We start from the raw sequence: 288,358 nt of genomic DNA, 5'->3' as shown, positions 1-288,358 counted from the left end.
ACTGTGTCGTACCTGAGAGATGGCCGGTATCAGGTTGGGTGCAGGACCGGAGAGGAGAGACGCTGATCCGGTTATTGCGCACAAGACAGGAGGGGGTGTTGCGTAATTGCGCGCACCCGCTGCTGTGCAGCATCACAACGAGGGACCAAGAGAAGTTACCGTAAACGAGTTTATCATAGGGCACAGCCACCGGCGAAGCATCCATTATCGGACACGATCCCGTCTGGATATGCTATGATCTGTTTCCTCACAAAATATATAAGACGAAGCAGCTCACTGTGTTCACTCAGTCCGTATAAACATTTAGCGACGCACGTAGCCAATAGTTGCGACAAAATTCGGAAAGTGACTTGAACTTGCGCTTTGTGTTGTTCATTTTACTTCGATGCCCTTGTGAGTTTTAGTTTGTCATTAATTATTTGTGGCCTTAAAGGAACAGGGACACTTGAGCACCATTTTTGACTATGTAAGGCTGTGTCCGAGAAATAGAAATAAGACCTAAAACCTAAGACGTCACAAACATTATTAGGCTACTTTATGTAGGTTACATAAACAAAGAGTAGATATATGTAATTATCCTTAAGACTCGGTGATTTTGGATGTCGGCTGTTTTATCTGCATTAGTTGGCGTTGTAGAAACGTATCCTTGAGGGTTAAAATCGGAATACAAGCTGCAGAATTATATCCAGTAATAGACGTGGGTCACTAATTTTTCGAATAGAAGTTTTGGTTTCATCTGTTTCAGAGATGGTGTTGGTTATGTGAAATGGTTTGAAGGCAAGCGGGGAACAAATGAAGCGAGCAGCGTCCCGCACGCGCAGCAGGTGGAGCGCTCACCTTTCCAGACGCTCCCTAGTTGGATTAAAATGAACCCTGATGCCCTTAACTTCCTTCCAGTGCGTCTCTCTGCTAATTATCACAAGATGCAGGGCTGCTGAGAAAGTAAACTACAGTAGTTATGAAATTATGTTATAATGCTCTGAAGAGGCCTTTACTAATCCTATGCTACATTTTATATGGATATTATGAAATATAGGCTACTGTAAATTGTTTTAGCAACTGTAATGTTCTTGGACAAGTGTGTCCAAACTTTATATCAAGGATTGCTACAATAGATCTGCATTCAGTACGATGTTTCTCCCACTAGTAGCCCATATGAGAATATTTTTGTTTGTGGATATGACTTGTGATTACTGCCTGTGCTCTTGATTAGGTTAATGCTCAAAGAATGAAACCTGCTTAAACTGATCGTCCTTTCATTGTGCGTCCAGGGAGTGAGAAGCCATATTTGTTAGCGTGAAGCACTTTACTTTATCACAGTGCAATATACTTACGTTTTATGAGATTTTTAAAAATATCCCAAGTATGGTTAGGTCACGGATTAAGAACGAGTCTCCCAGAAAGGCTTATTTATTCTTTTCATTAGGGGGTACTACTTCAGTGGTTCATTAAAGTGGAATTTATTCCACAAAGGCTAGTATGAGATTGTATATTTAAGGTAATAAATAGTCCAGATGAACTGAAGAGGTTATCAAAATGTTGGTTAATTTGATCTTCTCTTGCACTTTTTCTTCAGAGACTCAATAAGTAATTAGAACTGCAATAATGAAAAGCACATCGTTCCTTTAGTTAGTTGAAAGCTGGGACAGTGGCCATATAGTGAAATAATAACCCAACACAATATCAGATTTGAGCATAGCTGTATATGATGAATTATTTTACAATACATGACAGTTATTTAAGACATTTCTGGAATGTTTCCAGATTTAAAGTTTACAATGATTACCCTCTCAGTACATTGTGTGTGTGTATATATATTGTATAAAAGTCCCTTTATTTGTATATAAACAGTACTGTAAAAATGAAGTAATCAAAAGCAGTAAGGAAAGGAATCCTTTATGAAAAGAATGAATCTACAGTCCTGAATTGTCTGACCCCGTTTAAGCTAATGTAATAAGGCGGAATGTGTAAATGCATTACATCTTCAACTGGAATGATGATGCTACTTGTTGACAGAAATTACAACCAAGACAATGTTTTCCTTGGTTTTGATTTACCCCTTTTATAGTCATTATGTATAAAGGGACCAGGTACACACAGTATTGTATACATGTGACCTAATAGACTGCAAACTTTGTGGAAAAAATTATATTTAATCAGCTGGTCACATTGATAAAAAACTAAGAATAAGAATTACCACCAGCCATGGCGACTACCACATATATGAAGTTAACTGTGCTATTTAAAATCTTTTAAAGTGGGATCTAATTCAGTTGACACTTAAAAATTGAGGACACATACCTCAATGTGGTGAATCAATCAATCTCTAAAAAGTAAACAAACATCCTTTTCAATCCTTGTAAGACATAAGATACCTGAGAATTGACAGAGAAAGTGCAAATCCTGTGAATAACGTGAGGCGGTGTCCACCAGGAACCTTTTTAAAGCACTTTTTTCTTTCCTTTCATTAGAAAGGTGCCAGCTTAGCATCTTCTTAGTGTTACAGATTAAAAATATCATGACCCATGTTTTCCATATGCATTAGTTGAGGCTGCTACCTAAAATAAAAGTTGCCTGGTGGAAATAACCTGAAAATACGATACATATTGTTGTAGACATTATGACAAGCAAATACAAAGAAAAATGGTCCATTTTCAATCACATGAAAGACAAAGAACTTTAAAATCAGTTTAAGGAGGCTTCACTGTAAGGCATTTTCCCAAACAAGTGCGCACAATGTTCTCTTAAAAAAAAAAAAAAAAGAAAGACGTTATCAAATGTGTGTGTCTAGTTTGGGATGACATGTTTTGGGGGCAAACCATTCAAACACTTAAAAACAACACCTATTGGCACTTAGTTACGCAATTGTGTTGTCCCAAACTTTAAATACACACGTGAAAGAAAACATCCTTCTTAATGGCAATAAAAGTCAAGGGTTTACTGTGGAGTTGTAGGGTTTAAAATTTTTTTTTTTTTAAATTAAAAAAAATTAAAAAAATCGAAAATGCTCTAGAGGCCGAAATAACAATTCAGCCTAGCACGTTGGCTAACTGGCAAACCTGAACACGAAAAGGGAACTACACTGGGATAATTTGTCTCTCTTAGCTTATTTACCATGGCATTTATAATCTTTGACCATCAACAATGCTTAGATAGCATGTAGCTATCTAAGCTAACTTAGTCTAGCTGACCTTTCAAGTTGAAACTAGCCTGTAACTAACTGGCTACATTGCCTTTTTTGAGTTAGTGACAAGAGTGCTTGGCTTCATAATGACAGCATCCTCTGACACTTCTTGGAGATGCATACTGTGATTGTTTTCTCTACTCAATGATAATTATTGTTATCTTCGTTGTTCATTGCTGTGACTGTAGGTTTATCTGTCAACAGACTCTTGAGGACCCACAGTCACAGTAAGGAACATCCTCGAGGGTAATATGGCTGTTACTCACTGTTAGTTAGCCGTGCTTTGAGAATTGCACAGCTGGAACATCTCTCACTGAAATTACCCGTTGAATGATTGTCCATCTGACAAATGTGAATCATCAAATGGACGAGTCTGGAACTCGTCTTCTGCCTCAGTCTCCATGAGAGTAGGATGTGTGGACAGCCCAGGGCTGCACCGTTCCTCGGCCAAACAGAGTGTAGACAGCCGCTCCAACTAGGTTGATGGCAGCAGCGATGTAGAAAACAGTCTGCCATTCTTCTATGGTGTTCTAAAAGACAGTCAGCACAGTTAATAATGAGTATTGAAATAAGAAAAAGGTTTAATGATATAGCTCATTATCCGGTGCATTCTGCTGTGAAACATTTGCACCGAATAATTACATTTACTAAAATCACTGGTAGTCATACAATAGTACAGGGTCAACATTTTACAATTTGTTACTTCCTGATTTAGCAAAAGAAAACCTGAAGGTTTGTTTTGGAAATATATTAAACATTCCTTTTAATGACAAAATGGTAATCATGCATCTTTAAAGAGGAAAAACTGTTTGTGTGCCGAAAACAAATTACAATTCGACAATTATCACAAATCACAAGACATCCTTAAAAGTTAATTTTAGTTTTACTGAGGAGTTGGGCAAGCACAACAGGTTTTCTCCTTGTTAACAATCAAATACAGAAAAATTTATATAACAGTGAAAATGTTTTTTTCATGTTTAAAAGATGATGTGATTGGTTAATTGACTTTTTTAATCTTCACCTGGTGCCATTGTTAATTACCTGAATGACAACACTGGTTATTTGACTAATAAACGGTTTGTCCACGACAAACTATAATCTGCACTATTAAAGTGAAGCGTATTACAACAGCAGTGACTGTGTCCTATGATAAACTTGTTTACGGTAACAGCAGAGTCATGTCTTCCCATTGTGTATTGAGCATCCACATGAAAGTAAACGATATATCAGGATCTGTAAATTACATTCAAACTGCATCGTATTCATGTCATTTAGAGAAATTAGCCATTACATTAACCTTGTTACTATCATCAAGCCAGACAAAAAACACTCTGGGTATGACTGTGCTGCTTTTTGTAGAGGCCTATGGATGCCCCCTGGTGGCCCAAAGTTAACATGCTAATCCTGTACTTGCTAAACCAATTAGACAGGAAATGGAGCATCAAGCCAAAGTAAGGATACCATCTGTTTATCCAGGGACACTGGAGGTCAGGACAGCCTGAGCGACCTCTGTGAGAATGCAAGTTTATCTGCTCATGCATCATCATGGTTGACATGAAACTGGTCAAGGTGTTTAAGAATGTATTGATAATATGAAATCTAGACTCAAGTCTTGACCTTTGCTGCTCTGCTAAATTGTCATCAATCAAACCCACGGTACAGACTGGTGAATAAAGTGTGATTGTGCATGAGTTTCTTACATGTTTGGTGAGTTCTCTTGCTATGACAGGTCCCACCATGCCAGGAATGGTGGCAAAGGTGTTGGTGATTCCCAGGAGAATACCAGCATACCTACAAACATAAGCACATTGATACAAGTCCTGAGTAATCATTAACTTACTAAACACTACAGCTACACCACAGCTTACAACTTAACAGCTTTCACTTGAGTTAACTCCATCTATTTACACCTGGAGGAGATCCTAAACCTCTGTAAAATCCCTGTATCAGAGTACTGAGGTTTTCATAAAGTACTGCTACACTGATCCTGGTTTCTGAAGCTATTCATATGAAGAAATGTTCCTGCACACACTCAGGATGTATAATTATAGCTAAAAATCATCATCTTTATCACAAGAGGAAGATTACACATTTTATTATTGCAAAATTCAGATTCTTAAATTTGGATGCTAAAATTGTGATAGGATTACACAATTACTTAAGTGGCACAGTGATCATTTCTGCATCCATTACACTGTATATCTCAAGACTGCAAGAAAAGTGCTATGACTTTAATATCCTACATTTGAAAAATACCTATTAATAAATAATGGCTGTTAACATGCAGTGAAAACACCTTACTATTAGTCATCCTAAAATATTTTCTTACTCCAAAAAAGTTCTGAGGAGGATGGCATAATGTGAAGCTGATTTTTTGACTGTGGAATTTCAGGGAGCAAAAATATTACATCATTTAAACTTTTAGGTTTGGTTTTCCAGCATCATGGGCAGGAACTCACTGTTTACTTAAGAGGTTATTTTGGTGCTAGAACTTGGTTATTCTTACGAGGGAGCAATGTCAAGGTGGTTGATGTTGAAGCCAGAAGCCGATACTCCACCCAGAGAGGAGGAGATGGTGAGGAAGGTCACAGCCATGGTGTAGTTGCAGCCTGTATATCCTGCTGCCACCAGGAACACAGCCGGCCCGATCATACCTACAGAAAACGCAATAAAAACATCTTCAGAAGTAGTAGACATGGTGTACTGGGAATCCAAGTCAAGAGCCTGTAGTCAGTTTCACCAAAATAATGAATCCACGATTCAGCTGTGATATTGCCATTCCTTACCAACGATGGAGAATGACTTCCTGACAGTGATGGTGCGATAGTGGCAGGTTTCCCGCAGGTAATCGGCAAGCTGGCCACTCAGCACAGCCAACACAGCGCAGCCCACGTAAGGAAGAGCTGACAGCATACCGTTCTATGGTGGACAGAAGGAGACAATAGCACATGATGTGAATATTTTTATGTTATTACAGATCTGTGAGAAGGAATTATTTTTGACTCTGATGACAGACCGGCAACAAGTCTGTGATGTTCAGTGCATTCCAAAGAGTCATTCTGTGATGAGTATTGTAAATTCCTATTTTGGTTTAATCATTTATCTCCCTTGTCTGTTTCTGCTTCAGTTACATACATTTTTGTTACTAATGTTTTTCTAAGAACACCCAAATAATTAGCCTTCACATCTGGACTTAAAGAATAATATCAACCTTAAGTTATTTATACACAAAATGTACAAGAAAGATGCATGGCCATGAACATTGTGTCTTTGGATTTTATCACCTTTTGACCCCTTATTTGACTCTTCCTATTAATGTTTGCAGCACGAATGAATGCTTGTGCGTGATGTTGACCACACCTGCTGTATGCTGAATCCCAGTATGTCATTCATGTAGGTTGGCAGCAGGGTGAGAAGGGTGTAGAAGGTCCAGTTGTAGGAGAAGTGAGCAACAACGATGGCCCATAGCGGTCTGGACGTCAATATGGCTCGCCAGGGGATGAAGCCTGACGAGGTGGACAGCTGGGACACACAGAGTAGAAAATAGGAAATAGATTGATTTGGAAGTTCTTGATTAATGTATCCACCCACCCATACAACTATCTAAATGTTCATTGTTGTCTTGCGTACTGAAATGACTAAGGAGAGAAGTAAAAATGTACAGCTAATTTCACTTTAGCAGTGTAAAGAATTAACTTGGCCTGATATTTTGCCCACTTATTAGTTTATTTTACTTTCAACTTTGTTTAGCTATGTGATTAATTTGCATTGAATATACCCAACAATAAATCCAATAGGATGTCCTTAACTTAAGTCCCTTTGAATAAATGGCAATAGGCTTTAAAGGATGGTGTTTTATTCTCTGGGTCTCTTGCCAGTCTATCTTCCACATTTCTATTGCATATACTGGTGGTTTTATTTCTAGTGTTAGCTTTCTCTCCCCCTGCTGGCCAGAAAAATGCCAATGTGTTTTCCTACTTAATGTTGTGTTCTTGGTTTTTTTTCTGATTTAAAACACTACAGTTGACCAAAACAAGCTGTAAAGAATCCCAGTTATAAAGTTATAACACTGTCGTCACACTGCCTACAGTGGCATATGGGTGTCCAGGTGGGCCATACTAGGGTTCAATTCCCAGTAGAAATTATAAACTCTGTATTAGTGTTCACCATCACTGTGAACATGTACATTTAGGGCAGCTTTGTGTCTGAATATCATTATTAACTTCAGTCATGGTGAGTGTTGTGAACTAACAGCTGAGTAAAATAGATAAGAGAATAAAATGCTGCAATACACTGAGATTATGTAACATTAGTATCTGATAACTACTGAACCGGAAATCCCTGCAAGCACTCTGCTGCTACTGTCTTAGCAATAGAGTAAACAGTAAATCATATGCAAAAACGTTGTGTTTTCGTTTGCCTTTCTGTCTATGTTAAACGTTCTACTTTGTCTCTTTCTTAGAGTGTAATAATGAAAATAAAGAAATAGACAACAAATGTCATGATAGATTCTATCAAATCTATGTAATGAAAGTCACAATTTTTCAGTCCAATACGCTTTTCAATACATTTCAATCACGTTTCATACTATAACCTGTCTGTATATTCACCAGTGATTCATATTTTTGAGAAATTGCAAGTTCGAGTATAAAGAAACTGCACCAACGCATCTTTTTGGAATTTCTGATTATGACTTTGTCTCTGGGAAAAATGTTCAAGGCACTCGACTAGAGGCTAAAGTCTACATCTACCCTTACGTACATCAGTGATATAAGATTAATAAAAACTTTCCATAAACCTATGAAACCTTGTTTTTTGTTTTATAATTTAGGACATGTAGTCTGGTTTCTGGCATTACCTCGTTTTTGAGTGAGGTGGTGATGTAGAGTCTCTCCCGCTCTGATATCCGTGGGTGAGTGTTTGGACTGTCAAAGACGAGAAAGGCCCACAAGACAAACCACACCAAGCCAACAGCACCTGGACACAAACAAGCAAACGAGCACTCATTTTACCACAGATAAACAGTGGTGGCCTACAATTTATCCAGCATGAATCCTTCATCATATTAAAGATTGTACGCCATTAGCAGATGCATGTCCTTAGGTGTATGGATTATAATGATTTTATCAGAAGACATTATGTTTTATTGGTCTGTTTCCTGAAATTAAATAAATAAAGTAGGACTTCTGCAGTGGTTCCATCTGTGAGCACATTTTCTTCAATTTGCTAAATCATCGTTTCTACAGACCAAAGAGGAACAGACACTGGAAGCAGCTGGTCTGAATCGTAAAAAGAGATCTGTGGTGGATAAGTGTTAAAGGAAACTGTGACTCATCAATGGAGAGGCCACTTGAGATCAGAGAAATATGCAAAAGCTTCTATAAGCATAATTGGCAGCGACTTCATTAGACACAGTATCATGTGCACTTTCCCAATCAGACAAGATTAGGCCTCATCTGTAATGTAAATTCAATCAGGTGTTTTCTTTAATCACAGGGTTCCAAGTGTTGCTATGATGTGATGTTTCCATAACTTATTCGTGATAACTTTCATGACCTGAAATATTTCTAGTTAATGGTTTTCTAACTAATACTTTAATGCATCACATGTGTAAAAGTAAAGTTAGAGATTCCTGCCAATCCTAAGTAAAAGTCCCTCAAATTCTGAAATCTATGCAAAAGCTGCAATACTATGAAAACTTATACAACCAACGCTTACAGGCTACTGTGCTAGGAAGCAAACAGTTGAAGCTCATCAATTCCCAAAAGGCAATCAGGGAAATGTGTTTAATCACTCACAAATATAAGTATATATAAAAATAAAATGAGATATGTCAGGTTGAGTTAGTACACGACAACTCCTACAAAACTTCACCACAGAATAGCTTTTGATTGACTCTAACAGGGTGGACCTCATGCCTGAGTGGGCCAAAGGTAACAAAGCAACCCAACCCCCACCCTCCACTAGTGACACCCAGGTTTATTACCAAATACATAGAAGACATAGGTCCAGTTCAGGTAGAAGCAGATTTCACCAGACAGAGGAAGAGCTATAACTGTCCCCAGCTGGGCTCCTGGGATGGAAGAGAAAAAACAAACATCTGGATTCCACAGCTGTCTGAATGCACATCGTGTAACTACTGAATGATGAATATACAGACAAGTAGACACCAACAATTAAGTGACAGATGATGCCGTGGAAGAGTTGCAAAGAAGTCCAGGCCCTCAAGTACATGTGGTTAGGGTGATACTGACATATCAGAGCAAGTTTCACACAGTGAAATCTAGGGCTGCAATTAGTGATTATTTAAAATGCTGGTTAATCTGTTGCTTTTTTCTAATGATTGATTAGTTGTTCAGTAAGTATCGAAAAATAGTCGAAAATTTCCATCACAATTTTTCAGTGATGTCTTCATATTGCTTTGTGTGTACAACAGTCCAACAGCAGCAAAAGATGCAACAAGCAAATATTTGACATTTTTACTTGATAAATTACTTGAGTTACTTGATTAATTTTTGGTTGATCAACTAATGGATTAATAGACTAATTGTTCAAATAGCAATGACAAACTTCAATTGACTATTTTGTTAAAGAAATATTTTGGCAGGTCCAAAAAGCTACTGTTTGGTGTAAATAGAAACAGGTTTTGCAGTCAAACATTTATCTTTGTGTTGACACTGTAACCCTTGTGTCTGTGTGTCTTACCAATGTAGGAAATTGTGAGCAGCCGGCTCCTCTCCAGCGGTGGGGCCCACGCTGCCCACATGGTGTACATTGCAGGGAACGTGACTCCCTGAAGACAAACACAAGAAGAACCATCAACAGCAGTGCACAAATAACACTCAAGTATAACCAGTCATCCATTTATCCAGCCATACAAACCATCTCTTGCCTGGCTGTCTGTGTCTATAACTCCATTAAGATTTCATTATCAACACTCACTTGATTATAGGTGCTCAGAGATACATTTTAATACCACTAGCTTAGGCAAATAATGCAAATTTGAAATTTGGCTGCAGTACAGCTGATGTTTATCGTACAAACTACAGTCTTGCACTCTACTTTCGGTGTCACCCTCTCTTCATGTCAGAATTTAACAACGTGATCACCTACCTCTCCTATCCCTTCCAGCGCCCTGACAGCGATGAGGTAGCTTGCACCCAGGTTAGCAGCCACGGGGGTGAGCAGCGTAAAAATTACAGTTCCCAGGATTCCAAAGCCCATCAGCCACTTGGGTCCAAAGCGGCCGGCCAGGTAGCCCCCAGGGATCTGTGTCAGGATGTAGCCGTAGAAGAAGGAGCCCAAGATCCAGCCTTGTGTCTCAGAGTCCCAGTCATACACACTGGCCTATAGGGGAGGGGTTGAAAACGACATTAGAATTTAAGCTAAATCAAATATTATGAAGCCGCACTGAATAAAAACTAAATACAGTGTTTTTGGTTGTTGTTTACCTATGCACATGTGTACATGTTTTCTGTGTATTTGTTGTATCTGTCTCATGCTTTCTCTCTACCTTTATGTTCCTCTTAATACAATGATTCTTTGTTGAAAGCCCTAAAGTCCACCTTTATCAGGTAGTGTGTAAACATTGCCAAAGCTGTCACACACATGCAATAACACATACTTGAGTGCAGTAAGTATAGCCAAGATTTCAGTTGTGGATTGTGTCCTAGCCTTGTTATGTCATGTCTGTAGAGAAGTGGTCATGTGCACAGCTCATCAATAGGAACACATGCTAAGCTAACCCAACAAAATAAGAGCATCTTTGCAAAACTGTTCTTACATTAACGCAAGAGCACTTCTGGATGATTGTAGCAGCTCTTTGTTCATGGGCACCTTAACAGAGTTCTATGAGGGAGGGGTGAATTTTATATACTCAACTATTGATATTATAGTGTGCAAGTCAAAACAGAACAGATTTCAGTAAAGTGTGACTTTTCTAAGCATGGTGGCCCAGTTTACACGCTGTAATTTACCATTTGTGATGTTACCACATCATAACAGATGGAAATCTAAAGAGCTACATTTTGCTGTTTGCCCCTCGTTGACTGACAAACTGCTGATGTCAACTCCATTCTCCTGATTCGCATAATTCTCTCATATTTAGGTTTTTTCCATGGACAGCAGATAAAAATGGAAAAACACGGGTGTAGCACTAACTATTGATTTCCAAGGGGGCATTTTGAAGACTGCCACTCAGTTTGTCAGTCTGAAATGGGTACCGGTGTGTTTGCCCGGGCTCTTTCAGTCAAATCTTTTAAATAGAACAATAAGTTTCTAAATCTCAACCAAGAAACACACAAGGAGGAGTGAAATTAAATACTGAAAGCCTAACTATGTGTGAAAATGACTTACTGACTATAGGTTTTTCAGCTGTGGTAATTGGTACTTACTCATTGCCTTTAGTCTTTTCAGGCAGCAAATGTAGTTATATGGTGCAAATTCAACATGGTGCCACTGAAATTCAACTGGCAACCGTTCCAGGATGCATGGTTCAACAGTTCAGCCAGTTTTCATCATTCGTCTTACTCAGCTGTGGTCACATTCTTGCTCACCGTGTGGTTGTGCTGGGGCCGTGCAGGGTTGGCATGAGCAGGACACACTGATCCGCTGTGGTTGGTGCTGGATTGGTGGGTGTTGTTAAGCATGTCCACCATGGCCACACTGAGGTTCACCCGCAAGGAGTAGACCACAAAGAAGCCAAAAGAGGAGAGCAGCGCCAGGCCATATCGTGACGAACAGCATACTGGGGCTACAAGGTGAGGGAAAGAGAGAGAAAATGCAATGAGACCTCTGTGGCAGATGATACTGTATGTGTACTGTAGTTACCAGTTGCATTACACAATATGGAAACTGTATTAGGAATATTCTCAGAGGTTAGTGTCGTTGCAAGGCAACATTTAATGGGCAAGTTTAGAAGTGCAGCTTGAAAATACTGTAGTAATCACTGTACAGAAGAAAAAAAACACATGGAAACTTTTGCACTTTTTTGTCTTTTGCTTGTTTACTCACTGATTATAACACATTCTGTTATAATCAGTGTGTTATAATCAGTGAGTCTTAACTTTAATATCCAGACTTTGCATGATTTTTAAACTGGCATTTTCATCGAACTGCTTCTAGGTATGCAAGCATGATATGACTCATATCTCAGATAGACCGGTCTTATGACAGGAGGTCAGGGCAGATGTCAGTATGTGTAAAAGATAGGTGTGGCGAATGCTATTAAAAGCCTTTTCATTCAAATGTACCTTGGGTGACAGAACCATGCACCCTCCAAGAAAAGCTTTCTGTAAATTAGTTAGCTGATAGTTGTGGAATAGTGACAGTAAATAAGCAGCTTTAATTGCGGATATCAGCTGATGCACAGGAGATGGACACAATTAATTTGGACACCTGTACACTCTACTGTAATCCAATACAACAGCCCTGAAATAATAACAGAAATGTTGATGGCGCTTCTAGCTGATAATACATATAATTTTTTACACTACTGCCAGAGCAATGTGGATGCATCTCTTTGGCTATTTTAGGCGCTTTAGTCTAATTGTATTATATTACATTATATTGTGCAGGTATTCCTGTTTTCGTTAATGTCTCTTCGCTGTGTAAACAAAGAACTGCCAAAAGGTAAACCCGTTAAATAAAGAAAACATAAATTAGTGGGATGTTGCTTTCCTGCTTCTTCCCAATGAAACAGTTAACAACTGCGCAGCTTTGAAGAATATGTTACCCGAAATGAACCTCGCTTATTGGCAACATTATTGTTAGCTAGCTGGATATATTTTTCTTTCACCTCTCTGGACTCTGTCTTCGTGTCCTTGGTGAAGCAGCGGTGTCTCCTGCTCTTCCCCCTCCGTGTCCGACCCGTACCGCTCCATTTTTCACTCAACGGTTAACTGGGTCTGCTGCATCACGGACTGAACCTAACAACAACAACACAACAACACAGCAGTAGCAGTGGCAGGAGCACAAACTTCACTGGAGCTTCCGGGTCTGCTGAGCACACGCTACACAAGCTAACTGCCGTCATGTGACGAGTGGCACCGGACCGGAAGTAGTGTGTGACATGAAGGCACTGCCCCTGAGTTTTGTCTGCAGGTGCAAAAACAAGATAGAAGTGTAAGAAAAGCACGATGAATACAGAAATTGTAAGTTAATTACCAGATTACCATTTTAGTGACGAAGAAACACCCATGATGCTATAAATAAAAAGTTTTGAATTGTTGACACTGTCAGAGAGTTGTAGATTCTATTTTACGAAGTTGGATTACCAGCAGGCAAAGTGGCTAATTTAACTGCCCCAGACCCATAAGGGCCCCGAAGGCCCCTGCTGTTTTTGTGGCATGCACTTTGTGGTAATTTGATAAATTGCAAATTTGTTTGCACCACCAAAGTACAATACAATCTTAAATAGTAAGGGCTCTGAGGATCGCTAGGCCCTGTCAACTTTATGGTAAATTTTGAGGCCTCTAGTTTGTGGTTTTGTTAGAGTGAATTGCATTGTATGGAAAGGTAATATTTTGTCCACCTTGTTTATAGAGGAGCAAAATGTTCCACTGAAACGCTGTCTTCAGCTGTGAAAAAGAAAGGAAAGAGTTCTGACCTTTCTACCATTGGGATCCTCATTGTTCCTGGTTTTTATCTAATAATATTAGACTCTGTGCTTATTATATCTGTCTGACAAAAGTTTTCCTATTTCATGCTGCAACCCCTGTGTTAGGAAAACAAATGTAGTGTGTATGGATGAGCCTACATAAGAAAAGGCCAGAGAAATTGTCTCCCTGCACAACAGACTGGGCAGTCTGAGGCATGGTTTCTTCAGGAGACCTGCATAGCAAATAAGGAGGAGTAGGCTTAACTTTTTAGAGCTCTCTTCTCCTCCATCTGAAATACAGACGCAGCATACTTATTGATTCCGTACTACAGGAGAGGTTGTTTGTATGTAGAAAAAGGGCATGGAGTACCTTACAGGATGATAATGTTAATTAAACCTCCCAAGTAAAAAAACAAAACAAAAACATAGTGTTGAATGGTTGGGCATGATAACATATGGGTCATACAATGCACTGAATCCTGCTTTGATTGATACTAACGTCCCAAAAATATGAAAAAAGGCACATGAATTAAATTTCTGACCCACTGTACAGTAAATTCTCAATATTCAGAGGACATAATATATACGCTTACAACAATATAATATATATTTAAAACAGGAGATACATAACATTACCAATTGTTAAGAATAAACTAAAATACTAAATGAAATAAAAGGGTTTAATAACTGTTTTGAACAGGATATTGAAAATAAATAGATTTTCAGGCCCCAATAAGCAAATCACCAAAGCCTTTTCTCTTAACCCCATGTCAATTATTGGTGAATAAGACAAGTTTTGTTTTGTTTGGGGGTTTTTTTGTGCAGAGAGGAATGGACAGTTCATTCTCCTTCCACACACTCACATGTAACCACAGAATCAGATGATGTGTGGGAATGATGTAACCTTCAAACACAGGTTTGTTGTTGAAATGAGGAGCAGCTCAGCTGTTTGTCTCCAGGCTTTATTGTCTCCACCGCAGACAGAGGGACAGGGAAAACAAAGAGACACATACTGAAGATATGAAGAGAGAGAGACAGACAGACAGACAGACAGGAGCAAACAGATAGACTTGCAGTACATTGAGATACCGACATGGACAGGGAGACAAACTCAGGCTTCTATCAGCCATGGGCCAAGAGGTCCCATTGATTATCAGGCTAACACGTGCATACACACGTGGAACATCTCGGTTTCCAAGTCAAACTGTTAGGTTTTAAGAATTGCATTACACAACAACTCTGAGTGAACTATCACGACCTGCTCTTCATTTAAAAAATTCTAAAAAGCCATTTGGCATGTTGGTTGGGGAGAAACTCTTTACAGTGTCATGTCCTTCAGTTTTTTTAAAGAAGCCAGGTTCAAGGCCAATTTACAGATCGTAAAGTGAACAAATTGAAAACTGGTGGTGTAGCCTATCATTTTAAAGCTTCTCTAATCAATATTTTTATATTAACAATGGGCCAGATGACTGTGTGTAATGTGAAAAGGGTCACTTGTAGTAATTACTTGTAGTGTAATGAACCTACAGTACTGGGAATAATCACTCTGAAGTGCTACTCAGCTCTACGGAGCTTTATATTGTATTTGTATTTGTATTAGCTCAATGTTTTCATTTTACAGCCCGCGACTTCCCTGTTTTGGTTCACTCTTACTGCTCTCATCAATATCGTTTTCTGTCATTTATAATCGCCATAAACACAACTCCAAATGACTGATAATGTTGCTCTGTGTCTGCTGATTGTGTAAATAAGTAGCTGTTTGCTAACATGTTCGCCACAATTACATTACAAGGTGATAATATCGAAGTGTTGTGTTTACAGCTTGTTGCACTGCCCCCGAGTGGCCAGGAAACACACACTGTTGATGTTTGGTAATGGTGGCTCCCCCTGGCTGTGACGTCACTTAGGTGTACATATGTTTCACCGCTTGAGCAATTCAAATAAATTAATCTGGTAAAGGAGTGGAAGAGGAAAAAGAAGCACGATATAAACACATGAAGTTCACATGTCCTAGTGACACACACATCCACCAGAACACGCTCTCAAACCCATCTACACAGACTTGACACTGCAGCTACAAACAGGTGCTGGTGGTGCTGTAGAAATTATCCTCATTGACAGCCAGTCACGCCTCTTTAAATCTAATGAGTTAGCTACAGTATGTGGCTGTATGATGAACAAATGTCTTTCTCTCTCTCCTCCTGATCTTGCCTTCTGTCCCTCTACTCTCTGAAAACAAGGGGCTTTTTGTGCAAAAAGGAAATCATAGGACTCACATGCTTTGGAGGAGAGAAAGTGAGTGACCACAGCAAAGGATAGGGTTGTTCAGAGGAAAGGAACAAGGCAGAAGAGCGGACCGAAGTCATCGTGAGCTGGATAAGGACTTCAGAAACGGACAGTTGTAAACTAGATTGGACAAGACGGGACAGGATACCTAAACATGGAGAATGACAAAACACAAACAGAAGACAAGACGGAAGGCGTGTCAGAAGGTAAAACAGGTGTCAAAAAACTTGAGCTGTAACTTTTGCTCAAAAGCGTTTAATTTTGTACTATGGATGCAACCAACAGTTATAGTAATTCATTTGGATTAATTTGTTAATTATTTCTTTCAGTAATCAATGAATTGTTTAGGTTGTAAAATGTCAACAAACATTGAAAAATAGCCATCACAACTTCCCATATTCCAAGGTGACGTCTTCAAATTGTTTCTTTTGTCCAACTAACATCACCGATATTAATTCTTTACATAAACACATAACTTTCACAAGCATTTTTGCCAAGGATCCCTTAAATCTGTTTGTTTTTGTTTGTTTTTTTTACAAAAATGCCAAACATATCTTTGGCATTTCTGTACTGCTGTCAGCTGGTAAGTGACAAGTAATTACTTGTCACTTACCAGCTGACACATTCGCTACAGATATATACAGATATATCTGCAATAAGCTAATATCGACCAATAATATCTGCCCGGCTGATTTATCAGTCTAACGCTAGAAGAAAATAAGTACTCTATAATTAAACTTTAAACTTCATCGTTCCAGGTGAAAACAATAAACGGTGTGTTTAAAAAGGCTTTATAAAAGAGTGCCCGACTATACAGAAAATGAATCATGCAGGACCCTTTCACACATTAGTGTTTACTGGATTCCATGTATAGTGTGTCTTAGCATCACTTAATATTATACTATTAGTTGTAATGTCATTGGTAAATTAATTTAAATTAACTTACAGTAGGAACTGTGAGGAACATCATGTGTTTTCCTATCAATGCTCCAAACACAGAACCACATCCATTTGGATTTTATCATTTTAATGATTTAACCATTTTTGGTCACTCTGGGACAGTATAGCTTAATGTTGACATCTTGACACCAACTTTTTCTGGCCTGTAACAACTGAGGCCAAATGCTCAAAGCCAAGCTGTCAGAGGAAATGTGTCATACTGTATATCCTGCGGGCAGAAAGACTCAATTGTTGGACACTGTATATTCCTTCTTTTGCTCTTTCACAGTTAAGAAGTATTAACGCAGTACATAAGTGGTACATGGCGCCTGCAGGCCTTAACATATATTATCATGCATAATTGACAAGTATGTATTCCAGATGACCATCGGCAATGTTGAGAGCAGCCTCGACATTTCCACAACAAACAGAAGCATTGTGCTTTTATACAACCAGTTAATTGTCCCACAATGCGCTGCATTAGAAAGAAAAATACATTATGAATCTGAAATTCCTTGTGCAGCACTTTCCTCCAGTAGTTCAATCATTTTGTAAACATGACCCAGAACTCTCCAGTAACTAGAAATCAGTAGAATACGTGATTCCATCAGGAGACACTTCCTGGAGCTGCTCCACTTACAATGAATAGGAGGACTTATAGACTTATAGTTACCACAAGTCACAGGAAGAATGACGTATAAGGAGTGAAAGGACATAAACATGATGCTTGTTCTTGTGTGTAATTGGAATCTCTCTTCTGAGAAGGACTGGCATGTTTAACACTTTCACATGACTACCGATCTCTGTTCTAACCTTGACTTCTATGGCATGAAATATTTGTCATGAACCCTGGTGCAACTGTTTTTACCTCTAACACATCACATGCAGACACACACCCTCCTTAGATTTATTATTCTGTTTTGATAAAAATCTGAACCATGAATGATAACTACCCCCAAAAACACGAATTCAAGACCGTAAATAAAAGGTATTGCAAGGACAAGTGGTATATAATACTGCATGTCAAAGTTTGGATAGCTGAAAATATATCTTGGGGGCTAGATAGTTCAGTGCAGACATGAACACCTCACTCTAATGTTGGTCACTCCAACATTGATTTTAAGGTATATGTTCCTTGAATTGAGAATTTTTATGGACTAAGAGTTTGTGAAAGGTATTCCTGTGAGTCAAAAAGCACAAGTCCTTTAGAGTCCATTGCATCAACAGTGTTTACCAGCCTTTACACTGCATTTTATAATACGAGTCAATAGGTTGGATTTGAGAAATAGATAAATAAGTAAATAAATAAATGACTGAATTTGAATGAATAAGTTCTTGTGACAACAGTAAGGTTCATTATCCATAGTGGAAGTTTCCACCTCTGATGACATTCAAGACTATGTAATGTCAAATTACATTTTCAACACTTTTATGTTTGCACATTACACATTATTATCCAAGGTATGAATGGGCCACCCATTCATGCTTTTCCATGCCTGCATATGAATATATGAAGTAATCATATAATAGAATCAATCAACATTGTCACCAAAGTGAAATGTTGTCTGTGTGGGTGCCTAACTGAGTTTTTTTGTTTTGTTTTGCATTTTTCTTTTAGATAAAGAAGAAAATGTGGAGGAGGGTAACCTAGAGATTGCTCAGGTAATCAAGAACTTTTCTTTTCCACTTAACTAAAGTAACCATTTGGCTTAACACGTCAGAGGGGGTGAATTTAAAAAATTGCCACATTATTTCATCAACCAACTTGGATACAGCTGGTAGCTAGACTTACCACTCACTTTGACTGGAGGCTGGTAATATTTTCTCTCTCTTGTCATTCAAGCCTTCCCTCCATCTGTCAGGAGCAGCAGAGGTCTAAATCCTTTTATTTCTACATTTGAAAAGTTTTTGTGTCGGCTGCTTTTACTAAACTCACTGTGCTCTTAAGCTGCTTTTAACCTGCAGCTAGCCAATAGTATAACATTTTCCTTAACATTTTTCACAGGATCTCAAGCAAGCATAGAGTCATACATCACAGAAAGGTCAAAGGCCAATCTAGTCACAGGCTGTCTGGTCTGACATTCTTGGATAGAAGAGTAGAAATGCTATCCTGCAGTTCAGCATCCACTACTTTGATATTTGGACACACTGTGCCTCATGCCTCTTTATATATGTGATTTATATTTGGCAAGACAAATGAACTGAGACTTCTTTCAACACAGACAGGGATGAGAAAATTATATCACAGCAGACAAGCAACCTAAAGTTACAGACGAAATATTATCTATTGCCAATTCAAAACTCTGACAGAGGACACAGTGATGTGTCTTGCAAAATACTAGCAACAAAAAATGTCAACCACAACAAAGCTGAGTATGCCCACTGTGTTGACAGCGCTGACTTGTTTTCATATTTATTTCTCTTGTTAAAGATTAACTGTTGCCTCAGTGCTCAGACTGACAATTTCTATTAGTTAAAGAAACAGTGTTGAGCTTCCAAGGGTGTTACAAGTGTCACTTTATATAGAGCAAATAGTGCTCGCTCAGCTTGAGAGCAACATGGCAGAGAAAACGTCTCCAAGCTCCTCTAATCACAGTGCATGTGTTGTGAAGACTTGTTTCATGTTTCTTGGATTTCAATTTGCACTACGTTTCATGACATTTGATGAGCAGAGAAGAGTAGAACTGCAAGTATTAGACTAACTGTTTACTAACAGTTAGTCAGTGTGTTCATAATGATTTCTTCAGCTGATTTTTTGGCCTGTTAGTTGTTGTCATATCATAACTCACAAAAGCTGCCAAAAATTAAATATTATTGTTTTCAAATTGAGTTCTGAATGGGTCTCACTGAGGCCACTAAAGTTCATCTAATACTCACATTATGTTCTCATGAAAGTATAAACATTTTAGCATTTAAATTACACTATTATTTTCTCATTCAAAGGAACCAACCGCAGCATTAGCTTAACTTGCAATTGATAGAATTAAACAATGAGATCTATGAAGAATTCATACTGTAGAGCATCTTTAGATCTGTAACCACCACATGTAAAGATGTACAGTAGCACTGTCAAACACTGATAATATCAGAAAGGAAGGAGAGCAGAAGGCAAACAGGACAGATGCTCCATTCAGTCTACTGCCTGATGTCTTTCACATGACTGAGAAAGAGAGCATGTAAGAGAGAGATGGAAAGATTGGACGAGTGAGAGCTGCTTCAACCCATGTTATGTTCCCATGGGCTGATTCAGTTATTATGCAGAATAAATTCAATCAGCTATGAATGAAAACTAAGACTAACTGCAGAGAAAAAGGGAGGTGGATAAAGAATCCACTTCTTATTGAGAAAGGATGAGAAAATGACATGACATGTCGTTTAAAAAAAGAAGGACTATATATGTATGAAATAATGATGATGAAGGGGAGAGGAGAGTAAAATTATAGGCTGTTGAAAGCACATGTTCTCTACTATAAAAGATTGCACAAAATAAGTCTGAGAAGACCTAAATGAAGATACACCAAAGCCAAAATAAGTTGTAGAAAAACCACAGAAACTGATGGAAAAACAAGACTCATAGAACTACCAGCAGAATACTAAAATCAAGAGATCAGAATAAATGCAGAGAAACAGAAAAATTGCACTTTACAACTATAAATTACCACTTATAGTTTGCTCATTAAGGCCATTAGAGCTTTAGAGCTGGTAGGTGGATCTGTTTCCCACTGTTTCCAATCTTTATGCTAAGCTAAGCTAATTTACACAACAAATTGAACGTACAGATATGTAAATGGTATCAATCTTCTCATCTAACTCTTGACAAGAGATCAGAATAAATGCAGAGAAACAGAAAAATCGCGAGCTAAAAAGAGTTAGTAAGACCCATACAGATCCCATAGAGGAATTCAACAAATTCATAGATAAATTGTAAGACATTGTAGAAATTTCATGACCTTAAAATAACTAATCAAATGAAAAAACTACAATAACTTAAAGAACTCTGAAACAAAAGAACCCAACAACTAAAATAACTCATACTCATAAAAAGTAAATAATTAAAATTTACTCACTACAGCAGATGCACAGTGTACAGTTTCAACTTTCTTAAATTTGACTTAATAATCCTCTTTTCATTTAAAGCAGTCAACAACCCCAAAACACGCTGCTGAAAACATTATGTATTCCATTGCTTCTTGTGATGCAGCTGCAGGGCCTGGTGGCTGAGCTGCGCGAGGGGCTCCATGCTGCCCTGACAGAGCTGCTTGAGCTGCGACAGAGGGACCACGGCCTGGAGGAGAAGCTCCAGGCCCATCAGACTGATGTGGATGATAAGATAATGAGCCTCAAGAACTCCCTCAACACTTTCAAGGTGCGGGAGACGCTACACACACAAACCAACACACACACACACACACACACACACACGCACTCTATTTTTGGTGAGGTGGAGAGGCTGCTGTAACATAATTTAGAACATCTGACTGGAACTGAAAACTAATTTCATTCATTAGATAGAAAGGTAACTCTTTCAGACACTCACTGGTATTCAGCAGTAGAGGAAATACTGACAGGCATGTACATCGTCTATGTAGCCCATGTAAGATCTGTGGAATTTACTGTTTCGTGTTTATTACATTTATCTGCACAGACACAAATGCATGAACTTTATCAATCCACAAAAGGGTGATTCATTCATAACATAATGTGTCATCATGAGTTTTTTACTTTCATATGCTGCATCTGCACACACGTTTTTGGTATTTTAGACATGTGGTGTATTCTTTATGATGGCTATATGGGGAATTGAATGGAAGGTTGTTACAGATGAACATACACGCACATGCCAGCAGTATAATAAATGTGTAAGCTGTATAATATTTAGCGTGATTACCACACCACAGATGGTGCACACAGCTGGCAAACTCTACGTGATACTAGAGGTATTTTCTAGTTTTAGCGACATTTAGAATATAAATCCCAACATTTCTTAATAAATATTTATTTTACTTTAAAGGTTTCCCATGTTGGAAGTGATTTTCTTATGTGCTTTAGTCATTTATTCCACCATTTGACATCAGAAAACTATAAAAGCAGAAGAAATATGTCAGTTTTATCAGTTTACAGCAGTTACACTAATGCAGTTCCTTGGTATAATCTGCTTGTAGGAGGAGCTGAATGTGGCGTTGTTCCACATAAAGGATGTGTCCAGCAGACAGAGAGAAGTGCAGAAGAGGATGGAACTGTTACAGTCAGAAAACACCAAAGATATCATCTCTGTTTCACATAGGTAGGGCTGAAACATACGTAATAAAGGTGTACTGTAGATACACAAAAATTTGTTTCATCCACAGAAAATGCATTTGAATCATATTTAATGTCCCCCTTTGCACTTGTCTCACTTATTTGCTATTTTTTAATTATCTACAAATATATCTGCATAGATAGTTCATTACAGTTTTAATCTTACCTCTAGAATGCCTACTCATGCCATTAAAGCGCTGTTGAGCAAGGCACAGACTGCAAAATTGCTCCAGAGCTGCTTTTGATTTCCCTAAACAAATGCTTATTGGCAGCGATGCAAAAACTGTGTTGTGTAACTTGGCAAATAAGTTGTTTTTATCTTTTTTTACTTATCATTCTACTGCTGATTGGTCCATAAGCACCGAGAGCTCCAAGGCAGATGTGCTAACGGCATCAGGGGATGAACACATCTGTGTGCCCAGCCAGTCAGACCTCAGTGTTATTCAACACTTCTTTTCCAGTCTGCCACATAGCAGGTCACCACAAAGGAGCACTACATCGACACAGAGTGAGTCTATGTGTGTTTGTCCTTCACATCTACCCACTAAACTAAAAGGGCGGGCAGTGTAAGGGAAGAAGCTGAAGTGAAGAAAAACAAATGACCATTAGAGCCATTTACTCACATTTGTGTATGTTGCAGCCTCTACCTCTGAGCCGGAGGTTCAGCAGCAGCAAAGAGGTTGTCCATCCAAATCTCCAGCATGGGGAGAGAGGAAGAACAGCAGAGACGACACAGAGACACCCAACAGCCCGACTGAAAACAGTAAGAAGTATATGTGTTAATGCAACTAATAATAATACTACTGCTGCAGTTCTATTACCACTAGAACCACTACAAGTACTATTACTACTAGTATTAGTACTGCTGCAACTAGTGTTGCTAACACTACCACTTATAGTTTGCTCATTAAGGCCATTAGAGCTTTAGAGCTGGTAGGTGGATCTGTTTCCCACTGTTTGCAATCTTTATGCTAAGCTAAGCTAATTTACACAACAAATTGAACGTACAGATATGTAAATGGTATCAATCTTCTCATCTAACTCTTGACAAGAAAGAGAATAAGTGTATTTCCCAAAATGTCAAACTTTTTCTTTAATTTAAACAGATGTTTAAGACTGTACTCAACATGAAATACTGTATCACAGATGACATAGTCCAAAGCCCATATCACAAAACAAACAAAGAATCACTTAATCTGTTTGAAGTCTAATATCTAGAGGTAAAACTGTACTCGCCATCTGCTGGTCTTTGATGCTAGGTGACACTTTATAGTGAGCATCATCACCAGGCTCCAAAGATCAGCCAATAGCAGAAGTCCAGTTTATTTCGCCACTGAGCACCACTAGATGTCAGTTCTTTGCAGTCTGAGAAGAAAGAAGGATAAGAAGACTACATACGATTTAGATATAATCCAGCGTAGTTTAAACTTATATTGTGTTTCTGTGTGTGTGCAGGTAAAAGACAGAGAGTGGCTCTGGAGCTGCTGGAGTCAGAGAGAGTTTATGTGTCCCACTTGTCTCTGTTACTGAAGGCCAACATCTCCTTTAATGGATCAGAAGCTCTCACTCCCAAAGACAAACGGTAAGCCTGCGGACACACTAACACAACTGAGTTCAGTTTGACAAAACTGGGTCAATATCTCAAAATCTTACATCATTTAAAGACATTATTGAAATTAACTAATAATGGCCAAGGAGGTTATTTAATAAAGAGGAGGTATTTCAAGTCTTTCCTCTGTAGAAAGGTCTTACTTAAACAGTATATACATTTAAGAAGGTGCACACACAACCTATGGAAACACACACACTGACCCAGACATCACCAACCTTTTGTGATTTAGAAAAGATCTGTTTGGTATATTATGAGCCATAAACTTAAATATCACAGACTACAGTCATTTATCTCGATGTCCATTTCCTCCCTCCCTCACTCACATCCACATAAACACACACACACACTAACACAGACACACACACAGATAAACACTCAGACTTTATTCCAGGAGAGGCTACTGATTTAAATTGAGAGCTTACGGTGAGGAGAGAACAGGAAATAAACTAATCAAATAAAAGTAGGTTAGAAACACCAGTGAGACAGAAAAGATACTCTTTTAAAAAGACTCCACACAGCTTGCTAATGTAATCAGTGCTTAGCTTCAGCACACGTGTTCCCAATGACCAAAAGCACCAATGAAAAGGTGCAAACTGGGTCCAGTGGTATTTGTAAATAATTGCATTTGTTTTAACCTGATTTACCTGCTGCCTGCTGTTTGTCACAGAAGATGGTTCAATAATTGTCAGAAAGTTTAGTATATTACATGAAAGTACAACCATGGAGGATTTTGCAATTACTTCTGTATATAAGCTGGTTCTGGAAGCTGAAAATGCATCCTTTCTTGTTTTTTTCAGCCATCTCTTCTCCACAGCAAGGCCAGACTTCATGCAATAATTTACTGTATGCACAAATAATTGTAAATAAATGCATTTCAACAAGTACAATATTGCTATATTTCATGAGAGTGCTCACATTTGGAAAACAGTCTGAAATTTTCACTTCTAAAATGCAACGTCAAAACAAATTACATGAAAAACAACATGTCTCCAAAAACACATGTGCTTCAAAATCATTTTCACATGTTTGTTTATTATGTGATCATTTCTGTAAGAGAGTGTTTCATTCTTATTTTATAATTTTATGCCTTCACTTGTTCTATGTTTATACAACAAAGGAAGTATTCTCTATAACTGATCTCTACCCTTTCCTCTTCTCTCTCTCTCTCGCTGTCTTTAGTCTGTTTCCCAGCTCTCTGAGGTTTCTGATCCAGCAGCACCTTGAGCTCCTCCATACTCTCCAGGAACGTGTGCTCAAGAGCCAGTGGCAAGGCATCATGGGGGATGTGTTTATGAGGCTCACCAGCAAAGAGGTAAACCACAAACACAGAATTTGAATACATAGATTAATTTGTATGAACTATTGGGCAATTTAACTGTATGTCTTTCACCATTTGTTTGAACAGTTTGAAGAATGTACAGGCTGTTACTGTACGAGACAGTAGTCAATAAAGATACTTGTGCTAGCTTGGGTTGCTGCACCAGTGTCTGTATACAGGCTCATTGGCATGCAGTAAGGACAACTGCAGGCTCTAATAAATCAGCACAAAAACAGATGCATCAACACCAAACTATACTGGGAAAGTTATTCTCTTTTTCAACCTGACAATGGATTCATCAAACAATATTCGGCAGTCATTTTTTAGGTGTTAAGTTTCCAAACTGTGTACTATTGCCACTATTTCACCAGACGATTGTTTCCTCCTGATATTTCTGTAGCTGCAGACGTGTTGATATGCGGCATCTAGTGGCAAGTAAATACCTCTAAAATCTTGACACCTGTGCCACCTGCAGGCAATGAGTGTATCCCTGTGTTTGCAGCAGATCATTTCACTTCTTTGCACTTTGTCACTTCTTTTTGTGATATTTTGGCCACTGTGGAAAAAATATTAAAAGAATCTTTTGGTGTAATGCAATTCTATACAGCACCACCACCACAAACCACAGCCTCCAAAATGACCACAGAGTTGAATCAGCACCTTGTTGATATATCTGGTATTTCTATATATCTATAATATTTTAACAACCATATTTTACAAAAGATCTGGACCTCCAGTTTACTCTCTTGTAAATCAGAAACTTGACATCCACAAAGCACAGTGCTGTTCCAGGCTAGTTAATGTGGAGGGTTCAAAAGGTTCAGTCTTGTGACTGTCCATTTATAATGAATCTGAATCGCTTTGGCAGCCATGACATTAAATCAAATGTCAAATTCCAGCGGAGCCATGTTGAGAGCTGGAATACAGATGTAGTACAAAGACAAGAGATTATTGTAATCACTGTACAAAATAACTGACTGAAAAAAGGATACTAGTCCTTAATTGACAAAATAAAAATTCTCCGAAAGACTTGACACCCCCGCCCCACACACACACACACACACACACACACACAGAGTAATACTATACTGAATGGTGTTGCTTATGTGATGATGTTTATATATAAAAAGGGTTATTTCTATGAAAACATTTGAGTGCACTTCAGGACTTCCTTTTCCATTTGAGAAGAATTGTGAATCAGTATCAAAAATCCTTTCCTGAAAGTAAAAAAATGCTTCTGTTGTGTTTCGTAATATTAGAAAGGTGCTAGTGGTGGCCAAACCCCAGCTGAAAGCCTAAAACAGACGCAATGTAGAAGCTAATGAGTCTGTTATATTAAAGCCAATGTGTGGGTAATTGGCTCTGAGTGAATGGGAGGAAATGCAGTAATTGGTAGGAACACCTACCTATTTAGCAAAAAAATAAAGGCAGGTTAACACTGCATTATGGGTCCTCACGCACTAACAGTCTGAGAGCTCTAATTACAAGCTTCAAGATTTTTTTTTTTTTTTAAATACAGTATGCCATCATACTGTTTTTTGAAATAGTTTTTGCTTGATTTTCATTTCATAGGTATTTTATTTGTTTAGTTTGTTGTATGTGCTTGTATTCAATGTAAATTAGAGGGAGGCCTAAAAATTATAGATTTTGCTGTTGAGGTTTCTGAAAATATCTCACATCAACAGAACACAAAGAGGGTTATATCATGAAATAAACGAGTGAATTGCTTTAAATCAGCAAAATATAAATGGTTAACTTGAATAACAGCTGGAAGCTTACATTAAGCTTGATGTTCATCAAACTGTTTTTCTATCCACACACAATGTCTAATCAGTCACAACAGACAAGAAGAGGGCAGAGAAGGGAGGAGAGGAAGTGGAAAATGTGTGTGAATGGTGCATGAACACATACATGCAAACCTAGACAGTATCTCTCTCTGTCTCCCTACAGAGTGATTTCTTGGACTTTTATGTGTCCTACCTGAAGGAGCTTCCAGACTGTCTGTCAGTTGTCACCACGCTTGCCTCCAGCTCCGTGAAACCTTCTGCCTTCCTGGAGGTAACACAAAAGGACGGGATGAGACAGTGCAGGAGAGATCAGGACATGAAGACATGAAAGAATAAGGCAGGACATGTGTATAGCATTAGAGAATGTAGCATGACAGGGCAGGCAGGACAGGATGTGAAAATGAGTAAAGGTGATCACAAGATAGGATATAACATGACATGAGAAAGCTTATGATATGATATGAAACTAAACTAAACTAAATTTATTGCGACTAATACCAGAGAACAACACCAGCATCCCTGTGATTCCAAGACAACTCTGATGAATCTCGTATATTCTCAGAAATGCTTGAGTGGCTGGTAACATAAATATCTAGAAGCCACTTTGGCTGGTGATCCAAAAAGTTAATTTAAAGCCCTGTTTTTCGTACAATATGAACAGGCAGTTGAATAAAGTCACATTGCTTATACCTGCTGTACTAACTGGTTTTGTCCTTCCATCCTGATTGGTCGACCTGTGCTGCCCTTTGGCTCTGATTGGCCGCATGGTGCTTCTATCAGAGTGACATAACAGGTGACGAATCCAAACCCTCCCTCCACACTCTGCTTCTTCAGCCGGTTCAGAGGATCCCTGAGTACCTGCAGCTGCTACTGGTTATATTAACACACACACACACACACACACACACAGACCTTAAGCAATATAGATAATGATTTCCATTTAAAGCGCCTAACTTTAAAATGTCATACACTGTCAATTCAAACTCAAACTTCATATAGCACATTTCATACATACAGCAATAATACAATACACTTTTTGGAGAAAAATAACAGATTTTTTAAAAAGAACAAAATAAAAAACATTCAATTATACATGATTACACATCGGAAACAGAAAGACATGTTTAATATCTCATTGATGCTGATGACTCTGAAGACAGCATCTGTTCAAAGATATGTGAGCATAAATAAGTAATCTATCTGTGTGTGTGTGCAGGGGCTGCTGAGGCAGACAGACGCAGAGCACCCAGACTACTACCTGCTGCTGGTGTGCATCCAGCAGTTCAGGTCCTTCACGGCTCAGTACCACCACCTCCTCCAGCACAACCAGGAGCTTCTGCTGCACAACCGCAAGGAGGTGAAGAGGTCAGGATTGCCACTGTACAAAAAATAACATTACACGCATGCTTAAGGGGTACACCAAAAAATATTCTCACTGTTTAAACCTGATAAAATAAGGTTAAGCAGTGTTCTGCGCTGCAGGTCTACCATGAAACAGCTGTTAAAGACAGTGGAAAGTGGGATTCAAGCTAACAATATTGGCTCACCATACCCTTGCAGCAGTGCCATGCTGTGAGTATTTATACATTCTTAACTCTTTCCCTTATTTGTTATTTGTTGCTAGGCAGGTAGCATACAATGGGTTTGTCAGAGCTTTCTTGCTGTATAAAGCTGCCTGCTGCTGCTGGAAATAAGGTTGATCCGCTTAGGTCCGCTTATATGAATCGTCTATCCCTCACAGAGAACATGCTAACCAGGCGAAGGGGAGCAAGCAGCGTCTCCTGGAGCAGATCCAGTCTCATCGTTTCCAGGATTGGGATCGGGACCAGGATACCGAAACTCATTGTTACGACACAGAGTGGCCCTCCCAGCTCCAGTTCTTCAGCCCCGACCTGGACTCACGGAACCAGAAATCAATAGGTGTGTGGTCACAGAAGCTTATTGTCACAGATGATCTTTCTGTGGTTTCCGTTTGATTAGACATTCTACTTTGGGCATCGACGGGAATGCTATGAGTTTTCTTAGGTCGATCTTGGGAGGTGTCAGTATGTTTCAATTAACTGCTTGTTGGACAGCATCTGAAACCAATTTTTATAACTTTCTGAAACTCACAATCTGACCAGCACGCCTCCTTTAAGCAGTGATTTGCCAGATGTCTGGAGGTAGGAAAGTAGGCAGGATTTGAACTTCTCTTTGAAGCTCTCCCTTTTCATTCTTCACGCAGCTACTTCCAGCACTTTTAGTGTGTACAATCAAGTGTGCGACTATCCGAAAGCGCGCGTTGTTGTCCCAATTTGTACGATTCATTGCGTTTCAGCCCTTTCTGTGACAGCAGTGACACCAGCATTCGAGTGTGGTCACTCGAACAGGTACAAACTATTTTACCTTAAGACGTGTTCAGATGAAACTTCATATAAATTACTTCATTTGAAGCATACTGAACCCTTTTGAGTAGCACACCTGGAGCTGGTATAAATTAAGTCTCTTGCTCAAGGACACAGCAGACTGACTGCTTGCCAACACAGGGGTTTAAGGAAGGTCTGCCTGGTCTTATGCCAAAGTCTAACCCCCAGTGAAATCAGACATCATCTGGAAAATGTTAAGAAACTGATTCAAATCATCAGTCCCTGAAGTCAGGGTACAGGCCTCAATGTCTTGGGTCAACAAGACTGGGTACACTCAGCATCTTGGCACCCAGGTATCTGTTCCATGTCATATCTGTAGGCTTTGTAGCCCTGTTTGCAATTATTTTGTTTACTTTTCTCATTAGGTCACTTTGTGTAAACAGATGTGCAACCCATGTCACTTAAATGCTTTTGGGACAATTGTCCCATCAGTCAACCAGTCAACCATCCTTTGGCTTTCAGGTCTTGGCAGTATCCCAGAGAGAGATGCATCTGAGCGGTCCATGTCATTCCAGCATCATCTGCCCTCCAGACCTGCAGACTTCCGTCATGTTCAACCGGGCTCCGCTCTAGCCGATGCCCTCGGAGAGTTCCTTCTACCTCCAGACCCCCCAGGGATGGAGAGCCTCTATGAAGAGGACAGAGGCTCCTTTCATGATGTCTCCATGTTCGACCACTGCTCCTCTGCCTCTTCAGATTCCTCCATCGACATTGCCTTCGTGAAGTGCCCAAAAGCCCCCTCAGCGTCACATCACGCAACAGCAGTGAATGTGTCGACATCCCATGACATCTTTGGCAATGGTGGAAGCAAGGGGAATGGCTACAGCAAACTGCCCAACCGAGGGTGCGTGTCTCCGGATGAAGCTGTAATGATGCGCCGCAATCAGCATCGCGCCCTTCAGGCCAGCCAACGTAAGAGCAAGGTGAGCTTATTTGTGCTTCTGTACATAAAGAGAAAGATTCTCAAATAATTTTTACACGTGTAAAAATAAACACGTACGTCTTCTCTGCTGTCTAGTCACTTAACGGCCTGCAGATGGACAACACAGTGAGTGGTCTGGATGGTGGTCCTCTATCAGACCACCTCCATAGGGTGGGACTGGGCAGCCATGCCAAGCTGGAGCGCCAGGGCAGTAAGGGCAGCAAAGGGTGTCCCACCCCGTCCCGTAAGGTCCACAGCCCCCTGGGGAACAGAGTGGATACCGACAAACAGAGTGATGATCATGTGCTGCTCAGCATTGTGAGTTTCAGCAAAGATGTGAACAAATGAATATGTCTTTACATGAAATCTGTCTGTACCAATCAACATGTTTATCAGTTTCAGACATTCTTCTTACCCAGAGTGGTAGGGATTTAGTATCTTGTTCAAGGACACCTTGGCAGACCATAAAACTGCTGATCATCCCAACAAGAAAATAGGGATTAGTTAGACACAGAAAGTGAATGCAACATTTGAAATCAAGCAATGCCCTTAATCCTTTTCTCAGTTGTATATATGGCCATCATGGTCTTCTAGAGACAGAAACACTATGAATGGTACCTAATGTAATTAAACCATAATTTAAGTAAATGTAATATTGTCAATCCCACCAGGACTCTGGGTTCCAATCATGGGGGGACGAGTCAAAGTGGAGGGGCGGGGCAGAGGAGAATAACCACACCCCCTTCAGCGAGAGGAGTCGGAAGCAGGACAAAGGAGGCTTCCGGAGCTCGTTCAAGAAACTCTTCAAGAAGAAGTAAGAATGATAATGTAACATGGAAGCACGCACATGAATGGATTGATACTGTAGCTGCTTTAACTAAAAGAGAGAAAATGAATGCTCTCAAGAATTTCTGGGAGATGGTGAAAAGAGGGAAGGATTGAAAGAAAAGCACCACTGACATGTCAGTGAAGCCACAAAGAAAAGTTTTGCCTTCAAAAGCAGCAACTTTTTGCATCAAAGTTTATGGTAAATGCCTCATTTTTTAGAAATACCTACTAAAAATACTACCACTCTGACATGGAAGAATCAAATTTACCCCTGCTCTTTCTTTCTCACAGGAGCGGTGATGAGAAGAAAGAGAAGGGAGGTGAGAAAGCACCAGAAATCCCAAACAACGGTGAACATGAGACACCGGGGAAAAATCCCAAACTGGTACATCTGGAGATAAACCGTGGCACAGCTGTATAAACACCACTGTATCACACACACAGACACTTTCACAGAGTGATCAAATATAAAGTGTAATACATGCATGTTTAAGCATACATACAAACTGAAGAAGTGCAACATGAGGTAGTTTTTTTATATTTACAACTGCTATATAAATGCTGTACAGGTATAAACCATTTAGCTAAGCAACATGTCCTCTGATCATTTCGAAGTGTAAATGTGATTTGCATTTGAAATCCTGCCCCTGGCCCTCCTGAGGGAAAGCACTTGACATGGCTGTACTGTGGACGCCATTTAAAAAATGAATTTTTGCTCATGTTCTGTTATTTTGTCAATCTTTGTAATAGTAAGAGTACAGTATCACTTGCCCACACGAAAATAACACAGGAGGTTAAGGTAGCAATGTGGCTTAGATTATATTTGTAATTTCGATTAAATGTGACTGCAGTTAAGGACCAAATTAAACTTTTTGTCAATGAAGTTGGGTTACAAACTTGACCACTAGAGGGCATAGTTTGACACTATCTATCCCCATACTGTAAATAGCTCTGCTCTAACTTCACTTTCTAAAAATATTTCAACTCCTTTCTTTTCTTTTTTTCCTCAAGGTGTTTCGTTTGCACCCCAACTTTCAAATCTGTGCAAACCTAATATAGAGCCTCTTTTTAATTGTTTAAAGTTCGATATTGACAGATGGTCCCCTCTTTGTCTTCCATTATCGGAAACAGCAAATTTTCTGAACAGGAGTACAGGTCCTAAATTGAACTATTTCACAAACAGTTTCTGACACTCGTTTTTATGGGTTTCACTCTGGTCCAACTTTCTGTCAGCCTGCTTAATGTCTTAAGCCTCAACCAGAAATTATATTGTGCATTTACTCAGGAGAACAAACATTAAACTGTTTTCATTTGTGTATGTTTATTTGTGTTTGAGCATTTAGTTTAACGGTAAAACAGTAAATATTTTTCTTTGTGACAATTATCTCTATACTTTGAATAGAATTGTTTTGTTTAGAGATGAATGTGACAATCAAGAGAAATTAAAAATGTTCAATAAAGATTCACACTGAAAATCCATTATGTTGCTCAGCTGGTTCCTTTTCCTTGAATCACGGGGTTATTAAAATATGACAAGATTAAAAAAATAACTCATATGTTTGATGCTTAAAATGGACTTGATTATGACATACATGTTGTTATAAATAGATTATTATCATTCCTTACTCAAAGTAGCAGGACACGTAAGCCATCAGCAGATGAATCGTTTCAAAGTTCCAGTCTTCCATCAATAACACTACATTTGATTCTGTTGATCACTTACAAAACATTTACGTCATAGACATCTTTTAGATGTGTATCAACTCATAGAACTGGCCTGTAATTCACTCACATTTAGCAGGCTGCAGGTCACTAGGAAGAGCTGATCAGTTAGAAATGCCAACTTCTGCCACCTGCAGGCAAGAGCCTGTTAGCTCAAATAAAATAAAATGGAACATAATCGTGTCACACTATCCTTCAGTGGATATTAAATACTTAGACAGTAATACAATCCAGATAGCAGCTTTTGAATTAATTCCTTTCTTAACACCTTACAACATTAAGCTTTTTCATTGACCATTAGACAAGGGAGCTTACAGGAAGTGTTAGTGTAGTATCACTTCTCCAGGGCAGTGGTTCCCTACCTGGGGAACTGGACAAATCTCACAGGATGGGGTCACAAGATGATTAAAAGGGATAAAAAAAAAGAAGAAAAACAAGACTATGAGTCTACAGCCATGCTAGCAGCTCTGTGACTTCAGGACAGTACTGCTGTGAGCTAAATGCTACGATGCTAGCCTGCTGATAATAAGCAGGCATAATGGTTCACCATCTTAGTTTTACGTGTTAGCATGCTAACACTTGCAATTTAGCACTCACTATAGTTGTTGATTAAGTCTGAGTCACCCTGTAGTTTTGTAACAACATTTTTGCCTTTTTCTTGTGAAATCCTGAATGCTTTCATCTCTTCCTCACTCAAATTAAACGATCTTCAGATTGAAAAAAAACTATTTAAACGGCTCACAAATAAGGCCATAGTGGACATTGCTTAATTTCAAGGGGCCATCTGCTGAAAAGGTTGGGAACCACTGGTCCAGGGCAAACCATTTACACAACATATATGAACTAATACTTTGGTGTGTACACTACTATACTACAAACTAATAAAGGTTAAAGTTCAAATATGCTTGTGTTAACAAAAATCATTCTTGTAACAGGTTTAAAATAAAATATTAAGCCTCAACTACACAAAAAGTGGTTATTAAAAGCTTTTCTTGCCTGTAGATGGTGCAGGTTGGACGGGAAAAGCAGCTCTGCAACTGGATGAACTTAACTGGACCTGGATTCAGGTTGACATCAATAATATTGTGTCCTTGTCCTCGTTCAAAATGAATATACAGTCCTCTGGAATTGACCCGTTTTGGTAGACAGTTTTCATAGTAGGAAAAGCACAGGTGTTACTAATTTTAACAATGCCAGCAGTGAGCCAGCATGCACAGCAGCAGGACCCTGAAACCAAAGCAGCTAACCGTAATTCAGCCATCATCAATTTTACTATTTACACTTGTGTTTTGTTTTTACACTCTGACATGTCAAAATGTCTAACAAGAAAAAGACCCACTCTGCAGCCCATCAGAAATAACCACCACAAGACCAAATGGTTCAGTTCCTTCTTTTTAATGTGTTAACCTGTCATCTCATAAATCTGTTACACTTCTGAACCAAAATATAGGCAATTATACAGTATGTAAAACAAACCCATTTTTATTGTACACTATATACATTTCATAACGTGTGCATTGCATTATGAAAACAAAAGACAAAGGTGATGTAATAGCGACAGAACAGAGGAGACTTATTGTGTTTTGTTTTATATTGGGAGGAGACCCAGGATCAAACAGCTTTTGCAAGTAACTCATCTGTGTCTCATTCAGAAAATCCACATATCTGGTGCCCACGTCATCTTAAAACAATCCCTATGAATAATTTTTACACGTGATTTGACCCAGGAGTAGTTGAGGTTATAAAACACAGACTTTTTAACATTTCAGCAAAACTGACATCAGAAGGCCATGTTGGCACCTGCTTTAGGGGGGATTATCGATTAAATGTGTGTCTACTTTATTATTCTGCAAAAGGGTTTCCCCAAAATTAAAAGTTATGAACCCAACAATAAAAATGACAAGAGATTTTAGGACTGCTTGTATATTCTGTTTCTACTAAATCAATACATACTTTCTACAATTTTAGATGTGCAGCTATGATACAGGATGAGTTCTTTCTTTCAAAATAAGTTTAAAGAAATTGGGTATTTTAGGAAACAAAGAAAACCCTAAAAGTCATTTTCAGTGGAATCTCTCATTCACTTCATATCTTCATGTGATTTAGTAAGTTGTATCGATTTCTCAACTTCTGAGAGGACACAGACATTTTAACGAGTCTCAGAGAACATGTAACACTAACCTTATACACTGATGGCTGTCTTTTGAATCAGACATCTTGTTTTTTTTAATCTAGGACATACCACGAGGTAAACTATCTAAATTCGGCCATAAACATTTTCACCAACATATTTTGGCATTACATTAAAAATGTAAAATATATGTTCTTTGACATCAACTGAGACCTAATGTAAAGGAATGTGATACATTTCTTTTCCAAAAAAATATGATGGTAACAGGTTTGGTCATGCAGGGCTGCGGACATTCACTGATAATTTAATCAATTCAGCCGCAAAGAACCAATCAAATCAAGTTAATTGAGCCTAAATATGAGAAGTATTTAATTAGGCCTAATGGCTGACGATGTCGATATGATGCTATTTAGTATACTTCGTAGAACTAATATCTAACTAAACTGACGAGAAAATATTTTTGTAAAATAACCTGTGAATAAAACTTTGTTGCAGCCCTGAAACTATGACACTTCTGTATTAATGGGTGTTGGCTAGAGGCACATGTATTAGCATGATCGTTGCTAAATCGCTCATCTGGGGCACTGATTCACTTTCAAGGCAATTCAAAACAATGCTAACACATTTTAATGTTTGCTTTTGATTATAAAAGCTTTTAAAGAGAAAAGTTGTTGGTTCAAATATAGAAATTGTGAAACTGTAATATGGTCTGAATTGCAGTTTTAAACAGTTTCCTTCCTGGTTTGAGCAAATTTCTTGCCCTGAAAGTGGATCAACGCCTGTTGTTGCCAGTAGAGTTTAACTGATTTGACATTTATCTCTTCTATGGCCAATTTGTGGTTGAAATTACAGCCATCAGAGTCCTATGAAGGGCACCATATTAGGGAATACATTTTCCACTCCAAACTTACTACATGGCAATTAAGTGTGCGATCTTAATGTCTTGTATGAATAATTTTTCTGACATTTTCCAGGTGCAAAGCAACACACATACATTTTATACAAGAAAAGTGTGCACAGGCGATAAATAATTTATGTCCTCACAGTCAATTCAAGCTCTCTACACTTAACTACACTATGCCTGTTTTAGCTACTTCACCACGACAGTGTAGTAAAGCATTAGGAGCTGGAATCCAGTGAGATGATCTGTTTATTAACAAATAAACCCCATGAAAACATAGTGAAATTGTGTGTCGGGGCATTGGTGTGATTGCTGTCACTGAATGTTAAGAGGAGGGACACACTGTCATGTTGGTAAAGTGACGAAAAAAGGGTTAGATTATGATGTATCCACTTTCTGAGCAGTGGAAGGAAATCAAATTTCACTGTACCAAGGGGTAATAAGAGGTCAAGGAGGACCAGAAAGCTGTTAGATTCTTTTCTTAAATTGTCAGTCCCCCAACATGGCAACATGTCCCATTTACAACGACCTTACTAACACTCAGTGACACGTCTATACAGAGCTGAAATGTTGTCATCCATTAATACATTTTCCATTTACTCCATAGCTTACCTTTCCTATTGTGTCAATTGGATTTCAGCTTTGTTTTTACAGACTGATGATATATTAAATCTTCTGTTTTTGAAACACTCCATTGTAGTCGTGTTGGGTCACTTTGGGTTAGGGATTGGTGTCACGTGGTGAACATAAACCACCAGATGACAGCAGAAAGAGGATTTTTGTTTCAGCATAAGAAATCAGGCTGCGTTACCACATTCTTATAAAACACCACATTTCCCTTTAAATTTAGAGATATTACTGTTTCTGTAGTGGGACAGTAATCAATATATTATTGATATTTAGTTTCAGTTACTGATCTGATTAAGTCACTCAATGCTGCATGTGAAGAGCAGTTCATTAACTTTTAAAGTATTTCAGCAATCTTGCACGTGTGTTGTTTTTGTTTGTATACATATACTGTATTTTGGTAATTTCCGTCTCGCAGCTGGTTGGTTCAGTTATAAGCTTATACGTGTCTTTCTAAGGAGAAAATTAAGAAATGAATGAGAAACTGGCTTCTGGAAAGTGGTACACTTGAAAAATGAACCCAAACTTTTCAGCTCTGTAAGATTTGAGGTTTAGCGACGGTGTCTGAGTTAAGTTCAGCTAAACTAGTGTTCATGTCCTCTGAAGCAACCTCTAGTGTCACAGCTTGTAAAGACTGGTAGTGTACTGCCACATGTAGACTCTACAGTGCACATCTACATGCATGTAGTGTGATCCCTCATACGGAAGTCACAGCAATGTAGGCTGAAGTTCTCCAAATATGGATAAAATGAATAAAACATTTGGATTTACACAGAAATTTAAGTTCCCGCCCCACTTCTGGGCTAGCTTCTGTTCTAGTAGCATTCATTGCTCAGTGTGTTTCATTAATAGTTCTTTCTGGAAAAGGTGAAACACATAATAAAGTGTTCTGTCCATAATGAAAGCTAAATTGGTATCTACTAGTATTTCAGATAACAAAAGTTGAGCACCTTTTAACAAAGATAAAAACTAATTATTTTGTTAGCATTGAACAACTATGACAGCGCTTTCCTGTGTAAGACTCGAGAGATGTTTAATGCTTGTTTAATTCTTAATTGTCATTAAGAAACAAAACATTTGTTTCTTAATGACAATGTATTCAGTGTGTCCAGCATAGTAGTGCACACCTATTTACCCAGAATCTGGTTTTAGCTGTCTTCTATGAGAAAATCTATTTTGTTTTGGAGGCTAGTAGAACAGAAGCTAGCTAAAAATGGGAGTTGGGCCTTTAGCTCCTCATTTTACTCTGTACAGTAAGTAAGTTTTATCTGGCCTGAATGTGATCTTGTCCTAGCTTGATAGATATTTTTCAAGCACTATTTTAAAACAATTCTTAGCGTTTGTTTAATCCTCTTTGGAATACCATATGGGAGGGGTTTTCTGCCACGGGTTATACTCCACCCATGTGGAATTCCACAGAAATTAAATTTAATGCTAGAAATGATGGCTAATGGCTAATATATACCAGGTCTACTGGATAAATATAAATGATTTTTCCTTCTGTGTAAATCCAGCTTTTTTCTTGTTTTTTTCTCTCTGGCAGAAACACAACTGTCTCTTGTTAAAGACCAGATCTGTACATGATGCACTTGTATGTGTATATTCTATGTCTACGTACACACACACACACACACACACACACACACACACACACACACACACACACAAGGTCATATATTATAATGACATCACATTTGTTTGTCAAATACCTTTTCTCTGTGCAAATCTTTAACACCAGTGGTGAAATAAAAGTAAAAAATGGCATCAAAGAAAAAAAAACAAAACTTTCTGATTAAAACAGCATTAAAAAATGAAAAGGATGAAGTCAAAACAAGAGAAACAAACTTAAATGAACAGAACTTGTAACGTCCGCTGCCCTGACGACTGTTGCTAAGGTGCAAACGAGCAGGAAGTGTTGATGGTGATGCATGCAAAATGAAGATGACCAATCTCTGCTGCTTCCTGCGTTTGCTCAGTCCAATCCTGAGCTCCAGATTGTTATTAGAGTAATATCAGATTACTAAAACTGTCCACCTGAGGAGACTACAAGAGGTCTTTGCTTCCTGACCCTCCTCACATGATCAGGGAACTAGGAAGTGAATTTACTGCCCCTGTCACTCTGTCTGTCTGTCTGTCTCTCTGTTTGTCTCCTCATTTGTACAGAGCAACTATACACACACCTATCTACATGACCAGTCTTTTTAGTGTTCGTCTCTGTCAAAAAAATACTACATTTATATTTACAACAATTAAATAGAGGTCAATTAAGCACTTGTGTGGTGTGGTGACGGGTATTGGAATTCGATGCTAGCAGAGGTGGCAAAACTTTTTTGTCTGTTTTCTCTTTTTTAATCCTTTTTTTAAAAAAAAACCTAATAAAACAGGAAAGCCATTCTGGTTGTTAAAGTTACATCATGCCACAATAAATAAAGGTGTAGTTTAAAAAAACAAAGAGAGGAAAGGAAAGAGGAAGAGGGAGACAGAGGAAAGGACGATGAAGGAGAGAAAGGTTTTCTGTGCAAGATGGCTCTTCTGTGAAGCTTAAGCGCAAAGCAGTAGCAGTAGTAGTATGTGTAGAACTAGTAGTAGAAGTAGTGTTGAAGTCAGACTTCTGTGCTGGATGCGGTTTTCCCAGTGTGCAGTATGCAGAGGAAGGTGGGATGGTATCAGGAAGGATTCTGGGTTGAAGTCAGAGAAGAGATTCCCCGGCTATCTCAACCCAAACTGGCCTCAGACCAGCAGTTTTAACCCTCGCCCTGTCAGAAACTGGTCCTACTACAACACGCTTAGCTAATACACATGTAACACTGCGGTGCATTTTAAATGTCTGCAACTGGGAATACACATCTGCACCCACGAACGGCTCATCTCCCAGTTAACGGTAGGCTTGGGCTGAGTGTGTCTCCCGGTTGCTCACGCCGTTGTTTGCATTAGTGGTAGGCTGTTTAGAGAGTGTATTTATGTGCGTGTGTGTTTGTTTGTGTGTATGTGTGTGTGTGTGTGTGTGTGTGTCTCAGTAGCTGTTTTCATGGCCTGCCAGGATGTAGAGGTTGCTGTGGGCTGTAGGGTTGTCTGTAGGCCTGCTCTCCAGCACCACCACCCTGCAAGACAAGCACACACACACAACCAGAAACACAAGCACACACACACAACCAAAAACACAAGCGCGCATACACAGACACACACACACACACACAAACAACATCCAGTTTAGTTTCAAGAAAAGGTAACAAAACATTAATCAGTCTTTATTTTGCCTTTAAATCCCAGACAAAAGAACAGCCCAGCCTGCTTCAGCATGTTATTAGTTTTTCTGACACAAATAAATGCAACACTGATTAATATAATGTGTGAAGACATAGTAGACCCAGTATTTATTGTAGCAATATGTACAGACAGTCAGCAACCCACACAGGATATGGTCTAAGCCTTTAAAAGCCGTTATTTGGAAAAAGGCAGCAGATGGAGATGACTTTTGCTGACACAAAGTCCTTCACAAAGTACACTCTGTTTACCCTGAGGAAAACTGTGAGAAAGCTGTTAATACTGTTTTAACAGGGACCCAAAGGCTCACACATTCACACATCATAACTCAAAGGGACTCAGCTGCCCAGTAATGAGACAATAGACACCAAAATGACCCAGTCCATACAATAGTAGTTCTTGGTAACAATTTTGTGCAGGTTTTACCAATCCCTGACGCAAAACCAACAGAATTTACTGCATTTGACTTAAGAGCTGCTACAACTTATCATTTTGAGATATTGCTCATGTCCTACTATCAATTAAAAATAGTGTTAGCATGCAGCATCAGACGGGACAAAGACGGGGATTTTGGTGTCTATACTGTCATGACTTAACAGGTAAAATTCCCCAAAACTCTCTCTTCCTCTCAGACAGTCTTAAAGCTCCTGATCCCGACAGAAAGAGGTAGTGTTTTCAGCTGGCAGTGGCCAGCAAGCAGTGAGTGTACCTGGGCAGAGTGAGGCCTCTATCCTTGGCCTCTGGATCTCTACAGTCGGCACGTCTTTAGTGATAAGACATCAGAGAGGATGTTAACAAGTGTGTTTGTGTTTAATGTGTACGTGAGGTGAGGAGGAGGTGTGTATGTGTTGGTATGTATGTGTGTGTTCTCACCTGTCTGATCCCAGTAGTCTGAAGATGCGTGTGCTGTCAGAGATCTCCTGGGTGATCTGATGAATATATGACGAAGAGAGAAAAATAGACAGAGAGGAACAAAGTCACGGTCAGACCTGCCAGGAGAAACCAGTCCAAATGTAGGCCGGTAACTAGATTTCAAGTATCGTGGCCAAGTGAAATAGGCTCTGATTGATGGGTTACTGATCAAATTAAATCTGATATTCATAAAAAAATGTGTGGATCATGATCTTTAGAAAAAAGTGAGGCAAATAAGTATATGTTACTGAAACACTACTTACACTGTCTCTGTGACGAAAAGGCGTTTAGGCCAGATTATGTTTATGTAGCCTTATGCATGCATATGTTCATGTCATACAGACCATAATTACATGCAGCTGAGTGAAATAAATGTTCATATCAGCCTCCTTATTGTAAATGATTTTTTTCTGACAGCTATGACATCTCTCACTTGGCCAAAAGAACTACACAAGTGTCAACAAACCTGTGGCAAAACGGCTGCAAAGAACATCACTGGGAGTTACATCTGAATAAAGTCAAATATTAATACCAACACAATTCATTCAGCTAATTAAAGTTTTTTGCATGTGGTTTCACTTGTTAATGAACTGCTACATGCAGTATACATACCATGATAAAAATAATTTATTTAATTAGTTAATTTCCCAGTGGGTGTTACCATCTTGGACTAACGCGTGAACACATCCAAGTTGGAATAACGGGAGGTTTTCACGTTCTCCCCACTCTGCTAACATGGCATGAATGCAGCATTAATGCGTGGACAGACTGGTTTTTCCCCATTAATTTCAATGAGGAACGGTGCCAGACCTATTGTCGAATTTTGACATGTGAAATTGTGAGGCTCTCCAATGTCCAGACACACTCTGAGAAAGGGATGAGAAAGACCTGCCATTCGGGAAATATTGATTGTTTATATAACAAAATCTAATAATACAAGCAGCAGGAAAGTGCTGTTTGTACTGCTTGCAATGTTAGAGGTTATTTTTATTATTAGGTTATTCATATGTCCACAGTGTGAAGCTGCTGTGACTGATTCTAATTTTGAGAGGCTGCTTCTTGCTGCACAACTTTTCATCCAGGTGTGTTACCAAAAACACCAAATCGTGGTGGAAAATAAGATGCAATCAGTGTGGGGCTGCATTTCTGTCACAAGACCAGATGGTTTGGGGGAAAATGACAAATGCGATGTCGTCTCCTGGTTGGTCGACGAAAATCACATTAAAGTGGTGATTGGTGTCTGCCCTAAAAAGCCGGACTGGAGCATCTTTTCTTTAATCAAAATGTTGCCCCATTTCATGTGATTTTGCAAGTCTGAAAACTCTACTAATATCATGCTCCATTAATCCACTTACATTTTAACGATTCAGAAGCTACAACAATGGTCAAATCCTATTATAGTCTGAGATTAAACAACATCCTCACACACACACACACACACACACACACACACACCTCATTGGTCTTGAAACTCCGTCCCTGCATGCCATGCCTCCAGAAGGCCAGTACACTGTCTTGCAGACAAACTGCAAAGAAACAGGGATAAACAATAACAAGGATTATCGCTATGAATTACAAATAGGCTTGTATTGTATACATCTAGTATAATATATGCATATTAATTCAAGTTCCTTTTATTTGATGTATTGTATGTAATTACATGTCACAAGTTATATTTTTGCTATTTAAAAAAATTATATATATATAAATAAAAGTGTGGCTCTTTTTTTGTCTTTACCTGTGGATTCGATCTGGAAGTTGAAGGTGAGCTCGGCTGACAATTTCCTGCTGGATTTCAACCTGCCCTGGAGGTTCACTATCTTTATACACCCTGCAGAGAGAGAGGGAGAGATGGGGAAGAGAGTGGAAGCAGCTGAGTGAAATTCTGGTAAATCCGTTGCAAAAACTTCTGCATTCTGACCTGAAGTAGTTGAAGCTGCACAGTGCAAATGCACAGACGTGTGTAAAAATGTGTTTGTGTTACTTACTGTCGAGGCAAACTAGGATAGTGTCTCTCTCTAGCTGAGTGACGTGGATCACACAGGTCTGTGGTGTGTCTGCAGAGAGAAAGAGCATTAGTTTGCCCTACATGCTCTACACAAAAACATCTGCAACATCTCAGAACAAATCAAGTGTTGTTAGTTTGACATAACAGAGCTGGACACCCAGTTCTCACCTGCTTCTGTGAACCAGGAGGAGGTAGAGTTGGGGTTGACAGTGCCAAACCGGACCACCTGGTTGAGTTCGGTGCCTTTACTGACCGCCACACAGATCAGAGGGTAAGTCTGCTCCGGGACCACCAACATCTCAAAGACCTCCAACGGACACGGCAATGGGAAGTCAATGTTCTGTCGAGCAGATGAAGAGACAGTAGGTAAGAAAGGGAAGTTGCCTTAGTATTGTCTGTTATCTCAGAGGATACGGGACTAATGACATCTCCAAAGAAAGTCAGCAGTATGTTCCGCAAGAGAAATAGACAACTGTAGTGCTTTGGACAGAAATATTGTAAAAAGGTTAATATATAAAAAAGATCCACGTTCACATATCTAAATGTCTAAACAGAGCATATCAGGGCTGCAGTACTTGAGTGTGGAGTAGTACTGATACAATAGCTGGTAGATACTATATTTAAAGACATTTCAATAATTCTAGATCTTAAACCGTACAAAATTTGCCCGTGTGTTACATGTTTATACTGTTCATACTTTTGAAGAGCAAAATCTGACCTTGATGAGCATGAACTTCTGCATGGACTCCACCCACTCCAACAGCATGACACTAGACTGAAAGGCTCCACAGAGGTACTTATGGCCTGTGTATGGGTTACGAACTGCATGGAAACAATGCCAGTTATCAGTTTGTATCTTGGTAAGACTTAGTAGAGGCTTTGTTTTTGTGCATTAAAGTACGTTTTGTGGTTTTACAGTGATACTTGCTACACACTGTAAATTAGATGTTTTTTATGTAGGCAATTGTAACAGGCCAGACACAGTTAAACAAAGTCAGTCTTGAACTTGCAGTATTGCAGAGAAACAAGCAGTACTACTAGTCACAAAAAATATAACATTCTCCTTCATTAAAACTCACCTACGCAGCACTTTTGGCACCCTTTAGTGTCTGGAATTTTATTTGACACAGCAAACTTCCTATAAACAGACAAACAAAAATCATTTTCACCCAAAAAAGGTTTTTTGTGTCAAGATCAACATTTTGTTGCACAGATGAGTCAAACTGACATTAATGTTCTGTTTTCATTGCAAGTTATTTAAATGTTCTAAGACTAACGAAAGATATGTAAAGAAGAGTGGAGGATTACAATTCAGTCAATCAAAAGGAAATGAGATTTTATTATTTACATGACTGATAAGTTTGACCTCCTGTTTGGAGAGTTACCTGGGAATCATCTTATCAGGCAGCTTGTGTGTGGGAATGGCTACTGGTAACTTCTGTAACTGTCTGGCCTGTTCGAACAGCCCGCTCAGACTATGGGAGTACAGCTGAGAGGCTTTTCCTAGAAAAGAAGAAAACAGAAGAGAATATAATAGAAAAGAGAACAGAAAGGAAGAGACCAAAAGTAAAGAATGAAGAATCTTGACTTTAGATACAATGTGTATTAACCTGTTATAAGGATAAAACAATTTATATGTTCAACTTCCAAACAATTCCATCACACAGACAGGTTAAAGCTCACCAGATATGGAAAGAAGACAATTGTTCATGACATATAGCCAGGTACACCGCCGAGGAAAGAGCTGCAGACAGATACAGGGTAGAGAGAGAAGACAGATACAGCAAATGAGCAACATAACACATATAGCTTAAATAATTTGTCACAGTTTCAAAGATAAAATAATGTTTCTAAGTTTTTAATTTCGGTTTTCTATTTGAAAAAAAACAAATACATCCTACAAAATATGACCAGCTCTGGAAAGCACAATTATTTAGTATATATATATTTTTGCATATAAACCAAAATGTAAAGAAGGTGAAAACCATGTATATTACTATTATCTTAAAATGCACGCTCTCTAGTCTCACCTGTTCCATCGAGGTCTCATGCAGCTCATTAAGATTTAATGTGTAGATTCCCTCTTCAGCTCCGAATATCAAATACTGGTCTAAAAACACACACAAAAACAAACATTTTATCACACATATCGCAAAGCGATAGCTCACACTGAAAAGGTCCTTCAAGAGTCAGGGTGGTTTGATTCAAGATGTAACCAATGACACATTCATCACCCTGTAAGTTGATGTTCAACACTGTATCTGGTTTTCTATTGGTTACCTCTGGTGTCGGGATTGATCCAGGAAGTGGCACAGTGGATCTTCAAAGGACAGCCGTTGAACACCTTAGAGAAACACGCACCCATCTGCGAATGGGAGGAGGAGATTAATAAATGCGATGCAAATGTTGAAATCTACAGATTATTTGCTGACCATTCTGCAGATTATGATGCTCAAGTGTGTTGAGTTTTTCCTCCTCTGACACCTCATTGAGCTAAATATTGATATTCCTTCCAGGGTTGTTAAAGTTTTCAGAAGGAGAAAATGGTTTGGTTTAAATATCTGATTGGCTTGCTATAGAGCAAAAAAATAACAATGTTATATCATATCAAAATGTCTGTTTTCCTGTACAATACCACACAATAACTGTCTAAAGGAGAGCAGAAAAAGACTGTTACTTACATGGACTTTGGGTGTAGGGGGAAGGCCATTACTGATTGGCTTCTAGGACAGACAGATAAACACACGCACACGCACACAGACAGTCAGTCAGCACTGGATTATGAATGATCCTGGTAACACACTGCAAATTAATCTTACATAGGGTGTCACAATTTGACAAGACGGGAATAATGAAGCTAAAAAGGTACACATAAAGATATACCCCTTAGTTTATGTTATAGCACCAACAATTCCCACAAATGCAAAAAAATCCTTCTAACTCAGTGTTTGAGCTGCAAAACATCTGCAGTGGGTGGATATTTTGGAATCTGAGGGCACTATTGGCTGCAGTAACAACATTGGAATGACCATTTCCCTGAGCATTGTAGACTTTGGCTTGGGAGGTGCCTAAATCCAACCCTTCCTTTGCACAGGCACCCTGACCGACCAGTAGGAGTCGCTAGTGCAAAGAAAAGGATGTGATCCTTCACCAGCTTCCCACCGTCAAAACACAGCCAACTGCATTCGACTGAGTGTCTGACTTTTTTTTTCTCTGTGCCACAGCATTATGTTTATTGTTAACAAGATTAGTACTGGAACTTCCTCAAACATATCTGAAGGTCCCTGAGCCACAGCTGTAGAGTCTGCTTACCGGAACATCCTTCTTGTCTTTCCGTATGGGGACACTAGGGGGCATAGTGGACTGTCTGTCTGCTGGACTGTCCCTCTCTCCACTGTGTGGAGAGTTCAGCCCATTACCTACAACAACAGAGACAAAACTCAATGTGTGACGGACAAACTAAGAGAGAGTGTGTGTGTGTGTAAGGGACAGAGATACGGGAATATGCAGCCTTTGTTTGAGTAAAAAGGTGAGTGAAGAAACAGAAATGGACTCCGCTGCAGAACACACAGCAAGCATAGTCCACTCACAGTGACACTTTGTCATACATACAGTTGATTTCAATGAGTACAATCTAATCTGCAGGATTGAAGACACAAAAGAGTAACAAACAAACTACTGGGAGCAGAGAGGGCGGGAAGGAGGGAGCAGGCTAGCAGGAAGAATACAGAGGATCAAATATAGTCATGAGCACAGGAAGGTGTTAATGTACCATACACAACCTGCTAGATAGTGATCAATATTGGTCAATTATGACTGGTACTCTGTTAAAAAAGTTTGGGTTGGCTGATAAAATAGTCAAATAATGAGACTTTTTTCAGTAGCTCGCCTCTGGGGCTATGGACAAAAACATTCCCTGTCATGATTTGGAGAACAATGGTCACACATATATGCACACACACAGTTCAACTCCACCAATGTGTTCCTGCTGAAGGCTTAAAGAACCATTCCAGCATAATTGTATATTTCTAATCTTTGTCTTCCATCTATTTAATGTTGATTTTTTTCTAACTACAACTACCCATATTTTCTAATTTGTTTTCTAATCTCTGTGATTCAACTCCAAACGGCACAGTTAACATCTCCAGAGAGGCACACAAGTTGGTTCCAAATACAGCATCTAAATATTTGGTAAAATTTCTAGAGCACAACCAAGAAATTAGAGTTTCCCCCACAAATAAAGATCTGTCAACCAACAGCCAACCTGTTATAATAGGACCCACCTATTCTCAATCAATTATTGAGTCCTGAGATTTTACAGAATTGTTGCTTTTATAAATGCCCTTTTGATTAAAGCACTGGAAATTATCTGATGTAAACAGTATGGAATTGCAGGGAATATCCAAAATATTCCAATCATACTGGATATTTGGATAAGTGTATTCCTTCAGAAGTATCCTTTTCAAGTTGGAATTAAAATTGTTTTTTTCTGCTTTGGTGTTTCTGTTCCTGTTCAGCTTCCATCTCTCATGTACGGGTCTGTTATCGTCAGAGACAAGAAATTTGCCTCAAAAATAAATAGCTTGAACTAGTGTCTTGATGCAATGTTTTCTTAAGTTTGATTGCTGTTGATTGAAACAGTTAAATTACATCTTAAGATTTACATTTATAAAGCTGTTTACAGGAACAGGAAAGAAAACAGACAAACAAAACTGAATCAATACTATTTACCCTTTTAAGGAAGATATGGGGGCAGGATATATGTGCACACTAGCATTCGAGCTGAATGAGAACAGAACCTTTTTCTTGACTTATACGCGCTATCATATCATGTCATATGTCACTCGTCTCTATGATGTGTTGTTGCCTGAGTTCTGATCAGCCAGGACCATGTTTTCTCCTCTTCCTTCTTCCTCCTAGGAAGCGAGGGGGAGTGGTAGCAGACTACTAGCTTTTAATTGATTGGATTAAACAACCACTCAGACTTTACAAAAAAATGACAAACACTTAAATTGAGCAGGAGCTGATGGACAGAAGGAACTATGAACAAAAAATTCAAAAGCACTATTATTAATGGATTCATGGAACAAAGAAATCAGACTACGAGGACTGACTAATGGGAGACCACACAACCAATTGAAGGGGACGACAGGGTCTGCGGAGACTACCAATCTATCAAGTGGCTGCTCTTACTCTCTTCCTTTTCCTCCTCTTTTCCCTGCTCCTCTTTCACCTCCTTCAGCACCTCCCACGCCTCCTCCAGCTCCTCGTCTGTGTGAGGCGTGTGGAGCCACTCCCAGAAATGCCTAAAGCTCCCATCATCCTCTGGGGCAGAGTTTTCGACGTCCGTGCGCTTGGGGCTCTCGTTACCTAGGCTACTGCGACGGTGGGGCGGCAGCTTTGGGGGCGGAGGCCGCGGGGGGACGTTGGAGGCGGGCTTGGCGGGGCTCGGCGTCTCTGCGGCTGGACAGCGCTTGATGGTCCCTCCACCGTCGTCCTCGCTGTGTGATTGGCTATCGTCATGTTTTTGTTGCTGCTGCTGTTGGGACGAGCAGATCGACTTCGGCTGAAGGGAAATACAGATAAGGACAAAGAGTCAGCTCATTTCTCATATTCTGTCACATTTTCAATGACATTAAACAGAATTCAAGACAATCATGTTACAAAATAAGACTAAACTGAACTTTTAAATTAATCCTCAAATGACAAATCATTGACTGTGGCTGACAGATGCATTCAATTGTTCATACCTTGGGAGGAAGTGGGGGTGGGACCTTTGGCCTCATGATAGTGCTTGATTTACTGAAGAATGAGAAGACGGTGGATTTGAGACTCTGCTTGATAAAACACTCATAAAATAGACTAACAACTGCTGTTTATTACAAACGAGAGTTACGCTGAAAACAATATACACATATGTCACCACTGAGGCGATGGTTTAACTTGCCATTTTAAAGCAATTTTCACTTTGATCATAGGAGACAGATTTCATAAGATGACATATTTTAGTATCCACACTTGTTCTAATACCTATAGAGGCTTAAAACTCTTACTGTCACTTTCTTTAAACTGTTCTTTGGTGAATAGGCTGGATCACATACAGACAAGAAGTACAATCACACTGTTAAAATCTAGTTTTAAAAATTTCAATACAGATGTGGAAGCGTTTTCTGTGCACCCAGACCAGACTTGATGTAGTATTTCATGGAGTGATCAGATGTAAAAATGACAAGTATAACCATAGCCTGACACTATTTGACACTGAGACAGACACAAGATAACTGCTCTAAAAGGTTAACCACTACATTCAAAGTGAGACGGGCACACTAGAGATCATTAAGAACAACCACAGATGGGGCATGTGTAAAGTCTCTGAGAATAGTAGCGCTGATATTGAAACACTGATAATACGACTACAGCCAGTGTTGCTTACAGTACTAGATACATTTCAGTTGGAAATACTAAGTTCCAATGTTTCAAATTCAACAGCTTCTCTAAATTATGCTTATTCATATCCATCTTTGTTAAAAGCATAAAATATTTTCAGTGTTGGAGTGTTTTGCGATCCCACATTTTGAGGCTTTTAAGCAGCTCTTAATGTATTACAAATTGATAATCATAATTTTGACTGCACTCCAGCACTAAATTAGCAGAGACTTTATCCATATTGCCTGACAGACTGCAGATTCATTGAGCCACTTGTTAATAACTGACAGACAATCAGAGCACAAAAATCAAAACAGACAGAGGCTGGGAGCCAAACACAGTGAACACAAATACTGGAACACCAATAAAAATGAGTCAGAGTGATTCAGTTGAATGGTGGTCCACAGGTATATGGGCTTACTCCCTTAATGTACGTTATCAGTAAAAGCTGATCAGTAACTGACACAGTTTACACATTCAGAGCTGGGACAGCTGAAAAGTCTGTGACTGATGCATTGCCCCACCTCTGAGCTTGTTAAGGGTAGAATGCAAACACTGAATTGGAAAATGTGGCATGATGGTGGGTGGCAAATAGCAAAGAACCTCCTTCAGGAGAGCATATAAGGGTCCTAAGAAATTGGGGAAATTGGCAAAAAAAAAAAAAAAGCACCTAAAAAGAAATCAGGATGATTTATAACACAATCTACTGACCCTACAATGTAAGAAATGGAGAATGGAAAAGAAACTTGGCCATGAACATTTTCTGGAGCTTGTTTAGGCTTTATCAAGAGGAAAGCACAAAAATCTGTTTTTGTGCTAATTAACTATAGAGTTTTTCCCCCAGTAAAATGCTACTTAGCAAATGCATGTAGTGAGCCAGCATGGTTAGCTTTTGCTAAAAGCTAAATGTTTAGGCCTATATTCTGTAGGTAATGTTTTTGTAATTATTGTTGACTAGTTGAGGACGGGGTGTACCTGAGCACAAAATCTGAGGTGCGAGTTCACACCTCGAATGGTTCCATTGTTTTATTTTCTGACGTCACAAGTGATTTTATCCATGAAACATTGGCTCATGTTTATAGCCAAGAACCATTGAACCGATTTCACTTTACAAGACTATTGGATGCAGTCAATTTACATTTCAGGTTCTTTCTATATTTGCAATCATTGTATTGTGTGTGTGCTAAGTACTAAGGCCTTTCTGACTGCAGTGGAAAATATATGTCTAGAATGAATGCTCTGGTCCGCCGCAGACATTTGGCTTTTTCACAATCAGGGATGAGGCTTGACGCCAAATATACAGTTTTATAGAGGCAGGAGAAGACAGAAGACAGCGTGAAAGCTATACACGCACACACACACACACACACACACACACACACACACACACACAGACACACACAGACACACGCAGACACACGCAGACACACACACACAGCAAGGAGGCACACAGATGGCGATGCAAGTGGAGAACAAAACAAGACAACAGCAAATAAGATGTCAAGGTCATGAAGGCCAGTTATCCAAGCACCAAAACTGCACCCAGACCTCATGTTTCATGCATCGAAAAAGAGCTAAGAATCCAGTGAGAATTAAATGATACGACGTGCCAGAATTTGATATATGGTTACAATGTACTCTTTAATGCTGTGGTGTTTATCCCTAGTCGTGGCTTAAGTTATCCCCTGTTCCCATGTATTTATGGAGGTAAAATGTAGAAATACATAAAAACTTTCCATATCAACAGCCTCCAGGTGAGTTTTTAGGGTTAGGGTTACTGTTAGTAGCTATTAAACTTCAGTAGTAATGGCATGGAAAAAACACAGGCTGTAAACACGCAAACACAGGTGGCATATGTGGCGTGATAGTGGGGTGTGCTGCACAGAGATGCATGGATGAAACTGTGGCAAAGACAGGAAGCCTTCCGCCTTTGTCTTACCCCCCATCCTCATCCTTTCCTCTTTGAAATGAGGGAGGAATGGGTGGGGAAAGAAAGAGAGATGGGGAGACAAAGAGGAAGAGGCTTCCAGCTCTAAGACTGGGAGAGAACTTACTGAGTGTGAGTTTCATCATCATCTGCACCATCATCATCCTCATCCTCATCATCCCCTAAGTGTGCCACATGGCCCCTGGGAGAGGAGGTGAAGATAGGAGGGGGGGTGGGGAAGAAAGGAGAAGGGAGGGATGGGAGAAGGGGAGGAAGAGAATAGAAATAGAGGGTTGCGGTAGGGAGAGCATAAGAGGGGGAGATTAAGGGAGAGAGGGAGCAAGCAAAGGAGGTAGGAGATGACAACAGGAGGAGGAATAGGAGGAGGAGGGATAGGAAGAGGAGGTGGTAGAAGAGGATAGAGGAAGAAGAAGGGAAAGGGGAGGGAGAGCTGAGTGAAGCTTAGTCCACAAACTACTTCTAACCCTTGAACTCTGGGCAGATCTGCAAGGACTGAGCAGATCCAAACAAAAAAGATCCCCCACAATCAATAAATCGGTGGATGTCAGATCATTCCTACAGACCCGAACATCCGGGCAACAGCCACGACGTGTCGCTGATCACTTACACAACTTCTACACTTCTAAACTCTACTGTACTGCTTGAACCTATACAGTCCTTACAGATCTACACACCCCACAACAGTAAACTTAACCTCTAATCAGTCAATTCATAGCAACGTAAACACAATCTATATCCTGTAAATTCTCAAATATTTCTCTTATCTCTTGGCTTATATTAGAAACATTCTGATTTTGTGTTTTATTATTTAAACATCAGCTTTTATTTGAGAATTTACAGTAATAGCAAAGTCTTTCTAGCATCTTTTCCTAATGGACAACTTTTTAAGATAGTTACATTTATGAAAACCTTCACTCAAAGTGAATATACTGTACATTTATGCAATCAAATTAGAATCTTCAATTCCATGCCACATACAGTATTCAAATTTTGTTTTGTGTATTTAGATACAGTAAGCTTTAAAAAAGACCTGGGTCTAAAAGCCTCTGTACATAAACGTTAGTAGTTTCATCCTCCTCGGGAATACCAGAGGGCTTAGTTTTACCACATCAGAATAATTTACACCTGTCTGTCACAGCTAAGTAAGAAAAAGCCACTTTCATCTACTTTTCAGGTGACACTTGTAGGCACTTGTATAGACTAAAACAAACCATGAACTGCATTTTACCCAGGTCTGTAAACTCCTGACTCCTTCTGATGATATAACCTCAAAGACTGAAACAAGGTCACTGTTATCTACTACGCTATGACCTCTGTCCGCCAAAGAAGCCTAAAAGGGATAAAAACTGGGAGCAACTCAAACTAAAGAAACAACATTTTAAGTGTGTAGCCAAACAGCCTTACAGAATATAATACTTTTAATTTAACATTATCTAGATCATATATGTAAAACATTGATTCAGCAATCAATTAGGATTTGCAGGGAATCAAATTTAGCCTCTTGTGTCTAAAGGGGAATGTTTAAAGGACATCTTTGTACCATATGTCTATAGATGTGAAAACTCTCTGTATCTTTGTTACTGTGCAGACCAAAGAATTCAGTGAAACATATTTGTCGTATCGGATTGTCTCATAGAATATAGCAAAGCACAAGACACTGAGACAGATGGTGATCACCATCATTTTTGGGGCAAGTAAAAATAATGTCTCCACAGACTTGCCAGTAAAATTGCTAAAGACATCCACTGCAGCTTTGGCTAAAAAACTGTATACACATGCATTTGTGTGTGTGTGTGTGTGCGTGCGTGCGTGCGAACGCCATGCTCTGCAGGAAGCTCCTATGAAGCACAGCCTTTTCCTGATCACATCAAAGCGTGAAGCAAGCCAAGGGAAAATAAAACCCACAAGAATCCAAAATGCTGAGAGCCGTGACAGCCTGAAGTCATTACAACAGCATTAGTCGCATGTGATTGGCCAAGATTAGTCCTGCCATTAACAATGATTGGCTGATGGGTGGGTGTGGTTAGAACACCAGCAAATCAAGAGGCCCTGGGTGAATCAGGATGTGAGAGGGGTCTGACTTACCTCTGCTTTAGCTCCTCCTCCACAGATTTGAGAAGACTCCTGTTTGTCAGACAAGTGAAGAGAAAAGTATAAATGATAGAATATGATAAAGAAAAATGGAAGAAAGAAAAACATTTTTTATCTGAATTTCTTTCTCTGAGACTGAAAATCTACATGCTTTTTAGTCCTCGCCAGACTATGGGCAACATTCTACATCCCTGATCTGAACCTGAGCTTTCTGCTTACAAAGCACACTTGAAAGCAGAACGCTCACACAAACACACAGCTCACAGAACACCCTCAAGCTGCAATTATGAATAAATCATCAAGCCGACAGCATGAAAACTCTCCCTATCTCACATTCTGGCTCTCCCTCCCTCTCTTCTGCCACTGTAGATGAAAGAATGGGAGAAAATTTAAGCATCGGAGAGATAAGGGGGTGAAGGTGTAAAAGAAAAAGAAATTAAACAAGTGGAGAAAAGACAGCAAGAGATAGACAAAAGGATAATAAGTGAATGAGAGACTTACTTGTTTCCTCCCAGTAGACTTGGTGAATCGTGCCCGTACTCCAACTGCAAGTCCTACAAGACAAACAAATTACATTATTACTGTGACATAATACTTCATAACCGGCTCATTTAAAAAGGTGCTATATATTTGATTTCTCCAAGAACGTAAACAGGGCTGAAGATCTTGGTCAAGTGCCACAATAAACCACATTGAAATAGTGATTACAACTGAAACACTGTTCAATTGCCAAATTACTGCAGGGACTGCTATTGTAGTGGTCGTGGTGCCAGTTATAGCAACCTGCTAGAAATAATAATGTCCCCAATAAAACAGCAATTTCCCCAAAAGTTTAATTCATATCCACAGACATACACAGATGTACACAGTGAGCGTATGGCTCACTGTATGTGTATAGATTTGACTAATGCTGAGTTCACATTGTGGCTTAAAAAATATATATTAATAATAAGATGTTAGCCACAACAGCAATTCCCTCTGATCTTCATAGTATTTAAATTTTAGGTGCAAGAGAAGTAAGAAATTAGCCAAAACAAAATTGGCAGTGTCTCCTTTTCGCATAGTAAGACTCCTGGGTCCTACTTTCGGGGATTCCTACTTCATCATCATCAGAAGAAGAGAAAAGAATAGCAGGTCGACATGTAGATACCTGCAGTCATCCTGCTCGTTTTTTTTCCCATATGTGCTTAGTTGTTATAACCCAAAAGTTGGTTTTAAACCAGTTTTCCCAACCGTTTTGGCTCGTGAAGCAACATCTACTTATGACCTGTCATCACAAGTTATGGGCTCTGTGTCAATATGAACATGAGTTTCATTTTAGGCCCCAAAGAGGTGAAAGTGTATATCACAAGAAAAAAAGCACAAATTAAGGAAAAGCCATAGAAAGTAATTTAAACATTTTGCTGGCTAAAATTTCAACTAAGGCTAGCAGATTTTAACAGCTATAGCTAACTAGCTAACTAATTAAGCTGCCCTAAAATCTAATTGGGAAATACTACACAGTGCATGTGCTAGTTGTGATCAGGGCTTTTCTTTTTTTTTTTAATGTAACCTGTAACCCCACAAACTAATGTAAACTAGTTTGTCAATGTGTTACTCATGCTTTGGAAGTAACGCTCAGTTGCTACTGCAAGTAATAAGTTAATGTGCCGGACATGCTAACGATCGCAGCTTAAAAGCGGCACATTAGAGCAGATAAACACACTTGTGTTTTTGGTTTTGACAGGGCAGTAAAAAAAAGACACCATCTTCCAAATTCTTTAAATGCAATACCATACCCTCATGTACATTTTGGGACCCCTAGGGGGATCCCGACCGCCAGGTTGGGAACTACTGTTTTAGACAATTTAAGCAATGAATTTTCAATGTGAAGTCAGTAATGTCAGAGAAGTGTTGTTTCTAAATCTGAACACATTAAATATAAAACAACGACTCAGCAAAGCTTCTTGAATGTGTGCTGGATAATTATGATTCATTACTCATATAGTTTTACGTTCCTGCGGCACCTTTCAAACCAGGTGCAAGTTGATTAAGGTGCAGGTTGACAATAAGCAGCACTGGCTGAGTTTAGCACCATTCTCTGACTGAAATTAATGAAAACATGGTTTGACATCTATTACATAAAGCCACAATGTGAATGCAGCATCGTGTCACAAAAACATTTGTAAAGATAATGACATAATGCAATAAGCGTGCAGAGGAAAACACACGTACTGCAAACGAACAGATAAACACAAACATTATATAGACACACACACATGAAAAAGGCCTCACTGCTCTGGTCAACTACAGGACGTAAGAGGTTAGAGGACATATAAGCAGTAGTATACGGAAGAGACACATATTCTGTAGAAGGAAATGTCAAGAGATATATCAAACAAATATCAGGTACAATAAAGCAAACATTAAAAGGTTGAGTGTGCATGTTTATGAATTTTGATATAAAAAGTATTACGTTTTGTGAGAAGGAATGCCTGTGTTCAAACCCAAGTGTCCTTGAGCAAGGCATCACTACAAGTCTTCAGAGGTGCAGCTGTATAACTGAATCTGACCTCTGACCTTTGTCTGCGTGTGTCTGTCTCACACAAACTTCATATTTAACACAAGATTTATGATTTCATTTGATTGATTGTAATGTGTGTGTGAATGTGTGTATTGTATGTATATCTGAAAAGAACAAAACGAACAACAACATCACTAAAGACTCTTATCACCATGACAACTACAACACCAGTTAGTGAGGCAAAAGCCAAGGCTGGAAAAAGAAGAACAAAATGAACAGAAACAGATGGATGGACCAGAATAGATGGAACAAAACTGAAAATGAACAAAAATACATGTTGGACATGGAGCAGCCAAAACAATCAGGACTCTGGAAATAAAAAATAAATAAAAGAGACAGCAAAGGCTCAGAAAGCAAGAGAGCTAAAGGAGGACAAAAACTTGTCCTTAAGAAACAGGTTAAGAATGAAAGAGAAATATGGAGAGAGTAAGATGGAGGTATAAAAAAAGAAGGCATAAAGTTAGAGAAATGAACACAGATTGAAAATAAAAAAGCCAATGTAGATGGACAGAGGAAGAGGCCGAAAAAGAAAGAGACAGACAGAAAGAGTACTACCAGATTAGATCTCGCGGTATAGTAGTGCTCCTCAACACAGTCCAGATAGGGCTCAGAATCACACTGGTCAGCAAGACAGAGCGAGAGAGACCTCAGTTAATACATTAACCTGGACTGATGGAGGGAACGGGGTGGAATGGAGACACGGATGCAAGAGAGAGGATGATGGATGAAAAATGGATTAAGGCCAAAAATGAGCTGTGAAGTCCGTGAATCAGCAAGACAGAAGGAGGGAGATACTGGAATATTAATTAGAGAAGAGGGGATGAATGGTGGTAGAGATTGAGGGATGGAGTAAACTTGTATTGATGGGGGTTTAAAGTCAGCAAAACTGAGGAGGAGAGACATTAATTCATTGCATTAACATATATTAACACACAGGTGCTATGTGAAGCTTAAAAAATATAAATACCTTTGTATAGCCTCCCTCAGTGAACAAATAAGACAATTAGTAGCCTCTGTCTTATTCCTGTGGTATTCTGGTTACCTGGTTGCCTTAATCCAGATTCCAGAGTGTCTCTTTGGGTGTGTTTGTTTTTTGTTTAATATTACACAAGAGATTAAACATGCTGAAAGTTACTCCAGCCATTGCCTCCTGGCACCTCCGCATTTGCGAGTCTCTTTTGAGACGCCACAAAATCCTGCTGCCAATCCTTTTGCCGACAGTAATTATGTTACAATAATATCTAACAATATTAATGTGGTAATGATTTATTGATTTTAAAATGCTACTATGAGACCTAAAATCCACAGTGGTCAGCAAGACAGAGACAGACTCCATGTTATTATATTACTTTCAAGGAGAGGGTAGAAACTGAAGGACAAAAGGGATGAATGTAGATGAATGTCGCAAAGACCTACACTGGTGACTATGTTTCATAGCATTACTCCAAGGTTCAAGGAGGGAGAGAAGAGAGAAGATTTTAGGATGGATTTTCTCAGCCAACTTGAAGGGAGGAGGAATACAAACGGGAGTTGGTGGGAAAAGTGCAAGTGCATAGGAAGGACAGAAAAAGTGGGAGGGAGTGGAGGACGCTGTGGTTGTGCATGGATGCTGCACCATCCCATTTGTCTACAAGTAAAACTTTTTTCAGCAAAGTGATGGGCAATAAAAGAATCAACTTAACAAGCAACTAAGGATCAACCAATACACATTTTTTCAAGGCCAGTGCTGATTTTTTTTTTGACCAAGACAGGCTCTGACCACAGTTTAATGCCAAAACCCGGAATATATAAATTAACAAATTTCACCCCAACAAAAAGCAAGGATTCGATTTCTATCTAACCTGGAAGATATGTGTCCATCCATGCTTGTAAATAAGGAGACACTATAGCAAGACAGCTAATATTTGCAGTGCTTCAAAGTTCGCAGTCCTTGTTGTGTCCATGTCGAAAGCTGCCGTCTGTCTGTCAGTCAGTCAGTGAAGACAGGAGGGAGACGGTTACTGCTTTATGCAGATACATCCTATGCGTCCACTTTCTGCTGAATGTCCAGGTCTGAGGCTTGTTGGCAGCAGGCTAAGCAAGATAGCTCAGACACTGTTCTCCCCAGCCACGTCGTCCAGCATTTACAGGGGGATCCTGAGGCATTCCAGGCCAGGTGGTACACATTATCCCTCCAGCATGTTCTGAGTCTATCCAAGGGTCTCCTCTGATTTGGACGATGGCCAGAATGCATCCAGGATGCACCACCTCAACTGGAGCCTTTCAAAACAAAGGATCAGTGGCTCTACTCTGAGCTCCTCTGGGCATCCAAGCTCCCCACCCTGTCCCTAAAAGACAGCCCAGGCACTCTGCAAAGAAAACTCATTTCGGCTGCTTGTATCTACAAACTCAAGCTTACATACACGCAAGAAACCAGGTTACTGGGGAAATCAGGTTAAGGTCGAAAAAAAAAAATCAAAGTAGTAATGAACATGCTCTACAGTAACCTGCTTGTAAAATCCATGTTTGTATGCAGCTGGTCAGTAATCTAATTTCTTCCCTACCTGCTAAAAGATTTTTAAAACATGGCTGGAACAGATCGGGACATCCCTACTTAAAATGCCTCAATTTCAAAACAACCAGAGTGAACTATGTGGATGGGCTTCATGTTTGGTTCAACACAGATTGACAACAACATGGATTGGTCGGGGTGCTTCCTGTGATTAGGTGAGGATCAGCCATGCAGGTACTAGTGAAGTGACAATCACACAGACATACTCTCACACACACATACAAACATACACACATATGCCACAGCTAATAACTCACCGGTTCATGGTGAGGTTCTGTCTCCTTTCTCAATGGAGGATCAAACTTCACCTGACCAACTGAGAAAGACAAAGTAAGAGACAGAGAAAGGGGTGAACACAAAGAAAAAACAGTTCTGATCACTTCTGTGGAGTGTTCTGAATGAAAATGTATTTGTTCATGTTGACCTTGTGAATGAACTCACAGTTAATCTCTGACAGCGTCTTTCCCTCCCTGGTGCTCCTGCTGGTGGAGCGAATACGATGAGGAACAGAGACCGGAGACTATCAGGAAAGAGAAAGAGACACACACACACACACACACACACACACACACACACACAGTTAAATAGCTGTTCAAAGAATAATGTAGTAGTTTTGCACGGTACTTGAGAAGATTACAATGAGTTAAAAAAACAAAAACAATAACCCCTCTGCTATTTCCCGTGGGTGGGATTTGATGACACAGCAAAACAGCCAACCGCACTCTGCAACCAGACGACCAAACATAGCAACACAGAAAACACAAACCTTCCCTGACAACAATGTCAACGTTTTGCCATAGTGTTGAAACAGTCCTCATGAGTCCCTGTAAGGTAACACATCCTCTATATATGATATTCTACTGTATATTCTTAGTCTCAGAGTGCCATACAGTACCTTGATCACATATATCTTAATGTAGGTGACCCTTGTGGCAAACAGCTGACCCCAACAGTCTTGGAATCACACACTATCCACCTGCACTCTAACCCAGACCGTGTTAATGCCTCATCCATTAAAATACACTGAGTCAACTACTGTATGTGATGCTAGTTGTTGGTTTCCTGTGGAAATAACAGAAGTACTGTTTCATGACCATTGCGTTTATGTTTATACAGTATAAATGGTCATTCATAAATTAAACCACAGCAAAATGCACAGAGATACTGTACTTCCAAAGAATTCAAACTCTATTTGACTTGATGTCTTCAATATTTAATTCTAAGATGTAAACTTGTCCTTGTAGAAAAGCTAAAAACACAGCAACCGCAAACCATGCTTGTAAAGCACTGGATACAAAAATGCATCTATCAAAGCCACATTTGTAGCACAGATCCACTAATAGATTTGTCAATTTAAAACCACCTTATAGGTGTAATAAAGTTCATTATCATAACACACAACTCAGTTAGTTAGTAACTGTAATGGCAAAGGTAGATGAAGATGGCTTCCATAAACTGACATATTTGAGTACTGCCCACCCTTTTCAAAATGTATCCTGTATCCTGCGTTTCCAAACTGCCAAATGGAGAGACAAGATTTAGATCTTTTAATGAGCTGGGTAAAACAATACTGCCTATTTTTAGCTGCTTGGAGTAACAGATGGGCAGCCTTTACTGTAGCACTGCTGTTCAAAGCTAAAAGTTTCTTATATTGAGGCCAGGTTTATATTTAAAGTGAGAAACCCTGCCTCTCTAACACTGCAGTAGACAAAAACAAACCACAATGTCAACACTATTTGTTCACAAATACAATGTGGTTTAGATGCATTACTCAAAGGAATGTGATGATGTCATACTTTGGTAGCCATCTTCATGAATTGAGCCATTTCTTTGTCGGCCAGTCGTTGCCCACAGAACTAGAATGAAAAGAGCTGAATGTCCTTATTGACGACATTTAGTGATCTGCTGTGGTTTAGCCAAGATGGCATTAATGTTGTCATGGAAGTGAGCATTGTTTTTTTTTTGTGTGTACAAGCGGTCAGTGTGTGTCACTATAAAGTTGTGACAGCTATGTAGAAATTAAAGGAATAGTTTTGGCATATTGGGAAATAAGTTTATTTGCTTTCTTGCTGAGAGTCAGATGAGAAGATTGATACATTGGAGCACAAGAGAAATAGTTGGAACAGCTAGCCTGGCTCAGTCCAAAGATAACAAAATATAATCCCTTCTAGAATCACAATTGTTTGTTTTGTAAGGATTTAAAAAAATTTTAATTAATTACTAATTAGTGAGCTTTAGAGGTGCTGGTGGGCAGATTTAGTTACCTTTGGACAGAGCCAGACTGGCTGTTATCCTGCGTTTCCAGTCATTTTACTAACCTAAGCTGTTGGCTGTGGCCTCATATTTACCGTACAGACACGAGATTGGTATCAATCCTCTCATCTACCTCTCAGCAAACAAAGCTATTAAGCGCATTTCCCAATCTGAATACTAGTAACAACAAAAAACACTACTATAGCCATACTAAAATCAATGGCAGTATGTTCTTCATCAGGCCAAAAATGTATCTATGTGTAGATTAATGAAATGTTTCAGAATGATTATATAAAAATAACCACACCAGCTGATGTGCAACAGAAAATCTGAAAATCACATGCCAATGCCAGTTTCCATGACAGCACCAGTAGACACTGAATTGAATGGAAATCCAGTTTCATTCAGTTCTGTGGTCGTCCCCCAAGTGAAGAAACAACTGACAGTATCGTTTGTGTTAGAATGACATCACTGCAGACACTGCAGCACACACTGGTACCTTCCTACGGGCTGCAAAACGGGGTGCACGTCGAGCACCGGGGCTTATGGGTAGGAAATGACCCCTGTACTTAAACTGAGGAGAAGGTAGAGGATGGGGGATGGGGACAAGAAGACAGGAGAAAAAAAGGAAGGAAGAAGGAAGGAGAAGAGAAAGGCAGAGAGAAAGGAGAAGTGCTACAAGGAGGAAGAGGAAAGAGGAAGAAAAAGAGCAGAAGGAAAGAGAAGATAAAAGCCAAGAAAAGTGAAATGCGAAACAAAGAGGAGAAAAGAGGTGCAAGAAGAAGAGCACAGAGAAGGCAAGGAAGAGGGAGGAGGGGAAGGACAAAGAGCAGAAAGATGAGTCACATGTGCCGTGGAAAAGAGGGACTGAGGTTGAGGAGCGAAAGCGTGAATGGGGGTTTATGAAGACGGAATTGTATGAAATATCAAATGAAGAGAGAGAAGGGCACGATTTGAAGGGAAAGAAAAGAAGCGAGACCCAGCAAAACACAATTACTAATCTGTTGACCTGTCTGCAAGCTTGATGACAGTTTTGAAAGTAAAACCTGAGAAGGTCCAAGGTTACCTCTGGTTCAGGGTCATCATCATCAAAGTCATTGTAGGTGCTGTGGTCAGGGTTGTTGGCTTTGTCCAGCAACTCTATTGCCAGCGTCCTGCTGAGAGGCTGGGACACAAAAGGGTGCTGGAAGACAGCCAAGAGAGGGAGCCAACAAGAGTGATGTGTTAAAATTTCTTATGTAAATGGCTGCATTTATATTTGTCTGACCAATAATTAAATAACCCATAGGTATTCAAGTGTTTAAGTGTGAGAAGCGTGACAGAGGTTTGGTGTTTTGCTTGACAACTAACTACAATCACTGCTTATCAAAGCTGTCATACAGTAGATTAACATTCTATCTATCTAGCCCATTAATCAATGACTAATTGCTGTGCCACTAGTGACAATGAATGTAACAACCGACACCTTGTGAATCAATATGATTACAGAGCAGTAAGTGAATTTATGCCCGGCTTCTGTTATTTACATTTTGCAGTGGTGTTAGTCCAGTTTATGTAACATACAGTAACTTTTTTAATCGCCAGATGCCTACACCTGGTATATATTCCCAGTCATCTGGTTGAATTTGATATATAATGTACCACTGTAGTAGTTAATGCTTTTGTAAAGTTTACATACATATAAACAAACTAAGAGCATTATAAGCTTTATTGTGGAAATGGTCTAACCTGCAGTGTGTATCCATAAATAACAGTAGAGCTGGGATGGGTAACCGTACTTAAGAGTAAGACCATCCCATTTGTTGTATCAGAATTGTAAAAATGTTGTTTTATTGCTCACCTGCAGCAGTTTCTCAGCTGTGGGCCTCTTCTTTGGGTTCTTGGTCAGGGCTAGTTTGACAAAATGGTGGAAGTTGTTTGTCCTTTCATCCGGCAGATAGAGAAAGACAGAGAAAAAAAATTGGGTTTAAAACTTTCGACCTTGTAACACACAATGCACAAATTTGATAAAATTGGGTGATCTCAGCAGTGAAGTGTTGCATCTACAATTAATGTATCTCAGTGGCTGAAAACAGTAAAGGAAGCCAAGTGAGGAAGAGAAAGACATCATGGACAGGGTGGTCTCTTACCACTTGAGTTTATCTTTCAACTTAGGAGGCTGGAAATTACTCTTGGTCATTAAGAAGAGAGCCCTGTGGAAAAAGAGAAAGACAAAGATTAAACCTCTGAAGTCTTTACAGCGGAGGACTCCTAAATAGTGGTGAAAGAGCCTAAAAACCATGCAGTTATAATGACAAGATCAAAACAGAGCTGCTACCACTATAGCATCCAGGTGTCTCTACTCTATGGTACTTTATACAACATATGTTGAAATACTACTATACTTTGTATAATACACACTGAAAGCTTGTTACATTTACTGAAGACACTGATGTTTTCGCAAGAACATTCATCAAGGTATATCAGCATTTTCACATCAGATATTTTGACTCAGAGCAGGAAAAGCACATGAATAACAAATGACGGATGTGATGATTCTGTATTTGGTTAATTATAAATGTAAACAAAGTGCAGTGATACCTTTTGAGAAATCAAGCATCAGTGCTATAAACACTGATGGAATGTCTCTGCTCCAATCACAATGTGCGGTAAGAATTTAATTCTCCATATCACATATAAACATGGCCCTTTCTTTTTAATTCTAACATTGTTTCACATCCAGTGCAGGTCCGCTCTGCTGTCATCACACAATCCCAGCCCAAACAGGTATTATACACAACACCTGCACACACACACACACGCACACACAGGCACATTCCTCTACCTCATGGGGTGCAGGTCAAACATGGGTGGCTGTAGTTCAGCAAGCTCTATTGCAGTAATGCCCACAGCCCAAATATCACACAGCTGGTTGTAACCTCCTTTTCTCTCTACTGCTGCTACCTCTGGAGCCATCCTATGGAGAGAGAGAGCAAGAGAGAGAATGGAAGCATGAAAAAAACAAGAGGGAAAGAATGGGAGTAAAATCTGTGCTAATTTTGACCAAGTGCTAAATCAGGTTAATTAAACAGAATTTTGATTTTCTACAGTATTTCTCTCTCGCTGCAGCAACTGCACAACAGCAGCACACAGGGGCCCCACTATGACCCTGATGTTAAACTCCATGATTCTGCTTCGGATTCCTGGTTTGTTAAAGTTTGGTAAAGGGGTGAATAGTTCGATTATACTACAGTTGCACTGAAAACCATCAGCTAACGCAATCAATGCATGAAACATGCAGACAACATTTGTATATTCCTGTAGCATGACGCATTAGACAAATTCCTTCATACTGCCTGCCGTCACAGAATTGATTGATTTCCACACTTTCCCCTACCTCTTGCAGTAGGAAGTTGGATTTTATACATTTGCTCTACCTGCATGCATATCCCTATGCTGTATCAAGGGAGCTGATGGAGAAAAACAAGCACAACTAACCAGTACGGAGTTCCAATGAACGACTTCCTCTTGGCTAGAGTTGCTGTGATCTGGGCCGATACACCAAAGTCAGCTATGGAGAGAAAAAGGAGAGGAGAAAAAAACGGGGGGAAGGGGAGAATGACAATGAGAATAATAGAGGGGAAGGAGTGAAAGAATTGAAAAAGGAGAAAGAATGAAGGGAGAAAGAGAAGGAACGTGATTAGGGAAACATAAATAAAAAAAGTGGGAGGGTAAGAACAGATATGATTATACGAAGGGGGAAACACAGAGAGACAGAGGAGAGAGAAAGAAACCAAGTCAGTAAATGAGGCCATTCAGTTTCAGTCTTTTGAAGCAGAAGGTAACTGCAGAAGCCTTGTGTGTTCCTCTCACCTAGTTTAACATAGCCGTTGTCTGTCAGGAGGATGTTGGCTCCCTGTCAGAGACAAAAACGCCACGTATCAGAATCCAACACAAGTAACCACATTTCAGGTAAATTCAGATCAACTTGAGAAGTGCATTCAGCAGTGCAAGTTTGTCATTGATCAATGTAGCCTGCAGCAATGAGTCAATATTCATTTTCCCCATCACAAACACCAGCTGTGTCTCCACAATAATTTGGGGCTCAATTTTCATTTTTAACATCACTAAATGCATGTGCTCATACTCTTTTACTGAGTTTGATGAATTATCATTTATTCATCATTATTTTACCTATCATTAATGATGATTAATGAATACCAGCATTAGCTTTGCAACACTTGAAAATGTGTTCATTCACTTGTGTGGCAATTTTTGAGGCTGTAGTCTGTGTTGCCATTGTACTGAACTGCGCTATACTGAAAAGTGATATATTGTCCATCCTTCCAACAGGAAGTCACGTACAGTGAATTTCATTTTACATCTGACGGGTGACTTGGAAAGTCCTTAAGAATTTAAAGTTTTGCTGACAAGCATATTCCATACAGTTAGCTCAAACTCACCTTGATGTCTCTGTGCATTTTGCCTTTATTATGTAGGTAGTATAAACCCTGTAAACAGAATCACACAGCGATTTGTGTTATTGGCAGTCATGTGATCAATATGACAACAGGGCACAGAAAAACAGAATATATCTAAATTTTAAAATATTTGTTGATAAAAGGAGATATTTCGATATTTTTCACCAGAACCAACTGTTGGTTGAATGAAAATCAAATGTTTGGAAGCAGCACAGACATATCATCTGTGTCTCTGCTAGATGACTGGCTCCAATGTACAATTCTAACACTTCACATGGTTTCCTCTGTAATTGTATGCAGCTGTGGTGCTTCAGGGAATAATTCCAGTTTTGTCTCTCAATATTTATTTACTTCTAATTTATGTTTCAATGTGAATGGATAATATTTTCAATTTTAAATATTATTTTGCATATGTAGATCACAATTTGGTCTTTGGACCATAAAACATCAAAATCAAATTTCTTAAAATAGCTCATGGTAGTTTTATGACTTGATTAATGTACAGCAAGTACCCAACTCTCACTCAACAGAGTAAATGCTAAAGTGTTAGCATGAAGCACTAGATAGCACATTAATGATTTTGGTGTGTTTGTTCTCATCATTTTACAGAGAGGGAAATTCAAGCAGCTAAACAGAGGACCAATCGCCCCAAAATATGCCTCTTTGTTTATTCCCCCTCTTCTATTCAAAAATACAACTACACTGAAAATTAAAAAAATACGCTACCTGCAGGGTCTCCCGTGACATGTAGGCTATCTGTGACTCTGACAAAGGGCCGGTTACTGGACGAGTGAAACGAGGAAGAGAGAGAGAGAAAAAAGAGAGATGGGTGGATATCACAGAGTTAGAAAGGGTAAAAACAAAAAAAAAACTGTACGGTTAAGATGAAAATGTGTGTGTTTTTCAGCACATGTTGTTCTTACCGTGATAGATATCCTGCAGAGAACCTCCTCCACAGTACTCCATACTGATCCATAACTTATCTCTCCTGCACGTACATGGAGAACACTGTGTCAGTACACCTTTACACATACACACAACGTCTCACACAAGTACTTTCCCCTCACACACTTCCATCTGTCTTTTACTTTCTCACGCACACCAGCTCATCTCCCATTTTTCTCTTTCTGACAAACAAACACATACATGTTATGGCAATCACAACTAATTCATTGTACATCACACACACACACACACACACACACACACACACACACACACTCTTACCGGAGATAACTGCCAAAATAGGCTACGATGTTGGAGTGTTTACAGTCCTTCATCATTATAATCTCCTGCTGGACGACAGCAAAGTCCTCACCTGGAGGGAGTGAACAGACATGTACACACACACACATTATTATTATTATTATTATTATTATTATTATAGTGATAATCACGTAATGCTTGACATAGTTATCATTATTTACAAAGCAATACAAAGCGACAGAAAAGTGGAGAAGTGGGTTTGTTTGTGTCAGACTGTGTGTGTGTGTGTGTGTGTGTGTGTGTGTGTGTGTGTGCGCGTGTGTGCGTCTGTGGCTAAATGATGGGGGCAGACTCATGGAAACCAGTGCAGGTTTCAACATATTTTCCTTTTTGAAAATCGACACTAGAAGACCTTAATTATTGAGCAACAATGGGATGATACATTTCCACACTTTCTGTAACTTCTGAAGTGTGTGTTTTTTTATGTTTTCCTTTCTTTAGTGAAAGTGTGGAAGATGGAAACCAGCAGAAGGGAAGGAAAGGGGGAAAATAATGAAACAGGGTTAACGATAGAAGGTAAAGGATCTGCAATTATAGGTTGAGAGGGGGAGAGTTTGTGAAAAGAGTCTAATGAAGGAAAAAAGTTAAAGGAAAAAGATGGTGAGAGGACTGCATAGAGACAAACAGAGGAATGATTAAAAGAAGGGTTGAATAGGGATAGAGAGGACGATATAGCAGCAAAAAGGGAGCTAGTGGAATAGAAAAGATGAGATAACTCACCGGGTTCCAGTTTGATGACTTTGATAGCAGCCAGCTCTCCTGTGTTTACATTACGAGCCTAAAGGAAGAAAAAGAAGAGAGAGTGAGTAATAGGAGGCTTGGAAGATCTGGCAATGTTCATGCAACGTCAAGGTAGAGCACTGATTTGTGTTGCACTTGACTGAACTGGAAGACAGAAAGAGAGAGAAACTGTAGATGTTTTCTTCCAACTGCAGAACATAATGCTGCAAACAATAAAATGTACATCAGGCTGGCTTCTACCAGCTGAGTGGAAGCTAATTAATCAATTTCATAATTAACAAATAGTCGCTCAGCTGTTACTTTCCCTGTGTGCAGTGTTTTGTCATGAACATGTATACTAGTGGAAAGCCAATTAGAAATGCGGTTAGCATATACATGACAGAGAAAACAGCGTACTCCAGCAGAAATCTAGCTGGGGAAATCAGGTTTCCCTAATCTCATACCCCAATTACAGAAACCAGGTTTATCCTTTACGTGATGTTTAAGAAATCAGAAAATCCGGAAAAAAGATGAACCTCACTCAATGTACTGTGTTTATTAATCAGATACGTACAATTAGCCTACTTTGTAACGTGAACAGCATATTTCTGTTTACCACACAATTGTCATCGGGGATAAAAGGATTGCAGCCGTGATAAGTGTCTCACTGTATTCCGAACTAGTATTTACAAGTAGTATTAAACTAGTATTTTGGCTTCTGATAAGCCTTCAAACTCAAACTCAGTATTACTCAAACTAGCCTTCCTGGATCATATTTTATCCTCTCACCAATAACTGAAGCAACCTGTCTCACCAATGCAGCTCTTTGCGGTAAAGGTCATACAGCTAGATGGAGACATGTGCATGGGAGTAACAGCAGGTATGATGGGAAAGATGCAACTAATACTTTAAAGACATTTCAGAACGGCCAAATCCCTTTGGAACGGTTATACAATTACCTTTAATCCATTTATCAGACACACAATCCCTAGTCCTTTATCTGATCAACTAATGCATTTCTGTTGCTTTAAATTTGAATTTCTGTATCAGAAAAATTATTCTGCAGCTCTTAATCAAGTAAGCATAATTTACAGTAGTGAGATATGTCAGGGGTCCAATTTTAGCCCTGATGCAAAATGATATGACTGAATTGTTAATGTCATGTTCCTAATGCAACCAGAAAGAACACAAATTACGTACAGACTTCAACAGGAAATCGAGACAGTTTTTCCTGTATTCCTGAAAAGCTGACATTTGTAGAAAAGTGGGGGTTTGCAGGATACTAAGGCTGATTTTCTATAAATAGTGGCGAGCTAGTGGGGCGGGAGAGGAATTCAATATGAATATGAATAAAAGATGGTCTTTCAGAGGACACATGAATTGCTTGCTTCTCTCAGGCCAAGAATGTGCAAATATGACTGTGTGACATTGCAGAAGTATGTGTGAGAGAATGAGTGTGTGTGTGTGTGTGTGTGTGTGTGTGTGTGTGTGTGTGTGTGTGTGTGTGTGTGTGTGAGTGAGTGAGTGACACCCTTATCTACCCTGATCATGGCTGCAACCTCACCAGCTTTTCTATCCAACATTAGAGAGAAAAAACATGACATTTTACATTCCGGTCTACTCACTTCATTGGGAAGTTGTCCATAAAGACAGGACTAAACTACTTATGATAATTGCATATATAAAAGTGCTGGGGGGTCTCGTCCCAGTGGCAAAGGGGTTTACGACGCTCACTACGTAGGTGCAATGTCTCTGGTTTGAGTCCGGCCACAGACCTTTGTTGCATGTCACCCTCCATCTCTCTCTTCCCTTATATTCTGTAGGCTCACTACTGTCCTCTACGGTATCTAATAAGGCAAAAAATATATATACTAATACATTAAAAGTGCAATATAATAGAGAGACAAAGTTAATCTATAATTAAAGGAAGGCTTGCACCACTGGCTTAGTCAATGCCCCTAACCTATCACAGAATCAACATGAGATGTTTTGACAAACGTCAAATTTTAAGTTTTCTGTGATACAGTGATGTGCAAAATGAACTGCCTAGCATGAGCAGTGACAGCCACTGTGGCTTAAGGAAAAAAGAAAAAAGCGGCACCAAAAGAAACTCATACTTCACCAACAAGTAACTGGAGTACTGCCCACACAAGTGGACTGCAGACACACAATAGCAAAGAGAATAAAAAATAAAACGAAGAACTCAAGGGCAACCACAGGAAAAACAACTGCACTATCAAACTTAATCAGTAATATTAAATGTCAAAAACAGATTTTTTTTTTTGTCTAACAGGAAGTTAAAGATTGTTTCCTCACTTCAAAAGGAAGATCAAGTGAAGGAAAAGAACAAAGGCAAGGGATTAATGACAAAGACCCACAACACACCAAAACAAAGCTGTGGTGGGAGGGAGGAGATACAAAGAGACGCAAAGAGAAAAGAAGAAGAGGGAAGCAGAGAGGAGAGCAGAGATGACTCAGCGCTCAGTGCCACTGTATGTGGCAACAGCACACAGCCTGACTCGACTTGACTCGCTGGCTGTTGTGACTGTCTGACACAGACCGTCTGGTGTAACCAAGGGGTTGTAGGTTTGATCACCACTTTCCTAAAAGGTCCTTAAGCAACAGCCTTAATTCCTCTTTGAAAACAAATGTCAAGGCAGCCAAAAGTACATGAGCACAAATAAAATCATACTGACAGACAGTTTCACGGGCCTGAATTAGCTAACTAGCAAAGAAAAACATGCTAGTGTGCTCATCTGGGCTACGGAACAACTACCAAACATTTTCACAAACTTATCCGCTCAATAAACTTTTGTGCCAACCAGTGTGATTCAGAAAATGCAATCAAAGAAATCAGCATCAAATCCAATTCGTTTTCTTGTATGATACATGGACAAATACAGGAATGACAACCTCTTTGGGCTTCTCCGTATAATACTGGAAATGCCACAACACTGCAGAACAATCCATTCAGTGTCAAATTATCAAAACGAAGAAACCACTAAATAGAAAGCTGTTTGTTATTAGTAACATTTAATGGTTAAAAAAAACCTAAAGTTTATCTGCTTATTTTAATTTATTTTGGGTGTGAACTCCAAACCTAACATGTCATGCAAATGAATGACTGATGACTATCAACATTAACACAGCCTGGGTGCCTGACTGTTGGCACAGATGACTGGACGCCTGGTGATGATGACACAGAGCAACAGGAAAAGCGATTAAGGTAAAAAAGCTGCTGATGCCCTGAATGTACTTGGGAATAGGGCTTGGTATACTATATAAAAAATGTTTGATACTTGTGTCAATATAACTGAGTTTCGGTACTGATACAAAAAAAACCAACAAGTTTTTCTATAACATACTTCAACAAGAGAAGCCAAAGTTCTCAAATATTCAACACAAACAGTTCGTGTATGGGAACTTAAAACAGTCAAAATTATTTTAAATAAGAAACTGTCACGTCACAGAGTGTCAATATGAGCAAACATTCAATGCCAACTTCCAGTACTTAACAGTATTTGATCGGTGCCAAAAACTATTGAGCTTTGATAATAAGCCCTGCTTGGGAAATGAGAATTAACTTAAAAAGGGACCAACGAATTAAAAAATGCACATTTTCTCTCAAAGCCAAGGCAGGACTCTTGGATAAGGGAATTGTTTCTGATGTGGGCTTCTATTACACAGTAATGGAGAAACTTAGCTCATATCCATCATTAACAGCTCTATCAGGCCGTGTGTGTGTGTGTGTGTGTGTGTCATATTCAGCATATGGTCAGCTCAGTGGAGGATCAGTGTGGCATTTCACTCTCTCCTCTCCCTGACCATTAAAAACAAACAAGAGCAACCTAAGCAATAGCAGCTCACCATACTAACCATCCCACTCAGCTTGAGCTCCTGCACCATTTCATTTTATTCTAATGTTGTTTGCTTATAGTGCTTTCCATTTTGTCTAAACTGAATTAATGTTCACATTCACTACAGCTCTGACAAACACTATTTAATCCTGTATGACAGAAGTCTTGCGAGGGTTAACTCCTGGCGGGCGACTTGTCTGAGGGACTAACTTACATAAGGTCAGAGGTCATGGCAGGGTAGTGGTCCTCGTAGCTGAGACAAGTCACCTCGGGTCAAAGGTTCATGTCCAAGGATTCACCCACTTAGTCTGTTTATCTACTGGTGATGGGAAACAGCAGGGAGTTCAAGATTAAATAATATATCAGCTCTTAATGTACTGATTTTAATTGTGATCCTTGGTGATTCAATTTTAGAACTTTTACAGATTTTTTTATTGGACCATAGATTGAGTGATACAGCGTTCAACTCTGTATGGATATGAGCAAGTCTTTGTTGTGATACTGCAACATACAACTTTCCACTAATCCATATACTTTTTTACAGTACTACATATTTCCTAGAGAAATGTGTGTTTGTTGTCCTTTTGGGGGATGTGTGTGTGTTTGTGTGTGGGGGCTAATAAAAAGAATAAAAAATAAAAGGAAATAGGAAATCTACTAGAAATTTTATAAACAAAATGAATTAGTGGCTCTCTCATCCTGGTCACGTCCTCTCCTCTCACAGTGTCATATGTTATCCAGGACAACTTGGAAAACTTACCTGCTTTGCTTTCCGTTGTGATTACAATCTCATGCTCACTTACAGTCTTATCATCAATCTGTCTTGACATTTTCGAAACCTTATTTGAACAGACAAGCTCACTTCTAGCTGTTTTTTCCCCCTAATAACGGCCTGGAGAGTTTCACACATGAACACACACGTAGGAGCAGCCCAATTTAACCAGAGCCTTCTGCTGAAAGCCACTGAGCAGCTCCACTGCAGTAAGTCGGGGCATTAAGGCCTGGGGCAATAACAACAACACTAGTTGGTTATTCAGTTCCTCTGACAAGATTTTTCTGAGAGATTTAAGGTTTCAAACAGGTGACCTTCCAATCACAACCATGCTTCTCTGACCTTTAAGATAACCAATGGATTAGGCCATGCATCAATGGCCTTTTGCTTGTTTTCTACTAACTTGACATTACAAAAATGACACATACAGACGCAGATGATGCATTTCCCAATTTTATATTTCCATATAACTTTTTGAAAGATTATCTCTTCCTCTGTTGGTTAACTAACATCTAACGCTCATGAATACCTTCAAAATCTATTGGAAAACGTAAAAATAAATGAATACCATGTTAAGACAAAACACTTTTTCTTGGTTTGTCATTTTTGAAATTGTATTTCTCCCCAAAGCTTTGACTTCAGCAACCTGCACCATTCACAACCCACAGACTGAGCACACTGCCCAGGTCTCTTATTCAAAGCAAAGAAAGCAAATCTCTCCTTTTTTAAACACTGTCATCTTGTCATTCCCTCCTAGCAACCGAGGGGTCAACAATTTCTGGCTATCACTGTTTGTAAGCAAAAAACATCCTTTAATTAGTATGAGTTTAAAAAGAGCATTATACATTAGTTGTTTGGGCTTTTTTTGTCAAAACGGTGAAGGCACAACTCTGCATCTTGTTTTCTCAGAAAGCTCAGTCTTAACAGCTACACAGCTCAGCCATTACAAACACATTGCCCCGGGAGGGGAAGAGGAGAGGCGAAAAGTGTTTTTAATTAGCACACCTGTCTTTCAACAAGTTAACCACTCACTCAAGCAAAACACCCATTTACGCACAAACACACACACACCAGAATCATCCAAAACCTCTCAGGCTCACTTCAATTTAGCAAAGTAACTTTTCTTATAAAGCACTCAATGCTTTCCATACACTGCAATCATTCATCCACCCAGAGGAGTCATTTAATCCAGCATTTAGAATTGAAATCCTTCTTTCTTAAAGCAAGTGATGGGCTCTGCCAATAGCAATATAATGGCATTTGTTTCCAATACAACTCAACTGGGCTGAAAGGAAATCACTAAAATGGAGCTCCAGTGAAATCAATGTCAGAGGCCCAATGCAGTTTTATTTAGTTTGAGAACTTATCGTGAAACAACTTAAACTCATCAACCTACTTGTTTCAAATTATGTCATATAATGTGATGTATAACATTCTTGAAACAAGGCTGAGGTTGGTGTTTCAAAACTGAAAACTCAAACAAAAAAGTTACTATTGCACATGATGTTTGATGAGATGAATGTAACTGATTCTACCGATGGCATCCACATTTAGTGTTGGCTTGTGAAGTCACATACCACACACTACTTCACTCCTGCTACACTGACTCGCCCAAAGACTATGTATGTGTATGAATGCATGTACAGTAATTGCAGCTTTAGAGGAGTCAGAGACATTAACATTTTAAATATCACAACCAATGATAGTCCAGACAACAGACATAAAAATTCCTGCCACCCTTTATTGTTCACGTAAATGTTTCCTAAGAAGCATTCAGCTGGCTTTAAACAATTATTTAGCCCAAGCCAGCTTTGAGCACTCCCAACTCCATCACATGAGCACACAATCTCAAAATAGGATTTGACACTTGTGCTAACGTGGTGCCAAGATTTACTGAACCAGTTCAGCAGCAAAGTTGTACCCTGGCAGAAGTATGAACACCAAGGTGCTCCAAACAAGCCTCAAAGACATAACCCCTTCCTGATTATTTAGTAATGAGATAGCTTTTAGCCATAGCGAAATATTACTCTCGCAGAGGACAGCCTTGCCCATCATTGCATGATAAAGTAATTTATCTGGGTGTAAGCCAACACAGATATGTCCTCATCCAAAAGGGTTTATTTGAATTTTTGCATTTATATACATATTTAAAGAATGAAAGAGGTTAAGAATGTAGAGGGAGAGCTTCAGCCTGGCTCTGAGAGTTAAACAGCCCAAAAACTCCTCAACATCACACAGTACAGTTCAGCTTATCAACCTAAACTTGTTGCCAGGAATAGAAATCTATATTGCTTGTCAAGCCATCAGAAAGACACCCAACTGCAAAACCCCCATGCAAAAATGCTTCAAAGCTATCCAATTGATGTGGGTAACATACTTCTTTAGGTTTACTCATTTGTCATGGTAAAAGAATCAAAAAAGTTCATATTAATTAGTGACCATACCTTTGTTTTCACAGAGGCCTTTAATACAAGCTTAAATGTAGCCTGATTAAAAGAGGAATTCATTTGTTAGATTTAATGAATCAACTCTGGTGACTGACAGTAGCAGCTCCACTAATTCAGAAGAGTAAAATCTGCAGAGTGGAGGTTGCCCAGTTCAAATGCAGCAACATGGCTCTGTAAATATGTGTGTTTGCGGGGGAAGGCCCGTAGACTTCTTCACCTGTCGCACCATTATTTCTTTTGTGTTGACCCACCCTGCAAAGAAGTGTCACACACATTCACTGTCGGCACTGCGGACATTTTGCAAACCAACAGCTTATCCTTGCAGCCATTTTGTTAATCATTTAGTATTTGAAGAGGGAACAAGTACATGCTGTTGTATTAAACTCTATTAACATAGTTCAACTGTACTTTAATTATGCCCTGTCTCAAGATAATGTGAACCACATTGGCCTGGCCATTTGTTTATTTAGCTATTTAGATTAAGTGCTTTGAGCAGGAGATAGACATGTTACTTCTGACAGAGGAATGATAATAAAATATTTCACATGAGGCTGTAAGTGCATAAGAAAGACATATTAGACAATAAGTTTTTGGACAAAACATCACATACTTAATGTGATCACTACTTGATTGAGGGCCTTTAAATACAGTATTCTTTTGTAACGTTGACACAGAAACCAAACTTAATACCTCGCTGCCTGAACGCACAATGGCTGAATGTAAAAATTACTTCAAAGGCTATTTTTACTGGTACATCTGGTTTTGTCCCATGCCACTACACTGTGTCATTAACTACTGTGTAACTATGCAAGTTATCAATATGTCACTGCACCAATGGCGCAGACACAAATTCCTGCACAGTACATTAACTGTACAGAAACCAGAGTGCCAGGATGGGGACTAAATTTCCGTTTGTGGTCTGTATATCCACCTCAGTGAGCAAACAACTGGAGGAACAGTGACAAAAACAGGATGGTTCTGGGCCAGCAGCTTTAATTGTGCATCTGTGCATGCATGTGACCATACAATCATTTGGTTTTGTGTGTGTGTGTTATGTTGCATGCTGCTGGACTAGTGTGAAACAATAGGACATGAACACACACACACACACACACACACACACAGGAAGTGAAGATTCCTGCATTCCTGGACCACGGCTGTCCAGCTGTGCCACACACACACACATACATACCGAGATCTGGTCAGAGGAAATCGTTACCATCACCACATTTATTACTGTTAAGTAGATCAGTCTTATACTGAATACACTGCGTGAATGCATACACAGAAAGCCACTTAATATGGCTCCAAACGTAGACCAGTGATACAGGCCTTCACACTTGTGTTGCTTTTATGAAGGGACATGGAGCATCAGAGTCAAACCCAGGCTAAATTGGCAATTATCTTCATTAAATCTAGAATAAGTAAGATTTCAATGCGGTTTAAGGGGATTTGAATAGGAAATTCTACCCACAATATGGCCAAATGTACTGTTTGTAATGTTTTTTATTTATATTGATTATTTGCCCCACATAACCATGTCAGCTGTGGAATTGTCGGCTGACTGTGCTGGTAAAAACAGCAAAAAAGTTACCAGGCATAGAGGAAGGTAGCATTGCTTGCCCCTTACGTAAAGTCCAAAAATACCCAGATGGCTGGGATGTTTCTAGAGCACACACTGCTACTGAAATTGATTTGTCATTAACTGATCTCTATCCCCACTGAAGGCCGTCGCCTGCCTCTACTTCCTTAATCTGAAGCCACAAGCACTGACACCTTGAGAAAACCAGTCAGTCATCCTATTTAAACAACATAAGTTACGTCAGATCTTATGTATTGGTAAATACTTGGCCTGTGCCATGTCTTCTGAAGCACCGAGAGTGAAAGCAGCTATTACAGCAGCAACCCTGGAGCAGGTTTTCGTGACTATGGAGCAGCATATTATATCTGATACTGGCATTTATTGAAGCTCTTTTGAAACAGTCTAAATCACAAACCAGCACTGCAAAAGAAGGGTGTTTTTCTCCACTCTGCCCACATACAGTGACAAATCAATCCAATGGTATCTTTAACATCACTGAGCGAGCAGGCTTTCTGTAGAAAACCGGGCTCATCAACGCTCATTTCTCTTCTCCAGTCAGATTGGTAAACATAAGCATGCTGTGTGCAGTTTACTGGCATCATGTTACAGGAATTCTGAGTGTGGACGTTTAAAGGAGCCAAACTGTTGCCTTCCTCTGGCATTTCAAGCCACAAAAGGGAGAAGCAGCCTAGGGCAGGTTTAAAAATTGGAAATCACTCAGTGCTCTAAGCTCCAATACGAGGGGAGTAGGGTGGCTTTCTGCCAATATCGACACATAGCTAATGATTTGTGCTTAGGAATAGTAAATAAAATGTGAACATGTCTAGTTGGAGTATTTCAGGAATCATTCTGGGAGAAATCTCAATTAGACATAATAAAAAAAACCAATTTAGATTACATTAGTAATCAAACTAAATGAGTACAATGATCAATAGAGTATGAAACACTTATAAAACAGCCCTAAATGCTGTTTTGTCCTTATTTTGTTTTTTACTAGACAGCCTCGGGGGTGTCTGTAAAAGTCAATCCTGCCTCACCCTGCCTTAAGGAGTGACTAAAGAATTTCATTAGTTTAAATGGAGTTTTGGTGCTATTGAATGATCTAAATGCTGATAGGGTATTTTACTTCCGGTGAGGATACAGTCCAATAACTGAATCTTTGGTGTGGATTTTGTCATGAAAATGGCCCAGTTTATTGACACTATCAGCATACAGTATAGGTAGCTTAAACAAATACTGGTGCCTCCCTTACAAAGATACCAGTTTATTGTACCCAACAAACACCTTCTTTGGAGGATCGAACCTGTGATCATGTGGTCAGGAGGCCAGTCTCACTATCAGCCAATCCTCCTTCAGTTTCTAACTGATACAGACAAAGAGGCAAAGTTACAAACAGAGGAGAAAACAAGCTAGCAAGAGTTCACACTTTGTTTCCTGCTCAAACATTCCTATCCAAGCCACAGATTTTCACACAGTGGTAGAACCAAATATAGGCATCAGTGGAGGTTTAACAAGTGCCCTGATGCTTAGAAGCACATCCTTTAATCCAGAGGTTTCAGGTTTGATCCCCCAAGTGTCCTTAAACAAAACCCCTGTTGTTACTACGAACTAGAGCAACAGCTACATAATAAATTGTATTGTCTACAGTATATCAGCTTTATAAATGTCAACTGTCATTGTTATGTAAAATAGATGAAAGGGTTTTGCTCCTTAAAAGTGTTTTTACATTGGTGCACATTAATCAGCGGTACACTGCTTGTGGCAGGTGAGTTAGCAGTGAGCTGCTGGCCTGCTGAAGAGATCCTGTCAGACCTAGGCTTGTGTGTCAGCAACAAGGCAAGATACTGAGCCTAAATTAGGAACAAACTAGATTAGCTGCAGCAGGGAGGGATACAATATGGGAAACATAAAAATGGAAGAAATGACGACAGATAGCCGGGTTTTTGGATGTACCTTTGGAATTAATGGCAGCTATACGTTAAAAAAAAGACTGGAAATCTTTCACGCCTCTAGTCTTCAGGATACATTTATATTCCTGTAATTACCACAATGAGCCTAGAGGTTAACCAAACATCACCCAGTCCTATTAAAGTGTTTAATTAATCTCCAGTCTGCCAAAAGCCTCTCCCTCCCACAGCGGTGAAATTAAATTCCTCTACAGAGTGACTGCAACACAAACATCTACAGAGCTAAGAGTGTGGATGATAAACTTACATAACATGAGCTGATGTGCAAATCAACCTGGTAAGGCTAATGTCTCCAAAACCATCAAGAATGAAAAATCACCTTCATATTTCAATATCATCTCATACTTTGTTTTTCATACTCGGTAGTGTGCTTCTCTTGAACTTCTCATACTTTGTGGTATTTTTCATCTGATATGTTTTGAACACAGTATTCTAGATGGACTTTACCTATGTCTGTGGTGTTCAGCTGTGGATTTAGAGCAACTCCATCCCGCATGATGCCATTTCTTTTTATGTTCTGCAGCATTACTTAACTGTTTTCTGTGATACTGTGAATTTTGCACACGTGACAGCCTTGCTGTGTTTCTAAGCTGCGTTCTACTAAATTGTGTTGTATTATTATGACTGACATTGTTATAAATAGCATATGATAAACATGGTGATACCCAATGTGACTGGTGGAGTTTGGTTGGAACTTCCTTTCCTTTATGATGCAGGACAGGCTGTCTGCTCCCAGCACAGGCCCTTGGTAAAGTGTACGACCAAAGATAACAGCTATAACGCAACATAAATCAGACAGTCTACAAAGAAATGACCATCGCAGTTCCTAAATAATGGTGCCTAGTTCTGACTGATGTTCAAACGTGAATAATAACAATAAGGGGTGTTGATATTATGGTTGTTGTTGTAGCTTGTTCAGCCCTGAGCGCTTTAGCCAAACTGACTTTTAAGGCAGGCAGCTGTCAGTCTCTGTCACGGCAAAACGGAGACAGTTTTAACAAATTCAGCAAAAGCTCTATATTACGATTAATGGTGAACCTACTGGCTTGTCTCTGCGTCAGTGTGCGTTCCCGTACAGGTAAAAAAAAAATCACTGCTTGTTGTCATTTTGTCACAATGTTCCCACGAAACAGCTAAAAACCTGGTTAGCTTCGTGATGCTACCTGTTTAACTGCGTCCGTTCTCGGACAGCTAGCGGCTAAACGTCTATTTTCGGACACGTCTCAGTCAACCGTTCTTCTGAAACATTAACGGTAACTAATCACCACAATATATGTAAACACGCATGTCGCAGTAGAATACGCACTTTCTTTGTAACGACTGATATTTGTAGAGTACAAAGTGAAAATTATTTCTAATCGACAACATCAGATGTGTGCGCCCGAGCTCCGGCTGGAGGTTTACAGTCAACGTTAGCTACTAACGTTATGGTTATTTATGATTTCTCGGCACCCGAGCATTGTAGCTACTAAAAGGCATTTATTTAACGTTAACCCGGATGTCCAGAATATCGGCAAATAGTCAGGGAGAAAGGCAAAAATAAGAACAGTCTAAAAAACATAAGCGAAGACCAGCCTTGGCTGTGTCTCCGACAATTGGGTGCATTAGTAGCAGATGAAATGTTGCATCAGTAAACATAAACACGAAAAGGACACTTGCTTCAGAAACGACCTAATGATGGCTACATCATTTATGTTCTACCGTTATGGGCTCCATAGGAAAGCCAACAATGTCTGCTCTGTGTCCGATAATGGAACTCCGTTTCCCTCACTGCAGTTTTACCTTGTACACATCTCCGTATGTGCCGCTTCCTATCCTCTGGATCAGCTCGAAATCCTCCTGCGGATTCCGCCGGGACAGATCGACACTGGAGTTCATCATTTCCACTGCCGATTACGGCGCCGATCGCGCACGGTTGACGAACCCCAACAATATATGAAAACAGATATTTTAAGAAAAACATACGGCGTCAGAAAATCCCAGCCTGAATCCAATGTAGCTCCAACATGGCTTCCACTGCGCATTGAGCATGCGCAATGGACATCATGGCGTACCCTCTCCATGGAGTCTGACCAGGGAGATGGAGCTGTTGAATTTAAAATTGTGACTCGTTTCAAGAGATAAGTGTGGTGATTAAACCACAGTAAACTGAAAAGTTAGTCACGTGTTGATTTGTTTGTGCAGGTAACATTTCTAGAGGCCAGAGAAAAACACCATACAGCTAATTTTGACCCAAACCTGTATTGAATTCACTTAATCATTTCCAGCACTATTGGATCAATACAATGAAAGTGAACTATGTTTTCTAATCTGCACAGGCAACACACACACACACAGGAAGTTTACAGCTAATGGGGAAATGAATGAAAACACTAAGCTCTGTTTGGCCTTGTCTGGCCCCTCAGTGTAAAACTGGGCTAAGCAGGGCTAAACAGTGGCAGATGGCAACATTCAGCCTATAGGGACTGTGTTACAGGCAAAATAAAAGTCTTATTACAGAAAATTTACAGTTGTCATTTCAGTCCCCTAACAGGATAACGTTCATGATACTCCACATTTTTCTTAGTATCAACAAACGACCAAAACCAACAACAAATTGGTCCTACTAACAAGTATTGTTAAGAGACAAACTGGAACATTGTTGGTTTTGGTCTTTCTGTGGAATTTGTTGACAATACGAAGAACATAATAACTCCATTAGAAAAACTCAAGCCTAACCCTTTAAAAGCACCATCTAAGACTTATACCACAAGTCAGGTTCTTTCAAATGCAGTCAAGATGATTTTAATGTACATTAAATGTAAGATAGGACGATATTTACCTCTGGAATGGCAACATTTCCAATCCACAGCTCACAGAACTTTCAAAGCTCACACAACTCAAAATTCACCATTGTTTCAAAAGATATATGTTTCTTCATATTATTTGCAAATGAAAAACAGTAGGGAAACAGACACACAAAGTTCTAATTAAGTGTGGCATTTCAACATAACTACTTGTTTTTCATGACAAGTAACAAAGAAAAGTAACTAATTACTTTGAAATGTAACCACCAACACAGATCAAGTGTCTACCTTGACATATTTATGGATAAGTCCATCTATCATGCCTAAGCTGACTCTAAGAGTTGCCTGGTGCTTCAGGGAGGAGAGAGAGGGGGGCAGACTGTGTTGTAGCCCAGACTGAGGGTCTATTTCCTGGTTAGGTGGGGATTTGACGCCCTGGTGGATTTGGAAAGTCTGCTGCTTAGTGGAAGACAGAGGAGATGGGCAGTCTTGTATCCCAGTTTGAGGCTTTGTTTCCTGGTTAGATAGTGATCCAGTGTCTTTCTGTGCCAGGAGTCTTTTCAGGACACAGGATAACTGAGGACTCAGAAGGAGAACCAGGGTACCACCAATACAGAGGACTCTAGACACACAAACATTTATTAAATTAATTCTGGTTGAAACCGGTTTTTGGATAGATAATATTTTCATTCTTATTTTAAAAATGTCATAAAAGTTCTATTGACAAATTAAAAGGAGTTAATTTTACTTAAAAATAACAGGACAAAATGTAATATCTAAATTTTATACAGTTCAGGATCTATTCTGATTTGCAACTTGACTCACAGGCTAAGAATTCTGCACAGTACATGAACACACACACACACACATACACATACACACAGACACAGACAGACAGACAGACAGTGTGTGTGTAACATTTTGTAGTAACATGTTCTTATTCACGGAACAATTCTAAAAGAAACAATGGAACCAGACACACAGATGGACAAACCTCTCCATCTCAGTGAGGATGAGTGGCAGATTGGCAGCCATGTTTGTTTTGGAGCCAAACTTCCTGCCAAATGGCAGGTCACAGACTACAGCATCTACACTGGCGCTGGGCAGAGGCAGCACTGCACACACAGAGGGGGACAGACAAGCCAAGAGGTAATTTAATACATGACAGCAGGCTCCTCACTCACCTCCCACTCACTGATTCCCATCCAAAACATGCAGCTCAGTATCCCCAGAACTAAATAAAGAGTTCAATTTCTAAAAGCTAGTTATGTATTAAGTAAAAGGCGTCATCACCTGAGATTCATGATTCAGTTTCTCTAAGACATTAATGACTCCATTTGTAAGTGTTAGAAATTTAAGTTGCTGACAATGCTTTAAAAAAAGTTCAGAACGTATTTCAGTTTGAGTTATGTTTATGTATTTTTCTAAGTGACTGTATTTCATATTTCAAAAGTATAAAATGTTGCCATTTTATATATATAATTGTGTGTATAAACTACTATACACTGAAACAGGCAGGTTTAATAGAACTCATGAACATGGCATAAATATGACGATAAGAGATATGTGTGTATAGCAAAATGCCTTTTTTTTGTTTGTGTGATATCTGTAACTGATGATCATTCATTTGGGGACACAGTTATATTTTTAGCATCTATTGTCAAAATACTGTAGTTTTGGCCTTTGACCTTTTGACTTTTTACTATGGTGAAAAATGTAAAAGGTTTAATTACATACATTTAACAGTATTTCAGTGATCATTTTGTGTAGGCTTCCTACCCATAGATGAGGCTTTCAGCAGGTGTATCCTGTTTCCCAGCTCTGCAAACTCTACGTTCTCATTGGCCTTCTGCAGCTGTCCATCATCAATGTCCACACCCAGGAAACAGGAAGCCTGAAGATCCCATTGAGAGTAATAGATCAGATTATAATAGTGGTGTTCCAATTGCACGCTACAGTATATACAGTATTATTACTAAAGTACACACTATGTATTAATCTTTATACATATTCTTTAAAACAAAACCTTTGATATTTCCATTGAGACCAGAGGTGATTTTTCAAATGAAAAGCAATCAAACAAAATTGATTAAATCATTAAAAATATGCACTCATTGTGACTAAGAAATATTACAATTAGACCGTATTAGTGCTTTTTTCCCTAAAGTTCACTTTTCAGACTTTTCTACACATGACAGATATACAAGAGCTCTGTGTAGATTTTTTGTCCTGACCTTGTGTTCCTGTGCTGCTTCTATTAAGATAGTTCCCACCCCACACATTGAGTCGACCACACAGAAGCCTGGCTGAAAAACAGGAGATAATATACAGTGCGTACAGTTGGTCAACCACATACAGTGCTGTGACTGAAAGGCAATATTACATCACAGTCTGACCGGTGTGCATGCAAATGCTTTAGCACACAGACTGTAAAAGTTTGAAAATGAGGACAGCTTTAGCGTAGCAGCTTTAAGGCTCAATGGTCACATGTAATAAGTCTAAACAGGCCTTGCTTTTTGTAGGGTATTGGTAAAACATTCAAAACCTTAAAAGGCAGAAGATCTCTCTACAACAAAGACACAAGGAAGGCCCTCCCTTGCATTATTTAATAATAATAAAAGTTTCCTCATAAATAAAGAATACAGCAGCTTGCACCCAGCAACTGTGTGTGTTCGTACCTGTATCTGAGCCAGTGAGGCCATAGCCCAGGCGACAGTAGACCTCAGTCCTGTGGTTTTAATGTAGCTCCGGTTAGCCAGAGGTAACCTGAAGGAAAGAGACAGGAGACCCATAACTTATGACTGCTTATCAAATTAATTAAAGCTGCAATATGAAAAAGGTGTATAACCCACCACCATGTCTAAAAGCACTGTTTCTGAGATTTGGATTTTCAATAATGTTTGTGGATTATTTGGGGCACACAGCCCATAGACTGTATAAAAGAAGTGGACGTGGCCACTGTGACGTCACCCATTGGTTTGTGGACTACAAGCCTTGAGTTTGGCATTTTGGCCGTCGCCATCTTGTTTTTTTGTTGTTGTTTTTTTTGAGCCAGAATCTCTTGGATGAGAGGGTGGAGCTGGGGAGGAGTGAGGTAGCTTGGTTAGCAAGGTGCAATGCATACATAATTCACGCTAACTGTCATATTAATTGGCGTGCTAGTTTTGGCTAGTGAAAAACAAGCTTAAAACAAAATGTACTTACCGGAAAATATGAACAGCCAACTCCTTAGAGTGTCTTTTAGTACAACCGAATGCTGAATAAGACATTTTTAGGCGACCAAAAAGTTATGAACTGAAAACACGCTGGGAAAGGGTCAAAGTTCTTAGACGAAAACACAGACAGCACCCAAAAACAAGTTCACAGCTAGTTAAATGTACACAGTGCAGTGGATATGCATCGCCTCTATCCTGATTGACATGTCGCCATGATAGCGACTTGTCAATCGCAAGGTAGCCACGCCCTAAAGCCTTCTCTATTGTCCATTTTACTCTAAATGGGACCATAATGAATAGAAAGAATGCTGGTTTAAGGCACTTCCACATTGGCTTCACTTTTCAGACCCAGAGGCTACGTCCACTTCTTTTATACAGTCAAAGATACAGCTGCAGTCGCAGTTGGCGAGTGACTCTTGATTCTGGTCACCAAATGAGGCTAGTGGCCACAGCACCAAGAAATCATAGAAACTACAACAATAGCACAAAACAGAACTTGCAGCAGAGAAAGCACATTCAAAAACACTGAGAATATCAGCATTGCATGTTGTTATTACAGGTTGGCTCTGTTCAAAGTCTTCTTCTTTAAGGGGCATTCATGGACCTTCAAAGAAGACAGCATACAATCATTAATAATAATAATAATAAATGTAGAGAAAGTGTTTCTGTCAATAACCTGGTTAGTGGAATCCCCAGCAGGCAGTGGTCATCACTCAAATAAACATTCACCTGCAGAAAAGAGCAAACAACTAATGATGTTACATTTGAAAGGACAGGCAAGAGAGCAGAGTCTCTGCCAACACCATTACCTAAAGCAGGGCTTTTTATTTATAATATCACCAGCAATGCCCATAAAGACATACAGAACATTATCTTTTAAATTTTCTTGGCACAAATCAATACAATCAGGAAGATTTTTAACACAGTAAAAAAGTTTACCTCCAGCTGTGGATTCTTCAGGTCAGCCTTCCAGCCCAGCAGTCTGCTCAGGCCTACTCCAATCACTCTGCTCACCTCCTGTATTAGATACAATATGCACATGAATATAATATAGTTATTTATGGAATTGACACCTTCAGTTAATTTGGATGCCTGTTACTGTGTGTACAATTTGACGAAGAGATTAGCCATTTAACTGCATGTTTTTCCAGTTAAACATTTAACGTTTTTACGTTGTTCTCAAATTGATGAGATGGATGTATTTTTACATAAAGTCTCACAAAGTGCAGCTTTACCGAGATTATCAGAAGCCTACACAAAGATCAAACTAACTGTGCATTATGTCATATCTTACTTCTTAACCTATACACACACCTGCCAGAGACAATACTCTTTACACTGCTTTGCATGTGTATTTTAACTTCCACTACCTGTGTGCTGAAGTATCGAGACAGAGATCCAGTACACTTGCAGCTGATTCTAAAAGAGACCGGGACAGAAGAAGGCTCTGGTTCAATCCTGCTGGGTGGCAGTAGTGTGTTATCTCTTTCTCCAGTAGTCTTCACTTTATAACATGAAAGCAAACACGAGAAGACAGAAGAAAATAAAGAAACAGAAATGAAACGATGGTAACCTTAAAAACTGAAGTTATAAAAGTTTAAATAAAAACTGAAAAAATTACGATGAGCTCATTACCATTTTCCACACTTTCTACAGCAAAGTCCTTTGACATGTCATCCATCCTCCTGCTGCTACTTTCCACACTGTGGTCTAGTCCTGGTGTGACATTGAAATCTGTTCCTGATATCACGCCATGTTTACCATTTTTTCTACAGCTGCTTAACTCCATAACCATTTCCCTCACCTCTTCTTCATCATCCCTCTTTTTCTCCAGTGTCTGGTCTTCAATGCAGGTTTCATCACTCGTCTCTTCCTCCCTCTTTCTCTCTACATCTCTCACTCCTTCAACCGCTCTCTCATCTTTCTCTCTCTTTCTCTTCTTTTCAAGTGTCTGTGCTCCATTTTTTTCACCACTTCTCTGCCTCCTGTTCCCACCCTCCTCCTCCCTCTGCTCTCCTGTACTTTTTCTAGTCTCCACATCGCACTTCTCCTCCTCTTCCCTCTGTTGTTCACTCCTCCCCTCCTCCCTCTTCCTCTTCACTCCTAGGGCAGTGCTTGGCGTGTTGACAGTAGTCCTTCTGTATGCCAGCTCCCCCTGCAGGCGGCTCCATGTCATTACAGCACTGGTCCACTGATTCCTGTCACCCAACAGTCTGGACTGCAGCACAGAGGCTGCCTTTGCTATGAATATTACAGAGAACACAACACAACACAAAAGTCAGTACAAAAATGATGATTAGGCACTGACTTTTGAATGATTATTCGATTAAAGTCACATCTTTTCAATTGTATTTAGTAAAACAGGTCATCCAAGGACACTTGAGCATCTCAATTTCCCATGAAGTGCACTGACATGATGAATTAAATTAAAATGGATATGAATTAATAGACTTTTACGTCACACAAGAACTGAAAGACAGGCATACAATTTAATATCTGCCAAGGTATTCCTCATGTTTTGTACTACATGTATCTGTGTATGTGTATGTGTCAGGCTGGTGTCAGGCTGGTACCTGGGCTGGTGTGGGCAGAGAGCCGCACAGGCGAGTCTTGTTTCAACAGGAGGAAGAGTCTCTCTGCAGCCTTCAGCTCACTGACTCTGCCGATCCCTGCAGAGGAGCTGAACAACACTTTACCTGGCATCTGACACACCTGGACACACACAACAACAAAAACAGCGTGCTTGTGTAAAGACCCTGTAGCCAAAAGGGGAATCATTTAAACTCATATTTGACGACTATTTGATAACACTCTTGTCTGCAAGTATCTTGTTGAAGGATCCTTAAATGAATTTAAATCTGATTTTGAGATGACCAATACAGGATTAGTGAGGTTGACACTGATGTCAATATTAATTATTACAGAAAAAAATAAATCAGGTGTTGGCAGGGTTTCCTGAAGTGTTACGGACTTGATCCACCTCACCTGAAAAAACCCAAAGCTCCACTAACATCATAAAAACCACAAAATACACGTTTATGAAGTTCAACATTCATCTACAGAAAAGGGAGCAGAGGTGCTTTTTCACATAACAAATCCCATATATTTAATGAGTGTGGCTATTGTTAAGGCCATCACCTACTAACTAAATTGATCACGAGACAAGATGTAGGATCAGGATCGGCTAACCACCACGGCTGAACAATTTACTGGGGGAAACCATGTACTTGTTTTTAACATAAACACATAACATAAATACTTTTGGTAGGGATCCTTCATATTTGATTAGTGAAGGCGTGTGACTAAGCTAAACAAAGTACTGACGCAGGATATTTATATTTTACAGTTGAATAACAAACTTCAGTATCATACATACTTCATTTAACAGTGGAATTTGTAAGCTTGGTTGTAAACTAAATAATTATAAATACATACTGTTATTAAACACGAGCAGCAATTTTGATTATAACAACATTTGAGCTCCTCAGAGCTCATATTTATCCTGTGCTGTAGCTTAGCTACAAAATGTGGCCATTATTTACCGTAAATAGCTAGTTAATTCTGGATAATTTTTTTTAAAACGTGTGACAACACATTTCAAATGGGTTCAAACACAGATACAAAACAAAGGGCGTATGCCAAGGTCAATGTCTATCCCACCTCTGTCTATCAAATTCTCTAAGACTAACGTTAACGTACGGCGTATGGATTTTTGAAGAGTCGTTGTGACCGCTGTTTTTTTCTTTTCACTCGTACTGACAAGAAACACTCACATCTTCAGCTGCCAGCCTCCTCTTCACCTCGTCAATTAAGAAAGGCTCCATCCCGTTACCGGCGGTGCAGTAGTAGCGAACTAACCCCCCCTCACTTCTCGGTTCAGTCATTATCTTGTATAATGTGTTCAGTACTATCAACAAACGCTCATATCTGTTAGTTGAAGTTTGCCATAGCTTCTATTTGACTATGAACGTCGCCATATTGGCATGTTTGTTTACACCAGAAACGGAACTACGTCATCAAACTGCAGTGACTAGTCTTAGCCAGCAGGGGTCTCTCTCGCACAATGGAAAAGGTCACTGATATAACAAACTGGAAACGTGGTTTTACAAACAATCTGCATATCAATTGTAACATTTATCACACTGTGAATGTAATAATGTGCCAACGATGCTCAGATTTGTTCATGTCAATTTTGTTTGTAATGCCATGTTAATGTGATATAGCAGTGCAAAGGCCACAACAAGCCTGCATTTTGTTAGTTTTAATACATGGATTGAAGTGAGAGTTCTTATCAGCATACACACACACACACACTCACTTAATACCCAAATGTCTCGGTGCACACATTAGTTATTCAGACACACACACACACTTTCAACAAGACAACAACAAACTGCAAATGTGCAAGGTGTTCCTCCAAAACTGAGAGGAGACTCCTAATAAACCCTGCAGCAGAAATGAGTGCTTTCACACAATTCTCACTTTTTCCGTCTATCTACTAGAGTCAGAGATCCTCCTTCTATCTGTGTTCAACACTTCACTCTTGAAATCCCTTTCTTATCTCTGTTTTTCCTCATGCCCTGTCACACTCTAACACTTTTTAATCTCCCTCTTTTCTCTCTCTGTCATTGTAATGACCCCAAACATAGTTAATCCCCTTATTTTATTTGATGAACAGTGTGCTGCTTGTTGCCTTGTGCCACCAACCCATTAAACGCTGACAGGCTGGTGCGACCTGCCACAGTGTAGTGCATGCCCGAAACAATGTGAAGAATTATGGTAAGTAAATATGTTTATACAGCGAACATGGGTATTACTTTAGATTGATATAATATTGCCCCAATGGGATTTAAATGTAATTTGATTCCAACTAAATCAATGCTAATGCTAGTCCAGTAATGATAATCCATCTTCATCACTTGATTGCTAGTGGTGCCAGATCACGACAGCAGTCATTTCACTTCTGGGAGATTCAGTGGTTTAAAAAAAGAGACTCGAGACATGCTAGCGGCTCTGTGAGGATTTAGGCACAGCGGTACATTGAGCTAAATGCCAATGCCATCAGCATACTACCAATGCTCGCAATGACAATTATAACATGCTAATGTTTAGCAAGTATAATGTCTGCCGTGGTCACCATGTTAGTTTGGTGTGTTAGCATCAAAATAACAAATAACAAAATTTCATGGCAATCCAGTGGAGACATTTCACTTAAAACCATAAATGTCAACCTCATGGTGGCGCTAGAAAAAAGTCACGAGATCACCAAAGTCATTAGGATTCATCATCCGGGAATGACGAATGTCTGTACAACACTGTGTGCCAATCCATCTTGTTGGAAGTTCAGATATTTTACAGGATGAATGAAATAACTGTGACTATGACTTGCTAGTGGCACAAGATGAAAAGTCACGGGATCACCAAAGTCAGTAAAAATGGAGGCCTCAAGAATTTTTTTCTGTTTTTTAGTTTTCAGTGATTCTTTCTGTTTACATTCAGCTTCAGTCAGAGACCATGTTACATCAAAATGCTCCAGATGTAAACTTTATTGGGCTGCAAGATGGGTGATGATTACAGTACCTTTAGTCACTGACAGCTTTAATTAAAATGGATATATGGGGCTTTTACCCAACAAGACACAATTCCCCTTTTCTTTGTCACTCTCGTCCTCTTTAAAGTTTAGCTTGTGACTACTTTCATCAGCCCATAATATTGGACGTATCCATGTAGAAAGAAGACATTAATACTCCTTTCAACAGCTGCCATTTGCAATAATTAGCCCCACTGCTGCTAAGTGAACACAGCAGCTTCACAAAATGGATGCTGCCTCGCACACCAGCCATGGCATGATGTATTACTGTACATTAAACCTGTTTTTATTCTCCTCCACACCCCATAAATGATTGGAGGGAAGGAGGGAGGGGGATAAAATGGAGGACGGAAGAGAAGAGAAGAGAAGAAATGATGATGAGGGAAAAGAGGCACAGAATAGAGAAAAAAGAAATGGAGGGAAAAGGATAAATACATGAATAGTGGGCATAGAGGAGGGCAAAGAAAACTGTAGCTTTGTTTTACAACTTCATCATGGTGGACTAATTAGTGCAGCCTTGCCTGCAAAGTGTTTATGTAGAGCTCAAGGCTGATGAGCTTTGAAGGGGACAATAATGTAAACAGTGTTGTTAAAATTGCAAACAATGCAGGATTAAAGTGCAGATTTAAAGTTCTGCATAGATAATGATACACACAAACAGAATCACAAGGACACATTTGACCTCAACTTGACAAAATTCCATTTGTAGAAATCAAGAACAAATTGTTCCTGTTTTGGGAAGAAACTGGGTGAAAACCAAGTGGTGTTATAACAAACATGTTTGGGACTCAGAACAGCTCTATAGCCAGAAATGTATTTTGTATCCAGTTACAACACAGGGAGCATCGTGCCTAAAGTCTCCCCATATTTCCTGTCACTCCTCTTTTATTTAACAAATGGCACAAAAAGCCAGCATTTTTCTATGCACAATGCATCTATTATTATATGACCAAACTTCATTGCTTATTATTATTCATAGCAAAGAATGACATTTGGTCACACAATTAAAAAGATATTTCACATAGATGTTCAGTACACAACAATGTTCGGGACAATTTCCCACTGATCCCTAAATACATCGCAACAGGTCCAAACCTAAATGACAAAACATGGTCTTTGGTCAGTGGATTTCAGCAAGAAGGATTTCTGACATGGACATATGGACACAGACATACAGTAACTTCCCTTTGTCTTTGACTGCGCTCAGTTGCTAATCTACACATACCCGCACACATAGTGTATAGACACTTAAACCCACACTGACACCGATGTAAATGTCATAGATCCACTCCTTAAATCTATTTTCTAACTGAAAATTAAACTTGAGTTTCAAGTGGCATTATCTCATACATTACACATTCTGTGTGTGATTAATATTCAGTGAGGTTTCAAGAGGGCTGTCATTTAAAACGCCAGACTATTTGTGTGTGTGTGTGTGTGTGTGTGTGTGTGTGTGTGTGTGTATAAGGTATGTTGAGTCCATCTGTCACTCTCCTCCAAGTCCTCTCTTCTTTCAACATCTCCTTTACTTTATCTTTTATTCCTTTTCTTTTGCTTTTCCTCTCTTCTTCTCTCCTGACCTCCTCCTTCCCTTCTCTCTTTTCTCTCATCATCTCTTTCCTGCACTCCTCTCTACTTTCTTTCCTTTCATCCTCACTTCGCTCTCAGATGGAAATGAGACCTTTACAAAGAGACAGAGCGAAAAAATCAGAGCGAAAGCGAGCAAGAGAGAGAGAGGGAGCACTGAATTTTCACCACTTAACCACGTATATATGCGTGCATCCATGCCCATTTCTGAGTGCTGATGATGTGTGTGTGTGTGACGTGAGTACATTTAAATATTTACTGCTCTCAGAGGAGTGTGAAGTGTGTCAACAGGGCCAAGCATCCATGGAGAGAGGGAGAGAGAATGAGACAGACAGAGAAAGAGAGAGAGAGAGACACACACACTCCCAGCAACAGAGCTCAACAACTAAACACAGCATCAAACTGACAGAAGCTATCAAAATCAACTATAACGGGAGACAAGGGGAAGAGCAGGAGGATGGAAAGCAGACTGGAGGGAGAGAAAGATGTATGGAGAGCAGGCGGAGGAGAAGGAAATGAGAAAAAGTGGGTTGTGTGTTGGTCCATGTGTGGTTTGTTTTGTGCCTTCTGTCTTCAATTTTTTAAACATTAACATATCATTGTCAAATTCACTGTGACACCTAGGTATACTTACTGTAGTCAGCACACTTAGTGTGTCTATCTCACACAAGCAGTGTTGTTTTTTAAAATATACTCTATTTAGCAGCTTTCATTACAATGATTACTTCCCATGTGTACCCCAAATTCTCAATGTATAATGTCCTGTTTTCTTATCTTCCATCTTGATTCAAATAAATTAACCAAACTTCTAATCCTATGAGTTATCATCTCCATTTTGTAATTTTCAATAATCATCTCCCTCCGTAGGCCTTTTTCACAGCAGGCATTTGACTTGTCATAGCAGTAAAAGCACAGGTGTTACTAATAACATTAACGATGGCTCTGTTCTTTTCTACAGTGTGAGTCATGCATGCACAATACCAGAACCCTGAAACTGAAGCAGCTATGGAATTCAGCCGTCATTCATTTTATGATTTATACCTGTGCGTTTCCTACTGTGACACGTCAAATTGTCTTCTGTGAAAAAGGCCCATTTTCCTATTTGTGGTGCAGTTGGTTTCTTAGGTTATCTGCTTAAGTGCTGCTTCTCTTACAGTGCTAAAGAGGTACTTATCACATTGGTGAGAGAGTAACTGAGCTGTCCTACCCAGAAATAAATGCTATTGGCCCCAAAGAGAGTGTGCATTGAAATATAATATCTATAATTTAGCTTATTTCAGTCCTGTAGGCTAATGTTGTAAAACTGGGCAGGAGAGCAGTATGTAGGTATGGTTACCGACACCCTCCAACAACAACCCCTGCCAACAACTTGACCTTAGAGTACTTTGAATAACAGGTGTTTCAAAGCTGTATTTACAAATTTGCTGGCCAATTGGGGGCAGCACAAAAAGTTGTTAAGACAACATTGACATGCTATCACTTTATAAAGTTGATATGGCTAATGTTAGCAAACAGTTGCATATTTACGGATCCAGACGTTACAGAGCAACATAAGCATTCATTTGGAGTAGTGTTTCTGGCCACCTCATGAATGTAAGTCCAATATTCACTCTCCTTCTATCTCTGAGCTGGTCTCCACCAACTCTTGAGGGAAATATTTGACTCTTAAGCAGCCAAATTCTGGCTGCTGTGGCTGGAAGCGGGGGTGATGAGAGCGGTGAGGCTGGACCAAAACAGTAAAGTTGCAGGTGGTAACCTGTACAACAGTACACTGAAAAATACTTCAACGCTCTGTAGATTTTAGAGAAACTGAAAAATTGGGTGATAATTCTCTGTGGGTTCGTCACAATTACCTACCTCTTTCACATTACACATAGTCATTTGATTCAATGTTAATATAAAAACATTGATTAGAGCAGCTTTAAAGAATTGTGGTTAAATTGTACAACACTTATATCATGAGAGAGACTTTTTTTAAAACTTTTAAGTCCTTACACTATTAGCTATGTTGCACCTAAATGATATAATAAAATAGTGCCGGGCGTGGCTTCCTCTCCTTTTGAAGTCAGCACACAAAATGGCATATAGTGCTTGTGCAAAATGACATTAAATAACTGAACACACTAATTGGAAAGGAGACAAAATAATAGTTTGAAATCCTTTTGAAACACTGATTGTGAAAAACAGGTTACAGTATGAGGAGGAAGGTCCAGCAAGTTTAATCTAAATGATTAACAGACAAGACATCCACATTAACCTGAGCTACAGTCCACAACAGTGTGGGGCATTTCATTTAGCTACAGCTGTAACATATACAAAACCCTGAGGCCTGACAGTGCACAAGCCCTTGTCCCAGTTAACAAAGAACATCTCTCACACTACATAAAATCCCAAATCCCCTTGCCCCACATTTTATCAAGTAAAAAAAGTCAACATCGCACCACCACCAAGGCCACTGTTCCATTTAGCTAAATAAAAAAGCTAAATGCCCTTGGCCTATTTTTTTCAATGTTTAACACAGCCTTAAAGAGTTTGTAGCTATTACTTTCATTCCCAAGGACCTCTAGCTTCTTCTAGGAAGTCCCCCAGCACAAGGAGGATTAGTTTAATTTCACTATCATGCATTCACTTTAAAGATAGCACTCTAAGAAATATAAATACAAAACAACTATTATCAGAGGTTTTAATTCTCCATGCACCAACAGAAAGACAGGCAACAAAAAACCTTCTCAGATAGAGATTACTCAGACAAAACCCTAACAGGCTGCTGGCATCCTTGGCCTTGAAGACATGACAAACTCCCCCCCAGCAATCACAGCGGTTGCATTTCCTGGTCACTGCCGCTAGGGGGAGTTCTAGGTTTACTGCTGAGCTACATGCTGCTGCTGTGTTGTCTTGGTTAATCTCTTCGCTGCAGCAGGCGGGGCACAGAGGAGGAAGAGGAGAGGCGAAGAGACAAAGAGGCCGGCTGCCCAAAACACAACTCACTGCAGTAACAGACAGATTCAATGCTGGAATGTTAGTGTGCTATCTGGGAGGTATTGATAAGACATTCACAACTTGTGCTAAAACCCTTAAGGTCACAGTATATTATACGGTGTTTACGATCATGTAAAAAAGAAAATAAGCAAATACAAAGACTGTATTTACATTGTTGTTATCTGACTGTGTGGTTTGCTATTGGCACCCTTTATTCAATGCTGAAGGCTTGTTTTTGTTCTGTATTACCTGCAGGTTTTCCCTCTTCTGTTCTTCCTCAGATGCTGCCATAAATTAGGAATATTTACTGGTTTGTCACTACGCATACAAATATCATTATGGGCCAGCTGTTGTCATCAGAAGAAGAGCTTTCTCAAGTGAAGGATGCAATTGGTTCTCTCCTCTACGATGCCATGTTGGAAGGCGGTGCTGTACCTGACCTCGGAGTCGTCCATCCTCTCCTCCTAGCCAATCACGATGAGGGCTCTGACTCCCCGGCCAGCCTCCAGGAACAACTGCAACAGGTTAATAAGATTTAAAAGAAAGTCTGACAGTATATATGAGCGATGATGATGCTGCATATGAGCAAAACATTGAGGAGACGTAGACTGACTACATTAGGTGATCTCTTCCTTCTGAAATAGACTGAGCGGGTGAACTTCTCATTGATTTCACCTTTAAATCCATTCAGTCATGAAGTGGAGATGGAGATTAACAGGAGGGGAAAGAAAGTTTTTGTTGCCTTGAGACAGTAAAAAAAGAGCAATTGTGCAAAATGAAGCACCACTCAGTATTAGAAATATGGTCCTGTTGGGGATTGTAAAAACGTTCTAAATCAATACAGTGGCCAACAAGGAGCAATATGATGATGACAAAATGCTGCTGTTCACAGTTCTTAAAAAGAAGGGAGAGTAATCTACTCACCTAGCATTTTTATTTTATTGAGAAAGATGGTATGGTACCATTTAAGCATTTCTGTTCATTTCTTCTCACCCAGCTGCAGGGTGACATTGGGAACAGGGCGCCCACCTACCTGAGGGATCTGATTGGCCGATTGTCGACATTCTCAGATGAGCCCCGCCTGGCTGGCCTTGTGGGATTAGTGGTTACTATGGTGATGGATATGGCCTACACATCATCAAAACAGTCATCTGGTGTAAAAGGGAAGTCAGCGGGGTCATCATCGAGCCAGGTAAAGTCTCTGATAGAAAATGATGAAGGGAATTTGTAAGTACAAAGATTGCTTGTTGAAATAATAAAATTGTATATTCCTGTATACATTTACTGATACATTTCAGCCAACTGTATTCATTAGCCTGCTAATGAATACTGTTAAATCTTGATTTTCCGTATAACAAGAAAAAGTTGCAGAAAGTGAGGAAGGGACACAGAAAGTTTTGAATAATTATGAATCCCCAAATCTGAAAATCAAGATTGTTGAAAAAAGGTTACTATACTACAATTTCCATGCATGAATTACTTCCTTCAGCAGAGAGTCTGGGAGCTCCAGGAGGTGATGGAGGAGTACTTAAAGCGCTGTAGGATCAACCTGAGTGACAAAAGCAGGCTGATCCAGGACTCTATCAGACTTGAGGCCCAGCTCAGCCTCACCCTCACCCAGCTGAAGACCTGTCTGCTGGGGGGAGACTGTGACTCCAGGTGAGAGAATACAGTAGAGGTGAGAACAGTGGAGTAGAGGATAGTATCATATAGTGGAGCAACATGCATACAGCAGAGTACAGCACATAGAGAAGAGCAGCAAAGTAGAATACAGTTGAGTACTATACAGTCGAATGCAGTAGCACACTGTGCAGTGGTTAAAGAGCAGTGGCCATGAGGTGTTGTTTTGTTCTTACACTGTCTGGTCCTCCAGGTCTCTGAGGCACTGGGCCAGTGGAGCAGCATTTAACACTCAGATGTTGCTTCACCTGGCTGGTCTTGAGGGTCAGGCGGAGCCCCTGGCTGCAAGGGCAGCACTGGAGCAATACAAGGAAGACCTCACACAGATCATACCTGCTTACAGGTAATGCAGTACCAATCTACCATTCAACCAGAGTGGAGGATCTCATCACTTTGGCAGCAATAGCTTCCCAGCCAACATGTTCATGTGGTGCCCTATTGGTAGGGTGCTGGCTCCATATGCCACACATGTCTATGCCCATTTGGGTCATTAATGGGGCCAAAGTGGGCTACAAGTTGGGAATCTGTTGGTTACTGTGTGGGTTAGACATGATAAGTTAGGTTGCAAATTTTGATAATTGAATTGAATGTTTGTTTTTTTATTTTTACCCCTTTTGGCCAAAATGCCAGCTCATCACTGACTCACGTGGGTTCCACTTGGGCACTTTGGCTGTGATGTCACTGTCTAAGTGCTACTGTTTAGTGAGAATGGGTGGAAGAGTAAACTTTTTGACTCCAGTGTGTTGGGTCTGCATATTGGCAATGACTAGGAGTCGACTCTTTAGTTCTAATGAGTTATGTGTTTTTAATAAAACACGTTTGGCCAGCAACAAATGAAGTGAGCCATTCACAGTCTACTTTTTACTGATGATGTTTTGGTGGAGCTGGAGACTGTAGGTAGACAACCCAATGCAGGAAGTGTACTACACGGCATACAGTCCAACTACAAACACTGAAGATTTTTTGAGACCATGTTGTCAGACAGCTCACACACAGCACTTCAGTGGAAGCAGGAGCCTAATAAAGCACACTGACAGTGGAAACCACAGCCACACAGAGCCTGGCTGTCTACTATGAGACAAGCACTCCAGCCTGCTCCAAATATGACAGCAAAAACACAAAAAAGACCATCAGACTGTCAGAAAAGTATAACCCTAAACTTTCAGCTTACATTTAGACTTGCTGCTTACAGTAAAAATATCTAGTCAGACAGCCAGTAGCTGCAGTCATGGCATAATCAACAACATGTGAGTACAGTCAGGGAAAAAAACATGAAAACTTAATACAATTTTTTAAAGACAGCCCCTCACCCATTAAGCTTGCAGCATCTCATCACTGTAATGTTGCAATAATGAATCCAGGTTTCTGTCTAATTTAACGAATATACATTCATAAAGCACTTCTATGAAGGCAGTTGAGCGCAAAAGTGTTTCATAGGATGACACATCCACAAATAAATGAGTCAGTTTTGAGATAATGAGATAATGATTTGTTGATTTGAAATTTTCTATTCTTTTCCGATTCTTTCTGCCATCCTGACACCCCCCAATCTCTTCATTATAGGCGTTATAAGTCTAATACAGTGTGTGTCGCGAAATGTCGAGGGGGTCTTCTGGCATCATGTGACCCCTCCAGCGAGGTGCCAGAGGAGGGATCCATGACGGGACTCAATGTGACAGACAGAGAGACAGGAAAGAGTGTGACCATCCCTCTGTCTGCCATGGGGACAGAGACAGGTAGACTTTCTTGAAGTAACCAAGAAAACTGCTTGTGCCTTTCTCAGTTGCATTTAACTGAACTAAATTGAACTTAACAGGGAGAAGAAGGAGAGTATCTGGGCTTGATACCACCTCTGCAACTGTGTCCTCCACCATTAACCTGGACCTGATCACGTCGGATCAGTACGCCCAGGCATACCTGGACCATCTGTTCTCCTATAAGGGACCTGTGGCAGAGCTAGAGAACTACTTTATCAAGGCTAGTGACAATCTGAGAATGCTAAGAACTGAACCAGGATGTACAAAGAAGAGAGGGGTGAGAAATGGGATAGAACAAATTGATTGATGGAGTACATCTTAACGACTGGGCAGAGGGTGTAAATGGACAACAAAGAATGGACAGGGACAAAGGTGATAAACAAGGCAAGACAGAAAGGAGAGGAAGACGAGAAGAGGCAGAGGAACGCGAGCAGAGAGATGAAAGTTTGAAACTGAGTATTGTGGAGACGCAGCCGGATGAGAGCCTCGATCATAGTCTTCACAGTGCAACAGGTACATGAAAGCCATGACCAGACAGCAGCGAGCACAAGATGCCAGTCGTTTATTGAAGAGAAACATTAAACTAAACTCAGAAACATGAAAGATTTTTGCAATGTTGTTTGTTGTTTGCTTAAAACTGATTTCTGGATAGAAAGCTGAATGGCAGTTTTACTGATTTGTCCGCAATGCTATGTACTGCAAAAGTGACATCACCCATGGCCAAATATAAACTTTGGGTTTCAATGTGATTTCTATTAAGTCTGTTACACACAGGCTTTTCAAACTGGGCTATTTTAACAAAACATATTAGTCAATTTCATTAAATGTTTACAAGTTGTAAGAAAAGTGTTTAATTGCCTTAAATAAATTACTAAGCAAAATACTTGGTAAAAATATAACAAGAATCATACAGTTACAATAGATGTACTAGCTGAGCCAAAGCAGCTGATGGGCTTATTGTATGGCTCCCCTTGACAAGTGAACATCAAATCTCAGGAGCATAATAGCTACAGACAACAATCAGGCAATCATCTGTGCAAATCCAAGATTACAGTATTGTTACAGTTGTAAATTCACCAGTAAATGGTACTAACGGTTATCAATAAGGAATTTCTTACAAAAGCTCAAGTGAAAAGTTCACTAAATTTGTGGGAAACCTTCAAGGCTAGTAATGTTGAGAAATCACGCGTTAGCAACACTTCTGCATGTGCCTTGCTCAAGGGCACCGTGGCAGTGCCCAGGAGGTGAACCAGCACCTCTCTAGCTACCAGTACACACTTCACACTGGATTTTAACCAAACACCTCTGGAGTATGGAGGAAAATACATCCAACTCTGCACTCAATACAGCCTGTGACAGAGATGGTAATGTGAAAATGTGAAAAAGAGGACATTTTGAGTGACATTCACAGCAGAGCTGGCGCATTTTGGTAAGTGTTTCTCACTCAGAAAGGTTGACAAGATGCTTTCTCTCTCAGTATTATGGTATGCGATGCAGCAGGTGGGCGAGCAGCACAGGAAGGAGCTCTTATGTAGCTGGCAGCACTCTGTGAATGTCAAACCGGGAAGGAGAGAGTGTGTGTGGATGTTTGTGTGTGAGTGTGTTGGCATGCGTGTGTGTGTGTGATTGCATGCATGTCTGTATGAAAGAGAAAAATATGTATATGTGAAGAATCCAGGCATGTGCAAAATATTGTGCGTCTGTGTTAATTAAAAATGGGAGAGTGATTATGTGTGTGCGTACGTGTATGTGTGCATACAAAGGAAGGTGTGTGAGTTATTTAGAGAATAAGGGATAATAGTGATGAGAGTACAGAAGGAAAGAGGGAGAGTGGTACCAATAGTTGATGGTTTTTCTCTGTGTGTGTGTGTGTGTGTGTGTGTGTGTGTCAGGTCTCGCTAGCTGTCAATGAGTCACTCTTCACAGCTCCAATTACTGGTCTTTGCTCGGCTAATGCTGTCTGATTGGTGTTATTACTCTCTCACTCTTTTATTCTCTTCCTCCCTCTCTCTTTTTTCCTTTTCTCCCACTGTCTATCAGACTAGTGTGACTTTATTATTCAGTGTAATGTAACTGACTGGTTTTGTACACATACGCTAATGAAAAGCAGTACATGTAATTCATATAAACCATACAGCAGCACACATAAAATTGCAATACTTTGCATAGCACTCATTCTCTCTTTCTCATGTTAATTTTTCTCTTTCTCTTTTTTCTTTTTCTTGTACTGTTTTTCTTTTTAATCTTCTATCTCTACTTTCTATCTCTGATCTTTAGAAACAGCCAGCGATTCTGACAATTCAGCTCAGTTCAGACTGATTTATTGGCACAGTAAAATATTTCTTTCATAGCCAAATATACATAGACACATCACAAAAGAGAACATTTCATCATATTTCAACTGAAAAAGGCTGACTATCTTAAAGAAACACTAACATTGATTGACTTCAAAACATGCTTTTATACTATTATTATTATCATTAAAGAGAAATAAGCTATTCCTATAGGAACTGATAAGGTAATAACTGCATATAATGTAAAGTCAAGTTATCACATTTGTCATTTAAATATTGCCACCAAAACCATGTTGTAATAACCAGCACAAAATGTAATTACATGCAATAACATTATATGCAAAAAGTTATTACCATCCATCCATTAGCTGTACTCGCTTATCCTGTTCATGATCACAGGGGTCTGGAGCCGATCCCAGCTCACATTGGGCAAGAGATGGGGTCCACACTGGACAGGTCAACAGTCTATCACAACTATTCACACACATTACCTAGTATTGTCATTCTCTTTCTCCATATTGCAATTTCACTGTTGTTCTTTATGTCTACTTTGATATACAACATCTATTGTATGTATGTCCATTCTGGAGGAGGGATCCCTCTTCTGTTTCTCCCTTTTTCTTGATTATATTTGTTGTTACAAGGTCATGTTTACTGGGATTAACAACAAGCCTGTTATTTACATTGTTACCTACAGTAGATTTGTGAAATATTATGCAAAAGTTCTGATGCAAACTATGAAAGGAAAAACTTGGGGGGCCAGATTGCTTTCCACTGGCCTAAGGATTTGTGATATTGGGTTATATCAATAGAATTAACTTGGCACACCTACAGGGAAATTAGAGTCTCCAGTAAACCTAACTTCCATTTCTTTTGGCTGTGATGTCTCCTTTTTCTCGCTTCCCCTTGTCCTAACTTTGGTGGGACATGTATGGACAAAAGGTCAAAAGGTGGCTCCCACATCTAAAATAAAACCCGAAGAGGGTCCTTATAGTGTCCTTTTATTAAGTGTAGGGTAATTCTACCTGATGGCCTGTGTTTATGTGGGAGTACATACATATGTAATCAAGAGCCTCTATGTCTGGATCTAAGTGTGTGTGTGTGTGTGTATTTGTGTGTATATGTGTGTATATGTGTGTAAATGAGAGCATGCTGGCATGTTGCTTTTACCATCTCCCCTCTCTAGCCCTGTGATTGTCAGTATGCATGTCTGTGCTTGTATGCCAGTCGGTTGTCACAAAAGCGTCGCCGCAGCAACAGAAAATCGCCACAGTAACTCGACATCATCACGCTGCCCACAGCCTCTCAGCAGAGAACAGTCGCTGACACAGAGTAACCTACTGTCGAGAATGTGTGTATGTGTATGTGCACTGTGCGTGTGTTTGTGTCTGTAGATGTGTTAGTGTCTCAACTCAGTTGTGTTTTGATACTGTGTGTGTGTGTGTGTGTGTGTGTGTTTCTTTGCGTGTTCTTGTGTGGGTGTCTGCAAGTCAAAGAGAGGAGGACTTGGTCATCAACTTCTGGCAAGAGAAAAGGTGGAAGACAAGCAAGTGAGAAAAGAAACACAGAGAGAGAGAGATTGAAAGAGCCGTGAATGTATAAATGGAGGGAGAGACATGGAGAAGGAGAGAGAGCAAATAAAGAAGGAATCAACACAGAAGTGAAGGGAAGGAAAGAGACGTAAAGGTTGAGAAAGAAAGGGGCAATGGAAGAGTGCAGGTGAGGGGGTGACAGACTGAGGGAAGGAGAGAAAGAGGGAGAGAAGAAGAATCAGATGTAAGGACAGGAAGTACAGGATGGAGGGTGGTAGAAAGAAAGGTTTGAGCAGAATGATGGAGTTTCACACTCAAAAAGTTTAATTCATGTGCTTCATCAGGACTGTGTGGGTGTGGTTTGATCAGATTTGATTGACAGTGACCAAACAACCCACCAATTGTTGGTCCACGGAGGTATTTTCACCTTTTCCCAACTGAACCCCGACAACTTCAATGCCGGGTGCCGTAAAACACAGTGTGTGAACATCTTTAACTTCCGCAGGAGTTAATGACGCTCACGTTCATTAGTTGCAAACAGATACGTTAAGTTCATCATTCACCAAATAACACTGACAAGAGCACAGAGAAAAAAGGAAATTCAGAAATGTGAAATAACCAAAACTGTTTGAACTTTTGGCATAAAAAGTGTGTTAGGACTACATGATATCACTCATAGTAAGAACCTCATTGACAAAATGTGTTTTCAGGGGCTTTAAAGCTGCATTAATTGATTTTTTAGCCACTTGGGAACAATGACGCAAGCTGAAAACACATCTTACATATTAACACCTTATAAAGCCGTTATGGATAATGTGTTAAACAACTTCCTGTTTACACATCCAGCAGCTGGAAACAGGGTTGTTTATGGCAGAATAATTACAGGCGGAAAACAAAAATAATGTAAAAGAGACTAACGCTCCGTAGAGATGAGGGGGACTGAAAAGTTCTGAATCTCTGGGGGTTTGTCACTAAAAGCGTCATCCTTCACATTACAAATAGTCATTTGATCCATCATCATTATAAAAAGATATTGATTAGTGCAGCTTCAGGAGCTGAATAAGACTTAAGTGTTAAAGCACCATATCGGTGGTTTCACATGTTTTAGCCCATTAACTCCAAATTGCATACACGTTACATTATTGCAGAGCCATTTAGGCTCTCAGATTGATTTCCTATCTTCAAGGCAGCCTTTCAAGTCATTTCACTAAGGGAAAATTAACTTCCACTGACTTGTAACTTGCTTGAGATAGATAATCAATCACAGTGAACAATTTATTTATCAAAGGTCCATTGTTGTCAGCTGTGAGCAGGGACCATTGGTGCGTTCATGGACACTTCAAAATCGCGGAGATTTGAGAATCATTTGTTGAAGCTGCCAAAATCACATTATCCTCTTCGCAACATCCATGTATGTTTAGTGGTAGTCTTCCTTACCCCATATGGACAGCCTTACTCATGATTAAGCTATCTCCTTGGGTGATAGCTTGCAAATGATAGTATAGTATTTTTTTAAGACTGGATCCATTATTTTAGCGATTTATATATGCCAGGATTATTTTATTCCTTTAAATAAGTTATACAAGAGTACATTTGGGGGGAAAAAACCCAACAATTTTATTTAGTGTGTTTTAGCAGGGCTAATACACATGTGCGAAAACAACTTTGATCAGTTACATCAGTGACAATGTAAGTTATGGAAACTGCAATTACTTTGTGATAAATTGTTTTATGATATGACTACATTTCAACCTACTGAAACTAAAAATAAAATGTATACAAGCCTGTATTGTCAGTTCAGTAGATTTAATAATCTAATTTGCTGTTTGCTTGTGCCTCAAACACACACACATCCACACTTTGAATACTCCTACATGTTTCCTCAACTAAACATCTGCTGCATTTAAATAATCTGGAAAAAAAGCTTTAAATTAGTCTTGAGCTGAGGAAAGGAACACACATAAATTCACAGTATGAAGACATATGCATGTGCATTTACACATGTTGCATATACAGAAAAAGCTTCATCCACGTCTCTGGGATTAACACTCCTCTTCGGCCTACATCCAGAACAACATCAGGAATGTTGGAGATGTTACAGAACAGGACATGAAAGAATGTTTGTACATTATGAGATCTCTTGGTAATACCTCTCTGACAGCATCAGCAATTAAATCATCAATACAATTCAAGAAGAGGGAGGCACAATACAGTCATGCCGTAGGCCCTTTACAAGCCTTACTACCATTTACAATATGTGCAACTGATTTGAAGTGTTGATCAGAGTCAGAATGCAATATTCAACGGCGGTAGTCCAAGAGGTCTGCTTTTCGTGCAAAATGCTCTGTTCTTAAAAAATGCCCTAGATAAGATGGGTGCCACCTTACTCCATTTCCTTGTGTCCCAAGATGAAACGAAGTTAGTCCTTTCTTTGAGCAATTTGGTGTCAAGTATTTTCCTAGAGGCTCTCTTGTGAACCTGAAACTTTTTCCATTCATGGTCGGGGAATGGTTGAACAAATAAGCTGAGGTCTGCTGAGGGGTCTCCTCCACCCAACGGAACTGGGTCATGGATTCGTAGTTGTAGTTTATAGACTCGGCCACCGTTCAGGGCTTGTTAAAGGCCAAATCAAGTGTAGTCACCAGGCACATGTATATCAACAGATGTGTCCAGATGAACAAGATGTTTTCTAAATCACACACACACACACACACACACACACACACACACACACACACACACACACACACACACACACACACACACACGCACACACACACACACACACACACACAGCAGATCTGAGGGAGAGTTCATACTCTGGTATTTGCCTGACATTTAATTTCAATCTGTTCCATGTGTGTGAAACACCTGGTCTAACATGGCTATAAACACACACACACACATACAGTATGTGAAAGTACTTTATGCTCTTATTTTAAGCATGTCAATCAAGCCAGTCAAGCAGCTAGTAATTTGCAGAGGTAAATGCAGACATAATGTATATCAGTGCCTGATGAGGCTTTAACTACATATTTTATGTGTGTGTGTGCAAATTTGTGTGTGTGTGTTGATTCTACCTGGACTTTTAGTGCTGGGAGGAGGATGTGACAGTCCCATTACTAAAAACAAACCCCCTGGCCTGCCCAGACATCCAGACATCCCACTCCCTCTTTCTTTTTTCAACAGGCTTGACATTACTACGACATAAATACCACTTGATCTGCTGGATGTGGGACAGCAGGGTTGGAGAGAGGAAATTCTGTGTTAGAATTTGAAGGAAAGGATCATCAAGGCGATATGTCAAAACACAGACACACCAAGAGAATAATCAATTCAGGAAAATGCCATTGATAACAAGTATGTGCTTAAATGTCTTTTTGAAACCTTGCCCTTATTTTGCTTCTCTGAAATTTTAAGGGAGCCTGTTCCAAAATCAAGGATAAACAACAGAATAGGCACCTTTGAGTATTGACCTCAAAACAGTAGAGGACCTAAAGCTCCTTCCATGTCTTGAGAGGGGACATTTTTAGCATGTACGCCAATTAAGTTTGGATCAATGTGCATGGCAGTATCTGTATCATCAGCATAACAATGATATTGTATTTCAAAACCACAAATTATATAGTCTTGTCTAATTTTCACACAGAACATGATGGGACCAAGAATAGAGCCCTGTGGCACACCACATGTTAATAGGGCTGGTGAGCATACATGAACATTCATGGACACACAGAATCTTTTATTAGGTAGAGAAGAAGATTTAAATAATGTATGTGCAGTTCCAGATATAATCATACACCCTCTGAGCCTCTCCATAAGGATATCATGGTAGATCCTTGCATCCTTAACCATAAGGTTGTACAAATCTAGCAGCTCTTTCAAAAAAGTAACTTGTGTAACTCAAGTTTGGTTTTCTTCCATCTACATTGAGCCTGTCTACGTTTGTGTTTCATGCTTCCTGTTATCACACAATTAAGGACTGTAGGAGAACTATTTTTTAAACATGCCAGGAAGTTTAGGACTGATAAGCAATACTCACCAAATATATATACCATACCATAGGGATGTGTAGAGTTTGTTGTAGGTTTACAGTTGTATTTGCCAAATATTTAAATATAATAATACTTTTGGCCATTAGAACCTTGTCACCACCACAAATATTACTAAAGACTAGAATAAATATTTCTATTAAGAAGTCTGCACATGCAGGCAGTTATTGTTATTCCAGTGCTGCCACAGCTGTCATCCTCAACCTCTGAGATATGCAGAATAATGTCTGACTCAGAGACAGAAATAAGGCATAAATAATAAAGAAATATATAAAGGGTTGTATGCGGACCAAATTAATGTCTAGACAGTGAAACAATGTTAGATCGACATTTTGAAACATAAGGAGTCAGTGTGCATTTTCCCTGTTATACTGTAGATGTAGACTGTTCACCCTCCCCACTTAAACCTCTCTAGAGGAAATGTTTTTTTAAACTGTTACGCTTGTGAAGCGCACCAGCGGAAGAGTGGCATTAACCTTATGCTGTAGCTAGATACATAAACAAACAGACACACATGAAGACAAATAAAATAAAAAATCAACCCACACAGAGAAGCACTTTCCATCACAATGTTACATCACTAGGTTTCCAGTCTTTGTGCAAAAAAGGCTAATAGACATTCTGGACCATCTCTTAGCTGAAATTGATGTTAATCTGTTTATCTAATTCCAGGTAAGACAGCATGTTCCCAATATATCCCAGTGTTCCTTTAAAGGACTGCACACCTCTGCTCATTAAAGTTGGACAGAGCTATGCTGGAACGTAAGCGGAGACATCAAACACAACACGCCAATAAGAATGATGAAGGCATACATTGTCCCACTTTAACAGGTGCAACAGGAGAATGTAAACCAAACATCGTTTGTATATGACCACACACTGAGGAAAGGTTTAATCAGGCAAAATAAGTAAAAACACCTTTTGGGGTGTACCATGGGTGAGGAGGGCATTTAACATTTTTCTGTGTGATTTTGAATACTTATATTAAATACTGTCTCATATTCATAATGGTTTGAGATATCACACGATGATGGTTTACAGGTACATGAGATGAATTAGTGGTATGGGCGCTATAAATAGTCACAGTCAAGTCAACTTTATTCATGTAGCCCAATATCATAAATCACAAATTTGCCTAAAGGGGCTTTACAATGTGTACAGCATGAAAAAAAAGGAAGACACCTCAGGAAGAGCAACAGAGTAGGGATCCCTCTCCCAGGACGTACAGACATGCAATAGATGTGTGCAGAATAGACCAACACAGTAAAATTACAGTATGGACAATGAGGATGACAAAATTATAGATAGATTATTAAACATATATATGAAGAATAAGGATCCGGGACGATGTTGTATAATATAATATATAATATAATATAATGTATATCAAACGTTTCTTTAAAAAAATGACTTCGGCTCCTGTATGAGACCTTTGAATGTCTCGTCACTGAACTTTTCTTAATATATAGGCTTTGGTTGAGCACTGACAGACAGATAAAACAAAGAGGACAGAAGAGTGGAGAGAAAATCAAGGCTAGTCCTGTTGTCTCTCACTAAGTGGTTATGTATAGTTTGACAGCCAGCACAGAGTTTCTGACAGTTTAGGCATTATTCAGTGTTCAGGAGCAACCATGCACAAACATACAGACATAAATTCACACTATTTCCCAGTATGCTAACTTGCAAGCAGAGGCCGTCCAGACAAGTGCCTGTCTAGAAATCAAATGTGACAGCATAATGAGATTTTAGACAGACACAACAGTGGGCGGGCAATGAAAAGAGTTAAGGCAAACACCTGTGTGCAAGAAACAACAGCATAAAACACACTGCAACAAATAGTCTCTTTTGCTGACTCACTCATACATATACACATTCTGCAAGCAGTAAACATAAAAAAAAACATCTCACCAAATTCTCTTGCACTTCAAATGCACAAACACTAGACAAACTTGTTTATAATAAAATAATAAAAAACTTCCCCAAACAGGAAGAGGATTTAATTGAAATGGGAAGAATCCATCACTCTGCACACAGAGAATGGGCATGATCCATCACAGTGGCAGCATGGGAGGAGGAGATGAACCGAACACAACTCTTCCATTAGTATGATGGTGCAGGAAGGCTTTCTACTATCTACTGACCAGCTGTGTAACTTTCTATAGGTACACACACCATTTATATTTTGTTTAAAAGCTTTGCAGGTTGTAATTTTCACAGCCAATTTCTACTTTGAGTTGTGTGCTCTTATTTACAGCAAATGCTTGGAAAGGTCAATTATAATTTTTCCCCCCGACACTGTCAGGTTGGTCAGCTAATTGTGGAGTATAACAGTGTTTTTTTAGAGTTTACAGACATTTTGCTTCTATCTGCGTCTAGTTTACACTGACCCCAATGTTTGCCAATTTTTCCACTTACGTCAAGGAATTGACCATTTATAGCAAATGGTTACACAATTAGATTTGAGAATCAAATGTGGAGAACTAATCCACCCTTTAAACACATAAATCTTAGTCAACAATACCAAACAAATATAGCATATAATTGTCTTTACTGAAATGTAGCCAAGCCTTTGACCGCTTTGCACGTTCAGCCATCCTAGCAAACAACTTAATGGGCGACCAAAAGAGAAATGAATGAATGAATTAAATTATTCTTCGGTTAGTTTGAGGGCTTGGCAGGCAATTCAGTTGAATTCAAAAACTTTATTAGACAATCAATGTATGTTTGTGCATACTTTCTCAACCACTGGGCCAGGGCCCATGAATGGACCTGAGCACCCTCTAGTGGGCTGTGAAACGTTTTCAAGTTGAAGCTAGTGGGCCGCTCCCGTCATCAATTTGAGATGCTTAATTTGTTGACAGGTAAGTGAACCGGTAGGCTGTGGTGTGGCGAATGTCACTGCACGATATGTACCGGCAGGTTTCCGCAAATGTGCCTGTTCAAAAATACTCGTGAAGTGAATGACTGATCATAAAACAATCCTACTCACACTCAAGATAACGAAATGTAATATTTCGGTCCGTGTATCATCGGATAATCTGTACTTCATTTGTAATTAAAAACCAATTTTTAAAAAAATAATTATAATAATTTAATTCTGTGTTCATTTAGTACAATTCATTCAATATATGAAAAATATATGTTCCAGATAGTATGTCATTATGAACGTTGTTGTAAAAGATTTAGTTTTAGTATTGTGAACAGGCTGCCAGGATCTATATATTATATATTAGATTATTAGAATAGACTAGATTAGCCAAAATCATTTGTATTATTATTATTATTTATGTTTTAATGGGCCCTGGCCTGTTACAAATTTGAATAGGTGGGCCTTGAAATAGAAAAGATCGAGAACCTCTGTGTTTGTGTACTAGTGATTTGATTTAAATGACATGACTCTACTCTGTCTCTCGAGACATAATGTTACGTTATAGGCATCCGCTAGTCTCAATAACAGTATCGATAAGCTCAGACCTTATTGATTTTCGGGTATTGAGAAATTTGGAACTCGGTCCTTATAGAACCAGGTCTCGATCCTCATCCCTATCTGAAACCGATGGAGGCCAGTTTGACGACAGGGAATACAGTACTGAGGTGATTTACAGCAGCTCCGGCCAGGACTCTGACTCCGGGGACGACGAAGACACGGTGGGTTCAGGCAGGGATAGGAGAGGTGTCAAGCTGGAGAGGAGCAAAAGGGAGGTCGGGCATCAGGGATGCAGTTTAATTATTTTATTTATTAGACTAAAAAAGCTGAGAGTTTGTGTAACATAGCGAACTTGCTGCTCGCACACATCTCCCAGCTTAAACTCCAGGGGGGCCTGAGCTGTACTATCTGACTATTGCCTCTTGAGGTACAAAGTGGTATTATGAGACAGGATGGGCCGGGGCTAGCTGGTTAGCATGCTAACTTCAGTAGATATCTCTGCAAAACAATACACAGACATCTTTGACATGATGTCAAAACTGTTATTTCTTCACATTCTGTTGATAATTTGTTATTTTTTTTAATGTTTTAAACTAATATTCTTACACATTGCACCTTTAAGACATCCTAAATAACATACACAACTGCTCTATACAGCTTTCAGCTCATCGGTTTGGTTCACCAGTAACACTTGTCCATCTATAAGCTTTTTTCACAACAGACATTTTGACTTGTTATAGTAGCATTGCGATATAAATAGCAAATTGAATGAGTCCATTAGTCAAACATTTGATTCTCTCTAATATTCTATCCTTTGGTAGGTTTAAAGGAGCTTTTCTTTTCATACAAATTAATAATTCTTCTCTTCTGAATTTTCCCTGACAAAGAAAGATTGGTGAATGTATGTGTTAAAGTGAAAAGCAGCAGCAGTGCAAATGGAGACAATGCACATTCATTATTTTTTCATGGAACACATGAAAAAACAGGCAGAATAAATCAGTGGTGATGTAGCCGTCACTTCCATCTCTGACACAATGACAGAACAAGTCAGATGACAGTTTATAAGATGTCAGCTATTCAGACAAATGTCATTTTAAATCGACAGTCTGAACATATTTGTTTGTTTGTACGGGCGGCTGAGTATGGAGGGAGAGAGCGAGACACACACAAGATCTGGTCACAATTCCCATTTACTTCCACTAAAATGTAAACTCTAATGGACATTTGCATATAATTAATCTTTCATATTAAAGCTTTTCATTATAGATTGAATGTAACACACAGACACACACTCTAGAAAGGCAATGGACTCGCAGGGTCTCTGAAACAGGGTATCCCAAACTTTATTTTATTGGTTTTATCAGAAGTACCATGGAGAGCAGTCACAGTTAGTGGCAACATACATACAACAACTTTCCTATCAGTTGGTGTTGAACAAAAATTAATAAAAAAAAACAAAAGAAAATTAACACACGCACACACAGAGGATAGCGGCAAACCCCCCACCAAAACGTAAACCAAAACATAGAAAGAAAAAAATTATCTTCATTATTACCAACATTATAACTGTTGCGGTTATTGTTTCATTTAAAAAAAACACACCAAATCAAATTGATAAACATGAAATTCCCAACTACACCCTGTGAAAGCGAAGAGAAGGACAGAGACAGAAAGAAAGGATTGAGGGGAAAAAAGTGCAGAGGTGGAAAAAGATGTGCTGGAGCAAAGGAAGGATTAAGGAAAGAAAATTGAAAAGAGATGGATTTAGACTGTTCTGAATCAGACAGATGGTGACTCAAGTACAGACAAATGATCCTTTGAGAAACTCAGATTGGGGACATAGGCAGATATATTGTACTTAACTATAGATGGATAAGAAGATAGATAAAAAACAACTGGTGAATACAAGCAGGTATGGAGATACTGTTGAGTCAGTGGGATACGCCGGACAGACAGAAAGACAAACAGACAAAAGTGACACTGTCTGAATCAGAATCAACAGTGAAAAGATTGACAAAAGCCTGTCTGAAACGCCCCTTGAAAAGAAAGATAAAAGACAACAGGGAGAGAGATGGATGGAAAAAAAGAGACAGATAAATAGCTAGAGAAGAAGAAAGAACAAAGCAGCAATAGAGAAACAAGCTTTAGGCAAACTACAACTTCTCCAAAAAGGCAATATATGTCATTCTTGAGTGTAGTGAGTGTTTTTATTTCCTTTAAATAAATATGTAGAATTAATTCTCTACGGTTACTGTGATGGCCATATAGTCCATCTCCTTATAACACTGTACAGTATATACACAATATTATTATTATTATTATTATTTCTTTAATGACAAAATAACCTTTAGATGTACATACAGTATTCCTCGCCCTCTCTCAGAGAATACAGCCACGGTATTAGAAGTAGCAAGCAGTGTCTTTTATTTGTACAAATAACCCATGCAACTCCCATATAGATTATTTATTTAAGATACATAACTCCTTTAAGATCTCATCTCTCATTCAATAACAGCAGATATTGCCTTTTTAACAAAAAAGCCCCCTTAATTAATTAATCAGTAATGTGCAAGTTACTCCAAAACAAAAGACGTCGTCATCTTCGTTTAAATTAAAAACATACTGTTTTTAAGCTCTACATACATTAAAACAATTTAACTGAACAGAATAAAAGATGAACCGAATACCTGAATCTGTACATCATTCAAACTGTTTTTTTTTTTTGTCAACACCAGGGGAATGGGATACAATCCTCTATAACTATATACAGACATGTTATCATTCATGCACAGTGTCAACAAGTAGCACATTGACATTCCAAAATATGGAAAACGTGGCATCGGGAGACGAAGGGTAAAAAGGGAATTTGGAAAGAAGGGAAGAGACAGAACAAAATGATTACTGCCTGTTTTGGTTGCTTTGGCAGCAAAGAGACAGAAAGAAAGACAGTCAAAGAGGGGGAAGAGGGACAGAGGGACAGATAGACACCATAACAATACACATGCTGGGCAGGAGAAGTCCATTTCAGTCTCACTGACCCAGAAATCAATGTATGGCTGTAACTTCATGTTTTTTTTTCTGTAATGTTCATCATCTTCTTCTTCCTCATCTTGCTTCTCCTCCTTCCTCTCTATATCATCATCCTTTTACATCGTTCTTGTTAAATGTTACTTTAAGGATAGAGAATAGCTCTGGTAATGTTTTTTCCAACAGTACATTAATCGCTGTAGCAACGTCTCAGCATGAAATCACTCAGCTTGTACCAGCAGGGGTGTTTGTCCTTCCTTTCGTTCGTTCATTTGCTTGTATGTCTGTTTGGTGTTGCATTAATTTATTCCTCAGTCTGTCAGTCAGTTAAGAAGTGAACGAGGCAATGAAAACGCATCATCAATCTTTACATCAGAAGCAACATTGTTAATGGTTCACAACTGATTCAACACCATTGTATTTTTTTTCTACATCAGGTACAACATTATTATTGTGTACATCAGAGTCAAAAAACAAAATCTGTTGTTGTTTACATCAGAAGCAACTTTGTTAATGTTTTCAACGAAACAACATAGTAGCCGTTTCACATAAGCGACAAGAACCAGTGCAATGCTTTTCCTTCATTTAAAACCCTGCCCACTTCTTTGAACCTCACCACAGAAGAATAATAAAAAAAATCTACTGTAGTCTAAAGCTCATTTTTCTACTCCTTCCTTGCTCTTAGTGTTATATTTACAGTGGCGGCCTAGCTAATCTTTGACCCTTCAAACCTCAAAAGTCCAAACCAAGGCAGGAAGCTAAATTCAAGTGCTATTGTGATTCTTTGCCTGGAGAAGTTGCTTTAGAAGAGAAAGAACTTGGTTGGGTGTTTAGCTTCCCACCTTGGTCCAAACTCTGTGGGGCTTTGAACAGCTGTCGTTAATCTGCCATTAGCTTCACGTCAGACTAGCTTTTAAATCAAGGTAGATACACGGAGAGAGAGGCGGTGCAATAAAGCCGGTGTAGCAAAAGAACTAACTTCCCATCAATGAAATGTTAGCTTTTGGAAAATTTGTGCAGCAAACTAATTTGATGCAAACAACTACATTACTGCAAGCTTTTCATTCCTACACAAGTTCACTCTGACAAATTAGGCATCAGGTACATTTTAAGTAAATCCAACATGATTTAGCATTCTCAAAGATAATTTATACCCTGTTGGAGTTACTCAAATGATAGGGTTAGGTTATGAAATGATACATACAACTACAATTTCTTTTTTGCACAAGCTAGCAATAACTTTTTACAGTGTATAAACCTGTAGCTCCATGCCAGTGAAGAGACAAATGCATACAAATTTAAATAGAAAGATTTTGGATAGGTTAAAACAAGGTCAAGGCATTTTTTGTATCTTAGTGTGTTAATTAAATATGAATAATATTTGGTGTTTTAAGAAAGATTCCATGGTTAGAAAACCCTTTACACGTGGATGGACTGTAACTATTAAGTTTCTGATAGAAAGATTTCCCTTTGGCAAAACAGGGGTAAACTGCCACTCCAAGGCCTTAACAAGAGAACAGCTACTCTAATGGAGAGCCGCACATTGTGCAGAGTTTGGCAAACACAGGTAGTAAGTAAGTAAAATCTCATTTATACTACTTAATTTTGGCTGTCAAATGGTATTCTAATGTTAGAGTTTATACAAATGTTTTATTGTTTAAGTTTTTCCCAACATTAGTGCTGCAAATAACAAAAGACTACATGCTACAGAGCATTTAATAGAGCTGTGTTTTCAGTGTGCAAGCCATGTTGCTGGACCTCTGTGTAGCATCACCTACTGAATTTTTCATTCTGTCATTCTGGAGTGGCTCTCTATTCCAGGTGCATCATTTGATGTATCAGTAGTATATGCCAGATTACAAAACCTTTAAAAATGTATATATCTTATCCTCAAGATACTGTGGATTTGCCAAACTCATCCAATCCAAGGCTCTGCTCAGCTCTGCTCTCTCCCAGGGGTTGAAATCTGTCTGTGACAAGATTTTTGCCAAAGTTTTAAATGGATTACATCTATCCCAGACTACCTACTTTACAGATGACTTTTAAAATACTAATTATATTATACATCAAGTAGAAAACACAACATCAGCAGGAAAATTCTGGCCAATTCAGATGCATATAGTACAGTGCCATTCAACAAACTATGGACTTGCCTACATATACAGTAAGTTTTGTGAACGTTGAGATCTCTGTGGTTTTGGCTAAACGAGTAAAATAGTTAACAGTCTGAAGTGTAAACCTCTCCGACAGTCGAGACAGGCTTGAAGATTTATATTCTACACATATTTTAGGACAGGCTTTTGGGCCACTTATGTCTTTTATTTGGCCAAAAATACACATACAAATATTTTCAGGATATGTTTCTGTCTGGTTATGACTGAATCATGAAAGAAGATTCCCAGTTAGTTAGTCAGTCAGTTTTATGTGGTTCATTTGACTGCTCATTGAAAGTTTAGTATTCTAGTATTGATAGTGTTCATGCTTCTGAAAGCAGGTATTGATACATGTTTACTAGCTAGCCCAGCACTTGACAAGGGATTTCAAGGAAGCCTGGCTGTTGCTTGAGATCATGTTTGGTAGCTAGTGTTATTTCTTTTGAGCCAGTGACACAATTTTCTAGATGGAAACTAATCCAGCCAGACCCCTGTCCTACCATGCACACAGACTTTTGGTAAAGTTCAAGCTCAAAATTCAGTTAGAAGAGGGCTGAGACAATGTGTGTTGTTTTTACTTCAAACCAATAAAATGATGCTACAGATAACTTGACTGTAGAACCTATTTTGTCTGTATCATAAAGTGAGCTTAGTGGTTTAGTCAGTTACACTTTGAGCTTAAACAAGGCTCTCTGGTGTCAGGAATGGTTCACTTTTGATTGGGACAGGATTAAGTCGCACAGCTAATTAGCATCAATTGGACAAACACAGTCATCACATAGACTGAAGCACTTTACCATAAAAACACAAGTAATAAAGAGCACACAGCAACATGTTTACACACCAGTAGTATCACTTTGCTTTCCATGATTATTATATCAGAGAGAAAGGAAACATCTACTCTGGCTTTATTTATAATAAATTACATTTACTGTTGGATAATTGTGCTGCAATTCTTTAATTCCTGTCTCATCCTGAATTACAACAGTGATTGCACCAATGTTACTTTTCTACTTTTCTCTACTTACATTACTTACATTTACATAGTCACTTAGGTAAATAGAAAATCTTTTCACATACCCAATCAGATAATGATTCTAAATAACATATATAATCTCATATTAAACATGCACCTTTTGATCTGTTATTGTTGCATGTTATGATTAGGAACTATGAACTCCACCTTAACAGAGCCACTTGGTTATCCATTACAGGTTATCCAGAATCACCAATGTAACCCAAATAGAGCCTGACTAAGCTGAACTCTCTTTGTGATACAGTTACCTGAGGGGCAGTTTATGGGGGTGGGTCTTTTATGACACACAGCCAATCAAATATGGTGTGTTAGGATTTCAAAAAATCTCAGTAACCCATTTAAAAACAACAACAACAATTGTCTCCAAACCTCTGTGAGCTTGTTAAACAGAGTCTGGCTGAGATTAGATGTACCCTATTCTAGATGTCCCTACAATAGTAGTACAACAGTATTTACCCGTATCTGTTAGTAAACCTACTTCTCCACCAACAGCAAATACTTTTGAACTATTCCTTCATCTGATGGCTCCCATATTAAAAGGTGGGGTATGAGATTCTGTAGAAATCCAATACCATGACAGATACCATGATTATAAAGCAAACAACAATACAGCAAGCAATGTAACTAACGTTGTAGGTTAGCAAACTCTTCCTACAGCTGCTGCTGTGAAGCTAACAGCCAGAGAGGACAAGATGGTTTCCCAGAGCCAGCAAACTTGCTCCAGACAGCGATACTCACAACTGTCCTGCTACTATAGCTAACATCACAACAACAGCATATGTTGGCAAACTAGAAAGTAAGCTGAATGTCTGTGGGCAAGTCATTTAATGTTACCTGACACAAATCATGGCTGGAATGGCTAGAATAGTGTTGTGTGGCTTTTTAGCGCACACACTCAACAAACAGCTGGCGTACCTTGAGGAGATATTCACTGAATTTGACAAAAAGATGTGTACCGGATTAGAATCGCATACTCCACCTTTAAGACTGCAAACTGGCTGCTGAAGTAAAATGTCAATGGTTGATTTCCAAGGCTGGCGTGAAGCGGTGGATCATGCAGATTACATTATGTTTCTTCATTCAAGAGCACTTGTCCTTAAATAAAGAAACAATATAAAGTCATTGTATATTTAAGAAGCATAATAATGAGTGGAGGCGGCCTGGGAAAGAACATTGCATTGATAGTTTAATTTGGAATAAGGCTGACAATTTATAGGCAGTCCTTGTAATCAACTGGGAAATACTCCAAGAAAGGTAGAAGCCTCGTCTGACTGAGCACTTAGGATAATCAGGACGCTTTTTCCAATATTTAGGTAACTCTGGATACTTGGACTGGCAATGTCTGCACTCAACGAAGCTGTGTAACTGTTATTTCATGTAGTCTTGTTTTTTCTTCTAAAGCCACACTGAAGCAAAGTCCTAACAACTGAGCAGTTGGTGGATATAGTTAAGGAATACAAATCCCTGTTAAATAGCCCCCTAAAGAAGAATCTATGTGAAGAATTATAAATAAAGGGTCAGGGTTAGGGATTAGTGGTTGTTTCTTACAAAGCCCTTGAGGATTTTGATTGGTCCACTGACCAGCCAGGGGGAGGTGCTTGACACACAGGGATAATGACCGAAGCTGTTGAGTGAACCAATGGCAAAGCGGCATCAAAGTTAGATAAATGATGACAGAGGCAGATAAGAAACAGACAGCCTATGAGGTTTCCCAGAGGGCGGTACTTATGTTTTTCAAAGTCTAACACATGATCGTGGCAATCTCACTGGTGGAAAACCAGGTAACAGAATTCCACACAAAAAAAAAACATAAAACAAACACACGTAAGATTAACATAGATATTTATGCAATGATAATAGTTTCTCTAACAGTTTTAAACGGTAGAGTGGCCATTTTGTCTTTTCAGACATGGCCTTATTAAAGGTAAAAGCACACTAACCCCTTCTTGATTCAAATTAGACCTTAAATCATTTACATCTACAGTATAAAGCAACAGAGAGCGGGCCCGATCAGCAGCGCATGGCGTAACCAAGATATTCAAAAGGAAAATAGTTGAGCTGTAATGTACGTTCAGCTCTTTGTATTTACATTTCTAACCTCAGTGATGTTCAAAACATTTCGCTTCATTAAACGTGCCCTCCCACAAAAGAGTCTTACTCAGATTTTCTACAGGCTAGGAGAGCGAGAGTCAAAAAGACCTTGAATACGAAAGCATATTGCGTCTTGCGCAGCGACAGCAAAACCAGAGGTGTTTTTTTCACAGTACTTGACCATCTTTCCACAACACACAAGCACAGAAACACACAGTCACACACCAGCACACACAGTTTGTTGTCATTAAATGACATAGATGTGGCAATATATCCGGTTTCTTCTGATTGTGTTTTCAGTATCGTCTGGCCATGCATCTACATTTCTGTCTTGTGCCTGTTACGGGGAAGTAGCACTGCTCCAGCTGGAGGGGGATTCATGGGACTGCTGATTTCTGTATGGTTGAACCAGCTGGGACACATTGTGTGTTTATTTCTTGTATGTATGTGTGTTTGCGAATTTGGGGGTTAGTTTTATGATTTTAAAACGGGGGTGGGTTTAAGACAACTTGATCGGTTTGGATTCATAGATCGAGACAAAAAATGTATGTAATTTTTTCCTTTTTCTGGCATTCTTCTGAGCTATTTCTCTAGCTCCAATGATTTTCCTGTTTGTCGTCATCATTCCATGCATCTGTACTTCCTTCCGTTCTGTTTTTAGATGCTTTAATGTGTCCTGCATTCCTTCATCTGTACATCCATCCATTCATCCGTCATTCAATCTATTGCGTAAAGGGAGGGAGTGATAGATCAATGAGACAGCCTTAATTTCCAAATCCATCCATTCATCCACCTCCCCTTGGTTTCTTCCTCCATGTTCTCCTTCTGTCCCATCCTTCTCTTCATCATCTGCTGTTATCTTAGAAGCCCTGGATGTGGCAGTAGGCCTCCAGCGAGGAGAAGAGGATGTAGAGGAGCCACAGGCTGATGAACAGCATGACGGTCAGGACTTTCGCAGTCCGGGGCCCTCCCAGCTCTCCACCGATCTCTGGCTTCCGTCGATACATCAGAGTGGCGACGGCGATAAAGGCAAAGATGGTGAAGAGTGTGACGGAGAAAGCCAGCGTGCCCGGATCCACCCTGAACTCCTCTCCCCTGCTATTGTGGTAGATAGCAGCGATGGACCACGCCACCTGTCAAGCATCAGTAGAATCAAACTGAATAACATATGTGATGACTGTTTATAAAGTAAAAACAGTAAAAATTGACTTTATTATAGGTGACAGATGGTTGTGATGGACCATGCTATTAGTCAATCTTGGAATAAAATTCATCACCATGCAGCATTAAAGACTAGCACTCATAAAATAACATCAGTTATTACAAATACATGATTGTAATTACTGCTACAGCAGTATGACAAGCACCACTGCATTTACTCCAGCTGCGAATCAATCAGTTCATCTTTAAATGAGCTGGACTCACCCCAATGCCCAGGAAAACATTGACAGCGTTGGAGCCAGTCACATTACCAATGGATGCGTCTGCATACTGATCCTGGATTGCAGCTACCTTACTGGCAAAGGTATCTGGGTGGAGAAAAAAAAAAAGGAATGGTAAATGGACTGTACTTATATAACGCCTTTCTAGTCTTTCTGACTACTCAAAGCGCTTCAACTACATATCACATTCACCACATTCATACACTGATGGCAGTTGCCAACTGCTCATCAGTTGAAAGAAACTAATCATTCACGCACAGCCCTCGGGAGCAATTTGGGGTTCAGTGTCTTGCTCAAGGACACTTCAACATGCGGGCTGGGAAGCTGTGATTGAACCGCCGACCTTCCGATTGGTAGACGACCCGCTCTATCACTGAGAAAGAAAAAGGAAACGGATCAAATTTGGGCATGCTTTGCATTTTCTATCAACACATGCTACTCAATGGATGCTTATCAAAAGTGCCTTGCTATACTGAAAGTATGGTGGGAACCAAATTCTTCAACCCTAGCAGTGCTGCTGTCTTTCTGTGGTAAAATTAGATTAGGTCATCTGCAAACACAAGTCTCTTAATTTGAATATCTAACAGGGATTGTTTCCGTTTTGGCAGTTCTTCAACATGAAAAGTAGACAGAGAGAGTAAAGACTATAGAGAGATGAGGCCTTGGCAGAGTCACAGTGCATTGCCTTTAATAACAAAATGTGCTATTCAGTGTAAATTAAGTGTTACTGGCTGAATGTTCTACAGTACAAACAGATTTACACTTGGAGTTGAACTCGACGTCGACATTCAGTCATTTGTGAGTTACAAAAGAACAGTGACAGAGAAGGACGCTCTTGATAAATTCAGAACACTTATAATTATTATTACAGAACACACTGCAAATCCTTTTTTCCACATTTAGACAGGGAACCTTAAATTAGAAACCAAATCTTTAATCCTGTTACAGTTTTGTGTCGCTGGCAGCCAGCACAGATTGGATTTGGTCCAAGATCAATAATTTACAAGGCTGAATCTCAAACAAATCTTGGCCTGACAAGTAATCAGCATTGCGCTGCTTAGTCCCAAAATGTTCCCCTGGTTTCATGCTTGCCAAACTACAGCAGCTCCAAAGGCACGGTCTTCCTTGCGGTACTGAAAGGAGCAGTGGAGACCTTGCCAAATCTCAACAATAGGCTCTTCGCTGAGAGCACAAAGCCAAATGGTCAGTTAGCACTCTTTTCTCTCGCTAATTTTCTGGCCATCTTCTCTTCATTAGTGATTCATGTCCTCTTGCTTTTATCTACCAGATACAATGAGAGGAGATTAAAACAGAAATAGAGAAAAAGAGGAAGAAGGGCTTTCTTGAAGTGGCAGCCAAACTGGTGGAGGAAAAGAGGATGATGGGAGGACCGGAAGAGGATTGAGGGTGGGAGAGGCAATGGGCCAAAGAAAGAGTCCAGCAAAGATAAATCTCCCCATACACCTTAAAGCTTCAAGGACAGGCCTGCTGGGCTTAAGTGTGTGTGTGTGTGTGTGTGTGTGTGTGTGTGTGTGTGTGTGTGTGTGTGTGTGTGTATCGAGGCTCTATTTACAGTATGTGTGCCTGTCTGCCTGCACGTGTGTGTGTGTCTCTGTGTCTGTGTGTGTGAGTAAAGATGCCACCTGGGTCCAATCTGATGCCATGCCTCCACCAGCTGGCAAAGAGCTGTGTATGCGAGTGTACATCAACTGGTCTTTAAGTGCTTGTGTGCCTGATTGAGTGGGTAAGTGCGTGGGTGCTTGCATGTTCAGTAGCTGCGTGTTTGTGTGAGTGTGTGTGTGTGTGAAACAGCTTCCACTCTGCAGCTCCTTCTGTGAGAGTATGCCTCCCTGGAGAGTTTTCTGCCCTTTTATACTGCCTTTCTGTCAATCAACCAGCATCTCCCTCTCTCCTTTTTCTACCTCATCCATCCTCTCTACATCCTCTCCCTCCTCTCTCTTCTGCTCCCTTTTTCCTCTTGCCTCTTAAAATGGGGGGCAGTGATGTTCTCAAGGCAATCTGGCAATCCTCCTGCATGTGGACATTTTTACCTGGTGGTGGCGATAAAGGAAAGATCAGGGGTCATCAAAAACATTAGGATCCAGCCTCTTGGGACCATAAATATTGAAATATGAAATTTCAAGGAAATCTGGCCCTTAGTTCTTGTGATACCTTGTCATAGATCAAATTGTTGGTCAGGGGAAAATATGAGCAGATGGAGATGCTAGACAATAGGTCAGGAGGTGACAATTGTTACAAATCATCTTCTTGGGACACAGAATATTCAAAACAAATCTCATGGCAGTCAGAGCAGAACTTTTCAAGATATCTTGCTCTGGATCAAAGTGCAGGACAACTGACATGGCTCTTGTTGGTTATGTGAGTTGGTGAAGAGAAATGTCAATCAAGAGAGTCATTGATTCTGATTTTATTATTTTGACCGAGGGGAGTTTGATCAATATTTGTGAACATGGTCTTCCAAAACCAGAAATCAGAAGGTTGGCCCAAATTCTAATAATGATTCTATTTGGGGCTGCAACTAATGATTATTTTGATTACTGATAAATCAGTCGTTGAAATTAAAGAACAGAACCATCACAATTTCCCAAAATCTAGGTAGACATCTCCAGTTTGCTTTTTTTGTTTGATTGATAAATATCGTTAAACGATTAAAATTTGATGTTGATGAATTTTCTGTAGATATACTAACCGGTTAACAAATTAATCACTTCATAATAATTATCTAATCGAGTCAGCTAAATTCCCTCCCTGTTACTCAAGTAGACACTGTGATTGTACTTATGATCATTGGCTAATTTAGTATGAGTCTGAAGTCTCCGTATGTCTCATTCACCCCTGTTCTCTTCAACCTCCAGAGACTAGTTGGATACAAAGTCTCTAATGCTGCTACACAAAACTAAGATACCTTTTTGGTTGAGTCTCTCAAACCAAATTTGACAGTAGTGTTTTCTTCCCTGAATCAGAAAATATGCCCTTATCACAAATCCTCCTGGTCATCTTTACCATCTTCAGTTCTCTGTGGATCAGCTGAAATATTTGTGCCAGGATGTCTACAAACTCAAGCAAGTTCTATTTTTGTCTTCTTAAGACTTTAATGCCACTTTAATGTCCCTTAAAGACCTTAAGACCAAAAAAAGTCAAATATGCTTTATACAATTTACACTGCTGCAGTTTGTTTCTGTTTCTGCCTTAGTCAAAGTCAGTCATCAGTCTATATATAAAATATTTAATATTTGTGCTGAAATATCATAATGCTAAAACACTGTAATAAGAAATGCTCTATAGATGCTATATTGTCCAGACATAGCATTTATTGCACAGTACTTTTATCTTCCCTATATAACTGCTGTTTATCACATTGAGTCCCACGGTGCATTTTTCTCAGTTTAATGTGTTTATTGACTTTCTGAGGCCAATATGAAATGATACACAGTATACTTTGGAGTTGTAAACTGATGAGGCTCAAGTTTTACCAGAATCCCAAACCAACAACAAATTTTAGTTTCTTTAGTTTCTAATTTTCTTTTAACAGCTCCACTCCTGTTGTTTTCTTCCCATCTCCCTCTGTGTGTGTGTGTGTGCCTGGCTAACTGTGATAAATGAGGTTAATCATCATGGAACCACAGCACAGGATGGGTTTTATTAACTGTTAAAGCCACAGAACTTGAGGTCTGTTTCTGTTTCTGTGTGTGTGTGTGTGTGTCTAGCCAATCTGCAGCTCTCCACATTGTGTGTACGTGTGTTTTTTTCTGTTTCAAGCAGCTGTGTGTGTATGTGTTTGTCTGTAAATGCAACTGTTAGTGAGCGTGTATTTCTGTATATTTCCAAATATTACATTTTCTGTACGTGTACGTACAGTATATGTTTGTATGTGTGTGCATGTGTGTGTGTCTGTGTGTAAAATAGTATGTAACACATCGCTTTTATCCCTGAGCTCCTTAAATGGGAGGACAGAGACCTCCTGAGCCTGACATGACAAATAACCCTGTCCTAATAACACATGGTGGTCACAGTACAGGTGTGTGTGTGTGTGCAAAACCTATTTCAAGCTTTAATATGTTAGTATAATATATGAGTGTGTGAGTCTGTTTGTCAAAGTAATTACAGTTGTGCAGTTTATGTGTCTGCATGTTAGCATTCAGGCATGTGCTGTATGATCTCTCTCTCTCTCTCTCTCTCTCTCTCTCTCTCTCTCTCTGATACACTGGAGAGACTGTGGGAACTACTGGGTCAGTGATGGTGAAAACTCCTCCAGAATAACTGAAAAACATGAGCTGTGCATACTTTATCTTCTGTCAAGTTTTTCTTTGGATGTTTAACCACTGCACATACTGGAAAATGATTGTCACAACACAATCATTTTTGATTGCTGTCAGGCAGAAAACCTCTTAAAATCTAGTGCCTATTAAAGACCAAAGCAAGTTTGTGAATATTATCATGATGACAAATTTGTGACAATCATTTTCCAGTTATGAATAATGACTGATCGCCCATTCCCTGTTAATAAATAACCTAAAATCTAAAAATGTTTTTGTCAACCAAAACCCTGGTGTCTGGATTAGTGAGGGCAGTACAAAAAACAACAACGTTATTTCTTTTCTGTGGTGTAACACACAAATATTCAAATTTCTCAAATGTGAGATACATCTTTTTTAAAAGTTTGTATTGTGCTAGATCATCTTCCTACACAGATATTTATTCTTTTCAGTTTCCATCATATTTCAGAGCTTTAGTGCATTTCTGACATATTTTCTGCTGGCGCAACAATGTTCCATTGCCTGTTGATTTGTTTTACTTGATTGTTGTTTAATAGAGCACTAACATTAATGAAGCACAGTCATCAATGCAGGGATACACTCTGTAAAGCTGTCTCTTTTATTCTGCAGTACACACACTGAAAAAAAGACATGGGAGAAATAAGCTCCTAGTAATAAAAACTAAAACAAGAAATTGAAAATGCCAAGGAACACTCCCTGAAGGGGATCAATGATGAACACAAATATATTCCTAAATTGAAGACTTCGGGGTGTTTAATGCTCATAAGGGCCTTGAGAAGCTAAATGCCAAATGTGGAGAAAGAAAGGTCTTTGATTAACGACGATGGAAAAGCTGACGGAAAGTCCAATAGCATGATATTTAAGATAATGAAAACAGCGGCAGTGATGATCATATATATACAAATACACACACTCACCTGGTACCGAGGTTCCCAGTGCAACAAATACTACTGCTGTGACTGAGTCTTTCAGGCCCACTGTGCATCCAAAATGAGAGGCCAGGTCCCCTATAATGATATGAAAGGGACATCATCATCACCACTATACTTAATACTACTTCTATTAAAGCATACATTCTAAAAAAAAAAAAAAAAAAAACTTTCTAAAATACTAAATATTCAGCCAAACTTGAATGACAATTTTTTTCTGAACATCTTTTCTGTCACTCTAACACTAATCCCAGAAGTCATGATGCTGAAGTCATTCAGTCACTACACAATACCAGTCAAATCTAAATAATCATTCAGAAGACTTTTAATTATGTAATATGGGTTAAAAAATAGTGTTGTAATTTATTTTAATTTGCTTAAATACATTTATGTCATCATACCAATGACGGCGGTGAGCAGTCCGATCATACAGATGGAGACGACGAAGCAGGCCCAGCCGCTCCAGTAATCTGTGGGCGGGACGAAGGCAAACAGAACCTTCCAGAAGACGGTGAGGAAGTGCATGACGTAGTCGAAACATGACGGCAGCTTCTCCTCCCCGCACTCCTCGTCGTCATCATCCTCGCCTGGGGAGACAGAAAGGGAGAAAGAAAGATTATAAACTTAAGTCTGTAGTGACAGAAATGCAGATAGTGCAACCCATTATCATAACAGAGATTTTTATAAACTAAATTTGACAAGACATAATTTCTGACCCATTGACTTGCAGGTGTGTGTGTGTGTGTGTGTGTGTGTGTGTGTGTGTGTGTGTGTGTGTGTGTGTGTGTGTGTGTGTGTGATGTCAGTATCAAAGTCTAATCATTGACTCAGGACGTGAACTACAGCTCACCACATGCTGTTAGCCTTTGTTGTGCATGTGTGTGTGTTTATACTTGTATGTCTGCTGAATAGTTGAAACATGAAATTTAAATAACTTTTCTTACTCAATGGAAGAGACACAAACACACACACACACACCCATTAGCAGTCTATACACTCCTCTGTGTAGTTGGCTGTTGTTCTACTCCATTTATAAATGAGTCAAATGAATGAATAAACGAGACTACCTGCTGTATCCATTAAACACGCTGACTGGGTAAATCCCAGTGAAAGCCATGATCTCTTATTGATTTCACCCGTGCCATTGACTCACTGGTGCTGGTGATGCATTCAAATGCTCAAAACAACCAAAGAAAAAATGTCTGCACCCTAAACTGAGCTGAGTTTGGAGAGTATCCATCTGCCACAGCAACTGTTCTCCCTGCTGAGGTGTAAGAGAGGGCATATCACCGAGTTTGTGCTTGTTTCTTGTATTATTTACAGTTTTAAAGCACTGGAGGTGTTTTTTGGGCTTTCGTTATGAAAAAAACCCCACCACCTTTAATTGGTTTTTAAATAAACATTCAGAAACAATCATTATCTAAATATTACCTTTACCATTTACCTTTGAAAAGTTCCAATCTGGCTTTCGTCAACACCACAGCACTGAGACAGCCCTTCTCAAAGTCACTAATGACCTTTTAATGAATGCAGATGCAGGCATGTGTTCAATTCTTGTGCTGTTGGACATAAGTGCTGCCTTTGATACAATTGATCATGGCATTCTTCTAGACAGACTGAGGCACTGGGTGGGCATATCTGGAACTGCACTAGACTGGTTCGCATCTTACCTGTCCAATAGGAAATTCTGTGTTAGCATTAATAACTTCAAGTCATCCTTTTCCCATATCAAGTATGGTGTGCCTCAAGGTTCAATTCTGGGACCAATATTGTTCTCCTTATACATGCTTCCCTTGGGTGATGTAATCCGCAGACATGGTATTTCTTTTCATTGTTATGCGGATGACACACAGTTGTACCTCCCTGTCAAGCCCACTGACCTTAGTATGCTGAGTTCTCTGCAGGACTGCCTGTCTGACATAAAAAATTGGATGTCGATAAATTTTCTTCAGCTCAACTCAAATAAAACTGAAATCCTTGTTATTGGGCCCCAACACATCACTAAACAAATACTGCCATCCACTGGTAACCTGTCACAACATATCAAGCCTGTTGCACGAAATCTTGGTGTCCTGTTTGACAGCAATTTATGTTTTGAGCAACATATCACTAAGCTTGTCCAATCATGCTTCTATCACCTCAGAAACATTGCAAAAATACGATCTATTTTAAATCTTAGTGATGCAGAAACTGTTGTGCATGCTTTTATCTCCTCACGCCTTGATTATTGTAACAGCCTGTTCACTTGTCTTAATCAAAAGCTCTGACACGACTGCAGACTGTACAGAACTCAGCTGCTAGGCTGTTAACCAGGACCAAGAAGTATGACCACATAACACCTGTTTTAGCCTCTTTACACTGGCTCCCTGTTGGTTTTAGGATTGATTTTAAGATCTTGTTGATTACTTTTAAGGCTCTTCATGGCCTGGCCCCAGATTATATTTTAGACCTTGTAATCCCTTATGAACCTTCACGTAGTTTGAGATCTTCGGGCAGGGTCTCCTGTCTGTTCCTGAGTCCAGGATGAAAACTAAGGGGACAGAGCTTTTGCTATCAGGGCCCCGAGGCTCTGGAACAACTTGCCGAAGAAATTAGGTTGTCTGAGTCAGTGTCTTCGTTTAAATCTCGTCTCAAAACACATTTTTATCTGAAAGCATATCCTGATTTTACGTGAACTGGCTGTTTATTTTACTGTTTATTTTATTGCTTTTCTGTATTTCATGTGTTTTATTTCTTTATATTTCGTCATTCACTGTGTTATTTTATTTTTCTTGTTGTGAAGCACTTTGTACTTTGTTTTGATAAGTGCTCTATAAATAAAGTTTTATTATTATTATTATTATTACTCCTTGTAAAGATGGCAGGCAGCAATTTAATTGATTGGATGTAGGTCCTAATGAGAATTTTGCTTGAAATTTCTATTTTGGAAAAGAAATGTGGAATCCAGAGGCTCAGAAAAGCCAAACTGAGAGACACACTCTCACATGCACCCTTCTATTTCAGTGATGGATAAATTACCTTCTTTTGAAATATGTCATTTGGGACTGAATGCATTAGCCTTGGCAAAACTGTCATAACAGATAAAACAGTAAATTGTCTGCAAAAAAGCCAACTCAGACACTGGAATTGTCCTTAGCTCGACTTATAACCATGATGATCTCATAACGAGACAGGCACTTTCCACAAATTTAGTGCAGCTGTTGACAGTTTGAGTGCTGACCTTCTGTTGTAAGTATGAAGTTACAAGACAGCCTGATATTTAAGTCATTAACCACAAGTCACAAACTAGATCCAGGCTGTCTGTTGTGCAGTTAATATATATTAGCATGGGTTAACACAAAGATTAATGTACTCTAATAGGGTCAGTAGTTTCCTCAGGGGTAACATACCTTGTTTAATGTTATTAAAAATAAATGTTTCCTTTTTCAGGGTGAGCACTTGGAACAAATCAAATCATCAAATCAAGGTCAGTGCGGAGAGCAATGGCCTCACCCACCGTTATGGTTTGGAACACACACACACACACACTTGGCAATGAATTATAAAACAAGACTCTACCTGAGTTATGTCACTTTTTACTTTCAGCAGCTCTCCTTCCCTCCCACACAGTCTGTTATGGCTGACTGGAGCCATTTCTCTCTCTGTCTGCTAATGTTTATATGTGCAATTTTATCGCAGTCTTGGTCTCTCTCTTTGGTCTCTTTCTTTTCATTTTCTGTTCCTGTATGTGTGGGCATTAATTCTGTGGGTGCCCCTCGTACACCCTTGGGGAAATCACAATGTGGGACCCTAGAAAATTGATACGTTTTAAATAAAATGTAAAAACACCATAGGTACAAGCTGTAGTGACGTTCAGTGACCAGTCATGTGTCATCAACACTAGTCAGTTGATGCCTGTGTTGAAAAAGCCTACAATGGTAGTGTGGATTGAATGTGCTTTATGGTCACGTAGTCACTAGTTTAAATATACTGATCCAGCAGCTGAGCATGTGTGTTTCACTAATCAGTTAATCAACCTAATATTATATGGTGATGTAATCATCTTTGTTTGGCTTTATACACATATATATTCATTTTTACCCCCAAAACGTGACTATCTCTCTCACACTCTCTCTGTCTCTCCCGTTTGGCTGATATTTCTATGTTTCCTCACCCCTCCTTCTCTATCTGCCTTTATTTCTTTCTATGCCTGACTTGCACACTCTGTTCTCCCCTTGTCTCTCTATTTCCATGCTCAGTTAGGCGTTATACTGATAAAGTAGTTATCCGTCTTATGTACTCTTTTCATCCTTGGTCACATTTTGTTGATATAGACTTTATATAATTGAATGTTCTCTGTCACTCTCTTACTTTATCCCTCTAAATCTCTTCATCCCTCTACAACCTTCTGTCACTCTCTGATTTAAACACACAAATAATAATACACACAAACTGGGCTTTGATGTGAACTGATGTGGCCAAACGAGCTCCTGTGCAGAAAGCCCCAGAGTTTCTCTAAAATGACCCTTCAATCACTTTCCATTACAGAAGAAGAGAGAGAGACTGGATAATTCACATCAGGCTTCATATGGCTAGCCACCGGGATTAACCTGGACAAACACACGCACACACACACACACACATATGCGATACAGACTGAATCTCAAATGGAGGCAAGATCATCACACACCCAGTGCACTGTGGGAAATATCACACACACGGTAGAGAAAGACAGCCTGTCATTCATCCATGCATCTTCAAACGTAGCCACAGTTTGTGTCTCTTGTTAGTGTTTTTTTGACACTGATGACTACATTCGAGCGCTAAAGTTGTCAAAAATAAAAAAAGTTACATTTTGAGAACCCGGCAGATCTTTTATCAAACCTCCATGCATTTATGACGACATGTTCATATTCTTCAAAGACTCTTCTGTCCTGTCGGCATGAAAAACTATTGTATTAAAATGTGAATTTTAACCACTTTCTCAAGATGTGTTCCTCCTTAACCAAACAAATACCACCTAACCACCAAACTAACAGGCACTGTCTGCAACTGTACTATGACTACTATTATGTCTATGACATGTGTGACTGATTGTGTGTGCGCGTATATGTGTTCATCTGTCAGAACTCATGCTGACATGTTAATATTCACGTTCCACTGGTCCTGTCATCCTGTCTGTCTCGAACACATATACACACACACACACACAAAAGCATGAAATAAAATCATTAATATAACTTTATCATTAAAAGCTTTGAAATGCTGACGAGCCAGTCTGGAACATCGTTTTATCCAGCAAGGACTGAAACTTATGTGACATCCTTGAAAATGCATCTGAATATGTTTTTGTCTCTTCTCTGTAAGACATTTTATAAACAGTTGTCACGCACAGTCCATCAGTGAATGAGCCAGTCAGCCTGTCTTTTGACAAGCCAATCAGTCAGTCAATAAATCAATTAAATAATCAGTCACTGAGTCAACCATTGATTGTCATTCACTGTCTGAAGGATGTGAATTACAGTTACAGTGCACAGCAAGGACAGACAGGTGATGACGTGAACTACAGTGGAATTAGAGTAACTGAAAAAGTGTATTTTTTTTGCAAATAGCACAACTGTTGCAATGCTTTGGCAAAAGTTCAGTTAGATATTAGCAGTAAGAAAAATTAAGAATAATGCCACCTTTATCCTTTAAATAAATCTGATACTTGTCCACAGAACACAGTAAAAATTACCACAGCATGTGCTCAGTCTACATATTTCTTCTCTTCCATATATTCAGGTGATGTTAATTGGCATGAAATCCTTGAGTGAACACAACTAATGTCAGCTACAGAAACGTCCATACTACTCTTCGATCAATGTTTTTCCTTGAATACCTACTACCTCTTTTACTTTTCTTCCTCACTCTCTGTCTTAACAATCCCTCTCTTCCTTGATCTCCTTTTCCTTGATTTTTTCCTTTGTCTGTGTCTTAGTCAAACAGTCTACTGTAGTTCAACAAGAATATGTTCTTTAAAGAAGACCATATTTTTGTGCATTTCGTTTGGTTAAATGGCAAAACTATGAAGTTAAAAACAATATATAAAAGCTACAAAGACTTGTACCACAACATTATTTTCAAGCATATTATGTATGCCATGTTGGTGTCTGGTACTGGGAAGTTGGCCCCTGGCACCTTCCTGATCACCTATGTACATCTGTCAAGTCATGAAAGACAGCGTCGGGGTCTGGTGTGTTGTCTGCCATGTCTCTCAGCCAAGTCATGGTAAGACTTTATGACTCTATGATCGCCTAATGTGACACAGTGACCATCTCAGAGGACAAATGTATTGTGTGATCCTTACAAAAAATGCTTTGTGGTGCTATAACAATGTCATGCCACTTCCATCTTTACTGCTGACAGTCAACAGTCATTCATACGACCCATTTAATTTGGCTAACTCAGACTGCTAACTCAGACTAGCTTCAGCTAAACTTCAGAATGCATTTTTTTTTTTTTTTGCAAAGAACAAGGACTGTTTTCCTCCCCCATCTCTTACAGTGTATTCACTTTAGGAAGGGATTGCAGGAGGAATTGCTACAGCAATCAATAACTCAACATATAGCCTTATCCTTTAAGGTACATATAAGAGGAAAGACTGCATACAATAAAAACAGAACCTTAATGCTCCTGAAAAATAACATGTAAATGACAACAAATGCATATAGGGATTCAAAACTATCACATTGATGAACACACACACAATCTCTCCCTGTCTCTCTGTGTTAGTTTATCTGGGGAAAGTTCTCCATTAGCCATGCAACAAACACAAGGAGACACACACAAGGTAAAACAGGTCAGTGTACACACACACACACACAACACCAGCACACTGACATTTCAGATGGCTTTAATGGCTGGCTAAATGCAGGTTTCTTGCTTTGAGATGAATATCATGGTCTCTGCAGCATTTTGCGTGCATGTGTGTACACATGTGCACGTCAGTGTAAGTGCCAAATTGGTCTTATGATGTGGTGACCAGAAGGTTAAATCTTGGCAGATTTTAAATGTCTTTTCATGGCTGCCATCTTAGTAGAAAAGCTGTTCCAAATCTTCCCCTAATTGAACTGATAAACTGATAATATTCATATATGAGGCCAAAATAATTTCTGGAGGGCCTTCTAAACATCAAGATCTTGATCTGACACTTCAGGCACTGACACTTAAGGATGAGAGAGACAATGAGAAATTCTAAATGTCTTTGGTCAAGAAGAAGGAATATTTGAGGCTCCTTTAAAGTGATTTTAATCTTGATTTTAATCTAATACGTTTGAGAGGAGACAAGAGTGTTAGGCAGGATGACAGAGGGAGGGAGAGTAAGATTGAAGCCAGAGAGAGAGAGAGAGAGAGAGAGATGAGATTAGATAAAACTAGCTTATCAGTGTGTATTAAACCCACCACCATATCAGTGACAGCCGCTCTGGACTTGTTCAACTCCTTGAACCAGCAGTGAGTGTCTGAAGGGATAAGCTGCCAAGTTACAGCGTGTCTCCATTTGGGCTTATTGTGTAAGTGTGTGTGTGTGGCTATATATGTGCACAATTTGTAAAATGTGTGTGTCAAATCCACATGGTGTGTCCACAACAACAGCACAAGATCTCCTCGAACAGGTGTCTGAGATTATTCCTATTTTGTTAAAAGATTAATTGTCCTTCATCAAAATCATTTCCATCCTTTACTCAATCCCCTTTTCTTTTCCCACCTTCCATGCAGTAATGAGAGCTGTTTTAGCTCATTATCCTTCTGTGTTGTGGCAAGATTTTTAGTTATCCATCAAAAAGTATTTTTTTTTAATGGGTGTAAGGTCAGTTTCCATACTCTTTTTTCCTCTTGTTTTTGCTCTTTTTCCTTTTCTTTTCTTCCTTATTTCTCTCTCTCTCTTGCCTTCCTTCCTTTCAGTAAATTAAGTCATTGTTTGAGATGTTTTGTTATCAGAATAGTCTGTCCCCTGGTCTCTTATCTTAGCTTCACCTTACCCTTTCTCTCTTTTTCTCCTCTACCTTCAACCTTCTTCTTCTCTTATCTCCAGCACCCACCTGCTCATCCATTCATCAATCTATCCATCCAATCATCCATCCATGAGGGAGAAACAACTAGATCCACGCCAAGAGGAGGTGACCCTGGCCTGGCCTTATGTCACAGCCAGGCCCCCTCATTTCCTCCGTACGCCTCCATCATGGGCTCAACACATTTGTATTCCACAGGAGAAATAATTAATCTTTGACCTTCCTCCTATGTCTGGTATTAAGTGGGGGAGCATGGAGACAGAGTGTGGGAGAAATGGAAAGAGAGGCAGTGCAGCAAATGGGGCAAAGTGAAATAGAGTAAAGATGTGATAGGGTTGGGACAATCTCGACGGACAAACCCACATGAAGTCATTTTATGCACCAATATCTTTGCTGATTAAACAGTAATCAGCAAACATAAGAAGACATAAATCATGGCGAGTTAAATTCATTTTTACTGTACATTGAATAGGGCTTACTCTGCAATCTGACCACAATCCCTACTTAAGCTAAACACAATTGGACTGTCATCTCAGTTCTTCTTTGGTGTACATATCAGTAAAAGGCATCAAGAAACATCCCAATATGAGCATCACACAGTATTAAACATTCATATACTGTAGCTTGTTTTAACTGTGTTTAATTCTGAAAAATCACAGCATTTCTCTTGGGAAAAAAAATGAGCCTTGTGTTTTCAGGCGTTGCAACGAGGTTACTCGGTGCATAAATTGGAATTTGTTCTAAGTTCACCAAATTAACTGAGCCAAAAGAGGAAAACTCCAGGGTTCAAATAAACACTTTACAAACATGCTGGGTGTGAATGAGTCTGTAGTAAAACCCAGACTATGGGAGCTGGTGGTAATGATCACATGCGTAATTCATTTCAGATTGATCCCAGCTCCCTGCACCTCTAACCAAACCTCTGTTTCTACATGTCATCTTTGTTGTTGAGTCCCAATTACGTACTGCAGATTCTTACTACACACTGTGTACTATATACTAATTTTCATAGTATACAAAAAAATGAATGTACTTCAACACCTCTCTCCACCTTTGTTTTCCTACTCTCTCAGCTCACACCAGATCTTTCTCCATGCTCTCGTTCCCATCCTCAATGAACAAAGAGAACAGATAAATGCGCTAGCAATGTGTTCCTACCCTAATCAGTCGCTTCACAGTTGGATGTCTGTCTATCCAATCAGCTGCCAGTTTAATCTGTAAGCATCCAATCAGCTTTCACTTTGAACTCCCAGCTTGAGGTTTAAAGGCCCTGAAAAACCAATCACCCCCCAGTTTGATCTGGTTTTGATTTGGCTTGTCAACTTCTTGTGTTTGTGTTTGTGTGTGTGTGAGATCGTATGTGTGCTACCGTTGACCCGTTCCAGTTTACAGGCATATCATGGTAAAGCCATGGAATATTCAGTCGCTGTGTGAATATAATCTAATGAAACTGAGTGTGTGTGTGTGTGAGAGAGAGATTCCGTGGAAACTGCACTCACTGCCTTTTTACAGCTCTCTATTTATCACACACACAGCACTCTGTCAGCCTAGACAAGCTAATCCTAGATAAGAGAGCGAAGACAGGCCTTTTCATTAATGGCATCAGCTCGCCAACAAAGGCTGGCTGACAGGCTGGCTAACTAAAGCACAAACAACACACACACACACACACACACACACACACACACACACAAGATAAAGTTATTTGAAGGCACTAAAGTGATTGAGCAGGCTATAGACAAACAATGCTCTAATAGAAACACAGTTTCAAAGACAGCAGCAGCAGCAAATATATATGTGTCCAATTCACAGCGATTATCTGCATTACTTTCATATAAAATAAACACCAAACAAATGTCAAATATATAAATATTTTGCTTTGCCTTTCTTCAAAGTCACACCCACCCATTTCTGCTCTCTTAGGGTTCAAAACAGATTCCCTAACAATTGTCCCATGTGCAACAGTATTGTATAGTACAGTAACAGTACAGTATAGTATTGTAATGATAATGAAATAATAGTGTAACTACTGGAGTAATAATGATAAAACTTATCTCAGTGTACTGTATAGCTAAATTACACAACTGACAGTTATATGAGAAGATTGATACTACTTTCATATCTGTCCAGTAAATATAAGGCTACAGCCAGCTGATGGTTAGCTTAGCATAGCATAAAGCAGGAAACAGGGGGTGGAAACAGCTAGCCTGCTGTCCAAGATAACAAAATCACGTTATATCTCGTTTGTTTAATCTGTACAGAGCAAAAAAAATAAATTTGCAGTGTTACGGGAGGTTATGTTCCGGACTATTTCTTGGCTGGGAGAAGTAACTTCCTGAAATCTCAGCTGGTTGCCTGGCAACCTCACGCTGACGACAAGACTTCAGACTTCAAGTTACTGCTCCTGGCGAAGAAGGTAGGCGGATATTGCTACCTTAAGACAGAGCCAGGCTAGCTGTTTCCCCCTGTTTCCAGTCTTTATTCTAAGCTAAACGAACAGGCTGCTGGCTGTAGCCTTATTACTTTATAGATGAGAGTGGTATTAATCTACTTATCTAACTCTCGGCAAGAAAGCAAATACGCGTATTTCCCAAAATGTTAAACTATTCCTTTAAGTTATTAAGCCAAACCAAGGTGTGCAGTAACACAGGTTACAAAAGCTTCATATTTGCTGTTCTTAACACAAAATCCACAGAGGAAGTGGTGTGTTGGAGTATGGAGTGAACAGAAAAGGAGCGCCAACCATAGAAACTCAGACCTCAACGGTAAATCCAAAAGGAGAGAGATGGACAAGAAATACAGCTTATCACTGTTGGATTGACTGTTGTGAATTTTGAAGCAGAACCACCACGGCAGTGATAACCTTCTGCTATTCAAAGTAGTGCTTTCTCTGTTTTCTCTCTTTTCCATTGATGAGCTGCAGTAATGTTGTCCTGCCTCCAGAGGGCAAGTTACCACTACTAACCAACGAACTGTGAAGATTCTGCAGTGAAACATAAAAAAAAAGAAAAAACAGTTTTCTCTCTTGTCCCTTTTCTCTCTGCCAATCTCTCTTTAACCAGCTTACTTGTTGCATGAATTCTGTCTATCTCTTGTTCCCATTTTCATAGCCTACTCCTACTTTGTCTTCATACATGCATTCTTTTATTCCATGCGTTATATTTCTCTTTATGCATGCATTCATGTTTTCCCACTGCACGTTTCTCAATGGCTTTTTCACAATGCATACATTCTCTCTCTCTCTCTCTCTCTCTCCCTCCATCAATCTCTGCATAATACATGGTCTCTCTCTCACACCAGGTTTCCTTATCACTGTTCACGTGTATGATCTCTTTCTCCCACTCCATGGGACATTAACATCATCGTGGCTTATAACAGACCTTGACAGTGGCAAGATTTTAGTGTTTAATATTCGACTCTTTCTCTACCCCTCTCTATCCCACATAAACACACACACATATATATACACACACACATCCTTGTTCTTCTGTCATTGTGGAGGCTGAAAAACACACAATCGCTCCCACAATTGCTCTCAACATAATCTCCCATCTGGTCAGTGTTTGTCTGTCCAAACCATCAAACCAGGCCAGTCCACTTTCCAGTAACCATTAAAAATCAGAAACACACACACACACACACACACACACACTTGACTTGAGTTCACCCCACTTCATTTTACACACAATAAGCCATTATGTGATGCAATCGGCATTATTAAAGTAGCAAACAACACATGCACACACATACAACATAAGATTTCTGAAATGTTTTGTTATATTGATCGTTAGAACACAACAGAGCAGAAGACCACATGGAGCTCAACAGAGCATGAAACTGCAGCTGTTCATACTAAAAAGAATTTATATGCCTGCTTCTTCACACCACCTCAGATGACTCCACTAAATTCAAAGTTAAACGCCTGAATTATTAAACTGATACATAGTCAGTACACACACACATTTCTCCACTGGCCTTACCTGCGCTCACAGTGATGGCTTCTATGAACTGGTCTCTCCAGCTGTTTGTTCCTACCAGCAGAGCCAAGTTGGTCTTCTTTATCAGCTTGTCCACTGTGTTCTGCCAAAGGACAGAGGAATAATAATGGTTAGATGGGAGACAACAGCCTGTTCACTAATAGCTCAAGATCCCATTTCATTTCATAAAATCATTTATTTGTGAGAATTAGCCATTAGCCATTTGTTTCGCGTTAGAAATCTGTTAGATTTCTTTACTCCATAAAACAGAAAACTGGCACAGTCTTTTCAGAGCAAACACAAAAGTTTTCTGGAGAAGTCAGTTGCAAAGCGGCCAGGTTGGGCAGGCAAATATGGGGTTTATAGGAAATGCGGTCTTACATTGAGAAAAATAGCACTACTATACAACTTAACAGAGACAATTAATTTGATAATGATATGTTGATATTCAAAAATACTTAACTCCTTCACATACAGTTTTCCCCCTTAAATAACTTTAAGGCGTGTTTCCTTCCTTGTCTCCTTCATTCCTAATATTTATATTTCTTTGTTGTTTTCTTCAAAAGGAAGAAACTATGAGATAGAGATAACACACAAACACTCATGCACACACATCGCACACTAATTAGTGCAGCAGTGGGGATTGCGCTCTCCTTTTCTCTCCACTTCAGAGGGAAACTGGGATGCTAATTGTGTTGAAAGGAGCTTAGGGGTGTAAATAATGCCTCGCTGCTGCTGTGGACACACATGCACACGCACAACTAGCTTTACTCTGCCTATTGTGTGCGAAGTGTTTATTTAACCGTACTCGGCTAGGTTTTTGTAGTACCGTCTTTCAAATTCTGTGTAACGCTGTTATTTTTACCTCCCTTGCTTTCTTTCTCTGTTCCTCTGTCAGTTCATTACATTTTTTTAAGGTTATTGATGATGAGAAAGTATGTATGAAAAAGTATATTTATATAATAGAGCAAATTCAAATGCATTCATTAAATAATATTGGCAGCAATCTGGGGTTTCGTGCTGGCTATAATAAAGGTTGTAAAATAGCTTTCCCTTAAACCCCCAAAAATGATTAACTCCTCTCTGTATGTGTCTCTGTCTCACTAGCTGCTGGAACATGAGCTTTGAGGACTAAAGCTGTAATCAAACTGAATGCAAAGTTTATTTTAGGCAGCATATTTGTAAAGTTAATGGAAAGACAGTGGTAGATGTGAATTCATCCTGAGCGCCATGAATTGAGGTAAAGACGCGACACTGTGCTCCTTCCCATTACAACTTCATTTCATAAACATACATAGGCAAGAGGAAAAGGTGAGGATCTGGGGTTCCAGGTGAGATCTGAGATCAATCAGAGGCTGATTTGTCACACAAACACACAGGCAAACTCCACACACACATGCTCGGTCTGTACATTGCTTTTTAGCTACTGCTAAGGTCTGTACACTCAGTATGTTGGCTTTTTGGGGTGAATATAAAGGGACTGAAAAAACAAGTCCAGCCGCCAAATTTGAGTGAATGAACCCAAGGCAAAAAAATGTGTTGTTTACCTGTCCTGTGTACGCATTGTTTCATTTTGTTGATTGGGTAATCATTGACAATAAATTCACTTAGATTTGAAAGGAAACTTTCAACTTCCAAGTAAACTTTCTATTAATGCAACATTTCCTTTTTCTTCTTCAATCTGTTATGTCAGACACTCTCTCACTGTTGTACAGCACTATCAGCTAATGGGCAGTGCTTCAGATAACTATAGGATCCACTTCCATGCCCACACACACACACACAATTTAATGTTTTGTAATGTACAAAACTACTTGACAAAGTATAGCATCCTGTGAAGTGGTAAGCTATTACTGGGTGTTATTAAGTGTCTGTCTAGAGTGAGCGTGTAGGTGGAACGGCAGCAAAGAACATGCATTAGTACACACACTCACACAAATACAAAATGTAACATGGATGGTAATTATATCCACGCTTGTCTTGAATCTGTGTGGGAGGGAGAGCAAGGAGAGCAAGAAAAGGACGCACACACAATCATTACACATTTCCTGTATGTATTGAAAAGGTAGGGAGAGTATGGTATGTGAGGGTGGTGATTTTGTTTTGTTGGTGTGCACATGTGTGCATAAGTGTCTTACATACATCAGTAACATACGATGTAAATATTGTTTTAATCACAGTAGACTGTCCTTCATGTGTGCTGTATCTTAGTGATGTTTCAGTGTTTCCATCCCCAGTAATGATTCATAGTGTTTACTGATATGATTCACTGTCTTAAAACAGATTACCTTTGTGTAATGAAATCATCCAATTGTTCAAGGTCGTCGTAGCACCTGTAGTTATTTTTGAAGTCACTTGATTTGGTGGTTCTGGAGAGCTAGAGTAAATTTACCAAAAGTGCCACTAAAATACTGATTCTTGGAAGCGCAAATGTCATGAGAAGTACGCTATCAGACACAGACATGCCTGTGCTCAGACAAAGCTTGACTTAGACTTCACATTAAAACATGTGCTCCTGTCATCTCTGCCAGATTGATTAACCTCCAATCAGGCCTGTAACTTTATTTTATTTATCTGACCCCACACACACACACACACACGCTCCCTGCCTTACCTTGAACTCATATGATTCCTCTATGATGACCTCCAGTTTGACGTGGTCTCCCAGCATGGGACGGCCCATCTCAGCAATGCGCCGTTCCTCTTCATCTTTTCCCGCCAGCGTCTCTTCTTCCTCCTCCTCTTCCTTCTGCTGTTCCTCTGAAAACACCACAAGACAACAACGGCGGTGTTAGAACAGGACCGCAGCAGGCCTTGCAGACTTACTTTTATGTCATTTTATTTCACCAGGATAATTCACTAATTCAGTATCAATACTGCTTTCCAGGTAGTCCTGAGTGTATACCTTAAAACAAACAAAATACAAAAGACAGTTAAAAAGCATATAAAACAGACCAATCAGGTGATGGCAATGTTGTAAGTATTGGGGAATAATTAGACAGATAGACCAGCAGAGAAAGTAGTTGAGCAGAAGTAAAGTAGAAAGTGAAACTATAGATGAAGAGTGTAGAAGAAAAATTATATAATGCCCACCAAAAGATGCAGGAACTCTTTGTGACACTCAAAAAAATATGTCATCTCTTCAAGTTTTAACAAAGTCAGACAATTGGCACCTGAGACATTTGTATTAAAGATGTAGACACTTACAGCAGCCCTACTGGGCCAGTAATTTTCAATTTCGATCAGTTGTTATGGACTCGACAGTGTGGGAATAATACATTTTAATGTGTAATGACATCATCCATTTGGCCACTACAATTATTTAAAACTCTGGAGTACAGTGCTTCTTTATTATTACACTAAAACCAAACCATAAGCAACTAAGATACCAAGTTTTGGGTGATTTGTCTTTCTTTATGACACCAGCGCTATCAAGAAACTCCCTTCCCCCTTTTCTTTATGGTGTGTGTGTCATTAATTGAGATTCACTGCAGAACTTGAACTTACTGCTGGGATCAGAGAGAGAGAGAGAGAGTGGGAGAAATACAGAGAAAGGGAAAGAAAGAGAAAGGCCATGATCAAATTCTCCATGGGGGAACGGTTAGCCTTGCTATTGCCTTCCATTATAATACAGTGCATTGTGCGTCTCCATAAACTCACTGGTCATTTGTTCCCCTCAGAGTTGAGTTACAGCATGGAGCTTATAGCTCACTCGCACACGCACATAAATGCAAATTTCTGCCAGGAGCATTTTCGTCAAACTTTTACTCCATCATAAGCAAGAAGCACAGTTTGGCATTGTGGCTCCCCGCCCATCCATAAAGCACGAGATCTGAAGGCAAGAAAAGCAGCAACCAAAGCCTCCAGCCACAAACAAAACAGAAGTCCTTAAAGTCTAACTGAAATGAAATTGCATGTTTTTTTTCTGCTACAGCATCCATGTCTGCTCTGTAAATCACATGTCCTCTACATTGAAAAAATGATATTTGTTATATTTTTGGCTAATGGTTAATGCATAGTTAATGCTTTCCAACATTAACCAGTTGGAACAATAACTAATCAGTGATTAAAGTTGATCAATTAAAATAACTAATTGAATGTCCTGTGATGGTATGCATTGATGCAAAGGTTACTGCATGATGGGTTACCAGAGAATTTAAAGAGACCACCTGATTTGACAGCAAGTAATCAGCTGTAAAATTTTAGACAGGAGGTCACACACATCACATTAATGATAATATTAGAATCAATCAATCGTAGTTCAATCAAAAGCTATTTAATAGCCTGTATATTGTACCTGTTGTTTGTTTTACATATTACACACAGATTCCAATTACGAAAATTTAAAATTCTTCAAATGACTCCCAAAACGACAAATATGACTGTTGGAGAGTATCAGTGACAGGTGTACCGGATCTTCGTCGTCATGGTAACAATAATAAACACGTGGTTTATGTTGTGAAACGGTCGCAGTTTGGTTAGGTTTAGGCACCAAAACTACTTGAGTTAGGTTTAGGAAAAGATCATGGTTTGGATTAAAATAAGCTAAGCCTCAAAATAAGTTAAAATAAGTCAGCGTTGACTTTTGGTTTCACACAGGACACTAACAGCGGTCTCCTGGGTGAAAGTCCTGTTTGACCCATCCATCGTCGAATATGAATCAAGATTTTGTTACTGCATTGCCTATATCCCGCCTCAAATGTTTTCAGAAACACATTTTAGTGTACTGTTTCGCTGTAATTTGAGATAGTTTGTGACCAAGCCTCCATTTTTTTCCTGTTGAAGATGGACCAAGCACCGCCCCAATTTGCATGTGTCGCTCAGCACGTTTCATTGCTCTGATTGGTTGTAGATCTTTCCAATCGCATCCAGAGCGATTTTGGTCTGCGCCCGTTGATAACACCCATTGGAAATCGAAAACGAACTGGTTCCGGACTAATATGCATTTGTGAATTAGTCTGGCAATGCCAGGCTACCTCGGCCCGCTCTTTATACTACCTCACCTGACTTCCTCCTTTGCTCCCGTCATAATTACAGCCACTAGAGGTCGCCGCCTAACAATAAACGTAAATATGGATCATAATAAGCTGCTTGCACAGATGACTTAAATACAGTATTTTTGGGGAGGATGGTCTGTAAAATCACAAGAGAACATTTTCACTTGGTGCAATTATATCTCCCATGCCCTTCATGGTTCCCCTTTAGTTAACTTGAATTCACAAAGAATTAAATTTATACGCACACACATGCACAAACACACACCTTTACACACTATGTAATGGTGATTTAATGAACTCATTTAACAGCCTACACTAAGCTTCATGTGGGATGAACATGACCGGGCAGTATCCTTGTTAGCTACACGGTGTGTAGCCCTCGGTGTGTGTTTGTGTGTGTGTGTAAATGGACCTGACAGAGGTTGAATGTTGCAGGGTAAAATGCTGCTTCCTGCCAAAGCTGCTGTCTGTACCATTTATCATTTTGATTTTTTTCCCCACTGGTGTCCTTCTCTCTGCTCCTTTGCAGCTCAATTCAATTAAATATAATTCAGTGTGCTTTACAGCCAGAGCACATACACACAAATGTTGCTTTACATTGGGAAATCATCATTTAAGGATAATTCAATTTATTTCCAAATTGGGTCCTTTTTCCTACTTTAACTCTTAATACCTGTATATACTGTATCTTTAAATAGGCGGACAAAAAAATGTGAGGACAGAATCTACCTCTACCCTATCCCAAAATATCTCTCTCTTTGTTACATAACTGTTTCTAACCCCTTTGCCTTCTTAATCTTTATTTTCCTTTTGATCTACCTTCTGTCATCTCATCCTCTTTGTCACTGCCTCTCAGTATTAAAACCTCCAATTTGTATTCATCCTTCTCTCTCTGCCATTCTTTCTAATTCCTTCTTTCCCTCTTTCCTGATATAGTTTCACTTCAAATGAGCTTCGGCAAACTGCAAACCAACAAAGAGCATATTACTAATTCAGTTAGCAACCCGTAGCTGTCAAAATAATACTGCTGCCTAGGTATTTTCACTGTGAACAAATGAGTCGAATCAATTGGTAGCATCTCTCTCTCATTAGTAATGTCATTAGTTCTTTTTAAATTTAAGAGCCCCCCCTAAAAAAAAAAAAAAAGAGGATTATTAATTATTTGTTTTCTAGTCCATTCCTCTTGGATGACCACCTTTGTATTTTGGGTAGACATAATATCCTGGTCGTCATCCTGCGCAAATCTTGACTTCATATCACTAAATCATTAGTTATTGCTTTGTCACTCTTTCCCCCTCTTTGTTTATGTTTCTCACGTCTGAATTTGGGATAAGATAATGCATGTACTGTAAAAACACCAACTGCTTCTTGGTATAAATAAAAAATACAAGTCGGGACTTAGACATATAAATTATCAGCAGTTTAAGAAAAAAAAATTAAGTTGTGCCAACAAACCAATTGTTTCTTGTTTCAACAGAAGTGAGTGAGTTCTGATAACTTAGAATCTTAGCTGTGATTCATTGTGGATAACATTTCTCCTTTAAAATGTCTCAGCTCCCTGTACTCTTTCTACATGAGGAACTTTAGTCATACGTGTCATGTCAGATATTCTGGTCTAAAAGTGGCTGCTAGCAGTACAGCAAACGCTGTAACAATTAGATAGCTTCAGAAACCCCCCCACACCTGTCCCACGTTAGAATTGGTCTGACCCACAATCCAACACTGACACCCACTTTACACACTTTACAGGTGTGCAGAGATGGGAAAGGAGCCAGGGTTTGAACTTCTCTTTGAACTCTTTTTTTCATTCTTTACTCAACTATTCCTGGCACTTTTTGTGTGTACAAGAAAGTACAACACAATGAATGTCTTCCAGGAGAGACTGTTTAAAAATGTATGCCATTATCCCAATGTTTAAACATGGCCATTCGGAACCCGGTCCTTAGAATTAAGCCTAAATAGAAACAAAAAATTCCAAGTGGGTACAATGTACAGATTTAGCATAAATGAACAGAGATGGAAATGTAAAGATATGTACAAACTCAAAACTTTGGATGGGAAGTTAAACTGTCTAGTTTTCTTTAATTTTGATACATTTGATTAAATATTGAGTTTGTTTTTTAGTTTAGGAAGTGTGTCTGTGTATTTTTCTGGATGAAACATGGGTCAATATGTGCTGACAAGAGGTAGTATGTGTGTGTGTGTGTGTGCACACACGTGTGTGTGCGCGAGTGTGTGTGTGTAGTGTGTATGTGGGCTTTCACACCTTGTCATGCTTTGATAGAGTCCCTAAGACAACAGGGAGAGGTGGGGAAAGAACGAAGGACTGGGGGAGTGACTCCATAGGTGGAGGAAAAAGGGTAAATAGGAAAGAAAAAAAAATCGACAGAGAGGAGAGGAGAGGATTTTTGCACTCTGTCATGTTTGATGGATTCAGCTTCCATCAGAGGAGGCAGAGGAAGAGGAGGGAAGAGGAAGAGGGAAGGGGAGGTACCTTTACAAACTGTCAACATATAAAGACAAGAGGAGGAGCAGGGGGGTGAAACTTCTGCACTGTGTCAAGGAGGAGATGAGCAGATGGAAGGAGAAAGAAGACAGGGAGAAGACAGGAGAAGACACAGTCTTTGACAGGATTAAACAGTACATCAGGGGGCAAGGCGAGGAGGAGGAGGAGGAAGAAGGAGCTGTTACACTGTCACACTTTTGGAGAGTCCCATAGGAGGAGACAGAATAGGAGCAAGAGGAGAAAACTTTTAACTAGTCTTGTCTGTCCACATTGGAGGAGAAGAGAGGAGAGGTGAGAAGAAAACAAAAGGAGGAAAGGAAGATGGAATGAGAAGGAAGAAGAGGGGGTGAGGACACAGATGAGAAGGAAGATGGTAGAGAAGGAGTTGGAACAGGAGATGGAGGAGACGAGAGGATAGGTCAAACAGGTGTGAGAAGAGGATGGGGAAGGAATACATAATGAGAATGAGAAGAGGAAGGTGAGAAGGATGATGGGGAAGTGAAAGAGGAGGAGGAACAAGAAATAATGAGGATGAGGAAGAGAAGAAAGGCAACAAAAAAGAGAAAAAGGAAGAAGAGGGAGTATGAGAAGAGAGGAGAGCAGAGGATGAAAATGAGGAGGTATATGAGGAAGAAGATGGTAGAAAGGGTGTTGGAAGACAAAGAGTAGGAGGAGGAGGTAAGGATGAGGATGAGGAAAAGAAGGTGATAGATGAAGAGCTACATTTGAGAAGGAAGCAACCCTGTCTCCTAGAAATTATGTTTATATACAACTACATTAACTAACAGCAAATATGAGATTTATACTTAAATTACTACTATAATTAATTAAACAGATAAAATAAACAAACAACAATGACATTAATTTCCAATGATCATCAACCATTGCTAATGTAAATGTTGCTCACTCATATCTGCACATTACTGTGATGCAAATAAATTTATTTACATTGTTTGGTGAGTTGTACTGATTAAAGACAGACTTAATGATACTGTTTCACAACACCTCATTAAAATGTATTACTAATGTTGTTTACTGTTACTGTAAACATCATAACAGAGGGTTCAATGAGTTTGTACAGTACAGAGATGTCTATGAGTGTATATTCTAATGATAAACTAACTATGGAGAGACCTTGGTGAACACACACACACACACACACACACGCAGACACCGACTGGCATGATAAACAGAGCATCATGTCTCCCATTAGTCTATGTTGTTTTGGCACATGCATACTTAATGGAAGGGTTAATAATTATGTTATATACTACTGCATAACTAAACATGCACATGCTCACACACACGAGGCAGAGAAAGGATATAAGGAGAGGACAGGACATTGCTGTCAGACTAAATCTGTGACATATACTGTATTCACACACAGGCACATATGTGCGTGTGTGTGTATGCATCTGCGTGGTTACATGTTTCAATGTATGGTACACAAATGTATATTGTGTGTGTCTGTGCATGTTTGATACGGTGTGTGTGTGCGTGTGTGTATTAGGACATGGGGTCATCACCCTCTGCAGGGCGGGTGTGTTTTCAGCTGGTTTCCCTCTCAGCACTCTTTCTTCTTCACGCTGCACTGTCTCCCACCCGGATAACTGACGGAGGTTCACAGGCTGCAGTGAACTCTCCTCTGCCTCCTGCTGTCCTGAGGCTCCTCTGGACCAAATCAAAAACCTGCAATATCACAGGGTCATCTGGAAACTTCTAAAGCCTCCAGTGAATCCAGCTTTACCTCCAGAAAAAAACAAACAAACATGAAATACATGATCGCCCAGAACACCTTTCAAGAGGGGAGCCAAAGATGCAGTTTCGTTCTTTAAAGAAGACAAATCCACCCTACATATCCTCAACAACACTGTTAGATGGATATCTGTCTCAACCTGCAAATACTAAACCTCTAGCTCCGCCTGCAAAAACAAACCCAAGCTGGATACAAGTTCACACCTGCTCTCTGGAGGTTGTTGAAAGGCACTCTAGGACATGAAGAAAGACTCTGCCAGAAATAGAGGAGGATGAAATAGGTTAATGGAAAAGTAAATCACAAGCCTTTTCATTCTCTCCTGAACAATTGTGAACTTGCAGCAGCTTTATAGCTACATTTCATCATGAATTATTTGTGGGGAAGCAGATTTGGGTGATAAAATATACTTTAAAAGGATACACATGCTCTGAGCTCTTGGTACGTTCATTTAAATAAGAGAAGCTTTTAATAGTTCATTCAGCGCTGCTACCAGTAAAAGGTTTGTTTCTTTTCTGCCTTTCCTGTTCTCAGTAAAGTCATACTGCTACAAGAGGAATGACTGAACTACACTGTTTCCCTTCCCATCTTTCTAACTGCACGATGTGTAGCTCCTCATATCAGTATAGCACATGTCAGATCCAGTGCTTGTTTAGTCAGTACATTAATCCTGTCAACCTCCGTTGCTTCCAGCGAAATGAAGCAATGAAAATTAAACAACCCCCCCTCTAGAAAACAATATCAGGCTTTTATCTCTGGCCCAGAGGCACTTCACTAAAACATGAAGTACGGGTTTGACAGATGAAACGGGACCTCACTGGATTACAATAACAAAAGCTGACTGTGTTCTCTCATTCTTACACTCCCTGAATGTTAAAGCAGTTTTCTGGAATTTTTATCTGAAGGTACAATTCACACATTAAATCAACATTAGAGAGTGAATGTGCCTCTTTTGGTCAGTTTTCAGCTGCAGTCTCTGGGGCAGGATGCTTAAAAGCCTATTTGAAATATGTGGGATAGTGCCAAAATGCATTAAGTCAATTCTACGTTCAAGAGTCTCTCTTCAGTGCTTTCTGTGGTGAGAAATGGTTACCTTTGAAAGTTATAGGGCAGCTATAGTATTTAGTTTGAAAATTATTACGTTTTTCCCCCCAAATACAAGACTCCGGACTACACACGCAGACGACGTATATGATGTATATTGATGACAAAAGATTTGAGAAAGCACAAAACTAAATTCTGAGTGCTACTCAGTCTGCAAGTCAACATTTGAGAGTGCACAGGCACGGACTCGGAAGAGCAGAATCTGTTTTAAGCATGCAATCCCTATAATGCGTGAGCCTGTTTCTGAGTCTGCTCTCTCACTTTTATCCAGCTGTCTTGCAGCTTCTGAGCACTTGAGATCACACAAGGTAGGTAGCCACAGGACACACCCACATCCGGATGTCAGGGTCATGTCTTTTTCAAGGTTCAAGTCTGCACAAGGAAAATAGTCAGCTTGTGAACATATTGCTCCTCTGTAAGGAGAGATTGGTGACTATAAGACTGTTTAGGACAAGACGTGATTCATATATTTTATGCCTATATGCCTTATCATTTAGCAATTTAAATTGTTGTGGGCGTGTGGATTTGCACTGTAGGTTTAAGTTCAGCCAAATTCTAGCGATCCAAATGATTCCCTTACCGTTGCCTAATTTATTCACACCGCTATGTTGAATTTATTTATTTATTTTGTTTGAACCATAAGTTTTTTGAATCCCACATGGAGCCAGATCAGATTATACTAAACCCAATCACCTCATATCAGGCTCATATGATTTCTGAGGGCAGCACGAAGCTAACACAGCCACTAGTAGTAGCTACTTTTAAATTAATTTGACTCTCCAAATTACTGTGCCGTAATGGCTTAAAAACTAGATAATTTGCCAACAAACTGAATGTGATTTCAGTCATTTAGTGAAATGCGACTGTCCCCGCTTTTATTTTGAAAGTAGAAGGAAGGGTCCCTTCACTTCCAGGTCAAATTGAACAGGTGAGCATCCTTGATCATTACAAGCATGAGAATCCATTTTGCCGGCTCAAATGTAGTTACACAATTCCTCTTTCATGCTCAAGTCATCTGTTACGCTCACGATTCTGTCATGTCGAATGTAATTCTGCTCTTACAAATCCGTGTCTGTGAGCTCTCGAAGGTTTACTTGCAGACTGAGTAGCGCTCGGATTTGTTGTGTGCTCTCTCAAATCTTTTGTCGTCAATATACTTCCATAATGACAGAGACACATCTACACACAAGCAAGCACATGATGATAAGTATGTGTACATACATACACAGACATACGGAACATGCACAAATGCACATTTACATAGACACACACAGTCATGGGCCAAGGCCATAAAGATCAGTGCAGGGCTAATTTAGCACAGAGAGAACCCCCGCATCAGTTCATAAAACACACTCATTAAACACACAAACCCACTGCAGCCCCTAAACTCTGTGTGTTTGTGTGTGTTTGTCTCTGTGTATCCCGGAGGTGTGTTTGATCTCCTGACTGTGATAATGTGATATCCAGCCCTTGTCTTTGATCCCCTCATCACTATAAACACTGCTGATGCCTGGTAAACACACACTGCCATTAACACACTGATAGCACTGCTCTGTCTCTGTGTGTGTGTGTGTGTGTGTGAGAGAGAGAAACAGACAGAGATAGAGCTGTACCCAGTAGAGTTAAAGTGAGTTTAAGGGCATAAAAACCCCTTTAGATAACAGTCTGAAAACACTGTGGTGGGCTGATTTACCTCAAACTACAGTCTGTCTCCACTTCACATAAACATGCATTTAGTTTGTGGGTCATTTCAGTTAAAACACTAATAATTATTATTTTTTTTAAACAAACTGATATTTGTTTCAGAGTCAATATAAACAAAATATTGCTAAATGCACATTTGTTTTGGTGTGTGTTTGAAAGGCAATAAATAACAAGCGGAAAATCTAATGTTTTTACAACTCTATTTTCCATTAGATTGGATTGGAATAGAAAAGGAGGGAGATGAGTGGTTCGGATGAGATAATGGATTTACACGGTGGAAAACAGATGCACAGATGTGGCATGTGACTGAGGACACACACACACACACACACACACACCATATCTGAAACCTTACACACTCCAGTGAAAACGTTATATGGCAGCTTTCAAAACGATCACTACATGTGCATCTTTGCATTTAAATGAATAGCATTTTAAAATCAGTGAATCACAGCCTCATTATTTCTGAGATATTACTATAAAATATATAATATAATAATATATAATATACAGTAAAGAAAAGAGACAATGGAGACCTAGTCAGATTTGAAGACAAATCTGCTAGATTGCTTTACAACACATCTTGATCACTGTCTTAATTGCACCAATTTGAATAATTTATTTGACAATGATGTGTTACATAATGCTGTAACACACAACCATTAGCTATAGAAACAGGTAGCTTTAATGGTCTCCTTGAAGAGGAAAGGCTTTGTTTGTTATATGATTCAGATGAGACTGACGACAATGTACATTTTATGCTTTATTTCTCTATGTATTATGATTTAGGCAATATTTTTAAATTGTCCTTTATCTCTGCTGACTTCTTCTGGTTCCTTGTTTCCAAATCGTCACTGTCCTGTGAGAACCATGTATCTCCAAAACACCAATGAGCTAAGAACCAACCTGGTGTCAGCATTTTTCAGATAATCCAATGAGTTTTTAAATGATTTATTTAGCTCAGGAATTAGGAGAATGTTCACCCTGTGAAAGACAGCTATTGAGTGTTTTGGATGCTATCTCAACTGTGTCTATCATGGAACCTTCCTTATGTTTTATTCTTTCTTTTTCTGTAGGTGTTTCTGTAAGTATGTTACTTTAAAGCTAGAGTTCAGGACTTTTACATATACAGTGGGTACGGAAAGTATTCAGACCCCTTTAAATTTTTCACTCTTTGTTTCATTGCAGCCATTTGCTAAAATCAAAAAAGTTCATTTTATTTCTCATTAATGTACACTCAGCACCCCATCTTGACAGAAAAAACCCCCCAAAAAATGTAGAAATTTTTGCAAATTTATTAAAAAATAAAAACTAAAATATCACATGGTTAATGAGAAATAAAATGAACTTTTTTGATTTTAGCAAATGGCTGCAATGAAACAAAGAGTGAAACATTTAAAGGGGTCTGAATACTTTCCGTACCCATTGTAAATGAACGTCCGTTACATTAAAGGCCCTGCCAAAGGAGTTCACACAATGCTGATTAAGCCTATCACCACGAGCTAAATCTCTCTGTATTTTGCAGTATAGGAGTCTGATTTAAGTCTGATGTCTGTGGTGACATTCCTGCGCTGGTGCACCGGTAATGATGCGTTTTACGCCAACCAGCAATGGTTGGTTTTGGTTTGGTTTGCCAGAGCACAATACGCCATTGCGGTAAAAAAAAAAAGTCCATTGGAGAGAATGTTTATTATTATTGAGCATTGTTTGTTGTTTATTTTGTTTATTACAATTGTATAGTTTGTGTTAATATGCTTTGGCAACGTTGTATTGTATGCAGTCACACCAATAAAGCCACTTGAATTGAAATTGAACGGCGCTGACGCAACTCTCTCTCTCTACATGGCTCTGGAGCAACCGTAGCAACGCAGTGTCCAAGAAAAGTGTCTGATGCTCCAGATAAAAAAAGAAACTCGGAGTTCAGAAGAAGGATTTCAGTCAAAAAAAGAAAGCGATCGACGGCGGACAAACAGGGATAACCACTGGTGTAGCTTTAGCTTTTCCTTGTTGGAGAGCGCTGAGAGAAGGGACTGAGGGCAGACACAGATGTCACGTTACTGCTCTTGGACAGTTTGGTAAAATATTTGTCGGCTATGTAGCTATTACATTTACTATACCTAAATAATTGATAATTGTCTTGGAACTGTGGAAATTTCTCTGTATTTTTGTAACTATTTCTGAACACGAGCCTGTGGCGCGCTCACTGTAGGCATACATCATAAGCACGCGTCAACAGTGTTTGTGTAATTACTCTCACTGCCAGAAGGGGGAGACAAAGTTATGCACTCCAACTTTAAAGAAAATATTCCAGACAGATGCAAGTGCTGATATTATTGTATAAAACCCATAATGCCCTTGGTAATAGCAGTAGTTTTTGTCATGAAAACAATGTTTTTTCTTATGCTATATACCTAAAACTCTGATATGATCTGTCTTTGTTGTGGGTGTTTATTACGTCCCTATTGACTCATAGAACAAAATAAAGTTTAACAAAATAAACTTTGACTTAGGGACATTCTTTGGTTGGATTAAAGCAATTTTGATGCCCATGAATGCTGTTCACATCATAGTCATACTCACAGTGAACGCCCTCTTCGGTATTATCTCTATTATGTCTTTTTTTTTGTGCCACCAATCCACAATCCAGCTGTATGTGAACGGTGCCATTTGCAAACACCAGCAGAGAACCGATCTCAACACATGTAAAGCTCTTGGCGGGATGAGAGGAAAAGGAAAGGAGAAGAAAGGAGAGGACAGGTGTGATTCCCACTGAGTTTTCTGTACAGACCTCTGAGGAGAAACAGAGGAAGAAAAGTAGAAAAAAAGAAGGAAAAACTGAGAAGTACAGAAGGGAGCAGCAGAATCGCTCCAGTGTGAGTTCAACATGAATCCCAGATCAACAGGCCTGTTAAAACATAAGCGATTAGGGAGCAGCTCTGCATTTTGTCACTTAAGAAATATGGTATAAGTGCGCATGATGCTTTGATTTTTTTTATTGTAGTGTTGCCAGCAGTAAAGTGCTTTTTTTCTTGCCAACTTTAAAGTGCTCTTGTCTGGGCTATCTTATTAGGCTTTGCATAAAATAAATGATTCAAATTACACAAAGCCCACTAAGACGAATATCACACCTATTCTGTGATGTCCTCTAACCAGTAATGTCCTAGTTGTGTCTTTTCTTTGTCTCGCTTTTTGAGATTTCTGTGCTGCACGTCCCAGAGGTCACCTGTCAATCAAACACTATGTGCAGTACTGTTTTTCCTTGGAAGTTTTGGTTTCTGTAGGCAGTGCTCTTAACTGTGTCTCAATTCTATTCTACATACTAACTGCACACAGTATATACCATAACAATCCATATAGAGTACTGTTGTTGTGGTTAGTAAGAAATGAACACACCCAGCTGTTTTATACTAACAGGAAATGATACAATATTTGCACTACCTCGTCAATCAAACCGCAACTTCAGAATAAGTCTAAACAAAGTGACAGTAATTTCTTTGTCCAAAAATATAATAGTTATTTTTTGCTTTCTAAAGTGTCTAAAGAGCTGTTTCACCACCATCCACAGTAACTTTTAATATTTGGTAGCTGTGACATGCTTCTCCATTTCCTTTGTGCAAAGCATTGTGGTGGAATAGAATTAGTATGTGGTATGGGACTGGGATACACTTCTAATCTGTGCAGCCATACTGATTATTTGATTATAGATTGTGAATCAATATTGTGTTGTTTCAATGAGTGATAAAAAGTTCAGTGATTGTATTCTACGATTGGCCTGTTGATTCAGGATTCTCTAAAACCTCATAAAGTGCATTCTCAGTGCTGCTTGGCTGTAACACCTGTCCGTTCCTTCCCGCTGCGTCTCCATTGGGGGGTTTCAAGCAGAAGGTAGAAGGAGGACTGCTTATTGTACTCCTCCCGGTCTAAGATCCTAATGGTTATGGTCTTCCTGTATGGGACACACACGTACACACACACATAGAGGGAGGTGGTGAATGCATGCATGGTAAACAAACAACATGGCAAGGTATGTACACAAAACACACACACACACACACACACACACACACACACACAAGGCGGAGTGGTGGATGTGGTGAGATGAGGTGATCCACAACCTGCTGCATGTTCACTGTCATAGTAAGGACACACATCAGGAGGTATAGTAGCAAGAAAGAAGAAACATTTAAATCTAAATCTCCTCCTGTGTGCCTCCATGTGCTGAGAACATGCAGCCTCTGCAATGTGGCGGACACTCTGGGGTCAAGGGGGTCAACGTTCACAGGGTCACGAGGCTCACCCCCTTTCTGACCTTTGGTGTCGTTGCTCTCCACCAGGCGAGGCTCTCCGATCTCAATGTAGAAGGTTTTGTTCTTCTCGTACTCCTCGTCGTCGATTACTTTCACCTTGATGATTTTACTGAGGAGGAGGAGGAGGAAGGGGGAGGAAGGAAAAGAGGAGGAGGGAAGAAAAGAAGGCAGAAAAGTGAGGAAAGGACAGGCTGGAAACTGGAAAACCAAGAGGAAACAGAAAAGAGCAGCGTTTGGTTTTCCCACAAGCACCTTAGGCACAGGATATGGAAAGCATTTATTTTCCAACTTCAGTTCCTTCCCACAATGTCTAGCATTAAAAAAACGTATAATTTTTACTCGATTAGAGGCTGTTTTTCAGACTGTTACCTTTAAGACTGATAAAAGTGTTTATATTTCCACCTCATCTAACCATAACATCTGATGTCAGAATCTTTGATGTTATCGAAACAGCTCACATTAGTCTGACAAGATTGATCTGATAAACTCCTCACTCTGCCAGCCTGCGGTTCTGATCAGGGCTCAATTCAATCTTACACTCCAGCCTGATATCGGCCTTTTTTTTTCAAAAACGTTATCACTTGGATGCTAAAAGCTAAATGAAGTCTGGCAGTATGCTGGAGAGTTTATCAACTATTAGTCATTTTGGCATGTGAACAATCATAAATCACGATGATGAATTTGGCTTGTACAATCCAGCAGCAGGTTTGCAATTTTAGTGTTTTAGTAAATATTGCTTTCCACTTTTAGAAGACAACATAATCCCTTGCAGTGACAATTGTTGAAGTTTGAATGTGAAAGCAAAAGAGGATTTTTTTATTGATGCCTGTGGGAAACCAGGACAATTCACCATAAATTCAGCCAATCCAAGAATTACCTTTTTATCAAAATCTACTATAAAAGGTTGCAGTTAAAGGTTATGATACTGTATCCAGCCTATAAGAAATAACAAAAAAAAAAAAGAGCGCTTTAGCAAATGAGTTGAGGGTTCTTTTCACACTGTTTGCTGAATTTAAAGTGAACTGCCACGTACTGTCTTTAAATATGAACAGATCAGCATTAAGACAAGTCTGAGACATTAGAAGAATAAGAAATCATCCAAGACCAGATGCAATGTAAGGAGAGACTGAGCAGGAAAATAACAATGAAGGAGTGATTATTTTTAACAGTAAATATATGTCTGCTGCTGCAATTAACCTTCAACACCTTCAATTAACACTCTCAACAAGAAACAGTAAAGATACCAATCTAACCAGCTCTGCTTTGTTCTTGTTCAACAATTTGCTGAAATGTAATATATTACAAAAATATGTGCCACGAGTCAAAGTCTCATCTTTCACATGTATAGTTTTATGTTCTGCTATCGTTCTCCTTCTAAACGGTTCAATGTCTGATTAACAAAACAGCAATAAACCAGCCTGTAAACTGTAACGGCATTCTGTCGATGAACAAAGCCAATGATTTCTTTCTCTGAAGTTGAGTTTTCACCAATACCGCTAAGTGTAGCTCCTATTAATGACCAACCAAATGCCCCATTAAGACTCAGTATGGAGAGCGTGTGTATGACTGTGTGTATTTATTGTGGCACTTGGCCTCAGTCATATTTGGCAGGGAAGCTAATATCTGAGGTCACAGGGCCATGGAGCAGGACGCAGTGTGTATACACTATGTGTGTGAGTGAGTGCCTGCAGGCGTGTGTGTATGTGTGAATGTGTGTGTTTATCTGTGTTTCCAGTCTGGAACAAAACCCATATTCTGATCCAAATCCACTACAGGCAATAACAAAGACATCTGAGAGAATACTCATAATCTGGCCTATAGGGTGGGAAATGGGAACACACACACACACACACACACACACAATCTTATATAAGCCATTATCTGTGATCACAGGCCTGCAACCTGTTTTGAATCGTCAGCCGGCATCGTGTTAGCAACACTACATTTAAATCCACACTCTCTCTTAACTGAGCAGCCATTTAATAAGTAAAAGGCACTGTTCATATACTGTCAACCACTTCACGCACATACACACGCACACACATCTGACTAGCATACAGTCTGCTCTGGTGGAAGTATTCCGATGTTTTATCTAAATAAAGGTAGTAATACAACACTATAAAAGTACTAAATTACAAGGAAAAGTCCAGCATTCAAAATTGTACCTAAGCACATTAAGCTAATAATACTTTTACTTAAGTACTAATTGTGAATGACCCCTTTTCAGGATTCTATATCAAATAGTATTGTTAAGTAGAAGTACAATACCTCCCTCTGAAATTGAGCGGCATAGAAGTATACAACAGCATAAATTGGAAATACTCAAGTAAAGTACAAGTACCTAAAAGGGTACTTAAGTACAGAACATGAACAAGTCTACATTTGTACACTGACAGCCTTGGCATCCGCAGCATGCCTCCTTTATGACAGAATACATAATGCAGTCTACTGATCATCTAATTATACACAGGAGCATTACAGGTTAATCTATCGGCTGCAAAATACCATATGCAAACACCAGCACACACACAAATGTCAGGGGTTAAGTCATTACACTAGAGGGATCAGGGTCAGTTAACACTCACAAACCCCCCCCCCCTCTTATTAGACTGATGGAGTGGAAGGGCTCAGCTCGGGGAACAGCTGATGTTTACATTCCCACTGGGAATATAATCACTGCTACTACTACAATTAATACAAGGCCTATTACTAATGGACTAGAAGTACACAGGGAAGATTTATGAGTGTGGAATTCACCTCTCACATTTGTGTTTTGTACTGTTTCTGTGTTTTGTGTGACATTTGTATGAGATAAACAAAGTCTGTGTTTCACTTAGATGTACCAATTTATTGATTGGCTCCTTCTCTGAGTGGGTGTCTTTCCTGAGGAGCTACATGGACCTCTTTCGTTACCCTCATCACTATCAAAGCTCTCATTGAAAGTTCACAGCAGCCACCATAATTCTCAACTTAGGAGAGGAAAAATAGTGGCGTAAAACCAAACAAGCACCACATTTCTGATTCAGATGACAAGACTTATACTTTAAGATTTTTACAAATTACAGACATGGCCGATTTGCACAGAACTGAGAACACAGATGACCTCTGAAACACAAATCACAGATGGACCCAAAGCAACACTATTCCCATGTGAATAGGATTTTGGGCTGTATTTATTTCCCTTGAAAAACAAAAACATTTCTATCAAATCAGCTAAGAACAAATGTTTTTGTATCATTAACCTAATTAATCAGTCTTTGTAAAACATTTTTCCAGTGATGGCTATCTGACTTGAAATCAGGGGAAACTTAAATTAATCTCTGCGTGGAAAGAGAATAAAAATTGTTATTTAATTCTCCATATATGTGTAAAATGGCAACGAATCATTTTTGCAGAGACAGACTGACAGACTTTTTGTTTTCCCTGGTTCGGGAATGGTGACTCCTCTGTTGAAGCTGGCAAACCTCACAGTGGACCAACTCGCTGGAAAAACACACACATGCTTGAACACATATTCTCACATTCTTGTACAGTTAAACAAGCATATCCAGGCAGCACATCAATGCAGATATCATTTATCAACAATTAACTGGATTTATTGTCTTTATCTGCACCTCTCTTTGTATCTCTTTGTTGTTTTCACACATAAACACACACTCAAATGCGTGAACACACACACAGACACACAAATGCACTTCCCTCCACATGACAAACATGCTGGCTGTACAGTATGCTGTCCCGTTGCCACGGCAACGCAATGTTTGGGTAAGCAACAGGGGTGGAGAAGATTGTTTCCAGACCAATGATGGGTGTGTGTGTGTACTGACAAGTGAGTGTGTTTGAGAGAGAGCGAAAGAGGTCACATACTGTACCCTCACTACACTGATTTGTATGTGTCAGTGTATATATATATATATATGTATGTGTGTGTATAATAATATGTGTGAGAGAGACTTTGACACTACACAGTAGCCTACATTGTTTATAGTAAGTGCTGCCTCTTTGTGTGTCTGTATTCGATCCCGTGTTAATCTACAACCATATATACAGTAAGGGAAGTGTGAACAAATGCTTGTGTGTGTGTGTGTGTGTGTGTGCCATGTGATGGTTCAGTAAGAATAATGGAGTATGAAATGTGCTGAAAAACATGTGATAATGGCACATTGAATGTGAAATTTACACTCTTTACACACATGCATACTTAGTCCCATACTTTGACCTTAAACTAAACCTTATCCTAACATTAACCATAAAACCAAGTCTTAACTCTCAAAAAGCCCTTTGACTTCCCCTGTCCTCACTTTCCAAACATGTTCTCGCTCTCATGGCTTTGAAGTCAAATTGGTCCTCACAAGGATAGAAATACCATAACACACACTCACACAGACAGAGGTGGTATCACACTTGCATGGCAGCATTCACAAATGTATCACACTTGCATGCTTTGACACCCACACACACACACTAAAGGAATTTCAGCTGCAGGAATGTAAAAATGCACACACACACGGCCTCACACACACATCATTACTCCAGGGACCACAATGTGTGCACATCTGTGTTTCCACAGAGATCCTCCATCTAACTTTGCAAAAAAGCATAAAAAACAAGAGAACATCTGAGCAGCTGTGACAGATCTCCACTCCATCATTTTTCCATCACACTCCATCTCCTCGTTTCCTCCCTCTGTTTCATCCGCTGTTTCTCTCCTTTGTTCATTCATAAACAAGATTCCTGCAACACTTTTGACACTTGGCCTCCATTAAGGTTTATCAAACATTTCACTAAAACTCTTAAAAATGTAGCCAGAAGAATACGAGATAATGGAATAAACAGCCAATAGATTATTCAAAAACAGATTGACTGAGTCATGTTAAAGTAGCGGATAGGTTCATAAACTATAAACACACAGCATTGCCAGTTGGTGATCTGAATCTGCCAAAATACAGTTTCATTGTGTCTGTTCATGTTGGTGACCTTCCCTTTCCTTTTTGCTGATCAAGTTTGTTCATGTTTGGCTTTCTGATTTTCCACCCTCATCTCCTCGCAAAATAAATGATTTTGCAGGTTTTTGGCTCTGATGCCCCTGCAATTTGGAACCGGAATATTTGCCATGATGCTTTGAGACAAAGCAAAAAGTGACCAAAAACTGGCCACAAAGTGGCGACTGTCAGAGCTCTTTTAAAAAGGGGTAGATCACATGATTTGGCTCATAAACATCACAATTATCAACATGTCCCTGCTGTTCCATGATGACACTTAACCATACAATAAATTGTTTATTTTCAAAGAGAGAACAATAAAACTTGAAACAGGACGGCAAAAAATATGTGGCAACGTCTGGCAATTTTGTGCAAGAGATACCAAATATGCCACATAAAACAGTGGGAGACTGTTTAAAGTTTAAACTCACTGCAGCACACTGGAGAAAGCTGTTTCAAAACTAAACCTGCCTAAGTGCCATTTTGCAATTTGCAGTTGATGTTTTAACATGTGATACATTTCACATGTGAAATATCTGAAAACCACAAGAGCATGTGTTTTTAAATCCTGGAGTCATTTATTATGTTTTCATCACTACCAGGTTATTTGACCCATTGGTTTGTTTTCTCGTGTTGTTTAAACTATGTGACTACCTCTGCAACTGTGAGAGAGAACATCAAAGAAAAAGCCCTTTTGCATGCTATCTTTGATTTATGAATTAATTAATTTTTTAAATATTTAAATAAATAAATAAATATATAAATACTTTCTAGTTCTATACACATACACATGTATATAGTATCTAGCTGAGAAAACAAAGTTGCCAGTGTGTGGTTACCCAAAGGGCCTCTCTGTTGCATGCCACATATTTGACACTAACAAAGCCATTTCCCCAGCCTCACACACAAACATAAATACACAGGAAGTTGTAAAGCACAACAGGCAGCAGTGCCGGTCACTCCCCTCTCCTTAGCAACCTGCCTTAGCGACGTATTTGGATCGGAAAATTTGAGTTTGGGAACAACCACTTTATTTTAGGTTTGAGGAAAAAATACTGCCGCTCAGCTGGTTGGTGTGTGTGTGTGTGTGTGGACGGGTGGAGGAAGGACGATAGTGGACAACCAGGTCCAATTTACCTGATGGAACAAACCTGTGTGTTTATATTTGTTTGTGTGTGTGTAGCTGTGATTATAATCTTAACAGTTTAAGTGCCTTTAAAAAAATACATGTCTCCACACATGTTTACACAGTCAACGTATGAGCATGTGCATTTTTATGTGTGTGTTCATGCATATTTGCATTTACATCTTTTGTCCGACCTGTTGTTTAAATTTGAGTTTAAGTGGGAGGTGTGTGTGTTTGTGTATAGAACTGGCCTTTCAGACTGTGAACTGGTTTATTTGTGTGGAACAGATTGCTGGTGGGTGGACTTCGGTCACAAACTAAACAAAAGAAGTGTGTGTGTGTGTACATATGTACGTTGTGTGACACAGCATGGGTGCTTATTTGTGTGTGCACACTGTCTTGTGTGTGTGTGTCTAACAGTTTGTGTTATGTCAGCTTATACATTAAGAGTCACTGTTTAACATACAGAGAACAAGAGTGTGTGTTTGTAAGTTGGTGTCTGCACTTATGTTAATGTGAACGTGACAGTGAAAACAGAGAGCGATTTTATTAGCAAGAGTGTGTAACTGCTTATGTGCGACGCAGCTTAACACAGAGCACTAGAGTGTGTGTGTGTGTGTGCGCGCACGCTGTTTACATGCAGTGGTTTTTATAAGACAAAGAGGATAATGATGTTGGCTGCAGTCGGAAACCACAACAATAGGCTGACAGTGCTCAGCCAGGCCTCCTCTAATAAGCTCCAGTCTGCTCACTAATACACATAATCTTGACTTTATGGAGGCTAATGGAAACACAAAAAAGGTTACACACCTGCCGGCTGGTGTCGGTCCCACATGAACAGGGTTCCCAATTTATCTCTGAGTGTCTCTCTGTCCCTATTATTATTATTATTATTATTATTATTATTATTATTATTATTATTAATCTGTGATATTTTTACATGAAAACAAAATGTTTATTTTGCCACTGTCTATGGCTGGCTAACTGAGTAACAGACAGTCTGATTTAACATTTAGCATATCTAGTTCACTAAAGCTTTTGATTCCTCAAACACTTCAAACATCCATTGCCTGGTAACTGTTTCATGGAAAAAACTGACAGGACAAAGACATTACTGGTATCTACATTATCTAATTTATTAAGATGATATTCACTATGTGTCATATCATCAATATTCATATATGAAATTCAGATATTGGCACATTTCCTTATGAAGAATTTAGACATTAGCCCTAGTGCCTCAGGCTAAAGTATCGTATGATATTGTAATTGTCAGTAGAGATGGGTAAAAACTGTTCTTTGAGTTTTTGAAGTTCTAGATTTGGGTGTTGGCTGTTACAGCTACTGTTCTTTATTAAAAGTGTAATGTCTTTTGTTAATTTCTTGTGTTAACAAGGTTGCTGTATCACAGCCATTTCTCAGATCTGAGATGCCAGAGTTTCCTTGAATGCACCAACAACAAAACTTTGTTCACAACTTCATTACGTTGTGACAACACCATAACTGAGATAAAAAAAAAAAGTGAATAAAATGCTCACTGTTATTAATTACGTTTCTAAGTAAGTTTCAAGTCGCTGCAAGTGTATTTTTATACTGTTATGAAATGAATGAAAACGGGAGCCTGTCTGGGGATAGAAAATCAAACATAAACCTGTGGTATGCTTTAAAAATATTCAGTATGACCGAAAAGTATGAATGAAAAACAGAAATGAAAAATATGTTTATGGTTAAACTCTCAAATGCCTAGAGGGAAAAATAAATCAAGGTTTGAGTGGGAAGCTTCCAGTAGCCAGCGTTTGAAGGTTATACTGTAACCTTCCCTGAATGCATCCATTCTAGAAAAAAGTTTAGCTCAATAACCTGTTTTCTGTTTCCTTTTAGAATCTTTTACAGCTTTCTCTACTCAGCCAGAAGGTCGGTGACGAACTGCAGTGACAGCCATTTTGCTTGTTTTCTCAGCTCGGAGTCCCTTTATCAGTCTGATACTGAACAGGGCCATAAAAATAATGTTTATGGTAATGGTCATTTTTATTGGACAAAACGGTTGGCAAAGCCATAAACAGCAGCTAGTCTCCATTTTTATCTAACTGGTGTGTGTATGGGTGTGTGTGTGTGTGGGAGAGCCTGAGAGTGTGTATGTGTGCGTCAGACCCTCCTCTGTGTCATTTAAACTATTTTCTATCATCAGGAAGTTTCCCTATTCTCCCTCTCTCTCTGCAGTATGTCGGGCTATCTCGCTCTCCCTTCATTCCTATCTGCAGTATATCTTGTTAACCTAATAAGGAGTTTGGAAAATCCTGGGGACTCCTCACACACACACACACACACACACACACACACACATCTTCATACAGGAAATGTCTTTGAGGAGCTTGTAAATCTGATTGAAAACACACAAGTATATGTGTGTGTGTGTGTGTGTGTGTGTGTGTGTGTGTGTGTATGTGCACGCGCGTGCCATCTAACATTAACTTTCACCAACTTCCCAGGAACTGATGAACGCTGTCAGGGTTTCTAAGTGACGTCCTTTTTTGGTAGCTTAACACTTGGGAACGCATTGGTTTTATGTGTGTGTGGGGGTGTGTGTGTGTGTGAGAGAGAGAGAGTGGGCGTGTGTGTTCATGTGTTTTAGTTCAGAAGTGAAGAAATGAAACATCTTGTTGTGGACTTGGTGGTACTTATCAAAGTTTAGCAGTGAATTCTGGATTGCAACATCACATAAGGTACTGTATGTAACCTTAAAGAGTCGCATAATCATCAGCGATCACTCACGGTCGAGTATGATTGTTCTCCTGTTGGTTAAATGGATTATTTGTGGGTCTTCAGATGGCTATAGAGGCCAATCCTGGATCCACAGGGTCTATTGCAGTGTGGGCATTTGTGTGTCACAGATGTGGTATTTGTAGGTGGAGGAGCAGTTTTGGTGGTGCGTCTCTCCTTTCTGCGTTTCCTTTTTTCTTCCAGAGCATGGTGGAGGTCCGTTTTCTGTTGTGTTGTGCCCTCATAAGTCATCCTTCTCCAAAGGTTCCTGTCACATGCCATCTCTTCCCAGTTGTTGAGGTCAACATTTCCTCAGGTGGGATATGAGGTTATCCTTGTACCACCTTTTTTGTCCCCCTTGGGTGCGCTTCCCCTTCCTAGGTTGGCCATAGAGGGCCTGTTTTAGGAGACTGGAGTTTGCCATACAGATTATTTGGCCTGTCCATCGCAGCTGGTGTTGAGTAATAGTAGTGGAGATACTTGGTAGGTTGACTTCCTTCAGGATGCTGACGTTTGTTCGCCTGTCTTCCCAGTTGGTCCTGAGTATCTTCTGTAGGCATCGCTGGTGATATTGTTCCAGGGCTTTGATATGTCTGCTGTAGGTAGTCCAGCTTTCAGCACCATAGAGGAGTGAAGACAGAACTACTGCTTGATAGACAAGCCTTTTGGTCTTAGTCTGGATGTCCGGATCCTCAAAAACTCTATGCCTCAGCCTAACAATTGCTATCAATGTGAATTGTGGGGGCTTGGGATGTTCCTTCAGGTGCAGGTTGGTAGAGGATTTGGGTCTTCTTGATATGGTTGTTGATAGAGTCGCAAGAGCTAGTATGCCCTGGCAAAGGCGTCCAGGCTGTTCTGAAGGTCTGCCTCTAAGTAGGCAAAGAGTGCATTATCATCTGCATTCCTACTATAGTTGCCACAGTCTGCCTTATCTCCCTTCTTAAAGATTGTGATAATAAAGGCTTCCCTGATTTTGGGAGGAATTTCTTCCTTGTCCCAGACTTTATGGAGCAGGTTATAGATGCGATGCAGGAGTTCAGAGCCGCCTTCTTTGAGGACGTCCGCCGGGATTCCATCAGGTCCAGAGGCCTTGTTATTGCTCAGCTTTCTGATTCCATCCTGGACCTCGATTACACCTGGGGGAATCACCCATGTGCTCCATGATGGGCTGCTGTGGAATTTGGTTGATGGCTTCCATCTAGAGCTGATGGCCACTTCGTCCTTCAGAAGAGATTGTCCATCTTTGGAGTGGAGGGGATTGAGGCCTTGGTAGCTGGGTCCATACACAGCCTGAAGAGACCTTTGGTGTCACCAGTGTCAGCAACACCTTCTCCGTGCACCAGTTATTTTTCAGTTCTCTCACCCTACATTGTACAACTGCCTTTGCCTTAAAGTGAGCCTGTCTTTTGGCCTTGTAGTTGATGTCATTCTTACATGTGCTCAAGTCCTTCCTTTTGGCGTCTATCAGATGTTGACTCTCAGCATTATTTTTATCAAACCAATCCTGATGTTTCCTGGTCTTGAAGCCGATGATATACCTGCTTGTTTCAAGGATTGTGGTCTTCAGGGCCTCCCAGTGTCCTTCGACATCTTCTGGGTACTGTTTTGAGAGTCGCTTTTGTAGGGAGTTCCTCAGGTGTGGTGCCATGATGATGTCACTCAGGCTTTTGGTATTGAATTTTCACTCAGGCTTTTGGTGTCATTATGGAGTTGATCAAGCGGTGGTCAGTCCAGCAGTCATCGGTGGAGGTCATGACCCTGGTGATTTTGAAATCTTTGCGATCCTTAGCCCTGACAAACACATAATCTGTGAGATACCAGCATTTGAATAGGGGATGCATCCATGATGTTCTGACCTTATTTCTCTGCCGGAAAAGAGTGTTGGTTATGACACGGTCGTGTTCAGCACATTTTGAGAGCAAGAGGACTCCATTGGAATTGATGTTTCCTACACCCGCTTTACCCATCGTAGCTTTCCAGACCTTGTGATCTTTGCCTACCCTGATAATCCCAGAGTAAGAGGACCTTGTCTTCTTTTGGGATATTTGTAAGTACATTGTCATAGGCAGTGCTAAAATGTTGGTAATGTATTGATGACTACTACTGTAGCTATTAAGCTAATGGCTAACATGCTAGAAGACCGGGAACATGCTAGCGCTAGCCTTTTTCCCCCTCTGTACTGGGCCGTTTACTTCCCACTGGCATTTTGTTTCTCAGGATTGTACATCACTTAATTCAATAAAGAGTTAGAAAGTCTCTCCGAGTTACCATGTCAACTAACACTTGAACTGATTTTTAAATTGTAAGCTGGGTCGTTAATGGGACAAAAAGTTTGCACAGTTCAAAAGATGTATTTGTTCTATTGACTCCTGTCTTATAGCTGTATGCAGGTCATTCCTCTTTTGTGGAGCAGTTTATACTCTGACAGAGGAGGGTGAAATAAAAGTAGATGGTGCAAAACAGCTAATAAGCAACTTCCTCCACTTTGGACTCTGTGGCTTTCCATTCCCTTAAAAGTCAGCGCTGTCAAGATGGCTTGCGCAAATTGATGTACTCTTTCTTTGTACTCTCCATATGCCATAAATTTGTAATACTCAGCTTGGAGATTGTCATTTGCAAAACCAGAGAGAGAGAGAGAGAGAGAGAGAGAGAGAGAGAGAGAGAGAGAGAGAGAGAGAGAGAGAGAGAGAGAGCGAAAGAGAACGAGCGAGAGAGAGTTTTTAGTTATTCCATTCAGGATCAAGTGAGAGATGGCAATTTACAAGTACTGGACAAACCCAGTCACTCACATATGCACACACATACTTATAATTGCAATTAGAACAAGAAAATAGTTAAGAGCTTACTGAAGAAGAGGCGAAGGAGTGACAAATGGCGAGACTACAGAACAAAGTGATTTTTAACTATAGTGCATATATCATGTTCTATATGTACAAACCAATCTCTACATAATAAGACTGGTGAGAGAGAATGTGTGAGTGAGAGAGAGAGGCAGCAAAAGAGCAAGAGAGGATATGAATGCTAATCAGGTGATGCTGCCAAACCAGCTGCAGCGCTCCATCATTTCCAGGCCATTTATGAGCTCTAAGCTGCACGATGGGATCAGCGCTGATTGAGAGTGACGCACAGTCAAGTGGACTGAAGAGCCTCTGGAGCAAGCCACAACTGTGGAAGTGAAAACACCTAATTTCTACCAACTGCTCCCTGCTAATATTCTAGACTATACCCCCAAACTCAGAAAGGCTTGATAAGACCTATCAAACCAAGTTAAATAGTTCTGCTCTCTGTGACAGAGATTCACTTTTTGTCTGTTATAGATGGAATGTTTTGGGGGATTATAAGGATATGATAATTTTTACACAACTGTCCATATATATTTGTACAATTCATACTTTGTTTTCAAGTCTGAATATTTTCTGACTTAAGTACACATTAAGTATAAGGATTATTTCCCATAAATTAATTCCCATTAATTAATTATCACAACCCTACAGCTACATAGAATTTTTTTATAAAACAAGATTAGAGATTAGATTAGACAATATTATGTTCAGTAACATTCCTTAACATTTAATGACAACCCTTATAAAATCATTTTGAATCTATTCATGCATGGCAACTACCGTATGGTTATGGTGTGTTTTGGGAAAGATAAATAAGCTCACGCACTTCCCCAGTCCCCTGCTTTCTGCCTCACTACATTAATGACACATTAATTCTTGGACTGGTTCTCTATCTTGGCATTGGATGTAAAACATGCACTGAGAAATTGTCCAATGTGAAGGTAATTCCTAGGGATTTTGGACTGATTAGTGAGAAAAAAGCCTTTTAGGGATGTGGAGAAAGAACGGTTTCTTAGTTTTCAAAATGGAAGAGCACCAAATTTTACACATAAGTAACATATAGTGCATACGGTTGGATTTACAGAAAAAAAATCTATGGCCTGAAATAATATTACTCAACTGTTGCTTGCATGCAAGCATTTTTCTTGTCGTTTGCTGGCTCTAGAAAGAAGACCTTGATCTTTAATTTTGACGGACTGACACTAAAGAGCACTAAAACATTTTCAGTGTCAAACTCCATAGTAGCTGCACTGCATTGAGAATATACTGATGTCATGTCATTTGCCTATATTTGGGGAGTTACCTACCAACCTAAGGCAGTGACTGTTTATCAAACAATGCTAAAGAGCATTTTTGTGACACATGAATGCAAACTGAAGCATGATGGAAAACACTGCAACTGTCAGATGTCAAAAAGTAAAAGGATATCTTCTCAGTCATATCGGAACAAGGTCGGTGGCAAAACAAGGATGAAAACATTCCCAGGTGATTAAAAAGCTTTTCTCTGTACACTTTTTAAACTGATTCAATAAAACTGATGTTTTAATATTTTCCTTAGAGAGCTGTGTTGGATATTTTTTGATATTTGTTTTTCAACAAAAACTCTGACTTGTTGATACTTTCCAAAAGCAGCAGGCAGCCTCTGCACATATGTCAAATGTCTTTTTTTTCCTCTCTCCCAGTCTCCCAAAACGATGACAAAATGATGTGGACTTTCAGGGGAGTTTCAGTCAGAAAAGTTTATTTAAATTTAAGTTTAGGTTTTATAGTTTGGCATGTCACATGTGAACACATTCGCCCCACCCTACATCGAAATAACAACCCTCCTCCCGTGTGTGTGGGCACTGAGTCCTTATCCATCTCCTCAAACAACTAGACATCGGTGTCAAAAAGTAGGACAGATGATTTCATCATTGACAGCCATGAAGTGAACACCTTTATTCAAACATTGAATGCAGAAGCAGATTGTGTCTGCATTTTCTTTAGGTTAATCTCTGACTTTTTCTTTATGTCTCCCTCTGCCTCCCTCCTCGTCTGACTATTTATCTTTCTTGCCCATGAGACCAGAAAAAAACATTCAGCATGATTTTTCAAAGCGTGTGTGATTCAACCAGATTGTCTTCTATGATCACTTTCAGTTACTTTGAGAATATTTTGCTATATTTGAAAGTATTAATAAGAAAAAGAGAAAAAAAAAACATACAAAGATCAGGAAACCTCTGCCGGATTTGAAGACAAAATCATCGTCGCCACATTTTATAGACAAGGGACGTCTACCACAACTTAAGTGGTGTTCTGAGTGTCTAAAATCCTGTTTACACATTGCAATAATATGCATCTCCACTAGAATAACACCTTATGCTCATTGTGGATGAATATTCTGATCACCTAAACCACATGCAACAACTACCAAGGCAGAAATAGGGTTATGGTTACCCTAACCATAGTTGGGATAATCATAAACCACAAAGGAGGGCTTGTGATTGCACTGTGTTTATTGTAGATGTGGTTAAATACATAATTATATTAATGTCATTGAAAGCAACATGCTCTTGTAATTTGAGTAAAAGTCATAATAATGGTTTCTTAATTTATTTAATTTAATCTGGAGGAATGGGATTTAGGATTGTTTAAGCATATTTAATTTGAATTTTATTAAATTTCTCCTCCTGCTACCTGTAGGAGATGTTTTCCTTATAGAGTTACATCAGCCTTTATATCTAACCAACGCACCTGCTTCCAAAATTGACCTCCTACCAAAATTATCATCCTTCTAGATCACTTATTAAACCCCGCACCTCCTCCTACCCTGACTCTCTCTTTTACTGTTGTCTTTAGCATTCCAGTTCTCTAGGACTGTTTCTTCCTCCACTTTGAAAAATAAGAAACAGCTGCTAAGGTCACGAAGTCATTGATGATAAGGCTGTCACATGGGATCTAATCATGATCATATATCAATGTGAACACTGGAGCTGCATATGTCACAAGTTAAATCAACCGATTCAAATCTAGACATAATCTGTATTTGAAATACATATAAAGGTCAGGTGTGAAGGCGGCTTCCTAGTTTTCCCAGGAAAAAAATACATTGAAGACATATTTATAATTACAGCAGAATACATTTTTTGAGTAACATTATAGAAAATGCTATATTTTTTACTTGACATGTAATACTGTTACATGTGCTTCAGTGCTACCAGACCCTGCCTAAGAATCACCATAATGGTAACTCTTTAAGTTACTCTTTAAGGGACAATCTGTTTGATCACAAAATAAGCTTTGATAGGATGAATGTGTATTATGATTTGTTGATACTATAGCATTCACTGACACATTGAAATTACATTCATATACTACTAATTTGCCACAGCAAATGTTTTGAAAGAAATGTAAAATATTTATTTTTTGTAATTGCATTACATAAGTTCTATCCTTTCGTATACCACCACCCACCCTGACAATCTCCCTACGATTTCTGAGCAGTCCAAGAAAGTAACACTTCCTTGACTGGAAAAAAAACTGAACATAAACAGTGATTACGTGTCCTCCAAAAAAAGTAGTTGAATATAAACAAAATTTCTAGGAGACAGGGTTACCATATAATAGAATCAAGTAAGTAAGCACTTCAAGCTCTATCTTGCAGTCAAGTGTTTTGTGCTCTTTAGAAATAATACTTCTAAATCAGTGAGAATTATCTTAATGTTTGATGACAAGAAAGATGTAATTAAATGAAAACAATGCCCTCTTATTTTGAAATAACAGAATTAATTCACTTACAAATCAGAACTACATATCCAACAGATAAGAACTTGTTAAATCAATCAGCAATACAGAGAAACAATGATTTAGATAACAATGTAGCTGATTAGTACTTAACATTTTCCCGTCATTCTAAAAACATTACTGTGAACATGTGTGACCTGCAGCAGTGGGCTCTAATTTGCAGGAAATGGCAGTATGAACTGGTCGCCGGTGCTGAGTCTGACCGCACAAAAGACAGCAGGGGAAAAGCAAATGGCAGAGCTATTCACAGAGCTGGAAACCATACAATAAACCTCACTGTCTTTCTGTCAACCGCTTGCTCTTTGCTATTTTCCTTTACAAACTTCTAAGGGGGGGAAAAAATCCTCTTTTTGCTCTCTCTCTCTTTCCTTCCGTTGACATTTCCTTTCAAACTACCGATTCAGTGGCTCACTTCACCCCCACCCCCTTCAAACTCTCCCTCCTCCTCATCCTTCTTGTCCTCCTCTTGTTGGCTGATTAAGTTTAGCAATGGCACACTATTGCAGTTGGCAATGCCAGCCTCTCTTTCTGCCACTTACACACAAACCCCAAATCTCTTTCATTTCCCCTCCAATTTTCAAATGAATTTTATTGGCATGAAGTGAACAGGCTTATTCACCTCCCTCTTCACCACCTCTCTTTGTTTCTGTTTTGAGTTCACTTCAGAAAGCTTTATTGGCATGATTCAAAGACAATAACTCTTTTGCTTTCTCCTCCCTCTCTCTCTCACTCATTTCTTTCTTTCTCCCTCTCTCTGTCAATTCAAATAGCTTTTTTGGCACAACATAACACTTGAAAGCGCTTTAATACCGGCTGACCTGAGTGTGTAAACCTCAATAAACCAAGTCAATTAAAATGTATTGTCATGATGAAAATATCTCTGTCTCCCTTCACTATTATCATTTTGCTTTCTTTTATCATCTCTCCCATTTGTTTTTCCTCTATTTCTTCCTCTCCTTCCTTGTCTTTATGTTTCTCTGATGCCTGTCTTTCCTTTCCTCCCTCTCTGTCTCTCCTCTCTCTCTCTCTCTCTCTCTCTCTCCACTTTTCATTATAAGCATAAATGTGAATCCATCAGGGTTTGGAGGAAAATAATGACAAAATTAATGACAAGAATGAAAGAGAAACACTGGTTAACACTGACTGATTAAAAAACATAAAATACGTTCAGTTAGTTAGTGCAGCCAGTTCACAGTTCCACTTTGTACTGTAGTGGGAATGAGAGGAGAAAGGGGTCGGATTGTTGCCACGGCAACGTGTGGCCAGCGTGGCATGGTTTCCAAGGCGTTTCCAAGGCAGTTCCATGGCTTTGCTGCCAGTTTCTCTTAAATGGCTTAGCCTACAGATCCCCGCAGGCAGGACAAGTGGATATTTAGAAAGACAGACAGAGAGGCAGCGAGGAAAAATAATAATAATAACAGCTTTGAAGCACTACATACAACTATTGAGCTTATAGTTAAGTTAAGGTTTCAGGATCCATGTAAGCATCTTAAATTAAAGGGGAACTCCACCAATTTTACACATGCAACTGAGTTTAGTACTAATGAGGAGTATGACTTCTGAGAAAACAGTTGTATAATGTCTTCTGTGACTCTAGAGGACAGGAAGCCTGCTTTACAAACTTGGTGTGTGGGGTTTGAAGTTTGAAAGAAGTGGGCATTTAGGAGGCAGGGAGGTCTAAAAGAAGATGCTGTTGTGTTGCATTATGGGAAATGTAGGATCAGCAGTTCTGGAGCTTGACCCACACTAGAGACTAAAAGTCAGGATATCTCGGCCTCTGCTGCATTGTTTTTTTTACCATTATTGCTTTTAATCTGTCTCCTGTGAGTCCCTCAACAGTTCAGGGAAATTATCAGTGGTATCAAATATTTTTTAATTGTTTGTCTATTTTGGATTTCACAAATAGAGGTCTTCAGAGTTTCAAAATGTTTGACCCAATCCGAAACCTAACTGAAGAACGAATTTAGTTACTGAAAATAAGTCAAAAAATTATGTGTTTATATATTTATATACTATCAACAATACAATAAAACGTTCCATAGCCAAACAGGTGGTAGACAGACAGAATGTCATAATTTTCTAACCAATTCAATATATATGAATCTGTGCAAATCATTTAATAGCATACATATTGTACATAAGCTACTAATTTTCATAAAATATTACATCCTGCAGTGATTATGATGTACCATGTGATCACATCTGACACTGAGTATGCTTGGCTTTATTTGTATCCACTCGGTTACACACACACACACACACACACACACACCTGAGACCCATGGCAGGCAAAGATCTGATCCGACTCAGGCTCCGGGTCGGGTCTGTGTTCTTCAGAATCGAGTGGACTTCGACCCCTAGCCAGTTGACCGACAGAGTTTTATGAGTTTAGTTTGGACTGCTGCACACGCTGGTTTCCTGTTAAATCAGTGCTGATATTAGCACTTTATTAAAAATCACAGTGGCTCACCAGGGCCAGTAATGTCAGTTTGTTTAATAACATATATTGGAGAAAGGATGAATGGTGCATTTTTGCCTGTGGGGAAAACTTAACCTGACTGAATAAGAGATTTGTCTTTGATTCCACAATCATGGATTAATGTGTTTTACTATTCTTGCTAGTTTCTGTAGAGAATATTCATTTTACATATTACATTTCAGTATTTTCATGGAAATGGTTTGATGTAAAAACACAAAAACTGAACAGAATGAATAAGTTCTTTTATCTGGATCCTCAACATACTGTACAGTAAAACACATTCTACTATGCCCATATATGGCCAATGCATTCACACAAGTGACCTATTGTCCTCTCTCCATATAAGGTTGTGTATACATGGATGAATGTATACAGCCATCAGCATGACAACCTGAGGTCCCTTTTTCTCCGTCCTCCATCTTTTTCTGTTCTCTCTCTTTTCAGCCACATATGGTGGTATTGTGCTGACAGCTGGTGGTCAGGTTAATCAATCAATAAATAAAATGAAGCAAGAGAAAAAAACAGAAACTACATTTTTGTGGCCTTACAAGGGCTTTTGAAATCCAATACCAATATTGTTTTTAGTGAAAGTAAAAATAGCAAAGATTTTATATCCACAAATTGCAAGTATTTGTCATTTCATTCAGGATTTTGTTCTAGCCAAGGTGGAAAATCATCAGAAAAACCATTTAGATCATCACAGGGCACTAAAATATGCATTGGAACCAGGCTGACGAACTGATTTTGGGAGAGAGTGGTACTGCTAACCATTAGACTATCACGCATTTAGATTAACTGTAAAATGACACTGCTGTTTAAAAATGCTGCATCTTTAAATTAAGAAGACATTCACAGACACAACTGAATGAAATATTGAAATATGCTCAAATATTTTATAAAAGGCTTCTGTAGTCACAGAGAAAACCACAATAATATCAAAGTCATCTGTTGCTAAAACAATAAATAATAAAAGGACAAGAGCTGCTTTTTAATCTCAACCTTTGGGTTTTAATGTATGTCTATCTTTCTTCTGGTTATCCATCACTCCATCTCTCCCTCTTGTTCCAGTAACACCAGACTAATTTTAGGTCTGTGGAACAGATAGTTCTGAGGTCAGGGATTTGTTCAGTGTGACAGAAATGTTGTCTGAATGTTTTCAGTTCTTTGATGCTGTAAGACCAGGTGAAATGTATCTCTTCCGCTGCGGAAGCATAGCTCACACACACACACGCCCACACAAAACAAACGCAGACACACACACTCAACATTGAGTGAGTCTTCACATGTGTATTTGGGTCTGGAAAAAATGTTAAGAGCTCCTTTCTTGAACCTCTTTGTGTGTGTGTGTGTTTTTCCCCCTCACTTTCTCTGCCTGTCTCTCCCCCTCTTTCATTCACACATGACCACACACACATTTTACTACCCGGAAAACAGGAATGAAATCTGACACAAAAGGTATGTCAGACACTTGGCAGCAGGTAGTCATAAATGCACACACACATTAATGCACACATTACTTCATTTTCCGGACATAAAAAACAGAAAACTGACCTGTACAAAAAGCATACCTATCACTCTGAAGCACACACACACACCTTTGAAAATCACTGTGGATCGTACACATTGACAGGAAAGAAAAGAGGTAAACAGAGAATGACAGAAAGGATGAGATTGACAAAGATGAGATAATACAGAAAAATAAAGATGAGTATCTCTCTCTCTCTCTCTCTCTCTCTCTCTCTCTCTCTCCTCTGCATTATAGAAGCATCTTAAGGTGATTTGGTGAGCTACACTAGGAAGGTGGGTATCTGCTGTACGTCAGAGCTACAGCAAAAAACAGAAAGAAAACAATCAAGTGACAAAGACAATGAGTGATACAGCCATAAAAAGAAGACTGATATAGAGACCAGAGAAGATAGATTGTGACTGAGGTCAGGTCATGGAAAGGTCAGCCAATCACAGGCAGGCACTTTGACATATACATAAACAACTTGTGTTTGATCTGTACTCTGCAGGAAAGCACATAACACAGCTTTATAGGAAGCAATCAAAATGTAAAGTTCATCTTTGGAGATCTATAAAATGAATATGATTCAATAGGCAAAAGTCTGTCAAAGGCCTGAAAAGACTTTTTTACCTCCAACTTAACGGAAATCAATCATTCTGGAAGTAAACTTTTTTAAATATGAAGAAATGTTTGCCTCTTCAAGTGTCGGGTTGGGGAAAATAGCCAACTAAACCTCAAAAGGCCACAGTAATACTTTTGCATGATGAAGAGCGGGGGTAAAACCTAATTGAGAATTCATAATAAGTCATTCCTCAGGCCCTGCATGGCTGAATCAATATGTTGGAATGTGATTAACACTCTGCCAAAGCTGGCATGCAAAATACCAAAAGCCTTATCTATTGCTGATCTGTAGAGAGGAATCAGAGAGTGGGGGAGATGGAGGAAGATGAGAAGAGACATTTAGCAATTTACCGGGTCTGAAGTAATCATCCCCTCTGCTATTTGGGCTGAGCACTTCAATTGAAAACCAGCTGTTGGGAGGAACATAAGTACGGTTGACAGCAGGTCTGTCAATGTCAAGTGGAAACCTCCCTTTGCAATTGAAACATTTTAGCTGCATTTGGCAGCCCCGTGTGCAAAGTTGTGTCCTTCTCACATCTTTTGCCTCCTTCTGCTGAAGTCATTCTGCATTGAGATGTAAGTTACGTTAAGCTTACACCCTGATCTCAACCATTTACATCTCAGATGGGCAACCGCTTGGTCTGCTTGGCATTTAAGAAATCAAAGTCTGTTATCAGTCAGAGGCAGCAGGAATGACCAGCCTTTTGTAGCTCGAAATACTTTGCTGAGCAGAATATGAAGTAGGTTTTTGCTTAATCTTTATATTTCTTCAGGCATGTAGATGTCTTTTTTCACACTGCAACATCACCTGATGCGGGAAAGAAAGGAGAATGTGCTGGAAAAGCTGGATGCAGGTCTTTGTTGCCCTGCAGACAAAAATATTGTAATGTTGTAATTGAACTATCGTCTTAATCTTACTGACCTGTAACCGAGGGAAAGAATGAAATGGAAAGCAATCACATAATAGTAACAATAATGCAGATTACAATCACCTCTTTATAAAACACACACCTTATCTAATTCTCTGCTTTCCCTCCGGCTGAATGTGGTGAGGGCTGAGAGATAACTGGGCTTATCATTATCTTCAGATGGATGGATATTAGAGAGGAAAGCGCCAAGTGTCGCTTTTCCTCCCCTCTCTTTCTCTCTTTTCCCCTATCTATCAAACAGTAAGTGCACACAGTAACACATACAGTATTTTAGTTTAAGTCCAGCAGAGAAAATTATGGCCTCAAGCTAACACCACAATGAATGCCATGGTCATAGCAACCTTATATGATGAACCAAACAAGTTCAGAAAGAAAGAGATGGAAGAAACTGATTCAACCCAACCCAAATGTTTTGCATTCTGTTCAGCATCGTCTGTCCTTTGGCTTAAACCTGTTACACAAACTTGCCTCTCTCTCCACACACACACACACACACACACACACAGAGGCAGTTGACACCACTCTCCTCCTACCGTTGTTTCCCTCCAGACACGACTGAGCGTTGCACTGCCCGAGGGAACAGACGGCCTCGACAGTTAGCATGCCACAGATGGTCCAGAAAATTACATCAAGGAATCCACACAATAAGGCCAACAAAATAATACATTTTGGTCAACAAGAAAATGCAAATTGGGTCTCAAAGACCAGTGACTGTTGATGTCAAAGCTTAGGAAGGCTTTGAAAACACCTAGTACCAAGACAAATTTCACACATGCACAATACATGTACTGGAAATAATTTAAAATACATTTGCTCATAAACAACTGAACTACAGTTTATGAGGTTAACATGAGGTGAATTCATATTTACAGTGGGTTGCCCCTTTACTCTCTCACACAGCATTAACACCTCTCCAGGGTGTGAGTCAGTAATAAAACAATGATTGTTGCCATTTGTCTCAGGACAAGGGTCAGTGTGTGTGTGTGGTGTGCATATTCAAATATGGGCCTACATTTGTATATGCCTTTAAGTGTGTTTTATATAGATGCATACTTGTGTGTGGAGATGTCTGAATGTCTGACTCATGTACTGTGCGTATGAACTAGTTGTTGAATGTGTGTGTGTGTGTGTCCTCATACTCATGCATCACTCTCTGTTGAGGTTCATGTCTTGAGCAAGCACTATAACAAAGATGGTCAATAAAAATAAAAGTGAATTCCAGTTTGAGGCTCTGGCTTTATTCTCTTCACTAAATGCTGCTCATGCTGCTGTATCGCTGACTAAGAATGCACACTGGCACATTAGAGTCCCTTGATAGTAGTTGTAATGTTAAAATTAAAGTGCCGAAATGAAGCATGGCCAAACCCAAATTGTTTAAAGAATGGATTTTGTATCTTTTTTTAGGTCCAGCCTCAGAGGAAGTGTACAGTTGTTACACTTCTCTGTCATGGTTTATAGTTATTTCCTGTTTTATTTTGAAATATTATTCTTCCCTCATGTGTCTTGCAGTTTTACTTCCAGTTTTTGTTTGCTTTTCTCGTCCGTTTTGGATTGTTTGCCCCGCCCTGATTAGTTTCACATGTGTCTCATTATCTCCCCTCACCTGAAAGTATTTAGTCTGCGTGCTTCCCTTGTCACTTTGTTAGTTCATCACTGTCTTCTTGTCAAGCATCCCAGTCTTTGTTTCCTTGGTGTGTTGTATTTATTCTGTTTCTCTTGGACCTCGCTTTTGGATTTTGGATAATTGCTTACCCCCTTGGACTTGTTTGCTTCTGTTGGACTGCCTTCCTGATTTTGACCACTGCCTGCCTGACTATCAGTGTAAGCCTCCTATTCATTAATTAAAACGTTGAACTTTACCATTGTGTCTCCATTGTCTGCATTTGGGTCCAATCCCTTGTTTCCCCTGTTACCCTGCTTGCCACCCAACACAACACTTCCCATGTAATGAACCCAGCTGGGGTTACTTGCTGTAGGCTGAATTTAATGTGTCACTAAGAAACAACTGCTGTAATTTTGGTTATAATCCTAATATATGTATATGCTTGCTATTTTGTAATGTATACAGTGTAAATTTTAATGTCATCACTTCACTTCTGCTTTGTAACATTAATGTTCCATACTTCCACAGGAGTTTTCTCCGAGTTTCTCAGTGACTGGGACTTCTGACTTTGTGGGACACTTTCACACCACAACAAGGAGGAAACTTGTCCGTACAACCACACACACACTTTGTATGTCTCACTCTTAGAATAACTAACATCATCATTATGTGACAGTGACAGACGCATGTTGTGACAAAGCGCTCGCTTCCTCCCTGATGTCACCGGACACATGTCAATCACACCCCAACACCAACCTGGTGAAGAGGTCACACTCTCCCACACAAACTAACACAAACTGCCAGTTACTGGGGCCCACTGTCTCACACTTTAACATGCTACTGAAGTCAACAGTGACACACAATGCAAACAGTGTCAAATCAATGTCATGCTAATTACATATGAGTTGACACTTTGTTAAGGATTTAAGATAGTTTTCACAAATTTGAAATATGTGAGAAGTTGTGAAACAGTTGTGAAATTTATATTATGAGTTAAGAAAGTTCCATATATTTTCTGACTTACTTTTAACAAAGATTATGTCAGCATACATTCTCAAATAAAATATTTACTTTTGGATTAATTTGTGTTGACATGCAATTATGCTTTTCATATCAATCACAGTATTTGTTGAGTTCAAATTTCACATAAAGTAAAATATAAGTAAATATAATGCTGCTGGGAGCAGCGGGAGAAAAGAGATCAAGGCTCTGTGATTATGTGTAGGATGTATGTATATTGTAATTATGTAATGTATGTGTGTGTGTTTGTGTTATTGCGCAAGACAGAGAAAGAAGCACAGAGATCGAGATTCAAAGAGTCTTTGACCTTGCCTAGAAGGTAAACAACTCGTGACTTGGCTACTTCTGTTCTCCAACTGAGATACACACACACACTTACACACCTCCTACTGCTGTTCTTGTTTATTGCCTGTTTTGCCTTGAAACACGCAAGCTGGGAGATGACAGAACTTAGATCATGTCTATACTAAGGCAGATAAACCTGAAAACACTGTTTATATGAGATAACTACCTGCATCCACACTAATGTTTTCGTGTCCTTATTGAGAAGTTCTCCTTTGAAACACAACGATGACAGAAAAACAGCCACATCTCTTCTTCTGAAGATAAGGACATCACCTGGAGAGAGACAGGGACAGCCTGGTTCCTCTGGTGAATCTCAGTCTCCTGCTCTACATGATCATTTTATGATTCTGTTTTATTATAGGTACCAACACACGTTAGTTGTCCTTGTTGACATTTATCTCTTTTTTTCTGTTTCTTTTTTTTCTCGTCAGGTAACAAAACAGACATAGTGACTTGATTGTGCTCATCAAATCTACCTGTTAACCAACGTGAACAGTAAGTCCTGGGCTGCCGCAATGAGACCGTAGATCATTTAATGGTCACAGCATAAAATGGTCTGACAACATAAACATAAATTCTGATAATTATAACAACTATATTGTGTGATTTGCTATACTGACATTTAAAATAACACACATAGATAGGCAACTGAAAATGTACCTCTTTACATTTCATTTATGTGAGGACATTATCAGAGTCATTTACTCTGGTGCAGAGTTTTTTTTTTAAAGTACAATTTTACCGTATAGGAAGGCCAAAACTAAGAGTAAAATATGTATTTAATTTAGTGTGTGAACATGGCTTCAACAACTACTTTCAAATATTGACTTTGTAGAAACTATATTGGTCAGTGTACCATTCGAGTAGTGGGGTGATAGCTAGCTGATTGCATTGACAAGAGCAAACAACATTGACAAGACATTTCTTTGTTACTGCTTAAGCAACAGGAAATGTGTTTTCACCACCTGCATCATGAGGAACTTTTGATATGAAAAATAAGTGCTTAGTATGTAAGCATATAAATTAATATATAGATTGAATAAGTAAATAACTCAATAATAAATAACATAAAAATAATGAAACTGCATATAATGCATGTCCATATGTGAAAAAGTAAATACATAAATGCACTCAAACATAATATATAAAAACTTGCTGAACTATCACTGACCTCTTTCAGTGATTGGTAACAGAGAAGAAAAATAAATGATAGTAAAAACTATCTCTCTGCTTTTATTGAGTTTTTACTGTTGGAATGCAAGCACTGGGAGCCGTACAAGTGCAGCTACAAACACTGCTTTTTGTTCGTGTGTGTGTGTGTGTGTGTGTCTGTCTGTGTGTGGGAGCAACTGATCCATCTATGTGTATGTGCATATAACGTAGGTCTCACCGGCATCATAAGCTTTAGAGCTGCATGTGTATGAAACTAGTAACAAAATACCAAACCAATGCATGTGTGCATTGTATAGCTGTATATGTGTGTGGTATGCATGTGTGTATGTGAGTGAGTGTGTGCTCGCGCAACCAACTGAGAAATTGTTTCCTCTTTGGTCTGCTTCATTAGCGACTCCATAATTATCACCCCATCTGCTCCCAGAGTTCAACTCTTCTCTCCCACTTTCCCTCTCGTTTCACTGTCTAAATAAAACAATTCCTAACTACAGCCAGGAGGATTTCTCAGTGACATGCAAATTAACACTAAGCTGCTGCCCAAACAGTCACCATGTACCATAAATTTACTACAAAAAACATCCTTTTCTTAATGCTCTTAAGTTGTCTGCCTGAGGTCTCATTAAAGTGAATCTATCCTCTCTGTCTGCAGGTGACTTGCTGACTTATGGGTAGCAGGTAAATTGGTGTTTATTATCAAACCAGCAGCTAACAAATGAAGGTGCAGAGGTTCAATTTGTGTTAAACTTTAGGGGTTATTGTTGTTTATCTTTTTTTCTCTCATTGTTTTGGTTTTATGGCCCACAACTTTACTGTTTTGGTTCAGTCTCACCGCTCTTAACATAGTGGCATACATACTCCAAAAGGATGCTTCGTGTCTGCTGGATATGTAAATATACAGTTTGCTAACACGTTAGCCATATCAACTTTATAACGTGATAATATGTCAATGTTGTGTTTACTGCTTGTTGCCCTGCCCCCAAGTGGCCAAAACTGCTTTAAAAGTAGGTTTATTTAATCATTTAACCTAAAGGTGAGCACAAAAATATGGACATGGGCATATTCTATTAGAAAAACAACCATGATGGAGATTTATCTCCATCATGGTTGCAGTCTGAGGTCATACTGTTTGACATGTCAGGAAGGTCTTGGTGGATAAATACACTGTGAAAAAATATACAGTATTTTACAAGTTTACTAATTATTCAAGAAGTGTATTATGTTGTTATTTATCACAAATCTTGGAACGCTAAAATGTCTAAGAATAATCATTATTCGTAAAATTTGCCATTTATTTTGACAAAATCTATCAGTTGGATGGAAACCTGAGATCACACTGAACTAAATTCAAGCTACGCTACAGAGAGTCAGATGGAGAGACGGAGAAAGATGAGCTTTCATATAGTGTGTAGGTAGAAATGAACAGGTGGAGTCCCAGTGGGAAGAAAGCTCAGCATCCATCTCCATTCCCAGACCAGTCAGACACCGAGAGATGGTTGAAAATTAACAATGCAATGATGCTGCTAATTGGCTGGAAAATTACATTTGGAGCAATGTGTCATACCTGCTGTGCAGAGGGCGTGTGGATGTGTGAAAAGTGCACGTGTGTGGTCTGTTGGTGCATACATGCAAGTGTATGAAGACAGCCTTTATGTACATGAGTGTGAAATTAGAGCTGCTTACAGTATGGGTTTCTTTGTGCATGTGTGAACACGTTCTCCCTATTTCTACATTTACAGTTCATACAGATTTTGGCATTTAAGTGATGCTTTCATAGACTTACTAAAACAGTGGAATAAACTTACATTGCTGGATCAGCACAAACATTACAACCATCAGTAATGAAGTGTCTTTCTTTGTTATTATTTTGGGGATGAGAACATACAAAGACTATAATGTTACAATCTATACTGATTGATGGGACTGTAGCATTACATTCAGTGAACACACACACACACACACACACACTATAATGGCATTATTTTCCAGGCAGCAAGGCACCAATGGCATCAGAGTAGATAACATCTCAGAATAGAACTGCTGAGGTTTCAGAGGTGAAACCCGAGGAGCTTTTGGAGCAGAGTAATGGACCTGTGTTGCTCTGAATCTACACAGATGAAGGGTTTCATTACAAAAATCACATGTACATTATTTAAAATAAAGGCATCTACTCTGGCATGAAATCATGTGGGTCGCTCTTGAAGTTATGAGTCATTTTAACAATAATCCTGGCAAAATACTGTTTAGAAGTGAATAAAGGTGCTAGATATGTAAGCTCAATTGCCTAAATGTCAGTGTGTTTTGTTGCACTGCATCCCTGATTTTAATACAGGATTCATGTGCATTCTCACTGTAATGCAACAGAGCACTATTACACCCTAAATATCACTCAAGGTAATCATGATAGTGTAGTGTATTTTGCTGAATAAGCTCGAGGACTGAACACTGGTGGTCAACTCAGGCCATCTGCAGGCTAAAAACCAGATTATCTGTCAACAATCAATGCCGTATTATGTGACCCTGGCTGCTGAGGCTTTATTGGTGAAGGATCATTAACCTCCAGTCTGGACTTACTGTATCATGCAAGACCTATGGGATTTACACAAACACACACACCCACACACAGACACATGCACACATCGTTGTTTCTAAGGGCCTATTGTATTTCTCCAGTCTGTCAGCAGCGACTGTCATTTTGAGCAAAGATGGCCACCTACCTCTCCCTCAGGACCAGGGCAATTGCAGGCTATCTCAGGCTGGCACGCACACACACACACATACACAGTGAATATAGGGTACATTGTGTACATTTTGGAGAGATCAGATAGATCCTTGAAGAGTTTTATTTGCAACATGCTGGTGACATTTTTCCAACGTAACTAAATAATAATCTAACACAAACGATACAAATGTATGATATACAATATAACTCTTGACTCTGTGTCTGGAACTTGTCAGGTCTGAACGGTGAGTTTTGGATAAACTCGAGGTGTTGTACAAACAGTGAGGTCTACCGTTTTCCACTGTGACCCTAGCTGGGTGTGACCTTTGATAAACAGCAGCCAGTATTTATACCACTGCAAGACTGATAGCCTCTGCTTTCTCTGACATGTACAGAGCTGGCTTTTAGGTTGCCTTAGGCAAGGGAGACAGACAGAAAGAGAAAGAAAGAAAGAGCTTAGCACCAAAAAATGCGTTCTCTACTCTAAACCTGTGTTCACACTGATTGTTTATTTTTGTTCATTAACTGTGGGTGATGCAATATAATCCGACTGCATCTTATTATAATCAGTTAACTTAGCTAGATATTAGGTACTAATTAGTAATTAGCCTTAATGAAAAACAAACAAGGACAAACAACCTATGATCTAAGATTAAGAATGCAACTGTTTTACAGTCATCATCTATTGAGTGATTTACTTTTTACTTTAAAGTAATACTTTAAAGTACAATATCAAAAATTTTACCACATTTATATGATGGTCATTTTTACAATAAAGTTGAATCCTTGGTCAGTCAGCTGTGTTTGACATAAAATAGATGTCTAGTGGTTGTTTAATGTGCATGCAGTGATGCAGAATGAATTAATGCAAATTCAAAGACCAAAATCAAACACTCTGGACTTCCGTTCATTGGAGTTAAAATCTGCTCAATTGTCACAAGAGTAATTACACAAACACTGTCGACACGTGCTTATGATGCATGTCTACAGTGAGCTAGCTCCAGGCTCGTGTTCAGAAATAGTACCAGAATTACAGAGAAATTTCTACAGTTTCTAGACAATAATACATTAGTTAGGTAGAGGAAATGTAATATCTACAATAGCTGTAACCTACTGCGTCGCTACGGTTGCTCCAGAGCCATGTAGAGAGAGAGTTGCGTCAATTCTGTTCAATTTCAATTCAAGTGGCTTTATTGGCGTGACTGCATACAATGTTTTCAAAGCATATTAAAAAACTAAATATTCATAATAAACAATGTTCAATAATAAACATTCTCTCCAATGGACCTTTTTATTTATTTATTTTACAGCAATGGTGGATCACAGAGCTCTCTACATGGCTCTGGGTTGCGCTCTGGCAAACCAAACCAAATCAAAACCAAACCAGTCATTGCTGGTTGGTGTAAAATGCATCATTACCGGTGCACCAGTGCGGGAATGTTGCCCCAGACACCAGATTTAAAAACTCCATATACTGCGAAATACAGAGAGATTCACCTGGCTTAATCAGCATTGTGTAAACTTGTTTGGCAAGGGCTTGAATGTAACGGACATTGATTTATATGTAAAAGTCCTGCACTCTAGCTTTAAAGGTTGCACAGGCGCCAAAACTCAGTTGAAGTATTGTCCCTTTTAATCATTATTCCACTCTGCCAACATCTTTAAGGACTTTTGATCTGTCCAGATGCTCATTAATACATAACCATATTCACTCTTTGAAGCATGAAAGGTTTGAGAGGCAAGGGGATAAATTTGACCCTGCATTAGTTTCAAATTGTTTAGATTTTTGGCTGCAATGACAGAAGTGATATATTTTATGAGCTGTGGTATTGATTAAGGAGTTTGGGTCCCCTCAGGGGCACTGGAGCGAGGTCCAGGGACCAGTTAAATGACAAATTTCACTAGAAATTATGCTAGAAATTAAGCCGATCAGAATCAGAATGTCGACTGAAATCACAGGTCACAGTCTCTGCATGATTACCTTTCTTCATACAGTGTGTAGACAATTCAACTCCAACAGTGAATCAGCCACAGACAAAATCTGATTAAATGGGAGCTTTGTGGCCTAACGTGTCTGTTGGGGGACTTTGACAGATGGAGGATTATAAATTCTAATCATTTAGTCAAAATGAAGAAGTGTGATCTGTTCTGTATATTCCAGTAGAAGCAGATTTCTTTTTGAGCATTTTAATACAGCTGGCTCACCTCCATGATCACAACACACGCCTACACACCTGCACAAACACACTAACAAACACAGAGATGGAGGGGAGAGAGACGACAGACTGTGTGAAAGAGACAGAGAACAGAGGGAGATATAGAAAGAGAGAGGGCACATTGAGTGGGATAAAGATATGCTGTTACTGTGATAGATGGATAAATTATATCACTTGCTGGTTTATTGATTCTCTGACTGGCTGCTTGGTTGGCAGTTTGGTCACTAACTGGTTGGGCTGAATGACTGACATATATACATTAGTCCGTCTCATTACTACTTACGTACTTTCCGACTTCCTTACTCTGTCAGAGCCCCAAGCCCATTTGTTCGTACTGAAGATGTAAATATTCACAAGGGAGTCACAAATACATAGTTTCATTTTTAAAAAAGACTTAGAAATTTCCTAAAACAGCAGGGAAGGGCAATTTTTAGCAATAGCTAGCTGATAGCAATTTGTTGGGATTTTCAGTCGTGGAGCAGCAGGTTGGTGTATGTAGAATCGACTTAACATAAACTGTGTTTGTGTTCATGTAATGCAAGAACGTGTCACCCAGTGCGACAGTGTGGCTCACTCATGTGTTTTTGTACAACAATGGAGCTATGGCACAGAGGAGTAAGATATATTAGGCTTAGACTACACAGGTGATACTTGTTAGTAGGATACATTTATTGTCATGTTATTGTCATCTTTCAAGTTCAGCTCCTGTATCAGATAATGCAACATAAATGTCATTTCATTATATTTGTATCCAAAAGCACAAGAAAAACAAAACCCATTTAATTTCTTCTATCTAAACATTTTACTGCATCACAGCCAGTGAAGAGAGGAGGAAGATGAAGAGAAGGCACAGAAGAGTGAGAAGCTGAAACTGTTTGTCTGTTTCTGTGCCAGACATTTTTTTCACAAATTTTTAAAGATGGCTGACACTAACTTTTTTGTTTAATTTACCTTTCCAATTCATTTGTAAAGGACCTGCAAAAAGAGAAATACTGAAAATCCCCCCAAGCCTTACAAGATTCAATTTCATGTCATTTTTTCTTTAGGTGCAGGAACCTGCTGATTAAAATTGAAGCGTTGAAAGGAGTCTTAAGAAGCCTGGTTTTGGGGCACAGATGGTCAAGGCAAAGCAAAGTCTGTGATCTAATCTAACAGAGAAAATGAGATAGGATGACATGGACAGAAAGAGGAGAGAGAGACAGGCACAGACTAAGAGAGAAAACTAGTTGAGACAAAACAAGTGGTTAGAGACAGAAAAAACAAATAGGTATAATCTAAAGAAGAAGCATCTGTAAAGATTGAGAGGTAAAGATCCTCCTGTGTACAATGCCCCCCCCTACATACTTTGTGTCTAGTTTTTGCTTTGTGTATAGCTCCACAACTGATTGGTCTAGATTATTTCCTGGTATTAGAAATAGTATAACCCGACATGTGACTTTTGCTGGTCATGTGTTTTTGTTTGCAAAACAAACATAAAATTATTTAGCTCATATTTTCAGCATTCCAGGTTACAATTTCTCTGTTGAGGAAACAGGAAAACAAACTGTCACACATAACGCTACAATAACACTAATGCTTTTTTTCTAAAATTACCAATTGGATGGCAACATTAGTGCTATATTGGGAATAGGCACCATGTAGACGCTGTTGGGTATAATCTGCACACTCAACCACAGTGTTTTTTAATTCACAAGCCACACAGAGTGCAGTAACAAGAACACAATAACAGAGGTATAAAACAATACCTCTGGCTGTTGTGGCAGTGGAGATGATTTGGCTCTCAAATGTAACGTTCCTTAGTGTGTGTTTTGTCTGTATGTGTGTGTGTGTGTGTTTGTTGGGATAAATTGTATTCTCACATTAGCTATCCTTGAAAATATTCAGCCATAATATCTGCTTATTGTCACTGTGATTATGCTAACAGGAGCTCTGCCTGTTAGTACATTTAAATATTTGTACACTCCTGTGTATCAGTGTGTGTTCATATCTTCGTGCTAGATTCCACTCTCATACTCTAGTCGCATCTATTTTTTGCAACGTGTGTGTTTCAGCAGTTTTTGTTCCAAGCATCCTAAAGGAAATATTTTAACCCCAATCTGTCATAACAGATCCAGCACAGGTTTTCCATGGAGAACAGCTTCTGAAGCAGCCTCAGTAAAGCTTTCCTCTGCATACAGCTTCAACAGGCTTACTACAAGCTGTTTGTCTTCCTCAACATCCGACACAATTCTTTGTACTTACATAATGTTGAAAACGGAAGGCTTTGGGCACGACTTTCCATCTATTGCTTTTAATGTCTGTCAACATGTTTACTGTATGAGAGACATCCTTTACTGCAGTAGAATTTTGTTATAATTGTAGTTTCTAGTTGTTTGCAGAAAACTGATAAATGCAAAATCAATCAAATCATAGAAAAAGAGGAACTAAAGAGGGACACTACCAAAACCGTTTTGATGCTTATTCTTTTGAAGGACTGGCTCAAATTTACAAAAAAAATAAAAATGCTGTGCTCACATTTGCAGAAATTTCGGTCTAAGAAATAAACTTTCTACTGAACATCAGCTCAGTAAGCAACAAATCAAATCAGTCCACTTCAATATTTCTGCTGGCAGGCAAAAACACAAATTTCCAGAAACTGAAAAAGCAACCATGCTACAGCATGCAGTTTTTGAGTTTATCAAACCTGCTTTTTAAAGGATTTTATAAACCAAAGGAAGCAATCTGTCAACTGAAGTTTAAACACTGAAATCACTAACACATGGACTCTTCTAAAAACTCTGCAATTAAAAAAAGAAGGTATAAACAGTGATGAACTGGAATGAGAAGAGTGCCACACACAAAATGTTCCACCACAGAGAAAATCCTGTGTGTAAATGTGTGTCCTTACACATTTTCCACCTATAAATGACTGTGTGTGTATGTGTGTTTCCTTTCACACTTTCTGTCATAAAAAAGGTTAAAAAGTAGTGTGTGTGTGTGTGTGTGTGTGTGTGTGTGTACAGGAGCACAGTAGGCTACAGTGCTACTGTAACAGCCAAAATCTGTCATGTTAAAGCTCACTCAGCCTAAACATGGAAACCTTTCACTCCTCCGTGTGTGTGTGTACGTATGTGTGTCTCATATGGAAGCACTTAACGTGTTACAAGCACTGTCCTGCACACACACACAGAAAGAGGGAGAAGACGAGTACGTTTCACGTGTGGTTTATTTGTATTTGATTTAGTGAGGGATTCCCCATTTAACCATCTCTCTCTCTCTCTTTCTCTTCTTCACTCTACTCTCTCTGTATGTCTCTCCACCCCCCTCTCTCCTCACTCTCTCCTCCTGTCTTACTAAAGTATTTCTGATTTCTGATTACTGCCACTCTCTCTCTCCTCGTTTGATTTAATTCACTTTATAATGGAGTCAGCAGTGGAAAATAAATCATCCAGTGTTATCTAACTTAAGGAGTAAAACAACTGCTATCTATCCGTCCGTCCGTCCGTCCGTCCGTCCGTCCGTCCATCCATCCATCCATTCATCTCTTAACCCAGTGGCTTTTAATCCAATTACCTCAAACCAAAATCAGCCTCTTCTATTATTCATTACTGTAAACAAATAAGTAACGCAATATGAGAGCACACACATACAAACACACATACATAGAGAGAGGTTTGTGGTTGATATGAGAGAGCAGGCTGTGAGTAGGGTGCAGCCAAATTACACACACACACACACACACAAAGCTGGTAAGATATACACATACAAACAGATATGACAACACACATGTTGGCAAAATACCTTCATAATAAGATGATAATATGAACTACTTTCATTTTATCATTGCATGACTTTAGTAATTATCTTAATTTTAAAGTAAACTATATACAAAGACATGGACAGGAGAAACAGAGAGAGACTACAGCGCAGTCGAACCATGCAGCAGCCTGAGCATGCAGCATGTGTGATAAGGAATTGTGTCTGTGTGTGTGTATGTGTAAATGCATCTGCTCATAGGCATGTATTAGTGTGTGTGTGTGTGTGTGGTGATATAATATTAATGCTCCCTGATGGAGTGTTGCACCAGTTCCACATCAAAGCAGAGCAGAGTGGAGAAACAGCCAGATACAAGCTTCTTAAACAGCACAACAAAATAGTGAAGGGACGGGTTGTGTGTGTCTGAGTGCGCACATGTGTGTGTATTATTTATGCCTGTAATAGCAGTGCATGTCACTGTGGTTCCGAACAAGTTTTTAACTTTATATGACTTACAGTAAATCATAAATACTTATGTAAGTTTTTCCCCCAACTTTGACTGTTGCATATATAGGCGTGGATATCTAAGGTTACAGAGGAATAGTTAGTCCCTGACCATAACCAAACCTTAAAAGGTGTGCTGAAGATCAGAAACACTGGAATGAAAATTGTTTTGGTAACAGTCATCAGTTTCATAAGGCACTGAGAAACAACTCTCTGGTGCAATTCACCTTCTCTCATTCCGTCTGACGTCATTCAGTATCTGTGAAACTAAACATGGAGTTTCTCCCAAAAGCTGTGTCTGTAATATCGCATCACAAGAACGATGTGCTCCACTTACACTGACAGTGTGTCTATATACTGTACGCATCAGGACCAGGTCTGTGATTTCACTATAATGATTTGCTCCATTTACTGTGACTCTCTGTTTAGGTACGTTCACATACACTTGATGTGTTATGTGTGTAGACTAGTGAGGCAGGTTGTTCTGCAGTGAGAGCCTGAAGTCATGGAAAATATGCAGCTAGTTTACACTGCTTCTCTAAACAATGAGAAACTGACAGAAAGTGAGTGAGACATACATGGGGAATGAGTGTGTGCATGTGGGAGAGGGAGCGAGAGAGGGAGATCGAGAAAGAAAGAGGTGTGTGCATGAAGTGCTGAAGGAAAGAGAATGAAAAAACTCAGGAAGAGAAGGAGAACGGAGAGTGGAGAAGAGGATAAAATCTTTTTATTTTTATCGGCTCCGTCTGCCCTTCCTTGGCTGGAAAATCATATATCCGTTTGTGAGTGTGCGTATGTGTGTATGTGTGTGTGTGGCCTGTGTTGCCAGCAGAAAACCTATGAAAAGAGCACAAGTTGTGTTTTAATATTTCCACACGTGCAACAGCCCGTGTAAGACTCTGTAAAGCAAACATCTTGGCGGTTCACCACTGAAAAGGTCATTTTCAACACTTCCATGTGCGTGAGTCAGTGTTAGCAAAGAGTTTAAGACAAAAAAAGGCTGCTGCAAACAAGCGTCCCCTCAATGATGCAATGGACAATCGGAAACAAATAGTCTGATATCGAAACACCTGTGCTTTTCCTCTAAATGAAAATAAGTAAATAATGTCCCACAGTAAGTTGAGAAGAGTGAGAGAGAGCTGAACCACAATAATTCCATCATGAATAAAAAAGAGAATGAGTAAGAGAACAAGTAAAAAAGAGGTACAGAGACATCCATAGAAAAATCATGTGTCATGAAGAGATACACACACAGATGTATATACACAAGAATAAACAATCACGACACTCATGAATAAACAGACATACACACAGAAAGACAAACATAAACACAGACACAAATACACATAGAATATGTATAATCACATACAAAATATGCCATTTTTGCATGACCTCTAGAACAAGACTCAATAGACAAGAGTTTTCTGATCTGGCAGGAAGATGATTGTACCGTCCAAAACTATTACAAATCACTGTTTTATGATCGGACATCACTGTGGTTAAGGTGTGGCTAGGTTTAGGCACAAACAGTAATAACCACTTGGTTAACGACCATGGTATGACTCCCCTCCCTTGGAGGCTGTCCTGGCCATCCTCAGCAGTCACCTCGCTGAAATGGGAGGGTCGTCAGCTGATCAGCTAAGCTCACCCAGGCCTTTTGCTGTTACACCTTCAACACTGCCACAGCACACATACCACTCACCCATGAACTGCTTTCATTGCTGATGTACACACTGCATTGTTCATTTGAGTTAGTTTTAATAAATTATTCTTGTTTTAAATAGAACCTTTGCATGGAGCCCCTATTTGTCACATTCCTTAAGCCAGTTTGTGACAGCGGCCATGATTAAAGGAAACCAACGTTGACTGTCAGTAGGAAATGGGAAACAAACAGCGGCCCCTTGTTACAGTGCGCTCACACCAGAAGCTTCATGAGCGCTGCTGGCCGCTCTGGTAGCTGGCTGCTTGCTGCCAGCCCTGCCAGGGGGCGGGAACTCAGGGAAACCAGTGACCGCAACAATCCGTTTCTCCTCCAATGTCAGTATGGAACAAATATTTGTTAAGAACTTCAGTACATAGGGAGACGTTTACAGGGAGAAGAAAATCAAATCCGGATCTGCAATTGGTTACTGCTTCAGTGTGTTCAGTGTCCGCTCAACTTCAACTTGTCGCTCTAAAACAACGGCACACTAATTTCTCCTTCACTCCCAACATATAAGAGTTATAATTCCTATGGCTGCTAGAGGGCTTGAACCTTGAACCTAAACATGTTGTTTTTGGGGATTTGCTTAAATGACTGATGCTGTTGTTTTTCATGGGAGGAGAGTCTCATACAAACACACACACACATACACTAAATGGCCACAAACACGCAAGTACAAACTTGAGACACGTACCAAATTACTCATCCACTCCAACAAGAACTTCAGTTTCTCAAGAAATTTCAAGGCTCTAACTGGAAATAGAGAGAATACATTCTTCTTCTTCTTTCTCTTCTCGTATCTGAAGGACCCATCTGGGGCCGTCCAACCCTGCTGCCTGTCTATATGAACAGCCCTCACTGACAACAGCTGACAATCATCCTGCCAGGCCATTGGCCAATTAGGACAGGGTTGCCATGGTTGCCAGCACACAATCTCGCTCTCACTTCTCACCTCCGACCGCGTCCGCCTACTCACGGCATGGAGAGAAAGATGGAAGGAATGATGGGAAGATGAAATGAGAGAGAGAACTAGAGAGGTGAAAAGAAGAAATTAAACACTGATTCAAACAAAGTTATTCTTCTGTCTTCTGCAGATGACAGAAGAATACGATTTGATCCCTGCATTAAAAATTTATAAGCACTAAGCAATAAGCAGCAAGCAGTAGTGAGGCTGGGCTGTAGTGCCTTCACTACATGGATAAATGATAAATAAAAACAAATAGAGAAAGAGTGCAAGAACAACTGTAACTATACTTGTTTATCTAGTGCAAGTTTCAGTCGTAGTCATCTGGACACTGTTTTCAGAATCAAGACGTTTCGGCTCCCATCCGGAAGTCATTCACAATTGAGAATGACTTCCGGATGGGAGCCGAAACGTCTTGATTCTGAAAACAGTGTCCAGATGACTACGACTGAAACCTTTTCTACGATAGAACACTCCTGGACGAATGAGGGACTACACCGTCCTAGTGCAAGTTCCAACAGGTTCGTGTTGTAGTCTGAAAGCTATTATTCTTTCAACTAGTTTTTCTTGGAACTGTCATAAGCAAGAGCCAGAGCCAAAACCCTGCCAAATGCCATAGAGAAAAAGGTTGTTTTTCCTCAGCTACTAAATAATGGGCTATTTATTTCTCACAACATCAACTATCCTATATATGACATCCAATAATTGAAAAAGAGTAATAATAGGTAGCATAACTAAAAAGCATTGTTACAGCTTCTGAATGATGGAGTGCTGATGATTATTTTGCTTTCATAGTAATAGAATTTTTTTTGGAAAATAACTTAATTTCGCCTTGGAAACAGCCTATTGTATTACATCTCCATTGGTAATTTTGTTATTGTATTGAATTGTTAAAGTATTGTATGACAACCCCTGATGATTAAACGTAACCTAAGTCAAACAGACAGAAGAAAAAGAAAAATTCTGCATCTTATTCTGATTTGACACAAATAGGCATAATGCACGATTGCATGGACACACACACACACAGACACACTCTGGGCAAACATACAGTAATCTGGCAGTGTTTGATTGTACATCCAAGTGTTCAAACACAGACACACACACACACATTCCCTTCCACATAAAAATGTTGCCTCGAAGGAACAATCAATAAAATGCTTCTTAAATTTCTCAGCTTCTCAAAGAGGGAGAGAGCGAGAGACCTTGTCTGACAGTTGTTCCCATTCCTCGCTCATCTAATCTTTGTCCACCATGGAGGAGGGGGATGAGGGTAGGATATTCAAGAAAGAGAGGAAAAATATGGGAAAAGGGAGAGATGTAGAAAAGAGAGAAACCTACAGGAGGTGTTGAGGTGAAAAGGAAATGATGCAAGGAAAGAAGGGAGGAGAGGAAGAGAGAGAGAGACAAACCTTAATATCCAAGACCAAAAAAGATGGAGGGATAGATGACAATGAACAACAAAAAAGAGAGAGAAGGTGGTAAAGGGACAGTGAGATCTTAGTTATTTGAGGAACTGAAGGAATGCAGGAAAAAGGGAAAAAGAAAGAGGGAGTAAAATGGCAATGAGAGGGAAGATGAGAGGAAGAGAGGAGGGAGAGAAGATTATGAAATAAAAGCTATGAAAGGGACTAAAAGGAGGACTGGAAGGATGGAGTCAAACAATGAGCTATGAAAGAATCAAACAAAATAATACAAATGAGTTAGAGGTTATAAGGAAGAATGGAGCACAGAAAGAAAGGATGAAGCCAAGGAATGAGAGAGAACAAGAGATGACAGATTGATCAAACAAAGACAGACATGATCAGGACAGGGAGTGACATACTGTAAAAAACGAGGGAAGACAGAGAGAGAGACTAAGAGAAGTAGGACTGAACATATCCAACAAAGGTGCCAAGGGACAGATGGAGGCAGAAGAAAGAGATCCAAGCCAACTAAAAAAAAGCAAGATTGATGCAAGGATGGGAAAAATGAAAAGATAGAGGGAAAAGAGAAAAAGACAACAGATAAATGATTTGAAGCCCTGCGGAAAAGAGGGAAATAACAATAGGTGGGATACAGGAAATTAAAAAAGGGAAAAAGAAGATGAGGGAAATGGATAAGACCAGAGATATCCAACATGAGGAGGAAAGAGGAGAGGGAGTGAAGGAGGGAGAGAGACGAAGGGAAGGAGAGTGAAGAATGTGGAGATCAATAGTGATTAAGTTGGAGGGAGAGCAAAGAAGGAATGTAGAGAGGATATAAGCTGAGACATACATCAGTGGAAGATACCATCTTTAACACTGCCATGGGGGGATCACACATTTCTCCTCAGCTCAGTGGAGATATGCAATTAACTCTGATAGTCGCTAAAAACCTGAACCATCACAAAATGTACAATTCTTTAGCCTCGATAATTTGGTAAATATTTTTATTCGGTGAGGAGAGATTTACAACTTTTCCCCCATGCTTTTGCTTAGCTCGCCCCCTCGCTTTCTTTCTCTCCTCTCCACCATACCTCTTTCCAGTACACACACACACACACACACACACACTTGCATACACCAACATCAAATTAACTCCGACAACTCACTTCCCTTTGTTCTCTGACTAAACTTTTGTAATTGTCCTGTAGTCATATTTTTGTTTTCTCGTGTCCCGTCAATGTCTTTTGTCTTGCAATAAAGGAAATTACTTAGAAGCCTTGTGTTTTACACAATACATACACGCGTATGCGAATAAGTGTAATTCCAAAAATTAATTATTCCTTTGATTTCACCTATTATGATATATGTCTTGGTGTATATTTTGAAAATTAATTACTCTATTAGTATGGTACTGAGCCTGAATGGGGGTTACAGTCATCTTTCAAGCTGCTACTGTATGGTGGATGCCACTTGCTTGTTCCACCTCAGCAAGGCTTGATTACTAACTGAAGAGGAAAACTGCCCCAGGGCCCCAAACTCTATAGGGCCAACGGTTTACGGCATATCAGTAGATTTTGCCAATTTAAATAGCCGATTCATTAGAGATTTAACTGGGTCCTGCACCTGATTATTTTAGTTTATAGTGCTCACGTGGTTTATATTCCTAAATAAAATTGTGTTAAAGTCGGGGGCCCACCAGAAGAGTTTTCCCCTGGGAAACCCTCAACCTAATATATTTTTCTTGGTGTTTTAACTACCAAAATGGCACCAAGCTATAAACCTGAACTACATGCTTCAAAACCTGCCTTCAGTAATCTTTGGGTGACATCAAAGGCACTACATCCATATATATCTATACTCTAGATATATATGTCAGAGGGGACGGCTCCCCGTCTTCCTGCCATTTTCTACATCTGACTGTATCTGAGATTGAGGCCAGACACCACATGCAATATTCACCAGGAAGGGAATAGGATTAAAATCTATATTCTAGAGAGAGAAAAAGAGGTAGAGAAAATGAGAGTGAGAGACAGAGACAGAATAAGGAGGTGATGACAAAGGATTTATTTTTCTAAAGATGATTCCATACCGTTGAAAATGTTCTCTCTGTTGCTCTCTCTCTCTCTCTCTCACACACACACAAACACACACACACGCGCACACACACAGACACACATATGCTGTATACACCAGTTCAGAAATACACCTTCTGAAACATTGATTACACCAACTACAGATCCCACAGATCTGTCTGGGCATCATCCATCATTTAAACCAGGAATCAGTGGCACATTTTGAAGATGGATGTGTGTGATTTTGAAAACATGAATCCCCCCATTAGGGCTTCTAGTTGAAAGAAGGTTAATCGAAAGCCCTCCATGTGTTTCTGTCATAGTGGTTTAAAATAGAAGCTTTTATGCACTAATCATGGACCTAATTGGACATGGTGTGATTTAGGATGTACACACACACACACACACACACACCCACACATACACAGAGGCAGTCGCATATGCACATACACTTATCTATTAAAAAATTACCCGGCAATCAAGAAGTTGTAACCATTTATCCAAGTGCTCTGCTTTCCAAAAGTAGCTTTTAACCTCATTTGACACACACACACACACACACACACACACACACACACACAAGAACACGCACAAACACACACTAGACACTGGTGTGCTAGTTTGTGGCTAATTGGTTCTCCATCAATTGCTGTGATTGGTCACTAAATTAAAACATCCAGTTTCCAGTGATGAGGGCAGCTGCATGGCCATTCGTTACACTCCCAGCACACACACACACACACACACACACACACTCACTAAGTGCCATGAAGCTGTATAACAACTTTCTTGGTTTTGGACCTAACAAGTTTCGAATTGTGAAATAACTCAACCAGGATGAGTCAAGAAGGAACAAACGGTCACTTCATCACTCTTTTTGTCACACAAACATCTTAAACTTTAAATGACCTACTGAAATGGCTACTCTGCATACAAGATAAAGACAAAGTGTGAATAAATCTGCTGGCCCTGAACACACCACAACTCAACAGCACATTTACACACAGTGCACTGTGGCTGTGGGACATGTGTGACAAGTCAGATGCACAGTTGATGCTGGAGACAGATTCACAAATACTCCCTAATAAACCTTTTCTTCAACATACACTCTTTATACACCACACACATACAGGTATAAACCCTCGAGCCTCCAAATCTCTCCCCACATCAACACACACTCATACACAGACACTTACACACCACTGGGGATATAAAATATGAATTTGCAGAGTGGCAGATGAATAAAAGATGACAGCGGAGGCGGCGTGGCGGGACCTGCACTGTCATACGTTACTAAAATCAAACCTTAGTCGGGATTTCCTCTTTCTCTCCGTGTTTATGGGGAAGTGTCAGAGCGCAGCCAGGCTGGTCTCCTCTGAGGACTCTCAGTCTATCTTTAGTCTTCAACCCTCTGCTCTGGTCTGCTTGGCTGTCAGGTAGCTGTGCTGCATGCCCAGCTGATCAGAAGAATCTCAAAATGCCTGAAGGCTAGCTGTAGCAACACTTTTTCCCCCTCAACTGTAAGAGTTGTGTGCAATCGTGCCTACAGTCTGTTTCATCAGCTTTAACTACTGTGGAAAAGCAGTTGACTTAATTTTTGTCTTTATTTGCATCTAAATTAAACTTTTTAAAAAAGGAATAGTTTGACATTTTGGAAAATATGCTTATTTGCTTCCTTGGTGATAGTTAGATAACCACTCTCATATCTGTCCGTTCAATATGAAGCTGGAGCCAGCAGCCACTTTGCTCGCAAATTAACATGTTATATCTCGTTTAACTCGTACAAATACAAAGTGTGAAAATGATAAATTGCAGTTTTATGGGGATTATTTGCGGGACTATTTCTTGGCCGGGAGCAGTGACTTCCTCTGCTTGTTGCCTGGTGACCTCACGGTGACAAGACTCCAGTTTATGTACGGATTTAACAAATAAAGTGTTAATTAATGAGCTTTAAAGGAGCTGGTAGGCGGATTTTGTTGCTTTTAGAAAGAGCCAGGCTAGCTGTTTCCTTCTGATTCTAGGCTAAGCTAAGCTAACCAGCTGCAGGCTCCAGCTTCAACTGTTCTTTTAGACAAAAAAACTTAAGAAAATGTTATCATGTACAATACAAAATAATACAAACTAAATACAAGCATAGCATAACCAAGCAAGAAGATATGCCAAGATATGCCACTACCATTTTTGTTTGGATTAGGAAACAGTGTTGCAAAGTGGGTGACAAGTTAAAACATTTTTATAGTGTTTTATCCAGATTGAGAATAGAGTCTTGGGATCTGGAAATACCTTTGAACATTACCTTGTGGGAGGTATTGTTAAACAACTTTTTGGGTTTGACAGCTAGGGATTCATTTTTCAGAAAAGCAGACACTGTGTCAAAATCACCTGGTCAATGCAGTATTTCAGCAGAGTTAAGAGTAACACAGCATATCTTGAGTTTACAATATTATTTTTTCCAGTATTATCAGATCAAAGTGTAATCCTGCACAGCACTGCATATACCTCACTGACTCCACTACGTCAGAAAAAACAGCATGTTGACAAAAACAACCGATTCTTTATTGCCAGGCTGTTTGTGAATGTAGAAGATTAAGAGAATTCACATCTGTCAGACAGAGAGATAAAGAGGAAAGGTGAAGGAAGGATAAAAGATAATGCAAAGATTACATGAGAGAGAGACAGAAGAAAATTACTAATAACCCAAAAAATGATCTGCTGTTCCATATAGCGGATTTTCTAAGCTTCCTGTTGCTAATATTACTTCTGACATAAGAGTCATATCAATGAAGATATTGTTGATGATAGGACAGACAAAAACGGGAGAGAGAGGAAAATGGATAAACCAACAGAGTGACAGCAGAAAAGATGAATAAAAATTGAGGAAGATACTGAGAGAGGATCAAGTTGACAGACTGTCTTAGTGTTTTTATGTATGTGTGATTCAGCCTGATGGACCCATCTGGTCCTCAGAGAGAAGCTCCAGGCTGATCTGAGTTTTAATGATCGACCACAGGACACTCTGACCCTAAATACATCCATTCCAGCACTTACAGTTCAAATCAGTTCAACAAATATAAACCTGCGGGGCAAAGGTTATTTTTAATGTAATGCCCTCCGCTTTATGTAGAGATCTTTTTCACATACTGAATTATGTATTCTGTCTACTGACATACTACTCAATTCTTACTTACTGTATAGTCCACTGTTAAACCCTTATAATGGCTGGAAGTGTGTGAGAGAGCAGCCCTTCAGTAGGTTCAGGGAGCACATTAATGACTGTCATTTATTATGCAGAGACAATTATGTGTTCATAGCTAAATGAATAAATTAATTAATTTGAATGAATAAATGGCATAATGTATGGAAGAATGACTAGGTACAGGAAGAGTGAATGAATAGCACAGGAAGACCAAATAAAATACTTTATTAAAAAGGAGTAAATTAATGAAAAATCAGGAAAATAAATAAATTAATGAATGATGTAATGCATGAATAAATGATTGAATTAATCATGAATGAATGTATAAATTTACACATAAATTGATAATGATAATGAAAGAATCAATGAATTGACAAAAGAAATAAACAATTGACTGAATGAATGGTGAGTGAATAAAATGATAAATGTGCAAATAAATGAACAAATGAATAAACAAATTATTGTATATTTACAAAAAGACAAATGCATGAATAAGTGACTGATGATTGAATTAATGAAAGAATGGAGAAAAATTTGAAAGTGAAGTGATAAATGAATGACCACTTAAAGGACTTAATAAATGAATGAACATGTACACGCCTAAATCAATAAGTGTTGAATGTATCATTAAATGAATGAGCAAGTGAGTGAGTAAATTAAAATAAATGGATAAGTAAGTGACTGAAAAACAAATAAATGAGTTAATAGTTACTAGGAAAACCTCATAATGAATGGCCGGCATAACCAAACATCTTAAAACCAGCTCCAAGGGTTTAAAAAGTGTGTGTGTGCACTCAGTGAAGACCGACACACACACACACACACACACACACACACACACACACAAGCACAAACATCTGACCAGACATCTGCCTTTGAACAAGACAAGAGAGACAGAAATACCAGAGAGAGACAGAGGTTACAAACTCTGGCCCCGACTGATATGAAATTATGCGAAATATCTCTTTTCTTCAACAAATCATAATTACACGCAACTCAATAGTGTTTGCTTAGTAGCCTGTCTATATTGTCATGATCATGATATATTGTCATACACTGAGACACACTGTCACAGGCTGATAACTGGTAATAGAGTATTATAAGCTAAATGCATAAATGTGACTGCAGAGGGGGTCAAAAATATATCAAATGCACGTTAATCAAAAATTCATTCCCAACAAATGGACTATATTCTAGTGTTAAGAACTCCAATAACTAAACAATATACACTCTAATTTTCATTTTATAGAATACAAAAACTATTGTCAAGAAAAGAATTAACCCAAACATTTATAAGTAACTAATTTAAATCTGCTATTCCCAGTTGAAACTGTCAAAAGTTGAAAGACTTAAGTTGATCATAACAAATGAGAATGAGTCAAAAATGACTCTGGATTGACTTATCCACATGTTCCAATGATCATCTGAAAATACTGCATTGTGTTTTGAAATCACTGCTTCAAATATGCCTTGATGACAAATGCAGGTACAAATTTGAGAAAAGAAACATTATTGAATTCCAACATATTAATTTGTTGATAAAACTGCCATTTTGTTCTTCTTAAATTTGGGTTTCTGCAGGTGGAGATCTTTTCTTTTTATGTTCAAAAAAGTTGGCTAGCACTGCTTGTGCTAACTATCACAAAACACATCACTTCCTGTGCATCATGGGGTTATTAGAAGAAGAGCCACCAAAATGACTGCTTAGACAAGCAAACAGACCTTTTTCACAGCTGACATTTTGAAATGTCAAAGCAGGAAAAGCACAGGTGTAATTAATAACATTAACGGTGGCTGCATTCAGTTCGTTTTGCCAGTTCCAGAACTTGCATAGTGCACACTGACTCAATGTCATGGCTTACTGGAACCCTTAAATGGAAGAGAGCCATCTTTAATGTAATTAGTTACACCTGTGTCATGCTGCTATGAGTCAAAATGTTTGCTGTGAAAAAGGTATATGGGGAAACTTTCATGAACAGAGTATAGGCTGAATCACCATTACATTATATCAAATCAATGATAGACTTTTAATTACATAAAAATGTAGCAGATTAGCCTGTTACTTTTGACTAGGCCCTATGTCCCATCTCTGCATGTATGTATATTTGTGATTCAGCAGGCAGTGGGAGCAGAAACACAGACAGAGGATCTTTTTTAGGGCACAGGGCCGTGACAAGCAGCAGTCACAGGAGAAAAAAGTCAGACAAATTAATGATAAGGGCAGCTAAAGCACAGCTGGAGCAGTGCTACAGGCTCTGTGTGTGTGTGTGTGTGTGTGTGTGTGTGTGTGTGTGTGTGTGTGTGTGTGTGTGTGTCTAACAAGTGTGACGGGCCAGCCCCTTCTCAAAGTGAGAGGTTTAAAATGGGTACAGCAGAGACACACACAAACACAACTGCATGTATACAAACACACATACAGCCTCTGATTCTCACTGTTGTGCTCCAGATCCCATATAGCTATCCTGCACAAGGAAGGCTGTTTCCACCAATCACATCGCCTGTCTCCAACCCATGTCTGTTGTAATTAATATTTTCATAATAATGTGAAACTAATATGACAATATGAAAAGGGGTCACCTCGTGGTGACATTATCACTGGAATCTGTAGCTCCTCTCGGCTTTACAGCTTTATGCGAGTTTCAGCCCATTGTTTGGCTGTATGCCTCCAAATTAACTGTTTTGGTTCGTTTTCAGACAGAGTTAGTGACTAGCTGGTGAACGTAGTGGAGCATTTAGCAGCTAAAGAACCACATATTTCCCTCAGGAGTTGGTAGAGAGAGTGTATATTTCTAGATATAGAGGGTATATACATTCTAGAGGAGTTAAAGAGTGTGTGAGGGGCCACAGATTATACAGAATGGAAACTATGGGCCCCTTTTGTCACTGTATGTGTGTCTGTGTTGAGTTTGTACTGCAGCCTACACAAACATGTTCTCTAGTCCAGAATAGGTTATTTATGGCCAACACACAAATACACACACACACACACACACATATATATATACAGGGGATCTGTAGTCTTTCAAGCTATTCAATTACACAAATTGCTTTGCTTCAGCTACGGCCCGTTAACTTTTCCTACAGGGAAATGACATATGTTTGCAAACACGCCAAGCACTTTTTACACACACACACACACACACACACACACACACACACACACACACACACAGGCGCAGAAGACAGCTGGTCCACTGACCTGTGTTAAGTCATGACCTCACATAACAGACACTCATACACACTTAACACACACAAACACTTACTCTTGGTTACATGCCAATATGCATAAAGACAAATTGAGCAGACCACATGGTTCTATGTGGTTTTCTTTCATAGCTGTGGTGATATCACTCTTCACTAGACGGGCCTTAGTTTAGCCTGGTTCCCACTGCAGGGCCAAACAGATCCAAACAATGCTTACTCATCTGCTTGATTGTCAATTTCAGACCAACTGCAACTTAGCAGGACGGATCTTAGCCTTGTTTCCGCAACAGGGCCACAGAGATCTAATCACGCTTTACTTTAGTGTTCTTTAACAGAGCCAAAAGGGGATTTTCAGTACTTACTCTCGCTTTAACTTGCATTCCACTATACAACTAAACAGTCCTCATTAAGCCTTGTTAAGACATGGTTCTCTGCAGGGACAAAGAGGACCAGCCAGAGAGGGCGAATGCTTATTTATTGGCCTGGATTTCACTGTAACACCACAGAACGGCGCTTGTTAATGGCTTTCTAGCCAATGCTAACTTATTGTCATTTAATCTCCTGCTCTTGTGTCTTTCATCTCTTTCCTTGTCACCATATGGGTAAATAACAACTCTTCTGCACTGCCACACAGACACACACACACAAATAGTTGGTGCATCCTATCCTCTGACAGTCTGATGAGAATATCTTGTGATATGTGAGTAGAGAGAGACAGAAGGGAGAACGAGAAGAGGAAAAACAGCACACTAATCACTTTATCGTTGTGGGGGATTAACAGTGGGTAAGACACACACACACAGCCCCCTGCTCTTCTCCACCTGCCACAGTTGTGAAATGTGCGTATGTTAGTAGATGTGTGTATCTGTGATCATGCATATTTTGTGTGTGATTTATGACAGTGACAAAACAGTATATATTCATGTACGTATGTGTGTGTGTGTGTGTGTGTGTGTGTGTGTGTGTGTGTGTGAGATAGGGGTCCGACTATGTTGTTGCAATCCTGCTATGTCTCTCTGACATGTAGAGACTTGCAGAAATGTCAGATTAGCAGAACCATGTAGCGAGGACTGCTAGTGCTGATTCAACAAAAAGCTATAAAGTTAGTGAGTTTTAGGAGCGCAGGGCTGCAGAAATGGAGGGTGTAAGAGAAAGAAAAGGGCAGAATCTCATCTATAGTGAAGTAACCTTTTTTAGACAATATTTCAAAGAATGGAACCTATATTGCATTGCTGAGCTCACTGAGATGCCTTTTTGGCAAATGATGAATAATTAAAGCAAAGACAATTTGAAAAGGTCATGGTATCCCATAAGAGCTCTTCTGATTTGTCATTCTTACTTCCTCCCTCTCTCTCTGTGTAAGAGTATACACCAGATATGGGGATAATTTAATTGCATGACCTTGCCGGATGTCACCAGTCAAAGCATTCAAATTGCTTTAAAGTGCATCATGTAGTTAGTGCTCCTTGATTATTTGTACCTTTGACTTACAGCTGAGTCTATGCATACCACAGTTAGTGGCAAATTAGCATTGCCACATCAAGTCCCCATTTGATTGTAGATAATTGAGTGTAAGTGAACTCCAGATTTAAAAAATAATAATAATTTCAATGAATTTGTCTGTAGTTTCTGGTGCATTGTTTTAGTGAAACATAATCCGATCAGTGTGCTGAATGCACTGGAAATAGGTAAAAGGATGGAATTACTTAGGACAACTTTTTAATGGGAAGAATTTTCACCACAATGCTGGTTGGATACCATTTCCATGGTTGTCACAGATGTTCTGAGCTAAGCATCATAGAACATATCAGAGTTATCTACAAATTGCAGAATGAGTGAGTCAGTATTGAGCTTTTTGTTTGCTGTCCTTCCTGGAGTGTTCTTCCTCCTTCTAAGCCATGAGCTTCTACCTAAAAAAGTGGCCCAGCTGCAGCAGGTAATGCATTATGTAAGCTGGTGGTGGGAGATGATTAGCAATGATAATGTTAAGCTGGCGCAGAGAGAGAAAGCAATGGCCATAGGAGAGGAAAACTACTGACAGAAAGGAAGATGTAAGAGGAAATAAGGTTTGGATCTTGTACCACTGAGGCCAAAACAATGATGGAAGCATCCAGACAGTAACGAAAAACTCAATTTGTTGCAGTGGAGCTCAATAAACAGAACAGAATCCAGTCAAATCAGCTCAACAACATCCTGATCTGGGACATAATAGAAAACAGCAGAGAGGACAGTCTAACCAGAAGCAAGTTCTGCAAAAGCTTGGTCTGTTAAACCCAAGAAATGGAGCATTATAGTTTCTATGTAAAAATCTCTTTTTTTATGGATTCACAAAACTTCAGCCCTATAATTACTCTGCATGGTTTGATCTGTAACTCTGTGGATCTCTCTGTTTTGGATGTCTGTGGTTTCAGTATGCTAATTACATTTAATTGAGCAGGACACACAGACACATAAAAATGTTTTAAACATAGAAAAGCACACTAAAAAACTGAACCATAGGAGACAAATATTAAACATACTGCAGGCCACCTGAGACCAGATGTTTCTATCAGAGCAACAATAAATTAATCTGCAGTTAATATGTGTGTGTACACTGGGTCCTGTTAAGTAGGTCAGACATTGTGCTGTTTAATAAACTTCCTTATAATTCTAATTTTTTTTTTTTCACCTTTCCACAGCTCTCTATCTTTCAGTTGGATGGAGGGACACACACACACACACAGTTTAAATAACAGCTTTGTGCTGAGTACTGTCACTTTTCCTCATTAAGATCTGCCATTAGTAGTTTTGTAGTTGTGTGTTTTTGCATGAATTTGCAGTTGTGCACATGAGTGTGTGTGTGTGTGTGTGTGTGTGTGTGTATCTGGTAAACACCCACTGCGCCCTGAGAATTAGCATATTAGAGGTCAGAGCCATAATACACTAAGGAGGCTGCAGGGTGTGTATGTGTGTGTGTACTTGCTTTTCTAACCCCTCCTGTGATACTGACTGCGCTCTAAAGATTCAAGCCAGCAGGAAACTGTGTGTCCGTGTGTGTGTGTGTGTGTGTGTGTGTGTGTGTGTGTGTGTGTGTGTGTGTGTGTGAACATGACGCTTGCTCCCTTGTTGATGATACACCCATTGCATCAAATATACACACATATCGTGCACAAATACAAAATTCATTCAAGCCCACACACATACACATACACACACACACACGTGAACCACAGACGCAAAGACTCTTTCCCTGAGGAATTCCTACCAGCTGTTGTGGAAAATGTTGTTTTAAAGTGACGACATGGTGCTTCAGTCTGTTATTAGGTGGTTAGCTTGTGGCTAACAATAACCATTGGTGTCTCTGAGGTATGCTAGCCCTGCTACTAAGCTGGTTTTACAGTTATCAAATCAAGTCTTAATATCAGAGCCGTTGTAACCAGAAGAATTGTGCCGACATTTTAATGACAACAAACAACATAATAGAGAAAAACAAGTTATCTAATATCTAATCAAATATTATATAATAGTGAAATATAGTTGGCAAAGCACTAGCTGTTGAATTAAGATAAGGAGGTATTTTACATGCCTTTTTCCAAATTGGAATAACGCAAAGAGGTTAGAATCATGAACATGGATGTACTGAAGCTAAAACCACTTACAGTGGTGACATCAATTATTATGAGGGATGGTAGACATTTTTTAATTTATGCTAAATAATGTGACGCAAGTTAACTAGTGGAAGCATAAATCAAAGCTATTCTTAAAATATAACTGATATTTGATTGATTTTTATGATTACTGGTGATTGCAAAGCCTCATAATCATTAACTGGAGTTCATTATTTTACAGACTTTCCAATTTAACACTACTAACACATTGATACATTGATGATGATGATACATTTCTGTCTGATTTTTAATAGAATGCAACATAAAACTTTTAGAAAGAGAAATTTACAAACAAGACGTTGACCAACTCACATTTCCTGTCTCCCACTCCACCGTTATCCAAAATGCACTCACAGATTTAGACACACACCCACACCCACGTACACACACACACTCAGACATTGCCGTAGGTAGATGCTATAAATACGTGGCTGAACCAGGACAGTGGAAGTGGGGAACGGAAGCAGGCCGGTATCCGCTGGGAAACAGATCGCTGCCCCCATTTTAACCAGAATACTGCTGGGAATATCAGCAGGAATGACCAGCGGGAATAACGAACGGGAAGACCGCTCACTCTGAGAAAATCTGTGACCTAGACATACCAGACAAGGTACATTTCCACTCTAGTCACTGATCTGACACTTAGATCTTCAGTGTCTTGCACAGGGAAACAACTTCAGTTATAAGTCATAAGCTTCAGGTCACAAATCAAAAAGCAAAACAACCTACGATTGATCGGTGAATATACTGCTTTTCTAACAAGACATAAAAATGATCAGGTGAAGGTGAAAGAGGAACAGTTGCAGAGTGCAGTTAGTGATAACAGTTTTTTGTACGTAATATAGATGGCAATGTTCCCAAAAGGAACAGAGACACATGAAAAAGGTAATAATAAAGATGGGAAAGGGGGAATTAAAACAGATGGAATAAAATTGACACAGAATGACAGAAATGGAAAAGATGACGCATGGTTAGAAGAGAGAAATTTGAAAATAAGGAGGGAGAAAAGATGGAATTTTGAGAGTCAGGAATGTAGTAAGGGAAGGATGGACTGCAGTAACTGCAATAGAAAACACACCTGTTGCCCTGCTCTTTCTGTCTCCCTGTGCATATGAATGTGTGTGTGACAGTGTGTGTTATGACAGATGTCGTACCATGCTGCTTCTCAGCAGAGGATAGGCTTAAAGTTCATTAGGAAGGCCTCCTGACATTCAGCCTCTGATACAAGACACTTCTAAAACACTGAGGACTGCTAGTAGAATAATAAATATGAATCAGAGAGCTGTGTTCATAACCTCTGATTGGCTGAGGCATGTTTCGAAGCCACCTTAAAAGACCGAATAAGTATACAACTTGTACTTATTTTCATGTTTAAATGCACAGCATATTAGAAGAAGGAAAATAAAAAGGATTGTTGCCATCTTATTACTTCAGCTTGGAAGCGGTCAAAGACTGCATTTCATCTGAAGCATGTTCAGTAGAGTGGTATTACCCACAGCAGAGTAGTATTATAGCAACAAATGAACAAATTTAACTTAAGTGATATGAGTTAAAAAGACCCCAGGGACATATAAGAGAAATACAGCCAGAGTCAGAAGCACAGAGCTTTGTGTATTTAATGTTACCCTATGAACTCCATTGTATTTAATAGGAGCCAGAGTGTAATTCATTTTGTATCCACCTGAGAGACCAGACAGGACCTTCTGACTCTGCATTATAATGAAGTGTAACTCATAGTCCATTCACTCTTAAGTCAGTGCAGACAGACAGTGGTGTGGCCTGATGCCCTGGGACCTAAACTCATTAAAAAATTTATAGAGGACTGAACTGTAGAACCTTCTGTTATCTCTATAGATTCTACTATACATTAGAACCTCATACAGTCTCCACAGATACTGATGAACAGTAGAATCTCATCTTATATTTAGACAGTCTTCTACACATTTGAACTACCTGCTGTCTCTTAGGGGTGTACTGAACATTAGAACTTTGTCCTGTCTCCACATATTCTACTAATCATTAGCACATCCTGCTATCTCAATGGAGTCTACTAAATCATTGGAACCTCCTGCTCTGTCCAAAGAATATACTGAAAATAAGAACCTCCTGCTATCTCTAAAGGAGATGAGAACATACTGCTGTCTCAAGAGAGTCTGCCAAACATTTAAACCTCCTGCTGCTGCCTCCATTGAGTCTAATGAAAGTCACAACCACCTGCTGTCTCCAGAGAATGTACTGAACTTTAGAACTGCCTGCTGTCTCCAAAGAGTCTACTAAAATATTAGAACCTTCTGCTGTTTCTATAGAATCCATTGAACCAAAGAACATGCTGTTGCAAAGAGCCTACTGAGAAGTAGAACCATCTACTGCCTCCATATTGTCTGTTGGGTATGAGAACCTCCTGCTGTCTCCACAGAGTGTTCTGAACATTAGAACTTCCTGCTTTCTCTGTAGAATCTATTGAACAATAGAACCTCCTGTTGTATCGAATCTACTACACTTTGGAATTTCCTGCTGCTTTCATAGATTCTATTAAGCATAAGAACCTCTTCCTGTCCCCACAGTCTACTAAACACTGGAACCTCTTGCTGTCTCCATAGGCTCTATTGAACATTAGACATCTAACCATGACAAACACCTGAATAACATACAAAACATTGCACAATCCCAATTCCCACAACCTTTATGCTATACTTTTGTATTATTTTACTTTCTCTCTTGTATGTTTCTATAATTGCCTCTATTCAACCATGTTCTGTTGTATTCTTTTATGTTGTATCTAGTATACTTCACCTCTATTTGCTTTATTGTCCACTGGGTTGGGTTCCATTTAGTTCTTTTGTGAGTGAACAGCAGCGCACTGTGCATGTTGCTGCTCTTCATCTGACAGTCAGTGGAGATGAGTGCAGGAACGAGCTGCGGTCCTTCCACTTTAGATCCACTTCATACATCCAGGAGATTTGAGGAGGTGAATAAGGAGTTTGACTGACACCAGGAACGAGCAGGAAGACGCTACAGGGATACATTTGACAGAATACTGCAACTATAGATAGCTGAGATGACCTCCTGTCACATGGCAGTGAAGGTATGTTAGGGCTACTTCAGGATCTGAAAGATGTCTGGTCCTACAGCATGATGCTATGGGATTGTCTTATACCAATCCTGGTAAAACAACATGTACTTCTTTCATAGAAATGTTGTTAAGCTATGTTACAGATGGCAATGTGGAGGTAGACTGGACATGATTAAGTTCAGGTATAAAGTTAAAAATAGTTATGATTAAAGATTAGCTTGGAGGACCTGGGAGGATGAGACTTCAGCTACATTCGTCAGTCTGTGACTTTCATCATATTTGATGCGAGCAGAAACGGATGAGGACAGAGATGGGGATGGCGGTTTTTGAAGTATGAGGATGATGGATGACAGTGATGGATGACAGTAGCTTAAAAACAAGCTGTATGGCTCAATATGCAATCTGAATACTTCTAATAATGTGGATTCACAAAGCCCACTTTCATTTGGGTTTCATTTGAATACATTATCTGCTATTAGAGGGGAGAAAAAGGACAGAAGGAGAGCCAGTGTATGTATGTGTGTGTAGACAGTGAGTAATGTGGAGCAGTGCGCTGGGCCTGCTGCCATCTCCGATAACCAATGATGGAGGAGAGACCTGATCAATAACTACACACAAACACAACTCTTTTTCACTCTTGCTTTCCATTTTGACATACACTCATACACACACACAGAAATATGCACACAGACAGGCAGACAAGCACACACAAATGCACATAAACATGCACACACATACACACTGACCCCTGTAACTTCGTCTTTTTTTGAATGCTTGGGAATGGAAACATTCCTGTGAGAGAGTCCCCAGAGAGAGAGAAAAAGGGGGATGGGAAGAGAGAGAGGGAGGGATGGGGTCTAACACAGTATAAGCCTGGACTTCGCTCATAGGCAAAAGGATTTACAGTACATTGTGAACACAAACTCATTTCTTTACTCCCCCTTCACCTCCTCCTCCATTAAGATCCAAAGTGACCTTGTTTTTCTCACCTTCTTCTTCTTTCCCTCCTGTCATTTAATATCATATATTCTGTTCTTTCATAATTTTTTTCCTTTTCATGTCAGCAGCAGTCTGGTCTGGAAACTACTAGCATGCTAACACTGCAAAAACACACACACACTCTCAGACAGAGCCAGTGGAAATGAACAGCAAAGCACTAAGGCCTTCTGTGGCATGCTAAAGCAATAATCATAAGTCTTACTAATTGAATACCTGCATGAGCTTGTGGTGGGTGGTTGTCTGTATATATGTGTTTGTGTGTGTGCGTGTACGTGTTTTACAAGTGTCTTTTGTCAGTGAAGGAATTGAATGGAGTGAAAGATATAGCCCTCTTTTTCTGTTTAGGGAGACATAAATCTATGACAGCTGCTACTAAAACACAAATGGGATATTTGAATGCATGGATAAATGAGAGGATGGTGGGAGGAAGAGGAGGAGAGAAAGAGATCAAGGATGATGCAGGGGGCAACAAAAGTAGGAAAGTATGGTGACATTTTAGCAGCCTGTAACGATAAAAAGTAGATTTAACATTCAAGTTTTACTAGAAATTAATGATAATTAAAGAATAAACCTGCCTCTAACAGCAGCTTAAAATCTAAACAGCTTAAAATCTAAAATGTGAGTTCAACTCCTTAACCTCTGAGAATTTGTTTTTTAACTGCAGATCATAGTCTTGAAACCTGGTCACCACTGGCTCAAAGAATTTGTAAAGTGTTGCAATTTAGGTGACAATGAAGATTAAATAAATGTTCCTTTCTATTCACTTATATATGAAACATTTAAGCAACATATCACACATACATTATTTCACCCACAATTTAGGAAAGCTCCCATTTGTTAACAACTTTACATGTATTCAAATGTCATGTCATCAAATGATGATAATAGCAGTATTTACATTCTGTAAATTTCTATTCTAAAGTTGGGTAGCATTTTTGATTCAATATGAAACTAAAATTTCAGAACCATACTAAAATTATACTTTTTTCGATACCTTATGGTACATTGAGGAATACAAACATGTTTTTCTACAAACCCTTTTTTTCATTTACCAAAAGATGTCAAATATTAAGTGTTGTCTAGACAAGCAGATGTACAAGAATTTTGTCTAAATAAAATGGTCAAAAACACTTTGTAGTTGACATTTTTTTTTAAAATATTCAGTGCTTTGGAAACATTTCTGCCATTATCAAAAAAGTAGTAATGTTCAATACCAAGCCCTACAGTGTTAAATTAATTGTGTTGTCTTATCGTCCATAAAGTGTTTATTGTTCATGTCTAATCTTTGATTCCATCATATTACTATTATAAGAGGTACTACATTGGAAAAAGTGTACACTGACAGTCACACCAAAAAAGCACCTATCAACTGAACTGAATTTAATTCACAGACACTGTGAGGAGGAGACTTTAAGACCCACAGGGACTGATCTACAGTAGCTGTCCAGTAGCTGGTCCTTGAACAGTGCAGTCAACTGTAAGGTGAGTATCAAGGGCTCGTCTCACATCACTAGTTATCACTAACCCCTTTCTCTTCCTCGCTCTCTCCCAGAAGGTCAGGGGTTTCTATTGATACACTATAAAGTCTCACACACTGTGGGGCACCGAGGAAACCTTAACTGTGAATAACACACACATGCACAAGTCCACACAAAACACTTTGTCTCTAAAGCCAGGATGAATCAGCAGAAATACATGATATGCCATGGTATATATGCTGTATATATGCCACTAAACACACAGCTAGGCACTTGAACACACAATGGACACTGTGTGATATAACTTTAGCTAAACAACCACCCCAGCAAAAGGTACATACTGTATGTTATCTCCCCCCCACCCCCTAACCACACACACACATACAGTGAAATGACTGAAGTCATTTAGAGTTTCCAGAGATGCACCAGAAGCCAAGTCCAACAAAGCAGACTGGGAGAAATAATTTCAGACCCTGGTAATCACAGCTTTAATTACATATTCTGCGCTCTCTCCCTCTCTCTCTTTCCCTCCCCTCTCTCTCAGTCTTCCTCTCTTCCCTCCCTTTAGATCCATCTCTTCTTGGCTTCAGTTTATGGCCAGACGTTTGTCACTTTGCCATCCTCCTTATGGCTTCCTCTCTCCCATTCTCTGTGTGAAGCAATGGAAACGGGATTTTTCTGCTCAGCCTTTCTTTCCACTTCTATTTCATTTGCTAACCCACCTCTCTCTCTTTCTTTCTCTCCCTTTCTCTCAGTCTCTCTCTCTCTCTCTCTCTGTCTTTCGTCCGTCCTTGTTCACCTCCTCTAACTCCTCTCGGATCCAGACACTTCTAAAAAGCGAGTTTGTGTACAGTGTGTTTTTATGTGCATGCAGCTGTGTTCAAACCTGCAAGAGCAGCCATAAATAACACAATGGGGACAAGTGTACAGTATATAGTTCATTTTGTTTGTGTGCATATGCTTTGTAGTATGTAAAGTGTAAGTGTATGAATGTGCATAGCCTCTAATTCTAAAACTCAGTTCAATTATTAACATGCTGCAGAGCTTGATTGCAGCCTTACCACACAGATGCAGTGTGGGGGACTCCAACCATGGCTAAAACTGCATGCTAATGCTGAGTAAATTATCACTGTATATTTTGAGTGCATGATTTAGTAAATGCACACTAATAAATAAATCATTTGGAGCATTAAATGTTTATTTCAGAGTTAAAAAGTATAGATGACACCTCTCCTCTGCAGTATGTACACAGATCAGAGATGATATTTGCACAAAAGCCATGTTCTCCATGAAGCTTTAAGTGTCACATATTTTTTCCTTCTCAAAATGACAAATATATGACGTTTTAAGCACAGCATGAACAGAAATAAAATGTGAATGTAATCTGATCCTTTTCTGTCTGATCTGGACCAGGTTCACATGCAGTCCTGCAGTAAATCAGCTGCGTATCTGATCAGTGAAGTGGAATTCCTTGTTTTTCAAGTCACTCTCCAATGGACAATGACTCAAGCTGCTAGTGGAGAGATTTGGATACTCAAAACCATACATTCATATTCAGGCATTTGCTTCTATTCAAGGTAAACTAAAGCAAACAAATCATATTTATGGTAGAATTAAAAACACTCTCAGACACACATCTTAAACGTGTGTTTCCTCCTTGGTGCCACGCTAAAGAATACATTCATCTACAACAACAGAGAGTGTTCTTCCATCAGTATTTGACTGAATCTGAAGTACTGCCTGAGATCTTTGGAAAACAGACAAGCAGAGGAGGCTGGCAGTGCAGTGTGTGTGGGCCGGTCATGAAAAGTTTGGTTTTACTGTATACTGGAAGCAGAGGAGGCAGGAAGAGAGTGTGTAATGAAGGATTTTTTTAAAGGCTTGGAAGTGACACAAAGTGACACACACACACACACACACACACTCAGAGAGACTCAGGCCTTTAATGCCTTTACTGTAAATGTGTATAGAATATAGAAAAAGACTTAACACACCTCTACCACCAGAGCAGATAGACACTTTCAAATACTGTTGATCAGACCTGCCAAACAGCAGGGGATTTAACACACACACACACACACACACACACACACACACACACACACACACACACACACACACACACACACACACACACAGAGAGAGACCTGTATCCAAACAGCAGGGTATGGCTAGTGTCAGCCTGACCCTGTTTGTTCTCTGTGTGACATACAGCAGACAGAAGGGCATCTGTAGGCCAGTTAGTGTGTGTGTGTGTGTGTGTGTGTGTGTGTGTAAACCATTTACAGGCCTAAATTACCTGCTGTCTGGCTGTCACTTTAGCTTGTGAGTATATCTAAGAATTTTTATAAACTGAGAAAATAAGAGACAGAGATTGAGCTATGCTTTTAAAATGCTGATTGGCCAATTGGTCAAATATTGTAAGTATTGAAAAATTTGACAATAAAACCATCCATGTGCAGGGAAAGCAATTCAGTTTTCTTTTTCAGGAGTTTTTTTCCCCCGCCCTGTTCGAGGAATATAAACATGCAATCGAAACTAAAATACGTTTGGTCTGCATATTTGCCATTAAACACTCTTATAGCACTAAGATTAGTATGAATTTATTTTCCATTTCCATTTTCCATTGCTGGATAGTGTCAGCAGGCCTTCCAGAAGACTCAGTGTTGTCAACCACTTATTCTTCCTCCCCTTTATTCACTTTTTTGAATACCATGTTGGTTGTTTTATCTTGTTTATGCAGTGGTTTGTATTGATTGTCATTTACTCCCACTTGCTTGCAGAGTGGTGCCAACAATTCGGACTGTTTCAGGCTTGTTTTTGAATCAAATTGAAGAAAAATTCTCAGCCAGAACACAAAAACATCAGAAACTCCCACGAACCACCAACATTGATCCATGGAGGACAGTAGTCCAGCTGACGCATTAATATTTGATATATATTTTTTTATATATAAAAAGTGTAGAAAAACTTTTAAGGCTTTTCTGCCCACTCAGTTCTAATTTCACAGGCCTTTCCGGGACCTTAATTTTTTACCACAAGCCCATGGTAATATGACTCCTTTCATGTTCCACTGATAGATACACTATGTTAGCAGTTAACATAGAATGAGCAAGTTCAATGCTAACAGTTAAACTAGAGTACAGATGTGTCCAATTTCAGGACGGGCCTCTTCCGAAGTCTATAAAACTGAGTATGTCAAAGGTTGAAAAGGTTCTTCTTTTTCCCGAATTGGCTCAATATCACAAAATCTATTGCATGGGAGTCACTGTCTAATTTTGGATTTAGGATTGAGGCTATGCTGATTCCTTTGTAATCAGTTTATTTGAGGTAGAGGTGCAGACTTAGTCCTCCAAAGACTATACTGTCATAAGCTGTGTCCTTTGAAGCAGGTGGCTCCTGAAATGGGACATGATAGTAGGCTGCTTGCATCATCTCTAGTCACAAAATGACAAATTGTAGCTCTAATGGTGGTAGGTCATAGAAGACTGGGCACAGCTAAGAATCACTGCACTGAGGATGAATATGCTGTAGCTCATCTGAAAAATAAATAAATAAAATAAAAAAAGAAACCTAGCTATGTTTGCTTTGTTGAGATAATACTAAAAAACATTACATTCTTAAAAGGCCTTGTTACTGTTGCCTACTATCATTTAACATTGTACAGTGAATGCTTAAAAGTGACCTGTGGAGTTTTCTTGTAAACAAACAAAAGTTATGTTTACATTCAGTGTTTCTCACCAAAACCTACTGTGTGCATCCTTGAGGTCTAATAGACATGTTGACTGCATTGCCTTCCATATGAAACATTTGCAAAACAGATTTTTTTAATATTTTAAATTGTGCATTGTTTACATTCATGTTTGCTTGCTAGCAGTCTTCTTCAGTGCATTTGTTGGTGCATTACTGCCACCAATAGTCCATCAGCGGAATAGTGCAAAACCAACGGCAGTATGTGAATCGTGCCAAAAACAAAACGGGGACACATGTAAAAACATTGCTCTATAGCACTACTAGTGGTCAAAAACTCCTTAGGGTACCCTTAAGTGCTGGCATGGATCACCAGCATTGTGTATGCTTAAATGTAAATGTAGGATCTAACAGAGTCATATTCATAAATTAGGCGTCCACGTGTCAGTTGACAAATGGGGGAAATCGCCTAAAGATCTGATGTATTCAGTCAGAGAACCAAATATATTCACAACTGCCATGGCGTTAATACTCTTCATTGAGTATTACAGTGCAGAGTGAAAACAAGGAGAGAAACAGTGAGAAAGTTAAAAGAGATCACATGAAAAGAGCTGAGAGTGATGAAAGACTTAAAGTATCCCTGAGAGAAAGTAAAAATGAGGGTGAAAGTGTGATAGAGAAGGACATGAGAGGGAGAGCGAATGAGAAGGAAGGAGAGCCTAAGGCCTTTCTCTCTCTCCTGCTCTCTTGTCCTCTGCAGCATCATGGGAGTCAGTGTGCTACATTAGAAACAAGATCAGCTGATAGCCTACATCCACTGCTGGCCTGACTATGTTACAATACTACTGCTCAGCCCTGTATATATGTGTGTGTGTGTATTATATATATATATATATATATATATATATATATATATATATATATATATATATATATATATATATATATATATATATATATATATATATATATATATATACACACACACACACACACACACTTGGTGTCTGGTAGGGTTTAAAGAAACTAATTAAATCTACATGAAGTAAAACCTTGCTCCAACATTTTGACTGTGTTTCTGAGAGTGTGGATCCCAAAGTGAGGGGGAAGAATCCACCAAATTTAGGTTTTTAGGTTGAACTATTTGAGTACCATCTGCTCAGCTCATTTAACCTTATTGAATACCAAAAAGATTAGAAATGAACAAGGATTCTGCAATATGCAAGCTTATTACTACAAACGCTTTTACCCAAATAGCTCTGAAATAACCCTGAAACAAACTCAATAGACATTTTAGTTCATGTTGCTGAGCACAGCTTCTTTCCCCAAAAAGTGGTGTCATTGTGTGTATGTTTGCATGTGATTGTTTTTCCATTGCTGCCCTAGAGATTAAAGGCAGGTCTCTATGAGAAGGGACTTCAATACCACACACAGTGTCCATATATTTCTATCAATAGTATAAAGCACAACTATTGCTACTCAGCTACCACACAGTAATGGCAGTCACATAGAGAGCCAAAGTCCTGACATCATTTCCAGGCTAGCCGCTGTTCTACTAGCCTCCGTATCTCAATGCAAGATCCCATAGAGGTTTTCTTTCATTTGTCTTAATGAAAAGGTGAAACGTGTTCATGGGGTTTAGATACACAAGTATGTACTACAGCACTATTTGAATTCTGCCCTCTCTGTCCTGCAATAGTTACAGTTACAGTTTTTAGTAATTTGTTTAGTTACAAATGTCATTGTGACTTTGAATGTGGTTTTCCTGCTTCTGGAGCATAACTCCGCACTGATCTGGTTCAGTCTTACCACTCTTATCAACAGTGACAACCGTTCCATATCTGTCTACGTATATGGAGACCATATATTTTGATACAGCCAATCAAATCTTGCGTAAAGCAGCCACACCACTGTTTCATCATAAGCAGAGCAGACTGTCACATCAGGGTTGCCAGGCCTGCGGCTTTCCCGTGGAATTGGGCTACTTTTGAAGTGTTGCCGCGGGTTGAATTTTTTTGTCCGCTGGTTGGGTAGACCTATTTTTCATGCAAATTACATGAATAATATCTATAAATAAAATAAAAATCCATATTTTAAATAATTTATTTATACCTAAATCCTACCAACTGACTCCAGATCAGCACATACACACACACACACACTTACACACACAACGTGCCTAATGCTCTCCTCCCACCAGCGACCTCGATCCCAACTCTCCTTAATAACTAGCTAGCTAGCTAGCTAGCTAGCAACCCCGGGCATCTAAACAAAAGACATTGGAATTGTAGTTCCATTTCAAGGAGTTTCTCTTTTTTCTTTTTTTACTGTAAGGCAGTCAACCAGTCAACAAGTCAAACAGGTAAGCTGAAATTATTTTAATTCAGTAAATACATAGCCTATTTTCACATGCATGTACTATAAGTATATGATTAAAATATAGTGAAGCAGCATGATAAGGTGTTTCACTTGAAATAAGGTATTGCATTAGCTACAGTAAATGCATATGAAGTAAAAACAGTACATTCATGTTGTCCAGGCAGGGAGGAAGAGGGAAAAGGGAAGAGAAAGCGGAAAGACAGAGCAACAGGTTAGTTTCTACGTCAGTGAGTTGGTCTACACATTCACAGAGCTATATTTTATTTATGATAATATACTGTATAATTACACAAGGCCATTTTAAGACCTAGGGGAAAGATCTGTTAAGGGAAAACTGCTTTTAATGCTGGAACACTAAACATTTATGGTGTTGCTTTGTAGATATTACAATACATCTGGCAATGATAGCAATACTGTTTGACTTTAAAAGCAGTGTATATGGTTTGGCATGGGCATATGTTGAGCTCTGGTATTAGATTGGGTTTTGGGCTGGTTTTGATTGGTCATTGGGTTAGCTTTGTCACACAGACCTGTCAACCCTGTGTCACACTGAGGCAGACAGCAGCCTACACAACACAAGAGCCACATACTCTGAACAACCCATAATAGCTTTCCTCCTTGTCAATTAACTCACAAACATGAACACACTTCTTGTCCTGCACCTTAGCTTGTCGAAGGAGCCACCAAACAAAAATTCACCGGGGAAAAGTGCACTGCTAACGTCAGTTTTCAGACTAGATTAGCTAGCTAGACTAGACTAATTTGCTGCTCAGCTGCAGCACATTAAACAGCATGAAACATTCCTGGAAATGTCACTTCGGTCTGGTTAGATGCTGGTGTGGTCCGTCCTCTTTAATACCACTAACAACACGCTGTCTACCCCATGACATGCAGGCTACAGCGCAGGTTTGTTTACTTTGTTTCTCGTTGCCACTCTGGCAGCCTGCCAAACACAGAAACTGACATGCCCCTCCAGCCGGCTGAGACAGAAAGAAGCATTTCTGATATTTCCCAAAAAGTCCAAGTACTTTTTTTACTCTTTTTAATAACAATTAACAATACATTTAAAAAACTGTGTGAAACATGTGATTTCAGTTGGACTTTAAGACTTGTTGATGTTGGATATAGGCAGGTACCAGTTATAGTTAAGGGTAGGGAAAGCTTCCAGGACATGAATGTAAGTCAACACAAGGTCCTCCAAGTGACAAAAACATGTGTGTCTGCTTGTGTGTGTGAGCACATGACGTATGAAGCAGGCATGAGGGCGTTCCTCACTGTCAGTATGTGAAGTCATAGATCTTTACACACACACACACACACACACACACACTCATTGGGGGCCTCTCCTCCCTGACAGTCCATTCATCCAACCATGGCTTGCCAAGGAGATGCTTGTCACCACGGAGACAGGCAGCAGGGCCACCAGGGCATTGTGGGATAGAGCAGTCTTCCAACATATAGACAACTTGCCATTACTGAGAGATGTGAGAGTGAATTTATTTGCCTCTCTCTGGCCTTGTTTTAATTACTCTGCATAGCTTACATGGTAAGCAAGGTAAAGAAGTTTTAGTTGTCACATTTTGTTTATTCATCTTTAATGTCCAATTTTGCTCCAAAGGCAGTCAATTATCCAAGAGTTTCCTTTGATTACATAATAGGTGTGGTGGGTTTTTCTGCCTTAAGAGGTGCTAACGCTAAAAGAATTTCATTAGCCTGCATTTCCATGGAGAGTTTTGGTTATGATCTTATTGCCATTCCAGAGGTTTTCCATCCTGAACAGAAGAAAAGAGAGTTTTTGTAATTTGTGTCGTATGAAAAAAGATGACTTTTAAAATGATTTTGAATAGTGGAACAAAATACCAATTGTCAGCAGCTTCTCCTCCACTTCTCATCAATCCATCTATATACTATCATTAACCTCACTATAACCTTCAACTATAACCTAAAGCTCATTCCTCATGTTAATCAAGTTAGCTGCCCCCAGCTAACCTTTAAGTGTCCTGTCTGCATCAGTCACCATTCATCTCCTTAAAGACTTGCAATTAGCCTTAACAAACTTACAGACACCCCCACGTTCCTCTCCATACAGGAAGCACAGGGGGAGGCAAACAAGAGATGAAAGGAAACATGATGAATACACATACATTAATGGATGAACACTGAAAACAGTAAGCTGAAGGTCGGTCTGTGTTTAGATTTCCATCATTTTAAAAAAAAGCATATATATGGACATGTATTAAAGCACATTTTAGTCTAGAGCGAAAACCTTGTAGGGAGAAAATAAGTAGACACTTGTGTCACAAGTAGTTTCTAGTGGTTCATTTATCAAGAAACATTTTAACGGCTCATAGTCATAACTCGTAAAATACACAGTGTATGTATTTTAGTCTTTAGTGTCTAGTCTCTCAAGAGAAAGTCTCAAGTTTTTTTACTGGTTAGTCTAGAGAGAAGTAGCTTAGGTTTTCTCCTAGATGGCCCCCCATCTTTAGTGTTCAAACAAGAAAATCTTTAGTAATCAGTCTCTAGAAAAAAAGTATTCAGCCTTCAGAGCAGTGGTCATGCAGGTCCATGTAGGGTCTACAGGTTTTCTGATGCATGAAATGTTCCTTGAAATGGAGGGAAAATACAAAAAATGCATAATGAGAAAAAGTCTTTCCAAAATGCTCACAAAAAATCATAATATGAAACTAGGTGATTTGTTTTGGAAACAAGGAATTACTATCTCTCCCCACTGGCAGATCATTTTGTTTGTTTTAAGAAAATTACGACTCAATTTAAATACTTAATATCTTGTTAACATGGATCAGTGTGTGCTGACATGCTGCCCACACATTCAGAATCAAACTCCTCTACTGTAACACACATGTGCACACACCAAATCCCTCCACTGAATGTCTACTATCACATTCCAGGTCGGGAAAAGCTGCAAGGGAATTCCCAGCTAGAATTCCCAAATTACACTCCGTTCCGGGATCGCGGGAGAACTCAGTGGGGTCGGATCCCACAGGACCCAAACTGACATTAAGATTTATGTATAATTTATCAGTTGCATAGTATTAGTACACTCACACATGTATTATACATATACAGTATAATTACCTTCCCATACATACACAAAAACACTGTACGCACACATAAAAACACACACACTTACATGTTTATAGACTAGACTTCCACAATCATGTTACATACTAAGTCTCTCTCACACAAATTCTGCATGTCAAGTTAATGTTTAAGCTGATAGTGTATTGTTAATTTGATTGAACTGTTGCTCACTTTTACTCTGCAAGATGCATGATAAGTATGCTTACTTCCAGTGAATTTAAGCTAGAAGCTAGTTAGTTACAGAAAGCTAAACATAGCTACAGCCAGTATCTCTTTTTGTACACACCCACACACTCATATATGCACACAACATTTGTCTACAGGGTTTTGTGCACTTTGCGGTTTGAAGACCAGCTTGAAGGTAACAGCAATGACAGAAAAACGCTGTCAGTGCCACATCATAACACAGAGATGTAACACACGACACTGTGGCCAAGAGGTCTAAAAGTGCCACAATGGATATAATCATGTTTATGTGTCTGTGTTAGTATGCTCTCTTTATTCTTGTGAGAAGGAGTATGAGCTTAAAGGAACAGTTCAGCAATTTGTGAAATACGTTATTTCGCTTTCTTGCTGAGAGTTAGATGAGAAGATTGATACCACTCTCTTGTCTGTTTAATACAGACATGAGAGCTTCATGTTACTTCTCCTGGTAAAGAAAGAGTCCCGGAATAAATAAATAAATTGTTTTTTGTACAAACTGAACAAACGAGATATAACATGATAATTAGTGAGCTTTAGAGGTGCTGATAGGCAGATTTTGTTACCGTGGACTGTTTTCAGTCTTTATGCTAAGCTAAGCTAACTGGTTGCTGGCTGTAGCTTCACAGTTACCGCACACACATGAGAGTGATATCAATCTTCTCATTTAACTCTCTGCGAAACATCAAATAAGCGTATTTTCCAAAATGCTGAACCATTGCTTTAGGGTAGAGAACCTCAGATGGGGTTAAAGTGAGGTTTCCTCTCATTGCCAGGGGAGATCTTTTTCTGGGATTTCATTCCCCTGTATATTGAAGAGGCTAAATGTTTGCATGTGGGTAATGGCTAATTACAGGCTTTATGTGCAATTCAAGTTTTTGTTAAAGTCATTAACAGCTTCTAGAGAAACCGGAAGGCACAGTGGAAGGAAACATCCAGTGATAGGCGTATCACAGTACATCTGTTGAGTCAGAGTGTAAGTGAGGTCACCAGACGTTTTGTCACAAATCCAATGATTTCTTTAGCTCCTTCAACCCTCACCCACCCTAAAACACACCCACATCACCACTCACCTCTTATCACACAATGAACACTTGACAATCTTTTCATGGGAGCAGTTTATTTGATTGGAAACTGCATTATAATCAAAAGAACATTATTTCAGTTCATAATGACATTTTAATGATTTTGGATAAAGCCATAGGTAGCCTGGTGCCTGCAGCATCCAGATTGTGTTGTGTGTGCAGTGGGAGAGAGAGAAAGGAGAGAGAGTGGAATCTGAGTCACGCATGGCTGATGGTAATTTGGAAAAAAAGCTCCTGCACACCTACATGCCTTTGAAATGTGTAGAAGGAAAAAAAACATGCGGTTTGAAGAATAAGACTGCCCACATACTCTTTCATGGTTTTTTTTGTATTCAATCAAAAGTTCAAAGTTGAATGCTTCATAAATGTGAAATCAACTTACTGTAGCTACTGAGGCTAAGATGTTCGTGGGTGACTGCAAAAGTTTTGAAAAAGGACACAGGAGAGATATAAAGGACACTGTGACTGATCTGTGTATTTCTACAGACTGTCCGAGCCAGTGACTAAGAATCAAATCTAGACATTGTCCCCGGCAAACTGGGACATCTAGTCATCTTAGATTACAAGGAAAATTCATTTAGTGGAATGACAAGGCTTTTCCACCGTTGAGGAATATTGCTTCTTAGAACTGCAATCCACATTCTGCCAAACCATAAGATTGCTGGCGGTTTTTACTCAAATGCAGACCATGCAGACCCTGCTACAGCAGGTAGAAAAAGCGCTGTGCATCAATTGCGAACTGGGGTTTTAAACCTGAAAAGGTAACACAACAACATAATTGGGAAGAAATCACAGATTTTGGTTCCCTGCAGCTTTAAAAATCTCTAAGCTGCTTCCTCCCCTTCATCTAAATCCCTGCTCCTGACTGAAGTGGATTTAATAGGAGAAATCAATCAAAGATCAGAGCCTGGATTCTCCTGAACAGCCTGTTTCATTGAGAGCGAATGTGGATGTAATATATTTGCAGCTTTGAACACTACAGACAGAGAGGGAGAAAGATGAAAAAGAGAGACAGATGAATGGGTATCAGATCTCTGTAAACCAGGGATTCTGCACATTGGAGCTCGTACAGATTAGCTTACACTGCAACAATGTGTGTGTGTGTGTGTGTGTGTGTGTGTGTGTGTTCTTCACTATGCAGCACATGGCACTTGTTGTGTGTGTCCTTTCGCTCTGTGCAGCAACAATGCAGCAATTAGAAGAGCTATGACTGTGTGTGTGTGTGTGTGTGTGTGTGTGTGTGTGTCACTATCCCCAGTGGGACTGCTATCACATAGCAAAGCTCCAGGCAAGGCTCACTCCATTGCAGTGATTTGGGCCACTAAGAACCACAAATCAGTTTAACTTCCACTTGGTTGTCACAACTCTCAGCTCACCTCTCAGTTGGTCCTCAGACACCCTACTTCACTCTGTTACCTTTGCTTTGTTCACCCGAATTGCATTGCAAGATTTCTGTATTTGTCTAGACTTTAAACCTTCCAAGTAATGTATCCACACAGGGGTTTTTTTATCATTGTAATGTTGACTAGGTGCAACACTAGATCGTTGGAAGTGGAAATGCCAGTAACTCTGAGATTTATCACTGAAAACCACATGTGTCAGAATGTGGACTTCATGAGATTTGCATGCAAAATACATTATTAAGCAGAAAGTCAGAATATCCAGTTTTGCATTGAAAGACATGTAGCCTATAATCTAAAAGTAACTTCACCTACAATTTACAGCTCAACACAAATCACTTTGTATCTTATACTTTCTTGAACAAAATCTGAAAAAGGTTTTATCCAAATATTAACACGAGATTACTGCTTTCAAATCATTCACAAGACCTCCACATGACCAGTTCATTATTCACTCAATTCGGAAGCATAAATTAAAGCTTAACTGGCACTAAAATCAACATACAGATTCTCAGGTAGAACAGAATAATGAGAAAACATCTACTTGAGTGAGAGAAATTTAAATGACTAGCTAAAGAATATAAGGTTCAACTGAATTATTGTGTTGAGACTGTTAGTATGACTAATGGGTCCATATACAATGTTGTCTATTAGTTTGAGTGTGTAGATTTTTTTTGCATCACTTTCCACAAGCCTGTAGCTCATTAACACTGCTGTGTATTTATCTGCTGCTCTCACTAACAGAATATTCCTTCAGCCTGAGTGAAATCAGAGAAAGAGGTTTGGTTCAGTGTGAGCAATGAGAGAAAAGCTGAAATGTACAGTATTTAACTGATTATACATGTTTGAGAAAAGAAAACAAATTACATACATAAACTAAATGTACCAGAGAATTCTCTTAACAGATTTCCTCAGCTTTGTGTATTCAGGGACAAGCAGGACGCGGTTGCTTTTTCCCCAACAACTATTATTTACATTCGTGTGAATTCACATGTAGAGCTGCCCAGGTCAACTGCAGGCCTCTGCTGCTCGACACATGGTAGATTATTTACTAAAAGGGCACCTCACCAATAGTTGTTGACAACTCAACTGCCCACATTGTCACAGCTCATTTGAGGATTTTGACCTGGCAATCTTTCAAATATAAAGCCACTCCTCCACAGCTTTAGGCCACTTTCAACACATTTTATCATGGTGTCATCATTTACCTTCCCATCCAGGTTTTTTCCTCACTCAAGCCAGAAATCAAACCAGCAATCATATGATTAACAGGCCTTTAGGGATGGGGAGTCAATTCTCCAATAAGCCACTGACTGGTCAGACTAGTCCATATACACCAGAGAGAATTGAAAAAAAATATATACACCACAGCAAACCAACAGAACAAACTATTAAAGCATGCAAACTTATTACTCACTGGCCACAATGGGAGGAGCAGGAAGTGGCTTGCTTCAAAGTGTTAAAATACAAGATCAACAAAGATTGACTCGAACACTAATTAAAATTGAAAATGGCTAAGTGTACGTCTTGAATTTTGGAGAATATCGGCATGCAACTGCTTGTTTATCCCACATTTCCACAGTATCTGTAGTTGAGATCATTTTGTTGATCTTCCTTTAACTGTGTTGATGCAATTTCCTTTCCACTCATGTTACAAAGATTTTGAATACATGTAGATCGTTCTACCTACCCTCAGTAAGTGCTAACAAGTGGCTAATGCAGTACTTTTACTTTTCCAATAACACTGGACTTCTTACATCACCATCTGTACCAGCATTAAGCTGTATTCACACCAAATCAGGGTTGTGCAGCAGTGTTTTTATTTGTGCTTCAGAATGTAACCGATGTGAAACTATTAGAAAAAAACCTTTTATTTCTCTGATTCACCGGCTCTCTCTCGTCATTCACTCTCTAGCTCACTCGACCAACACTGCGCTCTCTCTCTTTCTCTCTCTCTCAATTCAATTGGATTTAATAGGCTTTATTGGCATGACATTTGACATGTGTTGCCATAGCACAGTTCTCAGCTCAGTCTCTCTTCACAATTGCTTGGTAAACAGCGTAATGCTACAATGCTACATGGTAAACAAGGTTCTTCTTCCCATGGGCGTCTTCAGGTCTGATCGCCGGCTTAAAAGGGACAGTTCACCCCAAAATCAAAAACACATTTTTTTCTCTTACCTGTAGTGCTATTTATCCATCTAGATTATTTTGGTGTGAGTTGCCGAGTTTTGGAGATATCAGCCGTAGAGATGTCTGCCTTTTATGAATATAATGGGACTATATGGTACTCGGCTTGTGGTACTCAAAGCACCAAAAAAAAAAAAAAAAAAAAACATATGAAAAACTCAACAACAATGTCTCTTTCCAGAAATCATGACCCGGTTACTTCAAGATAATACACAGATTTGTTGTGAGAAGTTTTATGTAGGAACTATTTTCTTTCTACCGATAGTTCCTACATGAAACTACTCACAGCAAGGTAATGTAACGCTGAAATTTAACTGTGGTGTTCTGTCGGCAGATGGAGTGACCTAAACCAACGGCAAGTAACAAAGTATAAATAATATGTAATTTGTTAAGCTAATAATGGTTACTAGCCAAAAACAACAGTTTTGTCTATGAACCTTGACAGTTATATCCCTACCGTTTGCCTGATCTTGTCTGAATACAGCCTTAATTTAATGTGACCAAACATAGTCTCAGCCTTTTTTTGGAAAGTTCCCCTTGTTGCTAACTGACCAAAACTATGCTGGCTATGTTAACATGTTGTAAACATTAAATGGTCACACAGGGTGCATGAAGGGGGAGGTGGAGGAAAAGAAAAAGAGACAGATGGGAAGTACTTATAGATACCCTATGACTTAAGAATCTTCATAGAAAAAGCGAGGCAAAGTGTACAAAGACAGACAGAGCAGAATTTCAGCTAAGAGGTCCAATCCATCAGCTCTCATGTGGGATTATATTATAGCTGACTTGTTGGTGCTGTTGGATCTCACTGCAAGCTGACATCTCTGTTAATCACAGTGAAAGAAAAGGATGGTGTGAGGTGAAAAGGGAGATAGAGTGAGAACAGTAGCTAATTTAAAATACAAAGCTGGGTTACTGAGTCACTCTCTTTCCCATGATATACAAACATGAAAAAAGGACAGAACAGGGTAGGAAAAAAATGCATAAAACAAAGTAAAGCAGAACACATTAGGAGTGTTAGGAGTGGGCCAAGGAAATGGTTTGGGCCATTTGACAATACTGACTTTATCTCATTTCCACCACTAATGACCTGTAAGGTTGTCACTTTCTGAAGTATGCTATCAGAGCCTAACAAGACCAACAGTCTACAACCAAATGCTTTGAACCAAATGCTAACAGCAGCATGCTAACATGCTCACAATGATAATGCTAACATGCTGATGTTTAGGAGGTATGTTTACCATGTTCAGTGTGTTAGCAGTACAGTACAGCTGAGGCTGATAGGAATGTTATTAGTTTTGCAGTCATAAATCAAGTAGTAGACAGACTGTAATTTTGACCTGATGATGACGAATGATGAGTAGTTAAGGGATCAACAATGGTATTACATGTCACCCTGTGGGAAACATAAAAACAGCTGTTTTGACATTTTACTTAAAACCACAAATGTGAACCTCGTCATGGCACTAGAGGAAGTCAGGGGATCATCAAAGTCATTACTCTGGCAATCTATCCAATAGTGTTTAAGATACAGTATTTAAGTCTGGACCAAAATGTTGGACCAAAATGTTGGACCTGCCGACTGACCATCCCTAGAGTTACGCTAGTGCTATGTAAAGCTAAATTACTGTGTTAAGAGGCTGGGCTTTGATCTGAACAATATGTTTTGGCTCTGTGGTTTAGTTGAAGTGTATTTGTTTCTGCCTCTGTTTCTCTCTCGGTCTCTGTAGTTTATATTTGTCTCTCTTTCCCTTGTTAGTCTCTCTGCTCTCCTTCCATGTTTTCCCCCCATCTCTCTTATTGCTCCACAGCCCACTTTTTCTTTACATTCATTGATTTCTCTCTCTCTCTCTCTCTCTCTCTCTCCTTCCCTTTCTCCTCTTCACTCTGTCTGTCAGTGCAGTACAATGAGCGGCAGAGAAAAAGAGAAAGATAGAAAGAGAGGCCCAGCAGAGCATGAAATGGTCTGAGCTTTTACTACAACTGGCAGCGTTTGACTGTGTACTGCACCAGCCATTGCCGCGGTTACCCGCAGCAACACTGCACTACGAGAACGGCATGCTGAGAAAAAACAAAGAGGAAGAAGAAAGAACAAGTAAAGCCAGTGTGTTTTGTATGGGGATCAGGTGTTAATGGGCAAATTGAAAACATGCATGAACACACAGACACACACTACAGTTTGTTATAGAAAATGTAGTCTTCCTGACTAAAATGTGGTTTACCTCACTCTTTTAAGCCACAAACACACACAAACACACAGTCTGCACTGCTATAAAACTGAGACTTGAACCCGGTCTTCACCAACATCTTTAGCACTCGACCCAACTACTTCATCATACTGCCAAAACTCAGACCTGACCTGACCCAATGTGATATTTTTGTTATTCCTTTAGTAACGAGAAAGATATGTGCTTGCTTTGGGCACACTGAAATATTTTCACATGACAACATAGAATAATAATCCCTTTGCTCTACCTGTTCCTAATATTGGCCACAGCTGGTAAACCCTGAACTCTTTTCCTTTTGAACTTGACAGTTCAAATAATCCAGAACAAAACTATGTACAGGTGTGATAAGTGGTCATCGAGGTCATATTGTTCCCACAATGAAAAAGCCTTCCCTGAATGACTTGGGACTTTGGGAAGCTCCCCTTTAGCAAGTTTTTGTTTCCTTACATACATTGCTGACCATTAGCTTTCCAAGCTAACATACAGGCTACACTCTCTCTGTTTTGGTTTCCCCGCTGGCCATTGTGTGCCTTACTTGAAACACATGACACATAAATGACATCATAACCCAAAAATAACCAAACCCGAACACGACCTGAGCCCCAAGTTTTAACCAAGAAAACAGCCCGAGCTAAACCTGAGTCTCAAGGGACCCAACAACGTATCAGGTTTCAGGTAGCAGAGCTCTTAACACAAGAAATTTAACACATTCAATTGAAATAATCCAGGGCATAGACAATGATAATGACAATGATGATTTCATATTCACACACACACAGAGACACATATTTGGCTGTCTTCCTGCCTCTGCAGTGTCTCTGTGACTAACAGACTGGAGACTGGAGGAGAAATAACCCGGTGAGATTCAGTTCCAATATAACAGGCCCAGCTCGCCAAAAAATTAACATCAGCATAATAGTATTAGCCTGCTCATAGTCATCCATTAAAACTACTTAGGGCAGACAAGCAGACAGACCAGGGAATACGCCAGCGCTCTTATTAAAGCGCTTCCCTTGTAGATAAGCACCGAGCAAAGAGCTGTGCCATAGATGTGGAGATTCCACAGGTTTGAATCTGGCTCATGTCTCCCTCATCATCATGATCAAATTACTCTTAATCAGCCATGTACAGAAGGTGAACGAGGAGTTGCACATGGTTAATTGTATGGATACATTAGCAGAGAGTTACAGTACACAAAAAAAAGAAAGGTTCCTTTTTAACATAAGTTAAAGAAGATTTAGTACCTGGCAATAAAAGATTCCTAAATTTGGTCTAATGATTAGATTTAGAATTTTGTGGTTCAAGCCCAACTAATAATAAAATATCCCCTGCGAGACTGAATACTGCACCGAGGCAAGTAATCACTGATTCTAATCCCGTAACATGAAGCAAAGCAGAGTCACTCCTTGAAGTTTGCTCCTCACAGCAAGAGTTCACCTGCTGCATTGTTTTAGGGAATAATCCTTTAAGACATCGTCTGATATGAGATAAAGCCCTTATCGTTTGGCTTTTCCCAACAGAAGCCTTGACTGTGAAAACAGCACTGACATGCAGTGTATGTTTGTGTGAGCATACGCAGACCTATCTGCCTTTTGCCCTCCCTTTGAAAACCTACCAGAGATTTATAGCCACTGCTTTGTTTTCGGCAGTCCCACCTTCCAAAGGTGGATCTTACAAAGATCCACAGCTCCCAGCTACAAAGTCAGATGTCGGAAATAAAAAGAAAATTACCCCCCAGCTGGTTCAACTGCCCATATTTGTTTCAGGGGCTGAATTCCAAGTCTGCGCAGAGGAATTGTAAAGTGAGCCATCGCTGAGAAATAGGTGTGGCTGTATAATGGGATAACCCTTTCTTCAAGCAGCTGAATGGGCTGGATGGCACAGTTGGGAATAGGAGCTGTGACATGGTCAGTGAAATCAGTGAGCGTTGTCTTGGCCAGAGGGAGGGTGAATGAGTTAGAAGGAAGTTGGTTTAATGTTTCTGCTCTGCTTTTCCCAGAAATCACTTGTAAATCAAAATGTGGGTGGTATGTGACATCTTTTCCTTTGAATTTTACTCATAATAACTACCAACTTCACTGATATAAAAATGTCGTGCTATTACTTTAACAGCGCATCAAGTAGCTGTTTAGCAACAATAAGCATCTTCATTTCATTATTGCAAAATGACTCATGCCCTCTTGTTCGCACTGATAGATCAAAATCAAAAGTACGAACAATTACCATAATCAGAGGACACATCTGGCAGCAATAAGAACAAATAACGAGAAAATATAGTTTCCCATCTGGTCTCTCAGTCTATATATTTCTTTCCTCCTCTCTATCCCTCTACCCCAGACCACCCTCTTTCCCTGCTTTCTCACTCCCATGTCTTTTCACTCTCACTCTGCGTCCCTTCTCCATCTGTTTCTTCCTGAGTCTCTCTTTTTCTCCCTCTCTCTCTCCATCCCAGTGGTTGTCAAGGCGATGGTGTTTTGTGGAGGCAGCTGGTTAGGGCTCATTTGTCAAGCTGCGGACCTGCTCTCCCTCCTCTTCTCTTCTTTCACTCTCTCTCTCTTTTTTTTGTTATCCACTGTAGTAAAAAAGACTGAATAGGCTAATTTTTACACTCATAAGTCCCCAACAATCATGTGGTACAATTGAAAAGTGTCCATTTAAAATGAAGGTTAAATAAATATTTTTCTGTTTGAGCAATAGGCCAGAACCAATTTAGTGTATTATACAGTGAAAAAACAAAAACACACAAACAACTAGTTAATGCACTTGATAAAGGAATTTGAAACAGTGATTGCACTCTCCTTCATGAGAAACATTGTGGCAGCCTGCCCAAGATAAAAGCTAAAGCAAGATAAAAATGCCAAGATATGATGTCAGTCTCTATACTTTATTTCCTCTCTCACATGCAACTACGTCTTCTCCAATTTCTCTTTAGCTCTTGCTCCTACACAGGACTGCAGCTCTTATTTTCATTATCCTTCTGATCTATTGATCTTTTTAAATCAGTTAATTAATATGTATGTCATCCAAAAAATAAAGTTTGTATTTTCTGACCATAGACTGTATATAGAGATGGACAACGCGTCTCCACTTCCTCCCACTGCACAAAAATGAAGCCAAAATATCCCGGATACAGGAGCTGCCATTTTGCACTGGTGACATCATTTGGGGCCAGAGTCTGCACAGTAGTGATCGGGGTTGGAGCCGCGTTATTGAGGTCCCGTCTATACAACTGGCCGATTCAATCTCAAGCCAGCCACAGCTGTCATTCATGGCGCGAAATCCCCTTTTTATAGCATCAATTAACTAATTAAAACCAAATTTATCAGAGAAATGAACAATTGAACATATATCCGCCTGATAAGAACTACTTAAAATGACTGAAACCATCTTTGGGAAAAATTTATTTGACGTGTACTTTGAGTTTTTAGTTTGGCTCATGTCCTCTCCGCTAACATTGAGGGGGCGGGGTTTATGACCTATACCGTAGCCAGCCGCCAGGGGGCGATGGAAATGTTTTGGCTTCACTTTTGGGGAGCTGTCATGTTGTCCATCTTTACATACAGTCTATGATTCTGACCAAAGCAAGAACATCTAAGGATTTGTCAAGCTGTTACCAGGAAATGTTACTATACTAAAATAATTATTTAAAATCAGCAGAATTATAGCTTATAGCACATGTACAGTCGCTTTCATGCTCTCAGTCAAATACATGCACAGCAATATGTGCTCCTGCAAACACACACACAGACATAACTGGAACAGGTGTGGGTCTCCTGCCAAGAGAGGTGTTTTTACCATGTACTCTGTAACATTAGAACACAACCTTCACACCTCATCTGTGTGTGTGTGTGTGTGTGTGTGTGTGTGTGTGTGTGTGTTGATTGTGGGTAAATGTAGGAGGGAAAAGCAGATAATATTTTACAGTTTGCTTCGTTGTTCAGTGCCACAAACTAATTTATTAAAACAAATGCAAATCAATGCAAAACATATACACACACAGACCCACTCACACAGTTTTAGTCATCTGTCCTTTATAAATGTGGCTCTCCCACAACACTTGTTATCCTCTTCTGCTAATTAATTCAGTGTTTTTTACTAATGATACTGCTGTCACAGAAGGATGGAGTGTGTATGTGTGTGCACTCGTGTGACCTACAACCTCATCAAGCCTCATTACCATCTAATGTCTCACTGATATGAGTGTGTGAGGGAGTGTTTGAGTGTATACGAGTGTGTGGCTGAAGTGTGAAGGCCTGTGCATAATAGAACTAAGTCCACACAATTATATAAAATAATAGATTTTTACAATTGTAGTCTGGACAAACTGTTACTAAAAAAAAAAAGGGGAGACACTTAGACTGAAGTCTGCAGATGTTAGTTGTATGATGTTTTAACATTGTGTGGATCTTTGTTTCAGTCATCATTGACTGAATGTCTCAGTTAAGGCGTAAGTATACTCCAACTAAAAGTGCTTGTCGGATGGTCAAACAACATCTGAAACCCTCTCCCTCCACACCTTTGTGACGTCTTACTGGGAGCCGGCTGTGTCCGACAATTTTTCAATCAGACAATCACAGCCACTTCACGTCGTGAATGATGAGAAAGTAAGCAGTAAGTCTGAACATTCTTCACACTTCTATTTCTTCTTTTTTCATGTGTTCAACAGAGTGAATGCCTTCCAGGAGAGACTGTCTAAAATGTTTGTCGTTATCTCCGTATTGAAATGATTATCGTGTCCCCCCAGTTTTGCGCTGTAACAGCTGTTTGTTTAAAATAAGCAAAGGTGCAAAGGTGGACAGTTAGCATGAGGAGTGATAGCCATAAAGACAAGTGAAACACCTACAGAAACTCAAACTTTACCATTAGAAGATTTGGGAAAAGTATTTCCCACAAAGGGCAGTTTGAATAATTATCCCAACAATGCAACAAAGGTAATAATGAGCACTACTGGAATTCCAGTGGAAATCTTAAGAGTGAAGCCTGATTAAAATGAACCCTGAACAACTGAACACTGAATCCAAATCTATTTACACAATAACTATATTTTTTTAAAGCACACACATGCACACTCATTATGCAAAAGTATGTAGGATTGCACATACACCACATACATACAACCCACATTCCTATAGCTTCTAAGCATGCATCTCAAAAGGCCAATCTGAGCTGGTTATTGGAGTGTGAAGTCTCAGTCTGCTGTGTGTGTGCGTGTGTGTGTGAGCGGGTATTACTAATGTTGTGGGGACATATATCTGTTTACACAGTCACATTGTGGGGACTCGTCTTCCGTATGGGGACAAAATCCAAGTCCCCATAATATAAATCATTAAATTTTAGGATGAAGATGTGATTTAAGGTTAGTGTAAGGTTAGGTTTAGGCATGTAGTGGTTAGGTTTAGGGTAAGTCTCCAGGGAAGTCAATGTAATGGCCCCGAAAGTGATGGAAACACGACTGTGTGTGTGTGTGTGTGTGTGTGTGTGTGTGTAGGTGGGAGTCTAATTTGATTCTCGACTGTACCATGTTTCTCCACTGGCTGCCTGTTTATGGAAATTGCATAATTGGCTCTGGATTTGTGTGCGTTTGTGTATATTTGTGTGTGTGATCCATGTATTTACTACCTCACAGGCTCAAAAAGTGAAGTAGTACAAGGCAAAACTAAGCTATAGTAATGCAAGTGCATGTGTGTTCTGGTTTGCACTGTGTGTTTCTGCATGAGTGCGTGTACAACCAATGTGTGTATATGTATATGTAGTGTACAAGTACCCGTGTCAGTATGCATGTGTGTATAAATGTGTCTATTTGTGTGCATCCACCTGCATTATCTGTTTTCTTAACTCTTTTGACCCTAATGTGTCTCTTTGTTTGAAACAAGGGCTTGTTGCCCCAGAATTACTGCTTTGTTGATAACTAATGAACCATACAACATGCTCATTGTACATTTTACAAACATGACACTGGACGAATTCAACCTGGCTGTCCTCTCCCCTGTCTAAAAATACAGTTTCAATGCAACAGTTATAGGAAAAAAAGTTGAATTGCTGACCTATTTTATATTAAGTGGCCTGGTAATTCCATCAGGACCATCTATAATAAAAACAGAACCACTTAGGAAGGTGCTCTGGATAAAACTGCTCATCAAGTCACAGGTATGATGATGCTAGTTTGTAGTAGTAGATACGTATGAGCAGTAGTACTATACTGCAAACAAATGTTCATCTTAACAACTTATTTAGACTAATATTGAGCCCTAAAACTTTCTGAAAGGAACACAAAGTTAAGTGCCAGTGGGGTAAAATACTTCTACCCATTTCCAATGCAGTTTCCCTTGTTTCAGTTGTTTCTAGAGATAAATGTTATTTTTTTAAATTGACAAAAAATAAAGCAGATAATTGCACTCACATCAAGGAAATGATACTTGATTCTAACCTCACAAAGCTAGCCTCCAATTTTCACTTCACACATTGTGCTCTAGGCATGCTTAATATTTGCTTAAAATTTGCTGGACAAACATGCCACATGAAATCATGTCATATTTAAGAAAATGACTGTACTAAATAATCAGCTAAATGACTTGTTACAACTGAGATTTTTGCAATGTTTTAGTGGTTTTAGAAGTGTGAGTAATGGTTGAAGTAGAAGTTGTACTAATAGTAGTAATAACACTAAATGGCAGTGTTGTCATAGTTTAAGTAGCATACTAGTACAAGTAGCAGTGGTACTAAGAAATACTTAAAAAGAAAAACAGTTGTTTGATAGGCCTTTCAAAATCTGCCATCTGTATTCATACATTACACAACAAGGTGGATAGCAGAGTACACCCACATGCAGGACCAAACTAGTATTTTCTGTGACATACTGCATTGAAGACAGAAACAAATAATTTGACAGCGCTGAGTGCTGTGGAGTTAGTCTCTCTCTCTCTCTCTCTCTCTCTCTCTCTCTCTCTCTCTCTCTCTCCCATCTCTCACATATATACCTTTCCACACCAGACAAGCCCTCACAATTTATTCCAGAGACAAATTGCACAGGGCCTCTTATGGACAGAGAGAAAGAGAAATGAAAGGGGATAGAAGAGGTAAAATGGGGGGAAGGCAGGGATGGTAAATAAGGTAAATAAAGTCCAAAACTTTAAGAAGTCTAAAACTTTTCTCTTTCTCCCTCCCCTCTCTGTCCACTCCATCATTCTCTGCTGTCCCTCCTCCCATCACTGCCTCATTGCTCACACTAGTTTATCTATATAACTGTACACCCCCTCCTCCCACCTCTCTCTTTATCACAGAAACAGAATGAGGGTAGAATTAGCCTGGAGGCAGCCCTAGTTAGATCAGCTATTTTGTACTTCCTTTTTTCTGCAGCAAAAACATCCTCTGCTTTTCCCTAAAGTGACATACTCAGGGCCCCGGCAGCTCATTGATGACATACACTGTGTATTTCTATGGGAATGCATATTTAAAAAAAAAAAAAAAACTATATTGGGACAAGCCCTGCACATTAGTTAAGGCTATAAATTCTATGGCATGTGGCAGTTTATTTAGTGAATATTCTTTACTGTGTATCTGTCCTATTTGTTATATGTTTGTTTACTGTGCCTGCAGTTTCTGTCAACAACACAACCAAGTTTATGGCTGTATGTCCAAAGTAGCTTTTTTTAACTCACATCACATTAAAGGTGTGAAACTTTACCCGGAAGACAAAACACAGCCCAGAATTTTCCTCTAAAGCTAAAGCAATATGTATCATTTTATATATTTTCACATATCTTTTTTATTAAAACACATAAAAAATAAATGTATCTCAAATCTAGAGGGAAACTGGCTGACATTAAGGGCATTCACCCACTTTAGCTAGTTAGCAGAACCTATAGCTAGTATAGCTAGCAGCTAACAAGCATCTCAGCTAACCTCCTTGATAAATTCCCCAAATCTCCCAAATTTGACAACAGACTCGTCTTGTCCGCCTAATGTGTTTAATACAAAATTTGCCTTAGTCTAATGTGTGACTTAAAGACCATGCTTGTAGCTTTGCCTGCTATCCCATCAACTACAACCCATTAGGTTTTTTAATAATTGATTTTCGACAGGTTTCAGTCCATTTCATGAAAATCGAGTTGTGTACTTGAAACTTGCTTGGGTAACCCAACAAAATAAGTATTCAATGCCTTTGTTTTTCTTTTGTCAGTTAGTTAGGCGTGTGCAGTTTTGAGCAGCCAATGTTTTGAAAGCTCCCCTTGCTGCTTTGATTGACAGTTCAACATGTGATACTTGGGAATATGATCAGCATTTTTATGTCTATTTTTTTTATCTTCATCACTGTGTTTGCTTGTTGTCTTCTGGGTTTGAGTTTTAAAGAAAAAATAAAATAAACTAGCTTTAGAGATTTAGGTAGCTTTATAAAATGGTCAGCAGTAATGTTACAGTATCTGTGATCTGTAGGCTAAAACACATAAAAATACCGCCATGGTCCTTTTATATCACGCATCAGGCTATTATTAATGTAATGGCTATCATTTTATGCTATTAAAGATCATATAAAAAATTAATCAGAGATGATTTAGAAGGGCAGTTAAAGATTAAGTGGTTGATGGACATTGTGTGGGAATCAAACTTGTTATTTTCTAGTTACAAAATGACTTCTCCCTACATGTAGATGTAGCCATGGTCAAAATGCTTTTCACATCAGGCACTAGCACTATAGTTTACAGTCATTCTGCTCCACATCTGGGTCTTTTCTCTAGGAAACATACACATGTACACACAAGAATACACACACAGTAACTATGATAACCGGAAGGACAGTCCATCATTTGATTTGGACAAAGTGTTATTAAAACCCACTTAGTCCTGGCTGTAAGAGCTATAGCTATGGAAACTATGTAGTCTGCCACAGGCTGAAAAAGTCAGCCCTGCAGACATCTGCTTCAAATCTGACCAAAAACAGAAGAAAGGGAGAGAGTTTTAGACTACTGTTACAAAGACAGCATCTCTCCCATTCATTCATCATGACAGCACACTTTGTTTCATGTCATTACAACCCTTCTTCCTCACAAACAATCTTAACATTTTCAAACAAGCACTGTAAGCAAACTTTTGGTTTCCAAGGGAATCTACTGCAACGAACAACTGATGCCTGCCAGCAAAAATCAGAAAGAGCTCTACATCTCGTCCCCGCTGCATATCTAAACCAAGTCAAGCCTGCTGACAACTCCCAAAAACTAGCACATGGCCCAAACAGTAAAAAGGCCAACTGCTGAAAGCTGTGAAGTTTATTGTATTCTCACTAAAGCTACAAGCCCAACAGGCCTACAGGCCACCATGAGAAGGCTTTACTGCAAACAGTAATTTGTGGTGACATCGTGAACACGCCCACCCAGCCTGCCATGTGTGTATAAGTATGTGAGAGAAAGAGCCAGTAGTGTTTTACAGAAAACAATCATTTTGCACACAAACCAGTTGAGTGTTTTGTGAAAAACGGCAATTTCACCTCTCATTATGAGAACATCGCCATATGGAGAGTGTGTGTGTATTCAGTTTTACATGTGTGCATATATATGTGTGTGCATGTGTCTATATCAAAACAGGTTAAACATATTTCAGCTTCATGCAAAAAGAGCTACACTGAACTCAACAGTTGCATGGTAACAACACACGATTAAACACTTCAACACAGGCATCCATTGGATGGTGGTCAATAAATAAATAAATACAAAGATTAAAATCAACAGTCACAAGGACAATGGAAAAGGAACAACGGAAATCAAAGACAGTGTATCACTATTGATACTCAAAATGGCTATGAACCACAAACATATATTGACATTGACAACATGAACCTATAAGAAAAGTAACATTGCACTGATGGATCTATTTAGAAATGCAATTATAACAGAACCTGTGTGCAACAAGATGATACTGAGTTTGATGTCTACAAGCTTAAATTTGCCATTAACACAGTAATGATACTATAATATAAAAGAATGCATTCTAATTACAATATCAGCCTTTACCTCATTTACAGAACCAATTCCTATCTATTCTACAACTGTCAACATCTGAGTCAGCTACTGAGTCAACATTTGAGTAAAGGCACTTTCAGACACAACGCAACAATGGCACCACTGCAAACTGAAAACCATTATTTCCGATGGCTTGCGCCACGTCACGATGGCTTTTTGTTGCGTCGAGCAAAGCGCTAGATGCCACACAGTGCGCCACTTGCGCCAAAGTTCAACCAGATTGAAGAGTGTGCTGAATCCAATGGCAAGCGCAGCACAAATCGCGTTGTGTTTGAAAGGGCCTTTTGTGTATCATATTACCAGCTACTGTCCAGAACAAGTAAAAGTGTGGCAAGAAACACACAAGTATGTATTCACAGCAATAGTTTTCACAATAAAATATTGAAATTAAAAAAGAATCTTTGAAATTAGATTTGGTTCCAAGCCATAGTGGTCAGCATTGTACAAATATTTGGCTGATAGCTGGAGCTAATTCCCCACACTGTGAGTGGGTCAGGATGAAGAGTACAGCAGCTGGCTGTGTGCAAAATCGCCACTGTGGTAAAAGGCCTCCTGAAACGTGGTCAAATAGCAATCACGGACCTCACCATGAGTCACCATCAGATAATAAAAGCTTTGAACTGTGGCTGCGGCATTTCACAGCAGGGATCCTTAAATGGAGTTTCAAGTTCTTTTCACACAATAAAGACATCAAAAAAAGCCACTAGATGGCTGCGTGAGTGGTTGCTCTGGGATGTTCTCACACAGTATAAAGCCACCAAAAAGGGCAACTGGCATTTTAAAAAAAAGCCTTTGTGTATCCAAATTAAGTTGACTAGACAGATGCTCCTTCTTAGCATTGCACTGATTCCCTGCTGCATATTTAATTCATGTACTGTTTCCAGCAACCAGCTCCTCCTGGTTTTCCATTAAGGGCCTTGCTTAAGGAAACTTCGACACTTCTCATTCAATTTCCATGTCCTGACATTCCGTCTACTTAAAATTCAAACCATAAACCGTCCAACAAATAACCCAGTTTCCCAAATTCTTGGCTCATGCAACTCACAAGCTATACTTATTGTGCTGCCTGTACAGCAATATAGAGTGCAGAAATCAATAAAACCCACAGAAGACTAAAAAGCAGCACAACAGAATCCAAAGCAAGGAGGAATGAACAGACTGATGAAGATAAAAGATGAGAATGAATGAGTCAAAGCAGAAAACAGAGACAAAACGTATCAAGGAGTGGGGAATTGTTGATTTTGTTAAGTCCCCAATGAGCAGTCCGCCTTGCCGCTCGTCGTGACCACCACATCACACTTACACCCTCACTTTCTCACATCATCAGCAATAACATTTTCATCATCACATTGACAAAGAGCGTGAAAAAAAAAAATTAAGAAAAACATGCACAAAATGACAGTGAAGCTGATAAATATCTGCATAAATAAATTTAACAGTTTAAAGGTAGATTGATCAAAGTTACTTACAAGATCTCGTCGTTCTGAAATTCCAGGATGCCGTGAATGTCTTCGAAGTCCTCTCCGCCACCTCGCGCTGTTCCCTCCACCGTCTTGTATGGCAGCACAACCACGCCGCGAGCCCCGGACGTTCTCAGCACCTTCACCTCCATGGTGCCAACACTCTCGCTGACATGGCAAACAGGCTCCTCAAATGTAAAGATACCGGCATGGTCATCATCAAAGATGGTAACGGTCGCTGTGGAGGGTAAGCCAAGACACGCCACTGAGTCCACGTGATTAGCGGACTTGCCTTCCTCTGGCTCCTCGTCTTCTGATGTCAACACCTTGACATTGGAAAGGTGAATCAGGAAGTTTTCATCCTCTTCAAAGATGTCATCGTCAATGATCCCCACGCGGATCTCCTTCAATGTCTCACCAGGCTTGAAGACCACCACGCCCTCTGTGAACTCGTAGTCCGAGCCAGCGTTGGCCGTGCCGTCTTCTGTCCGGTACTCCACAGAAATCGTTTTGCCCACATCGCCACCACGTCGTACCACATTCACCGCCACTGTGCCGCAGTTCTCAAGGCACTGGTAAGAACCGGGCTCAAAAAAGATCTTAGAGATTGGATCGTTATCACCAGCATCAGAGCGAACCTCGTGCATGCTGACAGCCTTTCGTGCCTGATCAGCCGCATGTTTCTTCAGGATGTTGCCAGCACCTGTCATCAGCCGAGTGGCCTGGCATCGATAGAAAGCGCGGCTCTTCTGCTGCTGGCTCAGGACTTGGTAGTTAGCAAGCTCAATGAGTTGTTCCACCTAGTAAGAGAAAACATGAAGCCACACAAACACAGTGTAAAAACCTTTTCTCCAGCATGATCAGTGGACAAGGCAGTTGTTTTCAAATGTTGCTCCGCGAAAAATCTAGATCCCCAGACTGCTGGTGCAGTATCTTCTTTTGTGGGAAAGAATGTCTTCTTTGTCAACTTGTCTACTTAAATAAGAGAACACTGTTGAACATTGAGCTTGTCTGGCTGAATTACAGAGTTTCATCTAGCTTTGTTTCTGGATAAATAAGATTAAATGGTGTGTCATGTGGATGAATCCAACATTAGAAACAGTCAAAGTGAAACAGTGATCTTACAATGAGTCATACTGTTGTAATATGTCAACAGAGAAAGAACAGTGACATTTGTATCAACAGTGTCTGTGATTTAGTTACATTGACGAATACGCATCAGATTATCTTTGTGAGGTTTTACTCAGCTGTACATGATGTGCCAAATGAAACATGAACAGCTTGGTAATTTCATAAGTTACGATCAAGAGTTTAATCTCTGTTCTAAATTACTGCTCATGATATATTATGTAAACAGCATGTAATCATTGATTAAACCAATCAAACATGGTAATGATCTCATTGTTGTTACACGTGAATACATGAAGACTTAGCAGACAATGAAAAAAGCCTGGCTGTGTTTACTGGTTGCAGGTGGCAACCAGCGTAATTACCGCCACCTACTATGACAAAGCAAGAACAGAAAGAAACAGTAATGATTTAAGAGGTGCTGGATTACTTACACAATATTATCATATGTGTATTAACATGATATCAATATTTCATTTTTAAATATGATTATCGTCAGTACTGGTATATTGCTCAGGTCAAGCAGGTCAAAAGTCAAGTAATACGGAGTGCTGATGATCTCTCCCAGTTTCCACATTAAAATCAAAAAAGGACAGTGGTCATGAAAAGTTGAGTTTTATTTTCAACATTAACAAAAACTGTTGCAGCCTGCTAACACCTGATAAATCTTACTGATATTTGACTTTTTTTTGCAATCAATAACAAGCCTCCAAAATGAACAATGGAGAGTGGGATCGTGAGAGTTGCACACGGGAGTGGGATTCATCACTGCGACTTACTACTGCTAGTTATTCCTATTTAAACAAACAAAACAAACAGTACTAAGACCAAATCACGGATGTACATCAACCAAAACAGCAGAAACTGTTGTCCCAATATACATGGATCAGTTCAGCGGAAAAGTGGATTACATCACCAACTTGGAAAACTTCATCGACCACTACTACCTACAGTGCTACATATCGGATACCTCTTCCACAGCCACTCCACCCCCCTGCACAGACCACTAAACAAACCCGCCCAAAATGAAAAAAACAGACTCTGCCACAGACACGGACAACTTTCTTACCATGGAAATCGAAGTCAGTGTAATAGAATAGATTTATTTCGAACTAGAAATCACTCAATCATGTTTCAAAAACAAAATGTAACTTCTCTCTATATATAAAAAAATTCCAAATATTTAATAAAAATGTCAAGTCCTTCTGAGTCATCTGTCTCAAGTCTAAGTCAAGTCTCAAGTCATGACTACCAAGTCAAAGTCAAGTCAAGTCTTTTACCATGGTTAGTCAAGTCCTCAAATTCGCGACTTGAGTCAAGTCATGTGACTCGAGTCCCCCACCTCTGCTATTAGGTCAGCCAGCAAAATGGTGACACCAGTATCAATTTCTAGATCACAAGAAAATGTATAGGATGATGTATAGGAGCTTTGGGATCCAACTCCTTTAAGCGACAAAAGTGCTGCTGGTCAGGTCTACAACAACCAATACTGTAGTAGCCCTACAGTACAACATAAAGACATGTACATGCAAAGTCAAAGTACTTAAAAGACAGTTCACCCCAAAATCAAAAACACATATTTTTCCTCTACCTGTAGTGCTATTTATCGATCTAGATTGTTTTGGTGTGAGTTGCAGAGTTTTGGAGATATTGGCTATAGAGATGTCTGCCTTTTTGAATATAATGGAACTATATGGCACTCAGCTTGTGGTGCTCAAAGCGCAATAAAAATACAAAAACACAACATGATTTCTCTTCCAAGAAATCATGACCCGGTTACTCAAGATAATCCACAGATTTGTTGTGAACAGTTTCATGTAGGAGCTATTTTCTTTCTTCCTACATGAAACTGCAACCACAACAAGGTCTGTTTACTTACATATTTATTTAATGGGTGTTTAGTTTCCTTTGCAATTTTCTTTTTTCAGATATACCATTATCAAATTAATTTGAGAGATTGTGATGAGACCTTAGTTGCATTCATCACCATAATCACTGTGATAAGGAAAGCAAATACAAAGTGCGTCATCTGCTGCTGCTGCTGCTGCTGCTTAATTTGTCATTTAATTTCCTATACAGGAAAACAACACTGAGAAAAACAACACCAACAGGAGCAGCAGTGACAGTATGTTTTTCTGACAATATGTTTTATTGCACTCTATGTGAGGACTTTGTTACCCACCTCCTTGTCAGGGTGTTTCTGTTTGAGCTCCTTCAGGATTTTGGCCATGTCTCTTCGGGTCTCCTCCTCATCAAGATCCTTCTCATCTAGATCCAAACCCAGTGGACCATCCAGGAAATCAACACCATGAGAGTTCAGCATCTTCCCATCCATCTCAATGTCCACCTTATAATGGAAAAGAAAGCAATTTAATCAGTACCATTGATTTGAGGCTTTGGAGCAGTATATCAAATCAAAACATTTCTGGTGTTATCATGGAGGTTCACTGAGAACTGGGCATATACCCAGAATGGTTTATAACAACCATGCAAACAAAGGCAGAAATGTATAGTTTCTGTGGTGTTGGTGTAAGTCTTATACTTGGTTACAGGTGCATTTCCTGGTTTTGTTAAAGCACCCAATAGTGTCCCTAAATCCCAACATATTTTCTTACTATTGATGTTTCGAAGTCGTAGACTGTGATCACTTTCAAGCAATTATTTAATATGAATGGGGACATTTCTTTAGGTTGAAAGAATAATGTGCTTTGTCTGTACTATAGAGTTTGTCTTAAGAGGATTCAGCTCAGTTTAGGTCAAGAGTTGACTGTTTCTGCCAGATAATTTGCTTGCAAATTTCAAAAACAACCCGCATTAATGTTTACTGTGTGTGTGACTACAAGACGATACTAGCATCAGCTTTTATCAGATATGTTAACAAAATGTCAGGCATCTGTTTCTCTTAGAGTAAAGAGGTTGTTCTGTTGTTCATTGAAAGCATTCTTTTGAGTACAGTTTTAGTGATGAAATGTCTTTTAGCTCTTTAAGCAAGATGGCAATTTAAAACTTCTAAATTATTAGGCTTTCCCCTTAGAGACACTGTTGGGGTTTGATTCAGTTATTTCTTTTTGCCAGAAGTTGAAATGAAAGTGCTCTTCTTCGTGTGCTAAAGGAACACTGACTCTTAATAATCTCATCAAAGAAATGAGAGAAATAATAATAACACTGAGAGACTCTAAATTAACTGAGTGGTGAATAAATGTACTCTACACCACAATACTGAAAATTTAATTAAATATGGCAATGCACTGCATAGAACATCACACAAAGCATCAGATAGTAGTCAAAACAGGAAATTAAAAAGTGTCAATACTTAAAAATTATGTGTGTGTGTTTTCAGTAAGATGCTTCATCATGGCATTAGTTTACCTTGGCAGAATTCCATTCAGTAATACAAATAATTGTTTCGGATACACATTACTCATGAACTCACTTCCACCTACATAGAGCGCCTTATCTGCTCCTTTGTTTTTTCCACCCCATGTTTGGATGAGGACAGCTTAATTAATTTCTATTGGTTGGCTGTTCTCTAACTGATATACCTTTGGAAAAGAGAGAGCTCCCAGCATGACTGGTAGATTCTTTATAAGACACTAATGAAGGAATTTTAGTTTCTGAAATGCTTAAAAAGTATTCCACACTTAGATTAGACGTATTATCACAATCATTTTTATCATTTCTAATGTCGTCATCATCATCATCATCATGGAGTGATTTCTGGTGGGGATAAGAAAGGGTAGCGTTTTTCTTGTTGACAAAATATTAACTGTTGAAATACCTGCTTTTCAAGCAGCAATGTATGTCAAGAGTATATGATTTCAATTGGTCTTTTGTATATTGCTTCAATGAATTATTAAAGGATAATTCAGGTTTAACAGAACTTTGGTCTTATTTTCATAGCTTTGGCCATCATTTCTACTGGTTCTGAAAACATGGTACTAAAGTGATTGGTGAGATCTGGGAACATGGCAAATTCATTACTGAACAACAAAGTCTGACGGAGCAAGAAAGAGCTGTCAGATTTTAAAGCAAGTTGGTCACATTGAGTAAACAGTTTATTTGGAGGTGAAATTGAGAGTGAGGAACCTGTAATAGGGATAATAATTCCTCATTCTTCCTCACAGGAAAACTGTACATGCACAAGTATGGCAAAGTATAATAGGTCGAAATTGGATCAGGGAGAAGTTCTGTAAACTGTGATTGAAGTTTAAAACGGATAGTTTGGGTAATAATTTTATCATCTGGCTTTGTTTTCTCTTTCAAATAAGTTTGGCTAACCAGGGTTTTTTTTAAAAACTTGTCTGATCATCCATCTTCATGTGTTTCCTAGATCTCAGCAATTGACTTGGTGAATACAATGTGATTATTACCGATAAAGCTTTAAAGATGAAACACAACACTGATGTCTATCAGTGTTGTGTTTATAATTTTGTGGAAGCTTTTATGATTGTGTGGATTATTAATCCTATTACTATTCCAGTAGCTAAGTAAAGCTGTGCTGTAGCAGTAATAGGGGTAATACTAATACAAAGTATTTCTGTTAATTGTAGTAGTGGTGGTAGTAGTAGTAGTGTTAATTCCTCTTAGAATACCTTGGAAGGAAGTGGACGGTCTCCCTCTGTCTCGATGATCATGCCACGCTGCTTGCCAGTGCGGTAGCGCTTGTACACATACTTGTAGAACAGCAGGCGCCGGTCAGCCACCCAGGCGAACACCACACAGATGGGGAAGAAGAGGAACGTGAGCAGCCCCTCCCACACCTGCACAACGCCAGGCGAGATCACGGACAGGATCAGGTAGAGCCAAATGTAGGCGAAGATACTCCAGGTGGCCGTGACGAAGAAGACGCGGAGGTGCTTGACCTTCCTGGTCTCGCCGTCGGGCACGACGTACACACAAATCCCAATGATGACAAACATGTTGAACGCTGCAGAGCCCACAATGGTGGAAGGGCCCAGTGTGCCAGCCTGGAACCCATGACCTATGACTTCTATGACGGACAGCAGGATCTCGGGAGCCGAAGAACCCAGAGCCATGAGGGTGAGATTGGAGACGGTCTCGTTCCAGATCCGAACAGTGGTAGTGGTGGTTTCCCCATTGGGTTTCTTGATGGTGATCTCCTTTTCCTGTGACGTGATGACCTCTATTGATGCCATGAAACGGTCTGCGATGATTGACACACCCAGGAACATGTAGGCCAGAGCCACAAAGTAAACTGTAGCCCGGGCCACCTTGTCACCAAAAGACGGGTTTTGGGGCTCCCAAATAGGTAAGATCACCCCCTTTGCACACGGCTCAGCCTTGCTGCATTCAGTTTTATTTGTGGACACTGCCAAAACAGAGCCACCCAAGCTCTGCTCTGGGGGAGCGCCAGCCAATGAGGGGTGGAGCTCAAGGAGGAGAATCACTGTGACGACTGCTAGCCTCAGGGCAGGGGACAGGAGGGAGGAGTGATCCCAGCGGCCCATGTTGACGTCCAGACCTGTTTTGTGGGGTGACGATAAATGGGGATGTTGAACCTTTAGAGAGAAAAGAGAAGAAGAGGAAATACTGAATGTTGTTCAAAATAGTGACATGATAGGAGATGTTTAGGTTTGATTCTCTCCTTTAACTTAAATTTCCACTGCAATAATTTATATTATTTCAAGATTTATGATGACATGCTTATTAAGCCAGAGTATATATGGAAGATATGACTCTAGAGGATTTTGCAGAATCATTTTAATACCTCACCATGGTGGAAACTAGATCTCACTTCTACAGCAAGTAACCAACTCTCAACTCATCTCTCTTTCATCTCTAACATGTAGATGTAACAGACGACATGATTCTGTGTTGTAGCAAAAAAAGAAAATGTTATTATAACAAATTTCTTTAGATGCTGTGTGGATAACAACTTTGATTGATGTATTTAAACTTCCAGTAAACACTGAAGCAGTGAAAGGTGAGAGAACACCCTAATTATACATTACGCTCTAATAAATGAAGTGTGGACAACACCCTGAAAACTTCATGTAAATCATCGATGAATGTCACACAAAGCTTACTTACTATCTGCTGCCAGTAGGTGGCGCAATTACTACAACTCCTAATTAGTATAACGATGTCCTCAGGCCAGGACTCTTATCAAACATTTGAAATTTGGGGCAACTATTAATGACAAAAGGTGTTTAGATTGCACTGCGAACATTTTAAGTCTCTAATTCTCTAGGAGGAGTTTGTTAGGAGTACGGAGCCTGTAAATTGCAAAAAATGAACACTAAATTCAAAATGGCCAAGTTCCTGTTTGGTTTAGGCTATGGGTTCAATAGGCTTTCTTTTGCGTCTGGACATGATACATGTGCCGCCCAAATTTTGTACATTTAGGTCAAACAGCACGGGCTGCTCTTTAGGGGGCGCTAGCGATTTATTTTGCCACACCCCTGCGCAAGACCTATATCAAATGTAAATATTTAGCCCTTTAGATTCTTTTGGATAAATAATAATAATTCCTTACATTTCAACAGGGTCCTCGCAGCAGTCGCTGCTCAGGCTCTAATAAACAAAACCAAATGTTTCATGTAAGATGTTTTGCTAGGCTGTTTAGGGGCAGCAAGTTCAAATAACCACACCAAAGGTAAACTTCCAGCCACATTCCTGTAGCAATACCTGCTGTTCCTCATGTAATCCGGCCAGTAGTGGCTTTCTCTGATAACAGTCCGGTTGACTTCTGTCAACAACAAAGGCTTGTAAATTAGTTTACTGCTAAACAGACAGCTTTGTAGCCAGTCACACATCATTTGAAGATCATTTTTTTGTATTGTATTATATTTTTAAAACTGGCTGGTAAGATAATAAAAGCTGCTGGAAAAATTAGGAATGCACAAGTTGTGAATACCCATACAATGGCCTCTTAATTACCACAAACCTTTATCAATCTCATCGTTTTGATAAAAATTTTTATATTATAAGCCTCACAAGTATTCATTTCAGATCTGCTGCCCATTGTACCGGTGTTGCTATTATTGTGTCCACACCACTGGATTGCTGAACACAAACGAAGATGATGTCTATTATTTTAGCTTTTGTTAATCAACTAATTAATGAAAAAACAAGTCTTTACATCACTACACAAAATTCAGGTTTGTGACAAACTGTTTTGATGTACAGTATATTCAACTTCAACTCGTATCATCTAGTTCTACATTTTCTACTTTCGCCTAATTATCTACCAAAAAAATGTAACAACAAATGCATGAAGGAATGCAATCACTGATAACTGTTTAAGTGCAGTGAGGAGGATTTTTGCCTTAAATAGGCTACTCTCTGAGAGACCACAAGATCCCAACATTAAGACTTCAAATTAGTTATTCAGTTTCCATGTGATTGCTTCCTTGCAAACATAAAAAGAGGCAAAATAGAATCTAGAAAAAAACATGATTAGCTAAGAATCAATTTCAATGAAGTAAACGTGTCCCTGTAGCCCAACACATATTCAATGTAGTTACCACGTATAACAAGCTAAGTCATTCTCAATTGTGAAAAAATGGTCTGAGAACTCAGAAATTTAGGCTACTCTCTACAGAGTAGCTTAAATTTCTGAGTTCCCGTTCCATTTTTTCACAATTGAGAATGACTTCCGGATGGGAGCCGAAACGTCTTGATTCTGAAAACAGTGTCCAGATGACTACGACTGAAACCTTTTCTACGAAAGAACACTCCTGGACGAATGAGGGACTACACCGTCTTATAACAAGCTAATTGCACATTGTTGGGTCATTTTCCATGGGGAGAATAATCCATCTGTACGTATTTTTTATGGTTATTAGACTAGACCATTCACAGAGTACTCACATTTTTGTGTAATTAAAACTCTTTGTTCGATGTATGGTGTGCAAGTGTATGGATTCAGGCAGAGTAATAATCATAATGATAAAATGTATATAGCTCTTTTCTAAGCACAATTACTTTTTTACTTGTGTATGAAATGTTTAAGCTAGATGAATTTATTTGGTGTGATTATTGTTGATATTGTCCATTAATAGTATAAGTGAACCAATATTATATGTGCCTGTGTACATATTGACAGGTTGAAGGTATTTAAGGAATCTTTGCTAAAAATGTGTGCATTCACATATTCTATTAGATTGTATTATTATTGTATTATTATTATCAGTATTTGACCTGAAAATCTGAGATCTGTCAGGCTAGGGCTAGGCAATACTATTATTAATCGACTTTAAGTGGAATTGTATCAAGATGGTATGATATCATATTATCGATCACCAAAGCTATGACAGTTCATCCTGAGGGAAAGTGAATCTCTGTACCAAATTTCATGGCAATCCATCTAATACTTGTTGAGACATTTCAACTCAAAATGACAAAGGTCAACCACATGGTCATGCTAGAGGACAAGTCAGGGTATCACCAAAGTCAGTAGGATTTATCCTTTGGGGACCTTGAATATCTGTACAAAATCTCATGACAATCTGGACTGATCGACTGAGAGAGGCCATAGAGGCATGCCATTAGCATGCCTAAAAATATCATTTTTAATATTGTAGTATTGATTTTAACTACTGTACATCACCCCGTCAGTGATGTTGAAAGTGGAGCTCAGGTTTATGCTTTATTTTCTAAACCAGAAGAGTGCCTTATTTAACTCATATACAGCTTTAGAGACTTGTTGACACCAGTTTGTGAATTAACAATACTGAAACAGTGCTTGTGGCCTGGCATAAAATCAGTGCAGCGTTTTAATCTTCTAGGTTGCAGACAGCAAGTACAGCAATATGAGAACAGTACTGTAACAACAATGAGCACATGCTTGTAAACGTCCATGTTTCTGGCTGTACAGCTTTTCTTCCTACCTTTTTCTTGAAAAAAAATCCACGTTTCACATTCCAGTTGGACACATAATACAGAGTGACTTCATCTGTATCTGTCTGGCCAAACCACATGATGTTGGTCCCCTCTTTACTCACCCTCACATCTGTATAGACAGTTACCCATGAACAAACCTTTACCACTTTGTAGAACTTTTGGGGAAAACACTGCTGCATACACACAAGTAGTAATCCTTTTAATCAGCAATCAATTAAGAACCAAGACCTGAAACAAAGATCAGCTTAGAACTCTCCTCAAACAAGCTTCTTCCACATTCCTGCATGCCAACATCCATTTCCCGATAATTAACTGTTACATGCAGACACAGCACAATTTACCCAACATCAATAGTTACATCAGTACTTTCCTGCTCTTCTTCCTACCACAATACTCATTATAGATATAGAAGCTGTAAATTCCCTAACAATATGAATACAATTTTCTCCCACATTACATGCAGCGAGGCTCGGGAGCCATAGGGCCCTGACACTAAATGAACAACACTGAACCTATTTCCACAGGGGATGTAATCAATGTGTGAATGTTCATTCATTATATATACTGTAGAAAGTATGTGTGTGTTCCTTGCCTAATGTTGTTGACAGCTACTTGCTGCATAAATCAGCTACTGTGTAATGCATAATCAGTCCACCAAGGGTGAATTTAAATATTTGGCTTAAATAAACCAAGTGTGACAAGTGTTCAGATTGACCGCTATGTTGGTATATACTGAGTGTGTGAGAGAGTTTTGCTCAGATGTTAAGAAAATCAATTTCAGACATCTACTTAATTAAACTTCAGTAAACTCATAACCAAACATTTCCCTCCTGGCTAATGTGATCCAGCAGCTCTTTGCCTTCCACAACCTTCTTGTGTGGTCACACAAGGCTTTGTGTGGCATTTCCAAGTGATCAATAATTCAGTGTGCTTGGGGATTTAGTTGTTTTCACTTAAGGATGTCATTTTTCTAACAGGCTGATAGCTAAAGAGCATGCTCTCTATGCCAGCTGTTCTGTATACAACTGAGTATCTTTTTTTTTGCTTCTCTACACCATTGAGGCCCAAGAAATCTTGGAAAATAGAAACTGTTGGAGCAGTAAATATAATATTTTAAAGGTAAAGTATAGGACAAGTTAAACAGAAATTTATGAATGAAAATTGAATTTGAATCGTATCATTAACAGGTTAATGTCTATAAAACTACCTCACTTGTAAACATCCTTTAAATTAGGAGGTAATAAAATGTAAAGATGACTCTCCAACCCCTTTAATTGTCATCCTTGCTGTGACCCCACCCTGCTCATGACGTCCACACCTGTATGTTTTTATATCAAAGAGAAAACCACATTAAAAGGAGACAGCCATTAAAAAGACATGTGGTACCAGTGGAAGTTTAATAGATTCTCCACAGGTGGGAAATATAGGGAATTATACCTCACGCTTTAAGTTATTTTGGTGTGTTAGCTCTTCCAAACAGCAGCAAATGTGAAAAAGTACATGGAGGACGACACTGATTTTTTCATTGGTTATTGGTTTCAGTTTCACTTGCCATTCTCAACACTATTCATGGTGTTAGAATGAAATGATGCTTTCAGACTGCAGGCTTAAATGCCTTTTTCACCACAGGAGGCAACCTTCAAATTTTTTGGAAATGCACTTAAATGAGAATATTGATACCATTCTCATACCGGTAATTAAAAATTAAACTACAGCCACAAACTGGTTAGCTTAGCTTAGCATGAAGACTGGAAACAGGTAACCTGGCTATGTCTAAAGGTGAAAAGAAATCTGCCTACCAGCACCTCCAAAGCTCACTAATTATGTTGTGTACTCATTATATCTAATTTGTTGATTGTAGATTACTATTTAATGTGTAAGATATTGAACTCTGGGTATTGTGCAGGTATAAAAAACCCTCTCAAGAGGTGCATTGATGTAGCCTGGTATCGCCAGAATAATTCGCAAATGTGTGTTAGTCTGGAACCTCTCAGTTCATTTTCGATTTCCAAAGGGCATTATCAACGGACAAAGACCAAAATGCCTCTGGACGCAATTAGATAGACCTACAACTAATCAGAGCAACGAAACGTGTGACATAGCGCTGAGCAACACATGCAAGTTGGCATGCACTGCCTAGCTTGACAGTTTGATCTGAGTTTCGTGAGCCTGGTGCGTTGCGAACGAAACCTACAGACTGGACGCTGGTCCAGACCTACAACCAATCAACATGGCCCCTCTCCCATTGTCTGAATGGAAGAGGGGCCAGACGTATCTGCATCTGGCAGATTCGTCTGGTTCCCAGGCTAGCATTGATGCTTATCAGACCATGTTTTATTCCACATCACGGAAAAGCATTACAACTCACAGCCCTTATTGCTCACAATCCCCATTTTTTCTCTGTAACTATCTAATCAGACAATAATAAAAGGTTGATTAATTTTATTGGTGCTATTTTGATGGGCCAGTGACCCTGAACAGGATAAATGGGAAAAGAAAATAATATAATTGATAATTTGAGATGACAGTGTCATGGGAGCTGCCACAGTCCGCACACAAACAAATAGAGGTTGCCTTGTTTTGCCTTGCAAAAGGGCATCTGAGCAGCAGTTGCTGAATATTTGGTTATTTTCCAGCTGGTTTGGGAATTAAAACCAGCAATCCACCACTTACAAGACTTCCTCCTTTCTAGGCACTTGCATATCCTACTTCTCACCACAATACAGTGAATGGCTAAAAGGTAGTTAATACTATGCATGCTTTACTATAAAGCACTGTGCTGTATATATCAGCACAGTACCTGATATAAAACACAATTCATTTATTAACCCAGAGTCCGTGCTCTAGTATCTGTTCTTTGCTCTCTTTCTTCTCACTGTCTTGCTTAAAATTCATCCTCACGAACACCAATCCTTAAACCCATAAACCCTGCTTACACAATCCTGATTGCTTTACACTTTTTCAGGAGATTACACTTCAGATGACTTCAGATAATTACCTGTTCTATTTACAGTTCCATTTTGTTGTATGACTGCAAAATATATCCTGCGGGAATGATTGACTGCAGTTGTTCTCTTTCTGCATAAGAGTCATTACCTGCTATTTGATCAAGGAAAAACTGATGCCCTGGCTGGTATCAGCACTAAACTCAAGGGTGTATGTTTATGTGTCTGCTATTAACACCAGAGAGTCTTAGTCGCTGAACAGTGGCTGCTATTTTGGATTTTGTCATTGAAATATCAGATTTCAGAATATCCCGCCATGATATTCCCTAGTGTTATGACCTCAAAAACGTGGTTCCATTTCAAGAGGAACACAACATAAGACAAGCCAAGCCAGCTTCAGGAAGAAAAAAAAGCTGAACACACACACACACACACACACACACACACACACAAACTGGACCACTGAGACCTCTTCCCAGAGGCTAAAGCAAAAGCACAATACAAACCAAAACCATGTGCTGCACTGAGGAAAGATGTTCCCTCTCTGCCCCAATACTGGCATTCCTCAGGAGCCTCTGAAGGCAGCACCCAAAAGGTGCCAAAAACCTGATAAGATCAACAGGCAACAGAGAAAAGAGAAAGAGAAAGACAAGGGAGTGCATAGGACATGAACCCACTTTCTACATAAAGCCACTAATGTTCTTCAGAAACTGAATCATGCCAGAAAATTACAATTATTAGAAGTGATGTAGTGGTAAAATATTCTAAAGATGAGTAGATGCTGACCATGAATGTTCCAACTAAAATAAATATGTGTGTTGCAAGAGAACACAAAGAAATGCCTCAGCCTGCTGCTCTGAGGAGCAACCTGTCCGAGATGCATTTTCCTTGCTATAGGGCAGGAGGCGATGATAAAAAATTTAAAACCGTGAGTGAAAGAAAAATATGGAAAAGTCAATAGAAAGGGGAAGGAGAGCGATATGACATAGGAATCAGAGTAAAAAATCTAGAGGAAAAGAGAATGAGATAAAGACAGAGACAGATGGAAAGAAAAAGGGAGTACAAGACAGGAAAGAGAGAGGTCACCTAACGTACTCTTACCTCTCCTAGTGAAATAAAGCCAAAGGGATATTCCACTGTTTGCCAATGTATGTGTAAGAGCAAGACCAAATATGCACATACACACACACACACACACTAGCCCCTGCAAACAACTGAAGATTAATGGTCTGCGTTTATCGTCATTAGGGTGATGTTGAGCTCTTTTAGGATGTGCCTTGCAGCCAATCCTCGAGCCAAGATGGCTTGTCACATTATTAAACTTGGAAATGATCAGACTGGCGCTGACAAATAATAGGAAATTGTCCTGTTTATTATTACACATTGTCTATCCATCAACATTATCTGTATGTCTGTCTATCTGGGATGTGACGAGGGACATGAACATGGAGGAGAGTGATGATGAGCAAGAGGAAACAAACATGAACTGTGTGGTTAGACAAAACAAAATTATGAAAAAACTCAAAAGTCAAATAAATCACTTCTCTTATCTCCAGTGCTCCATTCATTCACATGGGCAATGATATGGTTTTGTACAAAGTCCGCCCCCTTTCCTAGCTAGCCTCTGTTCCATTAGCACCTGTAATTCAGTGGGTTTTCTCAAAGAGCATTTCTTTCCTCAGTCTTCATGAAAATCTCAAACATGTTTTGTCCCCATCTACTTCTGCACTGGACATCATGTCACATAATTTTTCCCCCTCTTTTTTATCATTCAACAACAACACATCCTTCTAGCTCTTGATCTAAAAAAAATTTGACAAAAAAAAAACAAAGCTGCACTAATCAATACTTCTATATTATCAATGGGTCAAATGATTATTTATAATGTGAAAGGCGTCGCTCATTGTGACAAACCCACAGATAATTATTACCTGGCATTTTAGCATCTTTCAGCTCATTGTTTTGATTTTATAGCCCGCAATTTTGTTGTTTGGTTCAGCAGGAGAAGGTAGCTGTTGAACCCACTATATACACCAAACTGCTGACAGACAAAGTTAGCGACTAGTTGGTGAACAAAGTGGATCAATTAGCAGCTTAAGAGTCAGACATTTCTATCAAGAGTGGGTGGAGACCAATACAGAGCAAGAAGACTGAATATTGGACTTACATTTGTTGGGTGGACAGAAACATGACTCCAGAAGATTGTTAATGTTGCAACTCCAACTGGATGCTAGTTAAATCTTTGCTAACATGTTTTCCATATCAACTATAAGATGACAGTATGTCAATGTTGTCTTTACAGCTTGAATCAGTCTTTTTATATATCAGCAAACAACAAACATCAGAGTTTTTCCTTTTCCAAAGCAAGGGTGTAAAGAGAGAAGGAGTGATATATGTTGTACAGATTGTAAAGCACTCTGAGACAAACATGTATATCCTGTATAAATAATTTTATTTGACTTGAATACTCTGTACACATGCTTTTGATCATACTATGCTATTCTGTGCTACACTACTCTATGCTATGCATGCAACCTTGTTTTAATTCATCCATATTTTATCACTGAGCTTATTAGTTGTGGGAGGTTGTACCTACTCTGTACAATCAACCACTAACTGCAAGGACACAACAGAAATACTTTACATCCAGCTGTTCATACACTTGTTAATAGTGGTACATGTATCATTTTTGTCAAGCTATGGTGGAGACAGCTGGTAGCCTCTGTCTCATCCTAGAAGTAATACTCTGCTGCTGCTCTTTTCTAGAAATAGCCCGTATTTCCTGCGAACTGTTCCTTTCTATCATGGAGGTAAAGTTACCTCTAGCTCTGTTTATCAGTGATAAACACATGACATTACGGATTGAAGTTTTGCTTTGCTTACCCTGGTAGAACAGCACCCTCCTGTTTTTGTGCTATAACGGTCTAGCATTTCTGCCACCAAATCGTACTCAGTAGTGCGCAGCATCAAATGCAGTGTATTGGCCAATAAAGGCTGCCAATCTTCCCAGTGACTCATTTGTTTACAATGTTTTTACTAAGATTAACATGACAATCATTTAGTTGCGTTACTTATAAGTAATAGCTTTAACAGAGCTGACATGAGTGTCAATCTGACAGGGCCACTGTACACATCCATGCTAACGATGTACAATATATACATTTTATTTTGGCTGCCAGATTACCAATTCTGTGCCTGAGAGCAGCTGTTCTCCATGTATTTCTGAAGAAACATGTGGAATATAAGGCAAGTCAATATAGTTTGCAGGAATTTTGTTTATGTTATTATATCATATGTAATACATCTGTACTGAACCTTACAACAGTTGACATCCATTGTAATGTAGCAGTACACCAACGTATTAACCTGAGGACTTACAATTAACAGTGGGGTCGCACATAGACCAATAAGCATAACTACAATGGACCTATGATGGATGGTAAGTTTTCAGAGAAGCCATCGATTTGCATATTGATTTCCAATAGAAACTCTTCCTCAGGGTTTGACACTGGTGGCTACCTATTAGCTTATTAGCTATTGAATTATATGATGGAGGTAGTATCACCTATTAGCAATATCTGCCTTGACTATACATACAGTACAATATTCAGTATGCAATAAACATAGGGATCATGACAGTAATTTTATTTTATAATTTATTTAAAATTTAGGAATTTATCTATTTAGAATCATGGTTAAAACTGGATTAGAAAAAAGGCATTTACTTCAAGGGAGTGCTTAATCTGCAGCAAAATAAGCAGCTCTTGTGCATTTTCTCATGATTTTTAACTTCATTTTACATTAGCAGAAGCATTACCTGACCTGTCCTTGCCATGAAAGGACTGTGTTTACAGTAAACTATAGTGAACAGGGTCACTTTTGCAGAAAGAAGCAGAACAACTTTTTGATGCATGCGAACACTGAAGATTTTTCTCTGAGATTTTAACTGATCTTGTTCCTGAAAAAAATATTAGTGTTGGTCAGTCTTATATGCAAAAATAAATGCCATTTTTTCATCACTATGTATGAATAATTAGTAATTGATATGGATTCAACCAGGTCATTCTTTTATATTAAAAAGGTGAAACCCTAACCACAATTTAAACCTAAAACATTTTTTAACAAAACCCTACAACCCCATAACAGCCCAGGCAGGAAAAAAGAAGCCACAATTTTAAATAAATAGGCCTGGCTGTAATCTCTATGTTATGAAGGAAATTGGAACAAAACGAAAGAAAGGTAATGGGGTTTTTGAAGTATATTGATGACAATAATAATACTGCATGTTAACTTTACAAACCTTTCACATCACATACCATATACCACACTGTGGTAGGCTAAACCTATTTCTTCCAGCTAGGATGAAGCTCAGCCTCCTCTCAGCCATTTACCACTGACTTATTTACAACATAGTGACCCAGCAGTTGCTACACTGTAGCAGCTACTGGTGCAAGTTGTGTGCCTGTGTGTGTGTGTGTGTGTGTGTGTGTGTGTGTGTGTGGTATATGCTCTCCTAGACAGGCCTAATCACTGATTGATGAAGACCCACTGAGAGGCGGCCTGAATCTGGCGTCAGATATGTAAAAAAGGTCAGTTTGTTTTGGAAAATATAATCACTAGTGCTAATCTGAACCTGTTTTGTTGTGATGTCTGAAATTAAGCCTCACCACAAGATATTATATTTCATCAATAACCAACTGCACCACTGCTGGAAGGTAAATAAAGCAGTAAAGACCTCTGGCTGCGTTTCAGTTTTTCATTGTCATAAATAAATATTTCATACCATTCACAGTGGATGAGCTACTGTTCCTCTGTCATGCTTATAAAGCCCAGACTTTAGTCAGCTGGAAAAGGTTGCCTGGAAAGTCTTGATGGTACCTGCCTGATGTGCCAAGCACTCCTCCTCTATTATTATTAATAATAAAATATTATTATTATTATTATTATTATTATTATTATTATTATCATCATCATCATCATCATCATCATCATCATTATTATTATATGTGCTAGGTGTACAGGAACAGTTAACTGATGTGTGCTCTGCCATTGTTTCATTTCCCTTTTATAACATTTTCCAAAGCGGCATATGGTGAAATGAGCCTTTTCCTTGGATTTCACGTTTAAGACTAAAAATCCAACTGAACCTGAACCCATTCACGCTCAACCACGGGGTCTGGACTCAGATTTCTCCCCCAACCTGCTCTGCACTGATGTGCAAAGGCACTCCATCAGCCCTAACACGGAACTGTTTGGCGCAAAGGATGGGGGACGAGCAGAATTGCGTAAAAGTGGCTCTCAATGCGCTTTAAGCGACTGGATCATTCATCCTTTGCAAGGATTACCATCTCTTAAGGGGAAATTTAGCCTGGACGGCGCTTGTTTGTCACCCAGCTTCCACAATGAAAGCCTATAAAAAGGTGCGAGCGTGGTTATCTGAACGTGCTTTGCATCCTTAATTATTATTCCTCTATAAGCGAGGCAAGCGGTCGGACTTAAACATGGGAGGAAGGGAGAGGACAGCAGGGAAGGAGGGTTGGAGTGAAGGGCAAAAAGAGCCCAGAGGCGAAAGGAAGGAGCCTCCGGATCCCAAACCGGCTGTTCATATTAATGAAAAAACAAATGAAAAACAACTTCCACCGCACCCAGTGATGTCTTAACCAGGGTCCTGCCTCTATTTCCGAACCACAGAGGAGGAAAAGCGCAGTGTGGAAAGCTTTGTGCGGGAGGATGAGGTGAGGAAACATCGTCTCCACATCGCATCCAACTCCTTCCGACCCATGGTGCTTTCAAGTCTCCAATCAGGGCTCCATGAGGCGACACTGTCCCCTTTGCATCCTATTCACTCCACCTCCCTCCAAAAAAAACTTGCTTTCCCCAGACAATGCGGCGAAATAGAGGTAAAGACCCCCAGCATTCATCATCATTAACCCGGCTGAAAACGCACCCAGAAAACTGCAAAATGTCCTACCTTTTTATCCAGAGAGTGTCCACAATCCGGAGAAGACAGTCAGTAGTAAAAGCAGCACTATAGCTCTACTAATAGCGGTACCGGGAGTAAGAGGAGGAGGAGGAGGTGGAGTAGTAGTAGTAGAGGTAAGCCAGTAGTGGGGAATGGTAATGGAGACGCAGGGAGCTCTTATACGCCAGCCAAGACGGCGTATCCACCGACCGAGACGCACAAAAGAAGGGGAGAGGAGTCCGGATTCCCATGCACTGGCAGTTTTTTATTTGTTGCTGTTGTTTTCTGTTGTTGCCTACTCCTCGTTTCCATGCAATGCGACGTGTACGACCGGTATGATCGGATGACCGGAGGGGCGCTTCATCAGCAAACCCGCATTTGTTGGGACGAGGCGCGCAGCACAGTGGACTTCTTCCTCATTCTTCCCTTCCCCTTTCTCGCTCCGTGCAAGCGCAAGAGAAAAGGAGAGAGAGTGAGAGAGAGTGTGTGTAAGAGAGAGAGAGAGAGTGTGTGCGTGTGTGTGTGTGCGTGTGTGTGTGAGTGTGAGAACGAGCGTGTCTGTGTGTGAGCAGGTCTCTACTTCGTCTGTTCCCTCACACACTGACTGAGGATCAGCTCGCCCTCCTCCTTATCTCGCTCTCTGTGCGGCGTGTGTGTGTGCGCGGCTCCCTCACTTCTCTGTCGTTGTGTGTCTATACACATATATATCTTGTCACTCTTTTGTCACATACACACTCTTCCTCTTTCTCACATACTCGCTTTACTCTTACGGGTTAATATCCCATTGAAAATAAATAAGTCCAGAAACATCCCACTCTCCCTGTCTGTGTATCTCTCTCTCTCTCCATAACGGGAGGCATATTGAATGATGTTATAAAGCCAACATGTTATTTATGGCATTATTTATATTTAGCCTATTCAATGTCCTTGAAAAATGCTTGTTTCTGATTGGCTGGCAGGTGTCCATTAATATCTTAAATAGGGATACCTCCAGACAAAACCACCATTCTGAATCAAAAGGTTAGACCTTATAAAAAAGCAGGTTATCTATAATAAAACTTACAGTTTGATCACATGTTCAACTAAACAACCTGACAATGCTGAGCTCCACCTCCAATATTTGGAAATATTAAAAATACACTTGAAACATAAAGACAGCAGCATGTACAAAATGAACTAACTAATAACTGAAGTTCATTGACTAATATACCTTATAGGGACTCCTTTAGTAAACCTCACCAAGAGGAACTGGCTTTTCAAAGTTGTGAAATGTGGAAGTTTGACAACAACATATGAAACTATGAGACTGAACTCACTACAACAGCGTATACACAGTCTACTTTTTTCTTTTGGTAAGCAGCCATGGTATAAGCGCAACAATGCACCCAGGTTTTAAACTGTTATAAAAAATATTGGGTTTGATAGAGGAAACAGTGTTTGCTTCCAACTCACCCATTACTATATCTACATACATACTTTTGCAACATCTACATCAGTATTACTTCTAATTTTAAAGTATTGCAAAAAGACAGTCTGAAGGGAGGCAGAGAGAGAGAGAGAGAGGCACAAAGTGAGGGAGAGAGAGGGAATGAGAGAAAAAGACAGGAAAACACACACATGGGATTTAGTTTCTGGATAATGCAACATCTGATATTGAGAGTCATAATAAAAACCAAACATTGATTACCACCATATTATTGAAACTAACACAAAAGAAATACCACTAGTTCATGATTACCATAATGTGTTACCATCCAGCACTGTTAAAGAAAGCCCTGTGGAGTTTTTGTAAACAGAAAAGTTTTGTCTACAATCAGTGGCTCACCAAAATGCAGTGTTTGTATCCTTGAGGACTAACAAACGTGTTGAATGCAGCTCCTTCCTCACAAAACTTTTGCAAAGCCTATTTATTTGCATTGTAAATCATGCATTGTTTACATCCATGTTTAGTCTTCTTCACTGCCTTTACTGGCCATTGCAACGTTTCTCGGGGCATTACAGCCAGTGGAATGGTGTGAAACCATTGGCAGGAAAGTGCATGTATGTATCTTTTAGGTAGGTATAAGGTCATTTAAAACCCCTATGTGTAGTATTTGAACATTTTTGACTTTGGAGACTCCCAGTTGTGAAAAAGGCTACCACTGATCTGACCTGGAGACACTGACAGTCAACAACTGAAACACAAACAAAAACATATGTCTTCAAATTTGAATTGAATGTGCTACATATGGGCGCTAATGGTTACCTCCAAATTATAACCAAATCTGGTAATATACAAAACTAGAGCTGGGAAAATCTTTTTTAAAATCAAGACAAGTCTGATCTAAATAGTTTTCTCTCCTGTGTTTATGACTTAACATGTGAAAAAAAAGATTGTCAGGATAATCTAAGTTCCTTAAATTTTTTTTTTCACCCGTGAAAACCATGAAAGCCACAGAAACAATCATAACCTGATAACTCATAATAATACACTTTTGACTATTAACTTTATGTGCAGTGCATGAATAGGCTAGTTTTATACTGAACTGAATATGATAGCTTGGACTAGCAACAGACTGAACGCACTACTGAACCGAAGACAGTCAGAATCAGCCCTGAACATTGGGCTGCATGAATGTACTGATGTACAATATTGAAGGGCATTTGAATGGTGACGTGACCGCTTAGCTTTGGGGAAAAAAAGTTTGTGATTGCCACCTCTACTGAACAGAAGCACTCACCAAGAATGTCTAGCATTTACTAGCACTGATAATCTGTGTCAGGTTTTCAGCACAAAGGTCATGCTGTAATAATTAAGGTTACAGGTAACAGGAATGAGGACTCAATGTGTGTGACTGTCCATGAAAGCCCTTGTGTGTTTTTTTGTCATTAAATTACTGAATTGTACCTGTGTTTCCCTGTTTCTCCTGCTACTCGGCTTTACACTAACTGTGACACCCAAATGCAAACACAGAGACCCAGAGACCCACCTGGTAGAGTAAAGGGCAACTTGCTAAGTACTGATGGTCAAATAGTTGGAAACAGGAAGGCAGTCCAAATCCAAAAATGAGTAGGCAAGCCAAAGTTTGCAACAGGAAATTCAAACAGTAGGCCAGAAACAGGCAGGCAGGAATGACCCAACCACAGTAAAGCAACAGACAACCTGTCAGAAAACTGGCCTCTGTCTATTCACTGGGGTTAATTGTGTATGAAGAGCAGCTGGGTATCAAGGTGACTGGGTCAGGTGACCTCTAAAGGATGGAAACTCAGTGAGGGCCACTAGAGGGCAGGTGAAACAGGACAGTGTATGGGAAATTCTGTAACAGACACTGGGAATGGGAGGAGAAAGAGTCTGAGATTGACTAGGGAAGAAGGATGTGCAAGGTTGGCCGTGTGGACGATGGTAAAGAGCCCCATAAGCTTGCATGTCAGCTTGTGTGAGTTAAGGCTTTAACAAGCACAAGTGCAGTGACTGTAGTCAAGTGGACTAGTGGAGCATAGAGTGAGACTTAGGAGCTGCTTGGGAGTCGGCCCTGGGCTCGGGAGAAGCAGCTATTCAGGTGGGAATATTTTTGAAAGGATTGCTTAGGATCATTGGACCAGAAATTTGATCACAAGAGAATGAAACAGGCTGACCTGGGTCTGAGGGGTAGATGCTGGGGCACAGGTTTTGGAGGAGAGACCAAAGGGCACAGGCTGATAATGAAAGGACACTGACTGGGGCAGAGATTTGAGGGAGACCTGATGGAGACACTGACATGGGCTGCACACGAATATAGACAAAATGGAGCTGAAGCTTAGAAAGGGAAGGATCGACAGATACATGATATAGAATCGGACAGATTCAAGCTTGACAGATAAAGGCTCAGGCAGTAAAACAGAAAAGACAAGCTCACAGGCTAAGAGGCAGCTATATCTTGTGCTGAGAAACAGATTCAGGCTCAGACAGAGAGACAGGTTCAGCCAGAGAAGGAAAAAATGGAAGTTCGGGCAGAGAAGCAGAGAAGGGGAACTGGAGGATGGGAACAAATTCATAGAGGGGCAGAAGGAAAACTAATAGGTTGGGAGACAGAGAGAAGGTTATCCGACTGAGAAGCAGAGGGCAAACTAGCTGTCAGAAGGGCGGGAGGTAAGCATTAAAAAAAAAACAGCTGGAAAGTGGAGCAGTAGAGAAACAGATAAGGTGGCTGACTGAGGAAGTGACCGGCTGGTTAATGAGGTTAAAGAGGCTGCTCTACCAAGCGGGGAAACAAGTGAGTCGGCAGACTGAATGACTGCTGGGTTGACTAGGCAGCAGAGGGGACTGATGGACCTGATGAGGGCCCTAGAAACCACAAGGAATACTCTTGGATCTACAAGGGCCATTAGTTGATATCCCTGAAAGATGATAAGCCAAGATCCCACAAATTCTCTCTGCTGGTGCAGCCAGCTCTCCAGCTGATTTGCTAAAGGCTTGGCAGGCTGATGCTGTGGGACAGGGAAAATACTGGGAATCTGACACGTAAGGGTCTTCGGGACCAGGGACCAAGGAAAAGGATGGCAGTGGTTGCGAGGATGTAGGCATAAAGCTAGCCGATGGAGATGCAACAAATGGCTTGATTTTTGAAGATAAATGATGAGTCATTTACATACAATGCCATTATTCAGTGCTCATGAGTCACTTTAAGTCAGTTTTATTTCTATAGCTTCATCGTAAAAGCGATTTTCAAAGGTGTTTACAAAGACAAGCCTCTCTTGATCTAAATAATCATAATGGATTGGATGAATAGATAGAGGTAGAAAAGGTGAATTTTTGTAATACTGGGAAGTTAGAGAGCATTTACTATATATATAGAATGTTAGTGGGCCTTGTGGTATGCCAAGGTTATCTATGTACAACTTGAGATGTATTTAATTTGGAAAATACTCAGGTTATTTGAAACCTCAAATAAATAGTTTTCTTTCACATTCTATTTATTCACTCAATTCATTTGTAAATAATATTTCAAAGTAGTAGATCACCTAGTATGCATTTTTAAAAACGAATTCTTTATATATTTTTTCATGACTGGAATTTTTACCGTAGTTAATATTATGCTTTCACTGAATGCTAATATTGTACTTTAATTGAACTGGCTTCATTTCTGTCATGATAAAGCATATTTCAGTAACACAAGATTTGAAATAGAGAGAGAGAGGAAAGGAGAGAGCCCTCTGCAGATGTGAAGTTGATACAGGGGAGGTAAGAGCTTTACCCCATTCATTCATAATTCAGAGGTGCTGCACCCCGGGCTGCCTTCGTAGAGCACAGCCTTTCTTACACCTGTCAATCAAACAATCCTGCTAACACTATAGAAGTTCAGCAAGACTGTGTAGATTGAAATTGAGTAGAGTTATGCAACTGGAATACAGGAAGTCAAACACCATGTAAGATGACTTTAAATTAAAGGAAGAATCCATTATAAAACACTGTAAATACAAATTTGTAGAATCAGTTTTGTTGTGTCATGATCCAAATAAGTAAAATTATTTCCACACAGAATGGACAGCTAGCGGACTGCGAGGAGATATTCGCTAAATTTGACAAAAAGACGTGTTTTGGATTGGAATCGCATACCCCACATTTAAGTGTTTCTGGGTGAATTCCCCTGGGTAATATCGGTGTACACTCCTTTGTGAATACAGGCAGAGAAGCATGCTGCATCTCTGCAGAGATGCATTTTATTAGACTGTCACCATGATTATGATAATGGTAGGCTGCTGTTTTGAAATTGGATCATTTACATTTTAGTATAATTTGGTTGTGGCAGTGTAAAATAATGGGAAAGACCTTCTGCTAAAGATGGCAATTTATCATGCAGTTACAAAGAGAGCATAAACTTGCACGCACACAAAGAATACGCACACACAAAAAAAGGGAATATGATTAGGAAAGTTACATACACGAGATAGAGTAAGCCCACATTCTTATATAAATTGTCTCAAGTCTAGCTCTCTCTAACAAAAACACACCCACTCACACCTGTGTTTAAACAAGCATGCACATAATTTTAACATCACAATGATGATAATGATGCATAAAAAGCCAGAGGAGAAATATTCTGCAGTGTAAAGACATTGTCCTCCAGGAGGATCTTACAGTTCAGATTAAACCTCAGTGCTGTGATTCTTCTGGACACCCGCAGCTAAGGTAAAAATCCACTAATGGACTTGTTACTAAAACTACAATCTCAAAGTAGACAACTACTACATAACAATTAAATTACAATCACAGCAAAAGTAGAGATTTTTATTAAAGTATGTGTAAAGGGTGATAACACTTTTTTTAACTAATTGATTGTAACATCTTTATTTAATTATTCAGTTAAAGGCACTAATCTACCATATGCTAATGTGCTAATGTATAGTTCACTTAAGTTTTAAGGCTGATACACAGAAGCAAAGCTGTACAGATCAGCCGATCCACAGGAGAGTCCTTCAAATTGGCATTGTGAGGCTCTAAGAAGATCTGTCCTGGCCATTGTTCCAAATTGTGTTCAAATTTGTAATTGGTGTTGCAGTTCCACAGCGAACACAGACAGTGGTGGAAGTAGAAAGGTGAGAAACAAAAGAAAGAGAAGAAAATTTGCCAAGCACTTTGAGCTCTAGCCATTTTAACACCTAAGCAACCTGGCCAATTACTGTGGAAAGTCAGCATGACTTTGCAAAGTTACAAAAACTGAGGACAGTTCCCCCTCTCGACTCCAACCAACCATATAAAACCATATAAGACCAGAACTTCTCCATATGTATGCATGTATATATATATATATATATATATATATATATAGTCATTTTATGTAATAAATGATGTTTTAGAGTTTCCACATTCTAGAGAAAAGTCTTAATAATTTTCTTATATAAAAATGGCATAAAGATGAACTTCTGCATAAAATATCAGCTTGAAAATATTAATATTGTTACTGGCCTTCAAAACCAGACCCAGGTCTGTCCCATCTACTGCTCTCTTCTGGTTGTTTTATTGACTGTATTGAGTGTGTCTGCAAGCCTGTTTGACATGCAAATGTACATACATTAAGGCTGCTGATTGCCTTTAATTGTCTTTACAATATACAATAAATTGACCAATAAGTCAAATGCGACTGAAATTCAAACCACAATGATCACATTTGCATAATATTGACCTTGAAGGTACAGTAGCTAACAAAGAATGAACAATCTATTCAAAAGTGTTGTAGCTTTTTTGTTGAATCCATATCTGAAATGTGGTTTTACAATTTATTTAAAAAGCTGTCTTTGTTTTGTTCCAGGTTGGTTGGAGCAGGGTGGAGGTGAGTAATCTCGCCAAAGGGGACATCTACAAACGCAATGCTGAGTCACTCAGCATATATCTCTCCCTCACACATTCTCTCCCTCTCTCGCTCTCACACACACTCTCTCAGTCCAGACAGTGTCAGGAGAGTTGGCTGTCTAAGACAGACTGTGTAACATGCTTGACATGTTCACCCAACTTTGACCCTCTCTACACCTCTCTTCTCTTGGACAAGTTTGTCACAAGTGTTTGTGTTTGAATTGAGCCTCTGCCCCTCAAAATGTCTGTCCATGTCCCCAGTAAAAAGTGATGATATGAACCCTTAACAGAAGCAGTGTGCATGTAAAAATGGGGTCAACAACTCTAGACACCAGTATTTTACCCTGTTAAGGGTGATATCTATGGGTCGTGAGGAATTTTGGTTGTGACTGGGGTATTATGACAGACTTGGTTTGCATAATCAACTTTTAATTTAACAATAATTCCGGTGCAAAACTGGAAGGAAGCTGACCCTAGTGGAGCCTCATGTTGACAACTCTGAGTGCCTCTTATGCCCAAAATACACAGAACCACATGTCAGATGACAATGGGCACAAAAGAGGAAAATACACCAAAAGTAGTTCAATTTAAGCATCACTTTCAAGTCTCCATTTTCATAGCGTCATTTTTACAAACAGTTTGATTCCCCTAGTTTATCTAATTTTGTGAAAAACACCAGTAATGAGACTGTCCTCATAAGCCAGGGCTCGAGACTAATGGTGTCCCGTTGTCCCGGGGACAATAGAAAATGCGTTTGGGACGAACAGAGATCTTCCCCGGGACGCCTCCGGGACGAAAGGGATTGTTGTATGTGTGTATAACTATCGCTTAGCAAATGACAAATTGAACTGAGTGCTGACTACAACGGAGCGCGTCTTCTCATGCTGTTATTGTAGTTGCTATCACTGGCTAACTACTCAATGCAAGACCAACGAAAAATATGGAGATTCTGAAATGTTCGGTACCGGTCCATCTCCTCAGTGACAAAGGGCTTGGTGGCAGGGCCTCGCAAATATGTTGCGCTGGTTACAGATTGAGCGCATCATTTGATTGAAACAGTCTAGCCAGCTGCTTGCTACTAGCTAGCTAACTTTAGCCAGCTAACTTTAGCCAGGCGCTACCCTGGCTGTGTGAGTGTATAATTTTTTCCCTGATAATGCTACATTATGAACAACAAACCCATGTTGAAATCAGCTGGAGGAGAGCTTGTTAGCTGTTAGCAGCTGGTGGGCAGTCCTGCGGTGTGTTTACAGCTAACGGAGCTAAACACTGGGGCCGCTCCATTTCAGTGCGCCGGTGCACTGCTTAAAGGCAAGGGCCGGGAAAACTGTTTAAATGGAGTGTAATCTGTCAGCAGACAAAACAAACAACAATGTCGGCCTACAGGGTAAAAGCCATAGTAGCTTTCCTAGTTGACAAATAATTGCCAGCATGGCCAGTAATGTTCACAATATGATTTTATGTAAGCCTGAATGACATTCATCAGTTCTATGTATCTCCCTTGACTTGTTTGTGCTTGTATGGGCCATGTGGTCATGGTAACGATGCTGCTGTGTGACTAAATTGTGTCCTGTTTTCTTTTTTTATAAATTCTGTTTACAGATAATCTTTCAGGTTTTGTTTCAAAATAAATAGAATTATTTATTTCTTCAATATTTTAATTATGTTTTTATTATGCCACTAACAACTACCAGCTATAGATGATACTAACAAAGTAAAGAAACAACATTTTGATTTTTATTTTGATTAAAATTGTTTTTCAGGACAGTTCTGGGACGGTGGTGAAAACAGTAATATTCAAAACCAGATCTTGTAACATTTAAACCTGGTATCAGCTGGGATGGGTAACTGAAAATATAACCAATGATCCCCTGGGTGATAGGATCCAAATAAAGCCACCTGATGATTGTGGTTCCCTCCTGCTGTGCCGGTTGGTGCACCTGTTGTGAGGCGAGTTTATTGGCTCAGGACAGGTGCAAACATGCCCAATCACTGACTCTGTGTCACTGGTGTCATATTACCTAAGCTTAGCCATAGTGAAATACTCCGTCTGACAAAGTCTGGAGAAAGTCAAACACAAATAAGTGGACTGGAATTTTGATTGAAGATGTTTCACCATTCATCTGAAGGTTTCTGTAACTATCGTCATCTAAATTTATACATTTAGATGAGGGATAATGCCACAAGTTTTTATTTATTTATTTTATACACAATTGGCTGACGTGGAATAATATGGTAACTGTTTGACAAGTTCCATAACATTAAAAACAAGAAGAAAAGGGAAACTGTAAAAATAAAAGAAATCCATGTGAATTTGTGAGAAAAATGAGCAGGTTTGTTGAAAGGTTGTCCTTGCTGAGTGGTGAGGTTTCTGCAGGGTAGCGATGATCAGTCTGCCGAACTGGATTAGTCTGAAATGTCAGGAGAGGAAAACTGTAACAGAGGTGAAATGAAAGAGGGCTGAGTATCAGACATCAGCTGTGAGGAGAGACCAGCCTGCAGTCTGCTATGTCCTTAAATAATGACAGAGACCACGCATGCACACTACATACAAACACACTGAGAAAACCTGCAAAGACACACAATTGGTCAGCAGACACCTAACCATATAGTTGAGCCTCGACTTGCATATATTAAAGCATATCAGTGATATATGACTCTCCAGGCTGAAGACTTCTTTCTTTGGTTGGAAACTTTGGACTGATGGCGCAGTAACCAGGTCATTTAAGTGCATCTAAACACAGTGTGTATTGTTTCAGACAACATGAACCTTGATCTTTTGATTACACTTTTAATGGGTTTAGTAGACCTCGGGGAGAAGACAACTGTTACACAACACACACGTACACAACAGATATACACATGATGTCTACTAGAGCTGCCATTATAGGTTTGACCAACAAAATGTCAAGGTTTATTCCCTGTGAAGCAACACAGAGGTCACTACCCCACTCAGGTGTATGCATCTCTGTGTGGGTTCGTATGTCAGTGTCAGAGTTTAGGAGCATCAAAACTCACGTACTACCCCCTCTTCACACACTTCCAAATGATGAGGCTGAGAGGTAAAGTGTTACATACTTGTGTGTGTCGTTTTATGTTGTATGTGTGTTTGCAGCAGTCCTCAACTCAACTGGAGAGTTAACAGCATCTGGTGAGGAATTTGGGTTAAACGCAAACATATCACTTACTGACAAAGATTAGAAATCTGCAGGACAAATGGGCCGTTCTCACAGAGCAAATGGAGCTAAAGCTTTCAGAGGTTTTGGTGATGGGAAGATGGAGATGGGTGTGAAAGGCCACTTTCAACATGGTTATCATCGTTAGTAGTGACAAGGAGAAAATCTTTGAAGAAAAACAATTCCACTGTGCATCAGATATCAGTAGGGTTTATGGGAAATGTGGTCATGAATGACAGAAACAGTACTAATGATCCATCTACCTCTGGTGTGAGATAGAGGCTACCAATGATCTCCCTTGTATTTGTTCATGTAATCATACACGGGTATCATAATAAATTTAATTATGATATATTGATATTAAAAATGATACACATTGAGAATGTCTATACGCGTATGTGCATTCATGCAAACATGAAAAGCTTGCACAAAAAAGGCTAAAATACATTCAATATCTTTGTTTTCCATATGTGTATCATAAGAATTTGGATTGTGCTGATACCAGGAAAGAACAATCATGTCTTCATTTCTCTCTCTCTCTCTCTCTCACCTGCAGCCACTCCTCTGTTATTGGGGACAGCCTAAAATAAGGGAACTATTTGGGGAGGTGGGGGGCCAGAGCTAAAAAAAAATAGCCCTGGGCTCCTCTCTTTTTCCTCTCCTCCTCCCTCCGTTCTTCATCCCTTCTCCTTTCCAGTAGCCTTGGGCAGTAAAAAAACAGAGCGGTGCAAAATAAAATAGTACTCAGTGGAGGATGACACAGAGCAGAGCATTACATATACTGCATTACAGTAAAGTCAAGCACAGCAGATTTCAATACTCATATAAACTGCATTACAAAATAATGATAGTATAAATTATGATAGTAAAAATATTAGATGAGAGTAAAATTAACTAAAGAAGATACAAATGGAGCACAAGAGAGCAAAGCAACAGTAAATAAGATGATGTAGACCATCAACATGATGTGCAAAACAACTCCACACAATATCCAATATATATATATATATGTATATATATATATATATATATATATATATATATATATATATATATATATATATATATATATATATATTATTGAAATAGTTGTAGTTTCCCCCTTTGGCTAATAAAAATCTGATAGATGGTGTCTAACTTCCCTCGTGCTGTTTTACAAAGTTCTATCAAGGTGTCACCTCACAAAAGCCACCCTTCACAATCTCCTCTCTGAAGTGACTCCATCCATCCATCCATCCATCCATCTTCTTCCGCTTATCCGGGGCCGGGTCGCGGGGGCAGCAGTCTAAGCAGGGACTCCCAGACTTCCTTCGCCCCAGACACTTCCTCCAGCTCCTCCGGGGGGATCCCGAGGCGTTCCCAGGCCAGCCGAGAGACATAGTCCCTCCAGCGTGTCCTGGGTCTTCCCCGGGGCCGCCTCCCGGTGGGACATGCCCAGAACACCTCCCGAGGGGAGGCGTCCAGGAGGCATCCGGATCAGATGCCCTAGCCACCTCAGCTGGCTCCTCTCGGCGTGGAGGAGCAGCGGCTCTACTCCGAGCTCCCCCCGTGTGACTGAGCTCCTCACCCTATCTCTAAGGGAGCGCCCAGCCACTCGGCGGAGGAAGCCCATTTCGGCCGCTTGTATCCGCGATCTTGTCCTTTCGGTCACTACCCAAAGCTCATGACCATAGGTGAGGGCAGGGCGTAGATTGACCGTAAATCGAGAGCTTTGTCTTTCGACTCAGCTCCTTCTTTACCACAACGGTCCGATACAGCGCCCGCATCACTGCAGGCGCTGCACCGATCCGCCTGTCAATCTCACGCTCCATCCGTCCCTCACTCGTGAACAAGACCCGAGATACTTAAACTCCTCCACTTGGGGCAAGGACTCCCCACCCACGCGAAGAGAGCAAACCACCTTTTTCCGGTCAAGAACCATGGCCTCAGATTTGGAAGAGCTGATTCTCATCCCAGCTGCTTCACACTCGGCTGCAAACCGTCCCAGTGCATGCTGCAGGTCCTGGTTTGAAGAAGCCATCAGAACGACATCATCTGCAAACAGCAGAGATGAGATCCTGTGGTTCCCAAACCGGACACCCTCCGGCCCCTGACTGCGCCTAGAAATTCTGTCCATATAAATTATGAACAGAACCGGTGACAAAGGGCAGCCCTGGCGGAGTCCAACATGCACCGGGAACAGGTCTGACTTACTGCCGGCAATGCGAACACAGCTCCTGCTCCGGTTATACAGGGCCCCGGACCCCATACTCCCAGAGCACTCCCCACAAAGCGCCCCGGGGCACACGGTCGAATGCCTTCTCCAGATCCACAAAGCACATGTGGACTGGTTGGGCAAACTCCCATGAACCCTCGAGCACCCGATGGAGAGTATAGAGCTGGTCCAGTGTTCCACGACCGGGACGAAAACCACTCTGCTCCTCCTGAATCCGAGGTTCGACTATCGGACCAATTCTCCTCTCCAGTACCCTGGAATAGACCTTACCGGGAGGCTGAGAAGTGTGATCCCTCTGTGATTGGAACACACCCTCCAGTCCCCTTCTTATACAGAGGACCACCACCCCGGTCTGCCAGTCCAGAGGCACTGTCCCAGACCGCCACGCGATGTTTCAGAGACGTGTCAGCCAAGACAGTCCCACAACATCCAGAGACTTAAGATACTCAGGACGGATCTCATCCACCCCCGAAGCCTTGCCACCAAGGAGCTTGCCAACAACCTCAGTGACTTCGGCCAGGGTGATGGATGAGTCCGCCTCGGGTCCCCAGCCTCCGCTTCCTCTTCGGAAGGCGTGACAGCGGGATTGAGGAGATCCTCAAAGTATTCCTTCCACCGTCCGACAACATCCCCAGTCGAGGTCAACAGCTCTCCACCCGCACCGTACAAGGTGTTGGTGAAGAACTGCTTCCCCCTCCTGAGCCGTCGGACGGTTTGCCAGAATTTCTTTGAGGCCGACCGATAGTCCTCCTCCATGGCCTCTCCGAACCTCTCCCAGTCCTGAGTTTTTGCCTCTGTGACCGCACGGGGGCTGCAGCGCGCTTAGCCTGCCGGTACCTGTCAGCTGCCTCGGGAGTCCCACGAGCCAACAAGGCCCGATAGGACTCCTTCTTCAGCCTGACGGCATCCCTTACTTCCGGCGTCCACCACCGTGTTCGGGATTGCCGCGCGACAGGCACCAGAAACCTTGCGACCACAGCTACGAGCCGCCGCATCGACAATGGAGGTGGAAAACATGGTCCACTCGGACTCAATGTCCCCAACCTCCCGGGATCTGGGAGAAGCTCTCCCGGAGGTGTGAGTTGTAGACCCTGCTGACAGAGGGCTCCGCCAGACGTTCCCAGCAGACCCTCACGATACGCTTGGGCCTGCCAAGTCTGTCCGGCTTCCTCCCCGCCAGCGGATCCAACTCACCACCAGGTGGTGATCGGTTGACAGCTCCGCCCCTCTCTTCACCCGAGTGTCCAAGACACGCGGCCGGAGGTCAGATGATACGACAACAAAGTCGATCATCGACCTCCGCCTAGGGTGTCCTGGTGCCACGATGCACTGATGGACACCCTTGTGCTTGAACATGGTGTTAGTTATGGACAAACTGTAACTAGCACAGAAGTCCAACAACTGAACACCGCTCGGGTTCAGATCAGGGGCCGTTCCTTCCGATTACCCCTCTCCAGGTGTCACTGTCGTTGCCCATGTGGGCGTTGAAGTCCCCAGTAGAACAACGGAGTCCCGGGTGGTGCACTGTCTAGTACCCCTCCCAGGGACTCCAAGAAGGCCTGGTACTCTGCACTGCTGTTCGGCCCGTGAGGCCGCCACAACAGTGAGAGACCTGTCCCCACCCGGAGGAGGAGGGACGCGACCCTCTCGTTCACTGGGGTAAACTCCAACACGTGACGGCTGAGCTGTGGGGCTATGAGCAGGCCCACACCAGCCCGCCGCCTCTCCCCGCCGGCAACGCCAGAGAAATGGAGCGTCCAGCCCCTCTCGAGGAGACGGGTTCCAGAGCCCAGGCTGTGCGTGGAGGCGAGGCCGACTATATCTAGCCGGTAACGCTCAACCTCCCGCACAAGCTCAGGCTCCTTCCCCCCAGTGACATTCCATGTCCCTAGCCAGTTTCTGTGTCCGGAGATCTGGTCGCCGAAGCCCCTGCCTTCGACTGCCGCCCAGATCTCTCTGCACCGGCCCCTTACGGATCCTCCTGCGGGTGGTGGGTCCACAGGAGGACGGCCCCACGTCGCTCCTTCGGGCTGTGCCCGGCCGGGCCCCGTGGGGAAAGGCCCGGCCACCAGGCGCTCGCCGTCGGGCACCCACCCCAGGCCTGGCTCCAGGGTGGGGCCCCGGTAGCGCCAATCCGGGCGACGTAACTGGCCTTGATTTTAAATCATCCATAAGGGTCTTCTGATATATATATATATATATATTATTGAAATAGTTGTAGTTTCCCCCTTTGGCTAATAAAAATCTGATAGATGGTGTCTAACTTCCCTCGTGCTGTTTTACAAAGTTCTATCAAGGTGTCACCTCACAAAAGCCACCCTTCACAATCTCCTCTCTGAAGTGACTCTAAAGTAAAAAAGGAAGAACGCAGCAATTCAGAAAGTGAGGAAGTACTTTGTGCCATTGACCAAAACATATAGCCTTCTATTCTGTAGCAGAAGCAGAACAGCATCACAAAAAGATGACATATGAAAGGAAATCACAGGAGAACACGTCCCTTCTTCATTCAGAACAAGGAGTTAAAAGTAAGTCTGCAGATTTAGAATAATCAGTAAAAGTGTGCCCAAAAGAACATAAGTTATGTTGGAATTAATCAATAATAGGAATAATTTCCAAACATCGTATTTAATGAACAGTTTTATCAGTAAAACTAAAATATTATGTTAAAGGCGACTGCACAGTTTCCTGTGTCAAGATTTTCTAAATTTCACTTTTATGCATTAACAAATCAAGCCAGACTGCAGAAAACTTTGATATATCCAAATTCTCATGTGTAAATGTAAAAGAACTGTGTAAAAACTAAAAAGGCTCACAGTGCATGACATTCAGTAAATGTTGCAGTAGTTGTTGTGTTGTTGTGTTTTGCCCCAAAGCCAAAACCACAAGCAGAGACAAATGACACCTGCAGTGTTCCCAAAATCAAATCAGTGCGATGGGCTAAAAGAAAAACAAACTTGTAGATCAGAACCAACCTATAGTTTATTTGTGTATTTCAATAAAAACAACCACAAAAAAGAGGAAGTGGTAAAAATGCACACCGGAGTGATGATGCAAAATGAACAGAACAGAGCTGAGCATAGCAGAAAAGAATAGATCAGATGGAAAGAGAGGAGAGCGGAGCAGAAAGGAGAGAAACGATTGATGCAGTGCAGGTGCAGTGCAGCCCAGTTAACAACAGAGCTGGTACAGGCAGGCAGGAAGAAATGAAACATGTTTCAGCTACAAGAAAAGCTTGTGAGAACTCAAATTTACTGGGTTTATTTACTGTTGATAAGAGGGGGAACTGTGCAATGAAAGAAAGATAGCAAGAAAGACATAACCGTATGAAAGGATGAAAGTAATGAAGGTGTAACAACATGAATGATGAGAAAAAAGAGGCAGGTGTAGGAGAGCTGGAAGAAATGTAGGACAGAAGAAGGACAAAATGACAAATTGATAGAGAGAAAGAAAGGAAGGATGAAATGCAAGGATGATGGAAAGGGACAAATGCGGTATAATAAACAGGATCAGAAGGAACAAAGCAAAGGAACAAGGAAAGAAAATGAAGAAAGTATGATGTAGGAGACAGGAATAAAGGAAGGACTGAATGAAATGAGCAACAGCAGGAAGGAACAAATGAATAATGGGACAAAGAATAGAAAAATGAAGGAAAGAAAGAATTAATTTTAATTGTCTGACACCTGGAACAAACACCAAATATAATGAAAACCAAATATGTATCCATAGATTACAGATTTTTCCCAGAATGAATTAAGAAATACAAAAAAGATTTGGGCAATGATCTCTGTTGCAGCATATTTTAAGAACATTAAACTCCGGTCCTGTATTTTTCATCCTCCATTCCGTTCATCACTGTTTCTCTCTTCTCTTTATCTAACCGTTGCATTTTCTTTCCCTTTATATTTTCTCCTCTCCTCCTTTTCTGTTTTCATCTCATCACCTTCCCTATCTTTCAGCCCTCCTTTCTGCCTCCACCATTTCCTCTCTTTCATCATCATCATCCTGCCCTTTTCTAACCTCTCTTCTCCTTCCTTCTTTTCTCCACCCATTCTCTCCTTTTGCTTCCTCTCCTCACTCCCCCTTCCTCTCCAACATTTTCCTGTGTTCTTATCTCACGAAACATTCATTCTTCCCCCCTCTCCGCTCGCCTCTCCCTCCTACACTTTATATTTTCTCTCCTCGCTTCATCTCTCCATTTTTACCTTTTCCTATTTTTTTCTATTTCCTTTCTCTCTCTCATTCTGTCTCTCTCTCTCAAGATCCAGAGCTTTGTTCATTACCTGTACTACAAACAAGGTTGACATTTACACAAGTACTAATCACAGTGGACATGTCTCTGATGTTTCCGGTCTATCTGAAAACACACACACACACACATGTTTGTTTCATTGACATAATGCTTTCCCTAGCCCCTTACCCTAACCTTAACCCAACTGTAACCTGCACCCTAAAACCAAGTCTTAACCCTCAAAAAGCAGTCTCTAACCATGGGGACCCCAATTTTTGTCCCCATGGCGACACAAGTCCCCATGGGTTAGTGTGCATTCAGGTTAAAGTCCCCATCAAGATATAAGAACATGAAACACACACACTCTGAGGTCAATGGCTGAGAGAGAGAGTTCCGTATGAAGCCGGTAGTTCTCTCTGTACTGTATAGTCATTACATTTAGATCTGTACAATCCTGTACAAGCCCTGATGCGTGCTATTTAAAGCTGTACTACAAAATACTTTGTGTAAAATTGTACTGTTTTATTAATTATATAACCAAAAAACTGAAGCAGTGCAATCTCATCTTCTAGGTCTTGAAAAGTAGCTGTGCTAATGTACAGTATGCAAATGCAATGTAAAAAAAACAAAACAAAAATTAATAAAGAATCAATGAAACACCTGGTTTAAAAAAGTGCAAAGAAAGACTTTCAATGCCATGCAGCCTCATAAGGAATACAAAGGTAAACTATCTGAATATGAATTTATATAAATTTCTGTTCGAAGAAACAAGCGCTTACATTGGATTGGAAACTAATCTAACCGAGACATTCCCAAAATCCTGTGGAAATTAATCCTTCTCATTAGTATGAGAAGAGTTAGTCATAGTCTGTCTCTGTGTGAGAGACAAAGTAGAGTTTATTTTTTCAATGCTACATATATATGGCTGCTAAAATGTTCTGTCTTATCACAAAAGATAAGCCTGCATTACTGCTGATGTAAAAAAATGCTCCAGGTATAGTTATATTTACTTAACATTTATGAATCAAGTATAATTTAGAGCCTATACACTATGATTGATGTGTTTGGATGCTGGCCTTACAGAACCATTCAAATAGGAAACACACAGGCAACCTGTTCTATAACAATATGCGCTCCCATTGGTACTGAAACATCTTTATAACAGCCTGCATTTTCCTTGAGACGTGCTGGACCGAGCTGTACGGCAGACTGGAGTGGAGTATTGTCTTGAAATGGCATTAGAATTTGTTGTGACATTAATGTCTGAAATCCTGTTTTCTCCTAAAGTGTCATGAATGGCAAAATGTTCATTCCACATGTAACAACATTTTTAGGTTAATGTGTTCATGTCAGAAATATCTGTCCCACACCTGCCTGGCTCCTTCTATTGACTATTACACAATTCTAAGAAATAGGTTCTACAATTAAAATTTGATAACATTGATGATTTAGAGGGTTTGGGCATCAGTAGGACTTAAGTTTACTTTCTCTTCTAAATCATTTTTGTTCAGTGAAAAATCCCAGTGATCTTTTGTCTTTCGAAGTATTGATTAGGCTAGGCACTTATGCTTTAGCAGCTGCTCCATTGTCAGATTAAAAAGGACTCACATCTCTCAATGTGATGTACATTAATTGATTACAGACCTAAGAACTCTGACTTGGCATATCTCCTTGAAGAGAAATGTCCTATGTCTGCATGAAATAGTAAAGAGTAGTGTTTCTCCGATGGTGTAAGTGAGGCTAAACCTGGCAGCGATCGGAACTCTTGATGGTCTCATTTAAACATTATTTAGACTAGAAAATAACACTGTATGTCCATCTTCTGGCAGCTAAATAATATCAGTGATCATTTCTATTCAGCAATTTGGCAGCAAAGATTGTGAAATTGTCTTGTGACTCTGGAATCACAAGTCTGTTGTTTAAGAAAGTGTGCACTTTATCATATATCTGTGCTCAAGACATGAAAAGTATGAGAAATACATTTTGCCATTATCAAAATCACATTTTTTCATGTTATGTTGTAATATGGGGCTCTGGGCAATGCTGGTCATACTCACTTCATCTCCAGGTATGTTTGTTTAATGCCTCCACACCTGATCAAGCCTGCAGGTCATGGGGGCAGTACAAAGTAAACACTATGATTAGTATATGTGGAAGTAAACTAAAAAATATGCAACTTAAAACTGATAATATGATATGCTAACAAGACATTAATGAACAGTAGAGGGAATAATTTCTTGCAGGGATGCATTGGAGGTTCTGCTGGCCAAACTGTGTAGATTGCAGTGACTGAATTGTTGTATCTTTGTCTAAAACCCTCCATTTTGCCCATGAGAACATCCCAAATGTGATTTCTTTTCCCATGACAAATGAGAAGTTTAATTCATAAGCAGTAAAACACACCTGTGCACAATTCAGTACACTCATGGGTTATGCTGCTCTTATGGTATGACCGGTAGCTAATGGTGGCCAATGTTAGCTAATGTTGGTTTGCTAGATTGCGGTAAACTGTACCTCCACACCAGCCATTATTGTTGTTTCCTGTTCCACTCGCTTTGAGTTCGGTTGCCTAACGATGATGTCTTCAATGCTCCTGACTTCAGAAAATCTTGAGAAATTAAAGGACATTCAACGAGCTATTATAATGCAATTGCTGCAGTGGTTGCTGTTTTGCAAAAGTTAGTTAGTTAACATAGTTCTGCTTTAACTAATCCCGGCTAATGTTAGCCAGCTAAAATTATCTTGGTAATTTCTTATCTAGCTAACCTGGGTCTTTAAAAGCAGATGGTGGACTAATTTGTTAATTTTGGATTAAGTTATCTTAAATAAAGTCTAGTTGCCAAAGTGTTTTGCCATCCAGTAGTAGTTAAAAACTGTCATGTTTGTTCACAGTTGAGGTTGCTCTATTGTTTATTGTCTAAATTCCCGAAGCATATATGTAGTGTCTACACACAGACATTCTATTCAACAATAGTTTTTATATTAACTCATCTCAGTTTTTCTCTTCACTTTTCTGGCAGAGAAAGCTCCCCATTGTCCAGAGGCCTCTTTAACTTTGTTCAATCCATTACTACTCACAATTAAAATAATTTGATAAACAGCATAAGAAGGTCTGGGAGGCTGGGCCCTGACTTGGTATTTAAGTGTCTCAGAGCAGATGAAATAATTTAAGATTAGTTTTGCTTGAGGAGTCGACAATCCAATGGTATTTTGAACTAGTTTAGTTTTGTTCATCACAGTTCAAAATATCACATATTCCTCTTGTGTCTCAGGACAAAAAGACAAATTAAAATGTATCCAGGGATGGTTTACTGAACATGCCAACAGGCCTTTCCCCCAATTAATCACATTCACCCAGTTAACTCATTCACACCTGCTGGAGCTGTTGGCGAGGACTACCACAACCTCCTACTGTTGATCACTGGGCAAGTCCATTAGGACAATTGGGAATAAACTGCTTTGCTCAAACAAACAAGTACTATGGGTTTGTTTCTGAGAGGGAAGAGAGCTCTATTCAGTCACTTTTTTTGCCAGGCTTGTATAGCCAGTTGGGGACCTAAACAAGTCTTCTATGTTGTAGTCTTGATAAAATAAAAGGTTCTGTGTGTATATGAATGGAACACTTTAGAACACGATTCGTTGAATGACCGTAGCTGACTGATCTCTAAAGTGAGAATGAGAACTCATAGCTAAATGGTAAGTAGTGTAAAATTATATTTTTTAATTTTCTGAGATTTACAAAAATTTAAAAAAAGCTTTCCTTTTTTTAAATGGGGGACTACTTTCATCATCTCTTAAGGTAGCGACTGCAGTAGGTGATGAAAAACTATTTGCAGCTTAAAACTGCTGCACAGAGGAAAAAGCATGCCAAAACATTTCATCTTTAGGGGTGCTGGTCTACAATGTAGCTTTCAAAGTCTCACATTAAGAGCCATGGCCAGCACTTTTTTTTGTCACGCATCTTGGCATCATATAAACACACACAAGGTACCCTTTAGCATCTGTATTAGACGCACAGGGCTGCCAGAAAGCCTTTATGAAAACAGGTGATGTAAATAGCGACAAAAAGCGACGTCTGCTTAAGGAGGAGGTGGGGTGGTTGGATGGATCAAACAAACCCAGGAGACTGGGGTTCGTGTCCCGTGTGAAACCAAAAGTTAACGTTGACTTTGAAGTTTTAAGTTTTAAGTTACATTACCTGTCTTCCTACTGCATTATCCCATGAAAATGTGTCAAAAATCTCAGTGGTTGAGACTTTGCTACCAGATATCCTTTTAAAACTTTTCTGAGAACATTTGATGATAAGAAAATACATTTATAAACCTTGTATCTTGATCTTGTATCTTCTAAGAGACACTATGAGGTATGATGTGAAGACAGGACTAGCATATAGAAAAGCATAATGCTAATTATAGCATCTATTTATAACAATAAAGAATCATGACCACACTGCATGTCTCTTTGAAACACCAGAGCCCACTTTATTCTTTTTTTATATGGCTCCTTTCATTTCACTGGCCTTTTTCAATATCTGCATCCACACATTATGTCCATTCAAACATGAAGCAATGAGCCATAAAACACTGTCATTTACAGTGATAGAAGCACTCAGAAGTGTTGTTAGGCACAGTGTGAAAGGCAATTATACAGTCACAATCAAGTGTTTACTGTGATTCTACATGGTCTTAAATGTGACTCTGCCAATCAGAACTAAGGGCCAGAAGTGTCTGTTTTATAATCCCCACCAGCATCACCACAAGTTGTGAGGCCCTGCTGTCCTTAACGCCTCTCTGGCACTGAGCTGACACATTTCTTTTGGACCAGAGAATTTGATTCTAGATGGAGCAGAAAATACAGAACTCACAGAGGGCTATTTGTCTGCCGCACTGTTCCCATTTCAACTGGTCCTTAACCTTTTTAGGGCTGTGGCACATTTGAGCACAACAGCAGAATTGCAAAGTACACTAAATCATAGAATAAATTGCTTGAAAATGTCACACAAGGGCCTAATCATACATGATAGCCTGCATACACTCTGAGCAGCTGGATTAGTCACAGTCTACATTATATTTATGTTTTTTTTCCCAGTAAGCACTTTGTGATAAACCTGTACATGAGAAATACTTTATTTCTGAATTTTTCTTTTAAGGAGTGGCTACCATGAACTGAGCTTTATTGAACAACCAACTTACCCAATATTTTGTTCAAACACTTACTTAAAGTGCCATTTACAAAGAGACTGTGGACATGTTTGAAATGAAGATATTGTAAACTCTCTGCTCCCATTGTAAGTCTGACTTTTTGGATGCATGACAAAGACTTCTTCCCACACACAGTCCAGTGAACAACTTACTGCTGCTCATACGGGAATGCAGTCATAGCTTTCCAAGTAAACTTAAGCACAGCACTTAAAGATTTTCTTATAAAAGTCAGCTCATTTCTTGACCACACTCACAGGAAAAGGAAGCTCTTCAAACTCATTGACAAGTTTTTGAATAGAAACCTGCATAGTTTAATCCATATTTCTGTCAGCTAGCAGTTTTCCTCATCCCTGCCTTTTGCTGGTGCATTGCAACATTTAGTCATCCAGGGTCCTGAAAGTGAAAGTCACTTAATTTTGTGCATAGACAATGTTAGGTAACTGGCAGTTGGTGCACTTTCAATGGTTAGATGGACATAAACATCAGTACAAAAGATAAGCAACTGCTTTCTGAAAATCATTTTTAGAAAATAAAAAGTCAAAGCATACAAGCATTTGCACCTAAAACATAGGTAGGGAAATTAACTATGACTCTATGCCTTTTGGTATGAAATAATCAACTCACAGAAAATTCTGTTACATGCTCCATTAACGATAAGTGAAAGCTAAAGATTACGCACACAATCTGTAGCTCCAACTGACGTCTTCTACATAGCAATGGCGGGCAAGGCTCATGGGTATCGTAGCATTTTGAGTTATCTGCCATAACAAACTGAACAAAAAAATTATCAGAAACAATGTGTAAACGAATGGCTATAACATAAACCAATATTATTGTTATTATTATGTAAATGTATTGTCTAGGTGAGTCCTGTGTTGAGGAACATTGAGGTCATCAGTAAAAGAAAACTTTGAACTGGGAATTTGCAACGGGAAAAATACTTCCAGAACCGGCTCTTCCCACTTGGAAATTCTATTATAGAACCTTGCTGTCAGCAGGAATGTGCATCGCTTCGCCCATGTACTCGTGTAAGTATGTGCGTGTCCTCATGCATGTGCAAGTACATCACAGGATACAATCTCAGCGAGAACTCGCTCATCAAAACAACATTGCTGTGTGTGTGTGTGTGTGTGTGCATGAGAGAATAAGAAGCAAATTGTAAAGCGCTTTGGATAAAAGTGATATATAAATGCAGTCCATTCCATACAATAGGGTTTGTATATCACCAGTTTATCATGCATACACAGCATCCTGCTGAGCCACTAGAGCACCACCAAACTGTTCACTGCTACAGGCTGCAGTGGAGTGCTGTGCATGTGTGCATGTGTCCACAGCTTCATAAGATTTTGCTGAATGTATTATGACTGACATCTCTCTGTAGAAAATAATTAAACAGGCCATACAACTGTGGAGTTACCGAGCATGCTAATTGAAAATGAGCCCATCGGATGTGATTGCCTCAACTAGCCGTTTGTCTCGCTCTGTCTCTCCGTTGTTTCTTGTTCATCTGCTCCTCTCTCATTCACTTTTTTCTATTCTTTCATTCTCCCTCCATGTTGGCCCTTCCCTCTCTGTTTTGCAGTATTTCTGTGGAGCTGCCCCACTTTTTAAAGCCAGAGGAGAAAAAAGAGAAAGCGCAGCATAAAAAAGTTTACTACTTTACCTTCCCTGTACCTAATGGGGGGGGGGGGCAAACAACACACAATGAATTAAAGGGCATCAATTTATGTTTTTTAATCCTCACCTTTGATTCTAAGAATTTCAAACAACTTTAACACTTTTCTTCTTCCCTGCAGAATATCAGAAGGTTGCAGGTGTGCTTGCAAGATAAAGACCAGGCAGTAAAAAAGAAAGTGTGTGAGTGTGCTGGAGTTGTGTACATATAAGAAGTAGGTATGGATGGGTTCAGATAGCCGGAGAGAACAAACTGGCTAGGGCATGCAGGACTTATATTCACTCCTGACTTCTACATTTTATTTTTATTTAAATTTTTTAATCAAAGAGCAGATGTGTGTGTTTCTCACCACACACATTTGCTCTTTCCCCATTTTTTATGTCTTGTTTTTATGAAATCCAATACATTTTGCTATCACGCTCATTTATTTAAGCTTGAAATGTCCTATTTCTCTTCTCTCCCCCATTTCCTCTTTCCCTTCATCCTTCACTTTCTCTGTCTCTCTCTCTCACACACTCACACATCTACGTTATACACAAATAGAAACACACATTCCAGTCACACCAATGCTCCTCAGTGTGCGGCTTCTGCGATGTTGCTGAGGATGCAGAAAGCAGGTGACTGCTGCATCAATCCCATGTTGTTACATCCACAGGCAACAGAAAGCCAGTGAGCCTGCAAGATAAAGAGAGTGTGCTGCCTTTCTAGCAAACTTTTTTCTGCAAGTGAACGGGGGACAATAGGAGATCTAGATGAAGAAAGACAGGGAGGGAAGAAGAAGAACAAGAAGAGAGCAATAATGAGGAAGGTGAACAGAAACAGAAGATGAAATGCATGTGAGTGAAATGACTTAGCAAGAGAAACACGTGTGACTCAGTGATTGTGCCTGTGTGTGAGAATGTGTGTCATGACGGCTGGTCATGTGTGACTTGAGGTCTCTGACCTGTGGTTTATTTTTTTTAATGCACACACATCCATTAAAACCGCCAGGGTTAAAGTAGTAAATGCAAACAAACAAAGGTTTAAATATTTTCAAGGTACTGTTCTGGTCTGTGATTATTGGCAGTTGCCATATTTGGACAAGACACAACCTAGTTACAGTAACTATGGGCTAGATGGCTATTGCTACTGTTATTTGGCCTTTCTGGATAATAGGCTTACCAACTAAATGCAATGCTATAACCTATTAAAACTAGACAGAATTTTTTTCAGTTAGCAGTGTTAGACTTAAACATTATTACAATTCTTTCCTTGTACTTTCTGCCTTTTTATGTTGGTGAAACATTACCAGACAGAGAAATTGTGACCTAATTATTGCTTCCAATACAGCATATAAACTTTTAAAAAACATTAAAGAACATTACTAAGGTCATCAATTGGTGTCTGAAGAGATATTTTGAAGCCTTTTGGATTAACTGCTTGCAGTACAGTTTCTGGCTCAGGTCAATGGAGCTAGAAATTCCAAATCTGGGCAATGGTGAAGCCTGAGTAGAGCTGTAGTTTAAGCATTCAATAACTTCCACATGTGAGTGTGATAGGCTGAGAGATCTGTCATTCAAGCAAAGATGCCCATAAGTTAAAATAAGTACCACAAAAAGGTATTGACTTTGCATTTCTAAAATTATGTTGAAGATTTTTCCACTGAATTCAATGCCGTCAGAGTTCTTAAAAGGAAAAGTGGTACTTCAGTTTGGAAGCTGGACTGTTGTGCTGAGTGCTGTTGTTTGCAAGAACTGGATTTTAAAGGCAGTTAAAGTTGTGAATTTTAAAAGAGTTTTAGGAGCAGAGAATTACAGATAGATAAACTGCAATGCCTGTCTCTTCTCGTTAAAAGACCAGCCAGTTTTTTATATGAATCACAGCAGTGAGTGTGACGTGGAATTTGATCCAAATGGCATTCTGTTATGAATGACAACATGCAACAATGTAAATGTATATGGTTAAGTTGTGTGTAGTCCTTCATAATTGTCAGGGAAACATTATAAAGGTTTTTGCCAATGTGCAAATCAGACTATAGAAAAATTAAATTCACCTTTTTTCCAGTAGCCCATAGAAGAAAAAAAATAATAGCAGTGGTTAGGGTGAACATTTATGATTTATTAGTTTATTTATGTCTTTTGAGCATTTCTGTTTTTTTTATCTACTAAATGTAATTTATATTTACCCTCCAGTTCCACCTCTCTCTCTTATAAAAAAGCCAAGCTTGTCATCATATTGGCCCAGGCTTTACCGTGACTCTAGGCACAAGGAGGACTGCTTACACTACGTTAAACTCCTATGAATATTATTTTCTACTGTAAAAGCAACACACACACACACACACAACGTGCATCCACGCACACACAGGAAAGTGTTCACACAAACACACAGACATTAGACACATAAATATAGACTTATGCATCACATTCAGTCTCATACGGTAGCACTAAGCAAAAGGCATCGAGTTGCATGTCAGAAAAGTAGATGTTTATCTGCCTGGAACATAAAAACCCTCTTTACATAGGTTTTTAAAAGGCCATGAAAACAAGCATTGTTCCAAATGAGCATCATTACCGTGGTCACAAGAACCAATGCTTTTATCTCTGCATAACTGTCCACATGTGTTTGTACATATGCCAGAATTGCATTGTGTCTGTGTTTCTGCAGTTGGCAGGCAGTTCCATGTTTCAGGCATGCCTCCCACCTTCCTACACTATTTCTACATAATAGCCACTATGTTGTGTCTCCAGAAACAACAACAACAACACAGGATTATGACCTCTAAAAGCAATTTCCAAGGCTTTTACCTGCCTTGGAAGGGGAAAAATGGCTTGTGTGCTAGTGCTTTTAACCAACTGAGAAGTAGCCGTCATTTCAAAATGTAAAGATAGTGGACGCCTTTCACTACAGCAGAAGAGATTTGTTGGTTCAACACTTCAGTGTGCTAACAAGCTGAAAATTGATGCACGACTGTTGTTATTTACTGTTATAACTCTACAGGTGCTGTCATAAAAACATCCACCAAGCATAATTTTCTTGTAATAAAATCTAAAGTTTTAGGATTTAGTCACATTGCTCACCATAACCTTGCTTGGTGTATTTTGTTAGTCAACAACCATGAGACAACCAACCAAGCCACCTGACCCTTCACTAATACCCAGCCCCTTAGTTACTGTTGCTATGCCTGTCAAGCTTTCCATTCTACCACAGTACATAGTGTATGTAGTTTACAATAACAGTGGCAGATTTAACACTCAGAAATTGTGGTAATTTTTGTAGAAATGGGTCTTTCAAACAGAAGTAGACAAAAACAGGCTTCTCATTTTTAGTAGGCAAATGCCTTGTCAGCTGAAATATGCTAAATGTTGCTGGCAGCTGTTAGTTAGCTAATTAATGTTAGCTCCATGAGTTTGTTAAAAACTCTGCCTCCACCTGACATTTTAATGTTTCAGGCTGACACCCAACTTGCACCTTAAATATGAATTTGATGGCTACATCCATGATATCATGCTAATTCCCTGCTGTGTAACAAAGCAAAACAAAACTGAGGCTATCTTTCAAGTCCTGGGCAAAAAGCCAGCATCCTCGCCAGTTGATGAAACATGAAGACATGGAAATAAAGAAGCAACATTGTTCTTTTTATTGCAGGGTGTAATTACTTAGTCTTGGTATTATAGCACAATATTATGGAAAACTCTAATATCAGTTATTTATTTCCCTTAAACACACAGAAGAGGGGAGCTGCTAAAGGTAGAAAAAGTGAGAGAATTATTAATATGCTAATTATTATTATGCTCAATATGTGCACAACCTTTTTCTGACCCTCTTTGTAACCCTGCGTAATGGAGTTAGCTAATAAAGTAATGAGGTAATGCTATGTTACTACAGTAGGTAATTGGTTAGCCAGGCATGCCAAAATGATTTGGTTACATTAGAGCAGACACTTTGGCTTTGTTCAGACTGCAGGTAAATCAGACTTGTTTCTCAAATCAGATCTTTAAGACAGACTGTCCGCACTGTTATTTGCAAGTGATCAGATCGGATTTGTGTGTCCAGACATCATCAACCTATCTTCATGAGTTGCTGTGGTAACGACAAAGGTGTCAGTAACTACATACACTTTCGATAGGTTCCTTCCAGGTTTGCCTGTACAGAAGCCTCCCCCCAACGTGCCAGCAGACTATTTCAGCGTCTGTCCACGGACTGTTGTTCTCTATGTTGTCCTCCATACCGCTCTGCTAGTAGCAGCCATAGACATGTCTACAGTAGCAGCATGGATTCCGCTCAGCTGCTCCGATGCACCACAACACATGACAACGTCAAATCCAGAGTGACAGAAGTGCGAGTGACACAAAAAACACTTTGAAATCTGAGTTGAGCAGCTAGAGTGTCCGGACTGAGAGGCATCTGTAGAAATCCAATTGGAATCACATTTCAAACCACCTCCAAATGTGGCTTGAAAAAGATTTTAGAAAATCGCTTTTCATGTGGTTTCAATCTGGATATACCAAAAAATTTGGGCTGGCAGTCTGAACAAGGCCTTTAAATCCATTCTTTTCACTTTTGCTGATATAATTTTAGTTTTGGAAAGGTGATTAAAAAAAAGAAAAAAAAAGAGTATCACTCTTACTGCAGTCCCATGCACACCACTTTTCTTGTGGAGAAATCCAAAGCTTGACACCCCTGTCTTGCTTAGTAATGGTTGCAAAGTTATATGACAATCGTTGTTTTGGGCAGGGGTTTAGCAAACAGTAAATCTGGAAATTAAATTGTAATGCCACAATATATGCCAAACCGGGAGGCCGGGCACCAAAGCAAACATTTTCACATCAGTTTTACCTGACCATTTCACCTTTCACATTTCACTATCAGGGCTTAGGAGGGCCTGACAGCCTGGAGGAGCCGGAAAAAGCAGTGACTTGACACTGTGGCAAACACAAATACAGCAGGGGTACATATCCCATTTTATGGTGTCAAAATACAAAAAAGTCACACAAACTAAATTTGGTTCCCACACACACACACACCTATGCTACACTGAGGCTTTTAAACAAAGCAACTTACAATCAATCTGCAAAAGTATGCTTCGAGTCCTCGATTGGCGACATCAAACAAACATAAAGTAGTCAAACCCACAGTGCACGCTTATGTAACCACTGTTTGTTGTGCTCCTAATGGTAATTCATGTGTAAGATTAAACTCTCGGTAAAGAAAAAGGAAAACAAATATATTTTTCTCTGTTTACACACAAACACAGTCACACACATGCTTATGTGTTAACGCATGCACATGTCAGCATAAATACCCAGAGGAGCATTCCTAGATTTAAGACAACACCTACAACTATCTATAGCCATGACGCTGCTGTCTGCCTCTTAGTTTGAGGTCATGACCTTTCAGTGGTTGGGGTTATAATTTACTAATATTTAAAATGGGTTAAAAAGATGTTACAGTACATAAAGTGCACAGCAGGTCTGAACACTTTCTGTTGTGGTTTCCAATATTTTTTTTGTTTGGGATTTATTGTGACCTTTTTTTCCCTGTCATTAATCAGGAAACTTAAAAAAAATAAATAAAATAAAATAAATAAATAGGAGGTTACAAATCGAGTTAAAAAGAAGTCTAAAAAATCCTTTTCACTAGCAACAGAGGTGCATGTAATTATTTAACTGAAATTATGTTTTAGGACTAGACACATCATTGAACCCATCATTAGAGCAGTCATGTTATTGTAGTGTAAGCTATTTGTAGAATTAATGATTTCCATTGATGGGAGAACTATCCTGTCTGTGAGCGACCACCTCAGGTCACAACCTCTTACTTGGCAGCTCGGTGTATACAGTGAAACAGGTGGAGAACAGAAATAAATTATTCATTGGTCACATAACACCAAGTAACTGCAATCGGTCTTTCAGAATTGTCCACCTTTGTAAAACTATTGCCATTTCCTTCTCCATTATTATGTGCAAATGTTCACCCTTACAACCTTGCCAAATATATGCAGTGAATACCAGTGGTGGAAGAAGTATTCAAATAATTTACAAAAGTAAACATAGCAATACCACAGAATAAATGTACTCCATAACAAGCATAAGTAAGTCCTACATTCAAAATTTCACTTAAGTACACAAGTATTAGCAACAAAATGTACATAAATCAAAAGTAAAAGTAATGTAGGGAAGTGAAAAGTACAATACTTCTCTCTGAAATGTTGTGGAGTATTAGTATAAAGTAGAACAAAATATATAGATATGTACACATAGATACCGCATCCGGCTTGTGAGATGCGTCTCTGCTGCCGCCATATTTCAGTGCGGCTCTGCCCAAAAGCTACCTGACACTAACTGTTACACTGCAACTCTGCATAACCCTGCTGATACACTCTATATGTAATTTTTGTAAATAATGAGTGACTTAAAATGTAAATATGCAAAATATATATATTCCACTATAAATTTGATTAAAAACATAATTGTGAAGCCTGCCATAATTATTGTTTCCAGAATTATAAACAAAATTATATCATGGCAGCCATTTTACAAAGCCGTAAGAAAAAAGAATATACTTACAATTATGTAGGGTAATTTAATCAAAAATATTATACTATAGAAATATTACTGTTACTATCTATCTTTGGTGTGAAAAAAATGCATTTTTTATTGTCATTTTGTTTTTAAGTATCCTGTATCATAAATACATGCATTTATAACAAACCAAACTACTGGAAAAAACAATGACATTTTTTTCACATAATTTTCACAGATAATTATTTTTGGTTATTTAGTTTATTCAGTATAAATTAAATTGTTTGCATTCTGGTCTTTTGAGGCTAATGCTGTTAAGAAATTAATCTGTCTGCTTCTTTTGTGATGATATATTCATGTGTCAGTGTTGAATGTTGATTTTTATGTTGACTATTTTATCCATACATGCATAAATATACACTCACACTCTTTCCTTAGGCTTGTGACGGTCTTGGCTGTTGGATTTCATGAGTGGGTGATGTGAATGTATAGTAACCCTGCAGTCAATAATTACTATTTGACCTGCTCTTGAGCCAAGCACTTAAACCCCAGCAGCTCAATGATCAGTGGAGCAAGACAGTGCAAGCCATGACAGTTCCAAGGAGAAGGCAAATGGATATTTGCAACCCTGCCATCCTGCAACTATTCCCCCAGGATGCTGTTTCTAATAAGACATTCTTAGTCAACTTGTTTGTAAAGAGTTTGACAGCCTGCTTTATGGAGGACAAGTAAGAACATTTTGTCTCCAGGCACAGAAACAGAGACACAAGCAGGAGTAAAAGGAAACACAAAGAAGATATAAGCAGATCCAAAACAGGGAAAGAGAGTTTAGACTTTGAGGTTTGCAAAGTGCAGTGGAGTTTGAGGGATTGTATGATAACCAGTTTTCTTTGGATGGCACTTTAGCAATCACTTACAATACCATGAGCAAAGTGAGTGAGGGAGAAGATGGGAAGAGAGTCAGATTAAAACTGAAGGCTGGAATGAAAGGTTTCACCACCGCACTTGTCTGCAGCTTGTTTCTTCTGTACTGTTCTTACAGTATGAGTCAGAATATGAATGTGGTCTGTAATGTAAAGAGTATATAGACAGCAGCCAAAAGCTGCTGGGCTGGTACCCAATGTCCTATAGTTTCAAGTTCCTAAAACAGAGTGGGAAAGAGGGAGGAAGGAAGTATTAGTGATTTGCTTTGGCTGCTGTTCTGCTAGCTACTTAACATGGGGAGAGCAAATCCCTTTTCATAAATAAAGGCTCAGCTAACTGCTACTGCTGGCTCGGATCTCTTCAATACTGCACTGAGCTGGCAGCCTGGAGGAGCACTTAGGGAGCTCATCACCCACAAGCTTGTGGCTTAAACTGCCAGCGGTTTTAAATCTGGAGTCAGGAACACCAGTATGAAATCTTATGAAAAGGAAAAGGTAGAAAAATAAGTCTTGCAAGGTGCATGATATCTTGGTGTTTTTGGGGTGTCAGGGTCCTGAAATCGTAGAAAAGGTTTCAGTCGTAGTCATCTGGACACTGTTTTCAGAATCAAGATGTTTGGCTCCCATCCGGAAGTCAATCAATTGAGAATGACTTCCGGATGGGAGCCGAAACATCTTGATTCTGAAAACAGTGTCCAGATGACTACGACTGAAACCTTTTCTACGATAGAACACTCCTGGACGAATGAGGGACTACACCGTCTTATTTTGAAGGGTCCTGAAATGTTAAGGGCCTCAGTGGTATTTGGCGTAAATACCTGAGGATGTGAAGCAACTGCTGTCCTTTTTTGGAAGGGCAGCACTGCCCCACTTTCTGATGTTTACATTGTTTAAGTGATTCTGCTTTGATTTACTTAGCAATGCAAGTGAGACATGAGATGAATCTACTTTTAGCCAACTGATATACAATATATAAAGGCTTTATGCATTAAAAATGAAAGGCCACTGTGGCAATATGCATTTAAAAAAAAAACAAAGACAAACTAGAGTCTGTATGTGCTGATATAAACATATAGTACCAGTGTGGTATTATTGGTTTACTACCACTCAAAAACAGCTACCTGGACAAAGGACCTTGGTCCACAGCAACAGGGTTGTTGTGATTGGTGTACTCTGTTCGAAGCAACCACTAGAGAGTCAAGTCTTTGTTAACATGCCTCCCCCAGTTACGTAATAACAGCCACAAAATGTGATTCAAGTTGAGCCCCAAAAAAACTTTTTTTTAGGTCTTCAGTGCACACAGCCTGCCAAGAACAGCGAACACAGTGATGTTTGATTATTTGCCCTCAGAGAAGACTGAAGTGGGACAACCTCATAAAAGCCAACCAGTGAACACAGCTGAACCCATCCCAGGTTTTCAGAAACAGTTTCTTATAGTAGCATGGAGTGTAGCATGAGTTTAGGCAGAGCACTGAAGTCACACTTACATTAGCCAATTTGCATCAGCTGAGTCATTCGTGCCTCACAGCATCACACATCACTGGCTTTTTGCCCAGCCTTGTGGCTATCAGATGATTTGTAACATCCAATCATATGTGGAGAGCTCCATCAAAGAGCAGATACTTTTCCACTGGATCTAACTCTGTATCCATTTACCATAAAGGGAGAATTCCTTGACATAAGTGTCTCTGACATGGATATATTTAAGTTGAGAAACAGTGCAAACCAAGGATGCCGTCACATAAACAAGTAGCCTACCACTTTGTGTAACAACAAAGCCAGCTGAGCTTGAGTTTCAGTATGAAGTTCCACAAAAAGCAAAGTGAAAAAACAGTTCACTACATCCAACCTACTACTCTGATTATTGGCTTCAAATGAGGCTTAACATTCACACAATTTCTCTTGACTGTCCCTCAATATTACAAACTCCAACATTGCTCCAGCGTGTGTATAATAAACGCTATAGCCACATTAGGTGTGGAACGTGCTAATGTCAAGTTCAACAGGCTAACCTGCAAAATAAACAGTAAAGCGACATAAAAATGGCAAAACTTACAGCTTCCAAATTTGAATTTGGCATCGATCCATCCTTGAGCTTCAGTTTTGAAGCGAATCCTGGTTTGTAAATTACTGGCCGAGATGAGAAAGCTGTCCGAAGTAAAATGGTTAGTGTACACATTTAAGTGTTTTACAGTTGTGGGGGACATTTCCAACAAAACGAAGTTAATCCACTTCCTCGGATGGTGGGAGTAGATAAAGACTTTTGTGTTGGTTCTTGCAGCCAACAGAGAAATTGGCATGCTTTGCTTGCTTCCACATTTCATGTTACCGGAGTGAAAGTTAGCAAAGAAACAACAACGGCAGACGTAGAGGTAGAGTAAAATCCCTCTTTGATTTGACTAAAATGTAAATCTTCTTCCCGTTTTGTGTTTGCCTGTGTAATAACCTGATTTACATCAGTTGTTTGTATTTCTCTCACCTTTAAACCTGTGGA

The 288,358-nt window shown here is 39.5% G+C and overlaps 7 protein-coding genes and 1 long non-coding RNA gene across 31 annotated transcripts in view; 2 read left to right on the top strand and 6 right to left on the bottom strand.

Annotated features, from left to right (window-relative positions):
- eef1a1a (eukaryotic translation elongation factor 1 alpha 1a) overlaps positions 1-162 on the bottom strand; it is a 5,785-nt gene extending 5,623 nt beyond the window's left edge. The window contains exon 1 of the mRNA XM_044214951.1: positions 13-162. The gene's annotated coding sequence lies outside the window, so the exon portion shown is untranslated. The remainder of the gene's footprint in view (positions 1-12) is intronic.
- Positions 163-2,984: 2,822 nt separating this feature from the next.
- slc17a5 (solute carrier family 17 member 5) lies at positions 2,985-13,230 on the bottom strand. Its single transcript, XM_044214950.1, has 11 exons — positions 12,981-13,230; positions 11,740-11,936; positions 10,298-10,531; positions 9,890-9,977; positions 9,171-9,257; positions 8,043-8,161; positions 6,545-6,706; positions 5,971-6,103; positions 5,691-5,838; positions 4,885-4,975; positions 2,985-3,714 (listed from the first exon to the last, which is right to left on the bottom strand). The coding sequence occupies exons 1-11, from the start codon at positions 13,063-13,065 to the stop codon at positions 3,577-3,579; spliced, it is 1,482 nt and encodes a 493-aa protein (XP_044070885.1). The 5' UTR covers positions 13,066-13,230; the 3' UTR covers positions 2,985-3,576.
- Positions 13,231-13,817: 587 nt separating this feature from the next.
- arhgef33 (Rho guanine nucleotide exchange factor (GEF) 33) lies at positions 13,818-32,655 on the top strand. Of its 3 annotated transcripts, XM_044214943.1 has the most exons (18): positions 13,819-16,273; positions 18,625-18,668; positions 18,850-18,879; positions 21,208-21,372; positions 22,169-22,290; positions 22,664-22,812; positions 22,945-23,067; positions 23,760-23,886; positions 25,096-25,228; positions 27,185-27,292; positions 27,802-27,894; positions 28,238-28,386; positions 28,504-28,593; positions 28,763-28,941; positions 29,889-30,349; positions 30,445-30,666; positions 31,020-31,162; positions 31,468-32,655. In XM_044214943.1, exons 1-18 carry the CDS (start codon positions 16,222-16,224, stop codon positions 31,595-31,597), a joined length of 2,520 nt encoding a protein of 839 aa, XP_044070878.1. In that variant the 5' UTR covers positions 13,819-16,221; the 3' UTR covers positions 31,598-32,655. The 3 variants fall into 3 exon arrangements, with proteins under 3 accessions (XP_044070880.1, XP_044070878.1, XP_044070879.1); XM_044214945.1 differs by lacking the exon at positions 28,504-28,593 and having other exon boundaries at positions 13,818-16,273; XM_044214944.1 differs by lacking the exon at positions 18,850-18,879 and having other exon boundaries at positions 13,820-16,273.
- LOC122884698 lies at positions 23,538-33,884 on the bottom strand. 2 transcript variants are annotated; one of them, XR_006379946.1, is made up of 6 exons: positions 33,214-33,884; positions 32,969-33,029; positions 28,280-28,399; positions 27,712-27,891; positions 27,215-27,286; positions 23,538-23,669 (listed from the first exon to the last, which is right to left on the bottom strand). It is a non-coding gene; the product is annotated as an uncharacterized LOC122884698 (long non-coding RNA). The 2 variants fall into 2 exon arrangements; XR_006379947.1 differs by lacking the exon at positions 23,538-23,669 and adding an exon at positions 25,246-25,790.
- Positions 33,885-34,277: 393 nt separating this feature from the next.
- LOC122884692 (mitogen-activated protein kinase kinase kinase kinase 3-like) lies at positions 34,278-80,275 on the bottom strand. 14 transcript variants are annotated; one of them, XM_044214926.1, is made up of 36 exons: positions 79,427-80,275; positions 67,020-67,077; positions 66,261-66,351; positions 65,957-66,021; positions 65,760-65,815; positions 65,016-65,063; positions 64,426-64,468; positions 64,051-64,123; positions 63,398-63,529; positions 62,703-62,765; positions 62,414-62,495; positions 61,640-61,756; positions 61,073-61,147; positions 58,762-58,840; positions 58,578-58,636; positions 56,325-56,387; positions 53,708-53,760; positions 53,201-53,239; positions 51,222-51,296; positions 48,492-48,543; positions 47,935-48,307; positions 46,054-46,160; positions 45,423-45,464; positions 45,022-45,106; positions 44,772-44,851; positions 44,425-44,485; positions 44,127-44,244; positions 43,821-43,879; positions 43,460-43,563; positions 42,910-43,081; positions 42,722-42,790; positions 42,472-42,564; positions 42,189-42,259; positions 40,695-40,750; positions 40,531-40,584; positions 34,278-39,658 (listed from the first exon to the last, which is right to left on the bottom strand). In XM_044214926.1, the coding sequence occupies exons 1-36, from the start codon at positions 79,523-79,525 to the stop codon at positions 39,571-39,573; spliced, it is 3,054 nt and encodes a 1,017-aa protein (XP_044070861.1). In that variant the 5' UTR covers positions 79,526-80,275; the 3' UTR covers positions 34,278-39,570. The 14 variants fall into 14 exon arrangements, with proteins under 14 accessions (XP_044070861.1, XP_044070864.1, XP_044070871.1 ...); XM_044214929.1 differs by having other exon boundaries at positions 45,423-45,461; XM_044214936.1 differs by having other exon boundaries at positions 48,112-48,307.
- Positions 80,276-80,412: 137 nt separating this feature from the next.
- Positions 80,413-87,668, bottom strand: thumpd2 (THUMP domain containing 2). 2 transcript variants are annotated; one of them, XM_044214947.1, is made up of 11 exons: positions 87,419-87,668; positions 86,219-86,357; positions 85,281-85,886; positions 85,016-85,149; positions 84,585-84,662; positions 84,322-84,374; positions 83,109-83,196; positions 82,665-82,736; positions 82,210-82,324; positions 81,425-81,545; positions 80,413-81,052 (listed from the first exon to the last, which is right to left on the bottom strand). In XM_044214947.1, the coding sequence occupies exons 1-11, from the start codon at positions 87,527-87,529 to the stop codon at positions 80,707-80,709; spliced, it is 1,863 nt and encodes a 620-aa protein (XP_044070882.1). In that variant the 5' UTR covers positions 87,530-87,668; the 3' UTR covers positions 80,413-80,706. The 2 variants fall into 2 exon arrangements, with proteins under 2 accessions (XP_044070882.1, XP_044070884.1); XM_044214949.1 differs by having other exon boundaries at positions 87,345-87,467.
- A 6,036-nt stretch (positions 87,669-93,704) lies between these two features.
- Positions 93,705-97,841, top strand: LOC122884712. 5 transcript variants are annotated; one of them, XM_044214982.1, is made up of 7 exons: positions 93,705-93,860; positions 94,057-94,325; positions 94,799-94,993; positions 95,294-95,460; positions 95,675-95,824; positions 97,045-97,217; positions 97,298-97,841. In XM_044214982.1, exons 2-7 carry the CDS (start codon positions 94,140-94,142, stop codon positions 97,543-97,545), a joined length of 1,119 nt encoding a protein of 372 aa, XP_044070917.1. In that variant the 5' UTR covers positions 93,705-93,860; positions 94,057-94,139; the 3' UTR covers positions 97,546-97,841. The 5 variants fall into 5 exon arrangements, with proteins under 5 accessions (XP_044070917.1, XP_044070913.1, XP_044070914.1 ...); XM_044214978.1 differs by having other exon boundaries at positions 95,291-95,460; XM_044214979.1 differs by having other exon boundaries at positions 93,718-93,860; positions 94,083-94,325; positions 95,291-95,460.
- Positions 97,842-109,861: 12,020 nt separating this feature from the next.
- Positions 109,862-257,797, bottom strand: slc8a1b (solute carrier family 8 member 1b). Of its 3 annotated transcripts, none has more exons than XM_044214483.1 (11): positions 257,604-257,797; positions 241,455-242,381; positions 239,045-239,209; positions 235,744-236,534; positions 151,427-151,536; positions 138,141-138,286; positions 135,530-135,629; positions 123,921-124,106; positions 123,508-123,597; positions 118,276-118,379; positions 109,862-117,983 (listed from the first exon to the last, which is right to left on the bottom strand). In XM_044214483.1, the coding sequence occupies exons 2-11, from the start codon at positions 242,328-242,330 to the stop codon at positions 117,711-117,713; spliced, it is 2,841 nt and encodes a 946-aa protein (XP_044070418.1). In that variant the 5' UTR covers positions 242,331-242,381; positions 257,604-257,797; the 3' UTR covers positions 109,862-117,710. The 3 variants fall into 3 exon arrangements, with proteins under 3 accessions (XP_044070418.1, XP_044070419.1, XP_044070417.1); XM_044214484.1 differs by lacking the exons at positions 151,427-151,536; positions 257,604-257,797 and adding exons at positions 151,900-152,006; positions 254,644-255,450; XM_044214482.1 differs by lacking the exon at positions 257,604-257,797 and adding an exon at positions 254,644-255,449.
- Positions 257,798-288,358: the final 30,561 nt, after the last annotated feature.

Source organism: Siniperca chuatsi, linkage group LG11 (assembly GCF_020085105.1).
Source record: "Siniperca chuatsi isolate FFG_IHB_CAS linkage group LG11, ASM2008510v1, whole genome shotgun sequence".
NCBI lineage: Eukaryota > Metazoa > Chordata > Actinopteri > Centrarchiformes > Sinipercidae > Siniperca > Siniperca chuatsi.
The sequence above is the reverse complement of the archived record's forward strand: the minus strand, read 5'-3'. Positions and strand labels throughout refer to the sequence as shown.

What these genes read in the sequence shown, in the direction of transcription:
- LOC122884712 (XM_044214978.1), top strand. Translation starts at nt 94,140, where the DNA reads ATGGGCCAGCTGTTGTCATCAGAAGAAGAGCTTTCTCAAGTGAAGGAT. An exon ending in CAGATCATACCTGCTTACAG is followed by an intron (nt 95,825 to 97,044) that starts GTAATGCAGTAC and finishes TCTTCATTATAG; the next exon opens with GCGTTATAAGTCTAATACAG. An exon ending in TGCCATGGGGACAGAGACAG is followed by an intron (nt 97,218 to 97,297) that starts GTAGACTTTCTT and finishes TGAACTTAACAG; the next exon opens with GGAGAAGAAGGAGAGTATCT.
- thumpd2 (XM_044214947.1), bottom strand. Translation starts at nt 87,529, where the DNA reads ATGACTGAACCGAGAAGTGAGGGGGGGTTAGTTCGCTACTACTGCACC. An exon ending in GGAGGCTGGCAGCTGAAGAT is followed by an intron (nt 86,358 to 87,418) that starts GTGAGTGTTTCT and finishes GTGTGTGTCCAG; the next exon opens with GTGTGTCAGATGCCAGGTAA. An exon ending in TGTAGAAAGTGTGGAAAATG is followed by an intron (nt 85,150 to 85,280) that starts GTAATGAGCTCA and finishes CATGTTATAAAG; the next exon opens with TGAAGACTACTGGAGAAAGA.
- slc8a1b (XM_044214483.1), bottom strand. Translation starts at nt 242,330, where the DNA reads ATGGGCCGCTGGGATCACTCCTCCCTCCTGTCCCCTGCCCTGAGGCTA. An exon ending in CAGCGGGAAGGAACGGACAG is followed by an intron (nt 138,287 to 151,426) that starts GTGTTACAGCCA and finishes TGGTGTTTTCAG; the next exon opens with AGGAACAGCAGAAGGAAGAG. An exon ending in ACTGCTCACCGCCGTCATTG is followed by an intron (nt 123,598 to 123,920) that starts GTATGATGACAT and finishes ATATCATTATAG; the next exon opens with GGGACCTGGCCTCTCATTTT.
- arhgef33 (XM_044214943.1), top strand. Translation starts at nt 16,222, where the DNA reads ATGGAGAATGACAAAACACAAACAGAAGACAAGACGGAAGGCGTGTCA. An exon ending in AACCGCAAGGAGGTGAAGAG is followed by an intron (nt 28,387 to 28,503) that starts GTCAGGATTGCC and finishes TCTGCGCTGCAG; the next exon opens with GTCTACCATGAAACAGCTGT. An exon ending in CCAGCCAACGTAAGAGCAAG is followed by an intron (nt 30,350 to 30,444) that starts GTGAGCTTATTT and finishes TCTGCTGTCTAG; the next exon opens with TCACTTAACGGCCTGCAGAT.
- slc17a5 (XM_044214950.1), bottom strand. Translation starts at nt 13,065, where the DNA reads ATGGAGCGGTACGGGTCGGACACGGAGGGGGAAGAGCAGGAGACACCG. An exon ending in CTATGTCTTCTATGTATTTG is followed by an intron (nt 8,162 to 9,170) that starts GTAATAAACCTG and finishes GTTTGTGTCCAG; the next exon opens with GTGCTGTTGGCTTGGTGTGG. An exon ending in CACCTTGACATTGCTCCCTC is followed by an intron (nt 4,976 to 5,690) that starts GTAAGAATAACC and finishes TTATGTTTGTAG; the next exon opens with GTATGCTGGTATTCTCCTGG.
- LOC122884692 (XM_044214926.1), bottom strand. Translation starts at nt 79,525, where the DNA reads ATGATGAACTCCAGTGTCGATCTGTCCCGGCGGAATCCGCAGGAGGAT. An exon ending in CACCCCCACTTCCTCCCAAG is followed by an intron (nt 48,308 to 48,491) that starts GTATGAACAATT and finishes ATTTCCCTTCAG; the next exon opens with CCGAAGTCGATCTGCTCGTC. An exon ending in AGAGGCCTCACTCTGCCCAG is followed by an intron (nt 39,659 to 40,530) that starts GTACACTCACTG and finishes CTTGTCTTGCAG; the next exon opens with GGTGGTGGTGCTGGAGAGCA.